Source organism: Sander vitreus, chromosome 21 (assembly GCF_031162955.1).
Source record: "Sander vitreus isolate 19-12246 chromosome 21, sanVit1, whole genome shotgun sequence".
Classification (NCBI taxonomy): domain Eukaryota; kingdom Metazoa; phylum Chordata; class Actinopteri; order Perciformes; family Percidae; genus Sander; species Sander vitreus.
In genome coordinates this window covers 19,058,660-19,328,659 of record NC_135875.1, presented here as the reverse complement: position 1 = coordinate 19,328,659, position 270,000 = coordinate 19,058,660, and the positions used below count along the sequence as shown (strand labels likewise).

At 40.3% G+C, this 270,000-nt stretch overlaps 5 protein-coding genes across 5 annotated transcripts in view; 4 read left to right on the top strand and 1 right to left on the bottom strand.

Annotated features, from left to right (window-relative positions):
• Positions 1 to 26,831, top strand: part of vstm4b (V-set and transmembrane domain containing 4b) — a 27,018-nt gene extending 187 nt beyond the window's left edge. The window contains exons 2-8 of the mRNA XM_078279586.1: positions 4,695 to 5,102; positions 19,997 to 20,050; positions 20,272 to 20,379; positions 20,988 to 21,021; positions 21,119 to 21,243; positions 22,654 to 22,718; positions 23,484 to 26,831. Coding sequence (XP_078135712.1) covers positions 4,695 to 5,102; positions 19,997 to 20,050; positions 20,272 to 20,379; positions 20,988 to 21,021; positions 21,119 to 21,243; positions 22,654 to 22,718; positions 23,484 to 23,609 — 920 coding nt within the window. The 3' untranslated portion in view covers positions 23,610 to 26,831. The remainder of the gene's footprint in view (positions 1 to 4,694; positions 5,103 to 19,996; positions 20,051 to 20,271; positions 20,380 to 20,987; positions 21,022 to 21,118; positions 21,244 to 22,653; positions 22,719 to 23,483) is intronic.
• A 20,844-nt stretch (positions 26,832 to 47,675) lies between these two features.
• lrrc18b (leucine rich repeat containing 18b) lies at positions 47,676 to 57,668 on the top strand. The gene is made up of 2 exons (XM_078279758.1): positions 47,676 to 48,011; positions 56,906 to 57,668. The coding sequence occupies exons 1-2, from the start codon at positions 47,754 to 47,756 to the stop codon at positions 57,377 to 57,379; spliced, it is 732 nt and encodes a 243-aa protein (XP_078135884.1). The 5' UTR covers positions 47,676 to 47,753; the 3' UTR covers positions 57,380 to 57,668.
• Positions 57,669 to 120,966: 63,298 nt separating this feature from the next.
• Positions 120,967 to 131,096, top strand: arhgap22b (Rho GTPase activating protein 22b). Its single transcript, XM_078279889.1, has 6 exons — positions 120,967 to 121,222; positions 121,859 to 121,991; positions 122,068 to 122,141; positions 122,221 to 122,342; positions 124,829 to 125,858; positions 127,444 to 131,096. The coding sequence occupies exons 1-6, from the start codon at positions 120,975 to 120,977 to the stop codon at positions 127,664 to 127,666; spliced, it is 1,830 nt and encodes a 609-aa protein (XP_078136015.1). The 5' UTR covers positions 120,967 to 120,974; the 3' UTR covers positions 127,667 to 131,096.
• Positions 131,097 to 140,116: 9,020 nt separating this feature from the next.
• mapk8b (mitogen-activated protein kinase 8b) lies at positions 140,117 to 178,410 on the bottom strand. Its single transcript, XM_078278586.1, is given in 13 exon segments — positions 140,117 to 140,516; positions 140,519 to 140,536; positions 142,014 to 142,091; positions 143,071 to 143,134; positions 144,960 to 145,084; positions 147,701 to 147,883; positions 150,935 to 151,006; positions 154,227 to 154,392; positions 159,313 to 159,451; positions 162,035 to 162,093; positions 163,385 to 163,514; positions 168,689 to 168,868; positions 178,146 to 178,410. Coding segments are annotated over 12 exon segments (1,482 nt in total). The 5' UTR covers positions 168,811 to 168,868; positions 178,146 to 178,410; the 3' UTR covers positions 140,117 to 140,190.
• Positions 178,411 to 183,996: 5,586 nt separating this feature from the next.
• frmpd2 (FERM and PDZ domain containing 2) lies at positions 183,997 to 223,103 on the top strand. The gene is made up of 27 exons (XM_078279978.1): positions 183,997 to 184,117; positions 184,664 to 184,827; positions 185,718 to 185,783; positions 186,352 to 186,531; positions 186,692 to 186,767; positions 188,058 to 188,142; positions 188,443 to 188,599; positions 189,361 to 189,432; positions 189,843 to 190,017; positions 190,543 to 190,678; positions 190,776 to 190,914; positions 193,239 to 193,391; positions 193,492 to 193,677; positions 193,791 to 193,950; positions 194,345 to 194,534; positions 194,671 to 194,771; positions 196,884 to 196,964; positions 197,611 to 197,718; positions 198,416 to 198,532; positions 201,851 to 202,020; positions 202,321 to 202,419; positions 207,646 to 207,739; positions 209,738 to 209,823; positions 212,193 to 212,388; positions 218,346 to 218,560; positions 222,900 to 222,966; positions 223,066 to 223,103. Exons 1-27 carry the CDS (start codon positions 183,997 to 183,999, stop codon positions 223,101 to 223,103), a joined length of 3,432 nt encoding a protein of 1,143 aa, XP_078136104.1.
• Positions 223,104 to 270,000: the final 46,897 nt, after the last annotated feature.

The following is a 270,000-nucleotide window of genomic DNA, read 5'->3' as shown; positions in this document are numbered from 1 at the left end:
AAAGTGGATGTGGTGGAGACAAAAACAAGTTGTCCACTATTTTTTAAGAGAGGCGTTGCAGAAAACATCAGAGAGTCCGAGAGGGTGATGGGTGAGGAGATGGAGAACAATAGTTTTGGAAGATTAAAGTCTGTTAACTGAAACGTCTTGACATACTGTCCAGTTTCTTCTGAAGTAATTTAGTTCCAAGTAAGATTGCAGGGTATGTTGGTAAGAAAACAATAAGTTCATCAAAGTTGCATTGTGTTTGCAGAGATGAGAGGGAATTCCAAAAGTGAAAATTGGTGGTTTTCAAAGCAAAAGAGAGAGCTTTTAGTCTCACTTCTACGTTAATGTACGGTGATTTCAGTGATCTTCTGTCAAAACAGATTATTTGGTAACACTTTACATGAAGGTATCTACATAAGAGTGACATGACACTGTCATGAACACATGAACCCTAACTCTAACCATAACTTGTCATGACAAAAACCGAATGACAATGACAGAAGTGTTACGTCATAAACGTTTATGACTTGTTTATAATGTTTATGACACGTTCATGACAGTGACATGTCACTCTTATGTAGAGACCTTCAAGTAAAGTGTAACCGATTATTTAATGAAACAGTTTGAGAGTTCAGAGTTCAACATGCGGCGCTAGAACAACACTTTTCAGCCACTCAACTAGGTTTTCCTTGTTTTGTTCTGTCACTCAAAACGAAATGAAAGGCAAAACTGTAAAAAAAAAAAAAAAAAAAAAAAAAAAATGGCTCTGATTTTAATTACATGCTGAGCTGGAAGCGTCTGGCCTGTGTGACAGTGAAGTGCTTGCATGTAGTGGAAAGCGCGTATTGTGAAAGTGCTGCAGGTTGGAAAAACAGATGTGCGATATATTGCCGTGCAGCAGTAAAGTTTGTTGCTCAATATTCATCCATCATCAACGTAATGTCGTCACATGCCAAAAACAACACGGCTGTCAGCGTGACGGGAAGAAGTCTGTTGAGCAACAACGGCCGCATTAGAGATGTGGACTGTATGGATGTGTATGTATATTCAGGAATGAAACTGTAGCTTTTATTTGTAAAACAAACTTTGTTGGATGGATTGGAATACTTTCATACTGCTTCGGTGATAATGAGATACATTTAAGTCAGGCAGATGTTACTTAAATATGACACTTAAATACCATCTTTAAACCACCATTACTATGATTTTTAGGGGTCTATTGGAAGTGGAATGAAAAGGACTTCCATCCCCAGTGTTAACTCTTGTGTTTTTCAAAACTGTATCAGAAATATGGGTTCTTTTTAAGGTAGGATAGGATATGATCTCTACTTTCATTGTCTTTTGGGTGTTGTATACAAAAAATTAGCATTTGAAAAAAAGGATATATGTCTAAATAATTCATAATTTCAGTTTTTTTAACTCAAGAATTAGGTATAATTTTCTATAAATGAGGTGAACTGACCATGAATTCCAAAAATGAGTGTAAAACTGGTAATAAGTTGGTGTTTATACATGGTAGTGAAAAGAAGCGTTAAACGTAAAAAAAAAAAGAGCCAAAAACATTGAAAAAAAGAGACAAAAGTGTTGATAAAAGACGAAAACGTCAGAAGAAACTGTTCCTTAAATTCTTGCTAGTTTTTCAGTAGTTTGTCATAAACAAGTTTTGAGTGTATGGATGATATGTTTTTCACATTCGGGACAGATTTGAGAGAAACTAGGGCTGCGACTAACAACGGAGTGAAGAAACTAGAAAATATTCATATTTAAGAAGCAGGAATCAGAGAATATCCACTTTATTTTCATTTAAAATAAAGACTCAAACCGATTAATCGTTGGCGGTTATTTAAACTTTTAATTGATTAAGCTATGCAGCTCTAAGAGAAACCTTTAAACTGATCTGAACTGCATGACTGTGAACATTATTCTGAGCACTTTTAGGACTTCTTGTCCATGTAGGCTAAAAAGTTGAACAGTAGCAATGAACGGAACATGCTTGAACCTGAAAAAAAAACAAAAAACCCTGAGATAATGAAAATAATGTCAAGTTCGAACATCTCCAGCTCCAACTGAGTAAACATCACCTGCTGTGTTGCGGTCAAAAGCTCCAGAGCAGGCGAGTAAGTGGACCTTGAGTGGAGATTGTTTGGTCAACTGCTGTTTCTAAGGTCTAGAATCATTGACCTGTTCAAACTGTGATTTCAGTATTGCTATAAAAAACTACTAAACCCTGTTATTAACCCTCCTGTTGTTTGACCTGTTTACAAACACTTTCTATATCAGAACTATGACAAAAGAACGTTGAAAATAGTGACAAATGTTGGAAAAACATTTTTTTTTTTTAAGTGACAAAAAAATTGGAAAAAAGTGAAAAAACATTGGAAAAAGCATTTTTTTTGGGGATTTTTAAGCTTTCATTTTCACAGGACAGATGAAGACATGAAAGGGGAGAGAGAGGGGGAATGACATGCAGCAAAGGGCCGCAGGTCGGAGTCGAACTCCGGGCCCGCTGCGTCGAGGAGTAACCCTCTATATATGTGCGCCTGCTCTGCCAGCTGGGCTAACCTGGCCACGTGATTTGCCATTTTATCGGATTAGATTAATCAGTATTAAAGTTGGATCAATTTAAAATTCCAAACAATGTATTAAGTTAAAGGCTGAAATGCCTTTAAATGAATACTTAAGCTTACTATATGTTCGAGTCTTGATGCTTAAAGTAATGAGCTGAATGAATTCACTGTTCACTAAATGCATCAAATGAAGACAATTAAGAAGCTGTTTTTTTATTACCACACCTCTACGTACGCATTGTATTTGGATTTAAATGATCTTTAATCAAATTTAGAGTTGCATGATCCGTGTTACGGATCATGATGTGTCTTTATGCATGTAGTTTGCAGTTTGTCAAACTACGGCCCCGCTAGGCTGCATACATTTGCCATTTGAATGTGAAACTGGCTAGAGTGAAGACTATTGTTTTCAGGTTATTTTCGAAAAAAGAATCGCTGTCCACAATGAAACACTAACCAATAGGAAAACAGCTTTTTCCTCTTGGTTGGCACAGAAAACCAAGAAAAACGTGTGCCTTCATCCTGCAGCCAGTGGGAGCGGTATGGATATAGTCAATACTCTCATCATCAGGTTCTTATTTCTAACAGCAGACCAGATAAAAGAGGAAAAGTCTTAAGTCTTCTCTTCAGAAATTTCTCTAATAAGCAGTCTTGATTAGGCTGTGTGTATTCTATATCCACGATGTTCCACTTCCCGGGATTGCTCTCTCACTGTTCTGACGGAAATTCTGCCGGATATCACTCATTAGGGATGTCCGTTTTCGGATGTCCGATACCTTCCACATTCTTTGTGTTGTAATTTTAAACTCCGGTGGATTAATGAGGACTATGGTTAACTGCTCCTCAGATCTCTGCAGGGTAACCTGTTGTTGTTACCTCACTGAGTTTTACATCAGAACAACTAATTAGCAATCCAAACTTAGTAGATAAAGTATTCTGTATTAGTTTCAGCACTTACGTTTACATGATTTCCTTCTGTCTTTTTTTGCATTGTTGCTAACCATCTGTGGCATGGACAAAACAATGGAAAGACAGGAAGCAGCTGAATGTGTTTAGAGAGATGCCTCAACTCTGTCAAAACCAAAGGCTTGCTGTGACCAACATGCAGTCGAAACAAGAAGGGAGCATGGCTTCACAAGTGTTTTGTTAAGACATAACTTGCATCCACTTCTCTGACATCTTTTTCAGCTCTGACTTAGATTGGATATTATCAGATAGTCATTAGTCATCCAATCAAACCCAGACATCTTGATTGTTCATAGCCTACTGTTACAAATGGTTCTAAGTTCTCTGAGATGTATTTTAAATCTTTTTTTTTAAAGTGCTAGTATTATGCTTTTTGGCTTTTTCCCTTTCCTTTGTTGTGTTATATATTTTTCCAAAGTGAAAAAGCCCAAAGTCCACCCCAAAGGGACTTACCACCTCCAACAGAAAACACTGTTCACAAACTGCTCCAAACAGCTCTGTTGTAGTCCAGCCTTTACTTCCGTGACAAACGTGCGTCACTTTGTAACACACGTTATAATGCTCGCCTAGCTGCTAGCGTGGCACGCCCTCATACTCTGCTTCTGACTGGGTAGTAGTCCTTACCTAGGTACAGCACATGTGCTACTCCCAACAAAGATGGAACAGAAGTGAGATGTGTCACTCTGTAGCTAAAACAGAGAGCTCAACACACAGGGTGAAAAGAGGAGCCGCAGCAATGTGCAGTACAACAAAAATATGGTGTTTTTTGTAAATTAAACCATGTAAACCTATTCTGATACAACCTCTAAATACAATTATGAACCTGAAAATGAGCATAATATGAGCACTTTAAATCAATCTTTATTGTCAAATATGGATGGACAGTATGCAAACGACATCTTCTGTATCTTTAACGTACATACATAAACAAACAAGCCAGGGAGGTTAAGGGTTTACTAAAAAGTAAATATAACTACAACAAAAGCAAAAAAGATTCAAATAGGCAAAATATTTTGTAAAGCTTACAGAGCTCATATGATTGAACAGCTTTTTGTTTGTACAGCTATGGAAAAAATGTATTGCTTGAAAATTGGCAGCCATCTCCAAAAAGCTTGGCTTCTTCTTGTTAAAAGTTTGACTTACGTAAATACAACTTGTATAAATCTTCTCCAGATTTGTGTTTGGCCATCAACGTCACCATCACCCCTTCCCCGTTCACGGTGGCCCAGGAGGGTCAAAATGTCACACTCTCCTGTGTTGTGTCCCAGCGGCGCCGCAACGCTGCTTTACCGGTGGTGAAATGGATCTTCCTGCCAGAGGGCACCGACCGCCCGGAGGACGAACTCCTCATCGCCCGCGTCAACATGAGGAAGGCCCGTTTCTATGGTAACTACACAAAGAGTTTCCCTTGGCCCAAACTGAAGCTGACGGTGGTGAAGCAGGGGAAGATATTTGACCTGGTCATCTTGAACGTGTCCGAGGGGGACCGGGGGCTCTACATGTGCCGGGTGCAGGAGTTTAAAAAGCACCAGGACCGCTGGAAGGCCTCGTCAAACTGCACCGCCGCTACTGAGCTCAGAGGTGAGGGCTGATGGAACTTACTGTTTTAGTTTCTCCTGTCCTTTTCTTATCACTGGAATATTTGCAGAGCAAGCAGTCTGTGAGCATTACCCTGCTTCACATTGGTCGAGTTGCAGATAAGTCATTTAGGAAAAGATCACCTTTAGTGTAGTCAACATTGAAGCCAGGCAAGAAACAGTGAACAAAATAGTGCTTAGAGAGTTTCTGAAAGGGATGCCCTGCCCAAAGTTATTTTTTTAACCCTCCTGTTGTCCTCGGGTCATATCTGCCCCATTTTCAAAAAGTTTCTATATCAGAAAGTTGGGTTTCTTTCAACCAAATTGGCCCAAAAAATTAACGTGAATGGTTCCATACAACATTCTGCATAAGTAAAATAAATGATCAGTTCACTTCTTTCATTGAATTTGGGTGTATAACATTTTATAGCATTGATAACAATTTAACGAAATTGATAAAAGAACGTTGAAAAAGTGCCAAATATGTCGGAAAAAGCACAGAAAGAAATCTACAAAACATCGAAAAAAGTGACAAAAAACGTGGAAAAAAGTGACAAAAACATTGGGAAAGCGACAAGTGTTAAAAGTAAAAATAGAGTGCAAAGCCAAACAATGATAGAGAACCTCTGGCATTTGGCTGCTCTAAGTCACTCAAACCAGTAGCTGTAGCCCAGTTTCTCACAGAATGACATCACTGCTTTTAATGGTGCAGCTATTTCTGAAACCACAACAGAAGCAATGACAAATGCTGTGTTGATAATAGTGAGACTGCAAAAAGTTTTCAGTGATTCCAGGCTTGTCTGCAGAGATCTTCCACAGCCAGCAGCAGAAAACTGTGAGTGATAGAGAGCAGCTCCCAGTTGTGAACACAAGAATCTGTTTGAGGATTTAGCTCGACGTTTCTGATAAAGAGCATGGATGCCCTGTTAACTCTCAGTATTTTAGAACTCAACTAAATGCCTGGATCTGAAGGAGAGGGAAGGGGTGTAACTCGACTCTTTCTGTCAAAATGCCTCCAAATATCAGTTTAAAGCAAATAGGGCAATTTTCATAGGCTTCCAGACCTGAAGAGGAGCCCCAAGTAAACTCAAATTGTGATAACAAGATAGCAGAAAAACTATCTAAGGGGAGCAGTTCTGCATCTCCAGTAGTAGCATTTTCTTTCACCACAACTGGATGATGTAATCCATCTGGCTGAAGAGGCAGTGAAGTGGGTTCACTGAGCAAAAGCACTGTCTTGCTTTTGATTTGGAAGGGGAAAGTCATTGGTTAGGAGCAAGTCTGGAGATAAAAGGATCCTCCATCGCAATAAGTTGCGGCTTTTACCGGGTAGATCTTGGAGAAAGAGCAGAGAGAGTATGAGGTTTCAATGCCACCGCTGGCACTTGAGACGTTTACACAATGGAATGGATGACAAATCCACTGGTACCAGATACTGCCCAGAAATCCCTTCACTTTCATAAAACCAGAAACACACTGTGATTTTTTCCTTTACGTATGTCAAGCTTTCTGTCCTTGTAAAAAGAGATGCAATTTGCAATGATAATAAGGGCAGATTTACCACACAATCTTTCTATTAATTTTTGAAACTACAGGTCTTCAATTTTAGACAGAGCTAAACAAGAGCAGGTTTCTCAGTTATAGCCAGCAAGCATCAATTGAACTGCTGAAATGACAGTTGTCGCTAGCAGATCTTATCAGCTCTAGCTACCTAGCTAGTTAGGTTAACATTAGCTCCATGAGTAGGATTAAATTGTTATATGTTCTAGTGTTTCTAACTAATTCGTTTTTTAAATGAAAAGCTTGTAAAATAAGTCTTAATTATACACTTGATGGGTACATACATGATGTTGTGCTAGAAGATAAAAAGCAGAGCCGCTAACGTTAGCCTAACCTCTGATAGCATCCAAGACTGGCTACCACAAAGTGGGGAAACACTACACATTGGGTATGCTAGTCGTCATTTTTTTTGTCAAGTTTGTAATGTAGTTAGTCAATGATGACATTGGAAATAATGCATGGTTATTTCTTTTAGGTTCAGTAGAGGGTAGTTAGCCAGGTATGCTAACATTTGCATCCTATATTAGAGCCAAACAGCATCCTTTTCTTATCACTGGAATATTTGCAGAGCAAGCAGTCTGTGAGCATTACCCTGCTTCACATTGGTCGAGTTGCAGATAAGTCATTTAGGAAAAGATCACCTTTAGTGTAGTCAACATTGAAGCCAGGCAAGAAACAGTGAACAACATAGTGCTTAGAGAGTTTCTGAAAGGGATGCCCTGCCCAAAGTTATTTTTTTAACCCTCCTGTTGTCCTCGGGTCATATCTGCCCCATTTTCAAAAAGTTTCTATATCAGAAAGTTGGGTTTCTTTCAACCAAATTGGCCCAAAAAATTAACGTGAATGGTTCCATACAACATTCTGCATAAGTAAAATAAATGATCAGTTCACTTCTTTCATTGAATTTGGGTGTATAACATTTTATAGCATTGATAACAATTTAACGAAATTGATAAAAGAACGTTGAAAAAGTGCCAAATATGTCGGAAAAAGCACAGAAAGAAATCTACAAAACATCGAAAAAAGTGACAAAAAACGTGGAAAAAAGTGACAAAAACATTGGGAAAGCGACAAGTGTTAAAAGTAAAAATAGAGTGCAAAGCCAAACAATGATAGAGAACCTCTGGCATTTGGCTGCTCTAAGTCACTCAAACCAGTAGCTGTAGCCCAGTTTCTCACAGAATGACATCACTGCTTTTAATGGTGCAGGGCAGAGACTTAACAGCTATTTCTGAAACCACAACAGAAGCAATGACAAATGCTGTGTTGATAATAGTGAGACTGCAAAAAGTTTTCAGTGATTCCAGGCTTGTCTGCAGAGATCTTCCACAGCCAGCAGCAGAAAAACTGTGAGTGATAGAGAGCAGCTCCCAGTTGTGAACACAAGAATCTGTTTGAGGATTTAGCTCGACAAGCTTTCTGATAAAGAGCATGGATGCCCTGTTAACTCTCAGTATTTTAGAACTCAACTAAATGCCTGGATCTGAAGGAGAGGGAAGGGGTGTAACTCGACTCTTTCTGTCAAAATGCCTCCAAATATCAGTTTAAAGCAAATAGGGCAATTTTCATAGGCTTCCAGACCTGAAGAGGAGCCCCCAAGTAAAACTCAAATTGTGATAACAAGATAGCAGAAAAACTATCTAAGGGGAGCAGTTCTGCATCTCCAGTAGTAGCATTTTCTTTCACCACAACTGATGATGTAATCCATCTGGCTGAAGAGGCAGTGAAGTGGGTTCACTGAGCAAAAGCACTGTCTTGCTTTTGATTTGGAAGGGGAAAGTCATTGGTTAGGAGCAAGTCTGGAGATAAAAGGATCCTCCATCGCAATAAGTTGCGGCTTTTACCGGGTAGATCTTGGAGAAAGAGCAGAGAGAGTATGAGGTTTCAATGCCACCGCTGGCACTCTGAGACGCTTTACACAATGGAATGGATGACAACCCACTGGTACCAGATACTGCCCAGAAATCCCTTCACTTTCATAAAACCAGAAACACACTGTGATTTTTTCCTTTACGTATGTCAAGCTTTCTGTCCTTGTAAAAAGAGATGCAATTTGCAATGATAATAAGGGCAGATTTACCACACAATCTTTCTATTAATTTTTGAAACTACAGGTCTTCAATTTTAGACAGAGCTAAACAAGAGCAGGTTTCTCAGTTATAGCCAGCAAGCATCAATTGAACTGCTGAAATGACAGTTGTCGCTAGCAGATCTTATCAGCTCTAGCTACCTAGCTAGTTAGGTTAACATTAGCTCCATGAGTAGGATTAAATTGTTATATGTTCTAGTGTTTCTAACTAATTCGTTTTTTAAATGAAAAGCTTGTAAAATAAGTCTTAATTATACACTTGATGGGTACATACATGATGTTGTGCTAGAAGATAAAAAGCAGAGCCGCTAACGTTAGCCTAACCTCTGATAGCATCCAAGACTGGCTACCACAAAGTGGGGAAACACTACACATTGGGTATGCTAGTCGTCATTTTTTTGTCAAGTTTGTAATGTAGTTAGTCAATGATGACATTGGAAATAATGCATGGTTATTTCTTTAGGTTCAGTAGAGGGTAGTTAGCCAGGTATGCTAACATTTGCATCCTATATTAGAGCCAAACAGCAACATCCGGTAGCCTCGTGAGACCGTCCTGATCTCACGAGCTCCAGTTTTCCACTCGCAGATCAGTCCGGCATCTTGAGACAGAGAAAATTTGGAGCCGTTCGCCAAACGACCGTCCAATTAGCATTGGTTTTGAGGCGGGTTTAGGTGTGACGCAACGAGAAGCAACTGTTAAGTCTAAACAACATGGCGGCTTCCACGGATGAGATGAGCGTAGCTATCGCACAAGTTTTATCCAAATTAGAAAGTATTCCTTCATTGAAAGAAGAGCAAAAAGCGGCACTGGAGGCTTTTCTCGGCGGAAAAGATGTTTTTGCTCTTCTCCTGACTGGTTTGATATATCGTTGATCTGATTGGTTGATTTGGCCTGTCTATCACCAGCATAGGTGGTGATAGACGGATGGTTTATCCAATCAGCTAACCAGTATTTTCGCCCCTTCCCAAAAGTTCTCCAATGGAAACTTCCCAGATGGATATGCCGAGCAAATGCGAAGCAATCCATCTGGCAGAGTCAGGTTAAACATCCGGGTCTGAAAAGTGAAGCCATTGTGGAAGTGCCTTAAATGTGCATTCTATCTAGTTTCCAGCAGGGCGCTACTCTCCAAAATAGTCAGACTGTATGGAAGTCTTTAAGAAAATGATCCTACTTCTCCCTTGATTTATTACCCTCAGCAAACATTTTTATAATTAATTTATGGTCTTAATTGCTAGTTTTAAGTCTTCTACAATACAACATGATGTTCATTTTTTTAATTATAGTACCATTTAAAAAGAAATAGACGATAAAGCAGGATGTGCTTTATAGCGTGGCTACACACTGACCTGTCAATCAGGACAGAGGCTTAGCAATGCATATTCATGGAACTGTGTACATTAAAATCTTCGAATATCCCTCTTTAGCGTTAAGCTTGATGCGCCGCCATTGAAACCTTAGCTAGGTCATCCTCCCCAGCTCCGCCCTCTTGTCCAAAATGGTCACTTTTGGCTCCAAAAAATGCCAAACTCCTGGCTTCAAAACAGTAGTCCACAAATCAACGGGTGATGTCACTGATGCTGCACCTATTATTATTTTTACAGTCTATGGTTAGAGCAGATAAACACATTGTTTAATCCATCCTTTACACTTTTGCGCTTGTGTGTTTGGTTTTGGAAAAGCTAGAAAAAAAGACCAATTCAAAGCTTGACAGACCTACTGCCAGTTACTGTTGCTAACATATGATCAGATAATAATCTCTATAATCACTATCAGGTCAATTGCTTTGTCAGTCAACAGCAATGGATAGTGTTGGGATGTCCTCTTCTGTGTTTGCTTTTGTTAATGAAATTTGGGTTTTTGTGAATGCTGATGCTAATGCCAATCCAGATGTTCCTTTATTTACTTACAACTTTCTGACAGCTTTCTTTCCCAGACAAAGAGATAACAGACTCCAAGCATTTAGAGCAGCAAATGCAGATACCTCTATGAATTGACTTTAGGTTGAGTGAGTATTGTGTTACATGAAAGCAGTTAAGAGAGGCATTTATGTGAAATTGCCCCTTTGAGAATTGTTGATCTAAGGAACGAGTGCATCACAAAGTTTCAACCTTGTAACAATCTAAAGACAGTTCATTTGTTATTTAAGCTCATTGCTGTAGTACTGTCAGTGTTCAACAACACTAGACGTTGTTCACCACATTTTCCATGGAAGCGTTCTTCAGGCTGCGACTTTCGGGGTGTCCACAGCCAAGTCTGGGCCCAGGCAGACACACAGTCCATACCGAGAGCTGTTGACATTGGCCTGGACATGGAGTTTCCCTCCCAAAAGTAGAACAGACAGAGTCCAGAGAGACTCAGCCAAATTGGAACAAGAGATACAGTGGTGTGAAAAAGTGTTTGCCCCCTTCCTCATTTCCTGTTCCTTTGCATGTTTGTCACACTTAAGTGTTTCTGAACATCAAACCAATTTAAACAAAAGTCAAGGACAACACAAGTAAACACAAAATGCAATTTGTAAATGAAGGTGTTTATTATTAAAGGAGAAAAAAAATCCAAACCATCATGGCCCTGTGTGAAAAAGTGATTGCCCCCTTGTTAAAACATACTATAACTGTGGTTGTCCACACCTGAGTTCAATTTCTCTAGCCACACCCAGGCCTGATTATTGCCACACCTGTTCACAATCAAGGCATCACTTAAATAGGAGCTGCTTGACACAGTAAGGTCCACCAGAAGATCCTTAAAAGCTACACATCATGCCGAGACCCAAAGAAATTCAGGAACAATTGAGAAAGAAAGTAATTGAGATCTATCAGTCTGGAAAGGGTTATAAAGCCATTTCCAAAGCTTTGGGAATCCAGCGAACCACAGTGAGAGCCATTATCCACAAATGGCGAAGACATGGAACAGTGGTGAACCTTCCCAGGAGTGGCCGGCCGCCCAAAAATTACCCCCAAGAGCGCAGCGACGACTCATCCAAGAGGTCACAAAAGACCCCACAACAACGTCCCAAAGAACTGCAGGCCTCACTTGCCTCAGTTAAGGTCAGCGCTCATGCCTCCACCATCAGGAAAAAGACTGGGCAAAAATGGCCTGCATGGCAGAGTTCCAAGGAGAAACCACTGCTGAGCAAAAAAGAACATCAAAGCTTGTCTCAATTTCTCCAGAACACATCTTGATGATCCCCAAGACTTTTGGGACAACATTCTGTGGACCGATGAGACAAAAGTGGAACTCTTTGGGAAGGTGTGTGTCCAAGTATATCTGGCGTGAAGGAACACTGCATTTCATAAAAAGAACATTATACCAACTGTAAAATATGGTGGTGGTAGTGTGATGGTCTGGGGGCTGTTTTGCTGCTTCAGGACCTGGAAGACTTGCCGTGATAAAAGGAACTATGAATTCTGCTGTCTACCAAGAGATCCTGAAGGAGAATGTCCGACCATCTGTTCGTGTACTCAAGCTGAAACGAACTTGGGTTCTGCAGCAGGACAATGATCCTAAACACACCAGCAAGTCCACCACCGAATGGCTGAAGAAAAACTAAATGAAGACTTTGGAGTGGCCTAGCCAAAGTCCTGACCTGAATCTTATTGAGATGTTGTGGTATGACCTTAAAAAGGCCGCTCATGCTCGAAAACCCTCTAATGTAACTGAATTAGGACAATTCTGCAAAGATGAGTGGGCCAAAATTCCTCCAGGACGCTGTAAAAGCCTCATTGCACGTTATCGCAAACGCTTGGTTGCAGTTGTTGCTGCTAAGGGTGGCCCAACCAGTTATTAGGTTTAGGGGGCAATCACTTTTTTCACACAGGGCCATGATGGTTTGGATTTTTTTTCACCTTTAATAATTAACACCTTCATTTACAAATTGCATTTTGTGTTTACTTGTGTTGTCCTTGACTATTGTTTAAATTGGTTTGATGTTCCAAACACTTAAGTGTGACAAACATGCAAAGGAACAGGAAATGAGGAAGGGGGCAAACACTTTTTCACACCACTGTAGTTGTGCTGAGGAAGGTAAAGTTTGAATGTTTGTCTGCAATGACAATCGAGGGCAGCTGGCTCGTGTCTGGCTCTCTTAACCTTTCGTGGTTAAGGATGTGGCGAGCTATTTTCATCCAAGGAAGCACCAGTCCATTGTGGCTTCAGAGATATTAATAATGATGATGTTAGTATGTCAGCATTAATGTCTGTACTTTAAATCCCGTTGCTTTGAAATTAAATAGATACTTGCGTATTTGAAATTGATTTTAGTTAGGTCTGAATTTCTTCTTCAAATCCCAATCTGACTAATCAGAATCTGGTTCTAAAAATCCTATTCCACATTTAATCCAACCTATTCATTGAAATCCAGTATTTAGAGTTTTAAAAACAAAATGTGTGACTCTTATCTGGAAAAGTTTGTTTTTTAATCGTAAGAAATATAAGAATAAACTTTGGTCTCTGAGCAGGAAGTACGACATTAAGGTTTTTTGGTTAGTTAGTGATGTAAAATCCAGGTGAAAATCAGTTTAAAGGTGCACTCTAACAATTTAGTATTGTACTACCATAAAGTTGTGAGAGACAGATTTACAGTCACACTCATAAGTTTATGAACCCATGCTAAAGTTGACTAAAAAGAGGAATAAAAAAATCATCTTTTGGAAATTGATCTTAATGCCTTAATTAAAAATATGAGGAAAATGCAACCTTTAAGGACACCAATTTTCTTTCTGAATGAATAATGTATTGTAAATAAATAAATGTTCTTACTTAAAATACAGGGGGCATAAGTAAGTACACCCCTATGTTAAATTCCCATAGAGGCAGGCAGATGTTTATTTTTAAAGGCCAGTTATTTCATGGATCCAGGATACTATGCATCCTGATAAAGTTCCCTTGGCCTTTGGAATTAAAATAGCCCCCCACCATCACAGACCCTTCACCATACCTAGAGATTGGCATGAGGTACTTTCCATAAAATCATCTCTCAATGCAAAACAAACCAGCTATTAGGTTAACTGAAATAAAACTTTATTTATCATACATTATTCATTCACAAACAAAATTGGTGTCCTTAAAGGTTGGATATTTCCTCATTTTTTAATTAAGGCATTAAGATCAATTTCCAAAAGATGATTTTTTTATTCCTCTTTTTAGTCAACTTTAGCATGGGTTCATAAACTTAGACAACGAGTGCCAATGTATAAAAAGAATGGTCAGAATTTAAGCAGCACAGTCCGAGATATCAAGTTTCTCATGTTAGTTTAGCTCAAAGAATGCTTAATCCTACATTTCCGATAATGCAACTGAATAGCATCCTATATTACACTTTTCCGGCCTGGTAAATGCCCACATCTTTCAAACTCCACACCCCCAGTTTGTCATGCAGGCTGTTATAAACTTGCCCATTTAAATCTATAAAATTCATAGAAAACAAAATGAACTCAATTGTATACCATTTTATTTGGTCACCATATAAATTACGAGTTCCTAATAAAAAAAACAATGTCAAGTATCTAGACTGAGTCATTGTAATGAACAGGCCAAAGCTCCAACAACACTGGAAAACTGCACTATTTCTTCCCAGCAGACCAGCAGGCAGTGGTATTCCTTCCCAGTATCCACACCAACTGTTGACAGCTATGATAAACATCAGCTTCACATCTGAGTGGTTGAAACTCCTCGGGGAACATTGCTCCTGGTCCCCACTCCATATGTGAAACAGCAGATGACTGAGACTTTTATGTGCACAAATGTGTGTCTTTGTGACGTCAAAGTGATGGAATTCCTGTGGTCAGATAACATTAGGTGACCAGGTGTTTCCACAATCACACAAAACTACCATTACTCTACTTACTGCTGCTATAATAAACACATCCAGAGAGGTCAAAGAGTTTGGGGGCAGAGCACAGTCTGAACACAGCCTCCTCTTGGCATAAACAAACTGAACTCCTAGGTATTTCTATAACATGTGGGCGACTGCAACAGTGCTTCTAAGAGGTAGACGGCACACGGATGTGGCATGAGTTTAAATATAGCAAGAACATGGAACTCTGGGTATTGTATCGGCAGCTTCACAAGAAATAAATCAGAAATATCGCAGCTCTGGGGTCACAAACATCATTTATAAGCCAACAAAATAGGCCTGTTATTGCCATAATAGAGACACAGTTAGCAAAAGTACTAAAAGATGCCAATTCTTAGAAGAAAAGATGCAAATAGACAACAGGAAGTGAATTATTCCAACATTTGTTAAGACACACAACGTCGCTGTGTACTTACATTCATCTCCTGGCATTTATAATACAGTAAATAAGAGCAATGACTGACTCAGAATGTGAAGACAGAGGATCATTATTCACTCCAGTACACGTTTGCGTATTGATGTTTACAGTGTTGCGTTTGTTAGGGAACAAAAAAGAGCCACAAATCTGAAACAGTCAGGAATTGAATGCATCTCTGATGAACAAAAAGTAGTTTGTTTGAATGTTTCCACTGTAGTCCAATGCAGTCTTCAGTCATTCAAAAGTTGCTTTAAAAAGAAGCCATTTTCTAGAAGAGGATAAAAGCCAGTTTAATGGCATACAGTACACCCAATTTATCCCCTGATTATTCCAACATGTACAGCTGCTGCACTGATAGAGCTGCACAGAACCTGAGGCACATAAATGTCATAGATGTTATCGGGATTTACACTGAATATGTTACTGTGAAGGAAGACCGGGTCTCTAAATTAAATCTGCCATTTCAAACAAGTGGGAGAACATCTGTTTTAAATATTTCACTCAGAAACTGTGCAGCGAGACAGTGTTGGTGTGTTATGTACTGTATTTGCTGTAGTTTTACCACAGATGCTATGATCTACAACATGCACTGGTGGTTTTAAGATTTTCATGAGCAATGATGGTAATAAGGAAAAGGGAACGTTACAATATTGGTGGTGTTCTAATATAAAATATGCATTTCACACAAGCTTTGCTAATAACATAACGGCCAAACTACATAATGTAGACCTGACGAGATGCAAGCTTTGATCTTAACAAAATATCTGATTGTGTTAAAGGTTTGAGTAGGATTTAGGACAAGCTATTGGCAGAAATGGAATATAATAACTGTATTTTCATGAGTGTACAATCACCTGAAAATAAGAATCATGTTTTTTGTTAGCTTAGAATGAGCAGAGTGGGTCCTATGCATAGATAGAGAATTGGATACAGCATTGAAGGCAGGGCCATGTTCATTCCTATAAAAGTTGCTCAGTGGCGCATGAAGCCTAGAAAGTTCAACTGCCATGTATGAAATTACCTGTATAATCAACGCTGCTTCCGCGCTGTTGGGCCCATAGAGACAGAACGCATTGCGCCATATCTGGAAAGCCACGCCCACCGAAGGGGAAAACAACTCTCTGCTCTCTATTGACTTGGTGTTACGTGTGACACTGGCGTGAACCCAAACAGAGACAGAGTCAGTGATAGTTAAACAAGTTTATTGCAGTACTTAATTGTCCAGGTTTTCCAAGGGGTACAGGTCCAGGGGTTCCGAGCAGGAGTGTCCGTGTTATCCGGGTGTGCCTGTTCAGTCTGTAATGAGGTCCAGTGGTAGCGAGTGGGAATGGTGGCTGGCTGGCAGCCGGAGTCAGGTTCCAAAGAACTGTAGCACAACAGAAAACAGATCAGCACAGGCCAAAAAAAACAACCAAAAAACCCCCACAAAGAGCACTATCCAGCAGGTTGCATCAGCCGTGAGCCGTGAGCCTAACATGATCGTCTTGACTATGATCTGACGACAAGTGGCAAGTTGACCGGGGTATTTAAAGCTGAGGTGATTATGGTGAATGAGCTTCAGCTGGAACCCTGACTCCAGCACACCAGGCTTCACTCCTGCAATTAACAGACAGAGGGGAGGGGGAGAGGAGAGACAGAAATCTACCTGGTAGTAGCAGCAGTACAGAACGTGCCTCCTCGTCTATTTCGTCTGCTAGCAAAAAAACTGGAAAATGCCAGATGTTTTGATTTACCCTAAGATTAAGCACATGCTTTGTTTTGGCACAGTCCTAGACCATTTAAACTGGAGACCTTCTCATATTTACAAAGTAGATATTTGGTGATATGTGGCCCGGGAAAGGGAAGTTTGGGGTCCCCTGCTGGAGCTGCTACCCCCGCGACCCGACCCCGGATAAGCGGATGAAGATGGATGGATGGATGGATGGATATTTGGCAATTGTCCAAATGTATTAGGGGTTATAAAACCTGTAAACATCCACTACCTAAGTCTTCAGTTTTTTTGATCGATCTTGCCCTTAAAAATAATAAAGGCAGGTGATTCCGAACAGCAGTTATAAGCCACATGTGGTCAGTATCAGGTTAGTGATTTCACAGATGTGGACCGAACCCAAAGGTAACCTTCTTCCCAACAGAGAACGGCCAAAGAACTGTTGGGTCTATAAAAGCATTTCAACCAACAGTCTTGGGAAAAAAAGTTTTTAAACAAGGTGAAAATGTCAAGCACCTGGGCTAAAAATAAAAAAAACGGATAACTGAAAGCCATTTAACAGCAGAGAGGAATCTTACTGGAACTCCAAGGAAAATGCACCTCTTGGGCAAAATGCTAACACCACCGATTAGTACATTTCATTTTCTAAACTGGCATTGCTTAACGTGGTGCTCTGTAAACTGGTGAAAGAAGCCATGTGGTGTTAGCTGTTAGGTATAAGGGAACACTGTTATTGCTGGTAGTGACATTTTGTTTTAATAAATATTATCCTATAACAAAATGGCTAGTTTGACCAGAGAGGTTTAAGCATGATGCAGCATTTTAAAGTAACTTGCATGCTGCATGCTGTTAAAGTAAACATCCCACTGCTTTTTGTGATGTTTGACGGTTTTGACAGCTTTGTAATAATACTTAGTTCCTGTTCCACACAGCTCTATGGCACTGGCTGTAAATCTAATTGAATCCCTAATGAAAGATGTGACTGGGACGTTGTCCTAAATGGTCAAGTAGATACTTATTCTTCAGTGTGCATCCACTTCTTTATATGTCTATTTCCCCATAAGTAGAAAATGCCTTCTCCTTCACCTACAGATGGTGGAATTATTAAGGTCTGATTTGTTTTAGTGGACATTTACTGTACTGCTACAGGAAACCAATCCGAAAAGGAACTGATTTGAAAAATCAAGTCTCACACATCTTTTTTCAGCTATCCAAAGGAAGGTTCTGGTTACTAATTTGTTGAATGACATAGTAGATTTGCACTTTAGTTTTTGAAATTTTAGGTTTTGGTAATCTAGTTTTGTAGTTTTGTTTTGGAATCATCTGATGCATGCAGACAGTCAGCGCGCAGCACAGCCAGTCTGCCTGTGGGAAAGTCTCCAGCCGGCGTGGTGAGCCGGCATGGCGAGCCTGCCTGTCGTCAGCTTTTGGTGGTTTGGAGTATTTTTAAGATGCCCTGGTGGGTGTCACTTCACGAGCTTCCTACCACCAGCTCAGCAAGAGTACAGCGGTGTTAAGACTACTGTGGTCAGATGGGGTGGAGAAATGAGTGAGTGTGTGGCGCGAGATTTCAGGTTGAGTATGGGAAGAAAAAAATTCTCAGCCATTTTGGACACAAGCAGCGAATAGCTGGGATTCTCATTACACAGATTAAGGCTGCATTCACAGGCCTTTGATTCCCCATTGGTGCTCATATTAGATTGTTGGGGTGTGGTAGTTATCTACTCTGTGCTGGAATGTCCAGTAAGCCATATCTATGAAAAACATTTTAAGTCACATCCATTTAACCAAGCTTCTCCTCGTTATGGTGTGCACTTTAAAGTTGTGTCTGAACTGACTGTTCGCTAAATGCCTCACGCAAACATCTATTGTCCAGTCAATGCTAGCATATCTAATTAGGCATAGCAGGGCTGCCAAACAGTTCAATATTACACTTTTTTAATAATACTGTAATCATTTAATGTATGTTGTATGTCATGTCTGTGTCTTCTGAATGGACCTGGAGTCTGGCAATAAAGTTGATGATGATAATATAGTGCTAATTAACGTAAATACAAAAACAATCCTGCTCCTTATACATACATGACTAAGGCTACAGGGATCATTAACTGGTGATGATGCTAACTGTTTTGCTATAAGCTTAGTCTGTTCGGCACCATAAGTACTGGGTTATCAAATGCATTTACCATCAAATGCATATTTGAGATATTTTGCAGAGTTTTGTGTATTTAAGCCAGACATTAAAAAGTCAACTAGCATGGAGATAGCGTTAATTAGCTAGCTAGCTACATCTGACAATATCTGCCAGCGATAGTCATTTAAACTGATCACATTAATGGTCGCCAACTGAAAATAAGAAGTCAGCTTTTGGCTTCCTCTATCTCAAGTCAAGGACTCTTTGTTCCAGGTGCCTAATAGCCTACTGGTGTGTTCACACCAAACGCGAAGCAAAGTATACAAAGTCACTGCAAAGACGCCAATAGAGGTGAATTTGCGCTGTGTGACGTGAATACTTAAAAGTCGGGAAAGCCTGTCAGCATTGAGATTTTCCTGACGTTGAATTAGAAATGGAGGAAAAAAATATTGTAGCCATCTGTGGGCAGTGAAATTCACCGAGCTGTGTGCGCCTTGTTTGCTTCGCGTTTGGTGTGAACACAGCATAATGGTTAGGGCACAATGCCACTTAACTGTAACGTCCACGGTTCTATTCCTGGGACCTTTGATGCATGTCATACATCTCGCTTACCTAGTTTACTGATCGTTGTTCTCCAACATGATAGCCTACTAGCTAGCTGAATTTTACTTACCTAATGGCAAATTTACAAATGCCTGCAGATTAAATGACTGGGATCTGAATGTTCCAGTATTTTGATGTTGTCAATGTCACAAAAACAAGTCTGAGGTTGGATATACAGCCACTCTGTGGACATAAAACAAAGTGGGCACGAGTTGCCTTGTTTTGCCACAAGTTTGTTGTGAAGGTGAAAGAGAGGGTAATTGTCAGAGTATGGGTGGATGTGAGGTTACATTTTACAATGATGCATAACTCTAAAGCAACTGTTTGCATTCATTCATCCAGCAAAGGTTAAGGTTGAGCCCTCTGGAGAGACAGAATCAGCAGGGAGGAGGCCAACCTCGGCTTGTTGTCTTCCTACAATTAGCTTTATTTAAACTCTAGCCAGCGTGTAATCAGGCGGCAGGGAGGCCACTGTGATGACTATGGACTTAACATGCTTCTCTTCTCTCTCTCTCTCTTTCTTTCTTCATGTAGTGCATGTCCTACCAGCCACCAAGGCCAAAGAAAGCCTGTGGAGCTTATTAGAAGGTAAGTCGGTGTGTGTATGTGTGTGTGTGTGTGGGTGTGCATGTGTCTGTTTTTGTGGTGGACTGGCCCTGTATCGTCCTTGGCAGGCAAAAATAGCCCAACCCAAAGGATATAGTACAGTGCCTTAAATAGCTCATCAAAACATGTACTCCTTTTTTTTCCTTCAGATTTTTGTGTAAAGAGAAGCAAAAGGCTGATGTGTACATGTTTTTGTGTTTCAGATGTGTACCTGTGTGCAGTGCTGATCTGCTCAGTGGGTTTGCTGTGTATGTGCATGTTCACAGTGACAGTAACCTGCCAGTACGTACAGAGGAAGCAGAGGTTAAAAGGTTAGCAGCAACATCAAGATAACTCTCCACTGACACTGACCTACCTTAATTAATCTGGCTCTTATGTAAGGCTGCAACTAACGATTATTTTCAGTATCGATTAATCTGCCGATTATTTTCTCGATTAATCGTTTGGTTTCTAAAATGTCAGAAAATAGTGAAAAATTATCCATCATAGTTTCTCTAGGTCCAAGGTGATGTCTTTAAATGTTTTATTTTGTGAGTCTATAACCCAAATATATTCAGTTTAATATGATTTAAAACCGAGAAGAACAGGAAATCTTCATATTTGAGAGGCTGATAACAGCAATTTCATTTTCATATTGGCATTAAAAATTACTTTAATGATTAATCATAATCATTATCAGAATAGTTGGTCATTATTTTTCTATCGATCGACTAACTAATCTGTTGTCAACTAATTTTGTAGCTCTACTGCAATGTATCAATGTTCTCCCATATCCTGTTCCTATATTTTTCTCTATGCTTTCTCTTGTTTCTTTCAAAGTTAGAACCGTAAACAAACTCAACTTTGTATAGAGTTAGAGTTTATCTAGTCTCCACACCAGTAATTATGTTTCTAAATGTTGTATTGTATATCTCTGCAGATAATTACCTCTTGGTGAAAAGCCCTCAGAACAGGTAAGGTTTTAGGCTGACACAGCCTCACACATAGCCATAAAAGCTAAAAATGTCCCTAAGTGCACTAAACCTTTGGTTAATCTGGTCCCTATTTTAGCTCAGGAGAGACAGTCACCAGTGTGGTCAATGTGTCTCCTGCTCTGCCTAAAAAGGAGAGGAGATACAGGAAGAAAAGGAGCAGAGACTACCAAGAGGAGATACCACCAGAGATACCAGCAAAAGGTAAATAAGAGTCTGAGTGCATTTACACCTATTTTTGTCGTGGGTAGCTAATTTTTTGTACATCCTTCCAAATTTGATATTTTTTTGCAGCAGCAAATGATCCCTGTAATGAATTGTTGTCAGTGATAAACACTAGCAAAAATAGCTGAGCATGTGTCCAAACTGATATTTACTATTGGTCCATTTTGTTCTATGAAATATGTGCTGGCATTTGAGGTCAACATCCGCCCTTTGACATATAAACTCTTGATTTATGGGGTAGCATGTGGAATGTAATACATCATTTAGTTCACTGAAGAAAGTTATTTTGAGTTCAATACTATGTTAATGATCATTATGATGCGGAAAAGCACCCAAATCCCTATAATTCCTCCAAACTCACTGTTGATGTTTTAAAATCCGAGTAGGAAGTGTGTTATACATTCCTTAAATATATATATATAAGGAAATGCTGCTGTTTTGGGGGGGTTGAAGTTTTGTAGGGCTGACCTGTTACTTTTTAAAACTTTAATAATTTTTGTTTTTTGGCAATTTGGGGGCAGTGAAACAAACTGTAAACACAACATTGACATATCACTGTAAAAACTCATTATGGGGAATGGGTCAGCAAACAATTGCCTGATTACACATCCAGCATACACCAAGCAACATTATTAGCATCTAAAACGTACTAATTAACATGTGATATCTTGTCAATTCGCCATTTTACAAAGGGTTGTGTACCAGACTATTTCGACTGTTGTCAGGCAACCAATGGAGAACTGGTTTAGTACGAATAAAACAAGATTTTACATATTAATTAGTGATGTAGATTTTGTTACTGTTGGAAATGCGCTAGGCTAGCTGTTTTTCACTGTTTCCAGTACTCATGCTAAGCTAAGCTAACCGACTTGTGGCTTTAGCTTCATACAAAAGAGTGGTGTTAATCTTCACATAAGTGAAAAGTGTAAATCCCAAAATGCCAAACTACTGTATTCATTTAAATTGGAGGCTATAAATCCAAAGCATTGAGCTGAAAGATGCTAAAATGATGTAAGGCTGAGATGGACTACAGGGTTGGGCGATAATTCTTTGTGGGTTCATCACTAGAGGAGACCCCTCTCACATTACACATAGTTAATTGATCTATTGTTAATATAAAAATACTGACCAAAGAGGTGAATTATTCAAAGCTCCACTCAGAAGACCATTTGTTTAGAAGACTGAATTTTAAATATTAGAACCATTAAGGACCTTCAACCATGTCCTATTGTAATCAGAATTGTAGAAATCTGTCTAAACACTATGTGAAGGAAAGAGCATGTCAAGTTTGTGGTTAGGAATGGAGAGGTCTAGTTCTTGGTGGATACATAAATTACATTTGCTGAACAGATCTCTGAAAAACCGCTGACTTTTGTTTTGTCCCTGCAGCTCCCATTGGAGACAAAACACGGAAACCGAAACTTTTAAAACCACAACCAAGAAAAGTAGTGTTGGTGAGTTCTATGCATGCCCTTTTATACATTGCTTTATCTTAATCATCATTCTTTATTGTTGTCAAACAGAAATCTACCCAGTAATCGTTTTCACCTGTTTTTAACTACATACTGTATGTATATGTGTGGGATATATCACTTTGGAGAAAACCTTTCTAACAGTACACATGCATTGGCACCTTTTGCCTAAGACTTACTTACCATAATGTACCAAGCAAGGCATTCATAGTGACAGGCTTCCATTCTTGTTTCAAAATATAATGGAGAGCAACCAGTATGCAACAGGAATGACTGTAATCAAAGTTCCAGAAAATGTCATAAAATGTGCCACATAACCCAGGTTTAATTTGGTTTAAATTGTCACTGGAATAAATTGACTCTGTGGCAACATGGCATTTTAATGGCACAGAATGCGGCAAGATGTAATTGAATTTTGGCAACCTCAACCGAAGAATCCTGTGAGGGGATGTCTGCACACAACCTGCCCACATTTACCAAACCAACGCTGTAAAGCATTGGGATAGCAAGGACAGGAGAGAGGATAAAGTGCAAGAACTGCTTTTTAGCATTCAATTTTAACTCATTTTAAAATATTTCTTGTCTGTATTCATACTGACAGAAATCTCAAGCTCTAGGTTAATGATGAAGTTTGTCATAAAAATCTCTCTCAACCTCTGTGCTCATTTTCTAACCACCAATACCACTTCCCTCCCTCTCCCCCTCTCCTCCATTATTATTGTCCTCCTTTTCCTCCTCCATCTCCAGCCGAAGATAGTGGAGGAGAACTTGACCTACGCAGAGCTGGATCTGGTGAAGCCAATTCCGGAAACCAAGGCGTCGTGTAGCAGCACTGTGTACGCTCAGATACTGTTTGGGGAGCAGCAGCTATGAGAGAAACACGCACCAATAGTAACTGTGCCTTATGTAAAAACTATTGTCTATTTATATAATCTGTATTATTTTGTATTCATATGGTTTGTAAAGGGCAAAATGTGTAATGTCTCACAATTATGACAATTGTACATATGGTTTCATATGTTCTTTTATATTACTTCCTTTTAGAGACCAAGATGCAAAAGGAAATGTTTTGTATACTGGAGTATTTCATATATTTCATTTCTTTTGCACCCATGTTTGAATCCTGTGTAGCTTAAACTCGGAACACAATAGAAGACTGGTGATGATTTAGACCAGATTTGTCCATCGTGACAAACGGAAGGGCAATCAGAGATTTGAATTTGCAGGCTAATCTGAGCCCTCCCATTTACATTAAACAGGTTGCAACACAATATCTGAAGGTTAAAGTCCTGTGGTGTGTGGCTATCCCAGCCAGTAAAGTTTACTGAAGTGAAGTGAGGTATTGCTTTGCTATCAACGTATAACAATAATGCTGCTATTTCTTGTCAGTGTGCGTTAACTATGGAGCTAGAACAAGGAGGTGATTAGCTTAGTTAGCATAACAAGTGGAAGCAGGGGGAAACAGCTAGCCTGGCTGTAGCTAGCTAGCTTGCTAGCATGACCAGGGGAAATAACGTGCTGTAACTGTTTCTCGGCTCCTGGTTGTTGTTTGCCATGACAAAAAGTATGTACGTAACTTTATGCAAAACCACAAATTCTCACATTTCTGTATGTGTGGATGAAACAAATGAGATACAATGTGTTAGTTAGTGAGCTTTAGAGGTGTATTTTTTTTACTTTGGAGACAATCAGGCTAGCTGTCTAGCCACTGCTTCCACTCTTTGGGACTTTGCAAAGCAAAGCTAATCGCCTACCGGCTCCAGCGTCATGATAACATACAGACATCATGAGACAGATATGGATCTTCTCCTCTAAAACATTTCTCTAAATGTCAAACTATTCTTTTAAATACATAAATGCACATTACTCTGGATGCTGACAGTTTAATAAATTGAAAAACATGAAGGCTCTATATGTAAGCAACAATAAGCCATGGTTCCTGAGATTGTTAAATCTTTGACATTTCTCAACCGGTTTATTACAAAGGGAATTGTGGGAAACCCCATCTAGAGTAAACGGATATATGAAGGAGACAAAGTAAATTTAAGACATCCGTTGTTGTGGATGTTAACCATTGCATTTTCAAATGTGATTTACTTCTAGTGTGTTCCCAGCATTATCTACCTCACAACATCTGTGTTCAGTGTGTTTCTGTGTGACTGCAATTTATAATGACCACAACTCCACAGAGTTGATTAAAGTAGCCACTAGACCCCCGACCCCCATAGGCAAGTACGTGAGACCATTCGAGGCTCTTTTATCTGGTGCCAACATCAACTTAACAGGCAGTTAGTGACACACACACATGAATATATACATACAAAGGTGGAGTTACATGTAGGCTAAACATCCTTGTAGGTTCTCACAAAGGCACATACTATAAATCCCAAAAGCTGCAAACAATTGTGACTCCTGATCTACAAACAGGGACAAACTTAAGACCTGTGTTTGGACTATTTCACATGTATGTAATTCATAGTTTAATTCCAAACTGACAGTGATTTTGTGGTTTGAGATAAGAGCCAGAAGCCATATCGGCTGTACTCCCACATACCTTTGTACGGTCTTCTTGCTTTCTCACTGAGTGTGAAAGTGCTTAGGCCTCTTTTTCCATTTAATGATCCCCTGGATTGAGGCATGGAAAAGCAAAGGAGAGTTTTTTAAACAGTGAACTTGAAACCCAGACACAAAGGCACCGGATCCCTCCCTTCCCCCAAGACCTCCACTATCTTATGTGGAGTTATCCATGCAGATGGAGCCCTTCACAAATGCAAGTCTCACTTTCTGCCGCGCATGCCTGCTGAAGTCCATGTTGTCAAACGCTAGCTGAACCAGCTACTTATCTGATAACCAGTAGTTATAGAATAGTCACTTGATTAAAATGACTCTTCTGTAAAACATTTAAAGCCGAGTTCAGACCAAAGATTTGCGATGAGAAGAGTTGAAACTTGCTACTACTTGCAATACGCCATTCTGCAACGCTCTGAAACCTACCAGTTTACACCAATGCGTCTAGACAAGACAGTGTATAATCTCACTCTCTGTACTTCCGTTCTAACTTATGACTTTCCAGGCATTTTTGTAGTAGGATATATATTGTAGCATCTTAAAATATGAATGAGGTTAGTGATAGTGAGATACTTTCTTCAGTTGCATTTCTAGTAGTGATGAAACGGCGAAAACATTTTATTTCTCTGATTCACTGCTTTATTCTAACTTCGCTCCCTCTCTTCAGTCACTCTCTAGCTCGCTTGACTACATACCACGCTCGTGGGCGCTCGTTTTTTAGTCACCACCATCAGCTAGCTTGAGTCGAGTGCTAGCTTGAGTCGAGTTGAGACGGGTCATTTCAGACCACTGCAACTTTTAACTGCAACGTTCTAAAACGGTTTTGTCTTGTCGTGGATCTGTTGTCTGAACTGGGCTAAAGAATTAGCTTATAGTGGTATTTAGATTAATGTACTCAACTATGTAGCAATTATGGTTAGTTAGCTAACAGCTGATATACACATTTATTGGATTGGTGAGATGAAAGAGTCTCCAGTCACAAAGGACAAGTTATCCATGTCTGTTTGAAAATGCAGAGAAAGTCAAATTGTACGTTGTCAGCAGATGTAGCACAAAAGCTGACTTCAAATATGGCAGCCAGCCAGGTGACATTTAAAGAAATCCCAATAAATACAGTGGTTGAGGACTTAGACATTCTTTGTTCCCCACCTATTTATTACGTTTCAATTCAAACCACTATCAACCTCCATTTGCCATTATTCCAATTTTCCATTGTTATTCGCCTATGCATGTTTTAGTTGCACAGAATGATTGAAAGTGACCTTTCAGTGGCTGGCAGAAGTGTCTTAAAAATGCCCTTAGACTGTGAAATGTAAAGTTTCTTCCAGACCACATTGTTCTTAATGGGAGTCCACTAACTAGAACCATGTGTGTGAATTGTGCCTCTCCCTCTCTCCTTTCCCTCTCCCTGCCCACCACTGACCTCTGCATTCATCAACATTCCAGCATTTCTTCTCTTGTTTGTTTATTACATTTCATCTGTACAGTGTGTATCAGTAAATGAAATAAATATAAAAGTGGATGTGAGCAATAGGCTGGTAGAGAGGTGTTTTTAATCATGCTAGCGGCATCGCTAATTGGATGTCGATGTTGGTGTGTCTGTCAGTCTAGACTGAAATATCTCCACAACTATTGGATGGATTGCCATAATATTTTATAGAGACATTCATGCCCCCCATAAAGCCCTCTGACTTTAGTGATCCCCTAACCGTTTTTCTAGCATCACCAGCAGGTCAAAAAGTCTCACTTGTCCTGTGAAATATCTGAACATCTACTGGATTTCCATAAAGTTTTGATCCTCTGACTTTTTCAATGTACAGGATGTTCAGGATGAATAGCGATAACCTAACTTTTGATCTAGAGCCATCATGTAAATTTTCTCTTGCCAAAACCTTGGCAAAAACCTGTAAAACTGATAACATTACCATCAGCCTCAGCTGTACTGTGTGGTGCTTATTGTCATGCTAATATGCTAAACTAAGATGGTGAATACGGTTAACATTATACCTTCTAAACATAAGTCTGCTATTCAAAGAGGGGACATACTTGGTAAATAAAGAAATATATATTAAAATAAGTGATCAGGACTGAAAGCAAAAGAACACTGAGGCTAAAATGCAATAAAATGTCAAACAGGAATTAAAATACTAACCAGTCAAAAGGACAAATGCAGTAATAGCTTAAAACAAGACAGTGGTGATGTAAACAAAGCATGATAAAGGTAAAGCAAATAATAATTGAGCCCGCAAAATAACATGGGCAAAGACAAGCCGCAGTGACGATCTCTACCCTTAAAGCACCCATATTATGCTCATTTTCAGGTTCATAATTGTATTTTAAGGTTGTACCAGAATAGGTTTACATGGTTTAATTTTCAAAAAACACCATATTTTTGTTGTACTGCACCGCTCTCTCTCACTGCTGCAGATCACCTGGTCTATGTTTTAGCTACAGAGTGAGACCTCTTTTCTTCTTCTTCTTCAGTACTATCTTTGATTGCACTCACACATGCGCAGTAGCTCAGATGTAGATCATGTCAGCTAGCTAGCTCCATACACAGTAAAAGTTTCTACAACTTCGGTCAGTTACAAGGCAGGATTAGCTGGGAGACTTCTAAATGAGGGCGCACATGTAAGTAGTTCTTTTGTAGATTATGGTGAACTTGTGGTGTGTGTTGTAGCAGTGCTTTGCTATTGAGAACGAGGTAGCATGCAACCTTAGCTCTTAGCGTTAGCATGCTAACGCTAATGCTAACGCTAAGAGCTAATGGTTGTGGTTAGCCAGCTCGTTTCGGCTTGTGACGTCACAAGCCGTGCCGATTTTGAACAGCTCACCCGGAGACTGAAGGCAGGACACATTCAGAAACCGTATCTCACTCAGAACAGCATGGATGGATTTTTTTCTAAGTTTGTATGTGTGTGGAAGCACCAGAGACACAGAAGAACACCCCAAATCCCAGAAAAAGTGTTTTTTTTATAATATGGGCACTTTAAGAGAAACAAAAACTTCTAATACAGTACTAATAAATATAACAGCATTAAGCCAACCAATAAATCAAAAAGGAACGTTGCCTGCCCAAAACACTTCCACAGTTAGTAGTTTGGCAGGGAATATCTAAGCCCTAAACAGAAACTCTTAATCTTCAAGCCTGTTGACCTACGTCCAGGGCATAATATCCAAGTTACATAGTGATTGAGCCAGCAAGAAATCTAAGAATGCTTTGCCCCACCTGTTGTGACACGCCTGTTGGACCCTGTTTGTACCATGCCCCATTAACTCCATGAAAGATGTATGGTCCTAGTTATAAAAAAGTAATAAAAAAGTAATAAAAATATTTGGATGGATCTAATGGATTGGATTAAAGCTTATTTGCACTTTCAGCCCTGAACTCTACCGCAAGAAAAACTGTGTTCTCCAAGCTTCCACATGCTATTAACATGCATTAATTGTTAGTCATCAGTTAAAACAACATATATACTGGGATCAAAGCTCCTATTCCCCTGCTCCAGTTAATTTTCACCTCCATCTTGACATAAAGAGGAGACATGAGAGGGGCGCAGCCTGGATGGGTGTCAGCTACTCTTGTGGTGGTGGAGGTGCTGTAATGAGAGACAGGGAGATTTAAACGTTGGGTTCAGTTTACTTGCATCTTCCAAATTATTTTTGAAAGGAAAAGAGGGAGGAAGCTCGCTGCGTGCGTGGGACAAAAAGAACCCCAGAGGTCTTATAAAAATGTCTCACCCACAAAGAAAACACACTGAGGTCACACAAAGACACAGGTCGTTAGATGACTTTGGGAGGGAAGTGGTTCAATAGTAATGAAATATGATCAGTAAGATAAATTAAATTAGTTTAAGTGGGTGGGATTGTTGGAAAGGGTAAGTTAGGTGGAGAGGATGGATATAGAATACATTCCGTATTTTTTAGAAAGGCTTGGAAGTGTGGGACAGACTGATTTCCTGTCTGAGCACAACAGAGCAGGCTTTGCAGACACTCCCTTAAAAAGAAACAACTGATGTCACCGGTAAAATAGCCAAACAGGACCTATTGTTAAAGCTGAAACCCTTGCGTGCGTCTGCGCTCGTTCTGTCCCATGCATGCCATCATCTCAGTCCATAGAAATACAATGCATAGTAAACACACAGTCTACAACCCAACATATCCTGTGTGGTTACAGTAATGCTTAGCTACAGTACACTGGCCTCAAGAAAAAAAAAAAAACATAATGAAAGACTTCAGCAAGTAGAAATCACAGGAAGTAGGAATCAGATCCAGGACTGGATGTCCTGTAGGAACTCGGATCCACTGTCCAGTGTTGGACGGTCAGTCCATGTTAAAGGAGTGACCGCTTCTTCCTTTCCCCCTCTATAAGTATACAGCAGTAGTCTAAGGTCATGTCCACACAACAGTTTGGGTTTTCAACCAGACTCCCATGAGCCACCAAATACAAAAAAACACAGGAAGAGTGTAGGAGTCCTGCTGAGAAAAAAAGAAAAAGGAACATTTCACATTGTCCGTCAAGTCCAATAGACCTTTTTCACGGCAGACATGTTGACATGTCATAGTAGGAAAAGTATTCAAAATCATTAATGATGGCTGCATTCCACTTAGGAGAGGTCCTGGTATTGTGCATGCTAACTCACTGAAATAGCTCACTGGGACACTTGATGGAATTGAACCATCGTTAAGGTTATAAATTTCAGCTGTGCTTTTCCTACTATGACAAGTCAAAATGTCTGCTGTGAAAAAGATCCATGAGATTAAAAATACACACACACATTTTTTTTTTTTTTGAAGATTATTTTTTGGGCATTTTAGGACAGCTTAGACGTGAAAGGGGAGAGAGAGGGGGAATGACATGCAGCAAAGGGCCGCAGTTTGGAGTTGAACCCGCGGCCGCTGCGTCGAGGAGTAAACCTCTATATATGGCCACCAGCTCAACCAGGTGAGCTACCCAGGTCCCCCCCCAACTTTCTGAGGGAGATAACTTGTTTGGGAGAAAACACTAGGCATACAGCTCATTCTGTTACTGGATAATAAATACACAAAACATCTATGAAAATGGGAGAGAAGACAGTTTAAGACAGTTTGCCCCTTTGCAGGTCAGATAAACTGTTCATACCTTACATCATATTAAAGTCCCATATTGTGTTTATTTCCAGGCGCATACATGTATTTTGGGTTTCTACTAGAACATATTTACGTGCTTTAATGTTAAAATGTTATGTTTAAAATGTATGTTTAAAAAGGACATCATTTTTCTCATACTGTCCGTCTGTATACCTGTATTCTCTCTCTGTCTAAAAACGCTCTGTTTTAGCGCCTGTCTCTTTAAGCCCCTCCCCTGAAAAAGACGAGTTGGCCCTGATTGGTCAGCGTTTCCGGGTCTTCCACATCTGCGCTCTTGAAGTCTCTGCACTGCCATTGCAGCCGGGGAATGACTTTACCGGCACTGTAGCAGCACTTTCTACCTATATATAGTATAGTTGTGACATTACAACCATACAGAAGTCCTGATGGCTCATTTAAAGGCACAGGTTTTGAATACAGGCTGTGTGCATTTCTCTATCGATTGAGCGTTTATATTTATATTGCACCTTAACCTGCTCTATAATTGAAAAAAAAACATGGATATCTCACTTTTTACAATATAGGACCTTTAAAAAAAAAAATTGGTGGATGATGGCATCTACTCTTGTTGTTTTGAACAGCTTTTTCACATTTGTCTTAGACTTGGATTAGTTTGACAGACACACAGTAACTGATGAGGCATTTTTACTACAAGATTTATTAGTCTGCAGTTCAGGCGACTGTCACCTCTCAGTGCTACAATTCACTCTGCTGTTGTGTGGAACGGCAGGCCAAGCAGAACTAATGAGAAACAGCTCGGCTCACCGTCTGGCTGTCTTTCACCCCTTTTGGTTTCCCCAAAATAATGACATCATACTACAATGGCTTTCAAGATTATTAACGGGTGCGAAGTTGTAAACGATGAAGCAGATGAAGTCAGGATGAGGTTTTCCTTCGACAATGGAGTTGGAACATTTTGCTTTGTTTTCATACTGTTACCTGTCATCTAGTGTTACTACAATACTTTTCAGTGACTGTAAGCCAATTTGTATTGTGCTTTTCTTAAAGCTGCTCCAAAGAATACTTGTATAGTATTCACAACTTTACCGTTTTGATTGACAGTTGTCATTGCCGTCATTTACAGCCGCAGCAGGCAGCTGTTTACAGCAAAAAGGCTCTGTTAAACCGCATAGCTGGGGAAGATAGAGATGCGAAATCCCTCCTCTTCCTGTGGACCCCATGGACCTTATTTTGGAGAAAAAAAATATACAGGAGTGAATGGCAAAAGACAAATAATTATTTGATCCCGTTTGAATTGAGCCATATACGACATATGATGTCAATTTAAAAGATTATTTTGCAAGTGAAAGTCTCAGTTTGTCGTAAAACTGTTGAAGTATAAGACTTTAAAAATACATAATTAAAAACACTACTCACTCAAAAGTCGCATAAGTGACGTCTCGCTAAGGCTACCATGCCTGTGTGTATCGTGCAGGCATGTAACGTTACTCACAATTCCCGGCTGATAAAAAGACGCTGGATAAAACACATCAGGTAGGATAACATTACATGTGGGACATAGCTAAGCAAGGCCCCAGACTGAAGTAGACGGGGTCATTTTATATTGTATTATATTTTAGATGTTGCACATTTTTATGTATTAGATTGTAACTAGATTTTACCGTTTACTGTTGGAGTAAGCCTGAGATCTAACCCCTACATACCACCAGGTGGGCGTCGCCAGCAATAGCCGCCACTCAAGACAATGATTGTTATTCCACCAGCCGAGACGCAGCACATCCCAGAAGTGTGCGGGAAACGGCTCTCCGCTAAAAATACGCGTTAGGTTTATTTTTGACGTAATCTGCTGGGCGTTCAACAGGGAGTGGAATGGCTCGAGCTTGAGTCGGGCAGGCAGTGGCCCCAGTGTGGTGCACATGGCGGAAGACGAAACAAAACCGGAACGCGGCACATCCGCCCCTGGTGGAATATCAGAGTAAAAATTGTATTGCAAATGTCTGCTCCACTGTAGTCTCGCTTTGCCAGACCCTCCTCCAAAGCGCAGTGAAGGAGGGTCTGGCTACTCCACATAGCATTCGGGGACGGGAGGAAAACGTGCTCTGGTTTAATGGCATTTCTTTAAACCAATCACAATCGTCATGGGCGGCGCTAAACTCCACACAGAGCCGCTGCAAAATAGAAAAATCTCAGATTGGACAGATAGTCTAGCTAGCTGTCTGGATTTACCCTGCAGAGATCTGAGGAGCAGTTAACCATAGTCCTCATTAATCCACCAAATTTAAATTCCAACACAAAGAAAGTGGAAGGAAACGGAAAATACAGGCATCCGGCGGAATTTTGTGTACTGTAACTGCTGTGCATATGACAAAGAAGAACTTGAACTTAAAAGTTCTCCCAATAGGTCTGCTGTGTACAAGTGTACAGTAGATGTGAATGCTGGCTTATATTCAAGTTTATAGAAATGTGTTTTTAGTTATGACATTACGTGTTTACACGGTTTGATAAATGGACTTCCTCTAATGAGTTAGTGGAAATGATTGGGGGCACTCAGGAGTAAATCACTCATTACTTTATGTCTTATAATGTGGGCTCTAAAACAGTCAAGGACACTTCTGTATACACAGTGGCAACAAACTAATCCTGACCTAGTCATTACATTCATCATATGCAAACCACATGACCTCCCACCCTAAAACACAGTCTCAAATGCCTCGTGAACATTCTGTCAATTCCATATTACGCTTTCCTGAATGAAACAAACATTTACAAAAAAGGAAAGGAGCTCTTTGAAGTAAAGGCAACACAGTCACATAGTTAGAAGGAAGGAAAGCCACATCCATTCAAAGCTAAGACAAACACATGGATGCGTCTGCTGCTGAGGTGCCAGCTTTCCTAAACATGTCCAATAAGCTATCACTCAACTCTGCACAAAAAAAGCTACTTTACTCTTAACGACAGAGTATGCAGAAGCATGTTGGAAAGAAAGAATCTCAAAGTCTCCATGATAACTTCTGGAGCCATGTGTCTGATCCTGAGCGGGATAACGCCGGCACCATTTATGTGTTCTTTTTAAAACTGTATGTATCCTGTAAAGGTTGACTTACCATGAAATACATACAAATTTTGCAGTTTACACAATTCATAAACAGTAGTTCTCAGTGTTCACAACTGGGAGCCCACTGTTTTTAGTGTTTTATTAGTGGTTAATGTGCACCTTCACGGAAGTGACTCCGCAGCTCCAAACTTATCACAAATTGTCTTACCAAAGCAGTTTTAGGAGGAAGTGAGAGCATGACACCAAAACAAAACTGAGAAGTGGTCAGTAACACTTCACCACCATGAATGCTATGTGACATTTTTATGTTTTTGCTATGTGTTGCATTTTATGCTATAATTATACTTTGTCTTTTACCAAGGGATGGGTTCTAAATAGTTTTATATCACTTTTTAGTTTTTCACCGCAAGCGCTAATTATATAAAAACCTTGTACGCATTTCAGGTTTATACCAATGCCTTTGGAGACATGAATTATTATTATATCTAAATTAGCAACAACAAGACACTTGGATGACATGTTTGTGTGCAAAACAATGGTGGTGACCAGCAAGAAAACACTTAAAAATGCTGTCAAGCAGCTGTGAAAGAAGACAGGAAGGAAGGAAATAGGTGAGTGAAAGAAAGGAAATCCTTGCTGGCAAATTAGTAAATGAAATACAAGGATGGCTAATATGACGTCAGTGTTGGGTCTGTCTTTATTGTTATTTCTATATCGTTTTGATTATCTGCAGCTATTTCTGTCGCTACATGTTTGATTCTGACATTAGCCCCCCTCCCCCATATCAGTTTGCCTCTGTAGGCCTATAGGCCTTCCAGACTTATTGTCATAGCGTAGACTAGAACTAGGCTATCATAACCTGCTTTCCGACCGGAGGGATTTTTGCAGTTCCTAGAACATAAAATTCCTAGAACCCTTTTTTTTCTCGTGTTCCAACTGGACCAATTTGGGGATTTTTAAGTCCCTCTGGCTGCAGTTCCTGTAACTCTTTCAGCTCCTACTTCAGGGCAGGGTCTTTTCTCTTTTCCCTTTTCAGCATATGAACCTAGGTCAACAAGGGTCGGGTTTCCGTTACAGACAGACCAACAACGGGACAATTTTAACAATTTTTCGCCATCTTATTCATCACTAATTTCACTTCTGACAACGTTTTAGGCGAGAAATTAACTGTTTAGATTTCGAATATAGGCAGTCTTGCTTAAATTGATGCCAAATTGACAATTCGCTTCAAAGTTTTCGGAGTTGAGAAGCTCCATGAAGTGAGGCGACAGCCAGCAGGCGAACTGCCCCGGCCGCTAGCTCGTCACCAGTCATGCTCAGAGACCCCGAGGTACGCTGGAGGTCTCTCAGACCGGTCTCGTAAATAAGAGGCTTTTATTTCGCCGTTGATGGTTCGTTTGTTTAAATATCACAACACATGTCCATCATAAGATTAACGGGAACCTGTGGTTAACTGTCTTTTCGGAGTTAAACTCCACAAGCATGTCCTGCGGCTGGCTGGCCGTCACACACACACACACACACACACACACACACACACACACACACACACACACACACACACACACACAGTCACACACACACACACACACACACACACACACACATACATGTCCACAGCGCAGCAGGCAGAGGCGAGGGAGAGAGAGATACCCGTTTCTCTTCGGGAGACTTGTTTAAATTATGACAAATATGCTATATACATTAGATTTAGTATTTAGTTCATACTTTTTGTGGTGTATTTGTTTTCTGATTTTAATGCCATAAAGATGGTTGCCGTGCTTGCATCACTCCCTTACCCCTCCTACCAGTCCCTATGGCCACTTGGCCAGTGCAAATGCAATTGGAAAAAACGGTTTTGGGGGAGTTAGTTAGTAGATCTGTTTAGAAGTGGACTTTTCCTATAACTACGTTCCTGTAACTACTTGGTTGGAAAGCGGCTATAGATTGTATTCAGTCTGTGAGAACTATCTGTAATATAAGTCTAATTAACGATAAAATCAAAATCTCTTTCTATATAGTGTCATGTTATTGTTCAACCATCTAAACCAATTAGTTCTTAGATCATGGAAGAGCCAGGGCTTTCCAGTGTTGCCAACTTGGCAACTTTTGTAGCTACAGTAGCTAATCCAAGCTAATTTTGTATTTGTTGTTTAGCTTGTTAGCTACAGTAGCTAATCCAAGCTAATTTTGTATTTGTTGTTTAGCTTGTTAGCCACAGTAGATAACCCTAGCTAACTTGAAATTGTTGTTAAGCTTGTTAGCTACAGTAAATAGCATTGGTGTGAAGCTTGTATAGCTACAGTAGCTAACCTTGTATGAGTGTTGTTTAGCTTGTTACCTACGTTACAGCCTTTCTAGCTTAATCGTTGTCATGACTTGTGTCGGGCCTGCCTGTTTAGTCATCATGATTTAGTAGCTATCTTGGACCAAACAGGTGCTTGAGTTGAGCTATATGCAGCTGCTGAACAGAGCCATGATCTGCTTGGAGAGCAATAACAAGGAAAACAAACATGAACATTTAGATTAAAAAAAAACATCAGTCAATATCACATATTTTTATTTGTGGAAGCATTTTTAGTCAAAAGTGAAACAGCGCAGATATGATGGGTTCTAGTGGGACTTGCCCGTCCCATTAACTTCAATAGAACTGGCACCAAAAGTCTGACACCAATGCAAAATTCTAACCACGTATGACTCCTGTAAGTTCCCTTGTACAGTATAGCTTATCATAGCTAACAATAGTTTGTGTGGCCTGCTATTACACATGATTAAAATGCTGTATTAAGTAGATAGCAGTGGCTTGTATCATAAAGACGCTAAAGACAAAACAGTTTGAAACAAAATAATTGTCTCTTACTTTCTTTGCTTCGTTTTCTCCCAGTCTCTGTCATGCTCACAAATGCTAAGACAGACACACACACACACACACACACACACACACACACACACACACACACACACACACACACACTTCTAATCATTAGGTGTAATCTAAACTGCCTCACTCAATTAGGTCAGCACCATTTCCTTCAGTGTGAACTGCATATCTCCTGACCTGTGTTTCACACTGCTGAGGGAAATGACTCAGGTTTATGGACCATAGTATACTGTACTGTTGCCTGCTATTTCAGGAGAATTGAAAATAAATACTGTAAATAAATAAATAAATAAAACAAAAAAACTACCGCACCAACAAAAGGGCCGTTCTGATCAAAAAGGGAGGAAGTAAATGGGTTTGGGTTTTGTCTGTAGGTTAACATTACAAAACATGGCATTTTGTGGCTACTTTTTCCACAGTCTACACTACCATGGCTGCTTTTGCTTTGACAGACAGTGGAATCTTTCTGTGGGAGGATTACATTTGTTGCTGTGATTCAAGTGTGTGTTCACATGCACAAAGTCACGCATTGCCAGACCTTCCTCCACAGCACTGCGAAGGAGGGTCTGGCAAGTCCTCACAGCATTCTGGGGTGGGAGAAAAACGTGCTCTGGTTTATTGGCATTTCTTTAAACCAATCACAATCGTCTTGGGTGTCACTAAGCGCCGTATGGACAACAGCGCCTCTGCAAAATAGCCTCGGGAAGGAACTAGTTTTGATGGAACGTGCATTTTCAAAGGTTATTTTAATCGTGCAACAGAAAACTCAGATTGGACAGATAGTCTAGCTAGCAGTCTGGATTTACCTTGCAGAGATCTGAGAAAAGGTTAACCATAGTCCTAATAAATCGACCGGAGTTTAAAATGCCAACACACAGAAAGCCCATGGTAACGGATATCCGGCCTAAATGAGTGAAATCCAGCAGAATTTCCATCGGCAACGGAGAGGTGGAACGACATGGATATAGACTAACATGCACATTATATCCCCTTCTTGATGTGGTATCGTAAGTGACCTAATTTTAGGTTGGTGCATGCAGACTTACATACAGTACAATAACCAGGTTTGAATAATGTCTTCGACCAAAACTCTGATTATGCGAAACATGGTTAGAATTAATCAGGTATTGCTTCTACTTTCAGAATATGCCGTTTAAGGGCGCGTTCATACATAGTTCGGTGGACTCGGTGCGATTCGGTGGTTGTTGCACTTTGTCAAACGCACCGAACACTGTAAACAAATGTTATGCGATCGAGGCAGTTGCTCGTTTATTGGACAGAATTTCCGAAACTCACCAACACTTCTGGTCTCACAAATAATGGCGCAACACCAAATGTATAACGTCTTAGGTTTTCTGGTTCTGCTTTAGTGTTTCTAATTTTTTAGAAGAAGGCAAACAATATACGCAATACAGAGAGAGATGATGATGTCACAGCTCAGAACAGCTTATGGCTCTGACAGTTAGCATCCCTTAAATCATATATTAGTCCGTAAATTGTGTGCAAAGTTGAAATTCCAGGCTAGTAAATGCTCTGTTTTAGGTTCACTTCCTGTATTTGGGTCGGATTGTGTTCTCACCTGAAGTAAACCAAACTGTTATGGTCAGCTCTCTCTCCGCCCTGCTTTGGATGTCTTTTTCCTGTGTGTCTGTGTTTGTTTGTGTTTTGTCTGTGTTATTCCGTTTGGAGTGCTGGAGGCGTGGTCTGGAGGAAAGTAGGTCAAGAGGCGTGGCCGCTTCAACCATGCACTGCCGATCTTCACAGCTGCAGCTAATCATCCAGATTCAACCCAGCAGTATTTAAACCCGGGCTGATCATCCCCTCAGTGGTGAGTTCGTTAACTACAACCTACGTGGTAACTTGGCTCCAGAAGAAGTCTAGGTTTGCTTTTGTGCCCTGTGCTTATACTTACCCTGTGTCTCTCTCTAGTTCCCTCTCAGACCTGCTGCTTTCTCCGCTGTGCCTGCATGCTCCCAGCCTCACTGTCCAGCCTCAGTCTCCACTTTGGGAAAACCACCGGTGTACTCACCTGTCTCCCTCGTGTCCCGAAACCACCTGGACTCTTCGTCGTCGTCTCGCCTCTATCTCGGACCAGCTAGGAGTTTTTCCCGCCCTGACACAATCAACTGTGTTACTCTGAGTACACGTTGTTTAATTAAACCTTTTTAAAACTGCTCTACGTTGTCTGTGTGATATGTCTGCGTTCTGGGTCAGAACTAGCTCCTAACAGAACAAACTGGCCATGGACCCTGCAGAGATTTCACACGTAACAAACGAAGACGGCATCTTTCGTGCCATTAAAAAATCAAGGTGCTTTGTTAGGGCAGCACGACCAGTTAACTCACAAATTACCCGAGACCAATCAGCAATTGTTCAATCAAGTGACTCAGCTGTCTGCTCAAATTGCTGTTTTTGATCACCCAGATTATGTCGGAAACGCCTCCAAGAGACTGTTGGACCTCAGACAGGGTACTGAGAGTGTGGCTGAGTATTCAATTGAGTTTTGGACATTAGCAGCTGATTCCAAATGGAATGATGAGGCACTACAGGGAGGATTTTGTGCACGGTTTGAACCCTTCAGTTAAAGATGAGCTTGGTCTTCGCGATGAACCCAGTAACCTGCACAGTCTTGTTTCTCTAGCCATTAAGATCGACAACAGGCTCCGGGAGAGGAGCGGACACACATGTTCGGGTGTCCAAGGCAACAAAGTCCTGTTCCTCATCTCCCCGTCGCGAGCTCACGGAAGCACCGGTCCCTGCTACGAGGGATGCGCCGGAACCCATGCAATTGGGTCGGGCTCGGTTACCCCCAGCTGAACGCTTGCGCCGCCGACAGGCAGGTGAGTGCCTGTACTGTGGAAACTCCTTCCATTACCTCGCTAGTTGTCCTGTACGCCCAAAAAAAAGAGGCTCGTTAGTGAGCGTGGGTACACTAGCGAGCCCAGTTCCTGAAGTTGAACCCACATCCCCTCGTTTCTCTCCCTGCAACTCTCCAATTTGGTTCACTCTCACTGTCAGCCCTTATTGATTCAGGGGCAGAGGATAATTTCATTGACTCTAATCTGGTTAAGCAGGCTAACATTCCCCTCGAATCACTCCCATCCCCTATCAATGTGGCGACCATTGACAGTCAGTTACTGGCAAAGGTAACTCAGCAAACAGTCCCAGTAACTCTCGTTCTTTCCGGTAACCACCGAGAGGAAGTTATCTTCAAGGTTGTGGCAGCATCGTTCTCTCATTCTTGGTTTTCCCTGGCTCAGGTTACACAATCCTCAAATGGACTGGCAACACAAGACTATAAACAGTTGGAGCAGTTTCTGTCATTCCACATTTTCAGCTATTCCTCCCAAAATTGTAACCCCGACTGCATCTGTGAAACTGCCTGATTTGTCATTGGTCCCCAAAGAATATCTGGATTTAGCTGAAGTATTTAGCAAGGAAAAGGCTTTATCTTTGCCACCTCACAGACCCTATGATTGTGCTATTGAGTTGTTTCCAGTAGCCCCCTTGCCTTCAAGCTGACTCTACAACCTGTCCAAGCCTGAAAGAGAGGCGATGGAGAAATATATCGGTGATTCACTGGCTGCAGGTATTATTCAACGTCTCCTGTGGGGGCGGGTTTCTTTGTGGACAAGACACTACCCCCTGTATTGATTTTTTTGCGGATTGAACAATATTACAGTGAAAAATAAATACCCATTGCCACTCAAACTCTGCTTTTGAACCCCTTCAGGGCGCCATGGTTTTCTCAAAACTGGACCTGCGCAATGCCTACCCCCTTGTCAGGATTCGGCAAGGGGATGAGTGGAAAACAGCCTTTAATACACCGCTTGGACACTTTGAATACCTGGTAATGCCGTTCGGACTTACAAATGCACCAGCAGTATTCCGAACGATGGTGAATGATGTTTTGAGAGACATGTTAAATCGTTTTGTGTTCGTCTACCTGGACGACATTTTGATTTTTTTTTTCTAAGTCCCTTGAGGAACATGTCTCCCATGTCCGTCTAGTCCTAAAACGCTTCTTGGAGAACAAGCTTTATGTGAAAGTGGAAAAATGTGAATTCCATCGTGAGTCAGTTCCTATCCTGGGGTTCATCATAGAGAAGGGACAGGTTTCTGCAGATCCTGAAAACATTAAAGCAGTAACTGAATGGCCCATACTTCAGACTCGCAAACAGTTGCAACGTTTCCTGGGTTTTGCAAATTTTTACAGATTTATCCAGGGTTTTAGTCAGGTAGTAGCTCCCCTCACCAAACTCACTTCCCCTAAAATCCCATTTGTGTGGTCTCCTGAAGCAGACCAAGCCATGAGTACCCTGAGAACGGTTTTCCATCTCCCCAATGCTCATTCACCCAGACACATCATTGCCTTTTATTGTGGAAGTGGATGCGTCAGATTCAGGTGTTGGAGCTGTTCTCTCACAACGCTCCCTCACGGACCAAAAGCTCCATCCTTGTGCCTTTTTTCTCCAAAAAATTGTCACCAGCAGAGAGACACTACGATGTGTGGAACTGGGAGTTGTTGGCCGTGAAACTGGCATTGGAGGAATGGAGACATTGGCTGGACGGTGCGGAGCAGCCTTTTGTGGTTTGGACCGACCACAAAAAATGACTTTATCCAGTCATCTAAAAGACTAAACTCCCGCCAAGCCAGATGGTCCATCTTCTTCAGCAGGTTTAACTTTACTCTTACTTACCGTCCTGGCTCTCACAGTGTAAAACCTGATGCTTTGTCCCGCCAGTTCTCCATCTCTGAAGAGTCCAGTGAGCCTGAGTCCATCCTGCCATCTACCTGCGTCGTGGCCGCAGTTCATTGGGAAATCGAATCCCTCGTCAAGTCAGCCCAAGAATCCGACCCTGGAACAGCAGATGGACCACCTGGCCGGCTCTATGTCCCTGTGTCTGTGCGGTCTGAAGTGCTGCAGTGGGTCCATTCTTCCCGTTTCGCCTGTCATCCATCCCTAACGTTGCTCAAAAGACATTTTTGGTGGGCTTCAGCTGAAGCTGACGTCCAGGCTTACGTGGCAGCATGTACCACCTGTGCCCGAGGAAAAGCCTCCCACTAGTCACTCAATTTACTGCAGCCTCTGCCGGTTCCAAGTCGTCCCTGGTCCCACATAGCCCTGGACTTTGTCTCCGGTCTCCCTGTGTCTGAAGGTAATGATACAATACTCACCATTGTGGACAGATTTTCTAAATCTGCTCACTATGTAGCATTACCGACTGCCAGTGAGGCAGTGGACCTCTTAGTCTTACATGTATTCCGTCCCCATGGAATACCTGTAGACATTGTTTCTGACAGAGGCCCACAGTTTATTTCTCAAGTCTGGAAAGATTTTTGTTCTGCTCTTGGCGCGACTGAGTGTCTCCTCAGGATTGCATCCGCAATCAAACGGCCAGACTGAGAGAGCCAACCAGGACCTGGAAGCGTGCCTTCGCTGCGTGGCGGCTCAGCATCCATCTTCTTGGGCGAAACACCTTCCCTGGATCGAGTATGCCCAAATAAAGTAGTTGGCTGTCCCCTCAGTTCAGGAGAACTTGCGTCGCTGTCATCAGGTTTGGCACGACGCCCGTGAGGCGTTGCTCAGGACTGCGGAGCAGAACAAGAGTTCGGCAGATCGGCGCAGGATCCCAGCTCCCCAGTACCAACCTGGACAACAGGTGTGGCTTTCCTCCAAGAACATTCCCCTGCGGATCGAATCACGCAAGTTGGCACCTCGGTTTCTGGGTCCATTCATTATTGATTTGATTATCTGGAACAATCAAATCAAAGTTGCCGCGGACTATGAGGTGTCATCCCACCTTCCATGTGTCGCAACTGAAACCTGTTTCGTCCAGTCCTCTGTGCCCGACTGCGGCTCCTCCACCTCTTGTATGCATGATTGACGACCACCCAGCCTACACTGTCCAAAGGCTTTTGGATGTTTGGCAGCAGGGTAGGGGGCTCCTGTATCTTGTCAACTGGGAGGGTTATGGACCAGAGGAGCGTTCTTGGTTCCCCAGGAGTTTTATTTTGGATCCGCAACTAGTGACGGACTTCCATCGAGCTCACCCTGACAAACCATGGCCTAAAGGGACGCCGGAAGGCGTCCGTTGAGGGGGGGTCCTGTTATGGTCAGCTCTCTCCACCCTGCTTTGGATGTCTTTTTCCTCGGTTTGTTTGTGTTGTCTGTTTTTCTGTTTGGAGTGCTGGAGGCGTTGTCTGGAGGAAAGTAGGTCAAGAGGCGTGGCCGCTTCAACCATGCACTGCCGATCTTCACAGCTGCAGCTAATCCTCCAGATTCAACCCAGCAGTATTTAAACCCAGGCTGATCATCCCCTCAGCGCCAGTTCGTTAACTACAACCCATGTGGTAACTTGGCTCAAGAAGAATTCTAGTTTTGCCTTTGTTCTCTGTGCTTATACTTACCCTGTGTGTCTCTCTCTAGTTCCCGCTCAGACCTGCTGCTTTCTCCGCTGTGCCTGCATGCTCCCAGCCTCACTGTCCAGCCTCAGTCTCCACTTTGGGAAAACCACCAGTGTACTCATCTCTGCCTGTCTCCCTCGTGTCCCGAAACCACCTGGGACTCTTCCCTGTCGGCTCGCCTCTATCTCAGACCAGCCAGGAGTTTTCCCCGCCCTGACACAATCAACTGTGTTACTCTGAGTACACGTTGTTTAATTAAACCTTTTAAAACTGCTCTACGTTGTCTGTGATATCTCTGCGTTCTGGGTCAGAACTAGCTCCTAACACAAACTCTAGTTCACTTGGAAGCGAACCAAGACCCCCGTTTTGTTTGATCCGCATGAAAGTTCAGATGAGCTTTCACACCAGCCCAAACGAACCAGACTATCCAACCAAACGCTCCAGGGTTTGTGTTAAACGGACGCAACAAGGTAGGTGTGAAAGCAACCTAAGCAAACTTTAGTGGCATGCAGAGCTTTATAGACGCTGTTCTGTACCTCAACTTTAAAAACATATCAAACACACAAAATGGGCTCACCTGGTTTTATGCCTCTGCTAACCTGATCAGAAATTGTCATTGGAAACTGTTTGGGAAAGGTCAGGCACTTTAATAAAAATGCTTGTGATTGGATGAATCATCTGTCTATCACGTCCGCCATTTTGTTTTTCAACAAACAGTGGCGGCTGTCACACACACCTAAACCACGCCAGTAGCTCCTACCTAGGGCTCTCGATTAATCGATACGTCGTCTTGTTTTGTCCGAACTCAAGATATTCAGTTTACTGTCATAGAGGAGTGAAGAAACTAGAAAACATTAACATTTAAGAAGCTGGAATCAGAGAATTTAACATGTAACAGTTGAAAACTAATCTATTAAGCTCTACTCCTCACCGGATGCTTATTGGGTTGGTAAGCTCGTAATTTGGACACACACGCATAACTTAAAGCCTGACAAGATTGATTTTCGTGTGATATGTGATCCCGTGATTCTTGTGCGATGTCGTGAGAATACAGCTGCCGTGCAAGGTAAAGCTTCTGCTGCACAACCTAAAAAAAGGCCTGTGACATGCTTAATCAGTACACATGAGCCCCCAGCTGCTCTAAATTATTTTAGTATTAACACCTGTGCTTTTCCTCGTCTGTACCGTGTCACAGTGTCGGTCAGTGTATCCCTTGAAAAAAGGCATGCAGACTATTGAACCACATCATGTTGTTAGTTCATTCTGCCTCATTTTCTGTTCTGTTTGACCATTCACAATGTTTTGGAGTACAATGACAATGGTGTTATTTCTAATAACATTGTGCATCTCTAAAGCCTCTTTCGTTCTTTGTCAGTGTGCCTGTCTGTGTCGTCTTTGTCTGTTTATCTTGACATCATGCACCTGATACCACTTCCTGGTAAACCTGTAAACACTCAGGTTCACATGAACAGTGTAATCTGAATAAGAATTTATCAGAATATAACCAGGGTTCTGGTTACATGACTCCAGCACTGTTTTACATCGCAAACATCACATTCATAATTTCCCTAAACAACAGCAAGACATTTTGTTGACGAGATGCTTCACCTTGCAGATGTTTTACTGGGTACTGTGCTGATTTCAAGGTAGAGTGACTTGGACTTTGACTGGGATTTGTACAGAGACAGCACAACCTACTGGTAGGTTGGAGGTACTGTAACTGTCTGGCATTCACAGTGAGTGGAAATTGAGACTGCTGAGTCTGAGGTGTGACTACAGTATGTGATACATCATACTTACTGCTTACAGAAGTGTGTGTGTAAGAGAGAGAGAGAGGTATATGACTGTATCATATAGAGCTCAACGGTGACTGCCCACTTTTGAAATGGCTCTGTTTTCCGGAAGTGTTTTTTCCCATTCAATTGTTTCATTGACGTTTCAAAAATTGCTTATATAAAGAGTTTAAGGCCTGGAACCAAGCCAACCAGCTACGAGATCATTCGTGAATACAAAACATTTGATTCGGCGCAAAAAATCATTTTGAAAACGGCAAAAAAGGCAAAGGTACAAGACTGTGTAGAGAAACTATCATAGACTTGAATGGTAGAAGCTCGATTTGGCCGTTCGTGGTTTTCACGGGTACAGTAAACGTTTCCATGGTAACAGCGAGTTGGACCAATCAGAGACGGTGCTATTACACTTAGGATTGTGGGTAGTATAGTTTTTATCAATAAGATCGTGAATAAAACATGTTTCTCTTAATACAAGGTTGATTTCATATGGACTTCTAGCTTTTACAGGAGCAAAAACTTCCGTTACACAACCTCCTAACTTGTGGTCAGTGGGATTTTTACTTCCGGTACCACACTGTTGAGCTCTATTAAAGCTTGGTAAAGGGTCAGACTGGAAACTATTATTAAATAGCAGTTAAGCCGGTCAGTTCAACTTTATATATTTTTCAGAATATTTTAAAATTTTTATTTTTATTTCATTTTTTAAATAAGATTTTTAAATTAGATAATAAAAAGAAAAAGAAAAATGAATTTCCCAAATTGTCACTGGATAGATTTTTATGTTTTTACCGGAAAATGATGTATCTATCTATGATTGTATCTTGAAACTAAATGATAGCCTATATTTCCAAATAATTAATTTAGCAGTGTTTTATCACCTTAAACAAGCATTCAAACATGAGATAGAAATTTCACACAAAGTGACTGAGCATTAAGGACTTTTTGAATGAAATATAAGTGGGGAAAAATCTAGTTTTGCTGCATTTACAGACATGAAAAAAGAAATGGCCTTTGCAGTCGTCAGAGATTTTTCTTACATTACATTTATTTCTAATAAGCAGGATATATACGATCAATTTAGGAAGGGGAATCTCTACATATGCTGCAGCAGAGACTCACAATTTACACTTGTACATATACAATATTACTACATACATTTCCTTGTTTTAGAAAATGGTTTTCAATGTCACTAGAATGTTAACTGCAATAGCTCTCATAACTTTCAATTAAGTAATTGTGACTGGGAAAAGTCAATACAAAGTAATGTGTAGGGCTGACTTACATGCACAAGTATTGTTGGACTTGAATTGCATTAGAGTTCATGTTTTGTGATGAGTTTAGGAAGAGGTAAAAAAAAAAAAAAAACATAATAAATAACCAGGACACAAAATCCACTGATTCTTTTTATTTGAAACAGAATAATCATTTTATGACAAAGAAACTCTTTGATTTCTTACCAGCCCTATTGATCCAGCACATATATACTGTATATTGTACATATAGGAACATTTTTAAAAGATCACGGTAACTGATTTTTAAAAGACCACGGTAACTGTTGCTAGCACCTATTAGCAACAGTTACTGTGATCTTTTAAAAATGGTCCAAATACACAGACCAGAAGAACAAAGTCCTGCTTAAGCTGGTCACAGCCATAAAGTCAACTGAGAGCAAACAGCAGTTGCCTGGGAACAAGAGGAAACAAATCCCATGTCTCGCAAAGTGAGTCTGTCTGATGGACAGCTACTGCACAACATGTCAGCTTTTCCCTGTCTGACTTTGTTCTGTATAGTTCTTATTTACAAATCTCTTCAGGTAGCATCTTGATGCAAAGTGAAATTCTCAGGCTTGAGAAATAAATGAGAGGCCCTTTTTTTTGTCTTCCATGTTACTCAGTGTGCTGGATCTAAGGATGCTGATTCAATAGTGCTGGTAAGAAATCAAAGAGTTTCTTTATTATAAAATGATTTGCTATATAACCCTAACACCCAACCATTGACTTTAACTCATGTTCTGAAAAACTTCCTTTTTTATTTTTATTTTGATACAATTAGAATCCCACTTGTATTTAGTTCCAGTCAATGCAGTCAATCTTCTTAGAGCTGCAAAGATTAATTGATTAGTTGTCAACTATTAAATGAATCTGCAACTTTTTTGATTAACCAGTTTGAGTATGTTTTACGAAAAAAATGCCAATATTCTCTGATTCCCGCTTCTTAAATGTGAATATTTTCTAGTTTCTTCACTCCCCTGTGACAGTAAACTGAATATCTTTGAGTTGTGGACAAAACAAGACATTTGAGGACGTCATATTGGGCTTTGGGAAACTGCTCAATATTTGTCACCATTTTTTTGAGACATTTTATAGACCAAACAACTTATATCGAGAAAATACATAAAAATAAGAGATTTATTCATCGACAATAAAATTATTGGGTAACACTTTACTTGAAGGTATCGACATAATCGTGACATGACACTGTCATGGCCATGACACGAAACTGTCATGAACGTGTCATAAACGTTTATGAATGCTGTCATTAAGTGTCATTCGGTTTTTGTCATGATTATGAAAACTTGACATTAATCAAAGTGACATTACTAGAAGTTGTCTTGGTCATGACAAGTTGACATTACATTTCTTTGGAGTGTCCTTATTAAGACAACCTCACATTAACCAGGATGACATTATGTCAAGTTGACCAAGACAACCAAGACAACTTTTGGTAATGTCACTTTGATTAATGTCAGCTTGTCATAATCAAGACAACCCAAACAATGTGAACTTGTCATGACAAAAACCGAATGACACTCAATGACAGAAGTCATAAATGTTTATGACTTGTTTGTAACGTCTATGACACGTTCATGACAGTGTCATGTCATAGTTATGATTGTCATGTCACGATTATGTCGATACCTTCAAGTAAAGTGTTACCAATTATTGTTAGTTGCAGCTCTAAATCTTCAAAAGAGTATTGTTCTTAACATTTTGTACATACAATAACAAACTGTAAAAACACTTGAACGAAGCAACTGCAAAGTGTAAGTTAATTTGCTTTGTCATGGAACAATTGAGTAATGATGAAAGGTAAAACTCCCCTTTGTCTTCTGTTTCAGCTGGCTGGACTGTGTTGGGTAACATAATCTTTCTGTCACGGCGCATTCCTGAATACTGTTAACTATAGTCCCCTTCGCTGTTCTGTGACTCCCTGCAGCAGAATGGCCAAGAGAAAGAAAATCAAACAGGCTAAAAGTAAGACCATCACCTTGAAAGAGGCTCAGAACTGTGTGGAGTTGACTCTGGATGGTGTACGTCGTCTGAACCTCAGTTTCAAGGAAGTCGCCACAGTGCCGAAGTGCATCCAGAAGCTGTGTGAAATGGATGAACTGGACCTGAGCAGGAACCTGATTGCAAAGGTCCCGGACTTTATTGGCAATTTCATCAGAATCCGTGTTTTGGATCTGCATAGCAATTATGTGGGTATGACACAATATTTTGGAACACATGCTTCAAAAGGCATCTTTGGTTTAATTGACTCTGTTAACTGACTGATATTTGATAGAAAACAGCTGTTTCATGTATAGTATGGCTCCGAAGAAGCTTTGGCGGGTCTAAGAAAACATCTTAGATATCTTGGTGTCGATACAGATTTATAATCAACACATACCTAAATTATAGAAGAGGACGGTTGTCAAACACTCTCACTATTTTCAACATACTGTAATATGACTTTTTTTTGTCTCTTTTTGACAAAACATGCTGACTTTTTTTCAACATACTAATTTGTATAACATGCCATACTATGACTAGTAACAATATACTATGACTTTTTTCGACATACCATACTATGACTTTTTTTTGACATACTATGACTTTTAAAGATTATATTTTTGGGCATTTTTAGACCTTTATTGACAGGAAAGCTGGAATGACATGCAGCAAAGGGCCACAGGTCAGAGTCGAATCCTGGCCTGCTGCATCAAGGAGTAAACCTCTATATGTGGGCGCCTGCTCTACCAACTGAGCTATCCGGGTGCCCGTATGGTACTATGACTTTTCATGATGTTTTTCGACATACCAAAACTTTTTTATGACTTTTTCAACATGGTTTTCAAATGTCGAAAAAATTCATAAAACGTCATAGTATAGTATGTTGAAAAAATACAAAAAAGTCACAGAATAGTATGTCGAAAAAAGTTATAGTATAGTATGTCGAAAACATTACAAAAAAGTCACACAATAGTATGTCGAAAAAAGTTATAGTATAGTATATTGAAAAAATTACAAAAAAGTCACACAATAGTATGACGAAAAAAGTCATAATATAGTATGTCGAAAAAATTCATAGTATATATTATATAGTATATAAATGTATATATATATATATATATATATAGTATGACTTTTTATGATTTTTCGACATACTATACTATGACTTTTTAAGACTTTTTCCGACATACTATTCTATGACTTTTTCATGAGTTTTTTCGACATACTACACTATGACTTTTTTCGACATACTATACTATGATGTTTTTATGACTTTTTTTGACACACAAAAGTGTTACTTGTTGTTTAGCTCAGTGTGCTGGAAAACTGGTTGTGGTGTTTAAGGTTGGGAGTTTGATTCCCATCATGAGGTTACGATTTTTTTTAGGACAGAGGAAAGTCACACTATACCGACTTTTTTCGAACAGTGACCATAAACTTTTATGAGTTTTTTCGAAATACTATACTAAGACTTTTTTCGACATACTATACTATGACTTTTTTCAACATACTATACTATGACTTTTTATTATTTTTTGGACATGCCATACTATGACTCTTGTCGACATACTATATTGTGACTTTTTCATGACTTTTTCCGATATACTATACTATGACTTTTTCATGACTTTCTTTATCGAATTTTTTCGACATACTATACTATGACGTTTTTATGATTTTTTTCGACATACAAAAGTGGCACTTGTTGTTTAGCTCAGTCTGATGGAAAACTGGTTGTGGTGTTTAAGGTTTGGAGTTTGATTCTCATCATGAGGTTTGGATTTTTTTAGTAAGATTACCTGAGGAAAGTCACACTATACTGACTTTTTTCGAACAGTGACGATAAACTTTTGTGACTTTTTTCGACATACTATACTATGACATTTTTATGACTTTTTTCGACATACTATACTATGACTTTTTACGATTTTTTGGACGTGCGTATACTATGACTTTTTCCGACATACTACACTATGACTTTTTTTGACATACTATACTATGACTTTTTCATGACTTTTTCCGACATACTATACTATGACTTTTTATGATTTTTTGGACATGCTATACTATGACTTTTTCCGACATACTATTCTATGACTTTTTTTGACATACTATACTATGACTTTTTCATGACTTTTTCCGACATACTACACTATGACTTTTTTCGACATACTATACTATACCGTTTTTATGACTTTTTTTGACACACAAAAGTGTTACTTGTTGTTTAGCTCAGTGAGCTGTGAAACTGGTTGTGGTGTTTAAGGTTGGGAGTTTGATTCCCCTCATGAGGTTACAATTTCTTTTTAGGAAAGATTACCTGAGGAAAGTCACTGACTTTTTTCGAACAGTGACCATAAACTTTTATGAGTTTTTTCTAAATGATGACTGATATACTACACTATGACTTTTTTCGACATACTATACTATGACCTTTTTCGACACACTATACTATGACTTTTTCATGACTTTTTTAGACATACTATACTATGACTTTTTTCGACATACTATACTATGACTTTTTTCGACATACTATACAATGACTTTTTCATGACTTTTTTCAACATACTCTACTACGACGTTTTCATGACTTTTTCCGATATACTACACTATGACCTTTTTCGACATACAATACTATGACCTTTTTCGACACACTATACTATGACTTTTTTCGACAGACTATACAATGACTTTTTCATGACTTTTTCCGACATACTATACTATGACTTTTTTCGACATACTATACTATGACTTTTTTTGACATACTTCACAATGACTTTTTTCTACATACTATACTATGACCTTTTTCAACATACTATACTATAACTTGTTTTGACATACTATACTATGACTATACTACGTTTTTATGACTTTTATCGATATACTATTCTATAATTTTTTTAGACATACTATACTATGACTTTTTATGATTTTTTCGACATGCTATACTATGACCTTTTTCGACACGCTATACTATGACTTTTTGTGACCTACTTCACAATGACTTTTTTCTACATACTATACCATGACTTGTTTCGACATACTATACTAGCACTTTTTTGACTTTTTTTGACATACTATTACTTTTTATTATTATTTGGACATGCTATACTATGACTTTTTTCGACATACTATACTATGACTATACTACGTTTTTATGACTTTTATCGATATACTATTCTATAATTTTTTTCGACATGCTATACTATGACTTTTTTCAATATACTATACTATGACTTTTTTCATGACATTTTCTGACATACTATACTATGACCTTTTTCGACACACTATACTATGACTTTTTATTATTTGTTGGACATGCTATACTATGACCTTTTTCGACACACTATACTATGACCTTTTTTGACGTACTATACTATGACCTTTTTCGACACACTATACTATGACTTTTTATTATTTGTTGGAATTGCTATACTATGACTTTATTCGACATACTATACTATGACCTTTTTTGACATACTATACTATGACCTTTTTCGACACACTATACTATGACTTTTTTCATGACATTTTCTGACGTACTATACTATGACCTTTTTCGACACACTATACTATGACTTTTTCATGACTTCATTCGACATGCTATACTATGACATTTTCCAACATACTATACTATGACCTTTTTCGACACACTATACTATGACTTTTTCATGACGTTATTCAACATGCTATACTATGACATTTTCCGACATACTATACTATGACCTTTTTCGACACACAATACTATGACTTTTTATAATTTTTTGACATACTATACTATGACTTTTTTCTACATACTATACCATGACTTTTTATGATTTTTTCGACATGCTATACTATGACTTTTTTCGACATACTATACTATGACTATACTACGTCTTTATGACTTTTATCGACATACTATTCTATAATTTTTTTCGACGTACTATACTATGACTTTTTGGACTTTTTTTGACATACGATACTATGACTTTTTTCGACATACTATACTATGACTTTTTGGACTTTTTTTGACATACGATACTATGACTTTTTTCGACATACTATACTATGACTTTTTTATTATTTTTTTGGACATACTATTCTATGACTTTTTTCGACATACTATTCTATGACTTTTTTTGACATACGAAACTATGACTTTTTTCGACATACTATACATATAACTTTTTTTGACATACGATACTATGACTTTTTTCGACATACTATACTATGACTTTTTATTATTTTTTGGACATACTACACTGTCCTTTTTCGACACACTATACTATGACTTTTTCATGACTTTATTGGTCATACTATACTATAACATTTTTCAACAAATTATACTATGTTTTTATGACTTTTTTTGACATACTATACTATGACTTTTTTATGATTTTTCGACATACTATACTATGACCTTTTTTGACATACTATATTATGACTTTTTTTGACATACGATACTATGACTTTTTTCGACATACTATACTATGACTTTTTGGACTTTTTTTGACATATGATACTATGACTTTTTTCGACATACTATACTATAATTTTTTTCGACATACTATACATATGACTTTTTTGACTTTTTTTGACATACGATACTATGACTTTTTTCGACATACTATAGTATGACTTTTTATTATTTTTTGGACATACTACACTGTCCTTTTTCGACACACTATACTATGACTTTTTCATGACTTTATTGGTCATACTATACTGTAACATTTTTCAACAAATTATACTATGTTTTTATGACTTTTTTTGACATACTATACTATAACCTTTTTTGACATACGATACCATGACTTTTTTCGACATACTATACTATGACTTTTTATTATTTTTTGCACTATACTATGACTTTTTTGACATACTATACTATGACTATACTACGTTTTCATGATTTTTTTTGACATACGATACTATGACTTTTTTCGACATACTATACTATGACTTTTTATTATTTTTTGGACATGCTATTCTATGACTTTTTTCGACATACTATTCTATAACTTTTTTCGACATACTATACTATGACTTTTCATGAAAGTCATAGTATACATATGACTTTTTTGGACTTTTTTTGACATACGATACTATGACTTTTTTCGACATACTATAGTATGACTTTTTATTATTTTTTGGACATACTACACTGTACTTTTTCGACACACTATACTATGACTTTTTCATGACTTTATTGGACATACTGAACTATAGCTTTTTTCAACATACTATACTATGACGTTTTTATGACTTTTTTTTGACATACTATACTATGACTTTTTTATGATTTTTCGACATACTATACTATGACTTTTCTATGACTTTTTCCGACATACTACACTATGACTTTTTTCGACATACTATACTATGACTTATTATTATTTTTTGGACATGCTATTCTATGACTTTTTTTTCGACATACTATTCTATAACTTTTTTTTCGACATACTATACTATGACTTTTTTATGAAAGTCATAGTATACATATGACTTTTTTATGACTTTTTTTGACATACTGATACTATGACTTTTTTTCGACATACTATAGTATGACTTTTTTATTATTTTTTTGGACATACTACACTGTCCTTTTTTCGACACACTATACTATGACTTTTTTCATGACTTTATTGGTCATACTATACTATAACATTTTTCAACAAATTATACTATGTTTTTATGACTTTTTTTGACATACTATACTATAACGTTTTTCGACATACTATACTATGACCTTTTTCGACATACAATACTATGACTTTTTATTATTTTTTGGACATGCTATACTATGACTTTTTTCGACATACTATACTATGACTATACTACGTTTTTATGACTTTTATCGACATGCAATTCTATAATTTTTTTCGACATACTATACTATGACTTTCTATGATTTTTTCGACATGCTATACTATGACCTTTTTCGCCAAACTGTACTATGACTTTTTCATGAAAGTCATAGTATACATATTACTTTTTGACTTTTTTGACATACTATACTATGACTTTTTTTCGACATACTATACTATGACTTTTTTATTATTTTTTTGGACATACTATACTATGACTTTTTTCGACATACTATGCTATGACTTTTTTCGACATACTATGACTTTTTTTGACATACTATACTATGACTTTTTTCGACATACTATACTATGACTCTTTTTTAAAATACAATACTATGACTTTTTTCGACATACTATACTATGACTTTTTATTATTTTTTGGACTTTTTTATGACTTTTTTCGACATACTATACTATGACTATACTACGTTTTTATGACTTTTATCGACATACTATTCTATAATTTTTTTTCTACATACTATACTATGACCTTTTTCGAGATAATATACTAAGACTTGTTTCAACATACTATACTATGACTTTTTTCAACATACTACGACGTTTTTATGACTTTTTTTGACATACTATACTATAACTTTTTATTATTTTTGGACATGCTATACTATGACCTTTTTCGAGATAATATACTAAGACTTGTTTCGACATACTATACTATGACTTTTTTCGACATACTTCACAATGACTTTTTTCTACATACTATACTATGACTTTTTTCGACATACTATACAATGACTTATTTTCGACAAGCTATAAAATGACTTTTTCCGATATAATATACTATGACTTTTTCATGACTTTTTCCGACATACTACACTATGACTTTTTTCGACATACTATACTATGACTTTTTCATGACTTTTTTCGACATACTATACTATGACCTTTTTTCGACATACTATACTATGACTTTTTTCGACATACTATACTATGACTTTTTTCAAAATACTATACTTGACTTTTTCATGACATTTTCCGACATACTATACTATGACTTGTTTCGACATACTGTACTATGACTTTTTGGACTTTTTTTGAAATACAATACTATGACTTTTTTCGACATACTATACTATGACTTTTTATTATTTTTTGGACATGCTATATATTATGACTTTTTTCGACATACTATACTATGACTATACTACGTCTTTATGACTTTTATCGACATACTATTCTATAATTTTTTTCGACATACTATACTATTACTTTTTTTGAAAGTCAATGTATAAATATGACTTTTTGGACTTTTTTTGACATACGATTCTATAATTTTTTTCGACATACTATACCATGACTTTTACATGACTTTATTTGACATGCTATTCTATGACCTTTTTCAATATACTATACTATGACTTTTTCATGACATTTTCCGACATACTATACTATGACCTTTTTTCAACATACTATACTGTGACTTGTTTCGACATACTATACTATGACTTTTTTTGACTTTTTTTGACATACTAACTATTACCATTTATTATTTTTTGGACATGCTATACAATGACTTTTTTCGACATACTATACTACGACGTTTTTATGACTTTTTTTGACATTCTATACTACGACTTTTTTCGACATACTATACTACGACGTTTTTATGACTTTTTTTGACATACTATACTATGACTTTTTTCGACATACTACAGCTATGACTTTTTTATGATTTTTTCGACATGCTATACTATGACTTTTTTCAGTATACTATACTATGACTTTTTCATGATTTCTTTCGACATACTATACTATGACTTTTTTTGACATACTGTACTGTGACTTTTTTATCACTTTTTTCGACATACTATACTGTGACTTTTTTATCACTTTTTTCGACATACTATACTGTGCCATTGTTAAGATTCTTTTTGACATACAGAAGTGTTTCTTGTTCTTTAGCTCAGTCAGTTGGAAAAGTGGTTGTGGTGTCAAAGGTTGGGAGTTTGATTCCATCATGAGGTTACAATTCAGTCAGATTACCTGAGGAAAGTCACTTTTGACCATAAACTTTTATGCATTTTTTCGACATACTATACTATGACGTTTTAATGACTTTTTCCGATATACTATACTGTGACTTTTTTTATGACTTTTTTCGACATACTACACTATGACTTTTTTCGACATACTATACTATGACCTTTTTTTCGACACACTATACTATGACTTTTTTCGACATACTATACTATGACTTTTTTAGACATTTCACAATGACTTTTTTCTACATACTATACTATGACCTTTTTCAACATACTTCACAATGACTTTTTTCTACATACTCTACTATGACCTTTTTCGACATACCATACTATGACTTTTTTTGACATACTCTACTATGACCTTTTACGACATACTATACTATGACTTTTTCATGATTTCTTTCGACATACTATACTATGACTTTTTTTGACATACTGTACTGTGACTTTTTTATCACTTTTTTCGACATACTATACTGTGCCATTGTTAAGATTCTTTTTCGACACAGTATACTATGACTTTTTTCGACATACTATACTATGACTTTTTTCGACATACTATACTATGACTTTTTTAGATATTTCACAATTACTTTTTTCTACATACTATACTATGCCCTTTTTCAAGATACTATACTATGACTTGTTTCAACATACTATACTATGACCTTTTTCGACATACTTCACAATGACTTTTTTCTACATACTATACTATGACCTTTTTCGACATACTATACTATGACTTGTTTCGACAAGCTATACTATGACCTTTTTCGACACAGTATACTATGACTTTTTCATGACTTTTTTCGACATATTATACTATGACTTTTTTCGACATAATATACTATGACTTTTTTGTGATTTTTTTGACATACTATACTATTACTTTTTTCAACATACTTTACCATGACTTGTTTCATTACTTTTTTCCTGCATACTATAATATGACTTTTTCTGACATACTGTACTATACCTTTTATGACAATATTATGACATAATATGCTATGACCTTTTTTTTTTTTTTTTTTAAAGTGACTTTGACTATGACTTTTTTTGACAAACTATACTGCGACATTTTTATAACCTTTTATACCTTATTCTGTTAGAGGACTGATTGGGGAGTCTGAGGATGGGAGATTAATTCCTATGAAGAGCTAATTATCTTTAAGTCAGATGTCCAAAGGAAAGGCATTGTAATTGTTAGGTATCTCTGTGTATTACAGAATGTGTTACTGTTTTTTCTACCAGCTGGAGGAGCTTCCCGTGACAATTGGACGTCTCCAGACCCTGCTGGTTTTGAACCTGTGTAACAACCGTCTGACGAGCCTCCCCAGCGAGATCGGCCTGCTAAAGAACCTCCAGACGCTCAACCTGGGTATCAACCAGCTGGAAAGTCTTCCGTCCTCCATCTCTGCATTAAAAGAGCTCCGCCACATCGGCCTATCTGACAACCGATTCACCCGGTTCCCTGGCTGCCTCCGGAAGCTGAGCAACCTGGAGAGGGTCAACCTGGACAGGAACCCAATCGCCACTGAGGAGGTACCCGGCAACGAGTCCCTGATGATGGCAGAGAGGCTTTATCTGGTCCAGGAGAGTGACCTGTGTGAGGACTGCCTGAATAAGTGCCAAACTGAGAGGAAGAAGGTGGCAGATGTAGAAAACAGGAAGGAGACATTACTGGGTTTACCCAACTTGGTGACCCAGGAAGACAGGGAGATGTAGAGATGGGTTTCACTTAAAAAAACACACAGAAAATGTCTTTTCATTATTTATTACTCTTTTTATTTGACCAAACTGTAAATTCAAGCATACTGTAATGTACCCTTGATAGTAAAGTGGTTTAAGTTGCACTACAGCACCATCTGCTGTTTTGAAACGTACAGTAAGGAGCCTGATTAATCACCCACTAGATGTACATGATTCACTAATATAGTTACAGACTAACTTTTGGGCCAAAAACCCATCTCAATCTTCTGAAGTTCTTCAAAATAAAGTGTCACATTGTTTAAATACATTAGGTTAATCTCCAATGGGCCTCTTTAATGACAAAAACCTAATCTGGTTTCACATTTATGTTTTTCTCATTTATGGTAGGACACAGTTTAAAAATACAATTCTCAAGCAGCATAAATCAAATTTCAAGCAACTATCACAGTTTTGCAATTGTGACCTATTGGCTAAAAGTAAGAAAACCACCTTGAATGTGGCTCAGAACTGTGTGGAGTTGACACTTGATAGTCACAATTACACAACTGTAATAAAAACCTGTATGTATACATTTGGCAGATTTAATTGGCTTGAAAAACAACAAAGGAAAATATAAAAATAATGTACAGTACTGCATGTGTTGACGATCTATTTGGCCTAGAGGGCAGCAAAGACTACCAGAAGCCACAAATACCAACACTTCATTCAACCAGCACGTTTCTGTCACTGACTGTGAATGTTTCCACTTTGTAAATGTGTGATCTTTAATTCCAGTAAAATAGTCTGTCAATACATTACTGTAGGCATCATCATGGATGCTTCTGTTTATTTGAAAGCTCTCGAAAAGGAGCAGCGCTGATTTTTCTGCACATTATATGCATCTTCAATGTTACTGTCACTGTGAAATGAAGTATATTAACTTCATAGCAATGTGATGCAACGTTTAAAGAGTGTCATTTATTCATAGGATCCTAAACGAGAAATGCCTTGTAATATCACTGTTGTCCTTTAAATGAACACAAATCCACTTTTCGGTTATTTTCATGTTTAAATTTAAATGAATTGCACAACTATAAGCTTTTGAAACCCTTGAATTCATACACCCTTGACACATGAGGATATGAGGTTCTGTTCATTATTTCATTCATTTGTAGTTTTTGTCTGTCTCCTAAAAAGTTTGTTCCCATACAATTAAACTGCATTCACAATTATGTTTTTTGAGGGAAACATATGTTGTCGCGCATTACATTTGTTTTTGACGTATCACAAATACGTTTCTAATCAAAGACCATGTAAGAAGTAGTTTGGGGCGGATGGATGGGTCAAACAAACACGGGACCTTTACCCAGGTGACCACTGTTCGTGCCCCATGTGAAACCGTCAACGTTGACTTATTTTAACATGACGTAGGCTACTTAACTAACATACATACATAACTTAAGTTTCATAACAAACGTACTTACAACCCAAACCATGATCTTTTCCTATTTCACAAAATTGACCACAAGTTTAAAACTGCATTGTTTCACAATGTGTGCCTATCGATGGATTGCGCACCTGTAATCCGGGAAAAAATACTTTTACCTTGAACTGTAATTGATAATACAGTTTAGTTGTACGGGAACACAATGTTTAAGGAGACAGGGTTGCAAGAGGATGAAAGCCATTGCATCTGCCTTCTGTTTATTCCTCTTGATCTTATTACCACATTAAGATCAATACTCTTTCTAATCCCATCGTCAGTGTCCTCACTACGTCCACACAAAGTCAATACAATCTGAAAACAGTGAATAACCTCAGAGGCTCGTGTCATCCAGTTTTTACCATATCGCTGAGTGGAAATGTGCTGAGTGGACTGGATTAAGATCTCAGCAGATTGAGTCATTAAAAGGAAAGCATCCCGGTATTGACTCAGCCATATACTGTAGTGAGACTGAGCAATGTTACAGTAAAACATGAGGGAAAGACATCAGAAGCCTACTAGTATATAGTAAAATATATATAATCCCTTATAATGGATTGACAACCATTTAAAACTGGGAAAAAAATGCTGCTCAATCAAAGCTATTGGGTATGGATTAAAACCAACAGTCCAAAGACATCTGGCTAAGAGCAGGGCCGTGAAATGGATAATGGTAACAAAAATGGTTTCAACTGATATATTCATCATTCCTCAACAAACAGAAATAAAAGCAATGATTGTATTTGAGTCTTCTATTTATTTTTAGGGTAGTTTTCTATGGTTGATGATCGCTTGGTTTACTAGTGTGCAGCTATAGCTGGAGGTCTGTTACAGCTGAACAGTCTAATGCTCGTTGGGCAACTCGCCTTCAGTGCTAGTGAAAATCATTTCACACACATGCACACATTAATATAGATGTGCTGTCTTTTTGTTTCTCCCTGCTTTTTTCCTAAGTCATTTCATCAGTCTTTCCATCCCCTCGCTCTCTCTCTCTGTACGTCAATCACCTAATCACACACAGGCAGGCAGAATGAATGAAACAGAATTGCTGCGGAGGCAAAGTAATGTGGCCACAAATAGAATGTAATTAATTTGGATTGCATGGCCCTGGCACCTTTATTGGCTGAAATAGAGGGCACTTGGACTTTGTTTAATTATAAGAATGAGATCATTTAAAGTAAAAAAAAAAGGCAAATTAATTTAAAGGGGACATATTATGCATATTTTCAGGTTTATACTTGTATTTTGCGTCTCTACTAGAGCATGTTTACATGCTTTAATGTTGAAAAAACACTCTATTTTTATCATACTATCTGTCTGAATATACTTGTAGTCACCCTCTGTCTGAAATGCTCCGTTTTAGCGCCTGTCTCTTTAAGACCTGTCTCGAAAAAAGTCAAGTCTGCTCTGATTGGTCAGCATTTCCGGGCCTTCCTCTTCTGCACTCTCTGAGTCTCTGCACCGTCATTGCAGCCGGGGAATGACTGTACTGCACTGTAGCGACACTTTTTACGTATATATAGTATAGTTGTGACATTACAACTGCACTGAAGTCCTGACGGCTCATTTAAAGACACAGTTTCTGAATGTGTCCATTTCTCTGTGGATTGAGCATTTTGATACTTTCACAGTATTTATATATCACCTTGACCTTCTCTATATTTAAAAAAAGACATAGGATGGTTAATTTCTACAGTGTAGGACCTTAATTTAATTTAGACATTTTTTTTATTAGGAATAACCCCTTGAGATGTAGCATCTCATTTTCGAGGGGGTCCTTAAAAGCAAAAATATACAGTACATTCACAATTAGACAAGACAGTTAACAAAACATACATACATCACAAACATACATACATACATACTAACAGACAAAAGACAAAGCTCTCCATCACACCAAAACCACCTATATCCTCCCCATTCCAACCATTAGACAATAAACAGTTAAGGTCATTCATATGGACAGTTGAGAAAAATAAATAAAATAAAATAAAATAAAAATATCAAGCATGATGAAAACAGTTGCAGCTTGTATAGCTGTGTTCTGATAAACAACATCAGCATAATCAATTATAGGTTACACTGTAAAAAAAAAGAAATTGTAAAAAAAACGCTAAAAAGTCTGGCAGCAAAGTTGCCAAACACTTACCGTCAAATGACTTTAAAAAACCTTACATTATTTTTGGAAAATTCTTTTTTTAAATACAGAAATTTCCTGTAAATATTTTCTGTATTTTTACTGTCTACAAACAGTAAAACAATTCTAGAATGTTAAACAAATTATAAATCTTTATCAAAACTAAGAAATATTGCAGAAATACCTTAAAATTACATAATTTAAATGAAAACTGTGGTTTTCATACAGTTTTCTTTGGTAAATTCACAAGATTATTCAATCCATCCACAAGAACTCCCTGTTAAAGTACAGATTTTTGGATGTAAAACACACAAAAATCATGTAAAATGACTTTAAAATACCCTCCTTTAGGCGTTATTTTATGATTATCCAATCTATTTACGGTAAATTCCTGTTTAATACCGTTTTTTTACTGTACAAAAAAGAGAAGATAATGGGATAATACCTTCCAGAAACATTGTAATAATAGTCAGTACTTTATATAAACAATATTTGAGAGTATTTACAAGCAACTCTCCAATATATCTACATACTTTTACCATTAATGTTGTTGGTTTACTTTATATAAACATTATTTTTTTAGTTATAAAAAGCAAATATCCAATATATACACATAGTTTTACCATTATTGTATGGGTGTTCACTTTATATGAACATTATTTGACAGTAATAACAAGCAACTATCCAATATATCTACAGACTGTACCTCATTATTGTATGCGGTTTTACTTTATATAAACTGTTCTTATAGTAATTATAAGCAACTATCCAATATATATACATACTTTTACTATTAATATATGATGTTACTTTATATAAACATTATTTTATAGTAATTTAAAAGCAACTCTCCAATATATCTACATACCTTTACTATTAATATATGGGTTACTTTATATAAACATTGTTTTATATAAACAGATGTAAAAGCAACTATCTGGTATATCCACAGACTTTTCCTCATTGAAGTAGGGGGTTTACTTTATATAAACATTTATTTGACAGTAATAACAAGCAACACCAATATATCTACAGACCTTTTTTATAAGTGCATGGGATTTACTTCATAAACATTATTTGACAGTAATTACTATTAATATCCAATATATGTTCACAACTTCCTCATTAGTAAATGGGGTTTTGAATGTACAAAAACCTATGTAAAAGTGCATTTGCATCAACTACTTTTACACGCAATAAATATATACATTTTTCTGCTGACATTTTATAGCATTGTCCAATCCATTCACTGCAGATCCCTATTTGAGATGTATGATATTTTAAGATGTATCATAACCAGAAAGTATCATAAAATGACCATTTACTGCTTGTTTTACAAAGAAATGCAGTAAACAGTGTAAACAGTGCTATCCTTAAAGTTCACATATGAATAAACTTATGGGGCAAAAACGGTACATTGCAGTATAGCAGAAGGGGAACTATGGGCAATTTGGGAATTCATACATGTGTGTTCAAAATGTCAGTGAACATGAAAAACTCCAAAATCTAAAAACTCAAATTTGTGATGTCATCTGATATAATGTCTGAGCTTTTCCAAAAACACTGACACTGAGAACACCCAGGGGGATGTTAGGAGGTAACGGGTAGGTAGGAAATGAAACGCTAACATAGAATAAACCTCATTTGGGTTTTTTATATTGTCATACCTGCAAACTCAGAAGGACTGAAAAAGGTGACACATTTTACACCCCCCGGAGAAGAAAATAAAGGGAAAACTAAATTTTCCCGGTGCTAAAATGATACTTTTAAAACGGTGCCGATATATAAATATCGTTTTTTTAGCTGTAGCTTAAAATGCTGACAAGTAAACGGTGTAAAAGTGTGTCTGTATTTCACTGGAGAGGAACGTATGACAGATGTTGCGTTCACTTGAAATTTGCCTCGCCAGCCTCGTGCTGCATTCAAAGTATATATATATATATATATATATATATATATATATATATATATAAATATATATATATATATATATATATATATATATATATATATATATATATATATGTAGGTAGGCTAGGCTAACGTTACCTGCTGCCAAGTGTAGTGTTAACTAGCTAACGGTAGGCTAACGTTACCTGCTGTCAAGTGTAGTGTTTACTAGCTAACGGTAGGCTAACGTTACCTGCTGCCAAGTGTAGTGTTTACTAGCTAATGGTAGGCTAACGTTACCTGCTGCCAAGTGTAGTGTTAACTAGCTAACGGTAGGCTAACGTTACCTGCTGTCAAGTGTAGTGTTTACTAGCTAACGGTAGGCTAACGTTACCTGCTGTCAAGTGCAGTGTTTACTTCCGTGACATGCGGCAATGTTTAGGTTGCCTCTAACGTCCGTTTTCCGAGCATCAGAGAGAAGCGCAAGCATTTCAGTGGCAACGAAATCCGCGTTGCAATTCAGTCCAGTAGATAACGGTCGTTAAGGGACCGGTGCCGTATTAGCACCGGGTCACGTGGATGACATTTTCCCATTCAAAACGGCGATTTTCGCCAAAAAGCGATTAGTTTGCAGGTATGATTCTACAAAATTAGTTTCACGTTCATCGTCTATGAAGCAGCTTAGTAACCTGATGACATCATAGTTTGAGTCTTACATTTCTGGTTTGTGGCTTTGCGGGAGAGTAGCTCTTAATCAAAAATATCAGAGGTGAGATTAAAGGCCGTTGCACACCAGGGATGTTTTTTCCATGCGATTATTTCGCATGTCAAAATATTTTTTAGAACTGTTGTTTTTGTCACAAGTAGTGTTTACTTATGAGGATTACCAAACAACAACACGGAGGCTGCTGTCCGAACTACAGACTGTACGTCAGCAAACTTTATTACTCCTTTCAACCTTTACAAAGGCAGCACATGCAAGAAACATTCTTTCCGTTTTTACCTTTCACAATAAACCCGAGACATATGCTACGCTGTTTTGCAGAGGGAATTCAATTGAGTATTAACTGTATACTCAATTAGAGTTGGAGGAAATCTTAATAAATAGCTTACAGTAGCTTAGTGTTACAGCTTTTCCTGGGACGTATCCAGAGCTAACCCCCATCCCTCCACTCAGCAGCCTGGAAACCAGACAGGACACCTTTTGGTGCTTTTGAGGAGCTGCTGCATTTATTTGTTCTCAAACTGCAGAATCTAGCTGCTGTACAATCACTTCATATCTTCACCACTAAACGTTAACTCTCCTCTGCTCTGATTGCTCACTCTTTCTCGTCCGCTCACACCACATCTTCCATCACTTTCTTGCTCTCTTCAGCATCTGTCCTACTGACATGGTAGATGTGCTGGCGCGAATATCCACAACTTTTATTGAAAACTGTCGCAAATTTGCATCGCTGCCGGTGTGAATTGTTTTGATGTGAAATATTCACAGCCGATTATTTTGCATATTGGCGTCGCTTATTCTTCACGCCCCTGATGTGTAACTGTCTTAAGTCACACATGTGTAAGTCACAAGTCTTAACCTTCACCGTCTTGAACAAGTCCCAAGTCACTGTGTTTAGAATCAAGTAAGGCTGTACCAACAAAAAGGGGTGTAACCTCTCGGTTGTTGTTTTTTTGTTTTTGTTTACAAGCACAGACCAGGTAAAGCAGCCGTTAACACTGCAGGGGCCCATTTCAGGAAGGAGGTTTAACAAACTCTGAGTCTAACCCTGATAATTGAGTTGATTTACCCTGAGATGGAAAACTCTGAGTTTTCGGTTTCAGGCAGCATGAATGGAGCCATGATACTACGATTTACCATGGTAACAACCACAAACAAACTGGTGGGCAGAAATACTCATGCACACATACAGCGAGTTTGAACATGTATTTAGTTAAAAAAGCAACACAGTGGCTGCTGCAAAAGAGAGCACGAGGAAATAGGAACTTAAGTTAAACATGGAACGTTGAGGTTACTAAATAACGTTAGCGTTAGTCAACTGACAAATATAATGTAGCTAGCTAGTTAACTGTTATATATTTAGCTAGCTAGCTAACATTATGATTGGTGCATGGTTCACATTCAAGGCTAAAGTTACATAAGGACAGTCTTAATGTAGGCACATAAACGGCAAATGCTAACGTTATCCCTGCTGACATTTTTTAAATTGTGAAACATATGCAAGTGTTATCTTAACTCGTGTCCAGTTGATATCTCTGAAAAACTGCATGTAAATAAAAAGAAAAGTATTACTTTACCTTAAGTGAAAGCTGAATGTGAATCATCTTGGAAAAGTCCAGTGACTGACTACTGCGTTTCATTGGTTATCCACACTGTCTCTGCGTCGAGATGAGTTTGACGTTAGCACAGCCCCCCATGAAGTCAAACAATATCATTGGTCAAGATCGTCTCAGCCCAGCATGATTCATCCAATGATTGTGCAACATTCAATTATTTGAATCTGCACGCACTTTCTTGATATCTGAAGCACATAGACTAAAGAGACCATTTCTGTTTACATTTCTGTTTTTTCCACCATTTTAAGGTCTTACATCGCTTCACGCTCAGATTATCAATGTTCACGTTGATGCTAGAAGCCTTGGTTGAACTGATGCCCTAGCATCCCTTCCCAGTCTTTCCATATTGCTAAATTAAAAAAAAATATATAGCACACCAATGTAAAGCTTTATTCATACTGTGTCCTCCCTGTCTTTATTCACCGTATATTACCTCAGCCCATGAAAAGCTCTTTGTTCCCTTTGACCTGTAGAAATTGGGGAGAGGCAAAATGATTTGAAGGAGCAGTAGACTGCACAATGACCTTGCATTTTGTTGAACACCGTGACTCACTTTGGGTCTTAATATTAAGAGAAAATTGTTTTAACAACAATTTTAACTTCATAAGGAAAAGAACCTGTATGCTACATATTCTATTTGAAGTACACCAAATACATAAAAAAAGAGGCATATTAGTTTCTGACTGTGGGGAATTGGGAAAAACAGTAAAAACTTCCCCAAATTTCTGAATTGCTTATTTTCATGACATTCACTGAGCCTTGCCTAAAACAGTTTGGAGCTTGTATTGGAAGACTCCAACGTTTTTAAAGTGGATTAACAGCCTTTTATGAAAAGCCTACTCCTTCAGTTTTGAAATGAAATCACAGATAATTTCTCAAATAAGCATAATGTTGCAGATAGGAGGGGACACACTTTCCTATCAACGCAGGGTTGAATTAAACTGTATGAGGGTTGGAACTAGCGGAACAAGTTAGGTTAGGTGGTGTGCAAGTTAGGCAAGCAGGTACATACTGTATTTGAGGTACTGGTGTGCATTAATATTGATTTTCTACCCCTTATAAAAGTGTAGCATAGCTGTGGCACAGGCAATCCATTTAACTTATTAATGTTACACCTAAATGAAACACACATTGCCCAATATGTGCATCAATGCCTGTGTAACCATTGCAAGTCAATGGAAATTGTAGTGTAATTTCAGAGGCAGGGCTGGTCAGATCACCGAGGTCATTTAAGGTACCAGACATGCATGAATATTCATTCTACCCCACATAAGAGGGAAGTTCATGCTCTGAGCTGTTTGCATGACATGGACAGGATAAACATCAAAAGCCAGAGTGGACACAGTATAAGACATCACCGCAGACATCAGCAAAGTAAGCAGTCAATGGAAAAAGATGTTGGGCCATGAATCTGAACTAGGCCCATGGCCTCCACGGAAGTGAAATGAGGCAAGAACATCAGATGACCCCTAAAATATTAGGATGGTGAAGATGTAGGCTTACCCAGGCTGCAGGCTGCCTGGCTCTCTGTGTACTGTATCGTCATCCTGTAGGCCTATAGGGTTGTGGGCCCATGTGATGTGAACTGTGGCTGCACGATTCTTTTGTCAACTAATTCGCCAGACCAAAACATGATTATATAGTGATGAGCATATCACAGACTTGGACTAAAATAGACATCATGTACATCCAAGGCTTGTAGTTTAGGTTGACTCTTGTCTCTTATGCATTCCCATAACTGAAGCTTATGGCTTTGTTTCCACAAATATTTAGGTGAAAGAATGTTTATTTTTACAAAGACAGATCTAAATACAGCATCTTTGTCTGCATTGGCCCCAGTGGTGATTTGGTGCAGTACAGCTGTTAAGCTTGTGTGCTGCCAAGTTGTTTTACTGTTTGTATTACCATAAATATGCTTGCAAAATATTACAGTAGTGTAGTTTCTAATATAATTACATTGATCCAACTATAATTGAGAACAATTGCTTGTGGGCTTTTGCTGTGGAGTTGTTGAGGCCATGCAGTGAGGGTTCATGTCAGCCTCATTCAATGCATTAAACGGGTATGGCTGGTCCTACCTGTCTCAGTACCTCTGTTAACCCCTCTTCAAATAACTGCAAAGCTAAATACAAGTCCTACTCTATTGCTAGAATTTAGTAGACTTGCATTAAGAGATACTGGACATGATGATATTTGACAGCGATTAAAACTAACACACAGTATGTATGAGACCACATTGAATAAGCTAAAATGGACCCCTATACATCATACCAATATATACCCTCTGAAGAGTCTCTGATGCATATATTGGATAGTTAATTGTAAATACTGTCAAATATTTTTACAAAGTAAACATACAGTACATTAATGGGATAAGTCTGTAGATATATTGAATAGTTGCTTTTAATCACTATAAAGTATTGTTTGTATAAAGTAAACGTGATATATAGTATATTAGATAGTTTCTTTTTAACACTATACAATATTGTTTATATAAAGTAAACCCTTATACATTTACGGGGAAAAGCCTGTAGACATATTGATTGTAATTACTGATAAATAATGTTTATATAAAGTAATGACTATAAAATAATGGTTCTGCAAGTTATTATCACATGTAGTTTGTACAGTAGAAAACCAGTATTAAACAGGAATTTACTGTAAATTGATTGGATAATCATGTAAAATAAATGCCTAAAGCTTTTAAGATACTATTAATGGGCTGTCAAATAGGGTAATTTTACATTAATTTGACATGATTTTTGTGTGTTTTACATCCAGAAATCTGTACTTTAACAGGGAGTTCTTGTGGATGGATTGAATAATCTTGTGAATTTACCAAAGAAAACCGTATGAAAACAGCAGTTTTCATTTAAATTATGTAATTTTAAGGTATTTTGCAATATTGTTCAGTGTTTGTACAGATTTATACATTTGTTTAACATTCTAAATATGTTTTTTGATTACAATTCTTTTTAATTCTACAGTAGTTAGACTGTGAAAATACAGAAAATGTACAGTAGATATCTGTATTTTAAAAAGAAATTCTTTGTAGAATAACATAAGGTTTTTTTACTGTCATTTGACGGACCTTTTACCGTTTTTTTTACGATTGTTTTTTAACGTTTCTTTACATTAAATTTAAGGTTTAACTGTAAAAAACCACAAAGATGCCTCAATTTTACACACCGTAAAATTATGTTTTTTTTGTCTTTTTACATAAAATTCAATGTAATTTAACTTTCAAGACCATTAAGCAATGGAATTATCCTGTTAAACAACTATATTATCTCATTATATCAATTTACAGACTAAAACCTTAATTTAATGGGGTTTTTTTTTAAATAAAAGTATTTTTCTGTATTTTTATGGCATTAACACTTAATGTAGAAAAAACGGAAAAAAATCCGTAAAATTATACAGTGAATTCCAGTGAAATAACTTTTTTTTTAATCTAATCTGTTTTGTAAAACAGTTAATTGAGTGGTATAACATTCTTAAGCTACAGTTTATTTTTTTCATAATGGACTCAATATGAGGTCTGAAGGTAAGTCGGGAGTTGAGCCAAAGGCCCAGATATTTAAACTCCTCAACATTCTCTAGAGGTGTACCATCCAGGACATCATCAGATGATTCCTCAGCATTGTTTTAAAGATATCCAGCTAAATTCAATGATGTGTGCATATGTGTATATTGATCCAATACAAATATTATTGGAGCAGCTTTTATTTCCAGCCTTGGAACATAACCTTGCTCAACATTATGTCATGCAGTTTTCTCCAATAATTCTAGACATGGATCACAAAATAATTATGAAAAAATATCTTATATTCTTGTTTGTTCAATATTTCTGTTTTAGTGGTCTTAAACTAACTCCATTTCCCACAAGCCCAAGACAGTTGCGGGTTAAATGTTACCAGCTTGACAGACGATGAGCATGGAGAGAAAGAGCCAAACTCTGATGCTCATTAGACAGAATTACAGCTAAAAAGTTGAAAAGGTAATATGAGAGCCGAGCAGGTGGATATCATGGATAAGGGAGCTGTAGTTTTTTCAGTCCAAACTGTTGTGGTAGTTGTAATCATCTTAGAATATGGAGGATATGGAGTTTAAAAACAAAAACCAATGAGAGTTTCCATGTAATCAGTAGTGTGGCTAGAAGCTAGTGGAGCAGCAGCTAGCCTGGACTTGACATCAGGACTTTGCCTCTCTATAGACCTACATTATTAGCTTCCCAATTCATTTTATTATGCCTTCTGAGCAGCCCATCTTCTGAAAAATGCTTATGTGCAACAACTCTAATCAGACAAAAGGACTGAGTAAGACCATTCAGACAAAGAGACAGAAACACAGTCAGACAGGCAGACAGCTTCCATCCATATTGCATACGCCACAGTCTGCTGTCCTGTCAGCTCCCCTCATAACCATTAGTGGATGAAGTCATGGCCATGTGCTAATTGTCAGTGACAGAGTAGTGAAGGGAGGGTAATGGGGGCAGAGAGGGGGTTAGAGAGAGAGAGAGAGAGAGAGAGAGAGAGAGAGAGAGAGAGAGAGAGAGGCAGGCATACTGACAGACAGACAGATAGACAGAGAGCTCATGGGAGAACACCTGTCTGCTGTGTCTCCTCACACTTCTCTCTTAATGAGCACCAATATCATTTTCTGTCTTCTAATTGAAGAATGTGAGAGGAGAGTCACTGGACTGTTACTTATTAGTGAAAGAGGGTTTTAATGAGCAAAATGTGTGAATCACTTTGACCAGTCTTCTTACTGCAGTGTTTTACCTCGCATATTAGCCAAAGAACAATTCAAATTCTACTGATTGTTAAAGATTGCAATCAAAGTTAGTGCTTTCTTCTTTAATTCTTTAATTTTCCTTATAATTATTTGGAGAGGCAGAGTTAATACGGCCCCTGGTGACTGACTGCTGAGGGCCATCACAGTCAGTAGCGATCAATAAGTAATGCTAAGTCAACAGTCACACCTTCAGCAGCCGCTGGTCTGTTTTAGCACAGCCCAACCATGCTAATATGAAATTTGAATCATCCTCGGTATTAATATTTTAAAAGGTTTTTAAACACTGTGTATTCTGAGGACTTGTTAGCATTCCAAGCATGGTTTATCCTCAGTGACGTTATTTGACCTCAGTGGTGACCGGTTACACAATTAAAGCACAATTATTGATTAAAAAACACACCATGGTTGCATTTTCAACACAGCATGCTAAACAAGTTCCATTTCTATGAAAAGGTTTTGTTCGGCAATTCAACATGTGTGTTGGCATGGTGTGTACTTGCTAACAGTCAACAACTACAGCTAGCTTGGTTGCTAACCGGACAATGAATTCACACATTTTATTTAAGAGACGTATTTGTACCATTGGGTACTAACAGCTTCTTCAGATTGTCTGAAGCGTTGAAAATATTCTAAATATATCGTACCCTTAAACTGATATTGATTTTTTAGGTGGCTAAAATACATTTTGCTGCTGTCCGTGCTGGCCCCTTCCACAGCAGTACATTGCTTAGCTTCCTGCCTGCTTCTCCAAAACTCGAGCCGTGCAGACCACCATCTACTGTATGTAATACATTAACTATGTAGAAGTACCTCATACAACCACACTTCAAAAAATCCAAACCACCCCTTTAACTCCTCAAGGATCTGCAATAAGGGAAGAAAGAGTAAGATTTACCCTGAGTATGGTAAGAGTGGCTAGACAGTACTGACATCCCCTTTATTTGTAGAATAACTGGCTGACTATGTGCTAATAATGTGTGGGCATGTTAAAGAGTGGAAAGCCGACAAGCAGCTCTGAGGCATCACAATCCAGAGACCACACATCTATAGTCTCTGTGAAAGAGCATGTGAGGCAGAATCTCAGGAGCTCTGAGAGACTCAGAAAAACTGCAGGTGTAAAAATGTATCTCCCCTTTCATGCTTTTTTTACCCAACATAGATCTTAGAATGTTGCATTTGTCTGGATCTCGACACCACAGAATCCTCTAAAAAAAGTTTGAATCATATTTCAAAGACATAATTAGAAAATGGTTTTACAAATATATTCCTACTTTTTGCCCCTGAGTCCTGACAATGCGGTGCCTGCAATCTGCAAATGTGGTGCTCTGTAACAGGCGTGGAGGCCAGTTATATATCAGGGTTATGGTGCCAGTGAAGTGTACACAGATAGCAGCCCAGTGGTTATGGCTAAACAAAAACAGGAAAGCTATGGTTAAGTGCTGGGTGGTTTGCAACTCTGCCATCATCATCTCGCTGTGTGGCTTCGAACGTCCTCACATTCTCACTCTTCGTCTTTTGTGCAACATCCCTTTTCTGAACAATATGAGGATGATTGGGGTGATAAATTCAGAGTAAAACAACAACCAGAGCCACACCCAGCATGGTGTGGCCACATCGCTTTCACCCAACCTCAATCTTAAACCAAACACTGGCACTGAAGGTTTTTCATTGCAATCTAATTTTGGCTTCATGGTGTGTTGGTCTATGTGGGTGTCACTCCTCCCTCACTCTGCTTCATCTTGGTTTTCTTGTCAGCGTGTGTGTGTGTTTGGGTTTGTGTGTGTGTGTGTGTGTGTGTGTGTGTGTGTGTGTGTGTGTGTGTGTGTGTGTGATTGTGTGTGTGTGCCTGTGTGCCCTCTTTCTCTCTATTTCATTAGAGCTTGTGTGACCCCATCTCTGTTGCCTTCAGCCTCATTTTGGCTCCATTTTGGTTTACTCCGTCTTGTGCGTACACGTGTGTGTATGTTATGTGAGAGCACGCTCACATACACACACACACACACACACACACACACACACACACACACACACACACACACACACTTACTCCTCCACCCCCTCTGTGTCTCATTCCCTCTTTGCTCTGTAATAAGAGCAGCTGTGGTTGACGCGAGGCCAGGTCTGATTCAATTGCAGTGCAGGACTTAAGGCTATTATCCTCTGTACACTGGAGGAGGGAAGCCCGGCTGCTGTAGCACAGCTGCTAACAACAACGACAGGTCTGATGCTGCCTTCCAGAGTGCAGGCCATTTCAGATACGGAAACAGCTCTTAAAAGAACATTTTCACACAGGAAACTTGAGCCTAAACACTTTGACTTATTAAAACTTGTTGCATACTTTTTCTCCCCTGAACAAACAATGGCTAAATTGCTAGAAAAGCTGGAGAGCAAACATTGGAATCTAATTCTACAAATAGTATGATACTAATATTAGCATAGCCTAATTCTTATCTGCAACTGTTGCAGAAATACAGAGTTCAAACAGATCGCATAGATGTGGAAAAAGAAGATGCGCAGCATTCAAAATGTGGATTTAGAATTCAAATGTCAACATTATGAATGAAGCATCGAACCTATTTATCTGTCTTACTTATTTTCTCCATAATGAATAGATTTAGCCACTGCCTTATTTATGTGTAACAAACTCAACTGCTAAGATGTAGGAGCATTAAAAACGATTTGTCAATTACAGGAAACAGGTCGGAAAAAGTCTGTTGGGACAAACCATGCAGCCTAACATGTCAACATTCAAAAAAAGGTAAGTTAATGCGAATTTTACATGATCAAAGGACGTTGATGTAATGCTAACATTGCTTTCAGTTGGCTATCATCCAACATGGGGACAGCTTTGGCCTTTGAATGCTCAGAAGAAGTACAAATGTAAAATGCACAACAAATATGAGACCAACATTTTACTGACAAAAATTTGTCTAAAAGCAACTAGAAAAAATAAAATGACTGTGACTGACTGTGAATGTGATTAAAACTAATCCACATTTTAGATAATCTGCAACCGAATCAAAATCCGGTGCCAAAATGAACACTGCTGAATTTTTTCCTCTTAGCTACAATTTGTCTTGCTGCCACACTGCCACACTCCTACACACTTTCTTGTGTCAATTACAGGCCATTGTAACTCGAGGCGACATGACAGACAGTGTCTGTCAGAGGGAAGGAACAGTATTTTCTCTCCCCTGGTTTTTCTGAGTGCCACTGGAATGCCTGGAGGAGGAAATTACGACCTATTGTCAAGCTGGGAATTTCCCACGTCTGACTTTGAACTGAAGGCAGCATCGTTCTTAGACAAGAGTAGCATAGACAAAAATGGTTAGAAAAGACAATAGAGACTGACGGGTGTATAGTAAAAGGTTGTTGTGGCAAGAGAGGTGGGTGTAAACGGGAAAGATTTAAAAATTAAAACGGGAGATAGCAAGAGCAAAAATATAGAGAGAGGCAGAGAGTGGCTACACGGTGACATGTCAATCAGGACAGAGGCTTAGCAATGCTAACCTAGGCACTGTGTACATTAAAATAGCCGTTAACTTGTTTTTGGGTGTTACACAATAAGAGGGTCAAAGTTTAAGATGAGTTTTCACTTTAACACTGTATCAAAGTGGATTGGAACGCTTTGGTCGTCGTTTTTCGTCATCGTAAAAATGTCTCCTTCAGCATTTGGTAGCACCTTGTCAACCAAAGCTAGCTAGCCTTAACTGGTAACTCACATACATGCCGATGAACGGCTTCACAACGGCAGTCCACAAACCAATGGGTGACGTCACTGATGCTGCATCCATTATTTTTACAGTCTAATGTATAGACATGCTATGTAGTATATAAGCTATGTCTTGAATTTGGAGGGTCAGTTGACAAAGCTAACTACTATAAACCTACTGTAGCTACATGAGCTATGTCGTGTTTGAATTTGGAAGGTTAGTCTTCTATCTAATGTTAACTAAAATGAATACATTGTGGCACACTAACAATATATATATATATATATATATATATATATATATATATATGTATGTATATATATATATATATATATATATATATATAGAGAGAGAGAGAGAGAGAGAGAGAGAGAGAGAGAGAGAGAGAGAGAGAGAGAGAGAGAGAAAGGCAGAAAGAAAATGTTTGAGAGAGGAAACAATTTGAGAGAAAGCAGAGGAAAGATGGAGGAAAATTTGTGATTAAGGGAAGGAGGTGGAGACAAGCTGAGGACCTCTACAGCTTAATTAGGTACAGAAGGAGGAGACACCTGCCAGATGAACACCCCATTGGGCCATCCCATTCTTTTTTTCTCCCTTTCACAAACATGCAGCTCTTAATGAAAACGCAGAAAACAACAACACTTAAAGCCAGGCATCTGTCAGCCGGTGAGGTCCATGCTCTGCCGGTGGGAGACCCACCCCAAAAACCTCCTCCTCCATCAACCCCAGGCGGATGTAGCCTATCGCTATGAATAATGTAACAAGGAGGGGTGGAGGCCACTGGGCGTGTGCGCAGAAAAAAAAAAAAAAAGAGGGGTAGTTCCACCTCCTCCTTCACCCACCCCCTTCTTTTTCCATTCTCCTCCCCTCCCCTGTTCACCCAACCCCCTTAGCTGCCGGCCGCACTGCAGAAGGTCAGAGAGAGAAGAAGAGGAGAGAGGCAGAGACACAGAGCGGCAGAGGGAGAGACAGGGGTGGGGTGCTTGGATGTACATGAACATGCCAAGAGGAGAGTGCGTGGACGAGTGATGACAGCCATGCTGAGCCCAAAGATCAGACAGACCAGGAGAGGTAGGACTCGGTTTGTTTACTTTCATAGCTACAGACCCTGCATTGGCTGCTTATTCATCCATCCTTCCATCCATCCATCCATAACTCCACAGTGACATATCATATCCTATCTGACATGGAGAGAATGTGTTAGTGATGCTTTTACCTGCACTTTTACAAATATATTGCATTTTGAAAAAAGTGATTTTTGTCTTAGAATTCTGATTTTACACAAGAATATGCCTGCAGAATCACTTTTTCTCCACTCCATCTATTTTCCTGCTACAGTCACATATTTCTGAATGAAGCGGCAGGTCTGCCCACGCAGGAAAGCTTCAGCGTTCATTAGCATTCTACTACAGCTGGCCAATGCTGCTGGTGTGAATTCTATTAAGAGGAGCGTGCAGCATCTCTAGTTTCTTCACTGCAACGGTCAGCACTATCAGGCTGCTGTCAGCTGCTGCTGCTGTGTGTTTGTTTGTGTGTGTGTGTGTGTGTGTGTGTGTCTGTGTGTCTGTGTGTGTGTGTGTGTGTGTGTGTGTGTGTGTGTGTGTGTGTGTGTGTGTTTGTGTTCGCTCACTCCGCACGTACTGTGTGGATTGACGAATTAATACTATGCGTGCAGATGTGTGTTCTTCCTTCCTTTGCACTCATTGCAATTATACAGCTGGATCTGATTAAGATGAAATGAATAGTTACTAAGAATGGGAGAGTGATGTGTAAAACCTGGATTCAATCTGTATTTGCATATACTAAGAGCAGATTCAACTGGCTTGATGAGTAAGTTTGTACTGTACTTTGTACTGTATCTTGTGAATAAGCACTTAATTGATTACAACATCACGTTCAGGGTGCATCAAATAATTTCAACATGATGGCTTAGCAGTGCCATTAAGTAAACATTTAAGGTTTTGGAAATACCACTCGTTCTTGCTGCGTTTCTGTTAAGACAGTGAAAATTAAAGAGATTAAAGCGACTCTATGATTCAGCGTGAGAAGCATTCTCTGCATACCTTCTGCAAATTGGTGCCTTACTGCTGACAGTATCACATTTGTTGCATGGAGCCCGTGAATAAACGGATATGTGACAGATGTTGTAGTGTAGTAGATACTCAGCAGAGGTTAAAGCAGGTCAAGAAAAAGACACTGGACCAGTATGACATTTAAGATGGTTGAACCCTGTCTGACTGGCAAAATGTCAGAAAAGGACACTCAAAATATGAATCAGTAAAACAAATGTCATTGACTTTTTTTTATTGATCATTCATGGCTGGGACATTCATGATGCTGGAAGGTCAGTGACAAGATAACTAGCTTAGATATAATATGCTATGTTTGAGTTTCGAAGGTCAGTGACAAGCTAATTAGCTTAGATATGCTACATATAAGATACAGTATGACTTTTAAATTTGGAAAGCCAGTATTAATTATGATAAATGGTATCACAGACTGTATATGAAGATGGATGACGCATCTCCACTTCCTCCCACTGTTACAAAAGTGAAGCCAAAATATCCCGAATACGGGCGCTACAATCTTGTAATTTTGGAGCCAGAATCTGCGCAGTAGTGATTGGGAAGTGGAGCCGTGGCATCAAAGTCCCGCCCATGCACACGCCCAGCCAATCGCGAGTCGATCCCAGCTATCAATCATGACATTTCACCCTTTTCTTGAGCATCAAATAACTAACACTAACATGGAAGAAGCTGAATTTATGACCTACACTGCAACAAGCCACCAGGGGGTGATTGAGATGTTTTGGCTTTACTTATACAGTCCATGCATCTACCCCTGGTATAGCCATGCTATAAGCTATGTATTGTTTTAATTTGGTCAATTGTTTACAAAGCATAAAGTTTACAAGCATAAATGTTGTGCCCCTGTAAAAGGGGAAAATAGAATTAACCACACGGACACGATGTTGCTTCGCTGAGCTTCGCTCAGATCCAGTGTTGTAATGTATTTTTTTTCACTAACATCATAATAGCAGGTTTACAAGATGTAACAACCCATTTTCTCTATTCACAACACAATAATGTCCCTTTAAGTATCTCAAACAGTTTTTGTAAGTAACAGTGAAACAGTATTTTCACAAACAAACAAATATATATCGTAGCTGCACCTTGCAAAATACTTCTGCTATTCATTTATTATTAATCCAGAATCATCTACAATCTTACTCCAGTTGCACCAACACCAATGATTTGCTTCTGCACATTTAACACTGTAATAGTCAACACTATTATTCTTAAACTGCAGCAAAAGCATTCTCATACAAACAGTATAGAACGAGTGAACACAGGCAACGGCGGTGTTACATTAACGTTAGTACCACGCTTCACCTAGCTTCACGTGACGCAGTTAGCCTGCAGGCTACAGTAGAGCAACACATTTACATTCAATCCTCTAAATTCACATGCTTGAGTTATCACAGTAACTAATATTTTACTCCCTTTCTTCCTTACAGAATTAAAACACATATACATTGATCAAACATACCACAACCTTCGTTCTTACCTGTAAAAAAGGGGAAAATAGAATTAACCACACAGACACAATGTTGCTTCGCTCAGGTCCAATGTTGTAATGGACGAGCGGAAGCCACACATTCCCCTACACAGTAAAACTGCAAAATGTCATTTCAAGTGCATTTTTCCCAAAATCTTATAGGTATCTTAGACAGCATTTTAAACACATCTTTTAAGCCTCTTTTATGTGAAAAGGTCAGAGCAATGGATTACCGATCTACAGACCATAGTGCATTTTAACTCAGTAAAGAAATTAATGACCATCTTTTTAACCAAGCAGTGCAATGAATTACAGCATTTTAACTTAGCAGTTTTAACTTTTATGCACATTTTTAAGTATCTTTTAACCTATGTATATATTCCCATTCAATGTATTCAAAATATCACTGTTACATAAACAGTATCGTAGTAAACAGTATTACAGTACTGCATATGGGCTACTGTGTCTTGTTTGAATTTGGAAGGTTAGCTTGTCTTCTATCTAAGGTTAGCTAAAATGGCTACATTGTGACACACTAACTAGGTTTTACTAGCCTATGTCGTCTTCCTCGTCTCTTGCCTCTTTATTCACCGACATTTTTGGAAAAACCCTTATTTGCTTTCTTGTCGGGAGTTTGTTAAGAAGATTGATCCTCAAATGCCTGCTAGCAAAGCAAAAAAGGGTGTTTCCAAAAATGTGGAACTATTGCTAAAACATTCTTTACCCAACTAATTATTTCGACCTGTTCTAGATTATTATACGATTATGTGTTCCATTTTGTGTTCCGCAAGTTTTAATTGGAAATGCTTGTGTAAGTAAAAACCCAATTTGCTACTAATGTAGGATGACCAGTAGAAGAATTTCTCTAACTAGGAACAAATTCATCAGCAACATGTGCTCCATAAAAGAAAAATCTGACTGCTATGCTTCAGTAACTGCTACAACCAACGACATATTAAAGCTGTAGGGTTCTGGGTGCATTTGTCATTGGCTGGCACCAGAAATCTAGTAGCAGCTTTAATTGCCCACATATCAGCTGCTTCATTCTCTTGCTGCGTCTTTTTGATCTGCGTTACCATGGTTTTATGATCAAAGTCCTGCAGTGTAGCAGCACCCTCACATCCTGCCTTTCCTAGGCATATGAATGAACATCCTCAGATACTGTGAGCAAGAAAAGCGTGCAGCGTGGATAACAAATTCACACACTGACACACTTAGGTAATGAGCATGTGGAGATAAAAAGATGCACCGAAATGCACAGATAAGCGCACACACGCTGCTGCAGATCAGTTCTGCTCCACTGCAGTTTTCACATACGGGCTGTATATTATTGGCCACACCTCCAGCTTGTCAAGGAAGGCTGCCAAACACACACACACACACACACACACACACACACACACACACACACACACACACACACACACACACACACACACACACACACACACATGATGGTTAACACATTAATCAACAGTGATAGCCTAACTGGAATCCACGCACTGATGTACCTGTAACTCTCTTTGCCATTTTCCACGAGCCATAGATCACTACACAACAACCAGATTAATGAAATTGAATTCCTCCGACATGCCTGTGTGTGCTTGTGTGTATGTGATTTAGCCATCAGTGTAGCATTGTATTGCTATTGTGGAGTACCCACCTTGCCACGCTAATGGATGGGCTACTCTGTGATGTGCATAAGAGCCATACATCCATTTCCTGCTAATGATAAATGTATGACTGCAAACTGCATTAAGTGCGTGGAGGCCTAGAGACTGTTTGTGTGCTATAACATGTATATGCTGTAACATTACTTGCATACGTTTTATGGACACAGTGCTTAAGGGGATTTCAATATTTACATTTCTCATTTGATTCGTCAAAAAAGCATAAACATCGCCAACCATATTGCATTTGGGCAAATAAACTGAATCTACAGAATCTCAGGTGGTATGGTTTTGTAGAACCAGTGCTAAATGCTTTTTAAAGGATTACTCTACCCAAATAACAAAGCATTCTCCCCTATCTATCTATGCTATCTAACAGTTTGGGCTGTATTTGCCCAGGTCTTGAGATAACGGTATCTGATATTTCAACCTCTATCCAAATACAGGGACTGGCAGGGCTAGTTGGTGAACAACTGTATTTGGCAAGCTAACCGCTAACACACTAGCAAGCTGGAAACATGCTAGCGCTTGTCAGTCACATTAAGGACTTTAAGTAGTGGCATTAGAGGGACGGCCATGGTGTATGTGGAACATTCCAACCAGGTTGCTGTAGTAGTGGAAATTGAAAATCACTAAGCAACATTTTATAACAGCTACTTATTACAGAAACTGTAAGAAATATACTCATGATCCATGAAACTACTATCAACGAAATAACAGTGTCAAATACGATTTAATGTAAAACACTTGCACATATTGCCAGGTACGGCAAACCGGTCATTCTCCAGTAGTAGACAGTTGTCTACAACATCACGAAGTGTTGAGATAGAATTGTGCATGGGCAAAGTAGGAGAAAATAGGAGAAAAACGTGCTTTGGTTTATTGGCAGAGCTTTAAACCAATCGCAATCATCTTGGGCGGTGCTAGACGCCGGACGGAGCAATGGTGCTTCTGCAAAATAGCCTTCCGGTGGCACCTGAACAATCCCGGAAATGAAACGTCTTCGATATAGACTGATACTAGTTAAAACTTGATGTAATTAATTCACACAGCAAATCCACTGATCGCGATAATTCCAATAAAAATAGAAGACTTCATTTGTTATACATTGTTGGTGAAGTCATAGTTGGATAAAACGGTGTACAGTATACGGTCTGCTGAACTCCCCCCTCCTAACCAACACACGTTCATGATATCATGTATGAGCTCATGACTGAACGAGTGGCCAGTCCATCTGGTGTTCCTGGATATTTAACTATAATATTTAACTTAATTATTCAGCTACGACCCTGAAATAACATGACACACCCACTAATTTACATAAATTATCATTGGGGTACGACATGATAAACAAATGTGGGCATACAGTACAGCTGAACACAGAGTCAGGCATGATGTTGAGCCCCTATTGTTTGACTCAGCCCTTCCATAACTACTATCTACTGTATATGAATGAGCCACAATTGCGCTCTCTTTTTGGTCAATTGCAGTGATCATGCATAAAGTGCGCTTTTACAGTAAAACAGCCTTTTTTCAGCATTGTAGCTGATAGTTGGAGAAGTGACCACAGAGCAGCTCCACCCAAGCCAAGGAAGCTCTGAATCACTCTGAGCAGAAGGTCCAAATTGGCGCAGTGGGTAGTAGAGTCTGGCACGCACACACACACATACACACACACACACACACACACACACACACACACACACACACAGGTTTGTGGCACTATCTTTGTGGGGACCCGTCATTGACATAATGCATTCACTAGCCCCTTACCCTAACCTTAACCATCACAACTAAATGCCTAACCTTAACTCTTACCCTCACCCTAACCCTAACCCTAACCTAATTCTAACCCTAAAACCAAGTCTTATCCCTCAAACAGCCCTTTAAACTCATGGGGTCCAGCATTTTGGCCCCACAAAGCTGTTGGGACCCCACAAGTATACTGGAATCCCGGTTTTTGGACCCCACAAATATAGTTAAACAAGCCCACACACACAAACACACACACACACACACACACACACACACACACACACACACACATATAAAAATCAGTTGTTGTGACTCAGGCATGACTCATCGGCCAGTGTATGTTCCACTCAGTCTGTGATCCAGAACAGCTGATGTGTTAAACAGTGGAGCTCTTTAATGCTAACACTGGCAGGGTGAGGACGGATGGAAAGACATGCTGTAGTGAGGAAAAACAGAGGGGTCAATGAGGAAGGGGAAGGTGAGTGCCACTTTTAGCTGGCAAAATATGGGAAAGAGTATGACAACCAGTCAGGGTTTTAAGTTTCACTTTTGTGAGACACTTTGCATCCTTGATGTTTATACTATCGAATAAATCTGTGATCGGTTAATGTCCTCACTCTGGGGAGAAACAGAGAGCGTGGCATTGGGACTAAGATCTTGATGGTGATCACACAAGTACAATGTTTAAATCCTAAATTTCTAAAAAGAGCTCATTTAAAGATGCAGGTGTTAAAAAGCCATTGGAAAACCCAGGTATTTTATTGTGACAATTAATTGAAAAGAGGCTATCTGCAAACGCAATATGTGATATATTTTAAGTATCCATATGTATGATTGTAGTGTGAATACTAGTAATACTCATAGCTCATATGAACTGAGCTCATATGGCAAGTATAGGCTGCCGGAGATAAAACACACACAAAAAATGTACCATGCAGAGCTTTGATGTTGTTTTTAATTTAAACATACAGTATAGGCAGAAATAAACCAATTGCTTTTTGCAATACCCAATTGCAAAAAGCAATTAAGACTGCTTTGCAATGCATAAATTATTGACATTGTTCTAAACAGTTTATGAGAATAATTATGTTTTAAAAATAGCTAAAGGGAAATGTGCCTCTAATCTAAGAACTAATTTATTCTATGAAGAGGGCTCGAAGGATCCTCTTTTGTGTGTGTGTGTGTGTGTGTGTGTGTGTGTGTGTGTTTGTGTGTTTGCCCTATGTGCTCTCAGCAATAGCAGAGCTTTGATTTAACAGGACCAGCAGTGCTGAACGTAAGGAGGGAGAGAAAAATAAATAAAAGCGAGTCAAAGTAAGAGAAATGGAGGGAGACAGGGCAGTGAAAATAACAGCTGTAAAAACACTGGAATTAACACAAGATGGATAAATGGAAGACACCAAGGTAGAGGAGACAGGGTAGAGAAATAGATCAGGAGTGGGGAACAAAATAAAAGGGAGGAATGTCTATTAAAGCCACAGTGAGTAGGTTCTTTCGAGGAATTCTAACTAATGACAACACCACTGACACATCACATGACACAAGCCTTACGTAATCGCGCACGCGCCCCCAACCCTACTCCACACAGTTACTTGTAGCCAAGGAGGACATGGAGGATTAAAAAAACATGATGGACTTTTCAGAAGAGGTCATTATCTTTACTCGAGCTTCTGTGCGCGAAAGTCGCCGGACGACACCATGTTCTATCTAATCTTTTAAAGATTCCTTGACGTGGCTGGGTTGGCTCAGTTGGTAGAGCAGGCACACGTTTACATAGAGGTTTATGCATCGACGCATAGGTCTAGGGTTCGAGTCTGACCTGTGGCGATTTCTTGCATGTCTTCCCCCTTCTCTCTCTCCTGGCTGTCCTGTCCATTAAAGGCGGAAAAGCCCCAAAAAAAAGATTCCTCGATTGTACATTAATGACCACTGGATCTGGGGGAGATTTAGGTTGACACTTTGAAGCTGCACTATTCAATATTTTTATGTCAACAATTTATTAAATGGCTGTGTGTAATGTGAAAGGTATTGCTCATAGTGGTGAACCAAGATAGAATGATCACCCGATTCAGCTCTACAGAGCATTTTGGTGTCTTTAAGGTCATGGCTTTCATTTTACAACCCTCACATTTACTGTTTTGGTTCAGTCTCACCACGTCCATCATGTTTCCAGTCGCAGCAGGTAGCAGCAAAAAGCTCTGATAAACCCACTATACACTACCTGCCCAGCACCAAACAGCAAATAGCTTAAGTTAGCAACTAGCGTGTTAACATAGTGAAGCATTTAGCAGCTAAAGAGCCAGATATATTTTTTCTCAGGAGTTGGTGGGGACCAAAATAGAGCCAAAAGAAGAGTTAATAAATAAATGCTGCTTTGAAGTGATATATTTGGTCAACTTAATAATTAGTCATTGGCTAACAAATTGGCAAACTAGCTAATATCAGTTTAATTAAAGCTGCTGCTGTAATTGTTGGTTCATTTAATAACCTTTTATATCTGACGGGATCCACACTGTCCAAGGGATACATAGTAAAATAACATTTAGAGTATGTTACTTTTTTATCATTTCCTTTATTTAATTAAATACAAGGTGACAGTTTTCACTTGGCAAATTGAAATGTGTATGATGATTAATATGTAAATAATACATAAAGTAGTTTCACATGTGAAAATCCTACACAAAACAATGCTTTGAATTACCATGTTGGTGATGAACATTAAAACTTGCCACTTTGGAAAGATGGTCAAAAAATGTACACCTTTTCTTTAGAAATAATCCTTCCATCCATCATTCAGCAGGATCAACAGGCTTTAAAGGCTGCCAGGAAAGACTGTGACTGTGAAATCAGAATGACGTGAGCCGTGTCCTTTAGGCTATATGTTTGCTGTAGAGAGAAACGTGAGGCCATAAAAAAGAATACACATTGATTTTCTTCCACCTTCCAAGTCATCCATCCCCTTCTTCCCTCTGACATCTGAACATTGATCATTTCTGTGTGTGTGTGTGTGTGTGTGTGTGTGTGTGTGTGTGTGTGTGTGTGTGTGTGTGTGTGTGAGTGTGTGTGTGTGAGTATGCCACAACATGCACAGCAGTAGGGGGGATGTCTGCACAATTGATTTCTCACAAATTATACATTATCATGAAATAGCACTGCCTTGTTTGCCTGACCAGAATTTGGCTTTCAGCTTAGCCATAGACGTATAAAATAATAGATTCTGGGTCTGAAAAGTGAAGCCAATGCGGAAGTGCCGTAAACCTGCATTCTATCTCGTTTCCAGCAGGGGGCGCCTCCACTGGTCGCCAAAGGAAGTCAATTTCTAGAAAAGTCTAAGGGAAAATGACCCTACTTCTCACTTGATTTATTACCTTAGTAAACCTTAAGGGGATGCTTTAGGGCGTGGCTACATGCCAACCTGTCAATCAGGACAGAGGTTTAGCAATGCTAACCTAGGCACTGGGTATATCAAAATAACCGTGAACTTGTTTTTGGGTGTCCAAACCTTGACTCTCTCATCGTGTGTTTTCACTTCATCAAAGTTAATCAAACATTTGGTCGCCTGAAAATGTCTTGTTAAGCGTGCTGCCAACTAGTTAGCTACCTCTTGCTAGCGTTAGCTGGTAACTTTAGGGGAAATTTTCTGCACTGACAAACATGCAGATGAATGGCGGCAGTACCGGAGGTCCTTGTTTACCCGCCTGTAAATCTCTGCTTGATGATTTGCTTAAGAAGAGTTGAAAATCGGAAACTCTCCCTCTTTAGCTTTTAGCTTAGCGCAGCGCCATTGCAACCATAAAGAAAACTGGCTTGGTCGCACCAACCTCCCCAGCATCACCCTCTAATCAAACGTGGTCACGTCTGGTTTCAAAAAAGCAAGATGGTGACGAGGCTTTAATAGGGCAGTCCACAAACTTATGGGTGACGTCATTGCTGCTACTTCCACTATTTTTTACAGTCTATGGTCGTAGCTCTGTGGCCTTTTCTTATCTTGAAATCTTCAACCAGTTTTCTAAGTCATGTAATTTATCCTCAACTGATGGACCATGACCCTATACTGTACCGTACGAAACGGCACCTCTAATTAATATTTAGATAATTTGATAACGGTTTAATTTAGCCACTTACCGATTTTTCCTGCTAAAAGCTAAGGAGTTAGCCATCACGGGGGTGTCTTTGTAGTTGTGCCTCCTTTCGGAGTTGTTCAGCAATAAATCCAAACGCTTATATCCAAGATTTATCCACTTGACCGTCATTTTTGTCGCTAGCTCGATGCTAGCTGCCATTTTGAATATCCCATGATGCTTTGCGAGATTGTGTTGATGTCTTTCAACCAATGGGAAGGCAGGTCCGCCATACAAAGAGTATATGAAGTGGAAAGATGGATCACTCCAGCGAATCTGAGCGAGAACAAAGGCTATAGAGTGGCAAGATAGGTCACTCCAATCTATTACCGTTCTACAGAGAAGAATGTTTTGAGATGTGGCACACATTTGGGCCTTTTTTGAAGAATTGTAAATAGTTTGTCCTTTTACATGAGTTATAATGTTCATTATGTTTATTTTTGCACTGCATGACTCCAAATATATCGGAGAACTGTTTTAGAACATTGCTGTGTGTGTGATTTCAATAAATATGACATTATTATTTGATTATTGGCATAAGTGAAAGTCATGAGGGCAAAAGCGTTTTTAATATATATATTTTGTCAACTGTATAAGTTATGTTTTTTTCTTCACAGTGTGACTCCTTATACATATGGGAAATGATTTAGACAGGAGATTGGCTTAGCTTTTATTGATGATTATATCATATATGTGTGTGATATCAATACATATCTGTGAGATTCATGTTCTGTTTTATTTATTTGTCTTTAAGGTCATACAACCTTTTTTTACATTCAAGTGACCTCACTGCAGCACAAATATTCTAATAGCCCAGTTTTTCCTGAAAAAAATGATGTTCATAAATTGACTGTAGACAACAGGGTTGATGTTTTACAAGCTTTTTTAGAAAATAAAACCAGACGGACAATGAACTGTAAAAATGACCTCAGGGTTCTGAGCGTTAAAAAGACACAATTTACATTGATGCATCCTACAAAAGTCAACTGATGAAATATTATTATTGTCTTGTCAAAGAAGATACAGCCCGTATTCTTAAATCTATTTTTTACACAGCTGATGTCATACAAGGACAATATGAGTAGCCCATTGGCGACAAACCTGATGTCACGCTGATACACGGCTATATAGCAGCCACCTCCTCTCTTTTAAACCCGTCCTTGACTTAGCTCAGGTTACACACGTTTGTTGAGAAGGATTCAGTCAGCCAGCAGGTCCCATGTGGTCCTATTATCTACGCTGAAAAAGCTGCTATTCTGTTGGTCTGTGGCAACACACAATAAGTCTCTCCCAAGGACCTCTGAAATGGAAGGAGGGAATCACTGTCACCTAAGGCTATGTCTATTTGTGTGTGTGTGTGTGTGTGTGTGTGTGTGCGTGTGTCTGCTTTCTGTTATTATTTGTGCCTGCTGCCTCTCTTCAGTCCCACTCCCCCTTTCATCTAAAGGCGTCTGAGCCTGGGGGCAGAAGGTTGTGTTGTGTGTGTTCATGACTAAAGAGCCTCGCAGAGCATGTATGTGCATACAGCATACACAATGAGGGATAACACAAGCTTTTATTAGGGAGAAAATGAAAAGACACGAGCCAAAGATATCAAGTAAAGCAACCAATTCAATCCCCCTTTAAACCCACCCAGCCCCTCACTTTCTGCCTGCTTTTGTAGAATAAAAATGCTTTATGTGTGTGTGTTTGCAGCCAGGTCCAAGAGCATGGTGATGGGCGAGGTGTCGCAGGGACCATGCCGGTCTGCCTCCCCCAGCCTCCAGGAAGGGGCTCTGAAAGCTGGCTGGCTGAAGAAGCAGCGCAGCATCATGAAGAACTGGCAGCTGCGCTGGTTTGTGCTGCGCTCGGATCAGCTCTTCTTCTACAAAGACGAGGAAGAAACCAAACCACAGGTAATACGTCAGCCATGTGTGCACACGGTGGAATACACTGACAGGATGGTGAAAGTCAAACCTGGCCGAGTCACCGTTCTTTGGCTTGTGTGATTACATTTACACAATTAAAAATGGAAGTGTTTTATCTTGGCCCCTGTGGTGCAGCTTCCCACTCTCTAGAGGACTGATGGATGTTTGCAGGACAAGTCAGAGAGTGTTGAGAGAGGCTGCAATGGAAATTTAAAGAATGATTGTATCTGATTAATCATCATAAGCAGCATAATTGTATTTATGTTCTCCTAAATATCTTTGTCTTGTGGGAAAAAAGGAGCTCAATATTACATTTAAAGGGAACTCCACCGATTGTCTTTTTGCTGGGAAGTTAAAAGAAACCTGCTCTGAGTTGAAGTTTTTTTTTTAACTCGAGGTGTTCAGGGCGCTTCGGCAAAACAAATGCAAGGTGCAAACAATTACAAATGCCACCGCAGGCTGCTAAAACACACTTTGTTTGATCGGGGCCTTAAAGCAACACTAAAGCATTTTTCCGCTTCGGTCCCCCTACAGGTTGGAAGCAGAATTGTCCATTACCGTTACCATTACCATTTACCATTAGTCTTATGTCTCATTCGAACTACAGGTCCGCTACCCGATCTGGCAAACTTGCACCAAAATAATGTACCTTAAAATAATGTTTCCAAAATCGTTTCAGTGGTTCAACAGGGTGAACGGCACTTCTGCATTCACTTTGCGGCCCTCTATAGGCTGTATCCGCACTATGCAAGTTTGCCAGATCGGGTAGCGGATCTGTAGTTCGGATGAGACATAATGAGACATTACGACAGCGGTAATGGACAATTCCGCTTCCAACCTGTAGGGGGACCGAAGCGGGAAAAGTGCTTTAGTGTTGCTTTAAGGGGGCTAACTTGCTAGTCGCCATAGCACAATGCAACAAACTGCAGTCAGGTAAAGGGACAGTAATCCAAGCCTAAACTCCATATCCTACATCTGCAGTTCTCCATGTACAGTAGCTGAAGACATCAGGGCCACAGGGATAAAAAAAAAAATGGCTACTGTATACTACTGTACGTTGTTTTTTTATTTCTGAGATCAGATGGAAATACAGAGTGGTGACGATGACTCACCACACTCACAGGACATTAGCACAAACAGCCGGGTTTCCTCCTCCATTAGTTCACCATCATTAAAATAATTACACAGTAAAATCTCTAATCGATCCCATTGCTTCTTTGATGGGGAACCTGTATTGTAACCAGGTGCTGACTCACATTTTCCCCATCATGATTCTGATTGAAGTCCACAGGCAATACGGTAGCTGGCCTGGGATGACCTCACAGTCTTATAAACAATGACGGGATGGACAGTCAACGCAGCTGACAGGCTTACAAAGTTGTAACATGAGGCGATGGTGTAATCCAACAACAAAAGACAGAAGGGGCAGGGCTGTGACACATACACACACACACACACACACACACACACACACACACACACACACACACACACACACACACACACACACACACACACACGTACACACAGCCTTTAGAGCATAATAATAATCATCTCTTTACATTTCTGGCTAAAATCCCGACACTTTTATTGATTTTGTTCACTCTGCGTGACTGCTGTTGGTTTAATGTAGGCAGCAGCTGTCTGCTATCAATGTATTTTAGTCAGCACACACACACACACACACACACACACACACACACACACACACACACACACACACACACACACACACACAGAATGATGTTTTCCGCTCCTCGCAGTCTCCATTCTGTGGGGAACAACTGACTGAAGGCTTTGACAGACTGTCGTTAATCAGAGCTTGTCAATACCCATCCAGCCTGTATTGATTTTCAATTCCCAGTGGGTTCAAGTCTCACACACACACACACACACACACACACACACACACACAAACACACACACACACACACACACACACACACACACACTCTCCCACTCGAAGAGCCGGATGTGTGAGAAGGTGTCATTCTGCCCTTTTTTCTCCCTCTCATCTTCTAATCGATAGGAAATACGAGGCTGGGAGTGGTGGGGGGTTTTTTTGTGGGAAGGAGGGAGGATATGTAGGCAAATCGCTGCAACAGAACAAGACCATCCCCCCTACCGAGATGAAAAGATGTGATAATTGGTCAAAGGGAAGGCGACACCGATGCAGGATCTATACAGGTTTTCTTTTCCTTTTCATCATGTAGGGGGTGAATCCACTGCAGAACAAACTGACTTCACTTACTGGACAATCGATTTCTATTTCGGGCAACAGAAAAACACATGGGATCATTAGTGCTTGAAATACAAAATGAGTCTTCAGCTGCAATTAAACCCAAAATAAAATGCAATTTTTTAAAGTGGTGAGACATCCTGTTTTGCCTGCTAAATGCTGTTAATGTCATGTTTGGATGTAGAGACCGCCTGTCAATCAAACAGTGTGGGCAGGACTATGGCGTCTTTGCTCTTCCAATATCTGTCGATGGAGGTTTAGTTTGGTGGCGCACTGTTCTTGTTCAGCTATGTGACCTACGCAGTTCTTTCTTTATGAATATAAAAGAAACTGGAAACATAAATTGCATCACTTCCTGTATACCGGATGCGGAACCATGGCATCAGTCTAATTATAAGAATTTATAAGGAAAAAGTTTTTTTTCTACCTCTTTTGAAATATGGCTGTTAAAATATTTTACTATTGGTATACACCAAGCACAAGAACCCTAAAGTCAACACTGAAATAACATCAAAAACAAGAATAAGGTTAAAGAAGACATATTATGCTAATTTTTCAGGTTCATAGTTGTATTTTGGTGTTCTACGTTTAAGAAGTTTACGTTCTTAAAACACATAATTTTTCTCATGTCTGTCTGTCCTAATATACCTGTATTCGCTCTCTGTCTCTGAAATGCTCCGTTTTAGCGCATCTCTTTAACCCCCCCCCTCCAGAAAAGCCCAGTCTGCTTTGATTGGCTTGTGTCAAAAAATGTGGTAGGAGGTATACATTTTGAGTACAATATATTAAAACCCAAGACTTGGTATCTTAGGCAGCTATTTGCTACACCAAAAATATTTATAGGATTTATAAATGGATCTAAAAAGCATATTGAATCTATGGGATAACATTTCCAACTCTGCCCCTGACTTCTATGATGTGTATGATTTTAGACTTTCATTACGCTTTAGCTTTTAGACAAATTCAGTCTGAACATACGGCACTGTACGTTTTTCAGAAAACATGGGATGTTGACTACAATTTAAAATAAAGTTCTGTGAGAATTAAAAAGTAGGGGTCAGCTCTATGTTCCCACAGCCCAATGGTCCCACATCCCAATGGTCCCACAGCCCAATGGTCCCACAGCCCAATGGTCCCACAGCCCAATGGTCCCACATCCCAATGGTCCCACATCCCAATGGTCCCACAGCCCAATGTTCCCACATCCCAATGGTCCCACATCCCAATGGTCCCACAGCCCAATGTTCCCACATCCCAATGGTCCCACATCCCAATGTTCCCACATCCCAATGGTCCCACATCCCAATGGTCCCACAGCCCAATGTTCCAAGAGCCCTATGTTCCCACATTTCTAAGATTTTTCTTAAAATTAGGCCCTATGTTCCCACAGCCCTATGGGTTAGGGTTAAGGTTAGGCTACTACATTGGGAGAAAGGGGGATAAAATCTGATAAAATTTTTTGAAAAAGGAAATGTGGGAACAACAAATCTGTGGGACCAAAGATTATTTAGCTAATGGTGAAGACCGCGATTAATCGAATGTAATTGAATTTTTGGTGTAACATTTGATTTAACATTTTCTATTCCTCTTTTTTATTATTATACGTACTGTTTTTTTCATAAGATACATGCTGGAATAATGTAGCATTTCACAGATTGTTTACAGATATGTCCTATTTTCAGTGGATCTTTCATTTATTTTGTATGACTTTATTTAACATGATCGTAGAAGGTGCAATATATAAGCTAAAAACAAAATCGCAAATCGAATTGTAATCGCAATATCTGGCAGGAAAATCGCAATTAGTTTTACCCCCCCAAATCGTTCAGCGCTAGTTTATATGTGAGGAGACAGCTGTTGAAAGACTTGGCCGGAGATTTATGGCATGTGTTAAAAAAAAGCAGTATCTGAGGTGGTTTATGTGCCTCAATTTAAGGCCTATACGCACACGGTACCAGTCAATAGCAGTGTGTGATACTTGTGTGCTTCGGCACTGGTGGAGGGCGCTGCCAAAGAGAGAACGAGTCTTCAGAGGTCCGGGCTGGTGCTCTGGCCCAGGATGATGATTGGCATTTATGTGCAAACCAGGTTGAACTGGGCGTGCCCACATCTGTTTGTGGCTTGTTAAAGGCTCATGCATGTATAGGCACCGTTTCAAATTAATTGCAACAAAACGTGTCCTCTAAACTCACTCTGTCCCCAAGCTAAGGCGTAGAAAAGAACAAACTATCCTACATTTTCAGCTAACACTGCTTGACCCTATGATTTGTGCTCTCGGGTGACGTCTTGCCTCCTTATTCATTCATCCTCGGCCAGCTACTCGTGTTATTCCGAGCACATAACCCCCTTGGGAGCCCCCCCCCCCCTTGGTTCCTGCCCTGCCCCTGTTCTCCATCCATCCACAGCTCCCACCCCTTCCATTTGTTGCCATGGCGACTAATGTTGGCGACAGCCCTGCCCTCTGGTTGAAGCACTTTGGAAGACTCTTCTCCCCGTTTGATGGAGGATGCCAGCTTGCAGATTAACGGGGCAGACCCGCAGATGCTGGCATCTCTTCACAGCTCACTTGGCCTCCGTTCTCTGGGCATAATAGGTATTGATCTGGATAATGTATTCTGATAATCTGTGCGGGTCCCTGTTCAATCACAGGAGTGGCCGCTTAAAATTTTAGAGGGGTTAAGAGGGGAGGGATAGGAAGGAAGGAAGGGGGAGGGCAGAAAAAAGAAAGGCCAGAAGGCACGTCAGGGCTGAACACAAAATATCTGATTAAATACTTGTGATTATTTTCTATTAATTAAACTCTTGGGTCTGCAAATGTGGTCTCCATGGTATTAAAAGATTATTGTATCTACAAAAGTATATACACATATCGCCCAGAACTCCCAACTTTTCTGTCCCAGATCTGCTCATAACAATTTGTTACAGATACAGATCAATTATATATACAAACTCGCCGGATGGTAAGAAACCTTCTTAGAGACCTTTAACCTGAGAGAACACAAACATCAGGTGGCTGTATATTGCCCCCAAAAAACATCTTCCGTTAAAGTCAATACAAACCATGTAAAATCATACATGCCTCTTAAAAACTGTGATATAAAAAGATTGTTCGATCCCAAAGGAATGTAATGATAACGTAAATTATAATATATATATATATATATATATATAAATAATTCAAAGAGGAAAAAGGGATGCCGTGATATAAGGACTGAAGCCAAAAAGACATATATGGAAAGAATATATTTCAGCCCGTTGTTTGAATGCCTCTCTCTCTCTGTGTTTCAGGGCTGTATACCTCTGCAGGGATGCCAGGTCAACGAGCTCACAGCGAACCCGGACGAACCAGGAAGACACCTTTTTGAGATTGTACCCGGTAAGATCCACTAGTGCCTCGTCTTCCTCCTCCTCCACCATCTTCACTTCTTACACCTGATTCGGCTTCACATCTATAAATCATTCACTATAAATGACTTTTATGCTCTTCAAGTTGCTATAGTGTACATTTTACTTGATCTTCATCTTTCAAGTAGGGATGCAACAAATCCAGATTTTTGGGGTTTGGCCAAATACCGAATCCACTGGTTAAGATTCTGCCGAATCCGAAACCGAATCCTACTCCCATCCTCAGTCCATTAACACGGTAAACACATTAATGAAGTAAACAACGTTGCACAACTCGTATTCTTTCGGATGTTTCATAAGCAAATGTTGTAACAGCGGTGATGTTGTGTATTGTTTAGGGTCCGTGCCACCACGAGACAAATCGGCATTGCAAATTGAACATGTAGCTCGACTTGAATCGCCTTCTTTTGACTGAAAGTACTGCCAAACAACACTTTTTCTGCTCACGAGTTCCATTTTCACTTTCTCACAGCCTACTGCATTGAACACCCCACCTACGTAAACACCTTCCCGTAATCAACGGCGGCGTCATTACGTCGACCAGCGTAGCGTAAGCGAAGGGTTCGGTTCTGTGAAAAAAAATTCTAAGGTTCGGCAGAAACCGAACCCTGTCAAAAAGCCCAATATTCAGCCGAATTCGAAGCTGAATCCTGTATTCGGTGCATCCCTGCTTTCAACATATCTTGTATTCTCACTGTGTACGCGTTGTCTTAGATTATGAATAATCCAGGCACAATGCAAAATTAATAACTTTCAGATCTTATTTGGAATATCAATGTGGAAGTGGTGGTTATAAATGTAGGTCAAATGAGTTAAATCCAAGACCTGCCAACATTGTCAACTGTCATCATACAGCCAACGCATTCTCATGAACAAGTATAATATTCTGCACTGGTCACATGACGACCGGTCACATGACAGTTAAGACAGCCGTTGCATTTGAGTTCAGCCGACAAAAGTTGAGCGTCACGCGGCGCGACAATTATGTTTAGGCATCAAAAAGACTAGTTAGGATTAGACAAAAGATTGTGGTTTGTATTAAAAACACCGGCCCCCTTAAGTACAACTCCCCAGTACATCACTTTTCATAGCTATTTTTACCAATGGTTCATGAGAACAGCCTAATACAGCACATTACAAAGAACATTAAAACGAGTTGAAGATGAAGGAATTTTTTACACCATAAACAGTAGAAGCACACCTATGGAGAGGTACCCTAGCTGGTATAGAGGAGGTATTTCCGAAAAATTAGATTTTTAAGTGATGCATTTTTATGCATCACTTAAAAATCACATTTCCTTATTGAAAGTGACTAAAAAACACATACAAGCGAATATTAAGATGGAACCACCATTTGAGAAACATAATAAGAGACACATTATGTATGCTGTGTTCTTTGATTTGTGATCATGATCTGAAACGAAACAGTGGTTCTTATCTGCACTGCCGTAACAACATCAGTTAAACATTAAACAGACAGTATAATTAAAGGTATCCTCTGGTGACTATTCTGTATTCAGACAGCAGAGAGCACTATTAGCCAAGGAATAGTCGCTGTGGTGGCCAATCTCCTTACCTCCCATTGCATGAGCTCAGAGCTGCTGACATGTCAGGTAACAGTGTTCCACCTCTAGCTGCGAAAGCCAATTCCTGCAAGAGAAGTACCATCAAATAAATAGAAAATAAAATAGGCACTCCATCATGTGGAGCTGCTCTGCGACTGTAGATCTCAGGACTGTTAGTGGGCCGTCAAGCTCCACATGTTACACTCAGAGCTAACATATAGAGGCTTTGCCTGCGGTTGAACAATCTGGTTGGATTGACCTTATGTAGCCTTTCAAGTTTTTACTCAATCAATACAGCACTTACTTGTACGTGTCTTGAAGTGTGTTCATATGTGCGTAGTTTTCAAGTGTTGACTCATGTTGAGGCATATAAAGAAAAATAGGTTACACTTTACTTGAAGGTATCGACATAAAAGTGACATGACACTGTCATGAACGTGTCATAAACATTATAAACAAGTCATAAACGTTTATGACATAATGCTTCTTTTAGTACGTGTCATTCGGTTTTTGTCATGACAAGTTATGGTTAGGGTTTCATGACAGTGTCATGTGTTCATGACAGTGTCATGTCACTCTTATGTAGATACCTTCAAGTAAAGTGTTACCGAAAAATTTTAAAAAAAAGTCATCAGTGGAATACGGTGTCCGACAGAGGCAAACGCACTGCAACTTAAGAAAACACATGCAAATAGACTAAACACGAGCAAAGTAAGAAAACATCTTCATCAATTTGACAACACATGCGCAGCAATTAGCAAACGCGCTGCAAATACACACAACACAACCAAATACACAAACGCGGTGCAAATACACAAACGATGAAAAGTGAAAAGCACACAAACCCCGAAAACAAATGCAACAGAAAAACACTGCATCTAGTTTACACAACGGAAGGCGAGGTTATGTCAGAGAGAGTGGATATTTTTATTTCCTAACTTTTTTATTAGCTTTTCAATGAGTTTTAGTAACATATTTGGGCTATGAACTAGTGTTAGCTAGCAAGCTCTTGTGGAAGTCTCTAACACGGTAGCTACGTAAACCTGTTGCTCTTTTATAATACTGTAAAAGACTCTCCCTCCCTCCCTCCCTCCCTCCCGTGGGGTCGTAAGTCAAGCTGTTCCACTCAGCGCTCCCCTAGAGGCCTGAAGAACTTGTTGTGTAAACTGGATGCAGAGTTTTTCTGTTGCATTTGTTTTCGGGGTTTGTGTGCTTTTCATTTTGCATCGTTTGTGTATTTGCAGCTTGTTTGTGTATTTGGTTGTATTGTGTGTATTTGCAGCGTGTTCACTAAATGCTGCGCATGTGTTGTCAAATTAATGAAGATGTATTCTTAATTTACTTGTGTTTCGTCTATTTGCATGTGGGTTCTTTTTTACGTTGCAGTGCGTTTGCCCCTGTCGGCCACCGTAGTGGAAGCCTTTAAGGGGCTGTAACCATGAGACCTCTAGACCCTATAAAACTACTAGTTTAATCTCAAAATCAAGTCCAAATCGGCAATCCAAACTGCAACACAGTAGGAGTGTAACGATACATCCATCTGATCATATGATCAACGATTCAATATCATTGGTGCAAAGTAAAAAACACAGATTTGTATTATTTATTTATTTTCATTAGATAGTGCAGATAGACAGGAAAGGGAAGAGAGAAAGGGGATGACATGCAGCAAATGGTACATATCTTTAAGATGCACCTTTATTTTGAAATTCCCACTTTATATTTGCTATTTTTTTTATTAAAAAGAATCAATTTTTCATTTAAATGGCTGGAGGAGTTCAGAAATAAAAGTGTAAAACCTTTTTTTTGAGTTGATATAAGTGGAACCGATTGTGTGAAATGGGCACATGATATCGTCTCATATCGATCGCAGGCCCGTGAATTGAATCAAATTTGTATCCTGGCAGACTTTGTGATATCAGCAAATATCGTATCACTGTCCAAAGAATCAATATAATATAATAATGTATCGCGATAAAAAAACGCGATTTGCACCCCTTCAACCCGGCAGCTGAGCTCACTGGTAGTATAGTACAATCTTCTGGCTCTCTTTATCACTCTGTCATTAGAGGATTGTTTGCTCGGTAGGTCTCTGCTTGTGTTTGGAATGGTGGACAGGGTTGTGAGTCTGTGTGTGTTCGGTTTATAGCAAAGTAAACATAGCAGAGGGGTGAGAAGCCCGGTGAGTTTCTACGGACAGAGCTAGCACTCTGAGAGGCAAGATGGGGAGGGAAGGAAAGGGCAGATAACACAAATACAGTAGCACACCGGCCCTTTAACCTTGTCTCCTTCTCCTGCCATTCACTGCATGGGCCACAGTTCATTTGATAAGAATGTCCATTAAATCCATGGAAGATGCCAGAAAAGTGGGAATTTAGTCCGCTGGTGTTGTTGCTCATCTCCGGTGAAAGAGCTTCGGGAATGGCAGCAGAAAACTGAATTCACAACAAAAACACCGTGGCGACCACCGTTGGTGCCATCTTGCTGATTCAAACCTAGCCTGCATGCCAGCCCACAACATTTGAGGTCGGGAAGTTCGGTCTGGACTTGATCCGTTGTGGAGCAACTATGCTCGAACCAGAGCTGTTCGGACCGATCAAATTGTCAGAGCGGGCTTTATACGATGATGGACAGATGATCAACAGTAACGTAATCAACCACGTCACCAAAGAGCGCTTGGGTTGAATTTTTTTAGAACAAAGATGGCTGCCGCTGGAGAATTGAGAGTGTAGATTCCGCCATCGCGTCTGTTATAAAAGATTTTGACAGCGCATTCATTTTAAAAGAGGAACAGAGAACCACGATCAAGGCATTTGTCGATCGGAAAGATGTTTTTGCCGTCCTTCCTACGGGATTCGGCAACGTCACATACTCCGTTGCTCTGATTGGTTGTAGTTTTATCCAATTGAGTGCAGAGGCATTTTCTTTTCTAGTTCGGTTGAAACACGCCCCATAATCACAGCCCAATGGAGCAGTATCAGACTCATATTCTGACTAGAATCTGAGTATGACGACGTCAGGCTAGATACCACCGTAATGACAGACAAACATTAGTAGTTCTGATTGTGATGAAAATGTAGCGACCCAGGGAGGAAAGTAGTTAGCTGGGGGAAAGATGCAAAGAGACAGGATGGAAGAGAAGGATGCAGGTCAAAGGAGGAGAGATACGTTTTTGAAAAATATATATATTCTAAAAACAGAGGTAAAAAAAAAAAGACTTATTTTACCCTTAAAGAACAGACCTCCCGCCGGCAGCCACAGGTGACCGTTGTTGACATGATCCTGTTTAAATCGATCCCAAATTAAAACCATAACGGTTGCAGCAGACAGCTAAGGCTTCTGTCTTTGGTGTCACCACGTTAACGCGACGTCTGGTGCAGAAACCCCTCGACAACATTCTATTGCAAATGAAACACAACAGCTTTACACTCTTCTCATAAAAATGAGCATATCTCAACAAATAAAAAGTGTACATCGTTCAAATAACTGCGTTATTCGAGCAACAAACTGAGTGTTAAGAAATATCTCGTTCATGTGTCTACATCTTTTGGATCAATATGTTTTGTGTGTTTATTTAGTAAAATGTGATTGAAAACACGTTTTTTGGTAACACAATTTCAATTCTTTTATGGCTTATTGACTTACATGACCTTTTAGCTGAGGTTGTACTGATGTTAGGGATATAAAGCATTTGAAGATACAGAAATGACATCACAAAAAAAAAAAAAAAAACTATGGAGGCACTGGCAAACCATTTCTATTGCAGAGTTCAAAAGGTTAATGCATTACATTTTTGGACTTTAACCTGATAAAGACTTCCAGGTTTAAATGGCTGCTTTCTCCTTATGCATAACAAACTTAATGCGGACTCCATCTACTGTTCCAACATATTAGATTTGTTGATTCCTTCGGGAGAGTTACTCTGCTCTTCCTCCACTCTGTAATCGTCTTAAGAGTGATGAAGGCTTTATTGCCACTGTTCATCACACCCCCAACCGGCACCGTCACACACCGCCTACCAAGAGCCTGGGTCTGTCCGAGGTTTCTCCCTAAAAGGAAGTTTTTCCTCGCCACTGTCGCACTAAATGCTTGCTCTTGGGGGAATTACTAGAATTTTTGGGTCTTTGTAAACTATAGAGTGTGGTCTAGACCTACTCTATCTGTAAAGTGTCTTGAGATAACTCTTGTTATGATTTGATACTATAAATAAAATTCATTTGAAATGTATCCACTCCTGTTGTATGAAATTAATTGACTTTGTGAGATTTTGGGCTTCACATTTTGTTAAAAGTTATGCTTCGCTGAGGATAGTGCTTCCTCCCATTTTTATTTAATTTGTTTTTAAAACAGTCATTATAGTGTCCAGTCATGTCTGCAGCTTTTCCTCACAACAGCAGCCATTTTTCACCGAGCAGTACGGCTTCACACAGGTAGACGGCAGCTTATTGGAAACTCTGCCAGCTCTGGCAAAACCCTAATGAGCAACAAGCACCGAAGCTCTTTTACACAAATGCCTTCCGCTCTTATATGCTATTCACTTCTAAAAGGAAAGCACAGAGTCTTTACTGTTGGCCAATGAAAAAACAGCCACTCACGGACATCTCAGCCATCATTGATAAAGGAGAAGAGTGGTTCTTAAGGGTTCTTCGATGAGTCCTTGTACGTGAGCCCTTAACTCTTGATGGTTTAATAAAAACAGGATCTCACAGGGTTGGTGATATGATCCTCAGCTCCTCGTCATATTACAGTAGCTTAAATTGTCAGTTCTTGCTAGAAGGTCTTAGAAAACAAATGTGTCCACAGAAAGGTATAAAAGTGTGTCTGCATGTATTCTGCTTGTGTTTGTTTAAAGACATAGGGACTGTTTAAGGGACGTTTTTGACATATCTGGTGGATACATCAGGACTGTTATTTGGAATGTGGACTTATTTATGTTTTTGTAGACAAACATGTAGAGGAGGAGCAGAAGCATAGAGTTTAAATGTATTAATTCTAAGGGGAGGCGGAAATGAATCCAGGATGAAAAAAAGAATCTCCCCTGCCCTCTTTTCTTCCTCGTTTTCTAATTATTTCCATACAGGCCCTTAATAACAATTACAGAACTACAGATAACTTAGTGAATGTTATGCCTTAGGAGCACGGACAAATGCACTGTAGCGCACAATAAATGCCCACAATAGCAGTAGTACAGTAGCTGCGCCTTTGGAACCAAGTAGTAGAAAACCACACATCTAAGAGGCAATACTGCTAACAGATTATGACTCCCAGACTGATGATAAACCATCAATTTGAGGTCAGACCATAGACTGTATATAAGAATGGACCAACAGATCCCGTTGCTCTGGATGGAGACCAGTGAAGGCCTTTAGAAGCACTTTTCCAGTGAGCGCTGAGCATTACTGCGCAGCCTGCAACTGAGAGAAACAACGTAAATGTGACGTGAGCAACCTGTCTGAAAGTTGTAAGTCTTCTGGTAGCTGTGCCAAGAGAAATATCAATCATTCCCAATCTTGCAGAGACGGAGAGCGTAGGTATATGTAAGGAGATAACATGGACACAGGCTAATTACTGCTAACTAAAATGCTAGTTAACATTAGTAATTAAACTTAAACAGCTAATGTAAGTCCAAACTGCCTGCGAGCTTCTCCTGTACTATACGGTAATTCCTCTACTATGCGACAGTAAGTCGCGTGGTTATGACACAATCGTTAGCCTATTTTTACAAAAACGCCTGCTACGGAGCCATAACGTGAGATACAAGGTAATGGAGCCTTTTATACATTGTCGTGTTTCTTTAGAAATAAACAATGGACAAATAGAGTCTTTAAACGCTTCAGATGTAAAGTTATTCGCTGTCAAAGTGACGTCAAAATGAATGGCAGTCAGTGGAATGCTAACGGCGGGTGATCACTTTGTAGCATCAAAATGGCGCCACAGGAGATTCGAGCTCTGAAGCGAAGCTTACCCTCTTGGGTCAGACAAGCGCAGAAATGGAGCTGTTGGGTTTCTCTCACTTTCAGCATTCATTTGTCGACTGTAATTGTAGCCCTGTCCTTCAAAAGGCGCCCAGAGACCACGGCTGTTCATCTGGGCCATGTCATTGACTGATGGGTTTTGCTTTTGTTAGTCAGCGTGTGCGCGTGTGTGAGTTTGTCAGCCACAGGGCAAATCCAATGGTCATGTTTATTGTACCCAGTCCTGTTGCAAAAGGTAGACACAAGACAGATAGCAAGATGCTGAACCCCTGACACACACAGACACAGACACACACACACACACACACACACACACATCGTGTTGTGTTAAACGTCTCCAGTGCACTTCTTTTTCTATGGCTATGGCTTTACCCACAGCAGCAGATTGAGGCGTCATGGGGAAAAGAACAGCATCTTAACTGAGTGAATAAATGTAGAAAAATGTGAAATCATCATTTAGTAGTTAGCATTCATAATGTGTCATGGAAACACAATTTCAGGGTCATAGCCAGAATAAAAATCTCCATGTGTGGATGTACACAACACATTCAACACAATAACAGTTCTCCTGGCAGTCAGTTCTAAATGTTGCTCAGTGGAAGCAAAAGCAGCACAAAACTCAACCCCAGTACTCCTTGTAATTTCCTCTTGGCATTTGAGTGAAATAACAGTGGTAGTTAAACATGCAAGCAATTAAAAATTGGGACTCCCACCATGCTTTTTTATCTGTAGTCCAGACAGAGCCAGCAGTGCACCCAAACAAAAGACAGAGTCTGAACTGAGCTCGTCTCGAAGCCTGTAGGCATGAAGGAAATGGGCAAATAACTGTGTATTCTAAAATATTCTTTGTATTTAATGGCTGACTCAAGGCTATAAGCCCTCTGTTTGTGATAGTGTGAAGCAATTAAGCCATCTGGAAAACAGCCCACACACACAAAACACACACTTGTGCCTGTGCAAACGTGACGGCTTCTGCTAATTCATTATGGTGGAATAGCCATTTAGGCAGTCCACACACTGTCCACGCATTCACAAACGCACACAGGATTTTTCTGTTTTAGAAATGCTACTGTACCGCTAAGCAACAACAAGCCCACATCCGAGTTCACACGGTTACTGTTACCCTTGCCCATTGACATCTGTAATATTAACACAACTATATTTTGGCTATTATGTTAATCCTCATTGGGTCTATTTGTAGCCAGGTTTTCATCCATAGCCTTCAAAAAGCACTGCAAGATGCATATAGGGACATGATTTTTTTGTTGTTCTACTAAAAAGGACATAGTTCGACAATTTGGGAAATACACTTATTCACTTTCTTGCTGATAGTTAGATGAGAAAGTTGATACTACTCTCATGTCTGTACGCTAAAATACCAAGCTAGAGCAAGCATGGGATTAGCTTATCCTAGCGTAAAAACTGAACACATGAGAAACTGCTAGCAGCAGCTTACATTTCAGGTTGTGTATGAATTAAACAAACAAGATATAACGTGTTAATAAGTAGATTCAGAGGTGGTGGAAAACTTTGGACAGAGCCAGGCTAGCTGTTTCTCCCTGCTTCCAGTCTTTGTGCTAAATTAAGCTTGTTGGTTGTACACAAATTTGCGTTTCCTAGGACGGCTAAGGCATGTCCCGCCCCACTCTGCCTTATTCTGCCACTGATTGGCTTACCCTGGTATTCTTGCCCTAACCTTTCCCAATCTCACTCTTAATGCCTAAACCTAACCAATCCAACCAACTAAGGCAAAGAGTACTAGCCAATCAGAGTCGGGCTGGTCATACCTTCTCCATCCTATAAACGCACATTTTCTTACAGTATAGATGTGAGAGTGGTGTCAATCCACTCATCTAACTCTTAGCTAGAAACCAAATGCACCAATGTCCCGAAAATGTCAAACTATTACTTTTCAGATCTTATCTTATAGCTGCACTACTTTCTGCTTTATGTTTTGTAACTGTGCGTGAAAATACTGGTTACTCCTGGTGGCTGATATTAGACTACATGACTTAAGACTTTTTGCAGTACAAACACTGACAGTCATGCTTCAGCCACCCATAGGTACCAATCTTACACTGTAAATGTGGGTCAGTGGGATAATAAACATACATTACTGTAAATACAAACAATTTCGAAAGAGGATAGTGAAGACGTTACACCAAACCAATAATCACATGGACTCAATATTCTTGGCATTGACAGTATGAAAAAGAATGCAACTTAACAAGAGATGCTTAATATATCTTAAATGTATTATAATGGTTCATATTGTGTGAGATTGCTGTTCTGTACAATATTTAATGTAGCCTCCATCTTTGTTGTTCAGTAATCGTTGCTGTGAGGATTAATCAAAACAGAGAAGGCAGTGCTGTCATGGCTTTTCTTGAATCTTGTTTGAATAAAATTGTTAATAGGTGGAACAGTCAGTTCAGGTATGGTGGTGGCCAAAACATTTGCTAAGAATAACTAGGTCCACAGTATATTTCAATTGTAGATTATTTAACAAGAACCAAAAACAACCTCAGGCAGGTTCTATCTCCGTTTGGTTAATATTTAGAAAGTCATGTCTTCATAAACGGATAAAATGGAGAATGAGGACTACAGAGTTGTATTGAAGCATGCATCACCTATATGCTTGTACTCTATAAGTTTAGGCTAAGTGGCATTTTCAAGAAATAGACAGAGCCACACTCAGACTTTCTGTGAACAGCAGTATCAATTTTGGGTTATAGTAATCAGTGATAGAAAGTGGCAAAGTGCAGAGAATATTCCATTCATACGGTTCTGTATGATCCTGGAACAAGTGGGAAGAATCCAAAGTCTACACTGCCTTCATCTCACAGAGATTGATGGCTATTGTCTGTTTTGTGTGTGTGTGTGTGTGTGTGTGTGTATACAAGTTTGTTTGGCAAAGATTGGAGGACAGCCCATCTCCCTGCTACTGCGCACACACACACACACACACACACACACACACACACACACACCCGGAGAGAGAGAGAGGGAGAGGCAGAATGAGAGAGAAAGAGCCTTGTTCCACTCCTCCTCAGGGATTTGCTTCTCCCCAGGGGGGCTGAGGGAACGAACCTGCTGCCCACACTGTTGAATGAAAGAAACAGGAAGAAAGGAGTGAATGAATGGACGCAATAAATGAGTGAAGGGTAAGAAGTGGGACTCGTTTGACGAGTTTTGTTTCGGCTGGCAATCGAGCATGCCTCACTGGCAGGTTCTGGCCGTCAGTGCTACCTGCATACTGATCTGCTTCCAAACGGGCAAAGCGCTGTCGGAGAAGCCGCTTCATGCTGCAGCTTTAGGCCAGAGCCGGAGCCAGTCCCAGCTGCAGCTCACTCAGACATGGGGCCGGTGTGCTGCAAGCCGGACAGACTGAAGAAACAACATCTCCAAGGTAACAGGAAGAGATTTTGAACTTGTGTTGTAGAGGCTGGAGTGGAGCGTGTGAGTACCTTTGAGACTGATGGAAGCTCAGATATACAACCTCTTTATGGCTTTTTTGCATAGTATTTAAAAAAAACAAAAAAAAAAACAAGACTACTAGTGAATGCTTTTTTGCAAGATACATCATATATTGAGATTATTGCACATTCAAACAAAATCTATTCTTAAAGGATTATTTATTTTCAATTTTCTATGGATAAACAAGACACAGATAGACAGCAGACTGACTTTATGTGTAACGTTTTGCGGTAACCCACCTACATGTACTTCTGCAAAATGTTTGAATGCAGTGGATGAATTGTCACCCAACATAAAAAAAAGTAACCAAAGTATTTGGTTCAATAATTCCCATCCGGCAACATACTTTAGGTTAAGACATATTCTTTTTTCTTTTTTTTTAAGATGTATTGCAACTTTGATCTTGGTATCTATTTAGCAAGGCAGGAAGTACCCTGATGTGAAAATTGTTATCATCTGGTGACTTACAAAATCTTTTGAAGCAGCTAATGATTACTTGTATTTACAGATACTGTAGCTGCATGATTGATGGGTCTGCTGCACACAGTTACTGATACAGTATGTCTGGTTCCGTGTCTACTGTGTTCATACTGTATGTCACACGCAGTATATATTGTGGTGGGAGCTTGTTGTGTCCACAGCTGGATGAAAAACATGAGGTCAGATCTGAAGAGCAGCTGTAAGGCCAGGGGTCTTTGGTTGTGGTTAAGTATTCACTGGGAGGTTATCCATGAGTATCTTTAGTCTGGATAATAAAGTTTGTGTATTTTGCATTGTTTTTTTAGAAGTATTTTTTCGATTTTGTACTCTTTCCCTCCCTTTTTTATTGTTTCTTGCACAGCTTTTAGCACTATAATTACATAACCATCACCGCCCTGCAAAATATATCCTTTCTAGACAATTACATTTTGTCAAGAAAAGTGCAAAAAGTGTTTTGTAAGCTGCAGTAGTGCCAAAACGGCTCGTCATACTACTCGTGAAAACAGTCTTAAGTGAACGGTTCAACAAGCTGAGCAGAAATCCTGAAATGCTGATTGTCTATTAACTAACAATACAAAGTAGCAACAACGTTTGAATTCTCTCAGACACACAAGCTAGAATGCTATTGGCTTATCTCTCTCTCTCTCTCTCTCTCTCTCTCTCTCTCTCTCTCTCTCTCTCTCTCTCATAATACTAATAATAAGCAGCACAGAGGTCGTATAAAGTTGATCCCCCACACAATTCATAGCGCCCAATCATCAGTCGCATTATTAATAGAGGACATGGCCTGAAGGACATAAGACACACCGACACACCAAACGGTGTATAAACTGCGTGAGCCGCATGAAGAGTGGTTAAAGACAGCTGCTGGCTGCTAAATGCTAAACTGTAAGAAAAAAACATGTCTTTAACATGTAACCTTAACAACTTGAAGACCCTCTAAAAAACAATAAACTAAACTTAAATGTTTTAAAAGAATTGTTTGGCACTTTGAGAAATATGCCAAGAGTTAGATGAGAAGACCAATACCCCTCTCATGTCTGTGCGCTAGCAAGGAAACTACAGCAAGGACACAATTAGCTTATTTTAGCATACAGTATGCACTGGAAACAGGAGGACGCAGCTTGACGCTAAAAAAAGTTTTACTAGCACTAAAAGCTTATAGTGTAGTGTAACAACATTTATACTTATATGTAAAAATTGATACCTATTTTCCAGTAACCCTTGGTACTTTGATGTACCTGCTTGTTTTCTGTTTTTCAGTAGGATTGATATCAATTATGTGCGTTCTGTAGCATTAGAGACCGTTAGCTTGACGCAGGGGCATCTTCTACCAAAAGCAGTTCACTCTACAGTTCGCTAATTCACTGTACATGTTGAGTGTTCTTAGCTGGCTTGCTAATGTTAAGTAAACCTACGTTCAGGAATCAGGTTTTGTTCCGGGGAGGAGGGTGTATAACCCTCGCAGCTTGTGAGGATGGGACTGTACTGTTGCGTGCAGTTAGCGAGGCTAACGTTAAGCTAGCTGTTGGTAACAAAAGCAATGTACTTAATTCTTTTTGCTGTTGAGTTATGTAATTATACTTTTTCAATGAGTAGAGTAGTTAATTACAATTTTCAAGTAACTTGGGACGATATAAAAAATTCATGGCTGTTGAATGCTAACTAGAGCTGCCAAGATTAATCGAATAGTTGTCACCTTTTAAATTAATCACCAACTATTTTGATAATCGATTAATCATGTTGTCATTTTTTATGAAAAGAAGTTGAAATTCTGATTCCAGTTTCTTAAATGTGAATATTTTCTAGTTTCTTTACTCCTTTATGCCAGTAAAGTGAATATGTTTGAGTTGTGGACAAAGCAAGACATTTGAGGACGTCATCTTGGGCTTAGGGAAACAATGATCAACATTTTTCACCATTTTCTGACATTTTATAGATCAAACAACTAATCGATTAATTGAGAAAATTATCGACAGATTAATCGAGAATCAAAATAATCGTTAGTTGCAGCCCTAATGCTAACAAAATAATAGTTCCATCTTTGTTGAAATAACAAGGTTTGATGCTTTTGATGCAAGACGATTGATGCTTAAGAACTGAGGACCACTGAGTGCGATCCAACATCAAAAGGTGCATTACATCACCTCTGCTCATACTCAGAACAGGCATCTCTCTCTTGATGTTAGCAATTTAAAAAGCTCCCATTGTGACATCAGAAAGGATTTCAGCACTTTCAGAATTACCTGTTCTTTTTCCTGCCTTCTTTCCTGTCCACATCTCCCATTCAGCAGCGTCTACGAGCAGTCAGACATTTTAGTAAGCTATAATTGTAAAGAATTATAGCTTCAGTTCTAAAATGTCAGACACTCAACAGGCTTAAGCTTGGCTAAAATGTCAACGCCTGTCTGATGATCACCGTGTGGAAATCAAATTGATCCTGAGACTTTGGGAGGAAAACTCAGTTTAACGTTTGCCTGCAGTCAGTGATTTCTTAATTGGCTCCAAATAGGAACTTTGTACTCCTCATCCAGCCAGGCTTGGATGTTCCAATACTTTTGGTGTCTGTCGGCTATGTCGGGATTGATTTAAAGTGGCTCTGCGTGTGTGCGTGTGTGTGCGTGTGTGTGTGTGTGTGTGTGTGTGTGTGTATGTGTGTGTGTGTGTGTGTCTGTGTGTGCGTGCGTGTGTGTCTGTGTGTGCATGTCTGTGTGTTATCAGGGCCTGATTGATTATAAAGGAATGGTTCGATGTGCCAAGGCTCCTTAATGTCTAAGTGTCCTCTCCCTTTTTTTCAAATCACCCTTTTAATTTACCTATTTTCCTGAGGGCAAATTGGAGCAGTCATTTAGATAATATTGTGCATACGCAGACTCTATGCGTTAATGAGGGCAAAATATCAAATAATGCTATAGCTTCAGTTCACTATTTCCACCGCACTGGAGCACAGTATCTGAAGACAGACCACAGTGTTGTTTGTCATGACAGTGTGACTTTGCAAAGCTGGGTGACTATGGCACTTAGCTTTATGGCACCGCTGTTTATATTTGGATTCCCTCCTCGCAGCTAAATGATTGGGGCAACAATGACTGTGACTGTGGCAACAACAGCATCCAACACAAATGGCTATGACAACCAGGGAAACGGATGACATATGTCCCAGATTATTCAAACGTGCAAGCAGAAGAAAACAGTCAATGCACGAAGGTGATGGGTTCAAGATAATACGATATATTTGCGGTCTATGGTGTTAATGGGGTTTTTATGTAGCTGCTGGTCGTGTTTCACAGTGTTTAGTTTCATATGCAAGGCATGTGTGAACATTTTAAAAAATGAGGCTCCCTCGACTTGTGCACTCACTGAAAGCTGCTCTGGATCCCAGTGCCAAGCAGCTTAATGCCTTGAATGAAATGTAAACTGGTGCCATACAGTAATTATGGGACAGGGCAGGAGGGTTGGAGTACAAACACAGAGAATGCATAACAGGACAATTGTGCCATCTAGTGGTGAGAAACCTTTACAGCACATTGGTTTTAATCTGAATCAACCCTATTTGATTTTTGGTTTAATAGCAATTTCTGGGGCTCCCTGGTAGCTCACCTGGTTGACTGTGGGCCCCATTTACTAAGGCTCAGTCCTTACTGCAGAAGCCCAGGTTCGAGTCCAGCCCGCGGCCCTTTGCTGCATGCCCCCCCCTTCCTGCCCTCATCTATCCTTTCAAATAAAAGATTTTAAAAAAAAGCCCAGTTGGATGATAATTCTTTTGTCATTTAATTCAGTGTTAATACAAAAAAAAATTGAATATTCTTTTGTAACTGCTAATTTCAAGGTAAAATACCAAATATTACACCTTCTCAAATATTTCATCCCCCATCTCTCTCCACACTTTCCTGTCTTCATCTGTCCTCTCGACAAAAAGGCCAAAAGCCCCCCAAAAAAATCTTTAAACAGAGATGGAATTTCTATACAGTGATTAAAAAGAACATTGTTGGACTAAATTCAGGCATCAATTTCTGAATTTAAATATTGTGTGGGGCTGCAATTCGGTTTGATGATGATGCAAGATTCACAACTTTGTTTGGATGTTATTATCTTGCCAACACAATTTTAGTTGTCTAGAGTGTCCAATATGACTGTTAGGTTAACCAGCACCATTAAGCAAAGTAGCAAACTGTATTAAAAACACATGCACGGATTATCAATCCACGGCCCGACACCTCCTGACCCTTATGCGATCATTGCCATATTGTCAGCAAAAAAAAAAAAAAAAAAGGTTGGGACATGATGTATGGAAAATCTACAATATATGTCTGCTCATCAACATACCACTGGTTTAGTTCTATAAGAAATGCCAGTGTTCTGACAAATACATATTTGCAATCTCTGTCCGTCCAGGTGGAACAGGAGAGAAGGACCGGGCCCCGATCAGCCATGAGTCCTTCCTGCTCATGGCAAACTCCCAGACTGACATGGATGACTGGGTCAAGGCCATACGGCGGGTCATCTGGGCGCCGTTTGGAGGAGGTAAGGCCAAACCTTTGAACTGAAACACGAGAAACGTGATCACTTTTAAAAACACAGACAGACTTTCATCCTCGAGCTTGTCTGACCTCATAGGAATGGGGGCCAATTAAAACTCAAGGCTGTTCTAATTACGGCTGGGTATTGGTACTCAATACCTACCGAAATAATCCAGTACCAAGCATGGCTGGGTACCGCCAATGATTTCTTAAATTGATTCGATTCCGATTTACAAGGTCTCGATTCGATTACATTTCCGATTCTACGTAAATTAGAATTAGAAATTTCAGTTACAATACCAATTTTGCTTGGACATGAGAGATTCTCAGAGAATGTATGCTGTAAAGAGTACAAGTACTAGCCTGGGAAAACCCTGACGAACTTCTGGCAAATTTGAGATTTGCTCTGCAAGTCAGTCTTCCAAATCGAGGCACCAATCACAACCGCTGAGGCGGGCTTTACTCCAATCACAACCGTTGAAGCGGGCTTTACTCCAATCACAACCGTTGAAGCGGGCTTTACACCATGACGATAGCAAAGCGACAGCGAACAACTTTTTGTTTACATTCAACATGCTGCTACGTCACCCAGATCGTTGGTCTGATTGGTTGAAGGACTATCCAATGTGCCCAGAGGCATTTGAGCGGCGTCCGTTGGTGACGCCCCTTTGGAAATGAGTTGCAAATGAACCTTGCCCAGACCCAGAACTTTTATCTTCATCAATAAAAAAAACAAAGCACTGATCTTTAAAAAAACAACCAGATTCAATGAAATAGTCATCACTAGGCTATTAGAACAACTATGTGGCAAAATAGTCATTACTGCATCTGTACTAGAGTTCTTTCTAACTGTATCCCCTCATGTCATTTTTGTTGCTATGAAAGTGTATAGGGACAAGTGCCAACAACAACAAAAAGCATAGCTTTAGCTCAACAGAAATAATACCAATAGCAACCAATAACCACTTATACAATTACAATTTGGCATATCCAAACCAAATCAACAATTAACATCAACAGGCATACCCCTTATAAATAGGGTTGGGTACCGTTTGGATTTTTACGATTCCAATGCCGAACCAGTACTTTTAAAACAATTCCGATTCCTAAACCGATTCTTGAAAAACTGAAAAATGACATCACAGAAAGGCTCTTTCACAGAGTTTTTTTAAAATTGAAAAGTATTTCAATTTAACAATATATTAACGTTTTAAGGTACTTAAATATATAATAAGTAAACCTAAGTCCCCTAACACACAACTACAAAAATGTAACAATAAATAACAGTTACACTATTAACAAGTAACAACACAATAAATGTTGAGTTGCTATGCTAACTAAACCAGCTTCAAACTTTAGCAGTTCTTTTGCAGAAAAATGACCATATTTGCCTTCTCTGGCACGATACGACACATATCATACCTCGGTTCAGACATCACGGTTCGGTTTGGTACAATGGAGGGAAAAGCAAAACAAAAATGCAGAAGGCTTTTTTTTTTATTGTGCATGTCTCAGGCTGTCCACTGAGCTAGCTGTAACAGCTTGAAGTGTATAAAGTAAGATGTAAACAGTAAACAATAAGTAGGCTAGGGGAGAGCCGGGACAGTTGAAACACTTTTTAATTAAACGTAATTTACAAAGCAATCATATCGCACTGAAAGCTAATATTTTGTCACTAGCAACCTACACCTGTCATCTGTCAAATACAGTTGCATTTTCAGCTTTGAACAAAACCGTTTTAGGAATTACTACAGCAAAAGTGGGACGTGTGTAATGTTTCATTCGTCCCTCCTGGCCGGGACAATTGAAACAGCATGGGGGGACGGATGAAACATACAGTTTAAGCCATATAAACTTCCCACAACTTCAATATTTTACTACATATCATGAATGGTAGCCTACTCCCAAAATGTGTTATTTTAGATAGATTGTTGCTGGGCTATATGTCTTCGTGAATGTCTGTTAACAACTAATCGCCGTCATCATGAAGCGGTTATTGAAATATCATGCACTGTGGATGATTCTGCCATTTTTATAGCTAGAACAGTAAGTTTTCCCATTTATATCATGTTTCCATTGTGGAAAATGACGTTTCACTAGGTTTTTACCAAATAAGTGCCCTTAACGACCCACAGCCTGTCAGTCTCCATAGGATAACATGGGAAAACTCGACCCCCTACGTGGTGGGCTCAAATATATTTTCATCTTTCTAAAACTGCTTTTCCATGTCTCACCTCCATAAATTATTGTATAAACACAGATATTTGTGCATTTACTTAAAATACATGGAGTTACAGCCAGGTCGGGATGGTTAAAACAGTTTCAATCGTCCCGACATAGATATATGCCATTATAGCTTGTTTTGCTTTCCATGTAAACAAGCATGCAATAGCCTATGAAAGTCTGGGATTGTGGAGAACACTAAATGGTCTACTGAATAAGCATGTAGTCAAACCTTTAAATGAAAAACACTCATTAATAATCGAAAAAATGTAACCGCTAATGAAGTTTACTTTGGACCATCAAAACTCGTTTATCGCCTGTAACTCTGTGATAAAAGGAAATAACAGGAAGATATTTGGCTGATAGAAGGAACTTAATATGCTCTATGTTTTGACCTAAGGAAGTCTGTCTATCATCATTGCACTCGGAGAAAACTGGAATGTTTCATCCGTCCCGCGTTTCAATCGTCCTGGCTCTCCCCTACCCTGCATCATCTCCAGACTCCATCTGTAGCCTAACTTGTACACAAAATAAGACAATCAGTTACTATTGTGATAGCTATGGGAGACAAGCGCTGCTCTCATATGTGAATGCAAAGAGCAGAGGTGTTAAAAGAGCAGCTTCGGTTACACAGAGCAGTTGACGGGTTTTGGTGTTAGCTTCACACGCTAACGGCGACGCAAACAGCTAACGGCGGAGCTAACAGCTAATAGCGAAGGAGCTAAGAGCTAACGGCGGAGCTAACAGCTAATACCGGAGTAAACAGCGAAGCAAACGGGCCTGGAGGCCATTTGTGGTCGAGGCGAGAAGGGATACAGCTACGTCCGTGTTTGGTTGTATATGGAAGGGACTAGTTTGCTTCGTGTGGATTCACTGGACCGACTGACTCGACATGTAGGTGGAGCTCGGGAGCTTCAGAGCTAAGGGCAGGGCTACAGATTAGGTGTCCTTAAAGAACCGCGTGTCTAAACATAAAATTTCTGAAGAGCAATTTTTGAAGGGGACACAAATAATACAGCCAACTATACTTGTAGAGGACATGTGTACACAGAGGAAAGCCTTAATACTATCATTAGTGTAGCATGGAGACTGTACCATTATACTTCTTTTCAGTGTTTCTCTTGATTCAATGAAAAAGCTGACTAAATTGACCAAAATATTCTTCTTTAAAACCATGTATTTATGTTTAAGTTGTTTACAATCAAGCCCCAAAAATACCTTAAAACATAATGACTTATTTTGAAAAAGTGTCCCCATATAAAAGAAATACAATACTTTTGTACACTTGTTAAATTAGCTGATCATAATGTAAATTAGTGAGCCACTGGTAAAGCTCATCTGCTCACCCTGACAGCCACACACCTCCAAAAATATGAACTAAGCTCAACACATTTACCTGAGACTCTACACCTGACTGTCCCTGGTCTCCCTGAGACTCTACACCTGTCTGTCCCTAGTCTCCCTGAGACTCTACACCTGTCTGTCCCTGGTCTCCCTGAGGCTCTGTTCTTTCTGTCTCCTTTGCCTGTGACATAGTGACGTTAGTATTTCCATAAGCACCCATTCTTATAAAGATGTTACCAAATTGTCTTGATATGAGGACTTATTGTACTTACTTGGCGTTTTGGTGTAAGCCTACTGAAAAAGGATCTTATGTCTGTTTTTCTTTTCTCTGTCATTTTTAACAACAACACAAATCTTTGACGTCAGATGTCTAAATATGAGTTAGTTTCATAGGTTCACCACACGGTCATATTATAATTATGAAATTATCTTGCGTCCTCCACATAAATATTAGGTTTCGTCTGGGACAGAGGATATATATTTAACTGATCAGCCACTTAACTTCATGTTGAGCAAAACACAACTGTAGATCTTCAATATTAACCCTAATATCAGTTCACACACATAACGTTAGGCTTATCGCCGTGGTAACGTTAGTTGTTGTGGGTGCATTTCTATCCAACAGCTATAAGCTAGGTAACGTTACATTATATTAAATTAACATAGCGAACTTTTTTGTCATGACTAATTTATTAATTACTCAGCGTAATTTCTATTTGAGAAAAGAACAACTTCATCCGATGTTTAATGTGAATAAAACAGCCTTGAACCGCCTACTTACCGCATTCCTGTCACTACCCGATGTGACTGTGAGTCTAGTGCAGATCCTACAGCATGCAGTGGGCCAAACCACTGTGAGGCAAGGGAGGGGGGACTCAAAATGTTTCTAAACTTAAAAAGCTTTTTTGGGGGTTTGTATTGTTTTACTGCTTACACAGATATTTTAAGTATACACCATTATGTTATTTACAATACACAGCATTGTTTTAATGATATTTCTAGGGGAGGGGACAACCCTTAGATGGGGCGGGGGGGTCCGAAATTTGCGTTCTAAACCGGTCCGAATACTACCGTTTGCGTAGGAACCGGTACCATGGTGGAACCTACTTCTATAGGACCTTAGCTAATGTAGCGATTCATTGGGGTTAAACAAAGAAACCGCAATTACGTAAAAATAGTGTGATTAGACTATTATGTTATAATTGTTACAGGCCTATGTACAAGCAAGAAGCAACCCTCAAATATTTGTTCATAATGCACCAGGTTAATGTTTACATTAAGAATTGATGGTGGTAGCAGTTCACGCTTCCATTCACATGATGGGTATCAAATGAAGTAGGGGGGAAAAAAGGTATCAAATAAAGTACTCTATTGGTATCGTTATCACTTTAAGGGTACTGGTATTAGTATCGTAATTTACGATACCCAGCCCTAGTTCTAATGCAACATTTGAGGCTGCACGAAGCCTAAATGAACAACACACCAAAACATACAAGCAAGACCGATTACATCCAGCTACAGAAGGCACCGAATATTGCTTGTTCAGAGAGAGTAACGATTCTGTTCATCAAAACATTTTATTCAAATCTCTTACAAAGCCAATAATCATAAGAAGAAGCACCATCCTAAGACAGGAAGTCTTCATTTCCTTTCCACTTCTTGCAATAAGATATAGGCTACAGTATTGCTGAAATTGGAAACCTCTCTGGTGGTGGTCTCCATATTATGCTTTATGAGTTACAAACTTGAGCCCGGCCAAGAAAAGTATCACCCACCCGTACTGTGTCTCATTTCTTTGGCCTGCCTTTAATTCTCACCCTGAAGTCTCTATTCCTGGTGTCCAACTACTATACAGGGTGCTTCTATGGGGTGCTGTTTGTTTTGAGCTTGTTGAGTAATAAACTATAAGGATCAGCAGTAGGGCTGCACAATGAATCACAATTGTATCGAAATTGCAATATGGACTAGCACAATATCCAAATCGCAGGGGAGCACAATATTTGTTTAAGGCAAAAAATGTGTCAAACCATTCGGAATGAAGTATTGTGGTGCTGCAGAGACATCCCGGCCTACAAATCGTATCCTACAGACTAAAGAAAAAATCTTTGTTTGGTACAGATCCTCGCAAAAATCACATTATAATAACTATATATAATTTTTTTTTTTTATTCCATGAAAATGAGAGTGATACAAAAATTGTCATTCCCTCCAATATCGTTAATCATAAGCGCAATTTCAGTTGAGCATAATGGTGTTTTAAACCCCCAACGTCATCTTCCAGGCAGAGCTGCATGGAAGGCACTAGGGTTAGGGTTAGGGTTAAGTGCCTTGAAGTCGACACATATATATATATATTTATCCTTAGATAGATAGATACATAGATTTTCCTCATATCGTGCAGTGCAGCCCTAATCAGCAGAGCATAGATGTCCTGGGTGCAGTTTAGCCTGTGAATTTGAATCCAGTCAAACAGAGTTTCTTTGACTCCTACAGAGTCTATTTGCCCTCTTCATGCAAGAAGGGAGCCTGTGGTTAATTCTCACCCTGTCTGCTGTGGTCGGCCTGTCCAACTAATGTAGGCTACTTGACGGGAGTCCAGAAATACAACCAGGCCTGTCTGTCTGGGTGTGAACTGGGACATAAGGAGCAGCTGAACAGCATGGTGTTGTGTTACAAAGAAGCAGTATATTAATAGGGGGATACATGTAGAATAACACTCTATTGACATACTGTACGACATCACTGGTCTCATTTGAAACTTCATTTTTAATCAGCCATGTTTAAGCTCTGTTGGCAGAGGGGGAACAGGGGTGCCAACTACCAAGGCTACACTTAGTGATCATTTGTATTTCATCGTTAGTTTTATCAATAAATGTATTCAATTCTGCCAATTTCAAGTTTTATTAGGCCAAACTTATGTCTGACAATTACATAAAACAGAAAAAGGCTGTAAATTCTCATACGTGAAAAGGTGTACACTAAAGGTTTTTGGTATTTTACTTGAAATAAGCACTTAGAAAAGAATATTAATAATTATACTATTTTTTTGTTGTTGAACATTGAATCAAATGACTGCTATACTGCTGAATCCAAGAATTATCATCCAACTCTGTAGTTTTCTAACTGTTTGGTATTATGGCACGTTTACTGTATGGTTAGCCGCAGCCCCACTTTATGCCTCTTATGTATTACTATTACATTCACGGAGCTAAGCATCCCATTTTCTTAACATAAACACCCAGCAATCTTTCAAAAGCCTATAAGGTTGTTCAGCCTAGAAGGCATTTCCTAAATTCTAACCATTTTGGTGTAAAATATTTGGCCCGTTGCACTAGAGCTGGGCAATATATCGATATTATATCGATATCGTGATATGAGACTAGATATCATCTTAGATTTTGGATAACGTAATGTTGTAATATGGCATATGTGTTGTCCTTCCCTGGTTTTAAAGGCTGCATTACAGTAAAGTTGTGTCATGTTCTGAACTCACAAGACTGTTGTAACAGTTCTATTATTTCCCTTTACCCACTTAGTCATTATATCCACATTACTGATGATTATTTATCTAAAATCTCATTGTGTAAATATTTTGTGAAAGCACCAATAGTCAACACTACAATGTCATTGCGGTATCGATATCGAGGTATTTGGTCAAAAATATCGTGATATTTGGTTTTCTCCATATCGCCCAGCCCTACGTTGCACCATAAAAATGTTTCCAATCAAAGATGGTAGCCAGAAATAACATGTGTCCTTGCTTGTTTGATGATTTGTCACTTTTTATTATATATTTTCAATCATGTTTTTATTGTTTTCCTTGTGTCATACATAATGATATAGGCCTACGACAAAGAATATATTTAAAATAACATCACCTGGTAGGCCTATTTTTTTTTAATTTATTTATGTTTTAGAATAATGGATGCTGGTGCTGTGCTAGCTCTGACTCCAATGTAATAGTCAAACTACATGAAAAGGACAAACTGAAGCTGTATTGTCAACTTTACATGTTTCTTCAGCGGCCTGGTGCTCAGAAATTGATTAATGCAGTTTTCATTTTGTAAATATTGATAGTGCCATTTCTTGCTACTGGTTTTAAGTTTGCCTAAAAAACTACAAATAAATGATGGGGAGTTCATTATCATTTCTAGTCCAGTTGTTGCCATATGGGGGGGGGGGGACCCAAACATCCTATCTAACGCCTGTTCACAGATGTGACACTTTTTCTCTCTCAGAAGGGGGAGGGGACGCATCAGTACGGAAGAGGATCAGGGCCACATGTGAAAAAAATTTATTTAAATTCAGAGTTTTGGGGGGGGGGGGTGACTGAATTCTGATGAAAAAAAACTCAGAATTCTGACTTAACCCTTGTGTTGACTTCGGGTCACATTGACCCGTTTAAAACGTTGGAAAAAGCAAAAACAAACTGTGAAAAAAGGCGTCAAAACGTCGAAAAAAACAACAACAAAAAAGTCTAATTGTTACTCTTTTTTTTTTTACTTAAGTGCTCATATTATGGCAAATTTTCAGGTTCATGATTGTATTTAGAGGTTATATCAGAATAAGTTTACATAGTTTAATTTTCAAAAAACACCATATTGTTGTTGTACTGCACTTTGCTGCGGCTCCTCTTTTCACCCTGTGTGTTGAGCTCTCTGTTTTAGCTACAGAGGGAGTAGCACATGCGCAGTAGCTAGGTCAGCACTGCTAGCCAGTCAGAAGCAGAGTATGAGGGCGTGCCACGCTAGCAGCTAGGCGAGCATTATAACGTGTGTTACAAAGTGACGCACGTTTGTCTCTGAAGTAAAGGCTGGACTACAACAGAGCTGTTTGGAGCAGTTTGTGAACAGTGTTTTCTGTTGGAGATGGTAAGTCCCTTTGGGGTGGACTTTGGGCTTTTTCACTTTGTAAACCTATAACGTGCACAAAAAAGATATATAACACAATAAAGAAAAGGGGAAAGCCAAAAAGCACAATATGAGCACTTTAAAATAAACTCAGAATTCTGACTCAAATCTCAGAATTCTGACTTTAAGCTCAGAACTCAAATGAAATGTTCACATGTGGCCCTAATCCTCTTCAGAATTCTGACTTAAAACTCAGACAATCAAGTCAAATTGTGACTGTAAACTCAGAATTCTGAGAAAAAAGTCAGAAATCTGACTCAAATCTCAGAATTCTGACTTTAAGAACTCAGAACTCAAATAAAATGTTCACACGTGGCCCTAATCCTCTTCCGTACGTTAGAATCAGCAACATACAAATATTATATATATATATATATATATATATATATATATATATATATATATATATATACATATACATATATGACAGACAGATATATATATATACATATATATATATATATACATATACATATATATATATATATATATATATATATATATATATATATATATTAATGCTGCTGATTAAGGTTTAGTGGTGTAGGCCTACCTCACACTAGCTGGCTCATATTTCCAGCCTCTCTCTCTCTCTCTCTCTCACACACACACACACACACACACACACACACACACTGGCAGGGTAGGGGTGTCTGTCTCTCGGCTCTCGGCCCAGAATAGATGTGTCGCCAACTTATAGACCCGTCGTTAACAGCAGCACCGCGGTCACAGCACACTGACCCCCGTCACATGCCTTTCGTCTGAACGCCTCCGTCATTTTCCTAAACTGTAGCTCGTTTCCGCTTTAGCGTATTAGGTCTGTAGGAGTTTGTAAATGCGGGATTAATCCACCAGTGGAGTCAAATGCCTGAACCGGAATGGATGAACTTGGTGAAATGTGGCTTTGGGATGTATGAGAAACACACTCTGATGCTGTGCAGCTCCTGCTCGGTGAATTACTACGATTACTGCGAGCTGTCAGCCAACTGCGACTGCTGCAGCCAATCAACAGGTAACATTACCAGTCAGTGATTGGCTCATCGAACACGTTTAGCTACGCACGTCATTTTTACAACACTTTTAATGTGACGATGCTATCTTTTTCTTAGCGTTTGCATAATTAAAGACTTAAAAATACAATAAAAAATAGAGTTGAAAAAAATCCTATAGCCTAAATAACTAAAAGATGTTAAATACTAAGGGTAAACAAAAAACTAAAAATAGAGTTGTTTTGGCCAATGTGAGGCATATAAGACATTTTCATAGCACAATTATCTAGGACTAGCGATCATTTTCGTAGTCGATTAATCTGTCGATTATTTTTTTCAATTAGTTGTTTGGTCTATAAAATGTCAGAAAATGGTGAAAAATGTCGATTGGTGTTTTCCAAAGCCCACGATGACGTCCTCAAATGTCTTGTTTTGTCCACAACTCAAACGTATTCGGTTTGCTGGAACAGAGGAGAGAAGAAACTAGAACATATTCACATTTAAGAAGCGGGAATCCGAGAACTCAAACTGATTAACTGACTATCAAAAATAGTTGGCGAATAATGTAATAGTTGACAACTATTCAATTAATCTTTGCAGCTAGAGCTACAGTTATCTCCTCAGCCCACTGAGGGGATGAGAGACTTAAAATCCTGCACCATGACATAGCCTACATCATGTAACTGCTCCATAGATCAGGTCTGTATCTAATGGTGATGCCAGTGATGTTTTGATTGGGGGTCCTTCATGTAAAAACAGGCAGTAATAGGCCACAATGTACAGTGCCATAGGCCTTGTTCCAGCATTCAGACACACACTGCCATATTCAAGATTTCAAGTTGAATCTTAAAGTAGTAAAGCGTCACCTCTGATTGCACTCCTTGCTATTATTGTGTGCTTGTAATGTACATCTAACAGGTAAGGATGCATTTGAATCAGAATCAGAATCAGAAAAGCTTTATTGCCAAGTACGTTTTTTACACATACAAGGAATTTGTTTTGGTGTTGTAGGTGCATGTCACACATTCTCTAAAATAAGTTAAACAAACAGGTTAAACAGAACAAACAATATAAGTATAAATATATGTGTATATATATATATATATCGCGATGCGATTAAGGGCCAAGCATAACGCGTTCATTTTTGTTTTATCGTATTAATCGCATGCCGCCATTTATTAATTTATTTTCACTTCACTCGGCTTTGCGTCGTGCCTAACAGGCTACTATTTTGCCGTACTTCCTCGTAACACATCCTGCTGCTGCAGGAATAGCAACGCGGATTTCGGTGCCTCATTCTGGTGCCACTGATATGTCTGCACTTCTCTCTGATGCTCTGAAGACGATACAGGCAACACAAACACCGCTGCACGTGACGCTAGTTAACACTATACTCGACAGCAGCTAACGTTAGCCTACCGCTAGCTAGAGGATTCCGACACCGGGATGTAACAATCTGCAGCTGCAGTTGTTGGAAAAACACGGACGGTGCGTTCACTGAAACTGGTAATTTACAGCCTCGTGGTACATTCAAAGTTGTTGAAATAAGTTGTTATAGTGATTACATTATTATTAATCATTTAATTTTGACGATATGGCCTTAGCAATGAACAAGCCGTTCTTCTTTTTTTTTACTTTCTTAAAAAATATTGGTTCAGGCACTGTTAAGGCACCGCTACCGTTTTAAAAGAACCGCTTTTAAACCAAACAATACCCAACCCTAATATTGACCTTGATGTAGATTCAAATGTGTGACTAAATTAAATATATAATAAACAAATACAAATCTTAAAATCAAGTTCATAAAGTCATTTTCTTTGCATTCATTTGATTCCCAATCAAGATACACTGGTAAGAATTGCTTTCCATTGTTAATATGTACTTAAAAACAGTTCTGAAATGCAAAATAATAGAATTTTAATCATGTGATAAAACATGCAATTAATCGCGATTAACTATAGAAATTCAACGATTAAAAGCGATTAAGAAAATGTAATCGTTTGACAGCCCTAATATATATACACTCACAGAATGTGTTAAAAATAAGAGTAAGAATTAAGATAAAAAGAGCAGAACAGCAGATTAAGTACAGTGGCATGTAGAGCCAGAGGTGGGGTGTGGAGAGAGTCAGGGTGGGTTCCGGGCCTTGTTAATAAGGCTAGTGGCGGAGGGGAAGAAACTGTCCTTGTGACGTGAGGTTTTGCTCCTGATGGACCTCAGCCTCCTGCCAGAGGGGAGTGGCTTAAAGAGTTTGTTGTTGGGAGGGGTCAGCCACAATATTTCCAGCACGCTTCAGAGTCCTGGTGGCGTACAGGTCCTGGAGTGGCGGCAGATTGCAGCCAATCACCTTTTCAGCTGACCAAATGACACGCTGCAGTCTGCCCTTGTCCTTGGTTGTGCTAGCAGCGTACCAGATGGTGATGGAGGATGTGAGGATGGACTCAATGATGGCTGTGTATGATGTATGTTCATATCGTACATCATATTGGGACATTTTACAGACCAAACAATAATCGATTAGTGGAGAAAATGATCGACAATGGTTAGTTTGCGGTCCCACGGTAGACTGGATGCCGGCCGAACTGAGCCCCGCCCACAACATTTGAGGTCAGGAAGTTGATGATCCGTTGTGGAGCAACTATGCTCGAACCAGAGCTGATGGACAGATGATCAACAGTAACGGAATCAACCACGAGAACCACAAGAGTGCTTGGGTTAAATTTGTTTATAACAAAGATGGCTGCCGCTGGAGAATTGAGATGTGTAGCTTCTGCCATCACGTCTGTTATAGAAGATATCGACAGCGCATTCATTTTAAAAGAGGAACAGAGAACCACGATCAAGGCATTTGTCGATCGGAAAGATGTTTTTGCCGTCCTTCTTACGGGATTCGGCAAAAGTTTAATTTATCTGCTGGCCCCGATGGTCGCTAAAAAGATGGGGCGCGTCACACGTCACATACTCCGTTGCTCTGATGTATTGTAGGTCTATCCAATTGAGTGCAGAGGCATTTCTTTCCTGGTTCGGTTGAAACACGCCCCATAATCACAGCCCAATGGAGCAGTATCAGACTCATATTCTGACTAGAATCTGAGTATGACGACGTCAGGCTAGTTCTACGGTGGATGCATGAATGAATAAAGTACACATATGTTTCCTCCATCTGTCCCCAGGGATATTTGGTCAGCGTTTGGAGGACACGGTGCAGTATGAGAAGAAGTTTGGCCCCCGGCTGGCCCCCCTACTGGTGGAGCAGTGTGTGGACTTCATCAGGGAGAGGGGTTTGGACGAGGAGGGTCTCTTTCGGATGCCAGGACAGGCCAACCTGGTCAAAGAGCTGCAGGAGGCCTTTGATTGCGGCGACAAGCCTCTGTTTGACAGGTAGACCGAGGGGAGCGTTACAAGACTACACCAGCTCTTTGAGAAGTAAATGATAGATCATCCAGTCAGAGCCAGCCCTAACCAATTTGGTGCCCTAGGCAAGATTTCAATGTTTTTGTGGCTCTTTCGACGTCTTTTAAGCTTTTAGTGATGTTTTTGTCGCTATCGCAACATTTTTGTCGCTTATTTTGACGTTTTGTCAAGGGTTTTTTTTGCCATTTTTGTCACTTTTTCCACATTTTTGTTGTTTTTTTGACATTTTTGTCCCTTTTTTTGTTTTGTCACCTTTTTCAACAGTTTTGTTGCTTTCTTTGCTATTTGTTTTGTTTTTCCAACATTTTTGTTGTTGTTTTTTTGCCGCTTTGTTGACATTTTTTATGCTTCTTTGCAATTTTTGTCCCTTTCTTTTACGTTTTTGTTGCTTTTTCAAGGTTTTTGTCACATTTCTCTGAAGTTCACGGCGCTTTTTTCCAAAAAAAAATTGTCGCTTTTGTCGACATTTTTGGCGTTTCTTAAATCTATTAACGTTTCTTTACTCATTTGGACTGACGGTGCCCCTAGCATTTTCCTATACTGCCTATTCCATGGGCCGGCCCTGCATTCAGTAGACTCATTTCTTTCTCTACTCCCTTGCAGTAATACAGATGTCCACACGGTGGCATCCTTGCTGAAGTTGTACCTGCGAGAGTTGCCTGAACCAGTCATTCCCTTCTCCAAATATGAAGACTTTCTGACCTGTGCACAGCTTTTGGCCAAAGATGAGGAGGAAGTATGTGCAGTATATATGTATAATGTATGTTTATGTGCAAATGTTTGTGTCTAACAATTGATCAATCTTTTATCAGGGAGTCCAGGAACTGGGAAGACAAGTTAGCACTCTACCTCTACCTAACTACAATCTCCTCACGTACATATGCAAGTAAGTATTTCATCACATAATGTCATTGGTTTTTAACGACGTCTGTTTCTACTTTTAACTTTTTGTTATCTCTGCTTAGATTCCTTGATGAGGTGCAGTCCCACTCCATTGAGAACAAGATGAGTGTCCAAAACCTAGCCACAGTATTTGGACCAAATATCCTTCGACCCAAGATGGAGGACCCAGTCACTATCATGGAAGGTACGGATGATGTTCACTGACGTAATGACTGAATTCATGGTAAAAATCATTGCAAGCTAACTGAAGTCTTTTAAATATTACACACCACAATGTTACTTTAAAGGTCCCATATCATGCTCATTTTCAGGTTCATGCTTGTATTTTGGGTTTCTACTAGAACATGTTTACATGCTTTAATGTTCAAAAAATACTTAATTTTTCTCATACTGTCTGTCTGAATACATACCCCCCTCCTTAAAAATCCCAGTCTGATCTGATTGGTCAGCATTTCCGGGTTTTCCGCATCTGCACTCTCGGAGTCTCTGCATCGTCATTGCAGCCGGGGAATGACTGTAACGGCACCGTAGCTTCACTTTCTATCTACAGTGGGGAGAACAAGTATTTGATACACTGCCGATTTTGCAGGTTTTCCCACTTACAAAGCATGTAGAAGTCTGTCATTTTTATCATAGGTACTCTTCAACTGTGAGAGACGGAATCTAAAACCAAAAATCCAGAAAATCACATTGTATGATTTTTAAGTAATTCATTTGCATTTTATTGCATGACATAAGTATTTGATACATCAGAAAAGCAGAACTTGATATTTGGTACAAAAACCTTTGTTTGCAGTTACAGAGATCATACGTTTCCTTGTAGTTCTTGACCAGGTTTGCACACACTGCAGCAGGGATTTTGGGCCACTCCTCCATACAGACCTTCTCCAGATCCTTCAGGTTTCGGAGCTGTCGCTGGGCAATATGGACTTTCAGCTCCCTCCAAAGATTTTCTATTGGGTTCAGGTCTGGAGACTGGCTACGCCACTCCAGGACCTTGAGATGCTTCTTACGGAGCCACTCCTTAGTTGCCCTGGCTGTGTGTTTTGGGTCGTTGTCATGCTGGAAGACCCAGCCACGACCCATCTTCAATGCTCTTACTGAGGGAAGGAGATTGTTGGCCAAGATCTTGCGATACATGGTCCCATCCATCCTCCCCTCATTATGGTGCAGTCGTCCTGTCCCCTTTGCAGAAAAGCATCCCCAAAGAATGATGTGTCCACCTCCACGCTTCACGGTTGGGATGGTGTTCTTGGGGTTGTACTCATCCTTCTTCTTCCTCCAAACACAGCGAGTGGAGTTTAGACCAAAAAGCTCTATTTTTGTCTCATCAGACCATATGACCTTCTCCCATTCCTCCTCTGGATCATCCAGATGGTCATTGGCAAACTTCAGACGGGCCTGGACATGCGCTGGCTTGAGCAGAGGGACCTTGCGTGCGCTGCAGGATTTTAATCCATGACGGCGTAGTGTGTTACTAATGGTTTTCTTTGAGACTGTGGTCCCAGCTCTCTTCAGGTCATTGACAAGGTCCTGCCATGTGGTTCTGGGCTGATCCCTCACCTTCCTCATGATCATTGATGCCCCACGAGGTGAGATCTTGCATGTAGCCCCAGACCGAGGGAGATTGACCGTCATCTTGAACTTCTTCCATTTTCTAATAATTGCGCCAACAGTTGTTGCCTTCTCACCAAGCTGCTTGCCTATTGTCCTGTAGCCCATCCCAGCCTTGTGCAGGTCTACAATTTTATCCCTGATGTCCTTACACAGCTCTCTGGTCTTGGCCATTGTGGAGAGGTTGGAGTCTGTTTGATTGAGTGTGTGGACAGGTGTCTTTTATACAAGTAACAAGTTCAAACAGATGCAGTTAATACAGGTAATGAGTGGAGAACAGGAGGGCTTCTTAAAGAAAAACTAACAGGTCTGTGAGAGCCGGAATTCTTACTGGTTGGTAGGTGATCAAATACTTGTCATGCAATAAAATGCAAATTAATTATTTAAAAATCATACAATGTGATTTTCTGGATTTTTGTTTTAGATTCCGTCTCTCACAGTTGAAGTGTACCTGTGATAAAAATTACAGACCTCTACATGCTTTGTAAGTAGGAAAACCTGCAAAATCGGCAGTGTATCAAATACTTGTTCTCCCCACTTTATATATAGCATAGTTCTGACATTACAACCATGCAGAAGTCCTGACAGCTGCAGTGGCTTGAGCATTTTGATACTTTCACAGTATTTATACAGCACCAAGACCTGCTTTATAATAAAAAAAGACATGGAAAGCTAATTTTTTACCATGTGGGACCTTTAAAATTACATTACACCTTGTAGTATTAGCACATATCGCTGCTGTCAGGTTAAAACCTTATATGTCCAAAACTGTTGCTTTTCGGGAAATGAAAAAAAGCTAAATTGAAAACATTTTATTGAGCTATTTACCTCAGACAAAATTGCTTCGTCACGGTTTAAATCTTTGTAAAACCCACAGACAGACATAAAGGGTGAACAATAGCATTGATTTATGAAATAAAATTAAAAATGATGTAATTTGGAGATACAAGCTTTCTGCCCGACAGCAACGATATATTAAACTTGCTGCATGTGCAGCTAAAAACCAAAATAATGCCACTGTACATTTATGATATTCTGTCTGACTGTGATCCATAGGTACCTCTCTGGTCCAGCACCTGATGACAATCCTCATTAGGGAACACAACCGATTGTACTCAGGGAGGGACCAGGAGGGACTCACCGTTCCCCAAACAGAGCTCCCTGTCCAGGGACATCAGCTCCAGCATCGCAGCCTTGGAGCCTGGATCTCAGAGGAAGACCTCCAGAGCTGTCCTGTGTCTAACCCAGACCAAGAACTGCACAGCAGTGCCTCGTCTTTGGATGCCAAACTGTGTGCGGCTGTCACTCCCACCCAGACCCCTAACCTGAACCCTGGACCAAAACTGGGGTCCCCATCAGGGAAAGGAGAGACGGTGGTCAGCCCGAGTAAACAAGCCAAGACCATACCTTCCTGGAAATACTCTTTCAAAAGCTCCTCGGCGCCTCGTTCCCAGCCGCAAGGCAAGCAAAGCGGCAGCGGCAGCTCTGTGGCTGATATTACTAGTGTATCTTCTGGGGGGGGAGGAGGTGGAGGTGGAGGTAACTGGCTCATGAACGGTTTGTCCTCCTTGAGGGGACACCGGCGCACATCGTCAGGCGAGCGGTCCGCCCGCGACCGCGACTCTACCGGCTCCTCACAGAGACTGTCCACCTACGACAATGTCACCTCTTCCTCGAGCATGGGGAGCGTTCCAAGTGTTGCCAGCACACCTTGGTCCACCTCCTCTTGCGAAATCTCTGCCCCCGACTCGGGAAGTGAGCCCTTGGCCAACCAGAACGGCGGAGTAGGGGGCGAAAGTGGGGAAAAAGGGGAGTGGGTGGAGAGCCAGAGGGAGACTGACAGAGGAAGGGACGGAGGGATGACGACAGACCCGAGCTCTGAGCAGGACAGTTGTGAGGCCATGGAGCTGTGCAGTAGCAGCGCAGCCTGCAGTGAGAATGGAAACATGGCCACGGCTGCCGGGGTGCCGTCCATTATCATGTCCGAGGATGGAGACGGGGCAAATCTAACACTGAGCAGTCTGGTGGAAGGACTGAAGGACGAGTTGAGGAAGCAGAAGACTGCATATGAGACCAGGATTCTAAAGTAAGTCTGGGTTCTGGGGGGTTCCTTAACATTGTTATATGTGTGTAGATTTTCTTTTGGTGCTGGTAAATATAAGAGTAAAATTGGTCCCCAGTTTGGAACCACTCTGCTCTGCAATAGCAAACAACTAACTTTTTTGTCACAGTTAAACGTGGATGTGTTACCAAGTATTATCTCTTATGAAGTCTTATAACAGGAATACATTGACACTCACAGGCAATCAAGATTTCTAACCCTATCATGTGCTAGTCTCCTGGGAGGAAAGCTCCAAAAACTCAGCAAATAGCACATCTTTTTATTAGAGCCTCCCTGCCTGGTAAATGTCCACATAAAAAAATTTAACAGTTTGTAACAAAGCTTTGTGTAAAATTGTAGTTTTGAAGCCAAAGCTAAGATAGCCTGGATGACATCATCAGGGGTTATTTTCTTTAACTTTACAAAAGGTCTTCTAGAGCAACAGAAGACATTATATTAACAGTTTTTTTGGCAATTTTCATGGTAAGTAAACTGATCATTAGTGTCTTTTTCAACTACCAATAGTAGGGGTGTAAGAAAAAAATCGATACACTTGAGTATCGCGATATTTTATTTTGCAACACTGTATTGATTTTCAAAAACACAATATCGATTTTATTTTTTAGTTTACGTGCAAAAATATTCATGTAAGACAGTGGTTCACGTTTATGTTGTGTTCAAACCCCCTACCGCTAGATTTCTATGCTGAGACGCACCACTAGTGTCCTCACCTAACAGTGCCTAGCAGTGTCTGACTTTTTGCTAGTAGCTAACAATGTAGCTATGGCTGAACTTTGGCCAACTTTAGCATATAACAATTACCTCACTAAGAACCTGTGAACCACAATCCCAAACTGGCAGTCTGATTTTCTGTATACTGAATTGTTTACCCAAATTAAACTTCTTTGACTTTTATGCACATCATGTATTTTTTTAAATATTAGTTTTTCTAAAATTATACTTTAAAAAAATCCCAATATATCGCCATACGCACAGTATCGAAATATATTGTAACTTATTGAATCGTGACCCATGTATCGTGATCCGTATCGTATCGCCAGATACAGATCCAGATAGGAGTCGCCTATGCCAACGCTTTAAACAGTAAAAAATAATTTTAAAGCTGCAAAACTAGTAGCAAGTGGTGGTCTAAGAGCGGCACCTTGTAACCACAATTTCCCTGGTTCTATTCTGTTTGGGGACCTTTTCTGCATGTCATCCTTCTCTCTCAAACCTCAATGTGAACAGTTTTTGTAGTAATTGTTTTAAAGATAGAAAGTAGCTCCAAAGAATATCGTACAAAGACACGTTTTTTTTTTTATATAGTCTTTAAATCCTTTGAATCCAAACCAGAGCAAACATAACTAAAACTACCTGAATGGTAAGATACCAATAGAGGTGATTTTTTTTTCTTAAATTATACCTTAAGATGGTTGCATTTCTATGTGAAAAAAAACTTGCTTAGTGCAGCTTTAAGTTTTGTCCTAATACCGCCAAAGCATTTCATAATGTAGCCAAACAGTAAAGGTGAATGTCAATGGCCTGTGCTTTCTGTCTGTGATCCCCTCAGACTGGAGGAGTCCAGTGCTGCTCTGTGTGCGCAAATGGAGCGTTTGGAACAAGAGATGGAGCAGGAGAGGAAGAAGCAACGCATGCTGGAGATCAAACTACGAAATTCAGAGCGGGCGCGGGAGGATGCTGAGAACCGCAACCGGCTTCTGGAGAAGGAGATGGAGGATTTCTTTTCCACACTGGGAGATCTGGCACTGGGTGCGAGGACTAGTGACATTTGATACGGCATCCGTCTGTGGCCAAAAACTGTCAAGGCTTGTATTTTGGGGAATTGGGTGTCTTTCAAGGGCTCATGTCCTCCTTTAGCGTACCAGGGCGTTCCTTCAAAAGAAAAAGAAAAGAAGAAAATAAAGGAATCGGCCATGTTTGTGTACATTCAGGACAAACTCAAAGGGAACTGAAATATGGAGAGAGGAAATTCTGAAGGGCGCAAAAATATCGAATTTGGACTGACTCCGTTGAGCACCGAGCGTTTTTGAGTTTCTCACGCATGCTTGAAATGGATGGGCAAGATAAAAAGACGGCGCTCATGTGGTTACACTCCTTGATGAGTCCAGGGTTTGTCTTGTGAAGGCAGTATTTTAACGGTTCAGGTGCCTGAATGTGATGGTGGAACGTGATGTCATTTCTCTGACATTTTCTATAGGCCTACTGGAGAGCACTGACTTCTTTAACCACTACTACTTACAAGAACATCATGAATGGATTTCATGCTGGAACTGTATGACTCATTAGAGACCATGTTAGACAGAAAGCCAACTGATATTTATCTTTATCCGATATTTATCTTTAAGGAATAGTGCTACATTTTAGGGAATACACTTATTTGCCTCCTTGCTGAGAAGGATTAATAGTAGGCTAAAGCCAGCAGCTGGTTAGCCTAGCCTAACATAGAGACAGACAACAGGGGGAAAGAGTTAGCCTAGCCTAGTACACACCTTTTAAAAAAAATCTGCTAACCAGCATAACTAAAGGCGCTGACACACAGAGCCGATTATCGGCCGTCGGACAGTCTGGCGAGGTCGGTGACTCGAGTCTGTTCGGTGTGTTCCGTGCCGTCGTCCGTCAGAGGAGCTGTCGGCCTTCATTTTGGCCGACCCGACATGCTCAGTCGGAGAAAGGGCAGTCGGGACTCAGCCAGAAATGGCGAGCGGATGAGCCTCTCAAAATCTGACGAAAATCAGTGTTTTGAGGCATTTTTTTTGGACCTCGGGGACACGACTGCTAACTAATAACCTGTATGTGGTTTATTTAATTCTTACAAAAACACAAAGAGCAAAAACTCATTTTACTTTGGCCAGCGTTTGGGTAACTCTTCCAACTGTACATTAAGCTAGGCTAACCAGCTGCTTGCTGTAGCTTCATATTTATCCTACAGACATGAGAGTGGCATCATTCTCCTTATCTTATCTTAGCAAGAACAGGAATTAACGTATTTCCTAAAATATCAAGCTATTCCTTGATATTCAACCAAATTAAAAAAAAGAAAAAACATTTTCTCACTTGCCTGTAGTGGTAGCTAGTTATAAAAAGATTGCTTTGTTTTTTTAACAGGCTTTGAAGTTACGAAAGAGTTCTATGAAATATCCAGTGTTGCAAATGTAGTTTTTTAATAACTTCCATTTTATATTGGCTGTCTCAAAACCTGTCCAAATTAAACCTAAATGATTTGCATGGCTAGATGGGAGCGTGCCTATGTTCCCACATTTCTAAGAATTGTTTTTTTCACTGAAATGTAGGCCCTATGTTCCCACAGCCCTATGTTCCTACATTTCCTTCTTCATAAATTTGTATCATAGTTTTATCCCCCTAACTCTAACCCCTAAAAAAAAATGTTGTGGGAGGATAGGGCTTAAATTGAAGGGAAATGTAGGAACACAAGACCTCATTTTGAAAATGTCCTAGAAATTTGGGAACATAGGGCCTAATTTTCAGTGAAAAATGAATTCTTAGAAATGTGGGAACATAGGGCTGTGGAACAATTGGGCTGTGGGAAAATAGGGTTGACCCCAGCTAGACACCACCAGGGGTAACTGAGAAAATGACTTCTTTCTAATCTGAGTGAACGGACCGTTAAACTGTACAGTAGTAGCTTTAGCAGAAGTTCCTCCACTTGCATTTATCCTCCTGTCCTGTATTTGTGCTGCAGACATTTATATCTGGATGTTTACTATAGAATCAAATATGTTTATAAAAGCAGGTTAAGAAAACTAGGTTTTCCAAACGATTCCTTTTGGGGCAAAACTGAAGCAGTAAATGGATGGACCCTCTGCAATAGCTGCCTCTGTACCTTCTTTATCCTCAGGCCGTACCAGTGCCTCTACACCATGTCACCATCTGCATGGTGTCCATGTCCATTTGATGGCAAAGCCTCGGTCTTCGGGTTTACGCCGATCCTCACAGATGTCAATATACCTTTTAATGGACAGATAATACAACAGCGACAATGAAAAAGAATTATTCAAGCATTTTCAACCTAGCACATGCTGCCTAGGACACAGGACACATGGCTCGGGTAGGTGAAGGCCATTGACAGTACACAGTAAATACCAAAGCTGGACCGCCTCAGCTGTTCGCTCTCTAAAGATCAGAATGGCCTGCCTGGAAGCCATGTTGATTTTGGCACATGAAGCTGAACACTGCCCTCAAAGAAACAATGGAATTTCCTGGCTGTGCCTTCAAGTGTTTTTAAGTAGGAAAAATGTAGTATTGCTTGCTTGTCCAGAGATGTAGTGCATATATTTGCCCATAGTACACAGAGCCGGCTGCATTGTTTTGTTTTGTTTTAATATGGCAACAAACTGCTGAAGACGAATAACTTAATCTCCCCAGAAAGGTGCCAATTCTTGTGAAAGTGAATGCAAGTTTTGAATTAAGAATGTATCCTTGTTGTGAATGTAATGTGTTATTGATGAAACCAGCCCTATGGAAGAAAAAATAATGTAAACGCCTACCAGGGGGGAGAGATTCTAATCACTGATGGTTTTCGATTCATCCACTTCTTCAACCCACATCCCTGACTCCAATCGTCTTACTTTGACTTGGCAATGCTGGACATGTGGTGAATTATGGGATGCACCACACATGCATACATCCCATCAGGTAGCTGTGATGTGTTTTATGGCTCTGGTCCATTGGACACTTAATTATGTGTTTCCAAAATGAAGAGTTGCAGATATCTCTTTTGTGAGAATTGCATGTGGTTACATTGTTAAAAATGTTTTTCAGCATCTTATCACGAACCAGAAGAATGTCCAGAAGTAGTTGGTAGTGATGCTTATTTCTTTTAAGGGCCTGACAAACACTATAATTACAAGTGAAAGTGTGCTGTTGTTTAGACAATGTGACTGTATTTTGATTTTTTTTTTTTTTTTTTTATATATTTTATAAAGAAACATAAAGCCAATGTTATTACATGACCCTCTTTAATTGCACAGGTTTACAAGGTAATTGTCCTCCAGTTCACAATATGATGGTCTAAATCTATTGCAGGTTCTTTTGATTCCAACAGGGACATTTATTTCCCTTTATGTATGTCTCACGACTAAGGCTAAATGTTTCCTACTGCTCTGCTGATTATCTACGGTGCTTATTTATTATGGATTTCCACTATTGTAATGAATGGACATGTACATGGGAATAAAGGTGACAAAGAAGAAAAACAATGGTGGTTTTTCCGTGAACTTTGGCAGTAGAAATGACAAAGTGACAGCATCATCTTGCTTAAAGATCCAAATGAAAGGGAACCTTAAACGTCCTGGAAAACAGTTAATCTAGCTATTAATTCTGCATTTGTAGACCGACTTTGACATGCACTGACAAGTAGGGGTGGGATTTTTTTTGTTTGTTATTTCTTTATTTTTCTTTTACCAATGACTCACCTAAATATTTTCTGTTTATACGGTACCGCCGATGGCGACTACATCATATCCGTTTTCAGCAAAACACAGCGAAAGCAGAAAATGCAGAAAATACATGTTATGTACAAATGAAATAAATGTCAGACTGACTGACTGGCGTGATTAGTTTTTAGAAATGTCTTATGGTATGTTGTCTCTAGTAGTGTATTACTCAACTTTTGTTTTTGTACAAGAAGGAAAAGAAAATCACAATACTCAATACTATGGAATCCCAATACTTCTACAATCGCAATACAAATCGAATCAGCACCCACGTATCGTGAAAGAATCGAATCGGGACAAAAGCATATCGTCCCAGCCCTACTGACGAGACCTTTCTTTCTTCCAAAAGGTCCATCAAATGCAGCGCTGGCTTGACCAAAGACACCAACTTCCCTTCAAACCAGTTTAGCGCCATGACAGAAAGCCCAACCGAGTTTCCCCATCGGTCTAGTAATATGTTATGTTTCACCGTGTCAAATGCAGCACTGAGATCAAGTAATACTACAGTAAGACTGAAACCTTGCCCCCGTCTGTATTTAAGCGGATGTCATCCAATAACTGACGCAGTCTCAGTGCTGCGGTGTGGTCGAAAACCTGAATTAATGACAAGAAACTGTTAAGCTCTTGAAAAACTGCTTTTCAATGATTTCACTTTAAAATGGAGGTTTGATATGGGTCTATAATTACGCATAAGACACGTCTATATTGTTCTTTTTCAAAGAGTGGCTTGATGGCTGCGGTTTCCAGGGCCTGTGGGAAGACACCTGGGGGCTGTTTCACAAAAGCAGAATTTATAAATCCAGGATAACCGATAAAGCGAGACTTGACCGAGTCTAACCTGTGCAGAGACTAGGCCGAGCCAGGCTGAAGTAATTCGGATAGATGCGCACGTTCACGGCTTTCCTTAACAGACCGCGAGGTCGATCACAGATTTACTGATGCTAAAATGGAGAATACGCATTGTTCATACTTTATACAGAGTGAGCAGCAGCTTCTTGTGCAAGTATGATAACGTGAAACACATTATTTATATATATAAAAAAACACACGGGCGCTGTAATGAAACAGCGAGAGAAAGCGCGGCAGACGAACGCGTAAGTAGCTTCAAAATATACATTTACTGACCACTGCTCTGAATTGAAACCGTCCTAGTCATACCATTCAAGGAGTTAGGTAGGCTACTAATCATTTGCACAAGTTAACAGTTGTACTCTTTGACTTAAGAGTGAGCAGAAGATAATGTTCCTCAGGAAATTTACCGTGGACATCAATTTTCTGCAACGCTAGAAAAGGATGCGTAAATATCTCTTTCACTCTGTTTCTGCCTCTCTATCTCATGGGCTAAAATATAAATGACCTAAGTGATATTAACTTCCGCTGCTCGCTTTTAATGCAGTGTACAACTGCTTGCAAATGACAAGTGACTCATTGGTTTCAGTTAAGAGCAGTAGTTCGTAAATGTATATTTTTTAGATATATTATTCAGTCGGTCCGCTATTATCTGCCACGCTTTTTCTTCACGTGTTTTTTTTCCTTCTTTTTTTTTTTTTTTTAATAGAGGACGAGTTTCCATCCATACATATTATATGCTTGTACGCTCGTAGGCGTAGAGTATATTTATCAGTTATTTCCCCCCCAGCAAAATAGAAGGTCAAAACCGTTGGGGTGTTCTCTCCCTGTTGTTTCATGAATGTACAGTATAGCCTACACTATATATTTACTGGTCCAGTGAACTAAGACTATTATTTGGGAGGATTGTTAGGATATGGTCTTAAATTGTACAACCCTCCCAAATTATAGTCCCAGTTTACCGGACAACACAAATTGTGTGCTGAGAATGCCAATTTATTGAATCCTTTATTGTTAAAGAATACAAAAAAAATGAATCAACTAAAATAATTTAAGGTGCATTGGTGCACTATAGAAACACACATGTACATCACTTTATATATTGCCCTTAGTAACAGACTTCATTTAAAAACACATTTGGCAACTTTATCAGCCTATTCTAATTATCTCAACAACTGCCGTAATATATTCATCAAACTTCTAACAATATTAACAGCAGTCTTCGTACAGCAATATAACAGTAACAATGTCACATGAATAATTATTATAAAAAAAAAAAAGAATGGTCACAACTTGTATAATAACAGTAGTTAACTGAACAGCAATATGCACCTGTGTATTTTAATGCAGGCTGATAATAATAATAAGGTAAAAGCAGTGCTGAGTGAACAGAAAAGGCTCCAGGATGAATAAATCGTGGCTGTTAGCCTGGTCGGGACCAGGCTAGCTGTACAGAATACATCTCCATGGTAACTTAGGTGCCTCTGCTTTTGTGAAACCGAGTCGAGGCTTAATTGAGCCAGGATAACTGGGAAATTCTGGCTCAATCCCTTATGTTGGTTTTGTGAAATAGCCCCCTGAGAGAAGAGACAGTGGTGCTTATACGTTTATGAACCCATGCTAAAGTTGACTAAAAAGAGGAATAAAAAAAAAAAAAAGATCTTTTGGAAATTGATCTTAATGCCTTAATTAAATGTAGCTAGCCTAATAGCTGGTTTGATTTGCATTGAGAGATGATCTTATGGAAAGTACCCCATGCCAATCTCTAGGTATGGTGAAGGGTCTGTGATGATGTGGGGGTGGGGGGGCTATTTTAATTCCAAAGGCCAAGGGAACTTCATCAGGATGCATAGTATCCTGGATCCATGAAATAACTAGTCTTTAAAAATAAACATCTGCCTTCCTCTATGGGAATTTAACATAGGGGTGTACTTACTTATGCCCCCTGTATTTTAAGGAAGAACATTTATTTATTTACGATACATTATTCATTCACAAAGAACATTGGTGTCCTTAAGGGTTGGTTGAATTAATGAATAATTAAGATGATTTTTTTTTTATTCCTCTTTTTAGTCAACTTTAGCATTGGTTCATAAACATGAGCACCACTGGATGTGTTTACAATTTGTAGAACATCTGAGGCCAAACAATTTGGAACATTTTTGAAAAAGCCTGTTGGCAGAATATCAAGGAGGATTTCAAATGTCCTCCAGTTTTTTATTGTAGTCGACTGCGAAATAATTTGGCGATGGTATTTTAATTGGGTTTACGTTAGCCACATATTCCAGTCCTTCCGAAAAAATGCAAATGAGTTTTTTTGTGATTGTTGCGGGCAAAAATCCTTGATTATGCGGCACGTTTTCTTAAATAATGCGATGGATTATGCGGGATATTTATGCAATTTTATGCGAATAAATTGCGAGAACTTGCAAAAACTGCGGTTTCATCATGGCTTCATCGCGGGGTTTGCAGCTTTTCGATGACGTTCACGTCGCGTAATTACGTCACTTCATAACGTTCCCATGGCAACGGGAAAATGGCTGCTCTTGTGTGAAGTACACGCAACATCTTTCAACTTTCTGTTAAGATATATGTGACTTTTTTGCAACGAAAATGCGGGGATTATGAAATCATGCAAGCCCCGCATATTTTGTGCGGAAATCGGCAATTTATGCGGCGAAAGTGCGGCGTATTTGAAAAAAAATGCGGCCCCCGCATAAATATGCGGACTTTGGCTGATTATGCATTGAATTATGCGATCGCATAATCACGTTTTTCTGGAGGGACTGATATTCAACAGAAGCAAAATTTCCATAAGATATCTGCTTGAGTTCAAACCAAATGGCGACCCCCACCTCCTTACTTATACACTCTAGCCGCACTAATACAACTGAAGTTGGGTGGGGGTGACTCGATAAGAACAGCCGCACTGTTATTTTGTTAAAACATATAAAATGAAGATTGTGCTAACTAATAAAACCGTTGATTAAAGAAGATTGTCCTGCCAAAGAGCTGATGTTTAACAAAGCTACTGTTAGTGTGTGGGACAGTCTTTGGCTGATGAGGGAAAGATGCTACATTTGCAGTTGCTACTTGTTTCTTAGTGGATTCACCATTACTTTTCTATTACCTATCCCAACAGAAATTGAGGAAGCTTTTGGTACACAGAGCCTGGACCAGCACACATCAATTACAGGAAAGAAGTAGACATACAACTATAATTCAAAGTGTATTTTTTTATTTGCAGTACATGTTTTTTTTTGTTTTGTTTTTTAAAGAGGTGGCATCATCAGATCCCAGTGCATGTATTCTAGTAGTGCACTTTGCGGTTTTTGGGATGCGCAGATCAAGGAATTCTTAAAACTACTTGCATGGCTGGATTCACTAGCAAACATTACAAACCAGCACCATACATATAATGATTTGTTGTAGGTATTTTATTTAATTACTCATCTTTTTTGTGTTTATTAACATTATTGTCCTTACCACATTCCAAATCAAAACCTGTTGGCCATGTTGTGACTCAAAGAACTTCCTGTCTCTGCATCAAACCTTGGTCGACAGATTTGTTTGGTGGGTGAGGCTGATTACGTAACATCATGACTATAAACAAGTCACAGAAATAAAAATTGATCTTATTCATAAAAAAAAAAAGAAAAAAAAAAAGGAAAACATGGATTGACAGTACCAAACATTTTCTTTACCTTCAGGAGACAGCTAACAAAGGCTAGGCCCATCACACACTACTAGCACAGTTTGCTGAAGGTATTGCACATTTAGTTTAAAAACCAATTAAAAAAAGAACAAAATGACATAACAATTCTCTTACTTCTAGGTGAAGTATACATAATGTACAAAACTAGAAGTCTGTTGAAACCGACAAATAGTACACTTTCAAATAAATAAATAATGGAATCTGTTATTCACACGTCTTCGATAGCTAATTCTGCAGGCGACGAAGTTTATGCAAGAACTGGCAGAAATTCAGCGTGAGGTAGTTCATCAAAGCCGACTTAAATCAGAATGACATTGTTTGGAGAGATGCGGTAATTATAAAAAAAAATAAAGCAACAACAACCTAAGAAGAAAAACACATGAGATAATACTCCAATTAAAGCCCCTAATGTTGGGCTAAGGAAATTAAGAGCACTTTAGACAACAAAGTGTTTTTTTTCTGACTGATTATTTTTTTAGCTAATATGACAAATGGATACATACCACTGATTTTCTCCCTGCTATTGCTGCCTTCTTACAGATGTGACACTGATTAAGTCCTAGTTTTTATTCATTGTTTGTCAAAATACTACTGCACATTTACTACCGGACAAATTTAGTTTGTTGCTGTGGGAATCTACAATAACGTGCTGCAGACTGAATTTAGTCTTGTACTGCATTAATCTTCCTCTGCAGTTGCTGCCACTGCATTTTACTAGCCAAACCTTTCCTTTTCAATCCGGTTGACTGAAAAGAGCATGAGCTACTTGCACCAGCTGTTCGTAAGTTCAAACTTACAGTAGCCTAGTTTTAATGTAAGTGTTTACAGAGTGGAGATTTACAAAATTAAAATGGGCTGCACCACATAAAGTAGTTATTAAATACTGTTAATGTTAGCTTGCATATATAATAAATGTTAACCGTTGTGTAGCTAACTGACGAAGCTATCATTAGATCGCTAATATATCAAATGTTAACCTTTGCGTAGCTTAGTGACAAAGCTAACATTAGCTTGCTAATTTATCATAATTTGAACTGTTGCATAGCTTAGTGACAAAGCTAACAGTAGCTTGCTAATTTATCAAATGTTAACTGTTGCGTAGCTCAGGGACAAAGCTAACGTTAGCTTGCTAATAAATTAAATGTTAACAACTGTGTAGCTAACTGACAAAGCTAGCATTAGCTTGCCAATATTTCAAATCTTAGCTTTGTCACTGAGCTACACAACAGTTAACGTTTGCTTGCTGATATATTAAATGTTAAATATTGTGTAGCTCAGTGAAAAGACTAATGCTTTATATATATATATATATATATATATATATATATATAATAATATATATACAATGCTAATATATTACCCGTTTCGATATTCCGACCATACACTTGATAAAATGCTGTTTAATAAAAATGTAAACTACAAAGATTTTGAAATTTTAAAGAAATTACACAAAATTAACAAAAAATATATCAAATTACAAAACGTTATGCGGTAACATGTTGAGACACTTCTCACTTCTACTGAAATTTATGGATATTACTGATTCTTAAATACATACTTCTCTATGTATGCATACATAAATAGAACAAAGTCAGTTATGTTACAGCTTGTGACTCTATAGTAGCTTTTAGTAGCTTTCACTTTACATTATTGACAGATTTCATTGCTTTTTGCTTATAGATTTTTACTGGATAAGACATTCCTTAGATTTAAATGGTGCAACCCAATTAACTAAATCATTAGTTTGAAACTAGCTAGGTGTTAAAACACACACACACACACACACACACACACACACACACACACACATTTACGAATAGCTGGTGCATAGCTGGGTTATGTCTGTGTTTGGCAGCCAATGAGTTGTTCAAGTAGAGCACAGCACAGAGCACACAGCATTTTAGGTAACAGCCTAAAGACAACCTTTCTCGAAACTTTGCTTTGCAAAACGTCCTTATCAAAGACTAGAGGTTATAGAGACAGTTCTGTGTTGCACGTTTAGACAATCCTAGCACAGGGATGTTTATGCCAACATCCACAACACCTGCTCATTTACCATGACAGTACAATACATCCTAACTCTGCATTTTGCAGATAGGAAGTTTAGCTATGCAAACATTTCAAGCAGGCAGAATGGCTGCATGAAACCTCAATAAGCTGAGCAAAAAGTTAAAATTGAAGAGAGCATGGACTCCTTTGTTTTATATATTTATGACCATGATATTCATGCTCTTAAAAAGTCAACAAACCATTACACAACTTGCCTGTATAGCTTTCAGCTAATATGGCTAGTTTAAAGTAACTATGGTTAGATCATTTATTTCAGTTTGTACCACAAGTTTTACTTTAAACTTAAAAAAATAAAAAAATAAAAATGAATTAGCCAGAAATGCCATGGTTGTTTGGCTCTGCCTCTCAGATACGTGTCCGTCTGCAACTCCACCAGTGAACAGTATCCTAAACCATCACAAAATACTGACAATAATGCAGTCGCAGAGTTCCCTCGTTTAGTTAGATCCAGTAGTTGAATTTGAAAACATCCTGTTCAATATTCTCTTTTATAATCATCACATTAAATTAGTACTCAAAAATCCAAAACCTATATTTCGGTTGCTGTCATTGCAAAGAAACACTTCTTTTTACTTTGATGAAAGACCTTGATAAAACTGCCTTTTCTTCCAAAATGACTCAAACACGTGCTTAAGCATCTCAATGTATATACGCCATCACCTTCTTACCCTGCAAGACACAACAGTCTCCCCCCTCAAGGGTCAAAATCAAAACAAGTAGAAAAATATACAATACATTTGTGATAACTACAACCCCCATCATACATTACCGGTTTGTTGTTGTTAACCAGACGCCATAAAAACCTACACGTAATGAATCCACTTCCTCCCCCGTACTCAGGAATGAATGACAAACAGGCACTTTTTCCTTTCAAATCTGAATCAAGAAACACTCAAAAAGGGCACTATTATTGCATACAGTAACGAATAATTTGGTTCTTTTGACTCTCGTTGTTTGTGCTGATAGCTTTAAGGGGTTTTTTTTTTTCTTCCGCAATTGTAGGCAAGTCTGTTATGCAAAGTGTTAAAAAAAAACAAAAAAACACTCAAATTTCCAAATTCACAAAAGCACATTGCTAGCAACAGGATCTGGTAGTAGGACATGTTTTCACACTGTTCCATCAGGCTGCAGAATCACTATCCCTCCAAGACACCCAATTTTGACACGTTCACATGCATTCTCATTATCACAATTCCCTACTTGACAGAAGCACATTCTACTTACACCGTCACCGATTTTACAACCTCACATAACTCGTCTACGTCTCGATAAACCTCCCAAAGCACGACGGGGGAAAAAAACCCATTCTGAACGGTTAGCAATACCTCACAGTCAAAGCGAGCCAGTGGAGAACGTGCACCCAGTCCTCCAAAGCAATACCACCACTCCAGTTCCATAATGTCACAGCCTGTTGCAGACAAGAAGAGACACTTTAAAGCACTTAAAAATACAGAAGTCTTTCAAAAAGCTCCACAGTTATCTTGCGGGACCTAACTGGGCCATTATTAATCCCGTAGCTTAAATGCAGAAGGTGAAATGAATTATATGGCGAGTGAAAATCATTTTGAAATCCTATCATGTCCAAACAGAAAGTGAAGAATGAGTAAATTATAAAGCTTTCATTATTATTTTTTCTTTTTACAATGTAGGAAGTAGTAGTGACTCACAAGCAGAAACACTTCTTTACAAGTCAAATCTAAACGATCTCAGTTCAAATCAATAGATATGTCGTATGCACTTAAAACGATATCCATAACACTTGAGATAAACAGATGAGGGGAGTACTAAGACCATACATCTGTCAATTCAATCATGTTTCAATGGCTCACTGCAAACTTGTATCGAAGATAAAACTACATCTACCTTAAAATCTGTACAAACTCAATCTACATTTATATGGCAAGTTGTAAAAGCAGTAGCTTACAAATTAACAAATGACTTCCAACAGAAAAATAGATCACATTAAAACATTTTACGGATATTTCTTTCAGTTCTCACGGTCGGTTAATACGAACCGGAACGTAGTGAAATCATAAAAATTCTCATATCATCATCTTAGGTTTCTGAAAAAATTAAGAAATGCCACAATAAATTACAGCTAGGACTCAAACAAAAAGAAATCCTTATTTAAAAAAAAAAAAACTATAACTGTAATAAAAAAAAAAAAGAAAGAAAAATATATCTGTCCTTTTAGAAATCAAAATATTTCTCAAACAGCTAGCTGGCTAACCGCTACACTACTGAAGACAAGCGGGGGGGTGGAGGGGGGGGTGCAGATGCAGGGGGGCGGGGCCAGGAGCCAGTGTCGGGCAAGTGGTCTTGGATTTGACCGGGGGCGAGGCCCATTCCAGGACCAGGAGGGGGTGTAGATGATAGTCATCTGCAGCAGCCCAGGGGGGCCGGTGGCTGCAAGAGCAGCGCCGGTGCTGGCCGTCTCCAGGCTGCTGTCTGGGTCGGTCAGGGTCGGGTCGGGGGACATGGAGGAGACGTCGTTGACGGAGGCGGAGGAGGGCGTGGAGGTGCGGTGCTGGTGGTGCTGCCGCTCACTGTTGCACCTGTGCTGTGGGACACAGGAGAAGGCCTGTGGTCAGCTGTGGAAAGTGAACACGCAGCACGGGCTGCTGAAGCACCTTTATATGATTGGAGTTAAAGCAACACTATGTAACTTTTCCCGCTTCGGTCCCCCTACAGGTTGGAAGCGGAATGGTCCATTACATTACATTGTCCAGTTCATTCGAACTACAGATCCGCTACCATCTGGTAAACTTGCATCATGTAATGTAATGGACAATTCCACTTCCAACCTGTAGGGGGACCGAAGCGGGAAAAGTTACATAGTGTTGCTATAAGTTCATTAAAGGAGAATTCTGGAGAAATGTGGAGTGCTGTCAGTAGCAAGAAAAACTAAAACGATCGGTGCTGCCTACACCGTGTTAACCTCCAACTAGCGTTAGCGCCCAACAGGCTTAAACAGGGCAACGTGTTTTTAGCCTCTAAACGTGCTCGAAATGTCATTACAAGTGCCCACCCATGTGCAGTGATTCCTTCCGAGGGAACACATCCAATTTGACTGGAATATTGGATTGTATGAGTTTGACAATCGACTAGTGTGGACTTGACCGGAAAACAGGAAATAAACAGAGGTATGTGCACTGGCTGGATTAACACACTTGTAATGACATTTCGAGCATGTTTAGAGGCTTAAAACATGTTTAAAATGTGCCCTGTTTAAGCCTGTTGGGTGCTAACGCTAGCAGGAGGATAACACGGTGTAGACAGCACCGATTGTTTTTGGGTTTTTTTTGCTACCGACAGCACTCCAAATTTCCAAACAACAGAGCTACGTGTTGAAATTGACCGGAATTCTCCTTTAAGTCTGGGTCATGATAGGGAGATGGTGCTCCTTCTTCTCTGCATATACATTTACACTAATATCTAGGGGGGGCGGGGGCGTTTAGGGGCTATATAGTCTGGATCGTCGACAATTCATTTATCGGATAATTGCAGGAAGATCCGATGTCCCTTGCCTTCGGGAAACAACAAAAAACATGGAGATAGCAAGCTATTCGCTTAAAATGGCAACTTTTGAAGAAAATTTGGATCGTGCAACAAGGCAGGCCTGCTTGGTTCTTTCGGGGAAAGACTGTAAAGATTTACAAACAATATGTTTACGGCATTTACTTCTAACTGGGACGTTTTGGGACCGATTGGTGGGGATTTGCTACGGACAAAATACACACGGCGATACACTGGTAAGAGCAAATGAGGTTTAACCATATATGCAGCCAATTTAAATAGCTCACGTTACTGTATTGTGTGAACAGTTAACTTCATTTAATGTTGTATGTGGCATTGTTCTTTTGCGGGGTGCAAACGTTCCACCAAAACACGTTCCTTCCTGAGACCATTTTGCAGAGCCACCGTCGCTGCAACCGGAGCACATCCAATGCAGAACTGTAACAGCGCACTGTTGATTTATTTACATTGCACACATACATGCAATCTCTCACACACACAAGAAACGCCACTTACCTATGGACGCTGGCTGTCCCCTGATGACGCCATTCTTTGTCCTTTCTTCCCAGTCCAACACTTCTTTGTATATCAACTCTGCAACAAACAAGACACAATCATTTACTGCAGTAAGGAGCTGAGAGAGAGCGAGAGCGAGAGAGCAAGAGAGCGAGCGAGAGCGAGAGAGAGAGAGCGAGAGAGCTGTGTGCACTCATACCACCTTACAGGTTTTTATTTTAAAATTTTGAAGTACAACTCTGTACTACTAATCACCATTTTGTTCTTCATTTTTTATTTTCCATAACTGTGTGATCTGGCCTGACTTCAATACTGTTCGTCTCTCAACTGGTGACACACACACACATGGCCAACATGATAATCGATCTCTAAGGAGAGAAGGATGCAGTGAAACATCCTGCAGCAGTGTGAGTGTGGGATGAGGAAACGCTCCAGGTGTGAATCTCCTGCTGTCATTATCACTCTGGCAGCACCGAGGAGGAGGAGGATGTTTAAATTCTGTTTGAAAAACTCATCTGCTCGTGCGTGAAGTGAAAGCGCGCGAGCAGATCATATCATAATACTATTTCACATTGTAATTTTTAAATGGTTAATCTTTTGCGTGTGTGTGTGCTGCTGCGCGTCCCTGTGTGTCTGTGTGTGTAACAAGCAAAGTGTGCGCGCGCTGTGCACGAGCCTAGGCGCATTTTCCTAATGCGCTGTTAAAATAACAATGAAATGCTGCGCTACTGACTTTAGACCAGGTTTTTGTTGGTCAATGGTGCGATCACTTTCCGCTGCCTCAGGATAGCAATACGCCATGAATGCACCTGAACACAACCTCCCTGTAAGACCAGCACGCCCATGGGCGCACAGATGGCCGCAGGTGCATTTGCTTTTTAAACCATGTGGGCTCTGGACGGGCTTTGCGCTGCACCGGGTGCAAGACAGGGCCCTAAATGTCTCACAGGCTGCGACACATGAAAATAGAACAACCTTATGCAACACAACACTGCAAAAAAGCTAAGTACTTATGACAACTTATCAGAGAGGAGAGGAGAAACAGGATCTTTCCTACCTTTCCACTCCTCCACTGTGTGCTCTCTTTCATCCAGCTGCTTGTCTGTGATGGCGGGTGGCGGCTGGGAAAAGACAGACACACATGTTTTCTGTACTTGACAGAAATCCTAACGGCGTAACGATACATCGAGCTGGATCGATACATCGATTCAATCCTCAACGATTCAATATTATCGATACAAAGTGAAAATATCGATACATATCGTCAACCTTGAAATTCCCACATTATGTTTATTCCTTTCATCAAAAATAGTAGTTTGTTTTTAATAAAATGTCTGGAAGAGCTTGTTAATGAAACTGGCAAATCATATTGTAGCTGCTTTTTGTAAATAAATATAAATGTAATCGATTGTGTTAAATGGGCTTATGTATCGTCTCATATCGGTCGCAGGCCCCGGAATAAATCAAAATCGTATCATGGCAGACTTTGGGATATCACTAAATATTGTATCGTTGTTCAAAGAATCAATATAATATCGTATTGTGATAAAACGTGTGATTTACACACCTACTGACTACCATAAACACTACAGCAGGTGAATGAGGAGCAAAACGGGAGAGGGGAAACTCAGCTGCAGTAGCTTCCAGCTCAAACTGAAAACCTACAGACTCAGCTAATTGATGGAACAAGATAGAAAACTGCTGCATTAAACCTTGCTCACATTAAACCCACTGAATGCAGATTTTTTATTTTTATTTTTTTCTGCTTCTGCAGTGCACAAACCTTTTCCAGGAAAATACCACAAACTTCAAAATTGATAGCACGCACGGAGCTGGAATAAACAAGCTCAAAGCCAGCCATGGGATAGAGTTATCCGTCCTCCCTAGTGTCAAACGGAGATTTGATGCATTCAGGCAGTGTCAGAGCAAAATCTGTATACAAATCTGCATTGTTCAAGGCTGTCAGTTCTGAAGAGCCATTTTATGCCAGACAGGTGAGGGGCGGGAGGGAAGCAACAATTCACTTCATCTCCCAATCCGCCTGATCAAAGGCAAAATCAATTTGCACTGGCTGAGTCATTGCGTTTCCAAGGAGAGTGTGTCATCCCAACACATACAGACAACACATTTTGCTGCAGAGCAAACACATTTTCAAAGAAGAGGAAACAGAGTTTGACGGTTTAGGGTCCATAGATGGGAGTTTTTATTTTAGCTTTACCTTTGAACTTAAAGAGTAACTTCGTTTTTGGTTTTTTTTGTTATTAACCTGGACCCTATGTTCCTATGTTTTTGTGTCGAAGTGACTGAGGGGAACAACAATCTTTGAAATTGGTCCAGTATGGACCTTTTTCACGGCAGACATGTTGACATGTCATAGTAGGAAAAGCACAGGTGTGTTCAAAACCATTAATGGTGGCTGCATTCCACTTAGGAGAGGTCCTGGTATTGTGCATGCTGACTCACTGAAAGAGCTTACTGGGACACTTGATGGAATTGAGCCATCATTAAGGTTATCAATCTCAGCTCTGCTTTTCCTACTATGACAAGTCAACATGTCTGCTGTGAAAAAGGGCCATTAAGCAAGACAGCGAAACAAGCTGCAATGTAACGTTAATGGTCAATTGCACACCTTCAATTTACATCCATTAAAAAAAGGTTGTGCCACTGACACGCTCAGACTATTATTATATATAAGTGTCTGACAACATTGTTAAAAGGATCCCTACAGAGATAGACCTAGAGAGACTTTTTGTTTAACATGTAACAGCCCTGAAATCGCTATGGCCAAACCCACCAGCCTCTGGGTTTAGAAATAAAGATTTCTGTGGGTTAGTTTGGGTCTAGGTCTAGTAATTTTTAGACATTTTAATGCAGGAATGTTTTACCATTTATGGTTTACATATGTGTTCGTATTATACAATGAACCATTACTTAGTGAGTACTTACTGCCTCCACTTCAGTCGGGTCGTACCACACGTTGATATAAGGGTGCTGGAGAGCCTCGTCCACCGAGATCCGCTTTGACGCGTCTATTACCAGCATCTTGGATAGTAGGTCTCGGGCTTGGCTCGCTGACAACAAATTGGGGCGGAAAAAGAGAAACGGTAAACATTAAAAGGGGACGTGCTCAACATTCAGAACATTAATATAGCAGCAAACAAATATTTGCTACGTAAAACAAATACAGTGTAGTAATGGCGTCCTGAGCAGAGAATGAAGTCACGGTCCCTCTGTGTGTGTTGTAACGCAAGCTTCTCTGTTCATTGTTTTAACAGTCGCGTCAATGTTTAAAACATACGTATTTCATGTATTGGGGAATGGTCTGCGAGAGCTGCGTGGAGGCAATCCTAGCCCGCTGTTTTTTTGTTTCAAGTATATCATGGCTGCGTGATATGATACGTAATTGCGATTATTTTGAATGATAATGCGACATGATTCACGATATTGGAGGGAATGATCATATTTGGATCATTATTCTCATTTTCATTGAAAAGTATTAAAATCTAAAAATGTAAATGATTATAGTGATTTTTGTGTGGATCTGTAGGATAGGATTTGTAGGCCGGGACATCTCTGCAGCACCACAATACTTCATTCAGAATGGTTTGAGACATATTTTTGCCCGATATTGCGCAATAATGGACACAATGTAGGGCGGGACCATTTAAACGTGTTAAAGACCCCTCCACTCCTCTGTATATTTAGGACATTATTATCATATGTTCTATCTGGAGGCCTTGCCAGCGTGGGCTATCAAAGCATTCAGAGCCAAGCGTGAACATCCAACACATGCAGCTTAACAGGCAGTACTTCAGGGGGAATACACGGTTGTCACGTATTTCTCTTTCTCTGTAAATTAATGAGGACAGAAAAAGGCTTTTTTTCTTGTGTCGTCTTGCAACAGCTCCACGGCGCTCGCTGTGACTCTTCCTGTCATCTCCTCTCCATTTACACATGAAGACACGCTTGAGGTTAGATTCCCCCTCACAGTAAACAACTTGGTCCTGAGCCGTCAGCTTCTGTAATAAGTGCTTAATTTAGGGCAGCCACCGAAAATTGATTCGTCACTTGGGCTTTGCTGTCGGCGGATGTTTGCGCGGTTGCAAACACAGCGTGCGACACAAACGGATGCAATGTGGAGGAAAAGTTCATCTTTCCGCTTTACAAGTGATTAGATACATACTCACTGAGCCACTATGAGAGCGTTATATTAAAGGGGCGCTATGCAGTTTGGGCCATTTCTTCGCTGTTTTCTCACTTTTTGCTCGCAGGTTTCTCTATACAGCTCCCCCTACAGCTTCGGAACAGATATTTGGCAGCTCCTATGTTTACTTGTGTCTGACTCCTCACTCGGTCAGTCTGCCGTTTCCTCTTTCTCCGTTCCTCCGACAATGCTTTTCTAGCTTTCTGCTTCTTTTTTTGCCGGCTCAGCCATGACGATAGTGTGAAAACCCCCATCGCTACCTTGTTAGCCGGTTCCTGAATGGGCATATGTGTGCAGTGCTGTGAAGCAATTCGTTACATCGCGAGACCTGATACCACGCGATACTTCCTGACGCTGAGGCCGGCGGTGGTTTTTCAGCTCACAGGCGCTAGGGGGGAGCGAGACGACCACCGATCAACCCGAAAAAAAGTCCTATAACCGTTCCAATGACTCTGAAGTAGTTCAGTTAAGGTAAATTAAGCTAAAAAAAACCCTGCATAGTTCCCTTTTAATCCTTCAATTATGAAAGGAGCCATTTTAAAAAATTCACCTGTGATAAATTCTACATTAGCAAAAAAAAAAGAACCAGCTTTTAAAAAAAAGTCTTCTATTCAAATTTCAAGTGGTAAAGCTCAAGCATATTGTGGCATAAAACTAAGGGCTGTGCATTAATCGAAATGTTAATCTATCTAATCATTTTGGGCACTAATGATCACGAAAACAGATTAATCGAAAAAAACAAAAACAAAAACGATTATTTTGCACATTACTTTTTGAAAGTAAACTCGTGTTTTGTCTCGTGTGCTGAATGAAATAAAAAGTTCAAACGGCAAAAGTATTGGGGGGGGGGGGTGTTCACAGTTCAAGGCGTTTTCACTGTTGATTTGTTCAATTTCACTTTTTTTTTTTAAAAGTTCAATAATTGCAAAAAACAATTCAAAAGACAATGACATGTCTGACAATGGAGTGTTAAATAAGCGCGATTTCAATATTTATTTATTTTTTTTAAAGATTATTTTTGGGCTTTTCTGCCTTTATTTGACAGGACAGCTAGGTGAGAAAGGGGAGAGCGAGAGAGAGGGGGAAGACGTGCAGGAAATCAGCACAGGTCGGATTCGAACCCTGGATCTCTGCATCGAGGCATAAACCTCTAAATGTATGTGCGCCTGCTCTACCCACTGAACCAACCCGGCCACGTGCGCGATTTCAATATTGACCAAAATAGTCGAGCAGCCCTAATCAAACTCATTATTCATCATGCCTTGGGATGTGACAAAACAGCCATTTACATTTAACAAATGGTTCCCCTTCAGGCTGGACAATCGCTGCACCTGAAGAAGAAGAACTAAGCCCAAAAAATGGTTTGAACTCTTAGAAGGCACTAAATATACAACCTCGCACCATTTATTTTGTGCTTTCGGTAAGCCTTTACAAGATGATATCATGGGCATGAAGAGAGAACAACAGAAGCTTTTTTTCTTACCTTTCAGTTTGTTGTGTTCAGAGTCTGCGGGGAACAGGACGTCAGGGAAGAGCTTCTCAAAGCTGTAGCCAGCATACCGGGGCCTGTTCTCCACGTAGGTCCTCACCGACTGGTTGAGCTTCATCAGGAACTCCTGAGACGGAGTCCCCAGCTGCTCAATCACCTTGTTCCACTGGTCGATATCTTAAGGTTGGCAGGTGTTAAGTAAAAAAGCACTGGGCTGGGTTCGGACAAACGGACTGGCCATTCCAAAGTTGGGTTGGGTCGTTTTGAACTGATGAATTTATGAAAAAAGGAAAATCCCGCACTCTGCTCTTGCTTATAGCTAGGGCTGGGCAACATAGAGATATATCGACATCGATATATGCAGCTAGATATAGTCTTACATTTTGGATATTGTAATATGACACAAATGCTAGACCGTCTGACGGCCGACGCAGACTGTGTGAATTAGGGCTGGGCAATATATCTATATTATATCGATATACACGGCTAGATATCGTCTTAGATTTTCGATAATGTAATATGGTAATATGATGAGTGTTGTCTATTCCTCGTTTTAAAGGCTGCATTACAGTAAAGTGATGTCATTTTCTGAACTTACCAGACTGTTCCAGCTGTTCTATTATTTGCCTTCACCCACTTAGTCATTATATACACATTATTTATTAAAACTCTGTTAATATTTTGTGAAAGCACCAATAGTCAACCCTACAATATCGCCGCAATATCGACATTGATTTATTTCGTCAAAAATATCGTGAGAATTATTTTTCCTGCATATTGCCCAGCTCTACTTGTAGCATCACCATTTATTAAAGAAAAGTAACCATCTGGACCTTCATCAAGAGTAATACAATAGGAAAATACACTCGATGAAGGTCCAGAATGACCGAAACGTTAGTTTTCTTCAATAAATGGTGCTATAAGCAAGAGCAGAGTGTGTGATTTTCCTCCCCCCCAAGTTTGTGATATTTTTTCAACGCATCTGATTCTGCATAACCGATGAATAATAAAAGAGTTTCTACATCTGTACTGAGTTGTTCTAGCTTGGATTTGTTCCTAAAATAGTTTTGTAACTGCAACTGCATATATTCAGAAGGTTTGGGGAAAGGCTGTTTAGTATGGGCAGTTTTTCTAATGAAGAAACATGTCATAACTGATTTAAATTCCATTCAAACCTGTGGAAATGAGTCTGGATGGATGGAGTGGGGGTGAACTGTTAGGTGAGACAGGTGATGCCCACCTGGAAACATGTATGCATCTCTTACACACACACACACACACACACACACACATTTACTCATCCTTAAAGATCCAATGTGTGGGAATTTCTCCCATCTAGTATTGAGATCATATATATAAATATACATATAATATATACAATCAACTCTCTCGCGCCACGCAGTTCAAAGTACGTATTACAGCTACGGTAGCCTTCACGCTTCAAAAAGCCGGTCTCTTGCTCTTTTCAATATCCTTTTTCTTTTTCTGGGCGAAGAAGAAGACTCCTGTTCCTGAAATTTGGATTTTGAATACGTGTGGTCCTCCATGTTTCCTTATTCAAACTTGCCGGGGAAAACAGGATTAGTAAATGATTAGTAAACGGATAACAGGGTTTATTTAGAGACCTAAACTACTATTTCAAGCTAGCCTCCGTTTCATTAGTTTTGTTCAGACAGTATTTTCCCAGGGTTATTTTTATTAAGCTTTCTAAAAACCTAAAACGGGACAGTGTTATTGTAGTACGTTAAATGCTTCTCTATGAATTATTTTTTTTCTTGTTTAGCTGCCATCTCTGTCCGTGGCATGTCTCTTTTAACATAGTCTATCCCCACAAAGTTCCACTTCCGGGATTACTCTTGTCGGCTGTCCGTTTTCGGATGTCCGCTACCTTCCGCTTTCTTTTTATTATAATTTTAAACTCTGGTGGATTTCTGAGGACTCTGGTTAACTGCTCCTCAGATCTCTGCAGGGTAAATCTAGATAGCTAGCTAGACTATCTGTCCAATCTGAGTTTTCTGTTGTACGACTAAAACAACTTTTGAACGTACACACGTTCCACCAAAACAAGTTCCTTCCCGAGGCTATTTTGCAGCTGTACGGTGGCTCTGCTCGGCGCTTAGCACCGCCCAAGACGATTGTGATTGGTTTAAAGAAATGCCAATAAACCAGAGCATGTTTTTCTCCCATCCCGGAATGCTGTGTGGACGAACCAGACCCTCCTCCGCGGCGCTGTGGAGGAAGGTCTGGCTAACAAAGTGCAACAGCCAACAGAAGGCTTCAATTATCAAGCTGATGCTATATTAATCTTAGCTAACCAAAGTCAACCGGCATACTACATTAATAAGCAACTATTAGCTTCGTGATGCCGTTACTAAATCAGTGATAGCGCACAAAATGTTTTCCTAAATATTAATACACACAGCAATGCTGCTAAGCAGCACCAGCCGACTGACCGTGTTGAGAAGCATACAAACAAATATAGCGTCCATGCAGCGTACTTTACGCTAATTAACACATTCAGAACCAAGTAGGAACAACAAAAGAAGTCGCCTTAGTTTTCGCAGAACATGCACCTTAACAATCAACTATAACTGCAGAATAAAGCAACCAACATAACGTTAAAAGATTTACTCACATTGTGTTCATTAATGTACAAATAAAAAAGGATAAAAATGCAGAATAGACCATTTTCATGACAGCTATTGTATACCGTCAAGCAGGGAAACCACAGGAGTAAATAATGAACCCAGGCATGGTGCTTGTTCTTAGTGTAACTGATTACACTTGTGCTTTACCCCCCCGCCGTGCAGACATGTTGACATGTCATAGTAGGAAAAGCACAGGTCTTGTTTAAAACCATTAATGGTGGCTGCATTCCACTTAAGAGAGGTCCTGGTATTGTGCATGCTGACTCACTGAAAGAGCTTACTGGGACAATTGATGGAATTGAGCCATCGTTAAGGTTATCAATCTCAGCTCTGCTTTTCCTGCTATGACAAGTCAACATGTCTGCTGTGAAAAAGGTCTACTGCCCTTCAACTCAGTTACTGAGAGAAAGGAATGTTGACGCCGAATACGATGACTCATTAAATTACTCATTAAAACAGGCAGTGGCTTGGCAGGTTTCCCCCCCCGCTGAGTGGAAAGACATGAACAAGATGTCAGACAAGAGGATGAGAGACAAGATGGCATTTTGGGGGTTTGGATGGAGGTTCAACTTAAGGATACGATCAGTGCCTGGAAACAACACACTACCCCGGACCATTTCCGCCATGATGCATCCAACAGACCAGACATCAACTGAAAAATGAAATGACAACCACCAAATTAGCATGCAGGACTGAAAACAAACCTAAAAATATAGAAGGGGGGGGGGGGGTGGATAAATAACATGGAGAAAAAAAACATGATGTGGTGCCAAGTGATGTGTGTGATACATGACAGAAATGAGTTGCATGCAGTTGAGCGCACTCTCAAACCTGGGTCAGCGTCCCACAAAGCTAATCAAAATCATGACTCCTCATTCTTTCATCATTTTTTTCTTGCATAACCTGTTCATAACTAGTTTCTGTAAAAACTTATCAAACAACGTGCTCAAGATGATTTCTTCTTCAGATTCACTGAATCATAAGCTTTTTAAAGTGAGACACTGACTGTCAAGGTCTTCTGAAAATCTTTTGTTGTTGTTGCAGAAATGCATTTTAACACCCTCAGGGTCCTCACTGCTATTCATGTTGCGTTAAACTGAAATATTCTGATCCATAAGGCCAGAAGTAATCATTTGTTTAAGCTTTTTTTTTTTTTTTTTTTGAAGTCTCTCCCAAATGCGCATTGCAGATACCGAGTCTCACAAATATTTTCCTAACAGAACAACAATTTATTCAGTATTGTGTTGTGGAGCAAAACCAAACAATGTATCGTTCTGTGTGTCTGTTGCTATGGCATCAACAGAGACATATGGGAAGCAGTTTGAGGCTAGACGAGGGTATTTTAATGCAGTTTAGTTCTGGGCTATGGAAGAGCAAGCTATTCAATTCTATTTCGGGTTCTTCAGGTGACTGTCATGGTGCTTGAGGTGAGTGTGGAGGGAGGGTGGGATGAGTCGTGTGAGCTTGTGTAGCTGTAGGAAGAGCAGGTGGGTGGTTGCAAGTCGAGGTGTCAGGCAAATCTGAGAAATAGAATCTCTGTAGTTGCTCACAGGATATGATCTCCGTGCGATCCATTTGATGAAAAAGAAATGGTTTGAAGAGACGAACGATGTTTTTGTGTGCTGAGTTTTGAACACCGCTGCAAGCAGCTCAAGGATACAATCCCTTCCTGGAAAAAGGATTTTGTGGCGAACCATTTCTGCCATAATGCAGCCCACAGCCCAAATATCCACTACATATGTGCAGCATAAAAGGAGGGAAAAGAGAATAAGCAAAGAAATGCAACAAGTCAGCAGGAAAAAAAAAATGTTTTTTTTGCTTAAGAGGACTGAGGATGAGAGAGTATTAGCATTAGTATTGCTATTTCTTTGCTACATTACTATGTATCAACGTCATGATGTCTGTGCAAAAGGGAACATTTTATTCTCAGAGTTCTCTCAAAATCAAAAATAAATCGAGATTTGCTAACTCACTATTATGCATCGGACGTTATACCTAAAAGTTTAACTCTCTGCTGGGCTACTGGAGCCCAAGTCACGTCTCCATCCCAAAAAATGTTTTTCCCAAGACATTTTGGGAAATACACTTGTTAGCTCTCTTGCCGAGAATTAGATGGGAAGCTTGATACCACACTCTTGTCTGTACCTTAAATAAGAAGCTAGAACCAGGAGACAGTTGGCTTAGCTTAGCATAAAGCCAGGCAACAGGAATAAACAGCTAGCATGGCTCTGTCCAAAGGTAGAATAATCTGCCCACTAGCTCCGCCAGCGCTAACTCATCCAGGCTACATCTACATCACTACTCTTCATTTTAAGCGTTTTGAGACAAAAACAATATCTGTCCACATGAGAGTTTTAGCTCCAGTAGCATAACGAATTTCCATCTATATTAAAAGGTCCGGACACACAGAGCCGATTATCGGCCGTCGGACAGTCTGGCGAGGTCAGTGAATCGAGTCTGTTCGGTGTGTTCCGTGCCGTCGTCCGTCCGAGGGGCCGTCGTCCTTCATTTTGGCCGATTTGAGATGTATAATCGGCGGGGCGGGCACTGCTGGCAGTCAGACTCAAATGACCCATCTGATTGGTAGAGTGCTAACCCGGAAACGGGGAGCGGAATGAGCGTGACTAGAGTCTCTCAAAATTTGACGAAAATCTGAAAAACGGAGCTTTGTCGATTTGAAATGAAGACAGATTCAGCAACTGCACGGCCTATTTCTCGCTTAAAATGTTTTCAGAAACACGTTTCGGTGAACTATTTTAGTACAATATGAGATCGTATTCTGAACAAACCGCCAATGTCTTTGAATTTCCGGAGAAACCAGACCCACGTGACACGTTGGTCCAATCAGCTACCGGTTTTCATTTTTGGGCGACAATACAGATTAGCGCCGCCTGCTGTTCCGAGGCATTTTTTTTGACCAATTTGGTCATGCATTTGCTTGCACCGACGACGAGGTGGAACTGTTGCTGAAAGGTATGTAAGCCCACCTAACCGATATGACTGACTGACGTTTATCACCGTTTCCAAAGGTCTCCGTTTCTGCCAGTCCAAACTACAAAGCAACCCCAGAGTTCTAAAATGAAAACAGCGTTGCCTAATATCTCCGTTTCTGGGCCTCGGAAATGCCAGAGTATTGGGGACGCCGGAGTATTGTGGATGCAAGGCACACACATAGCAAAACATACTTGTTTGTAAACCAAAGTGTAGATGTAGCCTGGCATGTTATATTTCCTGGAGTCCTCCACCACATAACCCCAGCAAAACCACAACTTAGTTTTTTTTGTTCGAATTAAAGAAACAAGATATAACGTGTTAATTATTGAGCTTTAGAGGTGCTGGTTTTTAGAGTCTAACGAAGAGATTTGAGAGTGGTATCAATCTTCCAACAAATGGCAAATAAGCATCTTTCTCAAAATGTTGAACTATTCCTTTATGGCCGCCTTTCAGAAACTGTGATACGTTCCAAGCAGGAGCACTCAGTGAAACTACTGAAGCATGCACGAGTGCCTGTATTCATACTGGCGTTTTTAAGCCAGGCTGTATGCAGCTCAGGACAGGCAACCACTTAATAAAACATCAAACGCATGCTAAAGCACTGCTGGGAACTGGAGTCCCCCGGACAGGAAGTTTCCCACAAAGCACCAATGCCCAACATGCCAAACCACCATCCCCCCCCCCTCCCAGAGTGTGACCTTAACAGGAACATAGGAAGAGTGTGTGTGGGAGTGTGTGTGTGTGTGTGTGTGCTTGGGAGGTGCTGTCGAAAAACATCCCGGAGGGGGGGTGGAGCAGGTCCATGCAGCAGGCCAGGCAGCAGCTCAGGAGCTCCTTATTGGCCAATCGCTGTCAAAAAGCTGCTTTCCTCCACTCACCGTTGGCCTGGTAACCCATGCCCAGGATGACCTCAGGGGCGCGGTAGTAGCGGGTGACCACGTAGGGCGTCATGAGGAGGCCAGTGGCGGCTGTCCGGGCCAGGCCAAAGTCCAGGATCTTCAGTGTGCAGTCGGACTTCACCACGATGTTGCTGGGCTTCAGGTCCTGTACAGAAAACACCAAGAGAGTTAGCATGCGTTCACGATATTTTTTACCAAATACATCAATGTCGATATTGCGACAGTATTGTAGGGTTGACTATACTTTCACAAAATATTAACACAACGACAGTTCTGCCTAAATAATCGTCAATAATGTGGATACAATGACTAAGTGGGTAAAGGCAAGTAATAGAGCAGCTAGAACAGTGGCGGCCCGCCATGGCAAAATTTCTGCCGCCACGGTATCAGAAATAGGGCAGACGCACAACGTAGTCGCGGTTGCCTTTTAAAATCATCCTCCCGACATAATGCACCCCCCCTCCCCACCAACCCGTTGGCTGCCGCTCACATTGGGGGTTGTTGTTCGAACAGACTTGCCCCCACTGCCCAACACTTGTATCATATTACGATATACAAAATCTAAGACAATATCTAGCCTTGTATATCGATTTAATATAGATATATTGCCCAGCCCTAATTCACACAGCCTGTGTCGACCGTCAGACGATCCGGCAAAAACGCAGGTCTGTCCGGTAGTGCGTTTAGGCTGCGGCAGGGGGGGAGCTGGAAAAAAAAAAAAAAACAGCAGCCTGCGGCCAAAAGATCGACTTAACTTTTGGACAAACACAACCCGCCGTTACACTGCGGTGGCCAATCACGTAACCAATGATCAGACTTGTCAGTCGTTCTGAGGCGGTGTGAGAATCCCGTACAGGAAACAGGAAACACCACTGCCTCTATCGCTGCCACGAGAAATTTTAAAACACCAAACACAAGCACCGAACTGCCCAGGAGTTTGAGGAACAGCTGACTGTTTGCCAAACAACGCACAGTCCATCTGTCTCGCTCGTCTCTTTTCTTTCTCTCTTCCTCCGTGAAATGAAGCTGCCTTCAAGTGCGGTCGGAAACTTCCGAGATCTATAAACGATCTGACGGAAAACAGCAACCGTGAAATAAAAAGTATACTTAGGGGTATAGCCAGATTGCATTTTTTTTGGACCGAACGCAGCCTTAGAAACCTGATTGAGACTGAGGTACAGTTGTGGTATGATGATGTGGCAAATGGTGGAGTTATTTCTTTTATATCTTTCTTTTTGGTTAGGAATATAATTCTTCCATTTTTGGCACAATGCTCCAGAGATATAAAGGAATAACAAATACAAGATGTAAAAAGTATTTTTTGCGAGCGGGAAAAATTCTCCAAATAAATTATATTTATAGTAAATAAATATAATTAATAAATTATAAATTATATAAATTAATATATGGGAAAGATTGGAGTTGGTGTTGTGGGGCTTGGATACTGGTGTTTGTTTTCTTCCAGGAGAAACCATAATTAATTCTCGGAGAGATGACACTAAACACACAGCTTTTGTTTTCTTTGGTGAAACTTTTTTTATCCTTATTTAACCGTTTCCTGAGTTCAGTGTTTTCATATCTTTGCTGCATTATATTCAGAAAAGCGTCATGTCAACTGGCTGACACTTACGGGAAGACCACCAAGAAATACAACATGCACTGAGCTCGACTCTAATTGTCTCCGATAGTCTCCTTTTGAATGTGTCTTAACTCCCCTGCTGAATGATACAAACAAAGAGCTTTTGAAGTAATTTGACTTGCAGATTGAGTATTTCCCCAAAATTCTGGAGGTAATCCTGACAAACTAAACTGGCATTGTACTCATGTCATAACAAGACTCTGCGCCCGGGGATATAATTTACTGATGGCCATCTGCCAGTCGATTCGTTACAACACATTAGCCCACCGTTTCAGGTGGACTAGTTGGTATTCGGCATGATTTACATAGCAACAAAATTGGATACTTCATCTGTAATTTCATAGCAATTACTTTTTGGCTTTATGATGATCACTGAATTATGCACTACTATAACACCTGCCATCAAAGTGCCCAAAAATGCCCAGGGGGTAGCTCACTAGCAAACAATACCACACTAACTTCAGGAAATCTTAAATGCATTGCAGGTAAAAAGTCCTCGCTTCTTGACAATGACATTTCGCCGGATGTCACTCTTTACAGTCGGATGTCCGTTACCTTCCGCTTTCTTTGTGTTGGAATTTTAAAGTGGCCATATTATGCTCATTTTCAGGTTCATAATTGTAATTTGAGATTGTATTAGAATAGGTTTACATGGCTTAATTTTTTTCAAAAAACACCATCTTTTTGTTGTACTGCACATTGCTGCAGCTCCTCTTTTCACCCTGTGTTCAGGTCTCTGTTTTAGCTACAGAGTGAGACCTCACAACTTCTGTAACATCTTTGTTGTCAGTCGCACATGCGCAGTAGCTAGGTAACTTCCAACTTTGCGTGGAATACCTGCAGAACAGGGACATGTAAGTAGTTCTATACAATTTATTTTGTAGATTAGGGTGAATTTGTGTGTGTTGTAGCAGTGTTTTGCCATTGAGAACGAGCTAGCATGCTAGCGCTAGCATGCTAACGGTTAGCCCCCTAGGCCCCTCGTTTCGGCTAGTGACGTAGAAAGCCGTGCAGATTTTGAACAGCTCACCCGGAGACTGAAGGCAGGACACATTCAGAAACCCGTATCTCACTCAAAACAGCATGGATGGGTTTTTTCAAAGTTTGTATGCGCGTGGAAGCACCAGAAACAGAAAATAACACCCCAAATCCCAGAAAAAGTGATTTTTTTCATAATATGGGCACTTTAAACTCCGGTGGATGTATGAGGACTATGGTTAACTGCTCCTCAGATCTCTGCAGGATAAATCCAGACAGCTAGCTAGACTATCTGTCCAATCTGAGTTTTCTCTCGCTCGACTAAAACAACCTGGGAACGTACACGTTCCACCAAAACAAGTTCCTTCCAGAGCTATTTTGCAGCGGCACCGGAGCTCCGTCCGGCATTTGACGCCGCCCTTGACGATTGTGATCGATTTAAGGACATGCCAATAAACCAGAGCATGTTTTTCTCCCATCCCGGAATGCTATGTGGACTAGCCAGACCCTCCTCCGCAGCGCTGTGGAGGAGGGTCTACCCTCACCCTGAACGATGAGCTATCCTGACCTTAAACACTCCAGATCAATGACTAATCTCAACCAATCGGGCTGCTACGCAGCGCGGGTCTTACCAAGAAGACCAAGTGGGATTCACAACAAACGCATAGGAAAATGTATTCCAGAGGGGCTGCTTAGCAACTCTGATCATCTTGAAAGGGACCAAAGAAACTCTCATCATAGAGACAAAGCCCACGAGAACAAGGGAGCTGAATCTTTGGCGATCCATGACTCATATTGCATCTGTTCACCTCATGAAAGATGTGCGTGCTGATGCGAGCCAGGCTGGTTTGCTCTGCCTCTGGCTCAGTTAGTTCTGGCTGGCAGAGCAGGAGGAGCTCGGCTAATCTTATGCTGCGTCTTTTACTGAGGGTGTTTGACAGAGTGCCGTCAGAGTGTGTGTGTGTGTGTGTTTTATGACTGTGTGTGTGTGCGCATACAAAGGGATCCTTTGTATATTTCTGCTGGTGCGTGTGTGTGTGTGTGTCATCCTGTGTCCGTTGTTTCAACAAGCACCTGTGTGTGTACGTACAGTATGTGTGTGTTTTACTGCAACCTGCACATCATATCCGCTGGCTAACAACCTGTTCATGTTTGGCTGTGTACTCTGGTGTTTTCACATATGACTATATCAAGTGTCAAGGAATGCAAATGAAATGAGACTCTGTAAACTCACAAATTATTCAAAAGGAATACTGCGACATTAATAGAAATACACTTCTTCACTTTCTTTCTGAGAGTTAGACGAGAAGACTGATACTACTCCAATGTCTGTATAGTAAATATGAAGCTACCACCAGCAGCCAGTTTGCTTAGTTCCGCAGAAAGACTGCAGATAGGAAAAAAAGCTAGCCTGGTTCTGTCTGAGGGCAAACAAAATCTGCTAACCTATTTATCATGATTGCACTAATTAACTGTTAAAAGACTTACACAATCGGCTGCAGATTTTTAGGTGCCGTGTGTTGTTCGCATCGTGCCGCTCTGCATCATCCAGACAACAATAAGACTGCCTGGAGAAGCCGATCCTTCATTTGTTGTTGACATACGAACTGTGACTGGCTCGGCTGTTTCAGAGCAATGACGTATGAAACCGGCTGAGAGTGTAGTTATTCATCACCACACACCTTCATCCAGCGCTTTTGTGCCGCTGCACCGACCATGAACCAAAATAGCAGGTGTCCTTGGAGACGGCCACAGTTTCTGAGCCCAAGACCTGCCACTTTGAACTTGTGTTGTGCTTGCGAGATTAAAATAGGGACCTAAATCTCCTTTGCTTAATTGCGGTTGTTTGCCTCCACTTACCAGTTAAGTTCAGTTTCCATCCATGTCTGTCCAGACTCATATAATATACAGTATGTAGTGAAGACTTCGAAGTAGGGATAGACCGATTATTGGCCCTGGACGATTTTCGGGCCGTTTTTTGGCAGTTTGCAGATTATCTGTATCGGCGTTTTATTTTCCTGATAACCGATAAAGTTAATCGGTTAAACAAGATCCTTCCCGGGGCTATTTTGCAGCGGCACCGTGCGGAGCTTAGCGCCGCCCATGATTGTGATTGGTTTAAAGAAATGCCAATAAACCAGAGCACATTTTTCTCCCATCCCGGAATGCTGAGTTGACTCGCCAGACCCTCCTCGGCAGCGCTGTGGAGAAGGGTCTGGCAAAGCGGGACTGGTGTTGGCAGACTTATTGGACAGTTATTTGCGGATTCCTCTAAATTTCCGATGCTGACGGACCCGATGGTTGCTAAATCCTAAAACGTTCATTTACGACTGTGTATCAATGCGAGCTTGCATACGTGTGCTTACAATATAACATGCGGACCTAATATCTGGAGCCGATACATGCAAACCTGTTTCGTGTGTGTGCATGTATATGAGTGAGCCTCACCCTGTGTATGATGCCGGCAGAGTGCAGGTGTTTGATGCCACAGAGCATCTGGTAGAGCAGGTAGGACAGCCTCTCGTGGTCCAGCTCCATCTGGATCACCTGGCAGAGGTTGGCATCCATCAGCTCCATCACTATATACCTGCAGGGAAAACGCAGAGGGTAAAATAATCCTGCAGAGACACACACAGGGAGGCAGGCGGACATACACGCACGGAGAATCTCACATGCTCGATGGTGTTTTAAGCCCCCACCGTCGACTTCAAGGCAGCGCTGTGACCGTCGACTTCAAGGCACCTAACCCTTGCCTAGCCTAAGTCTTGTGCCTTCAATGCAGCGCAGCCTGGAAGACGAGGTTGGGGGATTAAAACACCAAACACCATCTCACATACACATATATGTTGGCTTCACCAGATATTTTACATTAAAAGGTGCTGTAGGTAGGAATGCGTGTACATGAGCAGTGATTGACACGCAGTTAGACACCTCCCCCCCACGGCCCTGATTGGTGCATCTGAACAGGGAGCGGTGGATTTTTGCAAATCCCACTACAGGCTGTAGGTGGTGACAGAGGAGCTGGATTTATTTTTTTAATGACCTGCTTCATGTAGTTCTACTGGAACATAGGGTCAGTGTCAGCAAATATGACAGAAAGTTAGTTTTATAAGTCTTACCTACTGCATGTTAACTATTAGCAAAAATAGGCACAAAGCTACATTTTGATCTCTTATTTCCTCATCCACGCAGCACTTGTTTTTAAATGGCATTTAGAAAGTGACAGTAATGGTTCTCCTTCTCAAAACGGTGATGAGGTTATGTTGTCTGGCAGCTGTTACATCATCATTCATCATTTTTTTTACACAAAGATGCATCTTGGTAACAGAACGTCCAGCGTTGCAACATGATAAGTACAACTTCTACTTGGAAGATATTTCTATATATCCATTGTGTTTTTAATAATTATATATATATATATATATTAGGGCTGTCAAAATAACGCAGATTAATCCATTCCATATTGACGTTTGACCCGGAGCCGTTCTAGCCACCATTGGACTGTAAAATGAAGGAGGGAGACGAGAATGTTCTGCCTGGGTTATTAATTGGAACATTTACTTGTAAAAATCTTCTTCCTGCCAACCCTGGCTACTGAAATCTGGTGCCACTGATATGTCTGCGCTTCTCTCTGATGCTCTGAAACAGATGATACCGGCAACACAAACACCGCTGCACGTGACGCTAGTTAACACTATACTCGACAGCAGCTAACGTTAGCCTACCGCTAGCTAGTAGCTGGATTAAACATGGTTAAAATGCTGACAGCTAACGCTAAACGGTGTAAAGTTTGACTGTGTTTTACTGTAGAGGATTCAACACCGGGATGTAACAATCTGCAGCTGCCGTCGGAGAAACAACACAGACGGTGCGTTCAATGAAACTGGTAAACTACAGCGTCGTGGTGCATTTGAAGTTATTGTAAATGTCCTTTACCATCTGATGGTTGTTTCTGTCGTTCAATTTACTAGTGAAATAAGTTATTGTTATACATTATTATTAAATCATTTAATTTTGACCATATGGCCTTAGCAATAAACAAACCGTTCTTTAATGTCACCAACTGTTGTTTAGTACCCTTTTTTTTCTTTTCTTTTTTTACTTTCTTAAAATCGGTTCAGGCACCGTTAATTATGTATACGATTAATTTCAATTAATTAATCATATCATATATATATATATATATATATATATATATATATATATATATATATATATATATATATATATGAAAATGTGTATAATACACTGCCAAGTGTTTTTGTGCAAGCACACATACAGTATGTATATGCAGAGATAGATATTGCACTGTCATGCACGCTGTAATACAAGTATGCATTCAGGTATGCAAACACACAGCCAAGTGGAGTGTTCTCCTCCGTCCTCTAACTGCGTGTTTGCCTCGCAGCCCTCTGGCTATGAATTGGCCAGTTTTTCCTTTTTAGCTCCAATCAGGCAGACACAGCGCTGCAGACACACAAGCTCTCTCACACACACACACACACACACACAGCTTCTAGTGGATGGCATTAATCATGTTTGTTCCCGTCATACTCTGTGAAACGATCACTTCCCCCCACATCTCAGTTTAGTACTCCCCTCTCTACGATTCCACAGCCAGTTTCCAGTCTTGTCGACTTCGGGACGCTGCCAAATATAACCGCAATGTTCTTCTTATCAAATGGCAGTGTCCACCCAAATTTACAAAAGGTCGGAGTTTACATAAGGAATAAAACATAGGACAGAAAGCAGAAGCTGCACTCCACCAGAAGCATTATCGGGTAGTTTGTACATTGAAGATGTGTGTGTCATGATACCAGATTTTTGTCTTAATGGACCCTTGATATAAAATATGGCCATTTTCATTTCATTGTGACTTAAGTCGGTGTTTACAGTTATTTCAAGATGAAACATTTCCACCTGTTAATCTACCACCTGAATCTAGTTTGTAGAAAGCATTCCACAGAGCAATTATAATTACATGTATTCCTTGAAATAAATGTCCCTGTGCTAGTAGTAAGGCAGGTTAACACACTGACCAGAGATCCAGCTACGCTGCACAATCCCCTAAAAGTCAGAAAAGGTAATCTAAGCCCCCAGCGTGCCACATCCTGTATTGATTTTACAAACCTGCAGCGAGCAGATGTTATGTGGGATCAGTAATACTCACACATCTTGGAATTCTTCCAGTGTCTTCTGTGGTGTGAATACATTTAATAGGCCGATTATCTGCCGAAATAAAAATGAAAAAAGCAGAGTTAGGGCAGCCGCAGGGAGGAGCGTTGTGGTAATCAAACAAGATTCCCGTTTTCAAGACCACCTGTCAATCAAACGAGGTGGTTTGAAATGCAGCCTGATGCAGCACAATTTCAACGGACGCACAAGGACAAGACTGATGTTCACATTGATTTAGTTTTCATTTTGCAGAGCTCTCCTCAGGGGCAAGCTGTGCTCCATCCCAGTGTCCCCTACTACTTCTATTGGAGATTCACTGCTCCTACATGCTTGTTCATCACATTACATGCTGACGAATTTAAACTCGGAAACAATGCTGTGCATTTAAACCCAGATGTAATCATCTTTTGGAAATTGATCTTAATGCCTTAATTAAAAAATGAGGAAAAATCCAACCTTTAAGGACACCAATTTTCTTTGTGAATAAATAATGTATCATAAACAAATAAATGTTCTTCTTTAAAATACAGGGGGCATAAGTAAGTATATTAAATTCCCATAGAGGCAGGCAGATGTTTATTTTTAAAGGCCAGTTATTTCATGGATCCAGGATACTATGCATCCTGATAAAGTTCCCTTGGCCGTTGGAATTAATTTAATTTCCATAAGATCATCTCTCAATGCAAATCAAACCAGCTATTAGGCTAATTGAAATAAAACCATGTCAATCTCCAGATTAGTCAACTTTAGCATGGGTGTGTAAACCACTGTATGACAGCAGGGCCGGGTTAAAATAATTGATTCTCCTAAATTAAAATTGATCTTTGTGCGAGTGTTCTGATATCGATTAAGTCAATCCCGAAATAGTTTTTTGAATATATGCCTTTTCACTATGGACATGGTGAGTTGACGTCCTTTTTGGAGGGTTAAATTCCTAATGTAAATATTAACCTGGTGCATTTAAAAAAATAAAATAAAAATAAAATAAAAAAAAGATGTCAGGGTTGCTCTGTGCTTGTACAATTGACAGCATAAGTTCTCTGAGAATCTCTTTTCTATCCAAGCAAACTTGGCATCGTAGCTGAAACCTCCCTAGCCTAATTGATGTTGAATCGAAAACGTAATCGAATCAGGCCTTTGTGAATCGAATCGATCGAATCGATTCACAAAGGAAATCGATTCAGGAAATCGATTGGCGATACCAGGCCTATAGGAAAGTAAAGATGCATTTTGTAAATGTATCGTGAAAGAACCCAATCGGGACCAACATATTTTATACCGTCACAGCCCTGGAAACATAACAGAAATGCTCAAAACTAAATGTCAGAGAAAGTCGAGCTCTTACGTTCTTGTGGTTGACGCATTTCATGAGCACCAGCTCCCTGTAGGCCCGTTTGGCGTGAGTCTGATTCTGAAACGGCCGGCTCAGCTTCTTGATGGCGACGTTCCTCTCCAAGTTGTGGTCATAAGCTGAACTGTGGGGAACAAATGAAAGCAGAAAAAACAATGACATATGTTTTTGTTTTGTTTTCAAGTTTATTGAAAAACAGTCAACAGTGCAGTTGACAGGGATTTGTCTCGGTGTGCCCACATATACCACCCAATTGACAACAGTGCCCCGACATAACACAATGCACACATATACCTCACATATTGACATCAAATGCAATGACAAACATAAACAACACATATTGCACTTTAAAGTGCGTAAACGTGGTCTTATCTGAGGACCAAAGGAATATGTTTTACACACTGATACTTTAAAGCTATAGTGCGTCGTTTCTAAGTAATGACAACAACACTGTCGGCACGTCCACATGATGCAAGCCTTCCGTGATCGCGGACCTCCCTCCTCCACGCAGTTGCTAGTAGCCAAGGAGGCATACCTGTCAAGTATCCCGTTTTGGCCGGGAAAGTCCCGTATTTTACCCTTCTTTCCCGCCGTCCTCCCGTATTAGTATTTTCCCGTAAATCTCCCGTATTTTAACCTGCGTTATTAAAAAATAATAATTCCCCGGGCGGAGTAACAAAAAAACATTCCCAATCTGAGCTCTGTCACTAGCCTCGCGATAACTGCCACCTGCAGTAGCCTACTACAAGTACTGTAGGTGGCAGTTGTCGCGAGGTTAGTGTGTGAGGTCAGATGATGAGTGACAACGCGGGAAAAAAAAGAAGAAGAAAAACGGAGACGGATGATGGACGCTACGACCGAGACGGAAGGCACTCCTGCCAAAAATTCTAAACCCTCATGTAAATACCGCGATCAATGGAACAGCGAATTAACTTTTCTGAAGAGGAGCAGGGTGGGGGACAGTCACGCGTTTTGTAAGTTTTGTAACTGCGACTTTAGCATCTCACACGGGGGAAGGAATGATGTATGTCAGCACGAGAAATCCGCCAAGCACAAGCGCGGGCTAGAGGCAGAAAAAAAAAAGTTCCCTTATTTTCAAATCCAAAATTTGACAGGTATGCAAGGAGGACACGGAGGATTAAAAAAAACAAACAGAAGAGGTCATCTTCAGGTTATCTTCACTCGAGTTTTTGCGTGCGAAAGTCGCCGGACGCCCCAATCTTCTGAACATGGCCATACTGAGAAATCCAGAGAGAGTTGTGTGGAGCTGATAGGCTTAATTAGCTTTGTAGCAACTCATTTGGCGATGGCTTGAATGTAACGGACGTTCATTAATATCAATAAGTTACGCACTAAAGCTTTAACCTAGGATTGGGCAATATGGAGAAAATCAAATATCACAATACTTTTTACCAAATACATCGATGTCGATCTTGCGGCGATATTGTAGGGTTGACTATTGGTGCCTTTACAAAATATTAACAATGAGAGTTTTGATAAATATTCACGTGTATTGTATCCACATTGTATACAAATAATGTGGATATAATGATATTTGGATACAATGACCAAGTGAAGGCAAATAATAGAACAGCTAGGAAGTCTGCTAAGTTCAACTACTGTAATGCAGCCTTTAAAACCAGGAAAAGTGTGTCATATGTGTCATATCACGATACAATTACGATATCAGCAATGTAAGACGATATCCAGCCTTAGATATCAATGTCGATATAATAGTTAGTCAGTGAGTACTGAATAACAGTGATGGTTACTGCTTTATTACATTATCTGGGTCACATAACAGTGACATAACCAAAAGATGTAACCTGGAATTCAGTCAAAACTTTAATTTGTTTACAAAAAAGTAATAAGTCTATGGCATATTTTGTAATGTACTAGCTGTAATTTATGGTGTTCCTGTATTGGAGATATATATATATATATATATATATATATAAAGTTTATCAGTATATACATCCCTTTAATATGTCTGGTTGTATTAGATCAGTGTGGGCCAATCAATAAGCAGGACTGCTTTATGGTATTTTACAGGACTGTTGCATTAATGTGACAACATACATTGGTTGACGATTCACATAGAAGCCCTAAAAGAATACATTCCTGTCTCATTATTTTATCTCCAAAAATGAGTTTCCAGAAAAATGTACTACATCGTAATACAATAACGTGATTACAAACAGAAGAGGTCATCTTCAGGTTATCTTCACTCGAAGTTTTTATGCGTGCGAAAGTCGCCGGACGCCCCAATCTTCTGAACATAGCCATACTGAGAAATCCAGAGAGAGTTGTGTGGAGCTGATAGGCTTAATTAGCTTTGTAGCAACTCATTTGGCGATGGCTTGAATGTAACGGACGCTCATTAATATCAATAAGTTACGCACTAAAGCTTTAACCTAGGATTGGGCAATATGGAGAAAATCAAATATCACAATACTTTTTACCAAATACATCGATGTCGATCTTGCGGCGATATTGTAGGGTTGACTATTGGTGCCTTTACAAAAATATTAACAATGAGAGTTTTGATAAATATTCACGTGTATTGTATCCACATTGTATACAAATAATGTGGATATAATGATATTTGGATACAATGACCAAGTGAAGGCAAATAATAGAACAGCTAGGAAGTCTGCTAAGTTCAACTACTGTAATGCAGCCTTTAAAACCAGGAAAAGTGTGTCATATGTGTCATATCACGATACAATTACGATATCAGCAATGTAAGACGATATCCAGCCTTAAATATCAATGTCGATATAATAGTTAGTCAGTGAGTACTGAATAACAGTGATGGTTACTGCTTTATTACATTATCTGGGTCACATAACAGTGACATAACCAAAAAGATGTAACCTGGAATTCAGTCAAAACTTTAATTTGTTTACAAAAAAGTAATAAGTCTATGGCATATTTTGTAATGTACTAGCTGTAATTTATGGTGTTCCTGTATTGGAGATATATATATATATATATATATATATATAAAGTTTATCAGTATATACATCCCTTTAATATGTCTGGTTGTATTAGATCAGTGTGGGCCAATCAATAAGCAGGACTGCTTTATGGTATTTTACAGGACTGTTGCATTAATGTGACAACATACATTGGTTGACGATTCACATAGAAGCCTAAAAGAATACATTCCTGTCTCATTATTTTATCTCCAAAATGAGTTTCCAGAAAATGTACTACATCGTAATACAATAACGTGATTAAAAAAAAAAAACATTTGCATCCAATGTCATCGGTGTGACTTTGTCCTAGGAGGAACAGAAATATTAGAAAACACCCTTCCAACACTACAGCGTCGTCGTGTTGGATCGGATTTCACCGTACACGGGTTTCTACTCTTCTGGTCACTCAGCATATGTTCCTGTTTAAAAACCCGAGACAGCTGGACAGCCCGTTCCCTTGGATCTGTGACAAATTGAGGATTCCAACAAAACATCATTTTTTACAAAATTGTCTCGAGGATCCTGTAAAGTTAAAGCCAATGCAAGGGAAGCACGGCCGATGTGGATTTTTGATCACCAGCAATTCCTCACATATGAAAACGAAATCTCGACTGACGCTGATGTGCAGTTCCTACCCGGGATGAGGCCCAGAGAGGAGTTCATGCTTAGCTTATGATACAAGAACTGGACCAGCATTATTTGGGATTAGTTTGGCCATTCATTTAAAAAAAATTATGGCCCAATCAATCAATCAATCACTGGGGTGATGGATATTTAACTAGGGCTGCACAATATATCAGTTTTTTTTTTTAAATCGTCACTGCAATATCAACTGGCGCAATAAACACATTGTGAAAGACTGCGACATATCGCAAAAGACACCCAGAGACTTTTTGTGTTAGTTGAAAGAAAATATCCGTAAGTGCTCATATTATGCTTTTTTGCTTTTCCCCTTTCCTGTATTGGGTTAAATATCTTTTTGTGTGCATGTTATAGGATATAAAGTGAAAAAACCCAAAGTCCACCCCAAAGAAAACACTGTTCACAAACTGCTCCAAACAGCTCTGTTGTAGTCCAGCCTTTACTTCAGAGACAAACGTGCGTCACTTTGTAACACACGTTATAATGCTCGCCTAGCTGCTAGCGTGGCACGCCCTCATACTCTGCTTCTGACTGGCTAGTAGTCCTTACCTAGCTACTGCGCATGTGCGAGTCCCAACAAAGATGGAACAGAAGTGAGATGTCTCACTCTGTAGCTAAAACAGAGAGCTCAACACACAGGGTGAAAAGAGGAGCTGCAGCAATGTGCAGTACAACAAAAATATGGTGTTTTCTGAAAATTAAACCAAATAAACCTGTTCTGGTACAACCTCTAAATACAATTATGAACCTGAAAATGAGCCATAATATGGGCACTTTAAGTGGGGCCTTTCATATTCAATTCAATGTTCAAATTTGTTCAATAACAGAAAGTTGGAAATGATTTCCTTTCATTTGTTTTAAATTCAACTGAAAGCAGCAGAAATGCAGAACTGAGTAGACTTCAATATCTATTTATTTATTTATCGCAAGTAATATCGTTGTTAGGGATAGACTGATTATCGGCCCTCGTGCCATCATGGTCCAACCGTTGATATATATGATATGATAATATTACATACAGGATCTAATCCTGACATGGACCTGAGTGATTCTGGGGTTCAGATTCAAACTCATTTCAACACCCGCCTTTCCCTAAATCCTCTCACGTCTACAGAAATCCACAGGGAACACATGCACACTACGTTATGCAACTTATGTTTTATATTGTAACATCTGATCTCATCGGCTTTCAGAGCCGACGGCTGGCAAAGAGCAAGCGCTGCAGCCGGAGCGTCCATCAAATGTTCCCTCACCCGACAGTTCCAATGCGGAACGTCCGATTCTGCAGTTACTACCCTTTCGGACTGATATGTCGATTTGTAGAGTCTGTTTTAGACACGTGAGCCACTCCAGACACCTCATCCACATGGCTGACAAAACACAGCCCTAAGTCATAACTCATTCAACATTCAACAACATTCGCTAGCCGTTTGGCTGGTGGACAAAAAACAAAGAAGGTCATTTTGCGCCCTGGATGTTAAAGTGACAGGAAAAACTGCTCCTGTAGTTCAAAGAGAGGTCAGAAAACAAGATGTGAAAAGAGCAATACACTGATTTAAGATGGAGACACTGAGTAGCATTTTGTGATATCATAATATTTTGAAAATTCGTGGGACTTCAACAAGTTTAGCATTCACTTTTTTTCATTATTCCTGAGATCGAGACTTTGACTCACCAGACGATTCCCTGTGCTCCCGATCCGATGGGTCTGAGGTTCTGGTAGCGCTTTAAAACCATAAAAGTTGAATCGCCCACATCTATACTGTAGTACTCCTTTTCACGCTTGTTCCGGTTCATGGTGAAGCCTTGGACAAACGCTATGATTGAGCATGTAATGGGGCTGTCCTCTCAAGACCTGCAGGGTTGCAAAGAGAAACAGACATTGTTAGAAGTTAATATCACGCTTTTCATTCCAGCGGCCGACACATCCACACTGAACTAAAATGCAGAGATTCCCAAAATACTGATAAGACATTTTTTTTTTTTTTTTCTTTTCCCACTCATCAAAAAGCTTGATGTGCCTGCCTGGGTGAAATAAAGAGAACGTTACTCGAGTTGACGACTTGCTCTAAGTGTAATAAAAGCTTCCAAAGAACAGTAATTTACCCTTCTAAAACCAAAGATGGACAGACGACGATCCCAAACTTTTGAAATTCAGGACAAAATACTTGCGTTTTTCCTTCCAGATACCAATACCTGAACTTGCGTATTGGCCGATACCGAATGCCGATTCGACAGCAGTGTGTTAAAATATATATATATTAGTGCTGTCAAACGATTCAAATATTTAATCGCGATTAATCGCATTAATGTCATGGTTAACTCGCAATTAATCGCACATTTTTATCTATTCTAAATGTCCCTTGATTTCTTTTTGTCCCATTATTTCTTTTCTCATTTTAATGCTCTTGTCAACATGGAAAAGTGGATCGGCTTGCTTTGTGCTTTTGTCGCCTGGCTTTGACGAGGGGGCGGAGAATTGGCATCAGCTGTGTGCTTGGCCATCAAGTGGTCTTTCAGACGATGAGAGCTCAGTTCACAACGACAAAACACACGGGTCACTTCGGTCTTGTCAATGGAACCATTTGGCAACTTTATAAAAGTAAACTTTCCATTCAGAATCTCATTGGCATCCATTTCGGCGTCTCGCGCTCGCCATCCACGCAAAACGTAACGTTGGCCTACTACTCTTTGGCCGGCTCGCATCGCAAGCCCAAACAAGTGTGTGCGGCGTGCCTGTTGTTGTGTTTCCGGTCTAGCTAGATCCGGTGTGGTGTTGTAGTTTTTCTAACGTTACTAGTTGTTGCAACAGCATGTGAAAAAAAACTACAACGTTTGCTAGGCCAAAAAGAACGTTAATCTCGCGATGAAAAAATTGACGCCGTTAAAATGGGTTTACGTTAACGCCGTTAACGCGTTTAACTGACAGCACTAATAGATAACATTATGTTTTAACAGCTGTATACTTCTAACCCTAAGGTCGATTTTTTTTCAGGGCTAAATTACGTGGAATCGGTGCATATGTTCACATACCCACTGCTATCGATATTTCAGGCAGTGTGGAGAGACATTTCTGATACTGGTATGGGAACAACTCTAGTTTTTAAATGCACCTACCCTGGATCTGGAGACAGTGCTAAGGATGCTAGAAGCTTTTCTGCTAATGTGAAGGAAGCTAGTCCTGGCCAGAGCACTAGCAGCTCTCCTGCCTGCTGATACAGCTGCACCAGGCCCCCACAAACAGCGCTCAGCCTCTCTGCTGATTTTGTCCAGTGGCCACTGGCAATACTACAAAGAAAAATCCCTCTGAGAGCCAGAACGCATTTCCCCATCAAACCTGTGACGTCACCAGAATGTAAAGTCTACTGGCCAGCGGGAGAAACACCGCTGCGCGTAGTCAGCGGTCACATGATCACAGAAGTAAACCCGGGAGCTTCGAAACCTTTTTTTTGGCGGTTGGCGACTGAGCAGCTCTCATAGGAATGAACGGGGCTCGGCGATTAACGTCGCATCCAGGTCTTATAATACATCCATGACTCAGCTCAACTCCCCCCCCCCTTCCCCTCCTGCCACTACGATTAGCAGAGGCTGGCTGGCTGGCTGGCTGGCTGGCTGGCCATCTGTTTTTTGGGGTGGCTTGTGGGTCGGAGGTAGAGTGGTCCCCCCCCTCCTCAACCACAAGACTGGCAGTTCAATCCCAGGCTCCTCCGGTCACATGTCAGTGACCCTGAGCAAGACACTGACACTGAACCCCAAATGTATAGCTGTCCACTGCTCCGAATACTTATTATGGGTTAAATGCAGTAATTATATTTCACTACATTGTATGTGACGAATTAAGAATACAGTTTTCGTTTGATGAGCTGCACGGCCAGGAGGGCAGGCTTTGATCCATCATGGCTGTCAGAGAGGAAATACTCCTGGCTCTACAGTATAAGACTGATATTTGCAAACGTCCATCTTGCAATGGGATCCCACCATGCCGTGCCGCCAAATCCGTCCATTGCTATTCTGTAATGTTGTAGTTAAGTGGGTTAGCACCCCCCCCTAGTAAACCATGGGGAAACACTGCACTAGTAGTGAGCGACCCCACTGAGCGCAGATATGCTCATGTGTACAATGGTACAGTATAAATGTCATCTCACTGCTAGCTCATCCGCTATAATGATTATGAAACCCAAAAGCCTGGGCGATGGAGGGATGATCCAGGCAGAGAGAGAGAGAGAGAGAGAGAGAGAGAGAGACACAGGCGAAGCAGGAAGTTGGGTTTCATGCTGCGCCTGAAGTCGACGAATCATTAGTGAAATTTGGAACGTTTTGCTGAGAAGGTCGGCTTTGTGATGATAGCTGCACGTTCCGCGGACCGTGACCTGACCTCTGGATTTCTCTGACTGCCGCTTACCCACCCACCCCCCTTCCTTCCTTTCAGCATCCCATAGCCTATACAGCCCTCTCCTCTCCGCAACACTCATCTTCCTATTCTTCGGTGTACGTTTTTTTTCAGACCTTGGCTCTTACGTATGCGCCATTTTCGTCCACGTCATCTTTTGTCTACCGCTGGAGACGCTTGTCAACAGTCTGCAGGGATGAATAAAAGGGTTCACAAAAGAGCCTGAACTCCGTTAATATATCTTACAGCAAGAGAAATACTGAGAAATGTTTCGAGAAACACATTTACCCAAGCAAACACTCCAACTCTTACAGATACAGGAACACAAATACATGTATTAGTGACACTAAGCTTACTAAACAAATTCACACAAACACACCCCAGCCCAACCAGTCCTCTTCTGAGATGCTTCAAGCGAAGCCAAACTGACCGACCCTAACCCCAACCAGAGGCCTGTACTACGAAGCAAAATTTGGCGTTGACGAGGTAACTTCAGGTTCAACCCAGGGTTTTGTGTATCACGACGGTGGATCGCTTGTTACCGGGTTAAATCGCCATGGTAACTTATGCTGAACACCTAACCTGGTCGGGAGCAGGTTATGTTGGAGATTAGAGATCAACCGGTGTAAAAGCACGGCCTACTGACCAATCAATACTCGATTGATAACGGCGTCACCGTTCTTAGAAGATCCGGTGGAGCTCGGTGGGTGGGGGGGGCGGGGAGAGAGAGAGAGAGAGAGAGAGAGAGAGAGAGATGCGCTCATTAAAGCTTAAACATTTAGAGACCGACAACCCCGTTAACATTCCCCGATGGGTATTTTTATGAAAGATATAGATTTTCAGCGGAGGGCATTACGTATAGGCTATTTGTCGGCTTCTTGAGCCGTGCGTTGCCAATGCGCACATCGGTTTGAATTATGTTTTCACATTTTTTTGTCTTCTCTCACGTTCGCTTACCACTGCCAGGGTTGCAACTGAAATAATAGGCTAAAGCAACGAGAGTTTATGGAAAGCACAAGTGTAATTCTGGTCAGATTTTGTGCCTGACTGATGAGGAAGTGATATTAATAAGCCTTGTAATTTACACATTTACAGCGTCGGCTAATATTTTGCCAGCTTTCCTTCCTGTTGTAGGAAGCAGCGACAGTATTGCGTTTTGCCTGTAAAACCGTGTCTGTGTTCTTCGTATTTATGTAGAATTATAGTTTGCTCTTCTTATGTAAAATATGCGGCTCTGGCAGATGTTTGCGATTGGTCGTGCTGTGAAAACACCGCCTCTGTTATGTGAACGCGCGCGTCGCTGGATTGGGAAACCCCGGGTTGATTGAACTAGTTGTTAACCAGCGTCGTGACACAGCTTACGCGGGACCGCGGTTGTTAGGTTAGGTGAAGCCGGGTAACTGAAATAAATCCAGGGCATGTTGATCTTGACTCGTAGTACAGGCAACAGGTATCTCTGCTACACCTAAACAAAACCATACATACTGTAAGCCCTAACCCCAACCGAGGAAGGTGTCTCTAACGCGAGGGAAACACTATTTAGAATAAAATGATTGACTGATTTTGGCACACAAAAACGGCACATGCAGCATTAGCTGGCCTGATGTGACGGCTCTGTGCGACACAGAAACACAGGTACCAACAACAGCATCACAAATAATCCTAATGAAAACATATTTTACACCGCTTGTCGTGGCTGAATCCAAACGAGAAAAGGTTCCGAAGCATCTTAGCCGAGACTGACGTAGCTGTAAACGGATGAAATTGTGTCCCACGCCGCCTGCTGCTGTTTGATTATCACCTGATAGAGATTCAATGTCATTCCAACCTCCTTCACATGTCGCCTGCACTCCAGTAAGGGGCTAAATGCAACAATGGATCTTTTTAGGCACAATTGAGACCCAAAAAACCCCCTCCATCTGTCTGTCTGTTTACTTCCCAACGGTAGAACAGGCATCAGGCGAAGCTGCAAGAATGTATTTGCATGATTACTATTGTTATAATAACCTTGATCTATCTAATGTTCTCACACCCCTGCATTTCCATATTATTCAGTCCGATGCCAAACATCATCAAATCTTTAGACTCTTCTAGGCAGCGGCAAAAAATCTCATCTTATTTTGCCAGTGGTATCTGGCTGCAAAAGGAACAGAAATAATGAATAGTATAGCTTTGTTTCCGTGATGGGATTGGTTGTAGGGCTGGGCGATGTGGAGAAAATCAAATATCACGATTTTTTTTTTACCAAATACCTCAATATCGATACCGCAACGATATTGTAGGGTTGTCTATTGGTGCTTTCACAAAATATTTACTCAATGAGATTTTGGATAAATAATCATCAGAAATGTGGATATAATGACTAAGTGGGTAAAGGCAAATAATAGAACAGTTACAACAGTCTGGTAAGTTCAGAAAATGAATCACTTTACTGTAATGCAGCCTTTAAAACCAGGAAAAGAGACAACAATTATGTCATATTACAATATCCAAAATCTAAGACGATATCTAGTCTCATATCACGAAATCAATATAATATTGATATATTGCACAGCTCTAATTGGTTGTTAGTATGTTGTCAAGCAATATAACATTGGTATGGCTACATTTCAAATTTTCGTATCAAGGAAATATTCTATGTAGGGCTGTCAATCGATTAAAAAATGTAATCTAATTAATTACATACTCGAAATTAATCGCATACATAATTAACGGTGCCTGAACCGAGAAAAAAAAAGGGTACTAAACAACAGTCGGTGACATTAAAGAACGGCTTGTTTATTGTTAAGGCCATATGGTCAAAATGAAATTATTTAATAATAATGTATAACAATAACTTATTTCACTAGTAAATTGCTGTTGAACAACAAAAACAACCAGCAGATGGTAAAGGACATTTACAATAACTTCAAATGCACCATGGCGCTGTAGTTTACCAGTTTCATTGAACGCACCGGCTGTGTTGTTTCTCCGACGGCAGCTGCAGATTGTTACATCCCGGTGTTGAATCCTCTACAGTAAAACACAGTCAAACTTTACACCGTTTAGCGTTAGTCAGCATTTTAACCGTGTTTAATCCAGCTACTAGCTAGCGGTAGGCTAACGTTAGCTGCTGTCGAGTACAGTGTTAACTAGCGTCACGTGCAGCGGTGTTTGTGTTGCCTGTATCGTCTGTTTCAGAGCAGCAGAGAGAAGTGCAGACATATCAGTGGCACCAGATTTCGGTAGCCAGGGTTGGCAGGAAGAAGATTTTTACAAGTAAATGTTCCAATTAATAACCCAGGCAGAACATTCTTGTCTCCCTCCTTCATTTTTACAGTCCAATGGTGGCTAGAACGGCTCCAGGTCAAACGTCAATATGGAATGGATTAATCTGCGTTATTTTTTTTTAGCGCGTTATTTTTTCTCAGATTAATTCATCGAAATGAACGCGTTATTTTGACAGCCTTAATTCTATGGTGATCCGTTTTCTGTCGTTTATATGTTGTCTAGCCCTGATTGAGTGGATCAAATGTATTGAATATTACAGCATATAACCACATGGTTTGTACGATGCCTCTGATTATTGCGGAGCATCCGAGGACCTTTTTGCACTTGGTTTGAACTCCGAGGAGAGACGGAATAAAACGCAGCAGGCCTGCGACGAAAAGTTGAGACCGACTCAACTTTTGGAGAAACGCGACTAGAGCCAGACCGATATATCGGCGGGCCAATATTATCGGCCGATATTAGGCATTTTCCAAACTATCGGTATAGGCATTTATAAAGGCCGATAAATGATTATTTGAAAAATAAAATAAAAACAGACGAAACCCCCTTCAACCATGTTATGAGTGTTGGCGTTGCATAGTTTGTCCACCAGAGGGCGATCTACAGCGTCCCTGTTGGCAACACTATGATTTTTGTTGTTATTGTGTTTTTGTTCAAAGGACTTAAAGTTTCATATCATAAGTTTGTATTTTTATACATTTTATGTATCAGAACTTGAATATATTTTGATGTTCCTCTGTTCTGTTGTGACGATAAAACAAACAAGTTTATTTGTAAACTGCATCATATTATGTTAGTGAGGACTCACAAATAACTACAAATAACTAACGTTTATAAACGTTTATAAACGAAATCTGTTTATGTTTTGTTACGCGTTTCTGGATTTCTTTTTTTTAAATACATATTGGAATATCGGATTTTTAAATCACCAAATATTTGTATCGATATCGGCCTTAAAAATCCTTTAACGGTCAGGCTCTAAACGCAACGCTCACTTTGCGGTGGCCAATCATGTAACCGGCGATCAGACTTGTCAGTCCGTTTTGAGGCGGTGTGAGAATCCCGTACAGGAAACATCGCTGCCTCTATCGCTGCCACGAGAAAGTTTTAAAACACAAGCACCGAACTGCCCAGGAGTTTGAGGAACAGCTGACTGTTTGCCAAACAACGCACAGTCCATCTGTCTCGCTCGTCTCTTTTCTTTCTCTCTTCCTCCGTGAAATGAAGATGCCTTCAAGTGCGGTCGGAAACATTGAGCTCTAGAAACGATCTGACGGAAAACAGCAATATAAAGTCTACTTGTGCTACATTTGGGGGGGGTTAAAGAACACAACAGGACTTCACACAAATGGGCCGTTTCCGTGACACTACCACCACCGCACAACCCTGCGGAAAATCTACAGATTGCTTTTTTCTGGTCTGAAGGCAGCATAAGGCTCTAATAGAAACACCCCCATAACAAACAGTATCCCCCCCCATATCCTACATGATCAATTGCAAATCTAAATTTAAATGGCTACATTTAGGTGTAAGCACAAAACATACAGTTAGAGCTGGGCAATATATCGATATTATATCGACATTGTGATATGAGACTAGATATTGTCTTAGATTTTGGATATCGTAATATGGCTTAAGTGTTCTTTTCCTGGTTTTAAAGGCTGCGTTACAGTAAAGTTGTGTCATTTTCTGAACTTACCAGACTGTTGTAACTGTTCTATTATTTGCCGTATTTGGTCAAAAATATTGTGATATTTGATTTTCTCCATATCGCTCAGCCCTACATAGAGTATTTGCACAAGGATAGAAACACAACTAATGAAAAAAATCACAACTTGCAGAAGAGAATTTGAACATGAGCCCAAAGGAAAGACAGATTCTTTCTCAAGGAAACGGTCTTTGCACTCACCCATGACTGTTGGAACTGTGGCATGCTGTTGTTTTATTTACAGTCTATGGTCCTGGCCACCAGGTTACAGAGGAACAGCCAGCACATGCCACAGGGTGGCCTGTCCTTATATAGAATATAGACTACACCTACCAAGGCAAAGTATGGTATACAACGGTGTGTAATATAAGCTGACCTGTAAATGGAGTTTGGATACAAGGAGTCAGACAGTACATTCAATTTTAGCACGGAGGAACAAAGATATCCGTGTCAGCACTGTGGTTCAACCATTGAGAAAAATGGAGAGAAAAAACGATCGAATGTTCATTAGTCGATAGGCCCAAAATCTCTCAGTAACAACCAATAGGACCTCAAGATATGAATGTGGGCTGGTCTCATAATCTCATCTCTGCGGGATACCTTTTGCTTTTAGGTGCAGGAATCAGATTTCTTGCTGCTTTTGGCTGACCACTGCTGTTCTCTTGGCTGGTTGTTTAGAAGAAGAAAAAAACGTTGCTAGCAATGTGCAGTGCAGTCTGGGAGCTTCTACACCACCCAAATGTGACTACAGGAACATGTTAGAGAGGATAACCAAGATGCATACACACCAGACACGCACAAGCTGCAACCTGTGACAATCTCAGCCTAACATACCTGTGATCAGACAATTCTAATAACCCAGACCAAATTATTTATATCACTGATAATATACGGGATTACAAAACTCACACATTTGATCCCCTGGCTTGATAAGTTAGTGTACTTTATTGTTAAGATAGATGCTGATAACATGTTCACTATTTGATTGCTGTCACAACTGCAACACTATGCAATTGCCACTGAAGAATATTCACATTCACTTTTCAATTTGCAGGTCAGTGAGACTATTAACACATCCCATAATAATAATTAAAAAAAAAACATATTCAGACAGACTGCAGCCTTGCATAGGCTATAGCCAAATATTGATATATTCAGTGTTGTTATCGAATTCACAGAGATGCTGCTACGGTATTATAGCCAGTGTAAACCCACCTATGCTCAGTTTACAGTGCAGGAATTTTTGTTTGCCCACCTTCCAAGCTAACAGAAACATGATATATCATAGAGCAGTAAATATCAGCAAACTGATATTAGCTAAACCAGAGTGTATTCAAAGGCGTCGATAGGTGATTTCTGTTTACATGGAGGATGTATTCGTTTTTAGGTGACCACAGACTGGAGGTCACAGCGTTTTAGTTGAACCTTTCACTAGTTCCACCATGGCTTGCAACACCACCCGGTTCACAGTTTACAGTGTAAGCTGAGCTAACGTGTGTGTAACTGTGTAGCACAGCACTGACATGGATAGGTTAACGTTACACTGTGTGCTTCCCAGTGTTGCCACTCAGTCTGGTTGCCTTTTACCAGTTAGGCCAGACCTGTCCTGCCTGCTGTGGTGGTCACCATGTATATCGTAGAAACACCTACTTACAATAACGTGTGTGTGAGCCAAATTTATCTTTCCCCCCCACCCCCCAACTATTGACAATAACACGTCAAACATGTCTCATAGGAAGGAAAAAATACATATGTCGAGCTCACCCCTCTCCGGTTAATTACAAGTGTCGACCCGCAGTCGCCGTTTGCTGTCTGCTGGAGACACAACCCGGACGCTTTTTTTTGTGGAATAAAACAGCTCTTTAATTCCTTTGTCCTCCGGATACGCTCCCGTTTCCCTCACACTAGCAGGCCAGGGTCTTTGCAAAATACATGTGTAGCTTCTACGTAACCTAATCTGTGTGCTTCCGTGACACAAGCAGTTTCTGCCATTTCATACCAACGTCGTCGAAACCTTGCGATGTTTCCTCGGCTGCACAATGAGGACCAGGGGGACGTTCAAGACCGCCTGCGCGTTTCCGGCAGCCGCTCCGGGAAAGCGGAAGCGACGGTTTTGCAACGTTTTAAAATAACACCGCATACAACCCGATAGAACCATGGATGTATAATAAAACCATACAACGGGAAGATAGTGCTATTTCACACATATTTATGAGTGAATGTTAAACATTTTTATACATAATATATTCCAAAATACATATATACAAAGTATGTTATTAACAAGCTTGCACATGTGATAGCAGGTTTACTTATTCTGTTTGCTGTTACAGATAACATTACCAGATCATGGTTTACATTAGTTTTAGTTTTAAGTACGAGGTTGGCTTATGTAGCCTGCAACTTATTTTTATTAACATTTGAGTTCAAAATTTGAGTGCCTAATTGTATTTGGTAGATTACATACACTCAGTTTCCAGTTTATAAACTGCAAATTAAGGTTAAGGTTAAGGTTTTTATTTACAACTTTATGTAGGCTACTTTATGCACTTAAGTAGGCCTACTCTACTAGCCTAATTACAACTAGGATGTACCTGTATGCTATTTATTTGTATTTTATGATAGACCTATACATTTATCTGACAGCTACTGTTTAGATTAAGATTTTATATTGAAAAAAACAAACATTTGAAACGCTTATCAAATGCAACGCATTATTAAAGAAAGCAAGACTTGTAGTATGGAGTATGGTGTCTTGCCCAAAACCTCATACATAGGCTAAATCTTGTAAGCGCTGTACTGATGACTTTCTGTACCAGATTTTGAGAATTCAGCACCCAGATATGCATATGGGAGCTAGTGTGTTTAACCATTATCATAGGCGTCAACTCTGAACCTTCTGAAAGCTTATGCCAGAGGCACATGCAGGCATTACCATGTCATCCACAGGTCAGTGTGTTCATTATTCCTTGGGCTGTAAAGGACAGGTGTAAATCTGGCAACCTGATCAAGCCCTCTCTTGAAGATGTGTATTGGGATGAAGTGGTGGGTCAGCATATCCTATGTGTACAAGTATGTAGATAAAAAACACTCTTAACTGCAAATAATTGGCGCGTCGTTTGTACACCAAAAAGCAAAAAAGCAGGACCATCACCCGTCAGAGGCCCTTGTTACTGTTGTATGGCAATTCATAAGAATGTATACTCTTAGACCACTTTTGACATAGTTTTTCTCACCTCAGACCTAATATTTTACTTGTTACATCACATAACTTTGATGAACATTTCAAATGCTTTTCAAGCACTGGGAGGCACAGGTGGGAGGATATAAAAGCCATGGTATCTGGTTATTCACAAAGCCATGTATATTTGCCAATCAACTTAATCTTTGTAAGGTACTAATGGAAAGTGGGACAATTATTGTGTCCGTTGTGGTTGAAACCTCAGATTAACACAATGGATTGGTCCTTTGCTGCCCCATCTGCCGTTAGCTTGCCCTGCAAATCCAATTATGTTCTTATGTCCCCTAGTCTAAAAATAGTTCAAAAATGACGCAAAAAGCAGAAACACCACATCATTAGTTAGAGCAAATCACGTTACGGAGCTGATGTGTCTTTTGTTTGGAGACGATTGATCTGTGATGAGGAGTTGACACTATGTGGGTGGAATGGCAGCAGAGGATGCATAGGAGGAAGAAGGATTAGGTTCAGAGTGGCGGATGTCTGAAGAAACCTAAGCAGAATCTTTTCAGATACCGGATAAAGTAAGGTAGGCTGCATAATGCATAACTCATCAAACCACCTGTAGGTTTAGAAATTGGTGTTTGCAGACTCACAGGGTCCTTTATGTATGCTGCTGCTGTAACAACACAGTTTCCATCTGGGATATAGAAAATAAAATGAAACTGGATGAGACTAAGCGTGCTCCTGTGCAAAGCAGCAAACCATTTACGCAAGAAGGAAAGAGCCTGTGTGCTAAGTCAGATTTCTCTGGATAAATCAAGGTAACAAACAACACAAAGTAACACTTATACCTGCCTGGTCAATAAGACTTACACATTTTGAAAAAGTTTTTGGTACTTGTATTTGTTATGCCCACCAATTTGACTAGGCCTATTCAAATAATGGTAATTTTTTCACAGAAGACATTTTTCACAGAAGATATTTTGGCATGTCACAGTAGCAATAGCACAGGTGTACATAATAAAATGGCTGGATTCCATTCAGCTGCTTCAGTTTTATGGTCCTGGTAGCGGCATGCTGCCTTAGCGTCACACTGCCTTGACTTGCTGGGACACTTAAAGAGAACAGTGCTGCACAATGAATCAAATATTAATCATGATCGCGATTTTGGCTTCCCACAATTAAATGACTATGATCGACTGCCATATTGATGTTTAAAACGTGTGACTCGGGAAGGACTCAGCCAGCCAGTGCCGCGCCAGCAGTGGCATTAAGGGAGGCTCTTCGCTGTTAAATCACCTGAAATCACACAGACAACATCAGACTGCTTGTTTATGACTTGACTCAGCCAGACATTTCTCTGTTCTCGGCTAAGATTGACGGCATAGCGCTGCAGTGTTTCAGTGTATATTTATACTGTATACATTATACGGTGGCCGACCAGGGCAAACACATACTTTTTTTGGGGTGTTTTCTGTATTTCTTTAAAAACTTAGATCCTCTCACTGTGTGTTTTCACTTCATTAAAGTTAATTGGAACATTTTGGCCACCTAAAAATGTCTTCTTCAGTGTTCGGTAGCATCTTGTCAGCCAAGGCTAGCTAGCTGGCGCTAGCATTAGCTGCAACTTCAGGGAAAGTTTGCCAATTTTCTGTACATGCAAATGAATGGTGCCAGTACCCGGAGGTCCACATTAACCTGCCGGTAAAACTCTGCCAGATGACTCGCTTCAGAATCAGCAACTTTTCCTCTTTAGCATTTAGCTTAGCGTAGCACAATAGCAACCATACACGACACTGGCTTGGCCACGTCATACTCACCAGCTCCACCCTCCAACCCGTCCAAAAATCTTCACGTCCGGTTTCAAAACAACCAAGATGGCAATGTAAATTGCCAAACTCGAGGCTTCTAATCAATGGGTGATGTCACTAATGCAGAAAAACAAATACAAATCATATACAAAAAGGAGGCCAAGTAAAAAAACAAAAAAAAAACAGTATGTTGTGTGAGTTTCTCTGTTCTTAACTCCAGCGGCATCTCCTGCTTCTAGCCTACTGTATTAATGGAGGTTGACTCAATAGCTCCTATATATAAATGTAATGCTATACTGTAGTCAATCCACTTTTTGCAGTGACGTCTTACATAGTAAGTTATAGTAGTATAGTTATAGTATACAACCATAATCTATTATTGACATTGCCCTATAAGTGTCAATTAATGCCTGTTTGCCTGCCTCCGGCCACAGTTTATAATAGATTTACAGTATGACTTTTTTGCATTTTGTTTCGAAGTGTTTGATATGTACTTTTCATGTATATTTGCTATCTAGCCATAGACCCAGTTAGGCCTACTTAAATTCAGACACCCTCTCCATCGGCTGACCATATAGGCCTAATGTTCCTAATGTAAAGGGACGTCCACACCAAAAACAAAAAACATAACTATAACACAAGAATTTGTGCATCCACACTGATTAACGATTAGTGGCGTCAGCAGATGTAAGATTACAGGAATGTCACTAGTAATATTTGACATATTCATGAACTCTGTACATTTTATGAACCTACAAATAAGGTTGTCAAACCCAGCTAGTGAAAAAGTCATGCCACACCACTAACCCTCCGGTGTGGAACAAATACACTTTCATATTCCTGAGTGATACTGTTTATACATTTTATTTTCTGTTTTACGAAGACGAGAAGGAAAATCAAGTCCTTATGTAATCTCTGCCATGTCATGTTGTAAATTCGGATGGCTTAGGAAACTTCTGCTGTGTTGACTGGATATGTGACGTTTTTATGTGGGTTTTTTTTGTTTGTTTTTTATTTTGGGTCGTTTCTGTATTTGCAGCATGTTTCTCCCACCAGAGTCCATGTTTCTCCTAATGGAAGCGTTTTAGCCCATTGTAGCGCGTTTGCCACGGTCGGCTACCATAAAATTAGCCTAGCGGCTAGCAGATGTTTAGCTAGCAGATTAATCCTGACAGAACAACATTGTGAATTTCAGCCTGCATACACATTTTTTTTTCAGTTTAACATTGTTAAAACAGAGCAGCTAATATTGCTAGTGAGAGCAACAAGCAAAAAGAAAGAATATCCGAATCACAAAATGAAAAACTGAATACCTAGCCAACAAACAAATTTATATATAGTCCAGCCCTACTTATTTTAATGCAGGAATGTAGCACAACATGGAATTAAAAGCAGTGCTCTGTTTATTTAAATGTGAAGGGGCAAACAAAATATTTTGTCCCTAAAATCAATAAATAATCCTGGTTAATAATTGTGATCTCAATATTTATCAAAATAATCAGGATTATCATTTTGGCCATAATCGTGCAGCCCTACTAGTAAACCGTGCTTTTCCTGCTATGACAAGTCAATATGTCTGCTGTGAACATGGCCTTTACTGATTATTTCACCCCAGGTTGTTTTGGTTGAATGAAGTACACATAACCTGATTAACAGAGCTGGGTTACTTTTCCCATGATGTCACCAGACATGCTTGTGCCTGTCAGTGTTTTAATTCTGTTTGTGTGTCAGAATGGTCACAGAGTGAGATGGATACATGCATGTACTATAAAGTGTCTAAACAGCAGAAATGCCAGCATTTGAAGTAGTACATTCAGTCAAATAAACTAAAGTAAGATATAAAGAAGTTAAGTTCTCAACATGGAAACAATAAATGCCAAAAACATTCTTCCGTTTCCCTTATTCTCGAATATGAGAAGGAATAAGATGATTATTTTCTAGACGCTTCCTGGAGGCAACATCCAGATGTTAATTATGGAAAACTCAACTTCCTGTGGTTACTGAACCATGCTAATACTTATGCTTCTTAGGCAATGTAAATCCGTTTGCTCTTCTTTCTGTGTTGTGCCATAAAACGATCCTACAGACTCGACAGAGCAGTACATGGAATTAAAAAAAAGAATTTGATTGAACAAACTACAAAAAGACACATCATTTCAAACATATTGTCTTTTCTTTGTATTAATCCTTAAAAAACAAAAACTGCCGCTTCCTGGAATCTTATAGTCATTAATCTGGTAAAACAAAAAGGAACCTGTGTTGAAGCTGTTGAAACTCTCCATTCTGCGTGTTTGCTAGTTCCTTTTTATGTAAAGCTAGATGTAATAAGTAGAGATTGCTTTATTTTGATGGGAAATGTATGAAAGCAAGATACAAAAGTGTTGGAATTGTTTCCGATTAGATCTAATTCCACTGAACCCTAATCTTGTCGGTCTCAAACTCCGACCAGTGACCTTTAAACGTTCACCGTGTCGGATGAATAGTGGCATTCCAGCCCTCCATGAGGACATTCAGCCTGCTTGTTAAGACATGACACTTGCCACAACTCCTCCTGTAATGTACTATGTTGTGTTATTCCCATTAACATGTATTTTTAATTGAAAGAAATGCAATGTTTTCCAGCAGGATGGGTACATTTGTGACCCTGGCAGAAGTGTTGGAGGCCCGGGGTTCGCCACTGGATGAAGATGAGGTCTGGTGTCTGCTGCTAGCCACCACTGAGGCCTTACTGGATATTTCCAAAAGAAGTAACCACTTATTAGTTCCCATTTCCTCCCAATTCCTCCTTTTTCCGTGCACAGGGCCAGGGGCGGGGCTAGAAGGGAGGCACGGGGTGGCACCTCCCCCCCCCCCCAAAAAAAAATATGATTGCCCCCCCCTCCAATCCATTTGGCTAGAGCGCTGTCAATGTGACAATTGTGATTTCCATTGGATCAGAGTACTGTCGTTTGGCTGCCTGTTCTGCCCTTGACACATGATTTCCATGATGACTATCCAAAATTCTGATACCATGACCAGACCAGACTGAGCTTATAAATGTGTATTGTATTCAGATATACCATTTGTTTAAAATGAAAACAAGTGAAAATAATATTTAATGGGATGTTTTATTTAGCAGAATAATATTGTGTTGTTCAATCCTATTCAATATTTCCTATATTTCTAAGCAGATTTTCTATGCTGTATTCTGATAAAAGATTGAAACAACTTGCTCAACCAAATAGCGCAAGAGAAAGCAAGGGAACCCCTTTGAGTTGGTTAATGTTGCAGTTTGTGTTCTGCCCTCTGTCTAGGTTCAGGCAACATGTGCAGTGTGCTGAGTCCAGGCTCGGTGCTACTGTCAGCCAATGGGAGTCTGGCCTTCAAGAGCTGCGCCCAATATGAAGACGTGGCCTCCTTCACAGCTCCGAAGATCCAGCAGGGGCACGCTGCCTCCACCAGGACTGCAGCCGAAAAGGTTGGAAAACTCAGACATCTGGTACAAAATATCAAGTGGTTCTAATCCTGGGAGTTGGGACCCCTAAAACGGGTCGCAAGATACATCTTTGGGGTCATAAGATGTTTAATAGGATAAGAAAGGATTGAAAAACTTGCTTACTTTGCTGTCTTTTCTTTATGTGTTACTGCTATTTAGTTGTGAACTACTGGGTAGTTTAGTCATTGCAGGCTTCTAAAAAAAATACTCAAATTAAACTATCTGATAGGGAAAAACACACATTATTAAACCTATGAAAGGGTCATAATATAAGGGTTTATTGATTTATGGAGAAATTGCTTTATCTTAAGAGGACGCAAGTTAAAAATGTTGAGAACCAGACCATCATTAATATGGAGAAGTCAGATCCATAAAACCTGCTATTTTTAATTAGCCCACAGTTTTAGAAATGTCTTACATAAATTAAGACATTTGCACCATTAAGGAAAAGGCACAAATTGTTGCAGAAAAATTCACCAGAATGCAGAAAATTAAGTGTTTGATGTGCTCAAAATTTCATTTTTGCTCAAGAGTGGAGATCTCAAACCCCCCCCCAATGTTAAACCAAAAGTTATGCCCTTGAAGTGTTCAAAACTGTGACCATTTCACAAAGTGCGCCTGTGGCTGGTACGTGGGCATGTAATACGTGAGAAGATATATTTCCCCTCGAAACGGAATTGAGAATGCAGTTCAGTTGTATGAACGCAATGTTTTAGGAGACATTGTTGGTTTTTGCATAGTGCATTGTTTGGATAGGAGTCCTTAACCCTTTAATCACATCAGTTAATTGCATAAAGTAGCCTTTTAACCCCCTTATAGTTCCGTTTATATATGAGCAGCAATGAATCATGACCTTGTCCTGCTCTCCTCAGATGCTTGTGTACTCACTGGGGATGACTCTTTATTGGTGTGTTGATTATCACCTACCTCAAAACCAGGTACTTTCTTCCCTCGTCTATCTTTTGCTCAAACTCATTCTTATACAGTATATATATATATATATATATATATATATATATATATATATATATATATATATATATTAGTACTAGTTAGTTATGTACTGACTGTCCACTGGCTAACTGTTTTTATATTAATATGTCTACATTCCTTGCACTATTGGACTTATTTGCACTACCGCCATGATACACACTCTCATAGAGCACCTTACCATAGAGCACCTTACCTGCCCTGTCACTGGAAGCGTCTCATGCTTATACATCCCTTAGTACATTCATGTGGATTTCTTATTTAGTATCTTTTCTTTTATTGTCCATATTATTCATGTGGATTTGTTTTTCTTTTGTTATTTGTTATGTTATCATCCTGTTTATGATGTATGTGTATGTTGTGTATGATGTCTGTAAGCTACTGGGACCTTGAATTTCCCCTTGGGGATCATTAAAGTATCTATCTAACTATCTCTCTCTCTCTCTCTCTCTCTCTCTCTCTCTCTCTCTATCTACTTGCACATGATTCATTTTGCTGTCACTTGTTTGCTCCCAGCCGGTCCAGCTGAGTACAGAACTGGAGGGTTTGCTGCTGAGCATGTGCGAGGACATGGTGGTCCGACGGACTGACCTCCTGACGGTGCTAGAGACCTGTGAGCTTCACCACAAGGCCTCCATGCTGCCTCCTGCTGAACGGCTCGTCAGGCAGCTGGTAGAAGATGTCTACAGAAACTCAGTGAGTGGCTGGATGAGTGGATGGTGTTGGTTCGGTTTTTAGTGGGTTAGGTGAAGTTATGTTTGGTTTTGAGTAGTTTTTATTTTACTCTTTTGTTAAGTTTACTGATAGCACAAACTCTCTGCTTGTTTCCTTGAGCTGGACAGTGATATCTTTGCAGGTTGATCATGTGTCCATGGCTGAAAATGGATCCCGGCTAACGGACCGCAGTCAAATGATCAGGGACAGATTGCACAGTAAGGAACTGATCCCTACTGACAGATTTAAAGTCTAACTGAAATTAAATTGCATTATTTTTCTGTCTGCTACAGCATACATATCTGCTCTGTAAATTACGTGTACTGTGTTCAATATCACGATATAGTATTTTTTCTGGTAATTCAATAAGTAAATAATCTATATTAAATAACCAAATGGAAAACTCTATTTGTGTATACTCCTGTGTGACTTAAACACTTTTTCCTTAGTGGAAAATGAACATAACGTGCGATCACAACGTAAAGCGTCATCTAAACGATGTAGATATTGCCATAACACAGTTCGGCCACTGGTTTTTACGATATATACATTGTATATAAAGATATATACATTGTATATAAAGATATATACGTTGACAATAGTTAACAAAACCAGTCCTACTTTAAAGCAATAGTTTGACCTTTTTGTTAATAGGCTTATTGGCTTTCTCTGCCAAGAGGTAGATGAGAAGACTGATAATCATGTCTGTATGCTAAATATGAAGCTACCGCCGACAGGTGGAAACACCTAGCTTGGCTCTGTCAATAGGTGAAAAAATTAACATGGGTCACGTTTAATCTCATTTTTTAAATCAATACAAAAACCCAAAGGTGTAAATTAGTGAGATTTACAGGAAACAGTGCCATAAAAGACACTGCTCCCAGCCAGGAAATTTGTCACCGGCACATATAGCCTATTCCCCCATGAAACAACAATGTGTCATTTTTTTACACTTTCATCTTTCCATACAGAAATATATTATTATATATTAATATATATATAATGTTGTAATTAATGAGCATTAGAGGTGCTGGTAGGTTGATTTTTTAACTTATGGACAGGCCAAGGCTAGCTATTTTGACTTTGTGTTAAGCTAAGCTAACTGTCTGCTGGCTGCAACTTCATATACCACCCTCATTTCTGTCAGCAGCCAGTTAGCTTTGCATAAAGACTGGAAGCAGGGGGAAACAGCTAGCCTACCATCTACCAGCGCATCTTAAGCTTGCCAATTTTTTACACACTGTATTTATTAGCTACTAGCCATTTTATTTCTGTACATTTGGATAGAGCCAGGCTAGCCATTTCCCCCCTACTTCCAGTCCGACTGGTTAGCTTAGCGTGGTTTACAACAAAATAGCTGTTTGTAGCTTCATATTTAGCATACATACATAAGGATGGTATCAATCTTCTCTTATCTAACTCTCAGCAAAAAACACAGAAAGACATTTTTAGATATTTACCGTGCCAAATGCGAAAGCTATAATATTGTATACCAATTTGTTTTTCAGGAAGCTCTTTTAGTAACTCAACATGTGCGCTGAAGAAGATTTCACAAACATTCTCCGGAGCATCGTATCCATGCGGGCCCACAGGGTAGGAAGCATTACACACCTTATTACAGACTTTTCTTTTTTTGTTCATCATACATAAAACCATTTTACAGTAAGAAAACACAGTATAAACATATCTTTACTTCAAAATAAACTAAATTCAAGTAAAGTTTGATATGTGCTTTAATGATAAAACAATGACGGAAAAAGTAAAAAGACAGTGCTGGGAATACAAAACCCCCAGAGGAGAATGAAATGAAATGTGTGATGTTTGAGCCATCGTGTCATGAGTGACAGATCTCGACTCCCATCAGACTGAGAATGGAAAACTCATTTTTCCCAGGATTCCCTCGAGAGGTCGACAAAGGGAGAATTACGACAGCTGGCAGCAGCTGAACCGCAGCCCCTGCAGTCCATACATGGATGGCAATCGAAATGCCAACTCAAGATCCCTCGCACAGTTCGAGTCCACGGTGAGTCTGAATGACAAGAAAGTGAAGGTGGGCCAGATTATCCATGTTCCCTAATGACTGTAAACCTTTGATGTAAATTTACAGCTAAAATGTCACAGTATCTTACAGGATCATACTGTGAATGACAATTCATTCTGGGAAGAAAAAAATAATAGGTAACACTTTACATGAAGGTATCTACATAAGAGTGACATGACACTGTCATGAACACATGACACAGTCATGACATATGAACCCTAACCCTAACCCTAACTCTAACCATAACTTGTCATGAGAAAACCGAATGACATTTACTAAAAGAAGCGTTATGTCGTTAATGACTTGTTCATAATGTTCATGACACGTTCATGACAGTGTCATGTCACTCTTATGTAGATACCTTCATGTAAAGTGTAACCAAATAAAATTACAGCACTATCTGTGAATGTTTATTATTATTATTATTATTATTATTATTATAATATTATATTACAGGTATTTGCTGTTAATACCAATGCATCTTGGGAAATTAAAGTAAAAGTTGGGAATTACACTGCTGCCAGTATATTACTGCAAATTCAAATAATACAGTAAGAAACTATATGTCTATTTACAGTAAAATACCTTAACATTTAAAAACAGTATGCTTACTGTAAAAAAAAACCTGTAGTTTACTGGTGAAGCTGCTGCCAGTATATTACTGTGAATTTAAGGTGAAAAGTTTTTACAGTGTAATAATATAACGATAACATAATATCTTATCACACGTTTTATCAAAATCTTGTTTTTTTATTTGTTGTCTGTTGCAGGACATGGGTCCTGAGTTTATTAGAAAGTTAGACGAGCCGGTGGTTGTCTTGGAGCTGCCTGGATCCATCGTGGTGAGTTCTTACAAACAGAAATTAAATCATGAGAGTTTGGAGACATTGACAGTGGTTTGAAAGGACCCACTGTAGCGTACCCCCTATCTAAGGATAATGATGCTAATATCTCCATCTTGAAACCCCTGAACCCCTGTTTGTTAACAACCATTTCAAAGTATCCTTTTGTATAATATATATATATATATATATAGCAGCATATACATACTGTATGTGTGCTTACACTCGTGCTTGCACAAAAACACTTGGCAGTGTATTATACACATTTTCAGTTTCCCATATATATATATATATATATATATATATATGGGGAAAGCATTACTCTGCAACCATGCATGGATCATTTCTCACCATGAACACATTTAGCATCTGATTGTTTATTTTGATTTAATTCTGTCCCTCTTGTATAGTCAAAAAAAGGGAAATCTCCAACCACTCAGAGAGAGCTGAGTGTGGTGATGCCAAACGGTCAGAGCATCCTGGTCAAGTGTGAGGTGAAATCCAGAGGAGGGGACGTCTTTGACATGATTGTGGCTCACTCCAACCTGGTGGAACATTTCTACTTTGGCCTTGCTTATATTGACGGTAAAGAGGTTTTAAAATAATAATAATAATAATAATAATAATAATAATAATAATAAGAAGAAGAAGAAGAAGAAGAATAATAAGTAATATTTGAAAGTTTTTTCAAAAGTTAAAATGTATTAACATGAATCCAACATATTATTAGCAAATATAAATCCCCATTGATGATAGGCTTACTGGCCTATAGGTAAGGTCGTCAATAAGATATCTATCCACAGATCCAGTTCATCCTAAGGATTCACTGGGCCACATGTAAGTTTAACATTAAAAGATGATTTATAAAATCATGCTGACAATTATTATTTTAATACCTTAGTATTAGGCCTCCCTACACATTATTGTAGGACCAGTTTAATATGCAACTTAATTTTTCACAATATTAGTAGTAGGAGGTCCCGCTCCATCTCTCTTCAGTTAAGGGGTCCTTGGTTTAAAAAACGTTGAAGAACCCTGGTGTAGGTAGATTAGAAGGCATACTTTATTTATGTCAACTCACAATTTGTCTTTATTCTTTTCTCTGGTCAGATAATGAGTTTTTCTTTGTGGACAATGATGCCAAGATTTCCAAAGTTGCTCCAGATAGCTGGAAGAAAGTGCCTACAACCACCTTTGTCCTTTTCTTCAGGATCAAATTCTTTGTCAATGACATATCTCTTCTTTTGTAAGTATTTCTCTTTCTCGTGGTATTATAAAACACATGTTACAAAAGGTGCCTCATGAAGTCACATCCTCTGAATGTTTGCGGTCTTCTCTATCAGGAACAAACAGACCCGCCACCAGTATTACCTCCAGCTCAGGAGAGACCTTTTGGAGGACAGGCTGTCCTGCCATGAGGAGACGATGCTGTACCTGGGAGCTCTGGCTCTGCAGGCCGAGTGTGGAGACTGCATGCCTGAGGTTGTGCACCACAAATTTGAACAAAACATGTCAATTCAAAGGAACCGTTAAACATGACTTGTTATAACAATTGTGTCAAAATCAGCATCCACGGCCAATTCAAAGGTGCAGTAAGTGATGCTGCGCAAAGATTGTTCATATTTGAACTCAATTCAATTCAATTCAATTTTATTTATAGTGTCAAATCATAACAGGAATTATCTCAGGACACTTTACAGATAGAGTAGGTCTAGACCACACTCTATAATTTACAAGGACCCAACAATTCCAGTGATTCCCCCAAGAGCATGCATGAATGCGTAAGTGCGACAGTGGCAAGGAAAAACTCCCTTTTAGGAAGAAACCTCGGACAGACCCAGGCTCTTGGTAGGCGGTGTCTGGCGGTGCCAGTTGGGGGAATGATGAACAATGGCAATAATAGTCACAATAAAGATATTGTAATAGTTATAATAGTTCATGGTGTCGTAGAGCACAGCAGGGCATAACAGGGCGTGGCAGGGCGTTGGCCGGACATAGCAAGTCGAAGCCGGGCATTGCAGTGCGTAGCAGGGTGTAATAGGGCACAGCAGGGCGTAGGGCAGGACCACGGCGACAGCTGCCACCATGATGTAGGTGCCATCATGATCCAAGATGATGATGATGCTGGGCGGAAAAAGAACATAAGGACTCCGGGGAATAAGCTCCCCGGAGCTATGTTAGTAACAAGCATTTCTGTGACACGAATACACACAGATGGAAAGAAAGAGGAGAGAGAAGCTCAGTGTGTCCAAGGAGGTACCCCAGTAGTCTAGAACTATAACCGCATAACTAAGAGCTGCAGAGAAGGGGAGATAGGGAGGCTGTGTTCCGTGATTGTGGCTACACACCTTCCCCCGCCGGTCTAGGCTAATGCTGCGACTCATTACTCCCTAAGTATATGTAAGCTTTCTATAGGGAGAAGCAGAGATAGGGTGGGGGTGCGCCATGACTGTGGCAACACACCCACCCCCGCCGGTCTAGGCGAACGCTGCAACTCTTCACTCCCTAACTATAAGCTTTATCGAAGAGGAGAGTTTTAAGTTTATTCTTAAAGGTGGTGACGGTGTCTGCCTCCCGAACCCAGACTGGGAGCTGGTTCCACAGGAGAGGAGCCTGATAGCTAAATGCTCTGGCTCCCATTCTACTTTTAGAGACTCTAGGAACCACAAGTAACTCTGCATTCTGGGAGCACAGTGCTCTAGTGGGACAATAAGGTACTATGAGCTTTTCAAGATATGATGGTGCTTGACCATTTAGAGCTTTGTAGGTCAGGAGAAGGATTTTAAATTCAATCCTGGATTTTACAGGAAGCCAATGCAGAGAAGCTAATATAGGAGAAATATGATCTTTTTTCTTAGTTCTTGTCAGAACACGCGCTGCAGCATTCTGGATCAGCTGGAGAGTCCTTTTGAGTTTTATTTGAGCATCCTGATAATAGGGAATTACAATAGTCCAGCCTGGAAGTAACAAATGCATGGACTAGTTTTTCAGCATCGTTTTGAGACAGGATGTTCCTAATTTTGGCAATGTTACGAAGGTGAAAAAAGGCTGTTCTAGAGGTTTGTTTTAAGTGGGTGTCAAAGGATATATCCTGATCAAAAATAACTCCTAGATTTCTGACAGTAGTGCTGGAGGCCATGGCAATGCCATCTAGAGTAATTATATCTTGGGATAATGATGTTTGGAGGATGTTAGGACCCAGCACAATAACTTCTAAGTTTTGTTTGAGTTTAACATCAGGAAATTGTAGGTCATCCATGATTTGATATCTCTAATGCATACTTGAAGTTTAGCTAACTGACTGGTTTCGTCTGGCTTGATTGATAAGTATAATTGGGTGTCATCCGCATAACAGTGAAAGTTAATTGAGTGTTTCCTAATAATATTGCCTAGAGGAAGCATATACAAGGAAAAAAGAATTGGTCCAAGCACTGAGCCTTGAGGAACGCCATGGCTAACTTTAGCGTACTTGGAGGATGAAGAAGGATGTTTTTGCTGTTTTGCCGACCGGATACGGCAACAGTTTAATCTACCAGTTAGCTGCGCTGGTAGCTAAGCGAATGAGGTTGTTGTGATTGGTCGTAGTGTTATCCAATTGCGTGCAGTGAAATTTTCAAATGCATGCTTGGTGCCGCCCCTCGAGTTGGGCCATTTTCATTACTCATTGCCAGACCCTTAATCTTTCGGATTTAGGTCTGGATTTCCAGGCTACTGTAATATTATAATTACTGAAAAACCAATGATCATAATTACGTTTCTAGTGCATAAGTTTCTCTAAATAAATGGTTTAAATCTGTTGTGTTTAGGTGTACGGTAGGAACTACTACCGCCCTGACCAGTATGTCTCCAAGAGCGTGATGGAGAAACGTGCCTTGCCTCACATTCAGGGGGAACTGCTACGGCTTCACGCCAAAAACGCTCAGATGCTCACCGACGAATCAGAGCTTGAGTTCCTCAAGGTAGCAAAATAGCCAAATTTGATAATGAAAATTCCAATTGAGTGGTGCTGCCATTAGTATCATATGAAGCACAGTTACCACTCTATATTTGTCCCTTCAGGTGTGTCAGCAGTTGCCTGAATACGGCGTGTTGTTCCACCGTGTGATACGTGAGAAAAAGCCTTTAGAAGGAGAGATCCTCCTCGGGGTTTGTGCCAAAGGAGCCATGGTCTACGAGGTTAAAGATGGCTGCCGATCCACCAGTCAGACTTTCTACTGGAGGGAGACAACAACGATCTCCTCTAATGTGAGCCCAATGATGATGATTTTTAATGTATCTTACCATTTGAAATTTCAATAAAAATGTGGTTGGTAGGGACATTTGTTTGTCCTAAAAATTTTTCCTTCATGTTCCTGCAGAGGTGTAAATTTGTATTAGAAAGCCGGGGCAGCAAGAAGAAGTACACCTTCATCACAGAGAGCTCGAAGATAGCCAAATATCTGTGCAACCTCTGTTCAGCCCAACACAAGTTTAACAATGAGATGAACTCTCGCCAGCTCAGCCACAACCTGGTCTCAGGTCAGTTACTGCACCATTTTTAAAAGCAGGCTAAAAACCCTGCTTTTTACTAAAGTCTATGAATAACTTTGTTGTTGTACTATGTTATGCTTCGGTTGGTGTGTGTTTGCGTGCATGCGTTCTATATGTTTTTTACAGAGTAATATATTTTACTCTGTATAACTGCACTAAGTTTTTGTCGCTTTTGTACGAAGCACATTGTGTTACATTGATTTGTATGAAATGTGCTATAGAAATAAAGTTTGATTGATGGCAATTGCCAAAGAGAGCTTTTTGATTAGTAGAACTCGTTAAGTATTGTTGCCTTTTTCTGGGGAACTCAGAAGATATTAAAATGATATAACTGAAACCCAGTCTTGTGGACTGCTCCATATTTTTTTGCGTTTACCTCCAGAGGAGAACAGTATGCATTATGTGGCAGTGTGTCGCGCTCAGAGCAGCCGGCTAAAGTCCTCCTGTTCAGAGACGCCACAGGATGACAGCGGTCTGAACACGCCTCGGGATGAGTCCCTGAATAAGCTGTATGATGACGTCACGGCCAGGATCGAGGCCCGCATTAAACAGCAGCGCCTCAATGAGCAGAGGTACTTAGTCATCTAGCAGCTCATGCTAATTTCAGTTCTTCTTCTGCTTGTTCCAAACTACTGCAGCAGCAGAGGACAGCATTGTGTAATCACTCTATCACTATTATTATATTGGTTTTCTGTGTTTCTTCTGCAGTACCTGCTCCATCAGTCAGCGCAGCAGCACTGGTATGCGTTCCCCAGCCAGCTCACAGAAGAGCGTTTCTGAAGCACCCTCTGGCTCCCCAGCAGCCAGAGGTATGTTAAGTATAATACTCTTTTTTTTTTCTACCTGATAGTCTATAAAGAAGCAACATCATTAACAAATTCTCTGCAACTCCTTCAATTGCCTAAAGAGCTGAGGAATGAGGGGAACTGGACTTTGGTTTAAAATTTAGAGAAGAGTTCCCGGTAACACTTTATTTGAAGGGGTGTTCATAAGACTGACATGAAACTGTCATAACTATGTCATGACACCTGTCCTGAACATGAAGGAATCTTTATGACTGAATGTCATTAAGTGTCATTCAGTATATATATTATGACACTTTTAATGCAAAGTTGACATTGTTTGTGACGTCTGTGTTATGACAACTTGACATTAACCAAGACATCATTATGTTATTACTTATAAATATGTCATAGCAGGCCCAATTATTAAACTTACAGAAACTATTTAGCTTAATGTGTTAACATTACATTATCATAAGTGGTTGCATTTTACATTGGCTGTCATGACCATTATAATTGTTTCATGAATATTTTCCTTGATCTCAAGTAAATTAAAACCATATGGACTTGTCATAAAAATTTCATAAAGTTTAATTACACAGTCAAATGCTTTCATGCAGTAATGGTGTCATGAATATTTTCCTTGACCTATTCCATGTAGTCCGTGTAGGCGATTATGCTAACCATTGCTAATTATGCTAATTGTCCAGTATATGCGAGTTATATTAAATGTTATAACGCCAGATTGATAACAGGGAATACAGTACCGGGGTGATTTACAGAGTGATGAACAGATAGCTTTACTTGTCGCTCAAGTAACCGCTAACTGCTTCTAACTGTAATTAGCTGCCGTTAGCTAGTCAGCTCGGGTAGCCTTTTAGCTTTCCTATTAGCTAACTCAGCCTCAGGGGTGCATGGAGCCAAACCCAGCAAGAAAACCACCTCGGTACTGTATTCCCTGTCGTCAAACTGGCCTCTGTTGGTCTGTCCAGCCCAGTTTGTGAAATGTTTACGTAATTGAATCTATTGATTCGTGAACAGGACACGATTATGTCGTTTTTTACGTGTGGTGATTACGAATTTTAATGTAATGTATTTAAATGGAAAGCATATTTCGTGATCACAACACGACAACGGTAGGGAGTAGTATGTAAAGCAGAAAATCCGCGTACGGAGGTTGGTCGGGGTGGTGGATGGGTCAAACAATACAGGACATTCACCCTGGAGACCAGGGATTGCGTCCGGCGTGTTGCAGTTCCTTTCCGCATTATTCTCTTCCTAACCACAACCGTCCCGTTGTTGTCGGCGTGTCCTGCGTGTTACGGTTCCTTTCCCAGTGGAATCGTGGATCGTGTCCCTGCACCCGGATATCGCGTCCCCGTGTGGCGGTCTGTTCTGTTGTTGTCGCCGGCGTGTGACGTTTAATTTCCCCGTTGTGGCGTTTAATTTCCCCGTTGTTGCGTCCCCCAGAGCAGCCCAGTGTCGTGGCAGTTCGTAAAATGGTAACGTTTGAAAATCGTGACCTGTACACGAAATAAATGAGAAAATCGTGACCTGTACACGAATCAATAAATAAAAATAATGTGACTATTTACGAACTGGCGTGAGAGCGGGTTGGTCTGTCTCATCACAGCCAATGTCAAAACCAACCACTAATGACAGTTTGATGTGATGTTAACACATAAAGCTTATTAGTTTCTCTAAGTTTGATAATTGGGCCCACTACGACATATTACTTAACAGGTTTATGTTGTCTTGCTTAATGACAAGTTGTCATAACACAGACATCGTAAACAATTTCAATTTTGCATTTAAAGTGTCAAAATGTACCGAATGACACTTAATGACAGCAGTCATAAACATTCATAAAGAAGCCTTCATGTTCATGACAGGTGTCATGTCTGTCTTATGAACACAGCAATCCAGTTGCCAACTGCTGAACATTTTGTGGCCATCAAATTTCTTCACATATGTGATTTTGTTTCATGAATAATTCAATTCTTGCAGTAGTTGTGAGATGATGCACTTTGGAAATGCCACTGCTATACCACATGAATGATGGATGATTGATGAACGCATCATTTCACGATGAAGTTACATTTTTAATTGTTGATCTGTTATTTACTTTGTTTCTTCCAGAAACCCCAAGAAAACTAGGGTCATCATCAGAGAGAGAAGTCATATGTGTTACTTTAAAGAAAGACCCAAAGCTTGGCCTTGGTAAGCAAATCACACTTTAAAGCAACACCAAAGCACTTTTCCTCTTCGGTCCCCTACAGTTTGGAAGCAGAATTGTTCACTACTGCTGTCATTCGAACTACAGATCCGCTACCCAATCTGGCAAACTACAGATCCGCTACCCGATCTGGCAAACTTGCATAGTGTGGTTATAGCCGATAGAGGGCCGCAAAGTGAATACAGAAGTGCCGTTCACCCTGTTACGAGTTGATGAACCACTGAAACGATTTTGGAAACATTATTTTAAGGTACAAAAGAATCTTTGGTGTCGCTTTAATACACAGCATTTACATAGAGACACCAAGAGGAATCGTTAAGATTTTGATTTAACTGTATAGACGTGCACTAGTCTACCACTAAGGCATGCTTAGGATGCTTTATAACACATAGCTGTTACTAATGTGATCCTTTTAATGTTGTAGTGCACATTTATGCTACTGTATTGGTTTAAATTTGAGTGCACGTGGTTTTCATGGGGTTATCACAGCACTCACAGCAAAATTCATGAACATGAACAGCTCATAGGGATAAATATTTTAGATCACGTAAGCACTCTGACAGTACTTATGTAAAGTGGTGAATGAGTCAGAATCTATTCTTGACACATCTGTGGTTTGTATTCACACAGGTGTAATGATAGTCGGAGAGGACGCTATAGGCCATTATGACTTGGGCATTCTTGTTGCTTCCATTGTGCCTGGTGGACCCGCTGATAAGGACGGACGCATCCGACCAGGTAGAGAATCATTTGGACATTTTTTTTACTTTATCCTTAGCAACACTTTGTACAAGGTATCACTGAATTTTCACTTTGCTTTCCCATTTAGAAATCAAACTTTTACTAGCACCGCAACTAATTCCTTTGAGTTTGAGTGCTTCTAATCATTTTGCAAGTTTCAGTGTCATTTATACTTATACTTAAATAGTGGATACGGCCACAACTAACAATTATTTTCATTGTCGATTATTTTCTCGATTAATCGATTAGTTGTTTGGTCTATAAAATGTCAGAAAATGGTGAAACATGTCGATCAGTTTTTTTCCAAAGCCCAAGATGACGTCAAATGTCTTTTTTTTTGTCCAAAACTCAAAGATATTCAGTTTACTGTCATAGAGGAGTGAAGAAACTAGAACATATTCACATTTCAGAAGCTACAATCAGAGAATCTTTCGTTTTTATCATAACAAATTAATCTTTGCAGACTGTTTTTTCTTTTAAATCCATCCAGCATCACCGGACGTTTAAAAAAAAAAAAATGGATGCGGAGAATGTGTAGTAAAGTGAAAAGGAGGACAGAGAGAGTTTATGGGAGGGTGTCAGTGGGGTTTAATCAAAGGCCAGGTTACACGTGGGTTTAGAGGTAGAGGGGATGGTCTTCAAACTCCACTGTTACCGGACACCGGCACTATTTCACTGTGACCTTTGCCCCCAGGTGGTCGACTGATCTCTCTGAACCACGTCAGCCTGGAGGGTGTCACCTTTAGCGAGGCAGCAGAGGTCATGCAGAGCAGCCCTGAGGAGGTGCAGCTCATTGTCTCACAGCCAAAAGGTGATCTCTGTGTGTGTGTGTGTGTGTGTGTGTGTGTGTGTGTGTGTGTGTGTGTGTGTGTAATAACACTGTGGCTGTAACCCTTGCACTTCTTTGTATTCGGCCTAGTCTACTGATGCACCTGTGCTAAATTACTAACGTGTAAAAAATGAGATTTCCTTTCTCTTCTTTCTGCTGCTTAGTGCCTTTTCTGTGTTTTGCATGGGTGCATTTGGTTTGCTCTTTATTGTTATGTGCAATATTATTTTGAACATTTTAGTGTGGTTTTATATCATCATCCCACTCGATTGTCTTTGTACAAAATGTCAGTTTTTGTTGACTCATCTTGCTTTTAAGGGTATAAACAAATTCCATCCTCCACCTCATCATACAGTATAAAGCTTCATATCCCTCTGATGCTAAACACATTATATTTCAAGTGGTAGGAAAGTGTTCTCTCCGGCTGTGTCTCAATCCGCATACTTCCGTCAGTACACTGCTAATGTGCACTGACCACTTACTGCTGTAGTTCCCACTTTTGATGGATAGTATTTTCCCAAAATGAACACTTATGTTAAAACAGTTACTGAAAATAACGAGCTGGATGAACGTGACGAACGCAACACATGTGAACGCGATTTTTTCCTCTCAAAATCTGTTGAAAATCTTGTAACCTGACCTTTGTCGATCTAAAATGAAGACAGATTCAGCAACTGCATGGCCTATTTCTCGCTTAAAATGTTTTCAGAAACACATTTCGGTGAACTATTTTCATAAAATACAAGATCGTATTCCGTCCGAGCCGCCATGACAGTCGGTTTTAAATTCTTGAGCAGCCAGACACACATCACGCGTTCGTCCAATCAGCTGCCGGTCAAGGGCTCCCTTCGGCTTTTTAGTCAAGATGGCGCCCGTTTAGTGCGAGTTGGGTCCAAGGGGGTAAGCTTCTGTCAACAACTCGAACCTCCTATGGCGCCATTTTGATGCTAACAAGCACTCACCCGCCGTTAGCATTCCATTGACTGCCATTCATTTTGACGTCACTTTGACAGCAAATAACTTTACATCTGAAGCGTTTAAAGACTTTATTTGTCCATTGTTCATTTCTAAAGAAACACGACAATGTATAAAAGGCTCCATTACCTTGTATCTCACGTTATGGCTCTGTAACAGACATTTTTGTAAAAACAGGCTAACGATTGTGTCATAACCAAGCAACTTAGAGGAATTACCATATAGTAAAGGAGAAACTCGCAGGCAGTTTCGACTTACATTAGCTGTTTAAGTTTAATTACTAATGTTAACTAGCATTTTAGTTAGCAATAATTAGCCTGTGTCCATGTTATCTCCTTACATATACCTACGCTCTTTAACTATATATATATACATACACACACATACATACACAGTAGGGAGAACAAGTATTTGATACACTGCCAATTTTGCAGGTTTTCCCACTTACAAAGCATGTAGAAGTCTATAATTTTTATCATAGTTATTCTTTAACTGTGAGTGACGGACTCTAAAACAAAAATCCAGAAAATCACATTGTATGATTTTTAAGTAATTCATTTGCATTTTATTGCATGACATAAGTATTTGATACATCAGAAAAGCAGAACTTAATATTTGGTACAGAAACCTTTGTTTGCAATTACAGAGATCATATGTTTCTTTCTCGCGATACATGGCCATCCATCCTCCCCTCAATATGGTGCAGTCGTCCTGTCCCCTTTGCAAAAAAGCATCCCCAAAGAATGATGTTTCCACCTCCATGCTTCATGGTTGGGATGGTATCCTTGGGGTTGTACTCATCCTTCTTCTTCTTCCTCCAAATACGGCGAGTGGAGTTTAGACCAAAAAGCTCTATTTTTGTCTCATCAGACCACATGACCTTCTCCCATTCCTCCTCTGGATCATCCAGATGGTCATTGGCAAACTTCAGACGGGCCTGGACATGCGCTGGCTTGAGCAGGGGGACCTTGCGTGCGCTGCAGGATTTTAGTGTTTTACTAATGGTTTTCTTTGAGACTGTGGTCCCAGCTCTCTTCAGGTCATTGACCAGGTCCTGCCGTGTAGTTCTGGGCTGATCCCTCACCTTCCTCATGATCATTGATGCCCCACGAGGTGAGATCTTGCATGGAGCCCCCGAGGGAGATTGAGATTGTCATCTTGAACTCCTTCCATTTTCTAATAATTGCGCCAACAGTTGTTGCCTTCTCACCAAGCTGCTTGCCTATTGTAGCCCATCCCAGCCTTGTGCAGGTCTACAATTTTATCCCTGATGTCTTTACACAGCTCTCTGGTCTTGGCCATTGTGGAGAGGTTGGAGTCTGTTTGATTGAGTGTGTGGACAGGTGTCTTTTATACAGGTAACGAGTTCAAACAGGTGCAGTTAATACAGGTAATGAGTGGAGAACAGGAGGGCTTCTTAAAGAAAAACTAACAGGTCTGTGAGAGCCGGAATTCTTACTGGTTGGTAGGTGATCAAATACTTATGTCATGCAATAAAATGCAAATTAATTATTTAAAAATCATACAATGTGATTTTCTGGATTTTTGTTTTAGAGTCCGTCTCTCACAGTGTACCTATGATAAAAAATTACAGACTTCTACATGCTTTGTAAGTGGGAAAACCTGCAAAATCGGCAGTGTATCAAATACTTGTTCTCCCCACTCCCCCATTAACATAATAACATAACAATGGTTTCAATTCAGATTCTGATAAATATAAATACAATTCTTGCCAAGAGTTAGAAGAGAAGATTTTTTCCACTCTTGTGTTTGTATATTAAATATGAAGCTACCAGCCAGCAGCCATTAGCTTAGCTTAGCTTAGCATGAAGACTGGAATTAGTGAAAAAAGGTAACCTTACTCTGTCCGAATGTAACAACTACAACCTACCAGCACCTTGAAATTTTAGTTAAATGTTATGTTTTTTTTTTTATCCGCACAAAACTTGGGTGTAACAACTACCACTTTATCTTGTGTTCAGTCTTTGTGCTAAGCTATCCTAACTGGCTCTAGCTTCTTAAAAGGCCAGTATACTCACACCAAATTGTTCCTCTTATGTTCCTCTTATGAGTTATGGCATCGAATAATGGCCATAAAAACATTTTTTTGCAGAGCATTATGATGTCACAGTGAAGTTGAACTTTTGGTTAAAAAATGCCATCACTTCATCATTTTATCCGCTTAGAAATGTGTGTGAAATGTTGTCATAATTACCGTAAGGCATAAAAACTGGCCTGTCTTACTGTGTGTCAACATTTTCAAAATGTTCTACCTCAGTATTTTCAGGTAAAGCATTAACTGACTTTGGTTTTTTTTATCCACAGTGGGCCTCAGTCCCAACAGCGTGTTGGGAAATTACGAGTCCCAGACCACGCTGATGACGGACGGCCGATCAGGAGACGACAGCTCAGATGAGATTGTTTCGGTCATGATGACGCCAAAGACCAGCAACAGGCTTCACGTCCCCCGAGAAGTACGACTCCTCGGTTCACAGGTAGTATCACGGTGATGGTTTAGTTGTTTTTGTGGCAGTATTTTAATTTATAACAATTGAAAGGGTCATTAAGTAAACTATAACCTTTAAGACCCCACATAGACAGCCAGAATTAATGTTAGCAATAAAAACAGCATACTTTACTTCCTACATTAAATCTTTTTCTTTATCTAGTGATTGTGATTTTGTGACTGTTAATATCTGTGTGAATGCATAGATCAGTGGGTAGGTGTGTATGCAGTCAGACATACAGAGAGACAGGACTGAAGTGAGCGTTGTTTCTGTCTGTGTTGGTTTCAGGACAGCTGCCCTGTGTCTCCCCCTGTAAACTGTGTGAAGCTGAAGGAGATTACTGTGGAGCTCAGAAAGATATCAGGAAGCCTGGGAATGAGCATCTCTGTGAGTTCATGAAATATTTTGTAGAAGATGTAGTCATGAATGATACTTCAGGCTGAAATGTTGCATTACATCATTTAAAATGACATTAACAATTAACAGTGTGTGAAATGGTGTGAAATGGCAGAAAAAAAAATGTCATTACGAGTAGAGTCCCATGATCCTTTCAATGCTGTTTCTAGGGATGTACCCAACTCAGAATTTTGTCAGTTGAATCGGATTTGGCTGTTCAATACTTATATTTGCCTCTTTTTTTGATATGTTATTTATCATTTTCACAAATAATACAAAATTGTCCATTGCATCAACAGTGCAGCAGATACAGCCAATAAAAAGAAAAGTTGAGTTAAAGGTGCAGTAGGTAAGACTTATAAAACTAACTTTCTGTCATATTTGCTGAAACTGACCCTAAGAAGTTGTTGATGTTCAAACTTTTTGGCTAAGTCCTGGATCTATACAATCCTACCTACAGCACCTTTAACTTATCAAAGGACACTCAGAATGAAAGTACTCCTTATTATAGTACACAAGACGAATTAGGGTACATGCAAAAAGCAATGGAAATAAGACAGATAAACAGTTTTTCTTTTGAAAAGGGGGGACAAGGGAAAGAAATCTACCTTACAAAAGTCCACACTTTGTCAAGCTTGTACAGTCCAACAGGAGGGTCTACGCCCTTTTACTATGGTAGAGATCTCTTTATTCTGTCCACATAAGATAGAAATGGTTGCCATAGGAGACAGACCTTGTCAGCCGAGCCTCTGATAGTGTACTTTATTTTGTCTAGTTGGAGAAATTGGAAAAGATCTCTGCTCCAGTGAATATGGGATGGTGGAGATACTTGCTTCCAGTCTACCAAGATTAGGCATCTGGCTTCTAAGGAAGCAAAACATATTTTACTTTGTATTCCTTATTTCATATAGACACTTTACTTGAAGGTATCGACATAAGAGTGACATGACACTGTCATGAACACATGACACTGTCATGACACAGTCAAGACACATGAACTCTAACCCTAATCCTAACCATAACTTGTCATGACAAAAACTGAATGACACTTACTAAAAGAAGCGTTATGTCATAAACGTTTATGACTTGTTTATAATGTTTTATGACACGTTCATGACAGTGTCATATCACTCTTATGTAGATACCTTCAAATAAAGTGTAACCGACGTTAATATTACGTTCACGTAATATAGTAAACAAGCTAACTTCGCCCTCCGAGCTAATGCGTGCTAACAAGGCTAATGACCGATCAGAAACGTGCAACAACATTTTTTGACGAAACTAGATACACAACTAAAGCAAGAAACTATACCGTATTAAGTTGTTGTGAGCCAGTGTTGTAGTCGAGTCACCAACTGTCGAGTCAGGGTCAAGTCTCTAGTCCCAAGTGTTCGAGTCCGAGTCGAGTCACCGTGACCTGAGTTCGAGCCTGAGTCGAGTCAGGAGTCCAGAGAATAGCGACTCGAGTCGGACTCGAGTCTGAGGCCAGGACCGGAGTACTCCATCATTGCCTATTACACATAAAAGTAGTCACTGCTGTGAGCTGTGAACGCTCACTCTGCAGCTACTTCTGGGGACCAAAACGTGCATCCAAAAACATTTGGTTTGGTGTTTACAATGTAAGAGTAAGTAGTAAGCAGTGTTGGAAGAAGTACTCAGATCCTTTACTTCAGTAAAAGTACTAATACCACACTGTAAAAAAAAAACTCTGTTACAAGTAAAAATATGTTAGTATCATCAGGAAAACGTACTTACACTGCACTATGAGTTCCTGCATGATGTCACTACTGTTGACGTTCCAAGTAAATAACAAACAAAACAGAGCAAGCTTGCCCCTCCCCCCATGTTTCCGTAACTGTCATGACTAACCATAGACAGTATATAAGAAGGGACCAACAGATCCCGTTGCTCTGGACGAATACCAGTGAAGGATATTAGAAGCACTTTTCCGCTGAGTGCTGAGCGTTACTGCGCAGCCTTCAACTGAGAGAGACGACGTAAATGTGACGTGAGCAACCTGTCTGAAAGTTGGAAGTCTTCTGGTAGCTGTGCCACGAGAAATCTCAATCATTCAGAGACGGAGAGCGTAGGTATATGTAAGGAGATAACATGGACACAGGCTAATTATTGCTAACTAAAATGCTAGTTAACATTAGTAATTAAACTTAAACAGCTAATGTAAGTCGAAACTGCCTGCGAGTTTCTCCTTTACTATATGGTAATTCCTCTACTTTGCGACAGTAAGTTGCTTGGTTATGACACAATCATTAGCCTATTTTTACAAAAATGTCTGTTACAGAGCCATAACGTGAGATACAAGGTAATGGAGCCTTTTATACATTGTCGTGTTTCTTTAGAAATGAACAATGGACAAATAAAGTCTTTAAACGCTTCAGATGTAAAGTTATTTGCTGTCAAAGTGACGTCAAAATGAATGGCAGTCAATGGAATGCTAACGGCGGGTGAGTGCTTGTTAGCATCAAAATGGCGCCATAGGAGGTTCGAGTTGTTGACAGAAGCTTACCCCCTTGGACCCAACTCGCACTAAACGGGCGCCATCTTGACTAAAAAGCCGAAGGGAGCCCTTGACCGGCAGCTGATTGGACGAACGCGTGATGTGTGTCTGGCTGCTCGAGAATTTAAAACCGACTGTCATGGCGGCTCGGACGGAATACAATCTTGTATTTTATGAAAATAGTTCACCGAAATGTGTTTCTGAAAACATTTTAAGCGAGAAATAGGCCATGCAGTTGCTGAATCTGTCTTCATTTTAGATCGACAAAGGTATATGTAAGGAGATAACATGGACACAGGCTAATTATTGCTAACTAAAATGCTAGTTAACATTAGTAATTAAACTTAAACAGCTAATGTAAGTCAAAATTGCCGGAGAGCTTCTCCTGTACTGTACGGTAATTGCTCTACTATGCGACAGTAAGTCGTGTGGTTATGACACAATCGTTAGCCTAATTTTATAAAAACGTCTGCTACGGAGCATACAAGGTAATGGAGCCTTTTATACATTGTCGTCTTTCTTTAGAACTAAACAATGGACAAAAAAAGTCTTTAAACGCTTCAGATGTAAAGTTATTCGCTGTCAAAGTGACGTCAAAATGAATGGCAGTCAATGGAATGCTAACGGCGGGTGATCGTTTGGTAGCATCAAAATGGCGCCATAGGAGGTTCGAGTTCTAAAGCGAAGCTTACCCCCTTGTGACTAACTGTCACTAACTCCAGCCCCTCCCCCAACCATCTTGTCAGTGATTGGCTGGAACGTGATTTGTTGTATTTTGGTGTCTATCCTGTGCCTCCAGTGTTTGTTTTACGTTTACAACCCCTGTGTTGTCTCCCGAGACCGGGCTTTTTCACAGTGTATTCAGGGGGGCAGGCAGCTAACGGATCAAGGAGAGATGCCTACGATTTGAGACAAAAATGAAATCGTGTTGAAACCATGCAGGAACTCATAGTGCACCTTTAATGTATTAAAAGTAAAAGCACTCAAAGCAGAAACAATCCTCACATTTTAGAAACTGGAAACGCTCAAGACGGTTCTGTGTTTAATTGGCTAATCATTTCAAAACTACATGTGTTTTGTGTGCAAAAATTCTTAACATGTAAAGTAACTAGTAACCAAAGCTGTCAGATGAATGTAGTGGAGTAAAAAGTACGTTATTTCTCTCTGAAATGTAGTGGAGGAGAAGTAGAAAGTGGCATAAAAAGAAAAGACTCAAGTAAAGTACAAGTACCTCAAATTTGTTCTTAGGTACAGTACGTGAGTAAATGTGCTTAGTTACATTCCAACACTGGCAGTAAGAAAGTTGAATTAAAAACATTGAAAGGAATGAACAGTTAGGGTAATTAGTACAGCAACTCATCTCCAGCAGTAGGTCACAAAGTCTGCTCTACACAATCTGATCTGACAAGATTATAGAGGGGACAGTGGTCAGCCTATGTTACGTCACACTGATCATCGCTACTTTGAACGGAGCTGCTACAAATAGTGAAACCATTTATTTGCACACTGTTTTCCCGCCTACATCAGAATATCAGATATATTCAGAATAGGGCTGAACGATTTGGGGGGAAAAAAAATCGAATTGCGTTTTTTCTGATAGATATTGCAATTACGATTGGATTTGCGATAAAAAAAAAAAAAAAACGTTTAGCAAAAGTTCAGTATCCATTATGTAACATAAAACTGTCATGGAGCATAATAACATGAGACACCATCAAAACTGCTCAATATTCTTATGCTAGCATGAGAACATATACAGTATATCTTGTACAATCACTGGTATCATGGTGCAGCACAAACAACAGCCGTTAAAACATAAAAACAAAAGCCACAACAGGCTTATGATATATGGAGAGGAGGTGGAACAGGTCCCAAGTTTCAGATACCTAGGTATGCATCTAGCGGAGGATCTGACCTGGGGAGTGAACACTAAGGAGACAGGGAAAAAGGCTCAGCAGAGACTCTTTTTCCTGCAAACCTTAAGATGCACCGGGCTCCCGCAGGAACTCCTCGCACATTTTTACAGGTGCACAATAGAGTGTGTGCTGGCATATACTGTAGCTGTACAGTGTGGTTCAAGCAAGCAAGCCAGCTGCACCACTGAGGAGAGGAAAGACCTGCAGCGGGTAATTAAAACAGCCCAGAGAATCATTGGTGCCCCTCTCCCAAGCCTTGAGGGCATATATTCCAATAGGCTGCAGAGAAGAGCAGCAATCATCAGAGCTGACCCTACAGACCCTGGCCATATCCTTTTTGACACCCTACCCTCAGGCAGGCTTAGGTTCAAGAGGGCGCAGACAAACCACATGAGAAATAGCTTTTTTCCCAAGGCCATAAATGAGCTGCTGAAAGGCTAAGCTAAGCTGGACTTGAACCATACTGTGTTAATAATGCACTGGTTTTCTTACTCTAGTTTTAATACTTTTACTCCATATTTATCTATGTATTGTTGCTGACACTGTCACTTTTTATCTTTCTATCTTTAAGCTGCTAAGTGATGTCTAATTTCGTTGTGTAGTGATATGCAATGACAATAAACAATCTATCTATCTATCTATCTATCTATCTAAGATATGAATTGCCAGCAATAAGTGTTTTTCTTTTAATAAGCATGGAACATTGTGATATGTAACATTATTCCAGCATTTCCAGTATCTTATGAATAACAGTAAATTCAAATACTTGTCACTGATTGTCATCAGGGTGGTATCAACACGAACCTTCCCAATGGAGGAATCTACATAAGGAGCCTTGTCCCGGGAGGGCCAGCTGAGAGAGACGGACGTTTACATGCAGGTATTAGAGCTGAATATCACATCCAACAGTGCTGCTTAGGCCTTATGCACTCATGGATAGCAGTCTTTTCAAACTGCTTTAATAAATGGTATATTTTGATCTGTTTACAGTCATTCGAGGCTTCCCCAGTGAGGCCATTTATTGATTTTTCACAGAACCTTTTAGCCTTAGTCTTTTAGCACTTTCTGAATTTGATTGTGAGACAGCCCCGAGCATCCTGAGCACTGAATTATTGGAGGTTTAGAGTCCATCCATCTAAAATGATAAAGGCTCTGTGTGTTGTTTATATAAAGGCTTAGTAATTCTTCCAGTCATACAGTACAAATAATGAGTAGCATATTACACGTTACATTCAGAAATTGGACGTAGGAAGTGGCCAGTTTAGCTCAGTTGGTAGAGCAGGTGCACATATATAGGGGTTTACTCCTCGACGCAGCAGCTGCGGGTTTGACTCCGACCTGCGGCTCTTTGCTACATGTTATTCCCCCCTCTCTCTCCCCTTTCATGTCTTCATCGGTCCTGCGAAATTTAAGGCCTACAATGCCCCTGCCAAAAAAAAAAAGAAATTGTCCATCCATCTTCGTCCGCTTATCTGGTAAAGAAAAGAAGTAAAGAAATTGGACATAGGAAAACAGGAAGAAACACAATGTAGGGTAGAATTATGGTACGTCCATTTTTTTTTTTTTTAAGCTAAACAAAATAAAAGCACAAAGCAAATCATTTTTAGGAGGCATTTTCAGCCTTTCATTTTGACAGGACAGCTGAAGACATGAAAGGGGAGAAAGAGAGAGAGAGAGAGAGAGGGGGGAATGACATGCAGCAAAGGGCCGCAGGTCAGAGTCGAACCCTGGCCCGCTACGTCGAGAAGTAAACCTCTATATATATATATATATATATATATATAGGCGCCCGCGCTACCAACTGAGCTATCTGGGCGCCCACACAGTAAATAATTTAATGTCACTTTAGATTTTTATGTTTCAGCATCTTCCATAGAGCCATAACAGCTTCCTAAATGGACAAACTGTTGTCAACACTGTGTCACTGAAAGTCAACACTCATTAAGACTGGGAAAATGCGCTGTGTAGATTTTAGCATTTAGCAGATGCTTTCAAGAGAGAGTGATATCACAAGCCAGATAATTACTGTGGATTATGTTGAAAGTTTCTAATGTATTATTAAAGGTATGCTTAAAGGTACACTGTGTAGTGTTTAAAGTATTTTATTAGCAAAAATCAATGTCTTCATTCATAAATACGTCCTCATTGGTGTATAATCACCTCTGCCAATGATCTGACTTATCCTCGTAAGCAAATAATTTCTTATCTGTATTTACGTTGGACGGGCAAGTCCAAGGAGGCTTCCATGTCGTTCCGCCATTTTGAAAAACTCTAATCGCTGAGAGGGACATAAAGCACTGGCCTACCTGTCTAGCTAATCCACAACGCGTTTTCGTTCAGAACCAGCGTCACGTGACTGAAACCAGTTGAAACGGAGAAGGAGATCAGTGAGAGGTGCATGTCACTGCCCCCCGGCAAATTTGAAAGCCTGCACTGCACTTAAGTTCATAATGGAGGATCATACTTTTGCCGAGCCACAGGAGAAGGAATCCTCGTCGTCAAAAAAGCAAAAATTGGAAGACATGTTGTCATAGCTTCTTGGTACATAACGGCTACCGTAGTTGCAACACGCATTTCAAAAAGCGAGGCGCTAGAGAGCACTATTGGTTTGAACGCAAAATACAATTTCACCGCTAGATGGGAGAAATTCCCCACACAGTGTACCTTTAAAACATTTAAACAAAGTTTTGTGTTGGAGTTTGTAACATTCCAAAATCTTCATTTTGACTTAAAGATTTTCATTTTCACTGTAAATGCATATCGGTTCCAAATATCGGTAATTGGTTTCATTAACTGCTAATAATTGGTATCGGTCTTGAAAAACCAGTATCGGTGGATCCCTACTTTGTTTATCCGTCTCAAACCTTCTCTATTACAGGTTACAGACTGCTGGAAGTGGATGGGACCAGCCTTCAGGGCTTCACCTACCAGCAGGCCGTGGAGTGTCTGAGTAAAACTGGGGAGGTAAAGGACGACATGTGACTGATGTTGTATTATGACAAGACCATTAGAGACCAGTGATTTACTGTACTAGGGGTGTAACAGTACACTCAAGTCACTCTTTCAGTTCATACCCAAGGTTAGATTCAGATTCAGAAAAAAGTTATTGTCTGCCATGACACGGCCTCAACATACAGTGGAAAAACAAACCTCGGTCAGTAAACATACAAAGCTTATAAAATAATTTACACAGGCTAAAAAAATAATGACCGAAAGAACAAGATCCAGGGTACAAGCGGCCGAAATGGGTTTTCTCAGGAGGGTAGCTGGCGTCTCCCTTAGAGATAGGGTGAGAAGCTCAGTCCACCCCAAAGGGACTTACCATCTCCAACAGAAAACACTGTTCACAAACTGCTCAAAACAGCTCTGTTGTAGTCCAGCCTTTACTTCAGAGACAAACGTGCATCACTTTGTAACACACGTTATAATGCTCGCCTAGCTGCTAGCATGGCACGCCCTCATACTCTGCTTCTGACTGGCTAGTAGTCCTTACCTAGCTACTGCACATGTGCGACTAGCAACAAAGATGGAACAGAAGTGAGATGTCTCACTCTGTAGCTAAAACAGAGAGCTCAACACACAGGGTGAAAAGAGGAGCTGCAGCAATGTGCAGTACAACAACAATATGGTGTTTTTTGAAAATTAAACCATGTAAACCTATTCTGATATAACCTCTAAATACAATCATGAACCTTAAAATGAGCCTAATATGAGCACTTTAAGATGTTTATGGTAGTTTGTGGTATTCAGCCAGATCTACGTCCCCCTCAAAAAGTCAGATTCCTACTCTGTTAACCCACTGCTACAGTGTTTACATGACATTAAAGCTTGGATGTCTTTACATTTTCTAAATTTTAATGAAAAAAGACAGAAGTCATGGTTTTTGGTGGCTCTCCTGTGACCCCCCCTAGTCGATCTGGGTTCTCTGGCACAATATCACAAGCCAATTGTGACAAATTTTGGGGTAAAAGTGGAAAATGTGACAGCCAGATTAAAAGCTTTGGTGAAGTCTAGCTTTTTCCAGTTAAGGCAGCTGGCAAAAATAAACCAGTCCTTCAGAGACATTTTGAGACAGTAATCCACGCCTTTGTGACCACTCGGCTGGATTACTGTAATGCACTTTATATAGGGGCTAGTGGGTCCTCCATTGCTCGTCTTCAACTGGTACAAAATGCTGCTGCACGTCTTTTAACTGGCACATGCCTGTTCATTTGAGGATTCATTTTAAAATTCTTTTATTTGTTTTTAAAGCCTTGAATGGCCTTGCCCCACCTTACCTCTCTGAGCTGCTGCACCAATACACTCCCAGCCGATCTCTCAGGTCAGCTGACCAGTTGCTCCTGATGGTGCCTAAAGCTAGGCTTAAGCTCAGAGGGGACAGAGAGAGATTAAAGATCTTCATAAACTTTTCTTTTGCTTTTAACACCAGGTAGAGTATTGATCTTATGTGTATACTTGCATATTTGTAATGTGTTTGTCATATTGTATTTTATTTATTCTACTTATTTCTGTTTTATCTTTTTGTGCAGCACTTTGGAAACCTTGTGTTTGTTAAAATCATGCTATATAAATAAAGTGGATTGGATTGGTTCCACGTCCGGGATTGCTCCGTTGCTGACGGAAATTCCGCTGGATTTCAATCATTTAGGCTGGATATCCGTTACCTTGGGCTTCCTTTGTGTTGGCATTTTAAACTCTGGTTGATTTCTGAGGACTCTGGTTAACTGCTCCTCAGATCTCTGCAGGGTAAATCCAGACAGCTAGCTAGACTATCTGTCCAATCGAGTTTTCTGTTGCACTTTCTAAAACAACCTTTGAACGTGCACGTTCCACCAAAACAAGTTCCTTCCCGAGGTCATTTTGCAGCGGCACCGTGGCTCCATACGGCACTTAGCGCCGCCCAAGACGATTGTGATTGGTTTAAAGAAATGACAATAAACCAGAGTATGTTTTTCTCCCATTCGGGAATGCTGTGTGGACTAGCGAGACCCTCCTCCGCAGCGCTGTGAAAGAGGGTCTGGCAAAGCAAGACTACGGCAGTGGGAATTAAGGATTGTTTTAAAGTGTTTGTTTTTTTTCGGCTAGAGGGACTTTATAGCGGCGGAGTCACGGTTTGGTGCAAGCTCGGTACAGGGAGGATTTCCTTTAAACAGACAGTAATGCAAGTGTCAAAGATGGATAAAATCCTCTTGCTGGTGACTGAGGTAGCATTTGCCCTTGTCTATTTTTTCTTCTTCTACATGCTTATGCTCGCCATCTCCTTCCTAAAACTTTGATCTCTGGTTTGTCTTCCTCCTGATCATATTCTTGTTGTTCCCTCTCCTCTTTTCTAGGAGGTAACCCTGGTTGTGGAGAAACAGGTGAGGAAACTCCCCAGGGTTTCTCTGGTCGCAGACAACATCAGCAGTGAATCCAATCAGAGCATCAGTCCAGCTACCAGCCGGCTAAGGATCAACAGCTGCTCGACCATTACTACTACTGCAAACACCATCTCTGACCGGCACAGGGACTACAGCTTTGTCACCGACGGTAGGAAACCTCAGTGTCTACGGCTGGGACGATACGCTTTTGTCCCGATTGGATTCTTTCACGATACATGGGTGCCGATTAGATTTGTATTGCGATTGTCGTTCATTGTGATTCTAAAGGTATTGCGATTCCATCGTATTGAGTATTGCGATTTTCGGTAACACTTTACTTGAAGGTATCTACATAAGAGTGACATGACACTCTCATGAACACGACACTGTCATGACACATGAACCCTAACCCTAACCATAACTTGTCATGACAAAAACCAAATGACACTTACTAAAAGAAGCGTTATGTCATAAACGTTAATTTAAAAAGTTGAATAATACACTTTTAGAGACAATATATCATGAGACATTTCTAAAAACTAACTGTTTTCTAAAAAATGTGTAATTGAATCTGTAATTGAAAGGGGCATGTGATAATAGCAGCGTTGTGTTCAATTAGTGAGGTGATTGATTCTGTGAAGAAACAGGTGTCAATTATGGCTCATATAAATAATATAATATAATCATATCAAGGAAGGAAGCAAATGTTGTGCATGCTGGTTATAGTGCATTTCACACTGAAATACTCAGCAAAATGGGTCGTTCCAGACATTGCTCTGAGGAACAGCGGATTTTGATTAAAAAGTTGATTGGAGAGGGGAAAACATATAAAGAAGTGCAGAAAATTATAGGCTGCTCAGCCAAAATGTTTTCAAATGCCTTGAAACGGCATCCAAAGCCTGAACGACATGGGAAAAAATGGTCAACTCCCATTCGAATGGATCGAAGAATAGCCAAAATGGCAAAGGCTCAACCAATGATCAGCTCCAGGAAAATCAAAGAAGACTTAAAGTTACCTGTGAGTACTGTTAGGATCAGAAGAAGGCTAAGTGAAGCAAAGCTATCAGCTAGAAGCCCCCGCAAAGTCCCATTGCTGAAAAAAAGACATGTACTGAATAGGGTGAAATTTGCCAAAGGACACATTGACTGGCCAAAGGAGAAATGGCGCAACATTCTGTGGACTGATGAGAGCAAAATTGTTATTTTTGGGTCTAGGGGCCGCAGACAGTTTGTCCGACGACCCCCATGCACTGAATTCAAGCCACAGTACACTGTGAAGACAGTAAAGCATGGTGGTGCTAAAATCATGTTATGGGGAGTTTCTCATACTGTGGTGTTGGGCCTATTTATCGCATACCAGGGATCGTGGATCAGTTTCAATACATCAAAATACTTGAAGAGGTCATGTTGCCTTATGCTGAAGAGGAAATGCCTTTGAAATGGGTCTTTCAACAAGACAATGACACAAAACACACCAGTAAGCAAGCAAAGTCTTAGTTCCAGATGAACAAGATTGATGTTATGGAGTGGCCAGCCCAATCCCCAGACCTCAATCCCATAGAAAACTTGTGGGGTGACATCAAAAATGCTGTTTCTGAGGCAAAACCCAGTAATGTAGAGGAATTGTGGAATGTAGTTCAATCGTCCTGGGCTGGAATACCTGTTCACAGGTGCCAGAAGTTGGTCGACTCCATGCAACACAGATGTGAAGCAGTTCTCAGAAATAATGGTTATGTAACTAAATATTAGTGCAGTGATTCAAAGTAAAGCAAACCCTTGAGACATTTGAGAGAAAAATGAACAGCCTAATATTCCTTTTTCTTCACTTTCTGTAAAGGTATAACACAAACTTGATCAATTTTGGTCATTTTTTGATTTGGAATTGAATGTGCAGTGTTCCCAATGCATTGATATTATGGAATTAAAAGCTATTCTAAGGACTTTGAGCATTATTCACTTTTTTAAACACAGTGCTATTATTGTGAACATATACACATACATATATACACACACATACATATATACATATATATACACACATATATACACACATATATACACATACATATATATACATACATACATATATATATACATATATATATATACACACATATATACACACATACATATATATATATACATATACACACACATACATATATATACATATACACACATACATATATATATACATATACACACACATACATATATATATATATACATACATACACACATCGATTCTGGGGAAAAGAATCAATTTTAAAAATCGTCATACATACATGAATCAATTTTTCCCCCCATCCCTATTAGTTTAGGTTTAAGCCAATAGACTTTTGATTTAAGTGAACAAAATACATACTGTATAAGTGCCTGGAGAAACTAAGAAAGCCCAGGATCTCTTTCTGGGAACCCATACTGAATACACATGGATCAGTGCAGTTCCCTCACAGAGACAGAACGTTACGTCACAAAAATCTACCGAGGAAGAACCTGCGTGAGAGAGCCTGTCAACTCTAAGCTGTTTTGTGCATTAAGTGCAGGTTAGCTTCACACACTTCCTTCTCTTGGTTCTGATCTTCCTTACTGACTCTGACCTTCCTCTTCTTATCCCCCCTGGCCTCCTTTATCCTTCGGCCTGTCCTATATCTGTCGGTTCACATCTCTCCTCTTTCCTCTCACGTTTTAAAGCAACACTAAAGCACTTTTCCTGCTTCGGTCCCCCTACAGGTTGGAAGTGGAATTGTCCATTACCGCTGTCGTAATGTCTCATTATGTCTCATTCGAACTACAGATCCGCTACCCGATCTGGCAAACTTGCATAATGTAATGTAATGGACAATTCTGCTTCCAACCTGTAGGGGGACCGAAGCGGGAAAAGTTCATTAGTGTTGCTTTAACTAGAGCTGTCAATAGATACATATATGTCATTATTATTCGCATGATTGTCCATAGTTAATTGTGATGAATTAATCACACATTTTTTTATCTGTTCAAAATGTACCTTAAAAGGTCCTATGACATGCTGCTTTTTGAATGCTTTTATATAGGCCTTAGTGGTCCCCTAATACTGTATCTGAAGTCTCTTTTATATAGACCTTAGTGGTCCCCTAATACTGTATCTGAAGTCTCTTTTATATAGACCTTAGTGGTCCCCTAATACTGTATCTGAAGTCTCTTTTATATAGACCTTAGTGGTCCCCTAATACTGTATCTGAAGTCTCTTTTATATAGACCTTAGTGGTCCCCTAGTACTGTATCTGAAGTCTCTTTCCTGAAATTCAGCCTTGGTGCAGAATTACAGCCACTAGAGCCAGTCCTACAATGAGCTTTCCTTAGGACATGCCATTTCTGTGTCTGCAGCTTTAAATGCTATTGAGGAGGAGAGAGGGGGGGGCAAGGTGGAGGGTGGGGGTGTGGCCTTGACCAACTGCCATGCTTCACTTGTTTGCAAGCCATGACGTCTCTCTCTTTCTCATGGGCGGGCCAAATTCTCTGGGCGGGCAAAACAGAGAAAGGGGAGGTAACCTTTCCCCTTATGACGTCATAAAGGGAAGATTTCAGATTGGCCCATCTGAGCTGTCATTTTCTCAAAGGCGGCGCAGGATACCCAGGGCTCGGTTTACACCTATCGCCATTTCTAGCCACTGGGGGACCATAGGCAGGCTAGGGGAACTAATATTAATGTTAAAAACCTCATAAAGTGAAATCTTCATGCCATAGGACCTAAAATGATATATGTCAAGTATTTATTCTCTTATTAAGGAGTGGACAAATACGCCTGCTTTATGCAAATGTATGTATATTTGCCATTGGGAATCAATTAACACCCCAAAATCTCATAGCAGTGAGTGTTTCCCCCAGAAAAGTTGTTTAGCCTGGTGGCAAGTGTCTTTTTTGACTTGGGCCCGGCTGGGGGCCAGTCAAAGACTGATGGCAGCATTAATGTAGAGCCCAATAGAGCTCAACAGTCCCGTCCCTCCTCTGAGAGACCTTGGGTTCTGGAAGTAAATTTCCCATTCATTTCTCCCATTGACGTCTGGAAAAATCCGTACATAAAGAGTTTTAGACCATGCCTTAGACTAACCAGCTACGACGTGACTCATAAGCATACAACATATAATTTTGACTGAAAAAACGAAAAGAACATCCAAAAAAAGTCAAAAGGTACAAGACTGTGTACATAGTTTTATTATCGAACCAAGGAACTACTCATCCCATAAACCACCGCGCACCACTGAAGAAAGGAAGCTACGTTAGTTTAGCTAACAGCTAATACGGCTAACCGCTAGCTGAGACAGCATGTAATAACTTTAAAAGACAAAAATAAAACATGAAAATAACCGTTAAAATATATAACAGCCGTTACGTCAGCTGTAGCCGGCTTTACCCAGTGTTAAGTTTGAGTTAACGTTATTTTAGACTGAATCAAGCTGTCAGCTAGCGGTTAGCCGAACGTTAGCTTCCCGGTGGAGGCTAAAGGCAGAAGCTTGGAACCGATTGTGTTTTGTGAAGTGTCGTCAATCCTCATAAAACAGGATTATCATTTTGGGCATGCGCATGACGGATCGTGCAGGCAGCTCCCCCTCCTCACCAGCATGAGTTCCACCAATCAGAGACATCACTGTGGGATTGTGGGATTGTTCAGGATTGTGGGTAATGGAGTACTTATCCAAGATATCGCGAATAAAAGACATTTATCTCAAAATTGGTGTCCCATGAACTTTTGGCATCTATATGAGCATATACAATCGCTTATTCATGTCGTAGCTGGTTTTAAGTCTACCATCGATGGTTACAATTTTATGGCTTATACTCCAATTTGTCAATGGAGAAATTGCATTGTATTTTTACTTCCAGAACCCGCTGTGGGTGGGACTGTCGAGCTCTATAGTGTCTGTGAAAATAGAATCATGGATAGAATCGCAAAATTGAGAATTTAAAAAAGCTATAAGACAGTTTTCATAGGGCCCTACATTAAGTCAGCGCTAAAAGCTAACTGGAGATTTGAAAATAAGTTTCCAACTGAGCTGCCTCACTGTAACTGTAGTAGTTTAAAAAACATTAAAATACATTGAAATATAATTCCCAGTGGCTTAGGCCTGAGGGGGGCAACTCAGGCGCGGTGGGCCACCAGGCTTGTGACACACTGAAGGAAACCCTGGCAGTGTTTCTGTTATCGAGTAATTATTGTTTTTTAAATTTGAAAATCTGTTGAAGTCACATATTTAAATCTCTCCGGTCATAATCCCTCTACAGTTCAAAAACGACCATGTGTGCACATCAACGTTGCTGGTGCAAGACAAAAAAATGTTTAAACAAGTTTAAGTCCGCACAACAGCTTAACAGCTAGCTCCGAAACAAATATGTTAATAGTGCAAAATAAGGCACACAACGTTTCGGCCAACAATTTGGCCTTCCTCAGCTGTTGACCGTGTAGGTCGATTGTGTAAGCAGCTTATAGCGCCCCACAATTACATTTCAATTTAGGGGGCGACCTCTCATGGTTGAAGTAATTATCGCAAGATTTGATACTATGAATAAAATTGAATTGAAATCCAACACAACGCTTTGCTCCTCTACATGGCAGTGTAAGCCATCAGCTCTGCTCCACTCACTCTTTAGCTTTGCCATGCCTGTTGCTGGACTGCTCTCCCGAAAACAATGCTGTAACCGCTGCAGTCACTTGCGACCACTGCTGCTGATAACCATTTCATAGGATACACCTACTGCCATATACAGTAGCATCCACCTGTAGGGTGTCAGTCTTATTTTTCTCTGTGGGAAAGTTCATATCGTTAACATATCCCCCCCAATCCCAATTGTTGCATCCCTGTCGGAGAGTGATGAGGTCCGGGACTAGACGCCAAATATCAATTCTGCTTTTATATTTTTGCATTTTATTGTTTTTTTTTATGTTTAAGTTTAAATTGCAACAAGACAAAACTAATTAAATCAACATAATCTAATCAGCTTTGTCTGATCTCTTTTCTCCCCTCCACTTCTCCCATCCACCTCCTCTTTCCAATTCCCTCTAACTCCTGACCTCCATACGTCTCCCATCTGGTTTCCCCTCCTCATTATCCCATTACTGCCTCCGTCCTCCCACCGCCACACCCTCAGACAACACCCAGGAAGTGACTCTGACTAAAGGTGCCAATGGCCTGGGCTTCAGCTTCCTAATGTGTGAGCTGGATCCGCCCACTGCGGACTTTGGCAGCCTGGTGTGGATAAAGCAGCTTTTCCCCGGCCAGCCGGCTGAGCAGAGCGGCAGGATCCAGGAGGGAGACATCCTGTTGGCCATCAACGGCCAGTCACTCAAGGAGCTGTCCTATCCGGTATGGGCAGATTTAAATGCCGTTCATCTATTCGTCTATACTAAAGTAATGCTTGATTTGCTTGTATGTGATAGGCTATGTGATAGGCTTACTTTTCTTTAATTTACTCGTTATCGATTTTATGCACCAGGATGTATCAGTTTGACACGACTGTAAAAACGTTGAACTGAGCCGTTTGTTGTATTATAATCTGATACTGTTGCCCATCTCTAATGTGACAGGTATGATGCAGTTCTGTGTAATTATTGCAGGATAGTTGAACTAGAACTGCACTGGTTCACTATGGCAGGCCTCTAACCTAAACTGGTTCAATATTCTGACCATATTGCACATACAGTATATCTTAGCCTGGATGCCAGCCAAACTTAGCCCCGCCCACAACATTTGAGGTCGGGAAGTTCGGTCTGGACTTGATCCGTTGTGGAGCAACTATGCTCGAACCAGAGCTGTTTGGACCGATCAAATTGTCAGGGCGGGCTTTATACGATGATGGACAGATGATCAACAGTAACGGAATCAACTACGTCACCAAAGAGCGCTTGGGTTGAATTCATTTACAACAAAGATGGGTGCCGCTGGAGAATTGAGCTCAAGCCTCTTATCTTATCTCTTATTTTATGATACATCCAAGGGATGTATGGATGTATGTATGCTGTGAAGTCTGTAACGTGGATGTAACGTCATTAGCGTTTTCCAAACCGCCGAGGCTATCGGCTAGTAGCTAACATCAGCGGTAGCTAGCAGTTAAGTTCTGTTGACAACTATGCGTCGCTCAACATACGTCATACTCCGTTGCTCTGATTGGTTGTAGTTTTATCCAATTGAGTGCAGAGGCATTTTCTTTCGTGGTTCGGTTGAAACACGCCCCATAATCACAGCCCAATGGAGCAGTATCAGACTCACATTCTGACGAGAATCTGAGTAACTACAGCTGCAAAAGATGAATAGATTAATTATTTAGTTGTCAACTTTTAAATAAATCTGCAACTATTTTAATAATCGATGAATCGGTTTTGAGTAATTTTTATGACATTTCTAAAAAAAAAAGAAAAAGTAAATTCTAAAGTTTCTTCACTCCTCTCTGTGACAGTAACCTGAATATCTTTGAGTTGTGTACAAAACAAGACATGATGATATGCAAATTACCTGTTAACCACGCCCTCTTTGTCCCACCCCTCAAGCCCCTCCTCTTATAACTTTTTGATGTTTGTGTTCAACCTGATCTGACAGAATTCCGTGAAATGAACACGGCTCCTTAACTCAAAATCTGTGGCAGTTTCACGGAATCACCGAAAACTTACGTTTCCATGACACGCAGGACAACAATGGGTTGGGTTTAGGAAAAGAAGAATGGGACGGTTGGATTTAGGAATTGTGATACGCGGGACACGATCCCCGGTCTTCTGGGTGAAAGACGTGTGTTGTTTGACCCATCCACCACCCCGACCAACATCCTTACGCGGATTTTCGGGCAAAACAAACACTCACTTCTCACAGGACAGGGGCGCTACAAACATATGAGTATCTTATAGAATATGATGTTGATTGCTGTACATTAAACTACCCACCAGTATATAAAGGAGCAAAACCTTTAACATCTACAGCAGTAAAATGCAACATACACATTAATGCAGCAGTAATATCTATCCACAAACATCACATATCATAGTAAAACATTGGCAATGAACCTTTTCCTGTAGCCTGGCTCCGCCCTCCTACGTACTTCCGCTCAATTTTCATTTTCCTTCAGTACTACGTCTGGGTTTGCTGATCTTTGCTGAGTTTTGTTGGTTGCCATGATGTTGTGGCCCTCCTCCCCACGGGGTTTGGGAATAGTTAGATTTTTTCAGCTCGCTCCGTTAGTGGTGAAGGAGTTGGCTAGGGCGAACACTAGCGATGCTAAGCCGACGTCACAACCAAACGATATGGCAGATCCAGAGTGGCTCTGGGCAGATCCAATAGTTTTAAACTTCGAGTACCCACCTTCAAGGAAGTTAACACTTGTCAATGGAGAGTGGCCAGACTCTCTGTACAAATGAAATGTATGAAAGTCTGGTAGGACCAGGCTACTTTTCCTGCACAATGAGTACTTTTACTTTGCATACTTTAAGTACATTTAGCCGATACTACTTTTCCTTAAAGGGGTGATAGAATGATTTTATGGGGGTATTTCACACTGTTCCTTAAGGTCTCCTAATAGGGTATTTAAGCCATTGGTTTGGCTGAATATTGCTCAAATGCTATTTTATGGGTCCTTAACTACCCTGTGAATATGGCTCTATTTGGAACAAGAGCTTTTCTTCCAAATATGGTATGCTCATGAATATTTAGATGAGCTGCGCGCTGATTTATTTGAGCGAACCACATACACATACATTGTAGACTAGACAGCAGGTCTCATATTTCAGACACTGCAAAGTTATACATTGTTTGTCTACTATTTCGTTATTAAATTCACTTCTGAGACTTTTTTATGCGAGAAATCAACTATATAAAGCTCAAATATGAGCCGTTTTACGCAAATTGATGGCTAATTGCAAATTTGGTAAGACGTGTCGGACTTCAAGAGCTCCACAGTCTGACGAGAAAGCGGCAAACTCCATACCCAGTGAAAGTCACCGTTTCCCGGTTACTGGACGACCGGGGCTCAGGGCGCCGCGGAGCTCCGGAGCTGGCTGGCTGCCAGCTGCCGGCATAACTTTCGTGTATTTACAGTTTGAATTTCATCACGTCACTTATAAAACAGCTACCCCAAGGTCTTATAAAGCTAACAATGGTGTCCAATTTCAATTTAATGCATTTTTCTGAACATGAGGGGTCTCCTTAGGAGGAGCTGCTAGCTAGGCTGTGTGTCCCATTTAATCCTATGGGAAAAGAGCGTTGCTACACTTTCGGCATAACTTTCGTATCTTTACAGTTTGAATTTTGTCACGCCACTTATATAACAGCTACCCCAAGGTCTTATAAAGCTAACAATGGTGTCCGATTTCAATTTAATGCATTTTTGTGAACATTAGGAGTTTCGTTAGCTAGCTAGCTAGCTGCTACTGTCCCTTCAGTCCTAGCTATGTGTACAGATCGCGGCTAGTTAGCTTCAATTTCGGCATAACTAGTATATTTACAGTTTGAATTTCGTCACACCACTTATATAACATCTACCCCAAGGTCTTATAACGCTAACAATGGTGTCCGATTTCAAGTTAATGTATTTTTGTGAACATTAGGGGTTTCGTTTCAGAGGTCTAAGAGGAGGCTAGCTAGCTCTCATTGATAGAGCTCCATCCAATCGCAGGCTTTATCAATGAGACTCGCGGACAAGAGGCGTTTATTTCCCCAAACGTTTGTTTAAATAACTCAACACACATATCCATTATAAGATTAACTGGAACCTGTGGTAAGAGATTGCTGGCGTAACAAGCTCGCTGACCGCGCTGTCACTCACACACACACACCGGCCATTTAGCAGGAAGAGGGGAGCTGCAGGCCCTGGAGCTCTGTCAGGGCAGCGGCGTTTGGTAGTCCATTAACCCAAAAAACTGTGACGTTGCGCGGGTATGGAGTAGCGTGGGCTGCCAGCCGTGACGGAGCTCCATCTACCTCCCAGCAGGCCGGGGTCTGTGAAGGAAGGTGGGCCAGGTGGCGAGGCAGCAACACAGGCAGCACTGGCCGCTGAACTCCCGACACAGTTGGACAAAATTAGCAATTAGCCATACATTTTCGTAAAACGGCCCATATACGACCTCTACATAGTTGATTTCTCGCATAAAAAAAAATCTCAGAAGTGAATTTACTAATTAAATAGCGGACCTCTGGAGATTTGCATGACCTAGCTAGATTCAGAAGACTAAGCTGACCTCAGGTCAGTGGTGTAGCCTATGCAAATATTGGAGCGTGACAAAGACTAGGAGTTGGGATGCTGACGTCAACTTCCAGCTTTGTTGAGATTCGCCCGTTTTCAGCGACAGTTTCAAAATATGAGATTTGCAGAGGATAGGGGTATCAATGGGATTTTGAGCTTCTATGTATGTTCTATTTACCCACCGAACTGTCGTTATTCAACTATGACAAGGTAAAATCGGTTTTGCATTCTATCACCCCTTTAAGTAAGGTTTTGAATGCATGAAAGTGGTAGCACTTTAGTTTTCACAGTGCTCTTACACTGCAATGTAACTTTTATTCTTGTATTTCATGTCTGTCTTATTCTAGCTGTTTTTATTGTTTTTAATTGCTCGTTGATGTTTTATGTAAAGCACTTTATATTGCCTTCATGATGCTGAAATGTGCTACACAAATAAAGCTGCCTGGCCTTGCTGTTGAAGGTTCTCTTCTCTGTCTCTAGAGGGTGCTAAAGCTGTTCAAGGCTTCACCACCCGAGGTCCAACTGACTCTCAGTCGGCCCCCACCAGGTACACACACACACACACACACACACACACACACACACACACACACACACACACATTCAAACATACATACTCCTCACCTATTTGTCTGTTTGTCTGTAGGGATCCTTCCCTCCATTGATCAGTTCACTGACACATGAGTGATGTCACAGTGTCATCCAGCATCAAGGGATGCTCCAAAGCAACGCTGTTCTTCCTGATCAATCAGGAAGTGGTGACAGAGACGGAGGACACACTGAACGACAGGGGTGTTTGGATCAGTGAGTGAACGGCTCTCATCGATAGACTCCGACACTGCTGAAAGGTCAGTGGCATTCGACAGTGTGACGTGACGTCGCAGCGTGTTCTGACCTTCTTTATGACCAGACAAGAGTTTGAACTATTGAGGGTTGCCATATCAGATTGTCATCTCTTGTAATTGTCACAAAGACTCTGGCTAGCGCCTTTTTTTGTTGTCTTTTTTCGATTAACAATTTTTTTATTTTATTTAATACAAAATACAAAACATACAATTCACAACACGAACATTCCCCCGATGTTTGAACCCTCTTGAACTGTCTGAGTAAGTAAGTGAGTGAGTGAGTGAGTGAGTGAGTAAGTAAGTAAGTACATAAGTATGTAAGTAAGTAACTAAGTAAGTAAGTAAAATATATTAATAGAACGCTTATCACAGGTACAAATCACAAAGTGCTCTACATAAAAACATACAAGATGATACATGTTGAAAACGCAATACACAATTAAAATAAAGTAATTAATACCAACCAAACACCTGTGTATCCGATTTTGAAAAGAGTCTTAAAGACTTACAGACTTAAACACTGCAGCCAGGCACTTGTTGTGTACTGTAGCTTCTAACTTATAAATATAGTTTTGTCTTGTCTGTTTTCCAGGCATACTGAAGAAACCGTGACGGAGCAGGAAGGCGCAGAGGCTGAATGTGGATGGATTTATGAAAGCAATAGTTCAACAAAAATGTGAGTAACTGGATAAGGAGGGAATATAATGGCATTGTTAGACACCTTTAATAGCGCCCCACAATTATGTTTCAATTTAGGTGGCGATCTCTCACGGTTGAAGTAATTATCGCAAGAGCAAAACAAGGAAGCGAGGTGACAAAAGTACAATAGCGCCAAATTCAGTGTAAGGAGAAGAATCAAGAATCAAGAATCCCTGATGTTTAACCCAAACTAAGGACTTTTGTTCCTTAAACTTACAAACTTACTGTAGTTCCGTTTCACAACATTAACTATGTGTTTAAAACTGAGGTCGTCACATGATTACAGTTTCCACCCGGTCACGTATTGCGGTCACATGTTTAAAACGCCGACTGTGCGGCCTCGTTTGCTCTTGTGAGACGCCTAACAAGAAACCTAACTATTGGCCGTTATGCGCTGCATGCTTAACGGTCATATATGTCGTTTTGGGAATCTGGACAATCAACCTATTCTGTCGTTTAGGTACGAGGACGTGTTGGAATGCTTCATTCTTTTGTAGATGATGCAAATATGAAAATCAATACGATTAGCTCTTGTTGTTGGAGGTCATGCCTTGTTGGTTCATTGCAATGCATCACACAATCGTACCAAATGTATGGGCAGAGGCACCGATACTTTAACCACAACAAACTTTTACATGATCCAAACCTAAATCTAACAATTTTCTAAACATTTGTTAAATACATCCAAACATAAGCATTTTTGTTCTCATACCTATGTAACATTTCAGGTCAAAGAACACCTACATATAACTGGTTTGATCCATAATTTCACGTTAACGTCTGCTCTCTAAGGCTTTCATTGTTACCAGTTCATCTCTTAGCCACAAGGTGGCAGCATGGTGCTACAACTGACAACATTTCCCCTCTTTGTATTGCAAACAGTAATCAGCAGCGTCTCACTTCTCAATTAACAGCACTTCATGTAAACAAAAGGGAAGCTAATAGTGTTATTTTCCTCTCTCTTCTACAGGAAATCCAAAAGAGGCATTTTGCTGACACCGAAAGAAGAAGAAGAATTATCGCTATAAATGTTTTTGAGGACACAAAAAGTCCACAGAGGTAGAGAATATGTTGCATCGTAAAGTCATGAAATTGTGAATGCCATTTTTCTTTCATTAAAAGGAATTTAAACTTTTCTTTGTGTTGGCAACTTCTTTGTTTCAGCCCCCCCCCCTCCCTGGGGTAATTTAAGCTCACATTATGTGTTCAGAAATACAATCAATACAAACCCCCATTTTCACACAAAAACAAAAGCCATTGAACTGAGTCTGACCCGAATATGGATGATCCAGCAACAAACAACTCATTAAATATCTGCACAAACCGGGCAGTGCACACACACACACACACACACACACACACACACACCTCCCTGGGTGAGGAGCCAGTAATGGCCCCTCGTAAATAAGGGTTCCTGTATTTCAGTGAAACCCAGTAGTGCATCTGGATTCCATCAGAGCTCGTGTTCCCTTTGCAAACGATCCCAAATGTTTCTAATTATGCCAGTGGAGTCGGCACGAGGCTGTGTGAGCACTTGTGCATGTGTTTTTCTGTGCATGTAATCGCCCTGACGGACACGCACACCCATGCACTGGCCTCTGTTTATTCATGAGCAGGATAACAGAGATGGACAGCGTGGTCGTGACTTGTGCAGCCTCTGCTTAGGTCAGTGCACGTGACGATGACTGATGAGTGAAAGATGGGGCGGAGATGGATTTTTCTTCAATGTCTACTGACATCGCTGGCTTCCTGCTGCGCTCAAGTGATTTCCAACCAAAGGGTGGCTGAGGTTGCAGGGTGAGTTGTGCAACAAACAAAAAAATTATCATGCAGCCATATATATATGGAGTATGTACAGTGAGAGAAAGTTATTGGTCGAATCCACAGTGAAAAAGACCTTCCTTAGATTTGGATTCATGCAATTTACATCTTGTAAGCCAAGCATTCAGTATGCAAGACCTGCATCATGTTTAATACATGGAAACTGTTTGAGTCTGAGGGTGTGGATGACCCTTTCTCACTGTGGATCTAGCATACAAACTGTGCAAATGTGATTGTTTGCACTCGCATTGTGTTGTTACAACCTCTGAGGTGCGTGACTGCACACACCAGGGAACATTTCATTAAGTGCTAACAGAGTATTTTTCTCTGGTACTTCACCATAGATGAATATGCTGGAATTGAGCCACTGTTGCCAAGTGTTGTTTAAGAGTGTAACAAAAAGCATGATTTAAAAAGAAGAGAGAACCATTCATTTGCTGTTGACTTTTGCTGTTACATTATTAAGGAAAATGTTACCAGGGTTGCTGTTTCTGGTGGCGTTCCCAGCCAATTGATTGACTCCTTTAAGACGTTTAAAGTCATTTTATCGCTTTTTTCTGGGATGTCTCTGAAATTCCATGAACTTCATAAAACAGAGCTCTCTGGCATTCAGAAATGTGTTGTACCTATTGAGTTGATTTCTTAGCATTTAAATTAACCAGTAATCCACCTTGCATAACTGTTCTAGTTATTAAAGCTGCGTCAATCAATATTTTTTATATCAAAACAATGGGTCAACTGACTAACTGTAATGTGAAGGGGATCACTTGTAGTAATAAACCCATAGAGAACTAAAATGGCACGCCAAGGCATGCCCTATTCCACAATGTTAATGCAGTGTGAATTTTCCTACTAATTCTTCTGGTTATTCCAATATCATATGAATGCAGCACATTATCTGGCAATGTTAACAAAAGTAAAAAATTATTTATTTATCCGTCCCGTGATTCGGATCCCCTTGTACATTTAATGGGTTCTTCCTTGGCCCCATGCTACAACCTTCCACCAAGTTTCGTGAACATTTGGTCAGTAGTTTCCCCATAATACTGCTGATAGACAAGCAAAGCAAAAAAAAACAGACAAACTGAACCGAAAAACATAAGGAGGTAGTTATCACCAAACGCTACGTCCCCCCCCCCAGCTCTACAGAGCATTTTTGCATCTTGAAGCTCATTGTTTTGGTTTTATAAGCCACAACTTTATTGTTTTGGTTCAGTCTTGTTGCCCTCATTGACTTGTTTCCAGCAGCAGGCAGTTCATTTATATTTAAAAAAAGCTCTGATAAATCCACTTCTAGGCAGCAGGTCTGGCTGCCACCATGGGTCACCTTCAGTACAAATCACAGCCAAGACAGATAATTTACAAGCAACAGTATTTATTATGACTGCTCACACACTTTCAACATAACTCTACAACATTTCTAACCGTGCGCCTCTGTCTGCCTGTAACTTTTAACCAAGTACAAACAAACAATATATCAGTCCAGTGTCCAGTGTGGCAGTCATCCGAGGTCCAGCACACTACTGCATATAAAGGGAGAGTAATTAGACCAACAAGAATCAGCTGAGTCAATTAACTCACCTGCATGGCACTGCTCTAACGAGCCATCCCCACACCTCTCTCCCCTGCAGCTCATTGCAAACCACGCTCACCTCCACACCACTGTACGCTAGAGCTGTAATCGGGCCTTAAAAGTTAGGCCCGACAAGGCCCCAACCCGTTTACAGCCCGACATTATTAAAATGTGCGCACACACATAGCTCTTTTGCCTTTTGTCAAGAATGAGTAATTTCTACATGTTTTAAACATAATTTATTCATGACTAACGTAGGCTATAGGCCACTTGGAAATTGAAACAAAGAAATAATCCGTTTCACCTCCTCAGCATCCATTTTCGCGCTAATCGAAACGCATCACCTGACTGCTCATTTACCGCGCAACCCGCAGCGCAAGCCCGAGCCCGGCCCGAGCCCGTGTAAAATGATAGAAATTAAGAGCTTCAGCTCTACTGTACGCTATGTTAGCTAACGTTAGCTACCAGCTGATGAAAATAATAAACCTAGATATAGATGTGGATTTGGCCTATGCAAAGAATAATTCAATTACTAAAGCATTCAAAAGGAGGAAGAATCACCAAAGCTTGTTGATTAATGCAGACAGGGACAACCAATTAACAATGAAAAGAGTCTTTTAAAAACTCTAAACCTTTCCCGTGGGTCGAAACCGTAACACCGGGATGTGTCATACACAAACTGTGAGCGCACACGCAGGGTGTGACAATGTCCTACCCACACACTGTACACATGTACAAAGAACAGCATTATACAGTAACTGGAACGAGTGGTCTGGTCTGACCTCGTCCTTACCTTGATGTAAGCAAGGAGAATGTGACATATGAGAATCTGGCTCCTAAAATTATCAACGATCATTTCATACTGCGTCTCCAGCACACGGAAACATCTCTGCTCCTGAGTCACATGCTAGAGCTCCATGACCCCCAAAGTAACAACGAAAAACACCACCCAGACAAATGGGCACAGTGATGCAGTTTGGCAGGCCTTAAAGACCTCTCTCTGCATTACAAGGCATTGTGAACCATTCACTTTTTCCACTGCAGCCACCGTGACTCACAGCCCCATCCAGGGGCAGCAATGGATGCTGGGTGATTGCGTGCGCCAGGCGGTTCGCCTCCGTCTTTGATGTCACCTCTCACTCAGCTATTTCCCCAATTAAATTGATTGTGCTAACGTGTAAAGTGGACTGCTACGATTAAAGGTAAGCTGTGTTGTTTTTGAGAAGTGCCTCAAATCCATCACCATGGCTGCAACGCCAAGCATCCAGCAGCACAAACTTTGGGCTTGGAAAAAGCCCTCCAGTTCTGTTTGAAATGTGAAGGGGAAATCATCAAATGAGACTTATTACTGGTGAATGGAAAAGGATATCCTAATTATAATTATATCCTGACCAAGATGGCCGATAGTTAAAAATGAAAACAATGGTAATTGCAAATTTCAAGGGAGCAGTCAGCCAAAAAATTCCACCTTGCTGAGGGAGTCAAAAGGCAGAGGACATTGAAAAGGTAATTGAGGCGATGTCAGTGAAAAGGAAGCAATGAAAAGAGAATAAATGTTAAATACGCCAAATGGTGGTGTGTATTCGTACATGCGCGCGCACTCACACGTCTAGGGAAAGCGAGAGAATCAAAGGAAATAGGAGAGTTATACAGCCAGCTCATAACATGTCAACATTGTTCAGTGTGGGAGGTCGCCCCAGGGGGAAGCTGCCTAGCACACGGGGGAGAAATTCAACAGCTCTTTCAACGGAAATCCTCATCATACATCTCCGCTGCTTTAGGAAAGCAAAACAAGCTCACGAGAGGACCGTGGAGCCCCGAGCTGGAGCCTGGGCTGCGGTTGTCTCAGTTCATGAGGTGGAAAGCCTCGTGAAAGATTTATTCATTTTGACGACAGGAATCCAATGCTTTATGTGTCCAAAAATCACGAGAAAGAGATCCAGTATTTTAACATTATTAAATGGTTAATAGTAGGGCTGTCAATCGATTAAAGAAATTAATCTAATTAATTACATACTCTGTGATTAATTAATCGAAATTAACGGTGCCTGTACCGATACTTTTTAAGAAAGTAAAAAAAGAAAAGAAAAAAAAAGGGTACTAAACAACAGTTGGTGATGATTTATAAATGATTTAATAATAATGTATAACAATAACAATAACTAATTTCAGTAGTAAATTGCTGTTGAACCATCAGATGGGAAAAGGACATTTACAATAACTTCTTAACTTTACAATGTTGTTTCTCCGACGGCAGCTGCAGATTGTTACATCCCGGTGTTGAATCCTCTACAGTGAAACACAGTCAAACTTTACACCGTTTAGCGTTAGCTGTCAGCATTTTAACCGTGTTTAATCCAGCTACTAGCTAGCAGTAAGCTAACGTTAGCTGCTGTTGAGTATAGTGTTAACTAGCGTTAAGTGCTGCGGTGTTTGTGTTCCAGAGCATCAGAGAGAAGTGCAGACATATCAGTGGCACCAGATTTCGGTAGCCAGGGTTGGCAGGAAGAAGATTTTTACAAGTAAATGTTCCAATTAATAACCCAGGCAGAACATTCTCGTCTCCCTCCTTCATTTTACAGTCCAATGGTGGCTAGAATGGCTCCGGGTCAAACGTCAATATGGAATGGGTTAATCTGCGTTTTTTTTTAACGCGTTATTTGTTCGCAGATTAATTAATCAAAATGAACGCGTTATTTTGACAGCCCTAGTTAATAGGCATGTGTTTACTTCCCTATAGCACAAAATCACCATAATAAGTCTGCCTGGCGCTGATACAGTTCCTGATTGATGCCAAAGGCTCGTGATTACTTCATTAGATGAGATTTATAGCTTTTTCTGGTCTCTTTGAAACAAATACTCAGTTCCACCCAGTGGAATTTTAAAGGTGCTGACACACCAACCCGATAATCGGCCGTCAGACAGTCTGGCGAGGTCAGTGACTCAAGTCTGGTCGGTGTGTTCTGTGCCATCATCAGCCGGAGGAGCCGTCGGCCTTCATTTTGGCCGTCTCTCAAAATCTGACGAAAATCTTTTAAACTGACCTTTGTCGATCTGAAATGAAGACAGATTCAGCAACTGCATGGCCTATTTCTCGCTTAAAATGTTTTCAGAAACACGATTCGGTGAACTATTTTCATAAAATATAAGAACGTATTCCAAACGAGCCGCTATTATGAAATTTGGGAGAACTAAACTTTGGTGTACTAAAATAGTTCACCAAAATGTGTTTCTGAAAACATTTTAAGCGAGAAATAGGCCGTGCAGTTGCTGAATCTGTCTTCATTTCAGATCGACAAGGGTCAGTTTAAAAGATTTTCGTCAGATTTTGAGAGACGCTCATTCCGCTTCCCGTTTCCGGGTTAGCACTCTACCAATCAGATGGGTCATTTGAGTCAGACTGCCGGCAGTGCCCGCCCCGCTGATTATAAATGTCAAATCGGCCAAAATGAAGGACGGCGGCCCCTCGGACGGACGACAGCACGGAACACACCGAACAGACTTGAGTCACTGACCTCGCCAGACTGTCTGACGGCTGATTATCGGCTCTAAGTGTTTCCGGGCCTTAAGACGTATTGACAGGATCCACCTATCCTGTAAAAGGTGACTGAAACATGTCTCAGTGGGCATACTATGCCCTTTCTCAGCAACACCCCTTTTCACACTTGGTTACACCCATTACATCTGGGAGCCACACACTACTGCAACAGTTTTCTAATGCTGGCTACGTCCCTTAAGACTCTCCAGCTGATCCAGAATGCTGCAGCGCGTGTTCTGACAAGAACTAAGAAAAGAGATCATAGCTCTCCTGTATTAGCTTCTCTGCATTGGCTTTCTGTAAAAAATCCAGGATTGACTTTAAAATCCTTCTCCTGGCACCTCCAATTAAAGCTAACACGGCTGATTGAGGGTATGTCGTGGCTGCGAGACACTCGATAACAAACAAATAATTTGTCTTGGGACACTCTCTGACAGCTGCCAATGTTATCACATTCAAAAATTATAATCCCTGTTGCAAATATTAAAAAAGAAATGGTTACACTAAAGGCCCTTGTGACTTATTTTTAGATTTATTCATGACCATGTATTCCCATTGGTAATCTGTTTGTATATCCCTTGAACTCTGTTGCAACAGCATGGTCTCACCAAATGGCGTGTTAATAACAAGCCATTTTATTTTATGTTTTAACGCTTTCTTTGCTTTTTGTGTGTGTGTCATTTTTGCCCTTTGGTCTCTACTGACTTATTGTGACTTAGCTTTAAGAATGTAGGGAGGAGGGCGGAAGTCTTCCATCCAGGAGATGCTGTTTGTTTCCTGTGTGAGACAAAAAGTCAACGTTGACTTTTTGTTGACTACTTAAACCTACATTGTGTCATTTTTTGAGTTGATTCTTAGCAAAAAAAACTTTGTTCTTTCACAACTATGTACTCATTCATGTGTAATTACTTCCACCAACTAATCAAAGTATTCTCGTAAGCGTAGAATCTGACATTCAGAATCATTCAGAATACATATGGGTGACTCGCTCGAATGACGGCAGCCTCCATCTTTAAAATACATTAGCCAAAGAAACAAGGAACATACCTTCGCATTTTGCCCTCTTACACCTAGTGGTACCGTGACGAATGCCAGGGGCAGATTACTTGCCAGGGAAGCGAAAAAGAGAATTAAAACCACAATGCGACAGGCAAAGCAACAAGACCAAAGTTAATATTGGAGTGGCTAGAACAGCTGCGTGTAAACGATGGAGAGAGCTAATTTCGGGTTCGGCCACCGTAGGAGGAAGGGCTAGAAAGTAATATTCAGTTGGTTGGTATATACAATTTCACCGCTAGATGGGAGAAATTCTTACACAATGTAGCTTTAAATGTTCAGTGTGTAGATTTTGGCGGCATCTAGCGGTGAGTGAACCAACTGACACTTCTCCCATGTGCCAAGCATGTAGGAGAACTATGGTGGCCGACGCAAAAACACTAATGGCGCTATCTAGAGCAGGTGTTTGGTTTGTCGGTTCTGGGCTGCAACATGGCAGACCCACTCCATATGTAGATATAAACGGCTCATCCTAAGTTAATGAAAACACAATTCCTATTTTATGGTGATTATATACTAATGACAATATTCCATTTCCATTACTGTATCTCTTTCTAACCCTAACTAGGTAGTTTTGTGGCTTGAACATAACCAAGTAGTTTTGTTGCCTTATCAAATCAAAGACGTTTTTTTGGACTTTACTTACAAACCTAATGATGAATATACAAATAGTTAGCCCAATCCTCATCTCCTCTGGAAACTTGTTCCACCACTAGGCTTCAAGAATTCTTGACATATTTGTCTCTTAAGTGAAGAGTAGATTTGAGGGATTTCATTACAGAATATTATTTTACCACAGCCTGGAGGCAGACAGGTGCCTCTGCATACATGTCCTGATATGCTAGCATCAGCGTCTAACACAAGCTTCTGCACTCAGTGAGCCAGTGGAGGGAATGCATCAATGTCAGAGACTGTGGGCAGGATGGAGACCACACGCGCTGACACTTTCTTGATCAGTTGTACAGAGCTGACTGTCTGCCTAATGAGGCCAGGCAGTATGGCAGTGCAGTCATTTGATGTGGAGATGACCACCTCCTGCACTAGCATCTGGGCTGCATCTAGTGTGAGTAGGGTTGAATGAGCTAACATTTGATCTGAGAGTATTTGACTTTGACTTGATTTATCAGTTGATCATTCATAACCACACCAATGTTTTTTTTTGCAGGATTGAGGATGACACCATGATGTCCTCCACTGAGATGGAGAGCTTCAAGTGCTGAGCTGTCATTCAGCTCATTATTGCCAGGCATGCCGTCCAGATGTGAGTTTTAGAGAATGGAAAAGAAGAGTTGAATGGCGCCGGGATATGAGTATTATGGCTTCTTTCCACATAACTTGGTATATGTAAATGACTACTGAGGTTTGGATTGAAGCAATCCCGCACTAAAATAGTGATCAATTCAGGGTAAATAGTAAATATAATGCTTCAGTATGGCAAACACTGCAAAGAAATCAAGATCTATTACTACCTAGCCTACGAAAGTGTACAGTGACTCAGGGGGCTTTCACACCTGCCTCATTTAGTTTGGTTTAACCGCACTAGAGTTGGTTTTCCACCCAACAAAAGTTATCGCAGTCGGATGCGTACTAAAAGAGGACCAAACAAGCAGAAAGAGACCTTTCTTGAAGAGGTGGTCTCGGTACACTTTCAAACAAACTCTGGAGCGGTTAGTTTGTGGTGAGAAGGTGATCTCGAATCGCCCTAACTATGTGTACTCCCCAACTCTGAGCTAAATGTCTCCTGTAGTCAGGTGCGCTTTGCAATCTGCAATGCGGAAGAACATGCAAACTGTAGCACCTTGCAGTGTTTCTTTCACAGATATATATTTCAGTCAAGCTCGCCGTCACTCGCATTCTGTGGTCAAACCAGCCGCCGCTAAAGTTAGAGACAGACAGTGACAGGCACAGCAGAGCCAAGTCTCGGTGACCAGAGCAGACATAGTAACGTCGCTCACGAAACGTCTGAAAATGTATTTAAATGAAATGAGCTGGTTTGACGATGGAGATGCAAGAAATATGCTCTAGTCCCAAACACAGGGCCTTCTTCCTGTATTAACTTTCTTGCTCCCGCTCCAGACACATCTGATCAATAAGCGGATTGAACATTCTTGTCTGGTTTGTAGTGATGCATTTTGGTACACTTGGATTTTTCTCTGTGTGAAACCAAACCGAACCAAGGGGAACCCGCTCCAAGTTTACAAACTCATCTACTGATTACGACCAGAGAAAACAAGCTATAGGTGTGAAAACGCCCTTATAGACCCATCCTGCAGTGTGCTGTCATAAGTGCTGTTTGGTTTGAATACGAAAAACTGTGCCAATTTAGCTATCTATGTAAACTGGTAAGCTGGCCTGTTGACCAGCCTGTATCATAAATTCCATGTCTATATATTAAGAATTTAGCTAATTTTCAGTCCAATAATTTATGGTATTTGACTACATTTACAGATCTATGTCCAACCGATTAATGCCAATTATTTCAGCTTTGGCTTGTCTCATTTTTTAGAGGGGTATTATATTACATTTTGACACATAGTCAAATTACAATTTGCTACAACTAATCTACAATATGCCTTTACTGTCGCCATCCCTGCAAGTAGCATTCTGGGAAATTCCAAGCTTGTAAATTGCATTAAACTAATCACGTCTTCCAGGGTTTGGTTTTTTTGTCATCAAGATTACGGAAAAACTACTGGGCTGATTTTCATGAAACTTGGTGGAAGAGTGTAGCATGGGCCAAGGGACAGGCCATTACATTTCGGAGTGGATCCGAATCACATACACACATATTATGGCCTTGGCCTTGGTGGAGATCTGTGCTCTCTGAGTGCCCTTCTGATTATATATGTGATTTTGACTCAGGTCTCTCAATAATAACTACTATGATCCTTACCTCCAGTCAGAGACTTTTGGTTTGCTCATTCCTCCGCTAGCCCGAGCCGTTCTTGGCAGGACAGCGTGAGCGGTCTGTATTCTTGGGTTCTTTTGATACCATAAACCTGGGTTTTCAGTTCTCACTCAGCACCTTTTCTTGAAGAAAACCATCTGTGCAAAGGATCAAATGGCCAAGAAGGAAAGAGGCTCAGTCTCATTGTGGTGGAGGTTAGGCCATGGCCCGATGTATTGCATAGTTCAAGGCCAAGCATTCTGGTTATGGACTTACAATAAGGGAGGAATGGTAATGTACGTGTAACAGACATAGGAGTGATGGGACTTTAATTTCCCCGAATCCCTTTACAGTGATGATAAGACCAGAAGGATGAGGTATTGTGGGACATTTCTTTTTTTCACTTTTTCAAAGCCTTAATGAGGCTTACATAAGGGGATGGAGCTTAATATTGCCAAAAACACAGGAACCGACCACTGTTTTAGATATAGGAAGATGTAATAAATATTTTTCATACCAGGTGTTCTTTTTTCTGTTGCCAGCTGCTGTCATACAGTAGTGGTTCAGTATAACCTGTAGCTTTTACAAGTGAAGGGTCTCGTTCCAAAACACTGTATTTACTTTGGTAAAGTTTTGCTATTTTAAAAGATTCAGAAACATAATTGACTCTGTCCAAGAAATTAATGGAATTGACTGTTCCTAGCCAACTAAGGTTGGGTATTGGTTTTTAATATCATGCAGATTTGGAGAGAGTTGATTCTCCACAGGAAATCAGGAATCTCCACACAGCCCCATGAAAGGGAAAAATAACTGGGAGTGTTAATGGACGAAATGTTCTGTGCTGTCGCATGACACAAGCTCCATTGCAACTTTATGGTTTGCATCCTGATGTAGTGCACCGGCCAGATATGCATGAGAAAATGTGTGAGGGAAATAAATCAAGGTGGGGATTGTTGTTTTACAGTAGCAGGAGGCATACTGTATGTACTGCACATTCAAAGATGCCAAAAAGTGCTGTGGAGAGCTCTTCTACCGGTGCCAATAAACATGTTCAGACTGTTGTATTTGAAAACGGTAGATAGAAACAGAACGCAATTTAGGCCCCGCCCCAACAAACAACTCTCAGTTCTCCATTGACCTGTATTGCGTGAAGGTGCCTCATCGTCTATTCAACAGAAAAATGCCGATAAGCTACCAGCAATGTAAAGTGTAAGTTCTTATAAGCTGTCGAATTGAAAAACTGAGCTTTTATGAAAACAAAAGCTACAGACGTGTGGAATCAGCAGGAAGAATGGAAGACTGTGGGATCCTGACACTTAGCTAAGGCTAACATAACGCCCAACGTTTTGTTACCAAGTCAAATATATATATATATATATATATATATATATATATATATATATATATATATATATACAAATATATTTTTTATGTTTCTGTAAGCATTTTGCACACAGTATGCAACTTGTGTTTGGAATGTGGAAAATCACAAAGCTATAGTATTATGTTTTTCAACTGTCTTAGCTTGCTAACATATCGCTAACATTAGCTAACTAACAGCTAACTTGTCCTCTCTGGTAGACATGCTGAAAGTGTCCTTATTATACTCCTTTTCTGTGTCATATTTGTCCTCTTGGGGTCTAGTAGGATAGGGTTACATGCTTTGATGTTCAAAAAACATATTATGTTTCTCATACTGCCCATTGCTGCAGCTCCTCTGCCTGAAACACTCTGTTTGAGCTCTTGGCCCGCCTTCCCGAAAAGCCCAGTTTGCTCTAATTGGTCAGCTGACCCACTCTGTTGTGATTCAAACAAGCCTCAGGGCAGGCTGTGCTTGCTCAAGCAGCACCTATGGGCAGCACATGAAAAATTGGGCTCGCATTCCTAATTAATGACATCAGTAATTGAGGAATTTCAAACATGAATGTGTACCAGGTATTCTTAGGCAGTTGAGAAAAAGTGCTGTTTGTGTTTTGTACTTTATACATCTATTACATACACAAAAATTATTTAACACACACAAAGAGGAAAAATCCAAAAAAATCTCATGTTTTTAGCTAGCTACAGTCACTTTGTTAGCATTTCAGCCGTTAGTTGCATATTATGGGATTGATTGTGTTCGCCTCCAGTGGGCGTGGCTTTCTACAGAGCTAAGCCTCTGGTCTGCATCCAGCTGACATGGATGAAGAAAAAGTGTTTTTGTGCAATGCAAAAGCCATTGTAAATGATGGATTTTACAGTGCAGAGTAGAGTTACATCCTATGTGAGAGTCCCTTACAGATGTGCGAGTGCATTGTGAAGGCAATAATCATTCTGTCAGTCGGATGACATGAGCATCCAAAACATGAACGCATGCAGTCAGAATAACTCTCACACGTACTGTAAAGCCCACCCATCTGCAGTCAGAGCCTGCATAACCCATAGTCATCTCTCTCTCTCTCTCTCTCTCTCTCTCTCTCTCTCTCTCTCTTTGCACTCAGCTACCCTCCTTTTCCAGGATAAACAGACCGGGCTCAGACCCTCCACCTCGCTGCAGCAGTTAACATCAGCCTCCGTGAAACACAGCAAGACCGCATCAGCCCCAGACAAGTTTTACAAGCCCTTCGCTCTCTGTCCTGCCCTCTATCAGCCCGCCTCTTTTCCCCCAAAGGCCCCGTTCCCCATCCCAGACCACTCCCCTAGGCCCCATTAGCACTCTCGGGTTGAGGTTTTACTTTAAGAAAATGTTCTTTTCCGCACAGCTGCTCCAGAGACAGAAATCTTTTCAATAGGCCGGAGCTATAGATCAGCATTAATTTGAAGTTAGCAAGCTTGAAATCCTAACCAACAAACAAGGAACAAAGATGGTCAAGTGGTGACCAAATCATAAATCCGAGGCTTTGTTCTCCGATTAATGTCCTCTCAAATATAAAAAAAAAGAAGCTAAAAAGCTTTAATTTCCCGCTCTGTTTAATTGTTTGGTGTATGCTTTTTCTTCCTACCCTGGTCAAACAGACAATAGATGACAGGCATGAGGATAGGAGGGAGAGAGGCCACTTTATGCGGCCACAGTATCACAAAGTTGACCAGAATGCAATGCTGCTTTACAACACCGTGGCAGGAGTATAAGTGTTCAGAAAAACTTAGTTACTCTCTCTTCCGATTTCGATTCAAATTTATAAACTCAAGTCCATGTTAAGATGGTATGGAGTACAAACAATATACCGTACAATAATGACAAAATAATGGCACCTGGCAGTGATAAACAAAGGCAATTAATTACTCAAGAAGGTACCTTATTTAGACACCCTTTGTTTGATCTGAATGTAATAATAAAATTATAGCTGCACTAATCAATATTTGTATGTGGCCAAGCCTAATGTAGCTATAAGTTTTGAGTTGCAATGACCCCTTTAAGTTCCATACCATACCAGTGGTCTTTAAACCTCTGACTTTTCTGACGAGAGTGTTTGACTTTCAAAATTTCAATTTTGAACACAAAGTTATGCCCTTGCCCTTGGTGTGAACACTTGGCGTTTTCTTTTCCCGGGGTGCAAATGTTCTGCTAAAACAAGTTCCTTCCCAAGACGATTGTGACTGAGAAACTGACGCCTATATATTTTTGCAAAAAGTATCTAAAAGTATTGTAAAACTTGAAAGGTTCGATACGTTTACATGTACTGTATCAACTTGAAGAAACTTATTCTGTGAAAAGAGTCGGTCTGCCCATCACTAGAACAAAGGATAAACTAAACACAATCGAACCAAACGGAGTCGGGTGCCTCAAAGGCAACCTGCCTTGCAGGAGGCAATATTTCTTTTCCCACTATGACCACGCTACTACTACTACTACTACTACTACTATTGGCCAGGCGTCCATGCTTACGCAAGGTAACGTAACCTGATTTGTACAGGTCCTATCCCCTGTCCTATCCCCATTGTGGGATTAATAAAGTCTATCTTATCTTATCGGCTATCCTAACCTTAACCACTCAAGGTTAATGCCTAACCCCAACCAATCGAGCTGCTATTGAAGAGCGGGTCTTAGTGGGAAAAAACATGTTGCCATCTTGGAACCAAACAGCTCAGGTGAGTCTAATCCCTTAACGAGATGGGAGGGGCTGGGCAATCAGGGAACTACTGAAGGAGGGAAACTGAGGCAGGCTAAAACAGGTACTGTCATATGGCCAAGGGCCATCACAAGCTAAATCCCACACATTCAATATTCATGCATTTGGCACACACATGAAAGGCACAGAGGACTCCTCCCCCCCCCAACAAAACAAGATATATAATAGATAAAATATGTTCAAACAAGCAATACAACTGTATGAACTATTTAAAATGGGCAGTTATCTATTTTAAATGTATGCTATTTAAAATGCATTGAGTAATACAAATACTACATATGAAATACACAATGAAAAAGTTTAATTGTAGTGGGGGAAATAAATGCTGGGTAAGATCACACACACACACACACACACTGCAACAAAAAAGACAGGTGGTAAGCTGTGAAAAAAGTGCAAAATAAACACACACACACACACATATGGGACTGTGAAGTGCAGGTGAGGGAGGACGGCCGCTTGTACCTCCTGCAGTTCTCATACAGAAACTATGAAAACAGGATTAATTCATTCATTATTCATAATTTTAATTTATTATAATTATTTTCTGCATGTCCAGAATTCATCTTTTCGTTAGTAGTAAAGCTACTGCCTAACTTACTCCCCCCCCCAAAAGCTACTTCAGTTGTTTCAGCCATTAATTGTTCACCAACACTGGCGGTTGTAGGGGGGTGGCCTTCGACCCCCCTCTGCCCCCCCCGTAACTGTGAAAAATACTTTCATACACTTTTAACCCTACCTTTATCCCCAAAGAGGGGATGTTATTCTTGTGCAGTGATAGATTAAATGCAGGTTAACACTGACTGAGTATTCTTGTGTTTATTGTTATATGTGTACCGTTAGTCTTTGGTAGAATCAAACCTATGGAGGGTTGGTGGTATGTAACACTTATGCTTAATATATTTGGTACCTCTAATTTGGCATGTGGCCCCAGCCTGGTCCCTTTATTTAAAATTGGAGCCGCCATTGTTCGCCAACTGAGCTTTAACCAATCCAGGAAGATAGTCTCTGCCCTCAGAGCAGCTCTGCTCATGTTTGCAAGAAACTGTAAAAACCCAGCGTGCTTCCCACTTCCTCTTAAAACGGACAGACATTCACATTCCGGGCAATCATCTGCAGTAAGTGTGTAATAGGGACCGAGAACAAGGGTCCAATCATTTCAAACTGTAGAATGTGGAAATGTAATGCGCGGGACGTGTTTCAAAGTTGTAATAGCGGCGCCAGTGTCAAGCGTGCAAAGGCAAATTAAAGGTGAGACTGAAAACTCAGTCTGCAGAAGAATGTACTGTGACCACTCCACAGGGTTCTTTCATTTAACGTCTCTTCCTCTCCCTCACCCCCTTCTCTTCCTCCTCATCTATCTCTCCCTCCCTCCCTCCCATCCTTTCCTTAATGTATCCCTTCGGACAAGCCGGCCACAGCAGAGCCATAAACCTCAGCTCTGTATCTGTCCATCACATCTCATAAAAGTCTTATTCATCCCAGTAAAATCTCCTTTCCCTGGGAATGTTTTTTTGGGTGGCAAGGATCCCTGTAAATAATTTGTTGCCATGTATTTTACAAATCATCCTCCCAGTGCTGCGTCCATCTTGTTTCAATCACCGCTTGGAACGGATGATTTGATCCACAGTGTGCGCAGATTGTTACAAGGTGGACTGGCGCTTGAATCAAGGATGGATGCACGCATGTAAGCATAGACGAAGACTGTGCGTGCATAATGCATGCTGACCCATAGGTCAAATTGTCTCCACCTGTTATTTTATCTCCTGTTGTTTTTCTTTTTTGGCAAATTTAAGGCTACAAAAGAATCTTTTTAGCGTGTTGTGAATCATTTATGAATCTTGACCTCCGACCCTATAAACAGGACCATGGAAGGGAATCTGGATGAAAGAGTATGAAATGTTTCTGAATAAAAAACCTGCTGAAAGATCAGTGGAGCGGCGTGTCTGTCATGGATGTTAGCTGAAGTGTGGATCTATCTGCAGAGTCACTTAGAGGACACAGTGAACAACCACATGTCACAACGGTGATGAAGTGGAAGTTACTGGTTTGAATCCGGAATCCAGAATCGGTTTTACTGGCCAAGTATACTTACATACACAAGGATTTGACTTTGGTAGGTTTAACTCTCTATACATTCAACAAATAGACATGTAGTAGTAAACATTCAGTAGACAAATAGTAATATAGGCACATACTGTACAATAGAGACAACAATATACATATAGGCACATATCAACACAATATCCAAAAATACAAATATACAAATAAGACATAATATCAAGACAAGTACACATGGAGTAGGATGTAAAGTGCAAAAAGTAATAGTGCAAAGTAGTGTGCAAGATGCATATTGGAATGATAAGCATGTAATGTGTAGAGAAGTGGGTGAGTGGCCAAAGTGGGGATGACCCCACTTATCCCCAGTTCAGTAGAGATCCCAGACTCATCTGAAAAATCAAAAGAAGGAAATGCTGTTCACTTCCCCAACAAGTACTGTCAGAGTGCCTATGAGCAACACCAGAAATTACCTTTACATAATAATTGTTTTTGCCAAGAGATGTAAGAAATGTAATTGCTGCATGGATTATGTTCAGTGTTTTTTTTTTCTTTCTTAGAGAGGTGGCAGTGGAGTGGTGGATGGTGGGCATACAGTAGCGCAGGACTTTGGGACCGTGTGGTTGGGTTTAGGCAAAGAAGGCACTTTGGCTAAGGTTGGGTTAGAGAGAGTTTTTAGTTAAAGCTGCTATAATATATATTTTATTATGACTGTCCAATGTTTCAAATGACAAAATGATGTTAGCTGGAAGTGAATGTAGCCCCAGTGTGTTTTATGTGGAGTGACTGCGTTGGACTGCGTTGGAAATGTGGCCTTTTGTGCTCTGATTAATTTGGTATGCAGTTAGCACACCAGTCAAAATTTAGTTTTTTTAAAAATTCATCTCACGGCAATTTTGGAATCAGGAAATAATGGTAGTAACAGGTGAACTAGCTTTAAAAGGGAGTTTTCTTTAAGTGCTGTGTAGTGGATATAGACTTTAAAGTAATAAGAAACTTTAAAGTGTTAAATTTGAGGATGGAATGTGGAGTTTTTGTTGCCCCCCCCACACACACACACACACACACACACACCTACCAGATCCCACTTTAACCACTGCTTGTAGTGATGAACCTACAAAAAAAGGATCACCTGAATCTGCGACTTCCATCCACTTTACTGAGATTTAGAGTGAACTTCAGCTCATTGTTCAGCTGTCTGGTCGCAACTTTACTGTTTTGGTTCGCTCTCCTAGTGCAGTTGTCGGCCGCAGCAGGCGGCTGTTTTCAGAGAATAAGCTATAAAAAAAAGACCTGTACACTACCTGCTCAGCAGACAGACACAGGTAGCGACTAGCTGGTGAACATAACGGATCATTTGGCAGCTAAAGACCCAGACATTTCCATCAGTAGGTAGCGACCAAAAACAAATATACAAGAACAGTGAATATATTGGACTTACAAGAAACACAACTCAACTGTTCCTGCTTTACACTGCTGTGTAAATAAGGAACTGTTTGCTAACAAGTTTACCATTTCAACTTTAAAGGTGATGGATGATATGGCAGTGCTGTGTTCCCAACTTGTTTCCGTTGCCCCTAAGTGGCCGAATATAATTAAAAATTAAAAAAATAAACTTAAACAAATAACTTTTTCAGTTCAGATCTTGTGCACATACATTTGGGTATCTGGAGTGCTTACTAACCCACAAACTGTGAAATAACACAACCAAGTCAGTCTTTTGTGGGGCTGCCTAGATCAGAAAACATGGGATTCAACAAGCCGTTCAGTTTTGGCTTCCCTACCTATGTCACAGGAGCTAACACGGAGCGTTTTCAGGCAGTGAAACCAAATTATAAAATCACGAATCATGCTAAATTCTCAGATACTTTCATTGTCGTTTCCTCATTATGTCGACAAAGAACATTTCATTTGGTTGCCATTAAATTGCATTTCTATCAAACGTATTTGCTGCTTTGACTTGTGTTTTCAATGACGTTTAATGCAACATCATTTTGTTTAAGGTACACTGTGTAGTGTTTAAAGTATTTTATTAGCTAAAATCAATGTCTTCATTCATAAATACGTCCTCATTGGTGTATAATCACCTCTGCCAATGATCTGACTTATCCTCGTAAGCAAAGAATTTCTTATCTGTATTTACGTTGGACGGGCAAGTCCAAGGAGGCTTCCATGTCGTTCCGCCATTTTGAAAAACTATAATCGCTGAGAGGGACATAAAGCACTGGCCGACCTTTCGTTCAGAGCCAGCGTCACGTGACTGAAACCAGCTGAAACGGAGAAGGAGATCAGTGAGAGGCGCTTGTCACTGCCCCCCGGCAAATTTGAAAGCCTGCGCTGCACTTCAGTTCATAATGGAGGATCATACTTATGCCGAGCCACAGGAGAAGGAATCCTCGTCGCCAAAAAAGGGAAAATTGGAAGACATGTTGTCATAGCTTCTTGGTACATAACGGCTACCGTAGTTGCAACACGCATTTCAAAAAGCGAGGCGCTAGAGAGCACTATTGGTTTGAACGCAAAATACGATTTCACCGCTAGATGGGAGAAATTCTTACACACTACCTTTAACTTTTATTTGTTGTACACATGGGTTGCTTTGACTGCTGTGAGTGAAATATGTTAGGAGACATTTTTGCAACTCTATAATGCTTTTAAATATTTTCCGACTGGAATGCAGCTCGTAGTATACAGGAATGCCTATACGTTGTATAGTTCAAATACACTGAAGAGATGAAGATTCAATCATTGATGTTGCATGATAATGTGATGTTTCTCTGAGTCCCAGCTCCTTAATAACAGTTATTCTATGTTATTGCTGTACATTGAGGTTAACATTTAAATGTCCTATTAACTGCTTTTTCTCCATTTGCTTTCCCGCTTTTACTATTTGTTAATTGTTATGCCAGTGAGGACCTCATCCAAATGCATCCTGTGATCTAAAATGCAATTTCTTATCAGAGTATGTGCAAAGCCAGAAGATGGCAGTGCAGAGCTTCCGTTGGTGTCAGTATTGCAGCTTGGCATTGTCCTACTCCTTACACAGTTTCAAGTGTGTATCAGTGCTTCTCAGCCTCTACATTAGCACATCTGTGTAGGAGAAGGGATTTTTGTTGCCTGCTCAGTAACATTCTTCAATTTATTATCTGTTCTTTAAGTTGGGCACACTTTCTGCATCTTATTATGTGTGTTTGTGTGTCCATCATTAAAGATGAATCAGTCTAAGTCTGTCTGTGTTTACTCGGCTATTACCGGAGCAGACAGACCATCAGATTGCTAAAATGTATACCCTATTAGTGTGTGTGTTCCTTTTCCGTCTGCATGTGGATGTATAGATATGTACTGTAATTGCATGTGTGTGCCGTTATTAGGACCCTGTTCGCTGTTGTAATTGTGTATGCACAGACTGAGCCGGAGTGGAATCTGGTTCACTGACTAGGGCCAGCACATCACTTCACAGGGAAATATACATATTGTGAAAGAACGCTGCCTCATAAAGTTCTAGAAAATTAAAAGTGATTATATGCAACGCATTCTCATGAACTAGTTTGTATGATATCGTACGAGAACCCATTCGTATGTTATGCTACGTGGAATACGTGGAAAACTTATGAATTACAGTGCTTTACGTTTCGTAGCTACATGTACGAATGGTTCATGAAAACAGGAATCCAACCCTGTCAGGAATCCATATCATCACTTTTGTTGGTTCCAGGGTATTATTATTAATACTGTTATTATATTACTATATTATTATTATTATTATTATTATTAATAATAATAATAATAATTATATTATATATAATATATATTATTCTTTGTTACTTTTAGTCTTGTCCTGCTGTAGTTTGACCATCAGCTGATAAAGATTTACTATAAATCATACCTGCCGCCTCATGTGCCACCTGCACTTCATTTCATCAGTTCTCCACACCCTTGCCTGCATGTAACATCTGGCACATCGGCACGGCCAACTGGAGAGCAGGCTGTGGTTCGACGGCTCCACCCGCTGAGGTTTAACTCGACCGATGTGATTATCTGTGGAGCAACTAAGCTTTAAATTCATCCAATATCAACACCTATAATGTCTAGAGTAATGACAGTGAGTGGTGAGAGGAACTCAAGAGTCTGTCACATTTACACTCAATTCTGCTTCCTGCAGGGGAGTGCAGCACCCTTCCAAACACTCAACGCTGAAAAGCAGCGGTGTGTGGTTGTGAGCGAGCTCAGTTGCTGCCTCTCTGTTCTCTGAATGTCGTGTGAGTTCCATAAAATTGTAGTAAAAAAAGTTATATTGCCATGACAGCCTCTGTGGTGTAAAGGTGGATGTGTGTGTATGTCTGTTTAATTTAAGTGTGTGTGTGTGTGTGTGTGTGTGTGTATGTGTCTACGTAAACAGGTGTATAGTAGAGTGTATGTGTTTGTGTGTGCGTGCGTGTGTGTGTGTGTGTGTGTGTGTGTGTGTGTGTGTGTGTGTGTGTGTGTGTGTGTGTGTGTGTGTTTCCCTGCCACAGACAAATGCCCCAGGACACACAGCTGAGCCGGCTGGCGGGGGTTTACGTTTCACTGCAGAAAATGTGTCATCTATTCTCACTGTGATGGATATTATATCCATACCTCCTCCAGGTGCCCAGGCTCTGTTTGACTGTGTGTGTGTGTGTGTGTGTGTGTGTGTGTGTGTGTGTGTGTGTGTGTGTGTGTGTGTGTGTGCGTGTGTTTCCTGACTTTGTGTACCCTCGCCATATTTTCATTAATCACAACCCTCAGACATTCTTTTTCCTGTCAAAAGAGAAAAGACGAGAGACAGATGATCTTTGTTTCCACAAAGACATTTCTTTGATTTCCGCCAGCGTTTTTTCTTCTTCTCCCAAACCGCTAAATGGGATACAAAACATGATCTCTTTTGACTGCCATTCAAAGCTCTATTGGTGCTCCGGTCGGAAGGCTAGCCTGTATTGTCTTTAGATATGGGCTAGATCATATAGACCGTGCATGTGGTTTTCCTGGCTTCGTAAAAAAAGAAAAAAAATGCAGGAGGGAGAGGAAGAGAAATGTTGAATAGACATTACCGGAGCCATTTATTTTACATTGCTGAAGGATATCGGTGTCAAGGAGGGATACAGCCCATTTACTGAACTTCTGCTTTTCTAAGTTATTTTGCAATGCACACAGAATTTTGTTCAGGCACTTATTTTTCATTATTTTGAAATCTAAACTTTACAGACCCTGGATTATATTTCCATCCTGGCTGAAGAAAGATGCAATAAAAAAAGAAAATAAATAAAAAGTATGAATGAAAAAACATGCGGACAAAACTTCTGAATATGTGATTGAATGGGTTTATGAATTGTTTATAATGGCTTAGTCAATGGTCAACTTGTACAGTATTATAAGCATGATGATCCCCTGTCAACTTAACTTATTTTGTCTTTTTTGGCCGTGCTAGCAGCATGCCTCTTGGGAAAGCATCATCAGTAATTCAGTTTGAGCTCAAAGTCAAACATCTCCATGGCTATTAGATGGATTGCCATGAAATTTGGTACAGACATTTATGCCCCCCACAGGATTTCCCATAGCACCACCATCAAGTAAAAATTCCAATTCATACCATACTTGGGTTTATGACCAAATACCTGCAAAACTGATGACATTTCCATCACCCTCATTTGTAGCTGCTTTGTGTTTAGTGCTGATTAGCAAATATTAGCATGCTAACACGCTTACCTAAGATGGTGACCATGATAAACATTACTATCCGTGTACAAAAAAACTGCTTTCCAAGAACTCACAACACCGTAGACCGTTCCATTTAATTTGTTTTTAACTTTATTACATTTAGAAAATGTTTCACTTTGGGCTCGAAACATTATCTGCTTAAGATCAGTATATTAGCAATGTCAATATCAGCCTGTTTGCATGCTGTTGTTAGCATTAAGCTCAAAGCACAGCCTCAAGTACTAGCCTCACAGAGCTGCTAGCATGGTTTAAGGACTCAAACGCTATATTTAGAGTTGTGCACTGGGGTTGCAGAGTAGCTACGCAGACTATGCATGATAGGTAGCGCAGAGGGTAGACTAGTGCACCTTCTCAGAAATGTAACTAAACCTCAACTACAGCAGCCTGATCTCACAGAAATACATGAAATGACTACAACCTCTTAACAATGCATTACGTGGTGCTGGCATGTGATGTGTTAAAATCTTGTGTAGGCACCGCAGAAACAATGCTAATGGAAAGTCAGTTAGGGTCCTGTGTCATGGTGGACACACAAATTGGTGATTCAACACAGTCCTGTCTCAAAGTCCACATAAACAAACACTTTTCACCCAGGAGACCATGGTTCTTGTACTTATTTTAACCCAAACCATGAACTTAACCAAGTAGTTTTGTTTCCCAAACCTAGTTTTGTTTCCCATGGTGCCAACACATTACTGCCACCAACACATTACTGCCACCACCACGTAACGCTATGTTAAAGGTGCAGTAAGTGATGCTGCGCAAATATTGTTGATTTTTGAACTCAACTGCCAAACAATTACAACCCCCCGCTTCAGAAGCTCCGCCCCCCTAGATTCACAGACAGGTAACTACTGGCCGGATGGCACATTCACATGCTGCCTCCCCCCCTCCCCACCTACCGTCAACTGTCGCCGCCTGTTGCTGATTGACTGGAACAGTGATTTGTGGCTTGTGCACTCCTTTCTGTTTGTTTTCCATTTACATTGCCAGGGCTGCGTGTTAACACCGGATTTTCTTTTCAGCCCACACAGAAATAGAGAGCTAGGTGACCGTCAGGAGATATTCACTGAATTTGACAAAAAGTCTATTGGCATAGCATCGCTTACTGCACCTTTAAGAGGCCCTGATGTATTTCATCAAGAGGTCATTTCAAGTATTTCTGTGAGATCAGGTTGACTACAGAGATTGGCTTCCTCCACGACAGTGAATGAAAGAACGTTAAGCATGCAAGGCCGTAGTCTCCTATTCAGTGATGGGACAAAGCCAAATAGAGGAAACTCCAGTTCGATCGTGTGAATAGCCCACCGTCATTCTATATCACAAAGTAAAAGAAAGAATGCAAGCACGGTAACCGTGGGGGAACATAACTAAAGCATATTGAGTCTTGATGTGATGCGGGTAAAATCACAGACTAGGCTTTATACGCCGGGACTGCTGTTGAGCCCGTGTGTCAAGTGTAAAACCAGCATTAGTCTTACTGTCCAGTCATCAGGAAGAACCTCTCCAACGGACTATTTCATCTCTGTAGCATCCGGGCCAATACCCACTTGGTAAAAACTTGATAACATTTGCAGGCATGTTTTAAAAAAGAAGAATCATACTTTTTTTTATCCTTGATGTGCCAAAATCCATAAAGTGAGTAAAGAGCAAAGTAAAGAGCTTCTGTTTCTTCCTGTGGGCATGCATTGACTGGCAGGAAGCAGAGCTTAACGTCATGCAGCACTGATATGAAAACACAACGCAGCAGAGCGAAGTGAGGATACACAGACTCTCTTTATGGTTATTGTGATGGATTATGTCTCTCTTAAGATACTTTTCATGATGGACAAGACTGAATGGCACCTAACTGCTGTTTTCTAAAGGAGGAAAACAAACTCATATCCAACTATGCGTACTGTTAGCAGAAAAAAACACAGGAATAATATTTAAATTATGCATGAATGTGTTATTCTTCCTGTTCAAAGAGCTACACGGGTACACCGACAAACACGGGGCATTCCGAGTGTTTTGGCGTGTGTCTTCCTTTCAATATTTATGGTCACTATTGTTGTGTATCTGGCTGAACTCCTGTGGTTTTTGAGTCATGCTTTTTGTGGCTTGGAGCGAACTCGACCTTTGGCCATGGGTTTGGACACATCTAATAATCACACAAACACACATAAATATGCACATACCCACACACACATACAGAAAATACACAATTTGAGGTCTAGTGGGAAGTGAAAAAGAGCATTCCTGTAAAGGGTTTGAACTTATCGACTGGGGAAACAAATTTCAGATGGGCGGTTATTTATTTCCCCCGCTTCAGAAACAGAGTGATGGTTAGTGAGCGGGCTGGGCCAGCTTCCCAGATGAAGACTGACTGACCCGGAGCATTTTAAACGAAGATGTTCTAGTGGAAGACATTTCTTGGCCAGAATCGGGCCTTATCAGATACATAAACTGCATGGTTCATGGTTTGGACGACACAGAACAACCTCAGTGGACCAAGCCAAGCATTATCCACATCCATTCCTGGGTTGGTGTATATAATCCTGCTAAATACTGTTCATATGTTCAGCGTGGAACTGATTTAAGTGCATATTTTCTCTAAATCCCTGGCTGCAATGGTGGTAGCTGTTGTTGAAATGCTAGTTTGAATTGTAGTATATTTATTTCTACAGGCTGTCATCACAAGCCTGTCTCAAATCAAACTTATCAATAATCAATTACAGAACAAAATGCAGCAATACTGTATGAAAGAAATAAAACATGCAAGTATGGAAGACATAACAAGCCTTCCTAATCTACAGAAGCCAGCCCAGGCTACCTGGCACCACCACCATTCTTAGATCCTTTAATGTGCTTAAGGAAAAACTGCTGTAAAAACCGCCGTACATTTATTTGTCCTAAATTTTTTGCATAAGCACTGGAACAAAAAATACAGTCTTGTACAAATCTCTCTGCCAAAAGCCCTGCTCTTATGTAGTAATTGCAGTGGACGAGTATGATTTTAATCCAGTGCAAATCTGTTTTATTTATTATTTGTGAGTAAGTAAAAAATTTGAGAGCAAATGGCCTTTCACATTTTGTTAAAGACAGATGTCCCTTGTTAAAAGTAATCCCGCACAAATCAAAAACATTGTTTCCTTTTTAGTTCTCTTCAAGACGGAGTTTCTACTTCTCCTGATGTCTTAAAAACTAGAAGCAGAGACGGGTTTAGAATGTATTTTTGCATTGTGCAGAAAGGAACACTTTAGCAAGAGCATAGTCCTTACAACCATAAACAAATAAGTAAACTCTAAATAAGAATTTTAAACTTTAAATAAGTAAACTTCTCCAATGTTACAAGAAATCCAGTCTGTGGTGTGTCGAGTACAAATTCATGTCTTTGACTGTTTGTATAATTTGTTTTGTATAATTATGTATGGCTTACAACCACCTACTTTTTTTCTCGTATTTTATCTGTTTTTAATTTTTTAATCTGTGTTCATGTAAAGCACTTCGAATTGCCCTATTGCTGAAATGTGCTATACAAATAAAGCTGCCTTGCCTTGCCTTACTGTGGTAAAAAAATTCCTCTTGCAGGACTATCTATCTTTCTATCTATCTAAATAGATAAATAAGAATCTGGGGCTTGAGTGATTTCTTTCAATGTAATTATCTTATGCAAAAGCATTTCACAAATGCCAATGGTTAGAGTTTAGTAAAGTCCCAGACGATGGGGAAAATAACAGCTCAACCAAATGCAGTGACATAATGCAATCTAAAGACAAGGTTTTCACACCTATGTTCTTTAGTTTGGTTCAGGTTACATTATTTGTACCCGTAGGTAGATTTGTTTTGCAGCAAGAATATGACATCCATTTTTACACACAACTATGAAAACATACTAAAAACTGATACATGTACTTTAAATCTGATACTCAAGTGAAATAAAAATCCTTCAAATAAATATTCTCCGGGGTGCCTGGTTAGCTCACCTGGTTGAGCGTGCGCCCCATGTACAGAGGCTAAGTCGGTTCGGACCTGCGGCCCTTTGCTGCATGTCATTCCCCCTTTCTCGCCCACTTTCCTGTCTTAATCTGTCCTGTAGATGAAGGCAATAAAAAACTAAATAAATATATATACAAACCCCAATTCCAATGAAGTTGGGACGTTGTGTAAAATGCAAATAAAAACAGAATACAATGATCCTTTCCAACCTATATTCAACTGAATACATTACAAAGACAAGATATTTAATGTTCAAACTGATAAACTTTATTGTTTTTTTGCAAATATTCACTCATTTTGAATTAGATGCCTACAACACGTTCCAAAAAAGCTGGGACAGGGGCATGTTTATCATTTACACAATGTCGCAACTTCATTGGAATTGGGGTTTGTATACATATATATATATATATATATATATATATATATTAGGGCTGTCAGCGTTAACGCGTTAATCGCGATGCAATTAAGGGCCGATGCGACGTGATTAATTTTTGTTAATCGCATTAATCGCATGCCGGCATTTATTAATTTATTTTACACTTCACTCAGCTTTTCGTCGTGCCTAACTGGCTACTATTTTGACCCTTTGCAGCACCGTTACTTATCATCAAGCTGCCACTTCCTCGTAACACATCCTGCTGCAGGCATGATGGAGAAAGACAGCAGCAATAACTCTGAATGGAGCTTTTTATTTTCCAAAACTCCCGGACGGCTCGTAGACAAGTTGAAAGCCATATGCACGTTGTGTAAAACCGAATTAAAATATCACCGAAGCACGTCAAACTTGAGCTACCACCTACTGAGCTAAGCATATAGTTCAGTTAACATGATGCTACCGCTAGCATGCTACTTGCCGACCTGTGGATGAAACCAAATCCCAAAAAATGACTACAGCTCTTGCGAAACGGGTGGCAACTAACTGCAGACCTGTCAGCATCGTAGAGGACTCGAGTCTTAAAGACGTACTACGGTTGACCTGTCTCGTTGCCGTAGAGGGGGACGGTAGTTTTTACGGACACACAGCCTGTATGACACGGAGAAAGCAGCCACAGTGGAACTGCTGCAATCACTGGACGTCAGTGTTGCTTTGTCTCGGTCTGGGATGAAGAGGACTCAGGATTTTATTTCAAGACCGGTCAAGACCACAACTGCAGGGATATCACTAAATTGCTTGTTTATGGTCTGATTTATTTGTTAACATCAATACTGTGGTTGGATGTAAAACTTCCATAGTGAATGTAGGTGACAGGAGAAGAACCTCTGGCTGCCTGGGAGATGTCGGCCAAATCATCAGTAATAATATTTTATTTATTACATTTTAATTATATATTTTTAAAGAGTTTATTTGCAAAACAACATCTAAAAGAAAACACCCAGCAGTGTGTAAATTCTGCAATGTAATGCTAACCGACACAGCTGGGACCACCTAACATTTTGATTGGCACTAAGTAAGGAAGCATAAAGAAAGGTAAGTGTAAGTGACGCGTTATTATGGATCCCACGCAACTTCTAGGTAAGTCCCGCCTTACGAAGCAGCCCGATTGGTTGGGGTTAGTCAATGACCTCGAGTAGTTAGGGTTAGGATAGCCGACTGGTCAGGGGATAGGACCTGAACAAATCGGGTTCCATTACCTTGCGTAATCATGGACGCCTGGCCAATAGTAGAGTGTGAATGCTATTGAAGGGCGGGTCTTGCCTAGAAGTTGCATGGGTTCCATAATAACGCGCAAGTGATGCTAGCGAAGCTAGCTAGCTAAAGTTATCAATCTGCCCCTGTACCAAAACTCTTCAGAAATCTCTTCACCCCTCACCCAATGAAATTTAGCGAATATTAGCTATACATATTAGCTAGTTGTCTATATACTGTATGATTCAGTTGTTTGGTCTTGTCTTGGTCTTGACTCGGTCTCGATACACTCTGGTCTTGGTAACGACTTGGTCTCAGTTTAGGTCAACTTGACTACAACACTGGTAGTAGTAGCAGCTAGTCAGAGAATTGCATTGCAATGTTTCTCTCACAAAAATAACTGCGGTCAAACTAGCCTTCCCTCGGTTCTCCATTTTCAAACCAGCCGCCGCTAAAGTTGGAGACAGACACTGGCAGGGTAGAGAAAAGTCTTGCTGAGCAGAGCAGATGTAACGTTGCTTGCGAAGCAATGTCTGGAAAATGATTGAAATGAAATGAGCTGGTTTGATTGTGGACATGCAAGAGACAGCTAGCTAGAAAAACTCTAAAGTTATTCATGCATACCTTCTCTTTATCAATACCATTCTTCTGAATTGAAAACAGGTGACAAAAGCAGGATAGATACAAGGCAGACACAATGGTTGCTACTGTGTGTTGAACCGTGTGTTTATGGGTTGTTTGTATTTTCAGACCAGGTCTATTAACTGGCCCCTTACAGAGAAACTCAGCGGGGTTCAGAAGTGTTTTGTCTTGCTGTTGATTCAAGCTGAGTTACTCTGAGGCGCCACAATCATCATGGGTGGCCATGTTGGGCCCTTGGCACAGCCCAAATAAATGCTACCTTACCCTATAGTATATAGTATAAGGTAAGGACCTCTTTCTCTCTTACACATATGCTATACGAACATAAAAATAAGTGTATGCACTTATAATCACTCTCTTTACAAACCACTGTGACTCTGCATGAACAAACTTCTTAAACATTCATGAAAAGTTTGTATGAATACAGTATGCAGAAAAGCACAAAAACATGAGAAAAAATGTGCTTTTGCTTATTGCATGTTTATATAACTAAGCACAAATTCAAAGGGACATACATACTCACTCATGCTGCTTCACACACACGCACACACACACACACACACACACACACACCCCTCCCGCTGGGCCGTAAAAACAAACTGCTGAAAATATGGCATTTGTCTTCTGATTAAACACTCACATTCCAGCAAACTGTGTTTGGCCTGCCAGGCAACGGCCGTCATATTGACAGTCGGACGTGCGGTTTGGCCGGGTGATCTCTCATGAAGGGAAGCTTTATGGCACAGCCAGCTCCATATAATCAGCTTTAAATGGCCCAAATGCTAACGAGAACGACGGCACCCTCCCTCCCTTCATACCAGCCAGCCGGGCCCCAGGAGTCAGGAAAGACGGAGACAACAGCTACAGGGGCCGTGAAGAAATGAGGAATGTTAGTGGGTTCAAAGATCCCCAAAAGTCTAATTTATTGACATATAATTGCGATACAGTTTAAATTAGATCCACAACCATCCGTCTGGAAATTGTTTCGCTGGAATGATGATGGCCTCTTGCGTGTTAATTTGCTAAAGCTATGCATATGGGATAGTAAAATAAGCAGACAAAATATATGAGGTTACCTAAAAGTTAGCAATACAAAATACAAAAAAAAATCTACCATCTGAAGTTATAGGTTGACAGTGATGGGTCATTAATTTCAGGAAGTGTTTACACTGTTGTAATACAGCTCTTCCCCTATTTTCATTAAAGTACAACTAAGAACAAAGAATGTGTGACCCAAAATGGGGATGAATGAATAACCTGATTATAGTCTATATCGACGACGATTCATTTAGGGGATTGCTACGGTGCCGCCGGAAGATCCGCCGGATGTCCCTCATTTTTCATTTTTCATTTTGAACTTGGATTTCTGAGGACTATGGTTAACTGCTCCTCAGATCTCTGCAGGTTAAATCCAGACAACTAGCTAGACTATCTGTCCAATCTGAGTTTTCTGTTGCACAACTTTTGAGAGTATACATGTTCAACCAATACAAGTTCCTTCCCGAGGCTATTTTACAGAGGCACTGTTATTGCGTCCAGGGCTTAGCGCCGCCCAAGACGATTGTGATTGGTTTAGAGAAATTACATAAACCAGAGCACGTTTTTCTCCCATCCTTGCTAGATCCTCCTCCGCAGCGCTGTAGAGGAAGGTCTGGCAATGCGAGACTGACCTGATTACGATTGCATCTTAAGTAAGTCATACATGATGTCATATGTTTTGAACTTTTTGCCTTAATAACTCACCACACCTTTTAGGCACTTAAATTATTGTGCCCCCTGGCCACGGTGAGATCTACTGACCAAGGTCTTCTGACGGTACCCAAAATCTAGGCTCATAACCTAAATAGCAGAGTCCTGTAATAAGAATTGGGCCTTCTGTGTGGTTTCTATTGTTGAGTCTTTAAACGTCTGTGTTTGCCATTTATGTAGCCTTTTATGTAGCTTTTATTATTATCGTGACTTTGTTTTCATTTGTTTTTATGTATATTGCTATTTAACAGGAAAAGACAATCATACAGACGTACGTAAGAATACATAGACTAAAATATTGAATCAGACTCCTGTAAAGATAGTCAACAAGCCAACCTCCATAATGTCAAAGCAATGCAGTAGGATTAGTGACTGTACTGTAATTACTGTATGTAAAATTTGTACTGTAACACATCACTTAGTAAGTTTCTGCCCAACACTATAATAGAGTGCAGGATGAGTTACTGGAAGCCGATATCTAAGCCAATGAAATGACATTTACAAGTATGACTCGTCTTCAAAGAGCTATGAAGAACGAAGGGAAAAGTAATTTGAGATCTGACCAGAGATTACAATAATATTAAATGTGATGTAATCCTTTACATGTGTTCAGTAATATGGTGTCGTAAAAGACTGTATCATGTTTTATTGTCTCCTTAATCTCTAATTCATCTTTGTTTGTTTGGCACAAGAAGAGTCATAAGAAACCAATAACTGCACATACAGTCCCTATTCTCTCGCTGTCAGGCAGCAACCTCTATCTCCATATTTTGTCAATTATATATTTTTTCATCCATCAATGCTATTGGTCACCCTTTACGACTGTCTGTGGGTTTTGCAAATATTTGAACAGTGACAAGGCAATTTTGTCTGACTTTGCCTGAGTTAAATAGCTCAATAAAATGTAAAAAAAAAAATAAATAATTTCCTGAAAAACAGCCTTACGCTGAAAACACAATCCCCTGTGATGACCATGCGAAGACAGGATTTTAGAAATATTAGCAAATTTGTTTAAACACAAAAACTGATCACATTGACATAAATATTTTGACCCTTAACTCAGTACTTAGTTGAAGCACCTTTGGCAGCGATCACAGACTTGAGTCTTCTTGGGTATGAAGCGACGAGCATTGCACTCCTGGATTTTCTGCCGTTCTTCTCAAGCTCTGTCAGGTTTGATGGGGACCGTCGATCGACAGCCATTTTCAGGTCTCTCCAGAGATGTTCGATTGGGTTCAAGTCCAGGCTCTGGCTGAGCCACTCCAGGACATTCAGAAGTTGTCTCCTGACACATGAAATTGAGACCGAACAGTTCAATCTTGGTTTCATCAGACGAGAGAATCTTGTATCTCACAATCTGGGAGTCCTTTAGATCCTTTTTTAAAAAAACTCAAAACAGGCTTTCATTTGTCTTTCGCAGAGTAGAGGGTTCAGTCTGGCCACTCGCACCGGGCAGAGCAGCAGCTACACGGCGCTTGAATGATGATATAGTATTAAGAGCGACAACGGTAGCGAGTAGTATGAAAAGCAAGACATTCCACATAGGGAAGCTGGTTAAGGGGGTGGATGGGTCAAACAACACAGGACTTTAACTCTGGAGACCAGGGTTCGTGTCCCGCATGCCACCTTTCCTAAACCCAACTGTCTCGTTCTTCTTTTCCTAAACCCAACTGCCCCATTCTTCTTTTCCTAAACCTAACTCTCCCGTTTTGTACCGTTCTTGTCCTGTTCTTCTTTTCCTAAACCCAACTGTCCCGTTCTTGTCCCGCGTGTCACAGAACGCACCTTTTATAAGCCCACCCACAATCTTTTCATGAACCTAACTGCGTCAAAAGTGATGTCAATAGTCCCGACCAAAGATAGACACAAGATAAGGTGTGTTAGATAAAGCTCGTTTAGATATGACGCTAAAGGAGACTTTTAGCGTCAATAACAACGTCAAAGGCACCTGACGAAGCGTCCGTATTTTACGACATGGGAGTGAGGATCAGGATTTGAAATTGGGGAGAAATTAACATCTGCAACCAAGATTAGAGGTTACATTACAGGTAACACACCAGCACGTTTCCTAAAGTCGCTTTCTTCTTTAACCGTTCCGTTATTCCCGCGTGTCACGGAAACGTAAGCCCATCCACGACCTTTTCCCAAACTCCACCATCCTGTTCCCGCAAGTCACGGAAACGTAAGCCCACCCACAAGCTTTTGCTTCACCTTACTGCGTGAAAAGGGACGCCAATAGTCCCAACCAAGCGTGTTTAGTTAATGTGCGTTATATGGCGCTAAAGGAGACTTTAAGCGTCAATAACGACAAAGGCACCTGACCAAGCGTCCATATTTTACGAGATGGGAGTGAGAATCTGTTGTTTTTCTATATGGGATTACAGCATCTTATACTCTCAGAGACAGTCAACACTTACTGTATGGCGACTTCATTGTCTGACTAAAACCCTTTCACATCCTTGACGAATGGACACAATCTATCAGATGATGCAGACAGGATGCCTTTACAGTTTGTCAGGAATCCTGCTTCCTAGGTTCACTTTCTGCCTCAGTTTCTGTTTTCACCTGTGAGTCTGTGTTTTTCTGAGTTCCTGAACGCATCCTGTCTAGTTGCCTGGCGACGAAGCAAGGCGGGAGAATCTGCAATCACACTCACCTGTATCTCATCTGCAATCTGCACACCTGGTCCTGATTATCACTTCTCCACCATTTAAGCCGTGAACTGACATCCATTCCCTGCCGAATCGTTATCCTCACCAGTATGTTTGCTAGAGTGCCAGTTAGTAAGTTTGAAAAGTTTGTTCTGCTCTTTTGTGACGTTTTACCGTTGCTAATCTGCCTGTTCCTCTGTCTTCAGTTTTGGGACCTGGAAGATTCTCTCCATCACCGTCTGGTCGTCTGCATCACCTTTATTACTGAGTCTGCACTAATCCGTCAGCCGACTCAATTCCACCCACTGGTGGAAACCAAATAAATACTTACCTTTTTTCCACTCTACTTACCTTGTCCTTGTCTGCTTTTAGGTTCCTGTCCTAGTGAAGCGTGACAGTTATGTGGTGGCTCCGTCTCAACAATGTTTGAGATGGAGGGTGAAGTAAGATAACAGCCTGGTAAACATCAGGCTGAAGTCAGAGAAGGTCTGCTGCACTTTGTTCATTAATATGAGATAAGATGGAGAGTATAGAACTTAGGGTTCTTCCAAAAGTGCGAAAAACGAATTATATTTAACACAACAGCCACAAAAAACGACCTTAATTATTCATGAATTATCACAATGTCAATGTCAGCCTCTAAGTGAAATTTGAATTCTTCTCACGTTTTGTGTCAGGAAATATGCACTATAATGGACGCTATCAAGTTGGCTACCATCCACCTGGAAAGTAGAAGTAGTTAGCTTAGCTTGCTAATGTTAATAGCAAGGTTGATGCTTGGTCTGTATAGGTGAAGCCAAAACGTCTCGATCGCCCCCTGGTGGCTAGCTGCAGTATAGGTCATAAATCCCACCCCCCTCCATGTTAGCGGATGGGACATGGAACAAACTAAAAAATCTAAGTAAATGTCATTTTAGGTACGCTGATGTTTGTTCAAGTGTTCATTTATCTGATCAGTTTGTTTTCTATTAGTTATTTGATGCTATAAAAACGTGGTGAAGTGTCATGATTGGCAGCTGGGATGATTTGTGATTGGTCAGGCGGGTTTATGGGCGGGACTTACTACGGCTCCAGCACCCGATCACTACTGCGCAGACTCGGTCTCTAAAATTGCAAGATGGCAGCGCCCGTATCTGGGATAGTTTGGCTTCACCTTTGTACAGTGTATATATAGTCTATATTGGCACCACCATTAACAGTCAAAACTGGCACTGCAAAAAGATAGATGTAACTTAGATATAAGATATACATTTTTTTGATAACTACAAGTTTGACCAAGCAAGTACACAAGTCAAAACAATCACCAATGATATTTGTGATTTCTTACCATACATTACCAAAAATGTATTTTAATTTCAATTTGAAAAAAACAAAAAAAAACACCAAGAGCCACACAGTGCAAAGATAGTCTCAACTTAAGTTACCCAGGCTTCATTTCAAAATGTGGAAAAGTCATTTTGACGGGAACATTTTCAGTCTATTCAGAAGAAGAGGAAGCCATGGGTGTGAGGAGCTGCGGTGGGTAAAAGTCTCCAGTCATTGAACTCACCACGCATAGTTGTGGGTAGCTTCTTGAATTGTTGACTTCATGTTCAGCCATGCAAATCTTATTAAATGAGCTGAGCTGCAATGGGACAAATGGGCTGCAGTTAACAAGCCACAGAGCATCTGGTAAAAGTAAATCTTTACAAGCCCCTAACACACAGACAGTGAAAAAGACACCTTAAACAGAGATAGGAAGAGGATGGCTTTATGGGACAGCTGTGTAACCCCAGAGAGCAGGAGGAAGTGTTAAAGGACGCTACTGAGGCATGTTGACATGGGCCGTCATCCCTGCCTTTATGTCGCATTTGGTAGAAGAATAGCAGGTTTTTACTATCAGAAATGTGAAGACTTTTCTAGATTTCTGCTGTGAATAAAGCACAGGATTAAGAGTTAGAAATATGAATAATTTTACATGGACACTACCTGTATCGATTGGCAAAAGGGGACTCAAATTTACTAAAACCACTCATAGTTTCTGAAGCAATACGTGCTGGATTGTTGGCTGCACACAAGAAACTGTTCATCTATATTTACTGACAATGTGTGAATAACGTATCACTAAGAAAATTCATATCTTTTTGTTGAATGAAAAAATGGTGCAGAGAGAGACACATGAGAGTGTGTGTGTGTGAGAGTGCAGTATCAAACTAGTAAAAGGAAGTGATGTCACAAAAACGTAGGAAAACATTACGAATTTCAACAGCATAGTACCAGACAAAAACCTAATATAGGTAGAGTTGGTCTGAGGTTACTCGGGTAATCAAAATGGAGAAACCTGTAAAGAAGAAGCATTTTGTGTCTACATTTTGACTTGGGAGGGTAAAATCCAAGTGTTTTTTGTTATTTTTTGAAGTGACCATCTTGACCACCTTTTGACAGTCATGTCACTGTCAAAAATAATGCTCGCATTGTCCTAAAACACATCCAAACTGATAGGAATCTTTCGGGACTCAAACTGCTTACAAAGCGGTGCTATTTGTCATCATTGCTCAATTTCTGAATATTTCTGTGTGTGCAGCTTGTAAAAATATCACAACTGCTTTGCGATTGCAGAGTTAAACGGCTGTAAAAGATGTGTGTGTCTGTCTCAGTGTGTATAAATGGACTTGTGTTAAAGCCAGCATGGGTTGCTGCCTGCCTCTACGAGCACCTAACCTCAAAATACCACACATTAACAGGATACCTATTTTGCATAGCAGACATAATTCAAACCATAAAAATGTTTGTCATCCTCAAGGATGGAAAGTCACTAATTTAAAGTATTCTAATTGCTATGATTATGCATGAGCTTTTTAATGTACTGAGAACCTCAAACTTGAGTGATTCTGTTTACTGCCCCGAATGTTTCACATTTCTACAGGTTTACTTTCCAACCCAAGCAATCTTACTGTGATTGTATTTGAGTTGTTTTTAAATGACCATACCCCTGTTTTGCATGTTTAAAATCAGTTGTACTTTAGTGGTGACCAAAGAATACCATAGTGTTTTTAACATTTCCATTTATTTACATACACAATGAAAATCAAGCTGCATACACTTGACATCATGCCATTGTATTGTGTAAATGCAGTGCAGACTTTTCAAATCAATCCTCACTACGACTTGCCTGGATATCCAGACCCAAATCTGAAAGATTAAGGGTCTGGCATTGAGTAATGAAAATGGCCCAACTCGAGGCGCGGCACCAAGCATGCATTTGAAAATCTCACTGCACGCAATTGGATAACACTACGACCAATCACAACAATACACGGGGGTGACGTATCCAGAGCATAGACAGTTAAATAAATGGACCAACAGATCCCGTTGCTCTGGACGGAGACCAGTGAAGGATATTAGAAGCACTTTTCCGGTGATAGCTGATACTGCGCAGCCTCCAACTGAGCTTGAAGACGTATATGTGACGTGAGCAACCTGTCTGAAAGTTGTAAGTCTTCTGGTAGCTGTGCCAAGAGAAATCTCAATCATTCCCAATTTTGCAGAGAGCGTAGGTATATGTAAGGAGATAACATAGGCACAGGCTAATTATTGCTAACTAAAATGCTAGTTAACATTAGTAATTAAACTTAAACAGCTAATTTAAGTCAAAACTGCATGCAAGCTTCTCCTGTACTATACGGTAATTCCTCTACTATGCGACAGTAAGTCCCGTGGTTATGACACAATCATTTACAAAACCACCTGCTACGGAGCCATAACGTGAGATACAAGGTAATGGAGCCTTTTATACATTGATGTGTTTCTTTAGAAATAAACAATGGACAAATAAAGTCTTTAAACGCTTCAGATGTAAAGTTATTCGCTGTCAAAGTGACGTCAAAATGAATGGCAGTCAATGGAATGCTAACGGCGGGTGATGGCTTGTTAGCATCAAAATGGCGCCATAGGAGGTACGGGTTGTGGAGAGAGACTTACCCCCTTGATCCAGAGCCCCATGCGCTTAGCTACCAGCGGAGCTGATTAAACTGTCGTCATCTGTTTAGCTCGCCTCTGGCCCGCCTATATCAGATACACCGATGTGATTGGTGCAGCTTGGCTACAAGGGCATAGTTAATGAGCATCATTACTCAACGCCAGAGTGACTCGCTGAGCAAATTCAAATTGTGCTCTCGCGAGAACTCTGGATTTCCAGGGTAGACTACAACTGCTTCACCACACAAAAATGATGTCACTTTGAAAATGATAAAATATAAGTTGTTCATTATACCCTAAATCCACAGGGAAAGGCACAAAAGCAACTTGATACACATGCGGGTGGCTTGATGCTATTCCATTGATTTACAGCTGGTGGCAGTAATGCGCCAAGCAGCGTAACAACGTGCCAACCTGTACTAAATATAGCTAACATACATGACAACATACCTTTAAACCTGCATAACAATGTATATATTGGGTTAAACTTGTAGGCTGACAAACACCAGCACTCAAAGTCGGACAGATGCTTTGAACCAGATTAAGCCCAGTTGTAACCCCTGAATTGGTCCGCCCAAACTAATTCTAGAATTGGGACGAATTTCTGTCAGATCAGTCGTTACTTTGCATAAAAGTCGCAGGTAAGGCAATTAAAACGTGTAGTGTGAGCTGATGACATACAAGATTAATAAGAACACAGCATCTGACCAGCTTGAGTCAAATACAAGTTTTTGTAATGAGAAAGACCCTTACTGTACTCTTTTCATTTTAGGTCATGCTTTTGAACCTTTAACTTTCCAGCTGTCAATTTACCCGGACATTCTGTCCAGGCATGGCTGTGCTGATGTCTCTAAACCAGCACATGATACAGTACGTTGACGCTTTATGACTATCTGGCGACTTTTTGAACAGCCAATATTCCTTTGGCGGGATTATAACTCAAATTCTAATGTGTCTAATGTTCCCTTGTGTTCAGTTCAGCGCTATGGAAAAGTTTGCAGGTTTCGGCAGCTGTAGTTGGAAGAAAACCTCCGGGACCGAACAGCGCTGGCTCACAGGGAACACTGGGTGCGACTCACCTCTGCGAGTGTTTTCTCAACTGGACTCCAATATGGGAGACTCAGCACTAAATAAAGCACTATCCCAGATGTATGCTGCGCATCAAGCTTTTTGATTTCTGTCCATAGGACACAGCGCCCAAATGGCCGTGGATCCGATGGCTTTCCAGTGGCTTTATGACTTGGGATCTTAATAAAGTGTCTGAATGACTTTCCAGCTCTCTCATTCGTTTTGATGCTCTTTACTGGGGGAAAGCGAGCCCTCTCTGAGCGTTCTAAGGGCTCTGCCTTGAAGAGCTTTGCAGGTTTTTTGCCTTTGAAGGATCCGTACAGCAGGGATTTTCCCAGTACAATTCATCACTGTCTGTTTTCTGTGTGTGTGTGTGTGTGTGTGTGTGTGTGTGTCTGCCAGCCACAGGCCTTAACCGCTATTAGTGGGGATTTTGCCCGCTCTTTGAGGTGGTGATCTGTTTCGTTTAAATAGGTGAGAATTCAGATTAGTTCTGAATTTCCTCCACACACACTATAGGATTCACTTTCCCATAGGGCCCTGCAGATCAACATACAGCGGACCACCATTTCCGTGGATGTGTGGTGGGTCTGCATGTGTGCGTTTAGAGAACCCCGGAGATGAGGTCACGCTGAGAACGTAGACAGCACAACGACCATGCACAATGACCAAGCAGTTACACACGACTGTCATGTTAACAGAAAAAGGAGTCTGGTCAGCTGCTGAATGTTAAAGAGCCAACTATTTCCCTCTGAAGTTAGTGGAGACCTAAACGGAGCTAAAAAAAAAAAGATCCAACATAGACTTACAGTTGTTGGATTTCGAGGAACGTGACGCCAAATTGTAATTAGAAAGACATTGTTAATGTCTTTCTATGTCTGCTGGATGCATAAATAGGTAATTGTAATTATGCTCCCTAGAGGCAATAAATCAATTAATGCTGACAAGCAAGATTTTTGCTTTGAGGTTTGTTACACAGAACCATCTGAGAAGCCGTCATTGGAAACTGTTTGGAAAAGGGCAGACACTTTAAAAAAAACACCTGGCACGTGATTGGATGAACCATCTGTCTATCCGTCTGCCATTGTTGTTTTGAACAAACAGTCATTATACAGACCTAAACCACGGCCGTAACTGCCAGTAGCCCCTCACCAGACTCTGATTGCTTTGGTTAGCTGGTAGTTCAGACACAAATGCATTACTTAACCCTTGTGTTGGACACTTTTTTTTTGACGTTTTTGACACATTTTTTTTTCACAGTTTGTTTTTGCTTTTTCTAACGTTTTAAATTGTTAAATTTTTCTTCTACACTTTTTCATCGCTTATTTCTACATCCCATATTTTCTGATATAAAACAAAAAGACCTTGCTCCTCCGCGGCGCTGCGGAGGAGGGTATGGTTAGTCAACACAGCATTCCAGGATGGGAGAAAAACGTGCTCTGGTTTATTGCCATTTCTTTAAACTAATCATAATCGTCTTGGCGGTGCCGCTGCAAAATAGCCTCTGGAAGGAACTTGTTTTGGTGGTACATGTGTACGTTCAAAAGTTTGATTTAGTCAGGCAGACAACTCAGATTGGACAGATAGTCTAGCTAGCTGTCTGGATTTACCCTGCAGAGATCTGAGGAGCAGTTAAGTCCTCATAAATCGAGCAGAGTTTAAAATGACAACACAAAGGAAGCCCAAGGTAATGGACATCCGGCCTAAATGAGTGAAATCCAGGGGAATTTCCATCGGCAACGAAGCAATCCCGGAAGTGGAACGTCAAGAATAGAGACTACTTAAAGCTTGACGAGATGTTTTTTTGGGTGATATGTGATATCGCGAGAATCCAGTGGCTGTGCAAGGTAATATAAGTGTGGCTTTTGACCAGGGTTGGGTACCGAAACCCGGTGCTAATACGCTAAATGACCGGTATCTACCGGACCGAATTGCAACGCTGATTTTGGTGCCTCATTTCGGTGCCAATTAAATGCCTTCTGCGCTTCTCTCTGATGCTCTGAAACAGATGTTAGAGGCAACAGGAGCATCGCTGCACATGACGCTAGTTAACACTTCACTTGACAGCAGGTAACGTTAGCCTACCGTTAGCTAGCAGCTGGATTAAACATGCTGGTTAAAATGCTGACAGCTAAACGGTGTAAAGTGTGACTGTATTTCACTGTAGAGGATTCCAACAGCGGGACGTTAGGCGGTGTGCAGCTGCTGTTGTCGGAAAAACCACACAGACGTGGTGCGTTCAGTTGTTCGTGGTGCATTTAAAGTTATTGTAAAATACCCTATTACCCTATTTTTTTAAGTATCGGTTCAGGCACCGTTTCAAAAGTATATTTTTAGCACCGGTATTGGAAAAAACCCAAAAGATACCCAACCCTACTTTTGACAGAAGAAATAACATATTGTTCCTCTTATAAATGTAAAGTTTAATTTACAAGCAATAAACACATCCTTTTTCAATTCACTACATTCTGCAGTTTTGCTGCTGCAGCCTTACTTGATCTGGTAACTTTTGTAGCAAATGTTATCGTACTTTCCACACTTATTTATATTATATAATATATTGATGTTATTGCGGTAAAATTGACATTACTGAGTCAGTTTGCTGACCTTCTTTTCTCTCCTTGTGATACTATCATGCCATGTTTTAGCATTTACCATTATCCCATAATTGCTTACCATAATGCCCCACAAACACTTTGCTGAAAATGTTACTGCTGAAAGCCATTTTTGCATCAATAAAGCTGAACAAAGATCTGTTGTTTTCAACAGCAGCAAAAGAAAAACACAGTTATATCCAGTTGGCTTGTTGGCTCAGCTTTTAAACTTTATTGCCCCTGATTGGTTTGTGGTAAGGCACAAAGAACAACATGGAAAGTGAAGAGATAAAAATGAATAAACGTGTCTGTATGATCTGGCAAGCAGTTGTGAGTTTTACAGTACATTCCAAAAATACTGTGTCCCTTGTCTTTATTTCAAAGGGAGGCTTTTCTCCAGACATGGTTGACAATTTACAACCTTGGGGCTTGCTTTAGGTCCTTTGTGTCCCATCTTACACACTTTCATTCACACACATACCTTTTTGGAGTACCTCTACAGAGAAGTATTTCGCCAGGGAACCTCAGACGCTTTCATGTGCTTAAGTCACGTCTATCACATGAACCTTAATTGGCGTGCAAGCGCAAGAAACAACAAACACATCCTGAGTGCTGCAGAGACAGCTCAGGCCCGAGGGGGAAGCAAATACGCATCAAAATAACTGACGGGTAGAACAGAGCGAATGCTTTGGGACAGATGAAACCGGTCTCTCTTCTTTAGGATAATGTGTTGTGAAGAGCTGACCGCAAAGTTTTCCAGAGCTGCTACTGTGTGAAAGGCATGCAGGCAGTGCGGTGCACTCAGGGATTATAAGGGAAGATCATTTTGAGTGCACACGTTGTGCAAGGTTTTTTTTGGGGACTTCGTGGGCCCGTAATTTTCACCATCTGCTGGGCACCAGAAACTTAAAAAACGTTTTTTTTCAGTTGCTCAGGAGGACAGGCTCCTATACGCTGACAAGCTTCAATCTAAATTACAGTATTTAGATTCTAATGAACCTTTAATTATGTGCCGATGTTGGACCTTTGAAATAATAACGTCACAAGTCACCGCAGTATATAACAAACAGGCAAACACCAATCAAGACCAGCAAGGGTGTTAAAAGGTTGCAAAAGAACAAAGAACAAAGAGAAAAATGAGCTAAATGTCCACCTTCACATGTTTTTCCCCCAAATTTTTTTTCTTTTCTCCTGTTTTTACCAAAAACAAATCTTTTGGTCCCTGGAAAAGCAACAGCAGATTTTTAAAGACAGTGTTTTTCGTTTGTCGAGAGGACGGCGAAAACTGAACTGAAAATATGTTGCATTATAAGTTGATCTTGTAATAACTTTGGTGATCTGTCGACTTAAGATACAAATGTTATTTGTGGTTATGGTTTAGGACTAAATACTTTCTAAAGCCCGCCTCAACGGTTGTGATTGGTGCCTCGATGTGGAAAAATTGGAAATGGGCTTGAATGGGCTCTTGGCCAGACGGACTTGGAGAGCAAATCTCAAATTCATTCATTCATCTCACTTCACTTTTATTGCTGCAAAACGGGATTGTCAGGCAGACAAACTGACCAACACATATAATAAAATACAGATACTTGGCGTCTGTGTATTGATACACAGATACAATATTTTTCCCCCCACCTCTAATAAATACCCATGACTGCAGAGTCATTTGTCCCGGGAATGAATGCCGATTGTAACCTTTCCCATGAAAGACAAAACCCAGATGTTAGTGGGTATTTTGTCCAGTGGGAAAGGGGCTTTAGTCTACTAGCTTACTTTAGAAATAAAAAAATAAAAAACAATAGATTAGTAAAGTTGTGTCTGAGTGGACATGGCCCTGGCATGTAAACAGAGTGGAAGTCCTAGTTTGTATTTGCTAAACTGCTGCTACATCAAGAAATGAACTGAAAGTTCAAGTTTATCTTTAAATAAACCACAGATTACACTAAATGGCATGGAGACAAGTCAGTTGTTTATGTTTTTTTTTTACACAAATCTAGTTTAGTCCTATTGTGTGTACATCTATTGCAGCATGAAGTCAGTAGCCTTCACGTGCAGTAATAGGACAGGCAGTTTAATGTGATTGTGTAAGTCTTGGGAAAGCATGAGTGGAGCAGCTTAGTTAAGTGTTTCATTCACACCTTCAAACACCCCCACCACACTGTATATACACACACACACACACACACACACACACACACACAACACACCCACCTTCCCCTCTCCCACCATTCCTGGCGTCAGTTGAAGCACTACATGTGAGACACCCCTCATTAAGTTTGGGTGAATTTTGACTGGCCCCTCGCTTTGCTTATTAAACATTCATAGGAAGGTAACTACTCTGATGTATAAGTTCCCTTAGCTTATTTGTGTGTGTGTGCGTTTTCTATGAGGCCTGCATCCTGCGGTGATCGCACAGGGTGAGTGTTTCGGTCTACTAACAAAGAACCAGTGTTCAACGCGTTACCGTACCAAACTGTAGAAAAGCAGTTGTCTCTGCGTCCTGCGGCAGAACATGTATTTCCTCATGTATTTATTCTGCAATGTATATCAAAGTGCTTTACTGTTAAAGCTTTATATCTGTAAACCAGTTAAATACAGGAAAACCCTGTGAGTATGCCTCAGACGAATAAAACTAAATGTTACCATCTTCTCAAGGAACGTTGAATATTTTTTGAAGTACAAGTCATTTTTATGTATATATTGTTTATGGTGAAATGTATTATACTATTAAACACTTAATCAAATATGGCGTCTGTGAGCATTTTCTACACACACACACACACACACACACAAGACTATGTTCACCACAGGAAATGGATTTTGAGGTCTAACTTTCAAAATAAAAGTAGATGTCAGTGATCCATGCCTTCACGGATTCCTTGATCCTATTTCTACATTTGATTTCCACCTTAATTGAAAGTAAGCTACAGTAGGTACAGTCACATTGCACTTCCCACCTAACAAAACTGCCCTGCCACTCAGCTCATGATGTCATGGTGCTGTTGTGATTAATAGATAAACATTGAGCCGGGCGATGGCGATCTCTAATCAGTCTGTGAAAGTGACGCTGCAGTTCGTAGTGGGCTAATGTGATTAAACAGGGTGATGGCACACGTTAGAATAATGACTTAAACTTTTGAACCCGATCCAAAACGCACCATTTCCAAACAATACCAAAACCAAAGTACAAAAAATTTATGAAAAAAGGGACCCGATTGTCAGGGTTGGTTTGGACCCACAACCAGGCAGGACAGCAACACGCAGGATTCAGGAACTAAAGATCAAACTATTTGTTCTCCCAACGAAAACACACTTGACATCTGGGACAGGCAGCAACACAGGGAATAACGACAAACAGACAAAGAACTCAAAGAACAGACAGTTAAATATACACAAGGAGCAAATCACGAGACAAGGCACAGCTGGAGGGAAACACTGATTGGGTAACAACACAACCAGGACTGGCGACACAAAGGTAGGCTGACGAGGCTAGACACAGAACAGGTGTACAAGGGAAGACATGCTGGGCAGGGCTACAGCGACACATAAGGTACACACAGTGCAAGCACAGAAAAATGAAACAAGGAACATGAAACCCCAAATCCTCTAGAGACTTAGAGTAAACAGTTAAGGCAACTAAAGATATACGTCACACTGACAGTGTTTAAGTCAGTATTTTAACAACAAAAAGTTTGAAGGCCTCGGGCCACAGAGCAGGACCGTGACAGCGAGCATAGTCAGACCTGATGTAAATAGACCCATTACACCACATTCAAAACCCAGTGGACCCCGAAAAGACCCAAATAGAGGGAGAACAAAAGCAATGGCGGCAGCATGATGCACCAACAACAAGCCACCACCAAAATTAAGGCTGATTTATGGTTCTGCGGAGGCCGTAGCCTACATAAGTGGCCTGAGGTTTATACTTGCGTACGTTGGTGTGTGCGTCAATCTCTTTAAACAACACTAGAGAACATTTCCCGCTTCGGTCCCCCTACAGGTTGGAAGCGGAATTATCCATAACATTACATTGTCCAGTTCATTCCAACTACAGATCTGCTACCCAATCTGGTAAACTTGCACAATGTAATGTAATGGACAATTCCGTTTCCAACCTGTAGTGAGTACCGACTCTAGAGTCATAGTGAAAGAAACAAAGTGTCTCCCCTGTGTTTTCTGACCAAGGTGGGAAATCTGTAGCAGGAAAAGTTAACCCTCTCCTTGATCTCATGTTGTTTATTGAGAAGGAGAACCAGGAAATGAGTTGGGGGAAATGTAATGCTACCAAGCCACGGACGAGCGACCTGAGTCACCGCGACGTGTAGTTAAATTTTTTGAGAAGTGCACGTGAGGCTAAGGCATAGGGTCCGGCGTAGGGTTGGTATCTCCACGTGCCTACGTATGTACCCGCGGTGTCAATTTAACGCAGAAGCATAAATCAGCCTTTAGCGGTAATACATCATTTTGTCATTATGTCATTTTTCCTGCAATGATTACGAAACACCATGCTGATACTGAGTCGGTGTCTAAATAGCACACTTCTGTACTTGCACTTGCTATTTCGACTACGTAGTGCATTCACACTGACAAAGAATGGCCAAATGCAGTGCACTACGAGTACCCGGATGCTACACTCAAAACGGTCAAATAATTAGGTACATCTAATGTCTTTGAATTGCATCCACATTTTCTTCACTTCTTTCCCTTCCTCGGGTCTTAACCCGTCTCACTGAGGAAGCATGGGAGAAGGGAAACAAGGAAATGTGTTTTTAGAGGGATGACACATCCTTTCCTCTGAAGCGTCACGTGAATTCGTCAGCTGTATGGACGGAGTTAGCAACAGCTTTCAGCTGCACGGCTCCTGGGAAGGCTGCTCTCGTGTTTCCTCGCTCATAGCTCCTCAAAGATTCTTCCTCGCTCCTCGGGGCAAGAATTAAGAGCTTTGAGACGGCCTTCACAAAGGAGGGCCAGGGACGACTTCCAGTTCGAG

What these genes read in the sequence shown, in the direction of transcription:
- lrrc18b (XM_078279758.1), top strand. Translation starts at nt 47,754, where the DNA reads ATGGCCAAGAGAAAGAAAATCAAACAGGCTAAAAGTAAGACCATCACC. An exon ending in TGGATCTGCATAGCAATTAT is followed by an intron (nt 48,012 to 56,905) that starts GTGGGTATGACA and finishes TTTTTCTACCAG; the next exon opens with CTGGAGGAGCTTCCCGTGAC.
- arhgap22b (XM_078279889.1), top strand. Translation starts at nt 120,975, where the DNA reads ATGAATAAAGTACACATATGTTTCCTCCATCTGTCCCCAGGGATATTT. An exon ending in TGGCCAAAGATGAGGAGGAA is followed by an intron (nt 121,992 to 122,067) that starts GTATGTGCAGTA and finishes ATCTTTTATCAG; the next exon opens with GGAGTCCAGGAACTGGGAAG. An exon ending in TATGAGACCAGGATTCTAAA is followed by an intron (nt 125,859 to 127,443) that starts GTAAGTCTGGGT and finishes TGATCCCCTCAG; the next exon opens with ACTGGAGGAGTCCAGTGCTG.
- frmpd2 (XM_078279978.1), top strand. Translation starts at nt 183,997, where the DNA reads ATGGGTACATTTGTGACCCTGGCAGAAGTGTTGGAGGCCCGGGGTTCG. An exon ending in TATCCATGCGGGCCCACAGG is followed by an intron (nt 188,143 to 188,442) that starts GTAGGAAGCATT and finishes CATTTTTCCCAG; the next exon opens with GATTCCCTCGAGAGGTCGAC. An exon ending in AGACCCAAAGCTTGGCCTTG is followed by an intron (nt 196,965 to 197,610) that starts GTAAGCAAATCA and finishes GTATTCACACAG; the next exon opens with GTGTAATGATAGTCGGAGAG.